At 39.6% G+C, this 288,358-nt stretch overlaps 1 protein-coding gene and 1 pseudogene across 28 annotated transcripts; both read left to right on the top strand.

Annotated features, from left to right (window-relative positions):
- The first annotated feature begins 90,310 nt into the window (after window positions 1-90,310).
- On the top strand, window positions 90,311-95,074 carry LOC138381403 (guanine nucleotide-binding protein G(I)/G(S)/G(O) subunit gamma-5 pseudogene; annotated as a pseudogene).
- Window positions 95,075-119,115: 24,041 nt separating this feature from the next.
- Window positions 119,116-283,665, top strand: SULF1 (sulfatase 1). Of its 28 annotated transcripts, XM_069466401.1 has the most exons (24): window positions 119,116-119,285; window positions 139,235-139,291; window positions 146,211-146,366; window positions 151,719-151,813; window positions 202,986-203,058; window positions 203,365-203,596; window positions 214,468-214,707; window positions 224,050-224,201; window positions 226,657-226,826; window positions 237,328-237,478; window positions 238,464-238,639; window positions 240,277-240,405; window positions 240,687-240,743; window positions 241,656-241,785; window positions 253,302-253,518; window positions 255,937-256,171; window positions 257,622-257,718; window positions 258,184-258,278; window positions 258,592-258,657; window positions 259,960-260,132; window positions 264,973-265,115; window positions 265,210-265,333; window positions 267,212-267,245; window positions 281,294-283,665. In XM_069466401.1, exons 6-24 carry the CDS (start codon window positions 203,425-203,427, stop codon window positions 281,322-281,324), a joined length of 2,592 nt encoding a protein of 863 aa, XP_069322502.1. In that variant the 5' UTR covers window positions 119,116-119,285; window positions 139,235-139,291; window positions 146,211-146,366; window positions 151,719-151,813; window positions 202,986-203,058; window positions 203,365-203,424; the 3' UTR covers window positions 281,325-283,665. The 28 variants fall into 28 exon arrangements, 24 of the variants coding, with proteins under 24 accessions (XP_069322502.1, XP_069322516.1, XP_069322504.1 ...); XM_069466415.1 differs by lacking the exon at window positions 139,235-139,291 and having other exon boundaries at window positions 226,731-226,826; XM_069466403.1 differs by lacking the exon at window positions 139,235-139,291.
- The last annotated feature ends 4,693 nt before the right edge of the window (window positions 283,666-288,358 follow it).

Here is a 288,358-nt window from a genome sequence, read left to right as displayed (position 1 = left end):
GACTATGAAAGGAAAGGGATGTTGTAGTCTAAAATGGCATGTTTTTGAAAGGTCATTCGTATATGACTTTGAAATGCATCCTTTCTTCCTGGGGTAGCACAGCTGGTTTTGCACTGTTTTACTTCAGCAAGAGTATCCCAGATACTATTCCACAAAAGTTCAGAATCCCAAACATATTAATAGCTGTTCTTTGAAAGCTTTTTCTTTATTAAGTTTGAGAAACCCCATGGTAAACAAGTTTTTTAAATAAATGCTTATAAAAGCATTTAACATTCTAATGTGCTTTATGAATCTTTAGGGGTGGAGAGGTAGGTGATACGAAATATTTACCAAACTGACTTGACCATGGAGCACAGCTTGGAAAACAGTGGCTGAGGCTTAGGTTTGGGCCAATATAAGATGGTTTTAATAGAGTTTTTCATATTACAGTAATTAACAAACATTATAATCAATTTTAAGTTCCCAATTGCACACTAGCTTACAGTGAGTGATAACAGATCATTAGGTTAGAGAATAGTGTATATTGAATTAAAGTAGAAAATTGGACCTATGAAATCCAACTAGGAAATCTTAGAAAATCTTATCACGAAGAGAGGTGATCTGTGGTCACTGCCTGAAGAATTAATTTTAGCATTCCATTCAAACAAATGTTCCACACAAATTATTCTGTTAATATTAAGTGCTATATGTAGGATGGCAACTGAATGAAAGGATTGAGAGGTAAATTCCTACTGCCTCACCTTCAAATTTGCAAATGAAGTCAGGTTCAGAACAAATATAATTTATTTGTACAAATATGCACACGTGTGTGCATGCGTGCACGTGTGGCAGCACCTTGTATGTGCCTCAATTCTGTATACTTACCACACTGCTGTAATTGTTTGGTGCTGTTGTTGTTTTTCTTGTTGTTTCCAACAAGTCTGAAATAAACTATGTGGTTTTTTTTTTCCTTTACGCATTCCCTAAAACATCTTCTACAAAAGCACATATATTATGTGGATATGCAAAGAATCTCACAAATATTTTTAGGAAAAATAAGATGGCTAATCCTTTTTGTTTATTATTTGTTGGTTTGCTTGTTTGTTAAAAATGGTACTCTTTGGTCATAGTTGAAGATAACATGAATTTTGAATATGTGTACAACTAAATTCTACTTCATGTTGAATCCGTTTTTATTTATTTGGTAATGAAAACTTGTCTTTCACATAATTTATTACATTGATATCTCACTTATTCAAGGGTCTTTGCTGTTATATACCTTATAGTGAGGTATTTTAGTGCTTCAATAACTGGACTTCCTTGGGGCCCAGGATTATTATCTTGTACTAAATTAAGCTTTACAGCTACAAGGCTAAGAGAACTTTGTTAAGATAGATGCCTCTTCAGTTCTACTTTTCCATTAAGTAATTCCATATATCTCACCCCAAGTGAATTAGAACTTTCATGTTTATATCTAATATATTTTTTCTATCCCATCCCTTTTTTGTGTAGTATATTATTTCTATTCCCATCAGTTATTAAGTTTAACTGACCAAACTGTAATCTTCCTATTACCACCTTGCATTATTTTTAGAATGAGGCTAGACATAAATAGATACGTATATAAACAGACCAGGTAAGTATTCTTAAATATTTTGCTTGTTAAAACCAATTGTGCAACTACCCTTGCAACTACCCTTCCAACTAATTGTGCAACTACCCTTGCTCTCTCTAATAGCATCTCTCTATGATAGCATCTTTTGAGACTTTTCTCTAGCAATCCACAAAAGTATAAAGATAAACATAACAAATTAAATGTGAAAGGTGTAACTCACTTATGGCATTCCAGGTATTTTATCAGAAAAAAATTATGTTCAGTTTAGCTTGAAGAGATTATTTTGAGCTTTGACTTTCTGGGGTTTATAATTTCCCTGTTTAATTTTCTGCTTACCTAAGATAACTATAGTCATGAGAGTAGCATTACAGTTGCAGTACTGTTCATACATGCTAATTGCATTACATGTATTCTCTTACTTAATTCTTAAAACAATTCCATGAGATAGATGCTATTACTATCTTTATTTTATAGATAATGAAGGAGACACTATAAGAATTTAAGTAACTTTCCCAAAGTAACCCAACTCAAAAGTTATCGGGCAGGTGTTTGAATCTCTGAGCCCAGAGCATATAACTATAACCCTAACAAGTAATATCTTTATATTGATTCAAGTACCAATAATCTTTTAAAGAAGGATTTATGAAATTTACTTTAATTTTTACTATCTCAAAGATAGGATTCTTGTCTCTTAAAATATTAATATCATTTAATATTTATAAATCGTGAGGGAAATTCTTTTTAATTAATGAGACCATTTTACCAAACAGAAGAACCAAAGTCAAATTTCTCTTCCCCAATAAAAAAGGGATTAAATTGAAAAATTATCCTTCCATAAAAGATTAAGAACAAAATGGCTCATAAGAACTTTATTAATATATTGCTAAACTCGTTGCTGACAAGATTTTTTTTTAATTCAGCTGAGAACTATTTAATTTTTCCATCAAATACTAATGCTCGCTGGGTTTGGATTTTTTTCCTTTGGTGAGGAAATTGGATTAATGTTTTAGAGCACTGGAGTTTGGCAGTAGGTAGACTCAATATTGTGTTTACGTATTAAGTCCTTGAATTTCATTTTGAAAAAGGGAAAAAACCCAAGGCACTATAATCTGGAAAGCTCCTACAAATAGACACAGCCCAGCAAAATAAAATACATTCATATTCGTATGAAAACAAAATCTTCTTTAACCAAAAGATAATATTTTAAATCCTCAGAGGTCTTATTGTATTGAAGTGCATCAAACCTATGGCCTTGTCCTACATCTCCAAGTGGACTGTAGCCCATATGTAGAAAACATCGTTTTCCTATTTATGTTTGCATTTGGAATATTATGTCTGCCAGTCTGTGACTTATGCATTTTTAGACATAGGAAGGAAATGACAAATAAAATCTGTCAGATTATAATATTTAACACTTCTTTCATCCAATTTTGGTGAAGCATGCAACATTATTTACTGTGCAGTTACTTTTACTGACATACTTACCAGTGTGTGTGTGTGTGTGTGTGTGTGTGTGTGTGTTACTAGAATCTGAAGTGGCATGGCAAAGGCAGGGGTGTGGGGAAAGATAGGTAGAGTGTCACTGTATTTGACAATTTTAACCAACATTTCATTCCTGAAACTCTCCCACGCTTTGTAACTAGGAGCATCAACTCTTCACACTCTAAAAGAACATAGAGCTCATCAGGCCCAACCCCTTATACTGATGAGAAAACTTAGCACTGGTAGTTCTCTTAAACTGCCCAAAGTTAAACAGTTAAAAAATAGCAGAATCAGGATTAGCTCCAAATCCAATCTTCTTTCCACTGTGCCGTCTTCCCTGATTACTCTGCCTTTTTCCAGTATTGCCTTCTTTTCATCTTCGTATTGCCTCTCTGGGGCTAGCCTGAAAACTCAGTCCCAAATGTTTTCTTGCAAGATGATTTGATAGTTTGGGTCTTCAACTTACCAAATGTTTGCATTCACTCCAAATCTATACTTCTGCCTTTTCCCCCTGACTCACACTTTCACTGAATAGTATACACATGTCTTAGTTCACCTTGTGCTGCTATGACAGAATACCACAGAGTGAGTAATTTACAAAGAGTAGAAATTTATTTCTCACAGTTCTGGAGGCTGGGAAGACCAAGTTCAAGAGATCAGCCTCTGGGCAAGAACTTTCCCACACAAAGTTTTACCCAGGCATATAGATGTCCAGCTCCCAAGCACATTTCTTAGCCTTCCTTGCTAGAAATGGATCTGTAACTAAATCGCAGCCAATGGGACAGAAGTGGAAATGACACCTGCAATGTCTCAGCCACATCCTTCATTAAGAAATTCTTTGCCCTCTCCTTCTCTCCCCATCCCCACTGAGCTGAAATATGACACAACCACAGTTGGTCGAATGAGGGCAACATTCATGATGATGGTAAAGCAACGAGAAAAAAGAAACCTGGTTCCCTGGAATGATCTTATGGAGCAGAACTGTCTACCTATGCTGAACTACCTCCCCACTCTAGCCTACTAAATGAGAAAGAAGTAAACATTATCGTGTTGGAGCCACTGTATTTTGGGTGGTTTCTTGGTGGTAGCACGTTAGTCCATGGCCTTGCTAATAAAGGTAGGCACTATTATTATCTTCATTTTACAAATAAGAAATCTGAGACCAAGACAAAAAACTTTGGGAAAGACAAACGAAAGTATATCTGGGTCTCAGAAGAGCCCTTCTGAATCTGTGAGCAGGTAGATTACTGAAGTTTGCCCACTGGGCAGTAGAATCGAGCCAGACTGCTCAGATACTTGAGAAGTTGTGGCATAAGGTCAGCACAAGGACAGCTTAATAGGGAAGGAGAACTGAGAACCATCTTTAGGTGCCAGGTTCCTCCAGTGACTTGCTCCTTGAATGGAGCAGCAAGCTTCTATTTAATATTTACCGTCCAGGTTAGTTGGCATATCTGCAGCTGCAATGATGAGATTCACGAGGAGAATTTAACATCACCCATATCTAGTAGCTAAATTCTGTCCTCATATATGCTCGCCTTTCCTAGCAAGCATGATTTGCTTATATCCAATGCCACCACCAGGAGATTTTGTTCTTTAGAGGAGACATCAGCAAAGATTATGATACACTCTTAGAAGATTATCATGCAAATGTGTCTAACAGAAAATGAACTTCATTACATCTAAGAGGTCTTCCAGACCAATCATCATCTGCACAGCAAATCTTTATTGACTAGTGATATCAAAGCATGATTAAGAGCAGGAACTCTGGAGTAACACTGCATCCTAAGGTATGTCATCTGGAGTGGTAATTTACCATTCTGTGACTCAGTTTCTTCACTGGTACAATGAAGAGTGTATACATACTCATAGGGTGCTAGTGAAGACTTAATTAATTAAATAAAAGCACTTAAAACAATGAATAGCACCTATGAAGCCCTCCATTAATGTTAGCTGCTGCTGTTGTCCATTTATTGAGCACCTGTGCTGTGCCAAATCCTAAAGAAATTTGGTCATATCCTTCTGGAAGCGTATAGTCTAGTCAGAGGACAGAAATGTCCACAAATGCATGCAATAGTGTGCTGTAGATGTGGGGATTCCACACACAGCCTGGGGCATTATGGATCATGGGGCCAACTTTCTCATGCAAAGGTTGTGAAAGGCTTGTGGAGGACAGCATTCCTTTCTTCCAAGTAGACATCACTGTACCTGGGTTTTTTTCCCAGGACTTGTTATGCAAGCATATTTATGGGGGCAGTGATGTAATAGAGCACTGAAGTCGAGTTCATAAACAGTGGTTTCTAGTCCCAACTGTGAAGCCTACTAACTGACTTGGAAAAGTAGGTTTTGAGCCTCTGTTTCTACCAGCAAAATAGAGATAGTGATAACCATCCTATGTATATCATAGTTTTGTGAAGTTCAGATAACAGAAATATGAAAACACTTTATAAACTATAAAGCACTACACAAATAAAAGATATGATTATTTTATAAAGTCCATAATGCTTTCTACTCAGAAGAGTGCTGGTTCCACTTGTTTGGCAGTGATTACCTATAATGCCGGATACATATATGAAGTTACATTTGTTCCCTACTGGGAAGAGAACTCTCATCAAAAAAGCAATGGCCCCAGCTAGTAAGGGCTGGAGACAGAGGACGTGTGTTAGCTTTTATTTATAGACTTTGCTTCATACCAGGACCAAGGCAGATAAATGCTTCTGCATGAACATAACCTAGAAAAGGAACATAGTTTTACTGCAGCATTAAGCAATTAAAGTTATATGGGTGTGAGAAATAACTGATTTTTAATGGTTTCAAATTGTCATTTACTAGAAGCCAGTAAAAATTTCCTAGACCCAAGTGAACTTTATTAGTTTTAAAGGCTCACGTTTTTCAAAATTCTTCATAATGGTGTCGGAAATAGTGACTCCCCTAGTGCTTTGGATTGAATTGTGTGCTCCCCAAATTCACAGGCTAAACCCTTAAGCCCCAACGTGACTGTACTTAGGATTTTTAGGGCGTAAGTAAGGTAAAATGAGGTCATAAGAGTGTGGCCCCAATCAGAGTGCTGTCCTTATAAGAAGAGACACCAGAGAGCTCACTTTCTGTCTCCATGCATGCTCAGAGCAAGGACCGTGTGAGTACAAAGCGGCCATCTGCAAGCCAGGAGGAGGGACCTCACCAGAAACTCAATCAGCTGGAGCCTTGACCTCAGACTTCCCAGCCTCCAAACTGTGAAAAATTTCATTTCTGTCTAAGTCGCCCAGTCTATGGTATTCTGTTATAGCAGCCCTGGCAGACAAATGCACCTAGTAATTTTCCTAATTACCAGGAAATATCCTCATTATCAGGAGAAGGTGAGACATTCTGTACTATGGTCCCCTTTAGCTGTGGCATTGTCATTCCAGCACATGGTGGCCTCCAGAGTGGGAATCAGTAACATAAGCACAGTCAAGGCTGTGGAAGCTAGGACGAATTTAGTTATCCAGGAGATAAAGGCAACAGACAAAGTTATGTCTAAAGGTTAGGGAGTGAGTAACCCCTACCAGGCCCAAGCAGTAAGAATGAGGCTTGATGCTGGGAATTAATGATACCTGAGTGGAGAACTCAAGGCCCAGCAGCAGTGACATGGACCTGGTCAAAGATGTGAGCGGTTCTGTCAGATACTCTTCTATGCTTGGTGCTTGGGTGGGACCTGATATAAGAGAAAAAGGTAACCCTAGATTCAGGGTTGAGAAAAAGTTACCACTTGTAAAGGTAAGAAAATACCTGCTGGTAGATCCAGATATATCTGGAAGAGAAGAGAGGAACCTGAGATTGTGGGGAGATAGGTTCCGATAGGTAATTTGCAGTTTTAGAACTAGAGGTAATGTGCCATTATAGACACAACATTTTCCTTTGTGAAAAATTGCAAGTGAATTTTTTCCCAATGACTGTGACTAATAGCATGCCTGTGCTGCTCTAATTAAGCACGACCTTTTATGTGATAGAAACTCCCTCGGGTGCAGATAGCAGTACCCAGGGGCAATTTGAAATATGTTTACTCACACACATTGGGGAAGGAAAGGCATATTAGTACAGAGTCCCCTCAGTCACCAAGAGGAGCTATGCAACCTTTTTCTATGGAGCTCTTCAAAGATCAGAGTTCCAGCTGCTCCCTGGGGCAGGAGTGGTCCCGTGGGATTGGCCTTTCCAGTTTTCCCTCTTGCTTCTAAAATTAATGCGCGAATATGTTCTCTGGAAACTATTTGCATAACATCTGTTCCTTTTTTCCCCCCTATCTTGGAGAAGTCTAATTAGAAAGATAATGAATTAAAACAGGGTAAATTCACACCTAACGGGTACCCTGCACATTATGTGGGGGATGGGCACACTTACAATTTTGACTCAAATGATACAAAAGCAATTTGTGTAACCAAAACATTTGTACCCCTGTAATATTCTGAAATAAAAAAAAAAACTAGAAAAAAATTTAACAAGCAAAAAAAGAAAACTAAAACAAATAGTGTTAAATGTGGACGATTCAAGCTCCCAAGAAGTAACTTTTTCTCAATTTTTAAGAGAATTCAGGTGAAAATTGAAACCTTTAGATAACTACCTCAATTAAACACTTCCACTTGCACATAGTATCAGAGTATAAGAAATCAAAAAGTGAAAAAAGAACCTTCCACAAAATCATGGTTTTTTGCAAGAAAATCACATCAGTCTTTGTAAAATGATTACGTATCTACAGAATGCAAATAAAAACTAAATAGTAGTTTACATCATGAAAAGTTAAGCAATGACTCTGGGAATGTTTCCCAGTGAAAACTGGTATTCTCCGATCTAGGTTCTATTGGTTTCCTATTGCTATAGTAACAAATTACTATAAGCTTAGTGGCTTGTGGAAATCAACATTATTTAACAGTCCTGTAGGTTAGAAGTCAGATGCAGCTTCCACTGGGCTAGAATCCAGGTGTCAGCAGGGCTGCCTTCATTTCTGAAGGCACTAGAGGCTGCCCACATTCCTTGGCTTGTGACTCCTTTCTCCGTATTCCAAGCCAGCAACTATGGATCAAGTTTTTCTCCCAGTGCATCACTATGACCTTCTGTAGTCACAAGTGTCTTGGACTTGTCTCATCTTCTGTCTCCTTCCTCCACTTTGAAAGATCCTTACCATTATTACCTTGGACCACCCAGACAATCCAGTATAATCTCCCTACTTTGTGGTCAGCTAAACAATGATCTTAATTCCCCTTTGCCACCTAACCTCACATACTCACAGGCTCCAGGATTAGGATATGGACATCTCTAGGACATGGGGGAAAGCTTTATTCTGCCTACCTCTCTTTCTGAAATAGCAACTAAAACCACCTTCTTTTCCTCTGAGTGTGTCCCTACACAGAGAACAGACTTACCAGTTCCGAGTGAAAGAAAAGCAAGATCAGTGCCACTTTCTAACCACGGATCTAGTAGTGGAAGGAAAACAGAATCTCTAGTCCAGGAGACAGTAAAGGGTTACAGGCACCATTAGTTTTGAAACGGGGTGGGTGAGAGAGGCAGCCTAAACCCTGAAAGACTTCTGAGTCCATTTGTTATTTAAAGAATTGATAGAATATTGCCTGTGAATACGAGCAGAGGTAATACAACCACAGGGGCAAGAGGGCCTGCCTCGTCATCTCACAGGCTGGACCTTTAGGGAGGTGCCTCAGAGCTGATGGACAGAGGCCAGAAAAGAAGGCTGGGTTTCCCGTTCACAGTAGATACTAAAGCTTTGAAATTACACACCAGAAAGTCAGTCCCACACTTGCATGTCAAAAACATATGTGTGTCTGAATTTAAACTTCCTATAACCCATCCTATAACCCATCCTGGTGGCTTCTAATACTTTAGGACATAGTTTGATCACAAGTAAAGAAAATTCTGTGATAAAAGAATATTTATTTGAAGGGCATAATCCCAAAGGGGAATTGTTCTTTGGACTTTTCCACAATATTTAGCAAGTGAAACCGTATAATCCGAATAAATGAAAATAATCAGACATGTCATTTAGCTTGACATGTATCTCTTGTAATTGAAATATAACTGGAAATTTTTAAATTCAGAATCAATTTTTATGGGGGTAATTTAACCCATTTTTTTGCTCATTGTGATAACTAATATGTTTAGTTACAGCTGTGTCAGTTTTTTATGCTTTTTGCTTCTTATTCTTATTTGTCCTTAGCTTTATTTCCTGTAGTTTGCTATGTTGACTATGTTTTCTTTTTTTTTTTAGTTTTTTTCCAATGAATTAGCAGATAGTTTTCCACTTTACGAACTACTAACATTTTGATTTTAGAATCCACCTATTAACTATACTTCTTTATTCAATACCACATTAAAGGTATAAGAGAGAGCAAAACAACATTCTACACAAAGAAACCTACTTTCTAGGAAGTGATATACATACACTAAACAAGTGAAAAGGTAAACAAAGTGCTTACTGTACTAAGTGCCATGGGAATTAACCAAAGCAATGAATTAGAGAATGAGGAAGTAGGGGAAGCAATGTTGTATGGCCCACTTAAGGAAGTCCTCTCTGAGAAGGTAACCTTGAACTGGGAACCAAAGAATGAAAAAAAAAACCAGAGGAAAGAGCATTTTAAGCATTTTATGCAGAAGAAAAAAAGATGCAGAAGAGAAAAGGCTCAGTGTGGTCAAAAAAAAAAAAAATTAAGCCAGAGTTGGTAAAGTGTAAGGTTAAAAGTAGTATATGATGAGGTTGGAGAAGAAGGCAGAAGACAGGCACTAGAATGGCCATGTAATTTATCATCTGAGAAGAGACACTTTTGACCCAAAGGGGGCACTATTGATAATTATGCTCAGAAAACAGGCAAAAACTGGGATTAAATTAGGCAACTGGGATGTATGGTTACCCTATTCCCAGGTCAAGGTAAGTAGTTTGGATCTTTCAGTGTGTAATGGGAAAGCACTGAGGCTTTAAGTAAGGATGTCATGATCTAATTTATGTTTTAAAAATTTATCCTTGCTGTTGTGGAATAGGGAGGGGCAAGAGTGGAAGAGAAGGGCAAGAACTGAGATTTGCAATCTATCAGGCAAGTGATAATAATGAATGTGATTAAAATGGTGACAGCAAAAATGAAAAGAGTAGGGAGGATTCTCAAAATGACAAATGATAAGGAAAAGACAGAAAGATGAAACCTGGGTTTATGGCCTGAGCAGTTGGATGAAGGATGGTGACATTCGTTATCCTGGAGTCCACTGGAAGAGGAAGAGAGGTTAGGAATGGAATGCAGAATCTGCATTAAACTTGTTATCCTAGATGTGCCCATAAGATATTCGAGTGGAGTGATCCATTACCAGTTAGGTTTCAGGTCGCAGCTCAGGGGAGAAGGATATGCTGCATTTATATGACTTGGGAATTATCAGCCTTTAGATGGCATTTAATGAAATCATCTAGGCAGCGAAAACAGAAAGAAGAAAAAGGGAGAAGGCAAGAGAGAAGGAGGAAAGGAGGGAAGATTAAAGGACTCCAGACCAGGTGTTGAGTTGCCTCAAACTTTAAAGGTTGATAGAGCTAGAAGAGCCATCAAAGGAAACTGATCAGGATGTTGGGGCAAGAGAGAGCTTACTTTCTTTGATTCTGTGGCAGCATTTTGGATGAAGGCAATAGAATGTACGTGCACATCAATATAAATGATGCAGCGGAGAGGGCAGTTTGTAATTTAGGAGAGAGGGATACAAAGAAGTAACATACTTAGAAAGGCAAGAAGGGATGGATCCAGAGAAAAAGTGATAAAAAATTATCTAGATGAATCAAGTCTGGAAAAGTATCTTTGATAGTTCCAACACAAAAGAGAAATGTTGGACCCTTTCCTTAGCCTAAACTTTCTGTTAACTTCCAAATTTTCATTAATATGATATGTGATTTTAAACCTTATGTTGTATCACTTAACATTATATATATTTACTTTTAAGGGAGTGTTTTCTATTTTCTGTCATTAGACCCAAGCCCAAATTAAAATAGTCTCAATTATCACCAATTTTGTATAGATACTGAAGGAAGTGCTTCACATTCATTACATTACTTAATACTTAACATCAACAAAGAAACAAATGCATGAGTATTTTGTTCTTACCAGAACAATGGAAATGCTGCACACAACAGACTCAGCTGTTTTTATTTTGCTTCTTGATCTACACACGTTCTACCAGCACCCTGTACCTTCAACTCACCAGTAAGTCAGGAAGGACTGAGAGGAAAGGAAACTATGGGTTGCCGTATCTTTCCCTCTCCTCTGTCATCATTTTCAGCATAAGCAACAGGCAAATATAAACAAACGCGTGCATTGGTTTGCTACGGCTGCCATAACACAGTACCACAGACTGGGTGGCTTAAACAACAGGAATTTAGTTTTCATAGTTCTAGAGGCTGGAAATCCAAGATTAAGTTGTCAGCAGGGTTGGTTTGTGCTGAGGCCTCTCTCCTTGCCTTGTGGATGGCCACTTTCCCCCTGTGTCTTCCATGGTCTTCCTTCTATGAGTGTGTGTGTCCAGATTTTCTCTTCATATAAGGATAGCAGCCGTTGGAGTAGAGACCACTTTAATAATCTCGTTTAACTTAATTACTTCTTTAAAGTTCCTATATCCAAATATAGTCATATTCTGAAGTTCTAGCGGGTAAATGTTTCAGTATATGAGTTTTGGGGAGACACAATTCAGTCCATTACATTAAGGAAGGAAATGATAGTGTTCCCTGGCTGTTCATGTTTCTTAGAATGGCATTGTGTTCTTTTTTCATTCAAAGCAAGTTCTGGTTCTAACTGAAAGCATAGCCTCTCGGGGCTGTCATCTTCTCCACTTGCTCAGCCGTAAACACAGCACACTCACTTGTGCTCTCTCTGGGGCTGGCTGAACTCTCACACATTGTGGGTCTGCTGGAGTTCTGTGCTCATAAAAATGGTGTGGCAGCAAACAGCAGACACATAAACACCTCCTCTGTTCACACATGTGCTCCATTGTTCATCAAACTTCACTTACAAAACCCAGGTTTAAAGATAAAATTATTAAGAATTTCAAGGTGGTGATGGCAGAGCATTAAACCAAGTGAGAGCCCTCCTAAGGGCAAAGCCCTAAGTACAAGGTAAGCACATCACGGAAGCCACTTAGCAGGAACTGCAAATGCTGTATTTGAATAAGGCATCAAGAGGCAATGGATACCCATATTGCATGTATCTCTTCTATTCACACATATGCCCCATTGTCCCATTAGACCTCACTTACAAAACACAAGTTCAAAGGTAAAATGATTGAAAATTTCAAGATGGCAACAGAAAAGCCTCAAACCAAGTGCTTCTAAGCCTGGGGCCCCATATAACTGCACAGGTTGTTTGTATGTCCATGAAGCCAGTCTTGAAAATAAATGTGGTCACTCACAGAAAGTATTTGCCATGTGGACAGGAAGCCTTCTCTGCTTAGCCTCACCTCTGAATTGTCCCATAGACATGGCATGGTTGAAAACCACTTCTTCTCTTTCCTAGGATTGCCATGTGGTTTCAACAAAAAATATCAGACATACCTGATAAGAATATATAGACCACAATACATTCACAAAATGTATAGATTGAAAATACACAATCATCAAGGTAGGATAATAGCAACTTCTATTACAGCTGCTATATAAAATACTATGTATTACATATTATAAATACATCTCATTGACATAAATACTTAAAATAAAATATGTTGCATGGCACTGGCTGTAGGTTGTGTTATAAAATAATAAAATGATCTTAATTTTTTTATTGGTAATTTTTATATCTCATCTTTATTTCACAAGCAGAAAGTTCGTATCGGCAGCCAGCTTCCACGCTGGACACCTGGGCGCCTGAACCTCTTCCTGTCTGGCTCTGCTGCTCTGTTTCAGCAATTTCAAAGTAAGTGTCAGCCACTAATGGTTTGCCAATCCAGCCCCATCTGTGTTGTAGTTACTGAAATTCTTCCCAGTGTCTGGCAATCCATTATTTGATATTCCTAGTTTCCAGTGTTGTTGGAACTCTGCATCAGTTTTTATGCTTCCAAGAGTTTTCAATGGGAGTGGCAGGAAGGGCAAGTCAGCCAGCTGCCATCAGAGCCAATAAGTCCACCTGCTATACTGTCATTTAACAACAAAGAAAGAGCCATGGATTTTCTGGGGTCAAATAAAGCACGTGCCATGTACTACCTCGTCCTATTGGAACAGATGCAGGCATGCACACACATTAAGTGTTATTCATGCGAGAGACACTGACTCAAGAATACAACCAGGATTATAATCAATTCACCGACTCCCTCCCCACTGTTTGTCAGATGCTGCTCTCTCTCATGAGACAAGATTACAATAAACATATAAATGTATAACATATCAGGAGATGGAAGTGTTATAAAAAATTAATCAGGTTTGGGGATTAGAGTATTCAATGAGAGGGGGCATGGGAAGTGGGGTGCTATTTTAGGTAAAGTCACAGTGGACATCCTTTCTGATGGGGTGGCATTTGAAAAGACACCTGCAGGAAGTGAGGAAGCATACAGATATCTGGGAGAAATGAGTTCAGGGGGAAAGAGAGCAAAGCCAGGAGCTTTATGTGTTCCAGGAAGGGGAGGAAGCCAGTCTCCCTAGAGGGTAATGGGAGGAGATGATATTTGAGATTTCTTTTAATTTTCAGATAAGAATCTGTTGATGTGTTCAAAGAAAGGAGTGGTGTGATCTGTCCATCCCAGCTGCTGTGTACTAGATCCAGAAGGCCAAGGGCTGAGACAGGGAGACCACTTAGGAGAAAGCTAAAGCAATGATCCAAGAGAAAGATAGTGGGGGTGCCACCAAGGCAGGAGTAGTGGGGATGGGACTGCATGGTTAGATTTGGGGTATGATCTGATGGATTTTCTAATGAGTTAGATCTGAGGTGTGGATGAAAGAGCACTATCAAGGGTGACTCCAAGTTTTTTAGCCCAAGCAACTGTAAGAATAGAATTGTCACCTATGATTCCACATTTTTTCTTCCTTTATCAAGAAAGTACATTGTAATGCAAGTAAGCATTTAATGTAATAATAGACAACCTGCAATTTATTCAAATTTATAAAATAAAGTAACTTTTGAAATGTTGGTTTTCTTAACTCTTAAATAATAAAATCATGTGACATACCTCACAATGAATAGTTGTGACTCCAGTGTATATAATGTCATATTTAGATTTTTCTGTATGTCCTCTTATTTGGAGACTTCAAGGATAAAGAAGCTTTCCATGCCCAACAAATGCAAGCTTACCTTTAGGCTGGTGCTTTTACTGGAAGCTGCTTTGGAGAACACTGAGTATAACCCCCCTATGGTAAAGATGCAGAATCAGACATGGGCTATGAATAGGGTGACCATATGGTCCATCATCCTCACTAAGATATTTTTCTGTGAAAAGAGGTGTTACGATTATTATGCTGTAGTAATGGGCATGCACAGCACCGTCCCAGCTATTCTAGCTGTGGAGCAAGTTGGGAATGGACACAGGAGCTAACCCGACACTAAGTCGGTTCCCAAGGCATGGTCAGCTGCAGAAGCCCGAGGGGCCTGACACATGAAGACCTGATCCCAGCTGGTAGCTGGTTTTGCAGCACAAGGTGGTCTAATTTAATGGTGAGTCTTGGCAACAAGCATTTCTAGGCAGAGGCCATGAAGGTCGTATGGTTTTAGGAGAGCCATCCGGGCTGGTGCAGCACAGTGTGTAGAGAACAGAAAGAGCCATATCAGGGTCTGGCAAGAAAGCTAAGATTTGGGACAAGGCTGTCATCCAGCAATAGTCACTGAGTGGTTGTGTAGTCCCATGAGGAACCTTCCTATTGCTTAAGACAGCTAACCTGTCCCAAACCGTGTCTCATTGCTGGGAATGGTAAGATTCTTAGTACTCATCTTCCTTATCTAAATGAGCCTTGAGAAGGCTGGAGCCTCAACAAAAAATAATGCTTGAAAGGGACTCGCAATCTACACCATTTTACACAAATAGAAATAACAAGACATGGGATAAGTCCTATAAAATATTCAAATATGTCAAAGGCAGTTATCATCATAGGGTAGTTAAAATTTGCATTATGAAATATTTCCAAACATACCAAGAAATGCAGAGGGAAAAAAAACACCTGTTTACTTGCCAATCAGCTTTGCCAAATCCCAATGTTTTGCAATATTTGATTCAAATCTTTTGCTTGTTTTTAAGAAGCAAAACATTACAGAATGCAGCTAAATTCCACTGTTTACCCTGTCCTCCCCACCCCATCTTATTTTTCTTCCCCCACTCCTCAGATGTAACCACTATCCTAAATTCAATGTTTCTCATTCCTGTGCACATCTTTTATGCTTTTGCTAAATATGGACATATACATTTAAATGCACTATTGTTATGAATGTTCTTAAACTCTGTTTAAATGGTGTCATAATATTTACAGTACTCTGCAACTTGTTTTTTCTTACCACATTATATTTAGTTTTTAGTTATATCCATTTTGATACATGTAACTATAATTTATTATTTCAATAGCTGAAATTTCATTATATGAATATACCACTATACACACACATACACACACACACACACACACACACAGATAAATAGATAAGATAGGTAGGTAGATAGATAGATAGATAGAAACTATTATTCTATCAGTGAATGTTGAGGTTGTTTCCAATTATTTGCTATTCTAAATCCCACCAGCAGTGGTTGAGAATTTTAATCATTCACATACTTGCCAACTCCTGAATTTTCACTTTTTAAAAATTACTTCCTATCTAATGAGTATGAATAAAATATGATCGCTGTTCTCGTTTCCATTTCCCTGATGCTAGCGAGATTTAGAATCAATTTCATATGTGTGTGGGCCTCTCGGGGTCTTCTGTGAATTTCTGGTGCACATCATTCACTCACTTTTCTCCAATTGTATTTATATATTCCAGACGTAACCATTTTTTCACTATATGCTTTGCTATTGTCCACCACTGCCTGGAATGTCTTTTCACTTTGATTCTGATGTCTTTTATTCTATAAAAGTTTTTCATTTTAATAAAAACAGATTCATCAAAATATTCCTTTTTGCTTATTTTGTGTGTGTGTGTCTTATTTCTTAAGTTTTTTCCTGTTTTGAGTTTAAATTTATACCAAAAGTACCAACATTTTACTTATTGCATGTATGTCTTTAGTTCACCTGGAGTTTATTTTTGTGATCAGGATGAGGTGGGAATCTAAATTTTTTTCCAGTGAACTACCTCATTCTGCTCATCATGTATTGAATCATCCATCCTTTCCCCATTTTAATGCCTCTTCTGACAAATATGCACAGATCTGTGCCTAGATCTTCTCTTTTGTTTGATTAGTTCATTGTTCTTGGCCAGAACTAATATCACTATCTTAATTAGTTCACCTTTATTACAAGTATCTATATTTGGTAAGACAAAGCCCCCAATATTTCTATTATCTATTCCCAAAACTGTCTAGGCTATTCTTAATCCTTTGTTTTCCATGTGAATTTTAAGGTCCACTGCTCAAGTTCCATGAAAAATCTACTGGAATTTTTACTGGAATTTCATGGAATTTATGGATAAGTTTGGAGTAAAGTGATTATCTTGACAATATGAAGGCTTTCCATCTATGCATTTCTATCTCTTTACTTTTAGTCAAGTCTTCATTTTTATTGTGGCAAGTTCTGCTACTTTCCTTCCCAACAAAATTCTTCCTTTTCTTCCTTAATAACAACATACAAGTATTTCTTAGAGATGGCAACGTGCCCAGCTTCAGGTGATGAATGCACAGTAGGCACTCAATAAATAGCAGCTACTTAACTGTCGTCAACCCCACTGTCTACCATTTGGAATCCAAAGCAAAATAAAGCTCTGTGCAGGGGTTGGCAAATTATGGCCCACAGGCCAGATCAGATCCAGTTCCTGTTTTTGTAAAAGAAGTTTTACTGGAACACAGCCCTGCCCATTTGTTTACAGGGTGTCTACATCTGCTTGCACACTGCACCAACAAAGTTGAGTAGTTGCAACAGAGACTGACTATATATGGCCACCAAAGCCCATCTGATCCTTACATGGAAGAAATCAGCCAACCCCTGGCTTACACAGTATTCTTTGCTAGATATTGTCTTCGATGGTTCTATTCCTCTTTGCCAAATGTTCACTGTTTCACTCTTTTTTACAACTAAAAGCATTCATGGGGCTCAAAGTCGGCTGAATGCTTCTGGAAAGACTTTTAAATTCCTGATAAGGGCAATGATTATGAAAGAAAAGCTTGCTGTCACCAACTCTTCCACCATTTTCCTACCCCAGACATAGACTTGACACCTGGAACTTTGAGAGCTATCTTGCAATTATGGGACAACTATTATGGCAGAAGGACTGGAGAGTAAGCAATAAGCTAAGAGTGGCGGGCAGAGCCAGCTACATCATTTTCAGAGTCCAGTAAAAACTGAAAATGCAGAGCCCTTGTTCAAAATGCAGGGAATAAAAGTGTTATTAAAGGTACTAAAATATAAAGCTTTTTCCTTTCTTCCATGGACTCTTTCTCAACTTGGCATGGTATTTTTTAGTTGCTATTCAATAGTGTTCCTCCAGAAAGAAAAATTAAAATCTCTATTAGCCTGAATTTTACCATTGCACCTTATATTGTGCAATTCCAGTTTTAAATGCAATATAAGAGCATTTGATTTATATGCAGAGTCACCAACAAAACTGCACTATTTATATTTTGTAGCTCGTACATGCATGCATATGTATTTCATTCTTACCAGAACAGTGGAAACACTGCACAAGATTAACTCGGATGCCTTTACGCAGTTGTGTTTATTTGACATTTTGCTTGGCACACATCCTACCTTTCAACTTACTGATGAGTAAGGAAGCACTGAAAGGAAAAGGTATAATGAGTTGTTCTATCTTTCCTTTTCCTTCTATGTCATCATTTTCAGTATTAATGAAATGGCTACTACAGGAAAGTGACATGAAAATGAAAGGATGTGATAAGGTTCCTCAGTTGTTCATGGTTCTTAGACTAGCGCTGCCTTCTTTCTGTGTTTGAAGAAAGTTTTGGCTTGAATGGAAAGTGTAGCCTCTCTGGACCATCATCTCCCCCACTCAATCATAGACAAAACACACTTCACCTGTGCCCATTTTCAGTCTTGCCAAACTCCCGGACGTCCTGGGTCCACTGGAATTCCGTGCTCATGTGACATTACAAAGACTATATGCAAAGGGAGTGGCAAGGAAGGACAGACACTCATATTGCACATTTCTCTCTGTTCACACGCATGCTCCACTGTCCCATCACACTCCATTTACTAAACACAAGTTCAAAGATAAAGTATCAAGACTTTCCAAACAGCAACAGCACAGCTTATAGTTTTTCTAATTTTTGTGGTTGTGGTATGTTAATATAATGGATTTTTTGTATACTGATATTTTATTCAGAATCTACTGAATTCTCTTAATAGTTCTAATAAGAGTCTTGGATTCTCTTAGATTCTCAGGTTTTGATCACAAATGTATAAATATTATATATAAATATTGACAGTGTTGTTGCCTTTTCAAAATCTTTATGCCTTTTTTTCTCATCTTACTACAACTAGCTTGTATATTCAGTACAGTGATGAGTGAGCTTCTTGCTCTTGCTCCCAACTTCAAAGGGAATTCTTCTGTTCATCATTAAGTATACTACTGGCCATAGAATTTTGATGAATTCTTTTTATCAAGTAAAAGAAATTCACTGCTATTTCTATTTTGCTGAGAGTTTTTATAATGAAAGAATGCAGATGCAGAGTTTTATCAGATGATTTTTCTGCATCTATTGAGATAAATGTTTTGTGTAATTTAATATTTAATATAGAGAATCACAATAGTCTTTCATTTTAAGCCGCTTGCTATTCCTGAGCTAAACCCAACTTGATCATGATACATTATTATATTATATACACATACTGACATGCACACCCATATACAAATATACAAACATATATAAATGTGAATCTAATATGAACATCTATTTCATAAATGTTATTAGATAATTTTTCTTTCTTGTGCTATTCTTGTCTGGTTTTATTACCAAGGTTATACTGGCCTCATAAAAGGAGGTAGAAAGCATTCCTTCTTTGCTTTTTCTCTTCATTCAGTAGTCATTCAATAATTCATATGTTTAACAAATATTTACTTAGAACATGCTGTAAAGTATATGGATTGTTCCTTAAATGTTTGGAAGCATGTGCCTAGGAATGATCTGGACCTTGTGTAGGTTTTTTCTTTATATGGTTTATTGTTATTGTTGTTATGTTTTTAACTGCTGCTACAGTATCTTTACTGGTTTATTTTTTCTTTTTTCAATATTATAATTACTATCATTATTAGAGATGGAATCTCGCTATGTTGCCCAAGGTAGACTGAAACTCCTGGGGTCAAGCCATCCTCCCACCTCAGCCTCCAGAGTAGCTGGGACTACAGGCAAGCACCACTCAATATTATATTAAGTTACATTTTTTCCTAGAAATTTTCCATTTCACCTAATATTTCAAGTTATTATATATTTCATACAATTTATTTTTTTAACTTCATTGCAGCAAAATAATTATTTATTTTTATTTTAATTGACAAAATTATATATATTTACGATGCATGACATGATGTTTTGATATATATACTTACATTTTTAAATGTGTGAATAAAGTTCTTCATAACAATGATCATATTTATTATAATTTATTAGTCTATATTCCCACCAGATCATAAACTCTTTAGGCTAGGCACTAGATCTATTTTGTATATACCTGGAATTTATACATGTTAGACACTCATGTCCAATTTGTTGATTGTGCAAATGTATGAATGAATGAATGTCTACTTAAAGAAAACTATATGAAGCCTTGTTTTAATCTCCAGCTCATAAACTATATTGGTATACTTTTCTACTTCTATTATTTACTACCTTTTATTACAATGCAGAAGTTAAAGCATCCAATTTTAGATGCAGATTTAGGAGGATTTTGCTGCATTTATAGAATAATTCAAATTCATTTTATTACTTTATGTAATCTTTTATATTTTTTAATAACTTAACTCAATACCCCAAAACCAAATTTTGCTGCAACAAGTTCAGAAAGTTTTCTTCCTTTCATGAAAATTGAACCTTTCTAACCAAGTAACAGTTGCTAAGGGATTTGGAATGGAGATTAGCATAGATTTGGGTAGCACAAATGATCCTTTGTGCATGGTAAACAGTGTACTTTTCATTTATAAAATTAATATCCGTGTCTGTGATGCTCACTAAGACTAGTTTGAAAATAAGCTAAATATAATCCTCTTCTCTTTAATTTCCATGAGGCCCGCACCACTTGATCTGATTATGTAATGTCAAAAACCTCAAGTTTTACTGGCTGGGTGCATGCAGTGCCTCTATGCTAGTGCTAACAGGAGTCTTCTGCAATTAATAAAACTTCTATCGCTTTAAGGAGGTTCTGAAAATACACTCTGGGCAGGCAGTCCAAGGAATCTTAACGTAGAAACATTTTAATTTTGTGGCCTCAGAATTTTGGAAATTACTCAAATTTTTTTTTTATTATTACAAAAAGGGTTATCACTTTGTTTCACAGGTTCATACACTTCCCACCCATCCCCTTCACTTTAGCTCCTTATCATCTTTTCCCAGGGAAGCGTTGCCACTACCCTCATTTTCACTGGCTGCAAGTCCATTGAACCAAGGCCCAGCCCCAGATCTTGCAGTAGGGAGTCCCGCCTGGCTGCCTCCTCTCAGGTCTCAAACAAAGAAGCCAGGCTGGGGAAAGGTCACCCAGGGTGCACAGTCAGGGGCCTCTCATCCTCCCTGGGAACCCCATTCCTAGGACTCACCACGTGTTCTGGGGATTTCCGGGCTCATCACAAATCTCCAAATAACTCTGTTTTGCCAACAAGCTTTTCTCTCTAAACATGCACCTCAAAGACTGCTTTATCCTAGCCACGAAAGATAATTATGTGATCCGTGGAGCTTTATGGTGTCAACCAAGAGATGACAGAGCTATTCCAAGATGCAGAGTGGGAACTAAGAACCCACAGGAAAAAAAAACTACTCAAAAATGAATTGTTAATCAGGCAGTAGCTAATATTTCACGTGAATGCCTATCTATGTGAGAGGAGTAATCTCAAATGTTAAACTACTAGATCTTTGCAAACTTTGTGATTAATTAATTTAGCAATATTTATGCAGCATCTGCTGTGCAGTTGGCATTCTACTAGTTCTTGGGAAGAGTACAAAAATCATATCTCTGTGGAGTTTACAGTGCTCTGAGAATGGTACAATATATCCTATAATTATATTTAAAAATATAGTCTGAATTACTTTGAATCCCATCACTTATCCTTGTGTCAGAAGAGCAATTGTGCATATATGCTTCTGTGTTCTTCACAGCTGCTAGATTTCTAGCTTTCTTCCGGGGAGGTGAAAAAAAGTTCTTCCTCTTAAAGTAAACCATAAGCAACTGAAGTACAATGAAACACAGTGACGTGGGACGGGGAGAGACCCTTACCCTACGTAAGGTAAGGAGTAGCCAGTGCTTCTCAGACTTGCCTGTACCTTGGCAGGGCTGGCTACATGATTTGCAGGGCCCGTGCAAAACAAAAGGGGGGGGCCCCTTATTCCAACACAGCAAAAAAGTATACTAAAGCATGAAGTGGGTTTTTTGTATTTGTTTTCTTCCGCATTCTCTCTCTTGACTAGTAATAGTGTTTTTTAGTTTCTATTGTCGGGACTTACTTAGAACATGATACCCCAAAGTATGGCACCTTGGCATACTGAGTACTTTGAACTGGAAGGAGATTGGAATGTCTCCGAACCAAAGTCTCTCTGACCTTCTCCTGCCCTCTTGTCCCCTGTCCCTCTTTTTCCCCTAAAGCAAGTCATAGAAACCAGAATTCCTCTTCTCCAAGTTGAGTCATAGAAACTAGAACCCCTCTCTCCCAAGGCATGCCACAAAACCTAGAAAGGCCATTCTCTCTCGCCCCCCTCTCCCTTGAGGTCCCTCATTTCAGAGAGGTCCTGCCTCAAACTCAGGAGCAGGGTGCAGGGGCAGAAAGAGGGTGACCCCTTCCTTCCCCATGGTAAAGGTCATGACTGAAACCCTTATAACAAAGACAGTTTAACAAGCGAAAAGCATGACAAATTTATTTGATCATAGTTTCATGTGACATGGAAGCCTTCAGAATGAAGACCAAAAAGTACAGGGAAAACTATCCATTTTTATGCTTAGGTTCAATGAAGACTGGACAGCTGCGTGGAAATATGATTGGACAAAAAGAGTATGATCTAATGTTAATAGGCTGAATGGGGAAACCCAGCAAGGCCTGTATGCTCATATTCTTCTTGGCCTTTCTGTGTGGCCCTCCTTCCTCCTGGGTATGGGAGAGGACTCTTCTGGAATGGCCAGCTATTACACACAAAGTTGGGGGAAGGTTAGAGTAATATTTTTAGGCTGTATGGCTGCCTTTGGAGAAAAGGGGTTCTATTATCTATGACCCACCTTGGGGAAGACGGATTCAAGTTTCCATGACTGGCCTCAGGGGAGAATGAGGGACAAGAGACAAGAGGGCAGAGGAAGGTCAGAGATACTTTGCCTCTGAGGCTGTTTTCAAGGCCTTCACTTTGAGGTATCATTTTCTGAGCCCCAACAGAGAAATGCTATAAAGGCAGGCCAGAAAGAATCAGAGCAGAGAGGACTTGCTGGGTTTCCCTGTCAGTCTGTTCCCATTAGATCATACCCTTTTGTCTAATCATATTTCTACACGGCTGTCCATTCTTCATCAAATTTAAACAGCTTTCCCTGGGTCTTTGGGTCTTCACATCTGAAGGCTCCCATGTCATGTAAAATTTGATTAGATAAGTTTGTTATGCTCTTCTCTTGTTAACCTGTCTTTTATTATAGAAGTATCGGTCATGACCCTTACTATGGGTGAGAAAAGGTATCACATCTCTCCACCCCTGTTACCCACTGTTTAAGAATATTTTAATGGCCGGGCGCAGTGGCTCATGCCTGTAATCCTAGCACTCTGGGAGGCCGAGGCGGGTGGATCGCTCAAGGTCAGGAGTTCGAGACCAGCCTGAGCAAGAGCAAGACCCCGTCTCTACTAAAAATAGAAAGAAATTATATGGACAACTAAAAATATATATAGAAAAATTAGCTGGGCATAGTGGCACATGCCTGTAGTCCCAGCTACTCGGGAGGCTGAGGCAGGAGGATCGCTTGAGCCCAGGAGTTTGAGGTTGCTGTGAGCTAGGCTGACGTCACGGCACTCACTCCAGCCTGGGCAACAAAGTGAGACTCTGTCTCAAAAAAAAAAAAAAAAGAAAGAAAAGAAAAGAATATTTTAAGTAAAGAAAAATTAAAATCTCAATTTATTAACATGAAATGTAACATGTTTTTATATTGTACAATGCCAGTTTTGAAAGCAAATATAAGAGCATTTAACTTATATGCAGAATCACCAAAATTACCCAATTTGCATTTCATAGTTGATGTGAACGTGTATTTTATTCTTACCAGAACAGTGGAAGTGATGCACAAAACTAAACTGAATTGTCTTTATTTCACTTTTAGATTCATACACATTCTACCAACACTCTCTGCCTTTGTACCTTCAGTTTACATATCATTAAGAGAGGTCTAAGAGAAAAAAGTACTATAGGTTGCTCTATCTTTTCTTTTCTTCTATGTAAGGGAAAGTCTCAGTGTAAATGAAATGGCTAAGGTAAAGAAGTGACATAATAAGAAAGGATTTGATGTGGCTCCTTGGTCATTTGTAGTTCTTAACACATCATTGCTTTCTTCTGTTTGAAGCAAGTTCTGGTTTGAATGGGAAGTGTAGCCTTTCTGCGCTGGCATCTCCCCAGTCACTCAATTGTAGATGCAGCATTCTTAACTGTGCTCACTTTGAGTCTCGCTGGACTCCCACACATCTGGGTCCACCAGAACTCAGTGCTCACAGGACCATAGCTGAAGCCTATTTGAGAATGGAGTAGCAAGGAACAGGACACACACATTGCATGCAAATCCTCTGCGCACAAGCACGCTCCTTTGTTCCATCAACCTTCACGTTAAAAAACACATTTTCAAAGACAAAATTATTATAAATTCCAAGATGGTGACAGCAGAACCTTAAAATAAGCATAGGTTCTCTTTAAGCACCGGTCCATGAAGCCAGCCATGCACATTGGACTCATCTGAGTAGCTTTAAAAAGTATTGAGACCTGAGACTTTAGCTCCAGAGGTTGTCATTTAATTGTAGCCTTGCCTTGATCATCAGAAATTCTACAAATTCTCAGAAGATTCAATGGGCAAGCAAGGTTGAGAACCACTGGAGTTAGAAGGCTCTAGCATTATTTTTCAAAGTGAATTTAAGAACTCAATAGTAATCAAAGAAGTATCTATTGGGACCACAAGCTACCACTTTTCATTATATCATTATATGGATGTTTTTTTCTTTTTTCATTAAAACCATCCAGTGTTCATCCGCATGTTGAGAAGGAGCCATCTCATAAGTTTTGCTGCAATAAAAACTGGTCCCTGTTTAGAGGACATATTGATAGTATTTATCAAACTTCTAATTACAGTTAATTACAGCAGTATTGTTTATGAAGAAGGAGGGGAGAGAGAGAGCAAGATAGAGAGAGAGAGAGAGAAGGAGAAGGGGGAGAAAAGGAAAGAAAAGAGAAAAGAAAAAAAGAAGACAACTTAAAATGTCACATATAGGAAAATGATTAAGTCAATTATTGTACATCCATGTAATGAATTATCATGTGGCCATTTTTTTAAAAGATGTAGACCTAGATGTGCTGACCTAGAAAAAAAGTCCATGATATTTGTCAAGAAAAAAAAGTAACTTTCAGAACTCTATAACTTATAGGAACTCATTCTTATGAAATATAAGTAAATAAATCATCCATATAACTGTGTGTGTGTGTGTGTGTGTGTGTACGCATAGACACACACATGTATATAAATATATGCACTAAGAAAAAAATCTGGAAAGATATCCACTAAAAAGATAACAGTTGTTAGCTCTGAGTAGTGGAATTTGTATAACTTTCACTTTTTGCTTTATATATTTCTATTTAATTCAACTGTGTTATAATTACGTATTAGCAAAGAATAAGAAGGAAAAACATGAATGGGAATACAGCAGGAAAAGTCACTAGATTTGGATTCCAAAAACATTAATTGTATTCACACATTCATTTTCCACAAATTATGAAAAACATATGCTTTAGTTTTTTCATCAAGAAACTAGGAATGATGGTTACAATTCTCTTACTTCTCAGATGTAAGGAAAAGTATTATGTGTTGTCCAGAGGCTACATATGAATTTTGGCTATTATCATTACAAATATTTAGTACACAAATTAATGTTAAGATAGTATAATCATATTTAAAATATTACAAAACATAAATCTAAAACTAATATGGGTTTCCTGATTTTGTTCTCTGACATAATCAAAGTGATACCTCATAGGGAAAGGCCACCATCAAAGAATTTATGATTTACATTGCAAAAAGCAGCAGGCTGGTATTTTAGGGTATTTAACATGGTACAGTCTCACTCAAGTCCTTGCTATTGTTCCCAAAGATGTCCTTATTCCTTCAGAGAAAGATAAATGGTTGCAATTGTCCCTATTAGGATGGAGAATAATCAAAAGGAAAGCACTTCCTCACTAATTCCCATCTCCATAGAAACCGCTCGGCTCCCCGAGCCTCTTGTCCACATCTATCAGTCAACAGAGTTTTCTGATATTAGGCAGTCTGAGCCAGAAGTCTGCATTCTCTCACATTGTGATACCTTGAAGGGTGAGCTGAAAGAACAAAAAGACTTGTGCCAAATTTTTAAAGACCTCACTGCATCAAATTTAAATCCTTCCTGTATTTTTTTTCCATGCTTCTAAGAAACTGTTCTTAACATAAGTTTAAAAGGCCCATGTGAAATGTGCCTGTTATCAGAGTTCCCTTAATCCTGAATATCCTCAATGTCCCTTTCTGTTATTTACACTCAAATGGTGCACTGATAAGGATTTCCCCTCTCCTCTAACTTTTTTTTAATATGTAGATCCTCAGAAGAGTGAGACCAGGCTGTGGGAATATTTACCTGCTGTGTGAATAAGTCACTTTAATGTGGAAGTGATGGATGAGCATTATTCACTCCCCATGCCCCTTTGTTCCTATTCAGATCACAGTTTGGGGGATGCTATGGTAAATAGCCTAAGTCTGATTGAAAAAAATTTAACTCAGTGGCTAATTGGATTTAATAATGACACCACCGCCCTAAATGCATAAGGTTGATTGACCTGAAAAAGAATTGTCAAACTAGAATTCAGGGGTTAGTTGGATTTATAGAATTTTAGAGCTAAAATTTTAAAGACCATTTAAATCAGTATTCTAATCCTAGTTTATTGCTGGAAGAAGCTGGAGAATTAAAAAAAAAAAAAATAGACTCGACATACATGGAACCTGAGAATTTGTATTTTTAATATGCTAAATTATTTTTATAATCAACTAAATTTGGAAACTACTTTTCTAGTATTGCCTGTCACCCTCGCCACTGTCCATTTTACAGAAAATAAAATGGATACATGAATGTCTAGCTCCGAGACTGCAAACTTAGTGCCTTACAAAGACTCTAAGAGGGTGAATGAATGAAATGGGCCAGGATAAGACAACAGAGAGTGACGAGGACAGTGGCCAAGACAGCACATGCTTCAGCTCCAGGGGATGGTGATACTCAGCTCTGATCAAACGTTGTGAAAAATGCGGGTTCAGTATCGATCGATTATCCCACTTTTTTCAAGAGAAACTGAAAATCCAGTTTTTAGATGAAATTTTCCAATCTTTCTAAATACTGTAGGAAAAACAAAACATATCTTTGGAGTGAATCTTGGCCTTTGACCGTCAGTTTACCCTCTTCTCATATAAAAAAGTGACTTATCTAAGCTCATGCTAATAGTGAAAGGTAACATTGAAGGAATAGTGTAGACTTTTGGATCCTAAGACAAAATTATTTCCTCTGCCCTGTGCTCCCGTTTCTTCATCTAATAGAAGACAGGAGAAGGAGGATCTTTGAATTTTCTCCCAAATCTGGATTCTATGATTTTATGCTGGTCAACATTGATAGTTCCTTTTTTATAGTGATTTTGCCTCCTTTTAAGAGACTCACTTGGCATTTACAATGGCATCATCTACTCTCTGGTTAAAGTAAAAGCTAATGGCCTAATGAAAGCATAGGACCATTTCCCTAAGTCTGTCCTCTGCTCCAGACCAGCAGTCAGAGGCCAGCTGCTCTGTTTTCATCACACCTGTCTAGGAAAATAGTAAAATTTTAAAGTATATATTAGCAACCTTGATATTGGGCTTCAGGGAATATTATTCGAGACTGCAGGCAAAATGCAAGTTAAAGCGTCACAGCCCCTGTATTACATATTAGCATTTCCCATCGCTTGCATATGACCATTAACCACCAGTTCTTGCCCTACCACCCCCAGCAGCGTTTTCTCCCAGCCTTTCCAACTTCCTGAGCCACAGGAAATGCGGTGGCAACAATCCACGGCTGAGAAGTGCCTGAGTAACAAAGCGCTGAGAAGCTTTCCAAGGCTAAAATCATTTTTCTCAAAAGACATGAAATTCCACACTTCACTTTCTCACATCTCTTGAAATTCAGTCCTTTAGAAATGCATTTGTGTTAACTTGCCGACCTCTGTTCAAATGCGAAACCCCTGGGAGGGCTGCACCCTAGGTGGATTTGCTTAGCAGTTCCCTGGAGTTGAGAACTGCTGAAAAGCTCCATCGATGTCCATTTCCAGAAGAAAATGCAGGGGAAAGGGGACTTGGGTCATTTCAGAGGGTCACAGACCAGTTGAGACCTGGGAGGAGTCGGGGGGCGGGGGGACACAACAGCAAAAATATTTTATGCTGTTAGGTATGAAGGACAAGATTAGAAAGGGAATCAGAAACAGACACAAATCAGACTTCTCTTACCCCAAAACATTACTTGGGGATGTCTTGTGAAAGAGTCAGAAAGTTAGGCCTGGACAGATTGCCTGCCATATTGGCGGTCTCTTCAAAGTCATAAAATTTTGTTCTTTTCTCATTATACCTCCCTATTCTCCTCCACACCACCACCAATTCATCTTGAGTTGGTAATTACTTTTTAGTCATTTAGGTTGAAATTTTATGACAGCTGACCAGGGTTTGTTTTCAAGTCATTATAAAGATCAGTTATGGTTTTTCCATTAAGACCTAAACCAAGAAAAATCCTTATATTGATTACACAGGCACATTTAATTCACTTTTTAATTAGTTAATGATTTTTCCTTAGAAACATCTCTGTATTATCGATATATACTAAAAGGAAGAAAAGGTTCACCACTTTGTTGTTTTAATACCAATAAACGTTGAAATTACAATTGTTAAAAGTAGCTGACTTGTGAGAGCTTCTTCTTGCCTGAAGTGCCAGCTCAGCCCAGACTGAATCTTTGGAGCAATGTGTTTCACGTGTCTGTGGCCTTTTCTTTCTTTAACTTCAAAACCCATGGGTTTGTCTGTTACAGTAAAAATGAATTCAACAGTAATAATAACTTTCGTGCTATCTTTCTTTCCTTCTTTCTTTTGTTTAAAAATAATTTATCAAATGCCAAAGACATGCCAGGCCCTTTTTTAGCATCTTGGGATACAAAGGTGAATATAATAACACTATTCCTATTCTTAAAGGAATATATATGTTGTTAAAAATCTCAAGGCCATTTGTTCTTTCTGGAATGCAGGCATCAACAAATTGTCATATCAGAGGAGAGGAGAGTAATAAACTCACTCCCACTGAAGCAGTAGGAAAGCCGGCAGAGAATACACAAGAGTCATGACAAATGATGAGAGAGGTTCTCTAAGTAAAAACAAGAAGGAGATTTCAGCAGCAGAAAAAGGCTATGCAAAGGCAAAAAAGTAAAATCAGGAAAATGTGTGTTGGTTTAATGCAACTGGAAATTAGTTGGAGACAATGGAAAGGTGAGTTGAAATAACAACCGTAGCCTAAGAGAGAGATTAGGGTGCACAGCTTAGAATGTCATGCCAATAGAATTGGACTTAATTCTGGAGAAAATTGGGAGCCATTGACAAATGTGAAGCAAGACCAGAATCGTATGTTACAACATTCTTTCTAGATACTGAAAGGAGGGAGTGAAAGAGATAGACTAAAGGCAATGTGTTCACATCCATCTATTTTAATCCACTAAAGAACTCTGAGGAAGGTAAGCTTTCTCTAATCTGTGCAGATATGGATCCAGACTGGAAAAGCTTAAGTTACTTGGCCAAGGCCAGTGGTGGACCAAGGACTCAAACCAGATCCTCTGATTCTCAATTCAGTGAAAATCGACTGGCCCCTATAGACTCTCCTTTTTCAATGCCATAGAGCAGCAACTACTTGAAAGGCACTTAGAGTTGGCCAGGCACTGTACTAGGCACATTGCCTTCATTATCTCTTTTAAATCTCAATCAAATCTGTGAGGTATAAATTATCACCCCCATTTTATAAATAAGACCACTGAGGCCTGGAGAAAGTAAGCAGGTGAGCAGGAACCTATACACTGCAAAGCTGAGACTCAGCACCAGCTCTGTCTGATTGCCAAGACCTGCTCTTGGCTACTATGCTATAGTTCTTTCCAACATTTAAGAAGAAAACCAACAACACACCATCAGTCTGCCACAAGAGAGTCATTCACAAATGCTGGATAAATGCTGAATGAATGTTTGAGTCACATAGCAAATTAGTGGCGGAGCTAGACCTAGAAAGAAACCAGGTGTCCCACCAGAGTTCTTCCCATGACCACACTTGGCAACAGCCCACTTTAAACCTAATTTAGACAGACGAAGTTGTCAAACTCACACGGAGAAAAGTTACAGAATGTCTGACCTTACATTGAAATCTCTGGCCTCTGAGTTAAATCTTTCAGAACCTCATCTCCTTGCCGGAATACTGCCTGCCTGGTGGGGTGGCTCAGGCAGGAGCTGACCCTTTAAATGGCCTCATAATCAGACCTTGAAAAGTCCAACAGTAGCCTCAGAAAGCTAGAGGAGATGAGAACAGGGACCTGTGACGTGAAAATAAAGAGCCGTAACCGAGGTTTAATTTTTCACACAAAATAAGCTCAGCTAAATAATACACAAAAACACTTGGCAAAGCGACCTCTCATTTCCTACTTTGAACATCATCTACACCACTATTTCTGGAAAAATGTGATTATACTGCAAAGAAAATGAAGGTATGTACCGAGGACACATTTGTCTTCCAGGACTTTAACTATGAAATAATTAAATTCAATGGAGTGTGTAATTATAGAAAAACGAAACCCAATCTCCCTAGAAATTTCCTCTCTGCTACCTCAGGGGAATGAGCCAGACCCTGCGCCTTTCCTTGTTTGCATTTTCTGTATCGGTCTCGTCAGGATTTGTAACAAAGGATCCAAGCAGTAACCTTCGGGTTGGTTCTCATCGTCTGAAATTCCCACATAGGGGAAGAGTCTGTTCTGCCACTGAGGGATGGAGCTTTCGGTACCTCCCGACCTCCCGGCAAGCAGAGGTGGCCCGAGGCGGGCACAGTGATCCTTTCACTGCCACCTGACACTAGTCCTCCCTGAGAACAAAGGCCTTTCTCACTACAGGTGCCGGACTGATGAGTTCACTTTTTTTTTAAACTACAAAATTCAGATAACTCTCTCTCAAGTGCTAATGGGCTAAATGCTTAAACTGACAGAATATGTTTTTTGAAAAGCATTTTTGTCTTATTAACATTTAGTAGCTTATTAAAACTCTAAGGAGATAAGGGACTGCATTTTTCAGATTCCAGTTAGATTTTTTTTTAATCCTTCTATAAACTATGGGATCCCCAAACATTTGTGTTTAAAAAAGCATAACTTGGTCTTCTTTTTCCTTCATATTGTCATCAGTACTTTGAGAGACTTACTCACTATATGATACCAATAATTTCCCTGACTCTAGTTGCTTTGAGGTAGTTTAATACTTAGGAATTGACAACATTTAGGTTCTTTTTTTCCCGGTTAAGTTTTCAGGCATCGTATGAGAAAGCGTTAGCATTTGATAAATAAGCATTTCACCGCAAGGCATTTTTGGTTACATGGTCGCAGCGGGTTTAATAAAAGGAGACAGATCTACGTTTGCTCTTCTACCTTCCAGATTCTTTCCCTGCCCAACTCTCCCCCTTTTAGTGGTTTCTGAGTGGAGGGAACCATGAATTACAATCATAGTGTGCAGTGAGTGGAAAAACTCGGCTACCATTGTGTCCTAGCTTGCATACACAGGTTATGTCTTTTGCCAGATGAAAAGATTGGGGAGATAGTAAAAGAAGCATCACAACAGTTTACTGTATCTGTTTTCCTGGTTTTCTTGATGAACAACTTTAGGGAATCTCAGGATTCTCCAGGCTGCTGCTCACAAATGCTGAGTCCCCCACAGGGGTGATTCCCACCCCCTGCAGAACTCTCCTCTGCTGTGGCTGCACCGGTTGCTGCTCAGGACTCTCCTTTGGCCACCACAGCCCTGAATGGGAGGTTATAAATTCAGAAAAGCATGAAAAACTTCCTCCTTTTCTCCCTCCCTAAGATAAACCACCATCATTCAGCAATGCTGTAGTCCCCAGGCTAACTGCTGCAGGGGCTTGTTGTTTCCTGAGAAACTGATTTTGTTTTAAGTCCTCCCTTTGATACATACTTTAAGGTAAGAAAGAATTAGGAGTTCTCTAGAGTGAAATTTGCACGTGGATTTTTAAAGCCAATAGAAACACTGCCCGACCTGTAACATCGGTGAATATGCTACTATAATTAACGCCCAAATCAAGTTCCTGCCTTTCTCCTGGAGTCCCGTGGGGTTTGCGGATTAATTCAGTTGCAGAATTAGGATCCTTACTGTGATCCTCTTTAGGGAAATAAAAAAGGCAGGGGCCAGTTTGGCTTAGACTGCCGGATAAGAACAATAGGTCTTAACGAAGTTCTTTTTTTTTTTTTTTTTCTTTTTGAATGATGACTTTTTACTTCAATGCAGGAAGGTTTCATGAAGGATGAGGAAAAAGATCCCTTGTTCTGTTTGTGTACAAGCGCGTATTTAATGACTGCGGGTCAAAATATACCACAAAAGCGTGGTCTTTGAGGAAAGGGCTGGATTTCAATCCAAAGAGGATGGTTAAGAGACTTAGAGAGAGGTGATCTAACCATATTGTTCTGCTCAGTTTTCGGTTTTTTAATCCACTCCCTCTTCTCAAGAGATTGCACCTACTGTCTTCCAAAGCTGACGGCATAAACTGCTCTCGGAGCATTAAGCATGGAAAAAGGGTGGTTTGTTTTCTTTCGTTCCTCTCTCTCTTTTTTTTTTTTTTTTTGATAAAAGCATGAAAATAATGAGTGAAGTTACAAGTACACAGTGGTTACTGAACAGATATCAACTGACTTTTTTCTGACTACAGGATGCCTGTGGGTTCCAAGCAATTTAAATTTCAGTTACTCACTGCATATTCCCTACTTTACAATGTCTGCATTTACCAGACTTAAACAGAGAATTCCTTATGCCAGTTTATGGTTTTCATACCTATAAATGTATCTATTAACTATTTTTCATTCATGAGCATCTCTAGCTAGAAACAAAATTTTCACATAGACTCTGAACAAGTTAGACATTAAATTTAAATAATTTAAAACTGTAATTGACTAATTTTAAACTATTTCATTCCTGGACACTCTTCTAAACATAGTGATTTTGTTCCTCAATGTTTTGAGTTCTAAGGACTTTAAGCTACTAGATTTTTTTTTCTTTTTTTCACTTATATTTACAAATGGTAAAACTTACAGTCAGAAAATGAGAGTCTGATTCTTTCAAATTTAAAAAAAAATCAGTTGTAGATTTTCAATAGAAAGTATTCACATAAAAACATAAAATTTGTATTTTTTTTTCTTTTTACTTGTTTGATTTAAAACATTAAGTTGGCTACACTGGAATTCCATAAACCTGATTTAAGCATCATATGTTTGGTACAACTTTCAAATTTTTGTTGACATTGAATAAACTGAAGGGGGAAAAAATGAAGATACTGATTTGAGAAACTAGCAATGTACCACATGGCAGTGACTTTCAGCTGCCACAGGATGAAGGTCCAGCCACCTTCCCAGTGTGAGTTCCTCACCCTCCTCTACAGAGCCCCTGGGATGTCTATCTGCTCCATTCCCTTTCCACTAAGACACATTCGGCCTTCTCCTCTCCAAGCTTTTGCTGCTATCAAAAGACAGAAACGTCATATTTGCCAAGACTTTGTGTATACCTTGTCTATACAAGTTACATTATACACATCATTCTATTGAACTTTCCGATCAGTGCCATGAGGTAGGCATCTCTGTTTTGCAAACAAAGAAACCGAGACTCAGAAAGATGTGTTTCCTTGCCGAAACTCACAGAGCAAATAAGTGATTTTTAAAAAGCAATAACGTGGTGTAGTTAGTATAAATATAGCATACGGTAGGAGAGGAAAGCGGGCAGTCCATTCTACACGGTGGGAGGCAGAAGGAGTGAGTTGTTAATAAAGATATCATAGAAGAGATGACAATAGCTAAACCCTGTAAAGTGAGGAGGAACCCAGTTTCCTAATTCCAAAACCATAGCCGTTTGCACTGTTCACTTTCATCATCTCCTCATCCTCTTTTTCTATCCAAATAGGCCTGTCCTTCACCACCAAGCTCAGATTCCACTTCCTTCATGAAAACTTACTGAACACCTCTGTCCTTTGAACTCCTCGAGCAATTATTTATTAGGCAATTTAATTGGTGAACAATATAACGTTGCTTTATGAGATCCCTTTGTCACTGAAAAATGTTGTAAATTCTTATGTGTTTGCCTGTGCTTGTGGTTTATCGCATCAAGTATACAGCAAGCTTTGTTTTTTACACTTTTTATTGTATTCCTTACAGAGCTTTGGAGAATGTTTCAAAAATATTAAGAGTTTAATAGATCTTTCATATTATTTTAACTCTTTATGGTTTCAATTAAAATTGACAATTACAAAAGTCCTAACGGCATATCCCCTATATTCTACTAATATTGTAAAAACATTAACAATTCAGAACAATGGAGAGAGAAGAGACAGTCAATCTAATTACAGAAACATCTAAATTATAAAATATTTTAAATAAATATTTTTAAGCAAATATAAAGAAACAGCTGTCCATCTGATAGCTTTCTTGACTCATACCTCATCATTACCCTTTTCCTCTTTACCAGAACTGCCCTCCATAGCTTTGATCTGTAACACTTTCCTGCATACGAGTATTTGTCTTCATGGCAGGCTTCTTCCATTAGACAGTACAGCACTGGGAGCAAGACAGTGACGTATTCGTTTTCATGTCTCCAGCACCGCACAGGACCTGACTGGTACAGTGTAGATGCTTCGCAGTGAGTGAATCGATGAAGGAATGGCGACATGCACTCAATTATAAAACCAGATGACAGCTGCTTTGGGAAAAGGCTTCACAGGAAGCCATGGGGGCTCAATACTTGAACTTAGTCATGAAAGATCAGTAAGAGTTTAATAAGGATACAAGGAGGGAAAACATTCTAAGCAGAACGTCCATGTGCAAAAGCGAAGACTGTGAGAAAGTCAGGTGCACTCAAGGAATGTCCGAGAGTCAGAATGGCCATGGAAGCTCTTCGAGAAAATTTCACCCCAGCCCCACTGGGACCTCAGCACCTGTGACGCCACCAGGAGCAAGTCCTCCTTCCCAAGGGAACTGATAGGATTTTGACAGATAGTGTCTTTTATCCTTAAGCAAATTATTTCGTGATCTCCATCTCCCTTCTCAGAGATAACCTGCTTATCTCCTAAAAAGAGGAAGCATATACTGTCTATAGTTGCCCTGCATAAAAGTCCTTCTTAATTTATAAATTATGTTCTTTTTTATGTTTTTTTAAAGTAGAAGTAACCAAAACAATTTTGACAAAGAACAAAATTGGAGAGCTTACAATACCTTATTTCAAGACTTATTCTAAAGCTACAATAATCAAAACAATGTGGTATTAGGAAAACAAACAAGGAAACGAAGATATATTGGTCTGTGAAGCAGAATGTAGTGCAGATATAGACCTACACAGAGAAAGTCAATTGATTTTTTGACAAAGATACCAAGGTGAAAAAAGGTAGTCATTTCAACACACAGTGCTAGACTAATTAGGTGAAAACATTTAAAAAAACTTACATAGCATCATATACAAAGTTAATTCAAAATGGATCATAGACCTCCTAACAGATAAACCTAAAACTATAAAATTTCTAGAAAAAAAAACAGAAGACAGTATTTTTGACCTGGGGTTAGGCAAAACTTCTTAGATGGGACACAAAAAGCATGATTCATGAAATCTTGAAAGAAAAAAATTGACAAATTGGACTTAATCAAAATTTAAAATTTCTGCTCGTCAAAATACACTGTTAAGAAACGACAGTCCTCAGACTGGGATAAGACATTTGCGATATGTATACATAACAAAGGACCTCTGTCCAGACTACACAAAGAATTCTCAAAATCTAAAAGAAGACAACCCAATTACAGAAATAAATAAATAGGGTTTGAATGTGTGGGAAATCTCTGTACCTCTGCTCAATTTTTCTGTGTACCTAAAACAGCTCTAAGAAATAAAGTCTATTGAATGTTTTTACATTGTATGTAATTAAATAGGAGGAAGCCACTGTAAAAGGGAAAATGGATATTTTCCTCCTTTTTTAAATACAAAATGAGAATTTGTACACTACTGCACCAAGCTTAAGACAATAATTCAAATTCAAGGTTCCAGTAAAAGATGTCTTAAAAAAATCTATGAGTAGTTTAGATCAGCCTTTATAAGCATTTTGTTAGCACTCTAATGGGTAAGCCCCGGCTTTTTACTTGGTAGTTACAATCCGAAGGCAAGTTCATAGGTTTAGTCCGTTCAAACCAGTGAGCTTCACATAAAGTAAAACAGTGTTCCACTATTTGGGCAGGATACCAGTCATGGATACCTCTCTTACAAGAGGGATTTTTAATCACAAAGTAGGCTGTGATGGCTTAGTATAAACTCACTCCCATTATGAAAAAACAACTGAAAATGGTCCTCCTACACTGAGCCTGTAATACCTTATTTATGTTAAACAATGGTACGTCACTGAAGATTTGTAAGTGGAAGATTTCAGAAGAGGGCATCCTAATTCTTCATTAAATAGGCTAATTAACCCTCTAATATTCTACCACTTGGATCTGACCCTGTAACTCTGCCTGGACAAATGCAGGTTTGTGTTTTTAAAACACCATAATTATCTCAGGAAAGCATCTCTTTCATCAGGGGATATAGGAGGCCAGTTGGTAGCCTTCCATTGTACCAATGATTTCCAATTTTATTTTGGAAAAAACAAATTGAACGGGCCTCACTTTGTGAACTGTGGTTTCTGCCCCTCTGGTCCCACTGAATAGTATATAGCTGCCGTCATTTTATTAGTAGTATTAATCAAACCCTGATTTGTGGTTTTGTCCTGCCGGCCCGATTGTCTTTACTTGAGGAAGGAATAGAATAGATACGTTCACCTCTACCACCTGTGTCCCAGGCCCTCTTTCCCAACTGTGGTCTTCTTGCCCCTAATCTACTCACCTCCCCCTTCTCCACCATCACAATCAGCTATAATTTAATTCTATCCAAAGGAATTTAAAACATCCCTACTTCTTCCTAAGACAAGGGACAGAGCATTCAGCTTGCATAGCTGGTTGAGCACAGACACAGGGACGAAAATCCTTCCCAGAGAGGAAAAGGCCAGCAGCACATTTTTTCCAGGACACACAGGAAAAAAGCAAAAATCTTTAGCAATATTACTGCTAAAAATTGCCCTGCAAGAATGAGCATAGAAGAGGCTTAGGGCTATCTGAAAATTGGCACTGTTGGCCTATAAGACAGGAAAAACCAAATGTTTTCCTACTCTCTCACCACTCAGTACAATGCTTTTGACACCGGATGTGTGCAGGTGGTTTTCCCCACACCCCAACCAAGTCATCAATTCTCCAGCAGACACCAGCTGGGTGTCCCCTAATTCAGTTCTATTCTGACACTGTCTACCTGGAGGTAGCATCAGACCCCACTGGTTGAGAGTTCACTCACAGAAGACTGCCCTCCTCAACTTCAGATGCCAGTCACAAGCACAGGCTGTGACCTGTGCTTCTAACTGACCAGCCATAAATGGGTCCCACTACTCCCCATTCCTGGCCTTGGGTTCGATTAATGTGCTGGGGCTGCTCATGGAACTCAGGGAAGTACTTTACTTGCATTTACCAGTTTATTATAAATAATATTAAAAATGATACAAATACATAATCAAAGAGGTGGATACGGGTGCAAAACTTCCACACCCTTCCCGGGTGCACCAACCTCCAAGAACCTCCACATGTTCAGCTATCCAGAAGCTTCCCAAACCCAATTCTTTTGTGTTTTTCTGAAGGCATCATTACATAGGCAGGCTTGCTTACATCACTGGCCATTGGTGATCAACTCAACCTTCATCTCCTCAACCCTCCCCAAAGTCAAAACTAATTATGCCTTGGTCTTTCTGGTGACCAGGCTCCATCCTGAAGCTATTTAGGGACCTCCAGCCACCAGTTACCTCGTTAGCATACAAAAGACATTCTTGTCACTCCAGAGATTCCAAGGGTTTTAGGAGCTCTATGTCAGGAAACGGGGATGAAGACCAAATATATATTTCACAATATTGCATGGCCCAAGACAGAATTCCATATCTGCACTTAATCCATCAAGAACAAGAACATTTGCAATATACAAAAGGAGATCAGCAGGCTTTGACTATATAGGGAAAGAAATCTAGACTAGACCAGAAAAGACATAATTCTCAAGGGGTCCCAAACCACTCTAGGGTCACTTGGCTATGATTTTCTCTTTACCGAGAGTAGGGAATGTGTCTTTCTCTTTTTTTGTTTCCCAAGCACCTAAGGCATAATAGGTGCCTAATCTATGTTTTGAGGAAGAGAATAATGACTAAATGAATCCATCTTCTCTCAGCTATTCAGGTTGTGAAGGGTTTTCGAGTCCTTAATTAAGAATGGATAGTTACATACACACACATAAGCAAGCTAAAAGTGTAAAACAATCATGCAATATGTATCATTTGGAGTAGGTGGTATATATTTATGTAATTAGGCTAACTAAATAGCAAAGCATATTTAGTTCTTATCTTATCATGGGGTTCAGTCATTTTCAGAAAATACTTATGTCAAATTCCTGAAGTCTTACATTCTAGACATTACCATATGTAAATACACAGAGGTCAAGATTCTGAATCCCAGAGTGGGTTAAACTAAGTAAGCAGCATATTTCACCTACTATTGTTTTACACGATCCAATTCTGTCTCAGTATGTGGCATTTTACCACAACATCTGGCCTCAGTGTAACTTTTCAATCTCAAATGCTAATCCTGTTTCATTCTATGGGGTAAAAATTCAAATCAGTCTCTTATCTAGACCTGAGTCAGATAGCTGGAGGAGGACATGTCCTCAGTGGGTGACCCACAGAGGGCCCCTCAGGCACCCACAGCCTTAGCCAACATAGGCTCTCAGGCTGTGTGGCCCCAAATGTCCCAGCAGTGCATATTCTCATCTTCCTATACCTGCCCTTCTGTTCCTTATCCTACTCTTTGTCTCTGCATCTTCCTTCCTTTTTCTTCGCTCTTCTTTGCTCTATTCACAGTCCTCACCCCTCCTGCTTCCACTGAAGGCCTATGTTGTAGCTAGGGCAGGTTCTCTTTTCGAAGATCATGGTAACAGGGCTGGCTGGGCTAATCCACTGGCAGGATGGCAGAGAAAGGTCATTTACCCATCACAGCTCTTAAAGGGATCAGCAAATACCTAACACTGCTGGTTTTTAACTTCATTTTAGGGACTTCGGGCAGATGCTTCCCCAACTTCCAGTGTTGTCCCACCATCGCTAGCATCCCCAGAATTTGTGGTAGAGGAAGATAGAATCAAAAGATTGGTCACCAACACAGTAGTTGACATAAATATTCATCATCACTGCAAGGACAGGCACATTTTCTGCTCCCAGAGTGGAAAGGACAGCAGTCAGTAAGTATTGAGGACAAAGCTTCAGGGACCTCTCTTTCAGCCCTGGTTTCACTCTCATTGACCTCAGCACATAGATCAGCTCCTTGAGAACTTAGAAAACGCTGATGCCTGGGCCCCACCCTCACAAAATCTGATGCAATTGGTCTGAGGTCTGGCCTGGCATTGGGATTTTCTGAAGATCCTCAGTGAACCCAATATGCAGTCAAGGCTGTAACTCACTGGCCTCATACAGCAAGACCTGAAGGATTGAAAGGAACCAGAGAGAGAACCTAGATCTTCCTGTTCTGACAAATAAGGGAGGCAGGGAAGCTACTGCTGTTTACTGAGCATCTGTGGAGCATCAGGCACTTTCTAGTGTTCACACACATGATCTCATTTCATCCTCACAATAATCCTACTCAGTAAGTTACTACTACTTCTCATTTACCAAGAAGAAAAAAACTCAGAGTTTCTGTCTCTCCCTCTCTTGGCTCCACTTTCCCCTACATTAACTTCATTCTCTGTAAATTCATATATTCCTTTTGCCTGCAAATATTTATTAGAAACATGTTCTATGCCAAGATTACTCTGGACACTGGATGTAGGGAGAAGAACATGAAATGACAAAAGCGATTATATGCAAAGCTATAATTTCTCAATTTATATTTTGCAGAACCCAAGAACTTCCCATCATGTACAATTACAAGGCTTCCTTGATAGGCATTTTGTCTATCGTCGTGGTTGTTGAGATCTTTAATGCACTCAAGACAGTCTGAAAGAGTTCCAAAGAGAGAGTTTGCTCTGTTCAATACCATTTATAAAAATATCTAAAACATGCTTATTTAGTTATATAAGAATCGTAGAAGCCATTATTTGTCCCTGCCCTGGCCACATGGTCTTCACCTCCCGAGGGATCTCTGGGGTTATTTCCCATTCTGTGCTGCATTCATCCTTCTCCTCTTCATAGACCAAGATTGTCCTTTCTCGTGATCCTTCTCCAAGTCCTACCCATCCTTCTAACACAAAGTGCAGCACAACCTTAAAAACACTTGCTTTCACAGACATCTCTCACCTCCCTAATGTTTTGTCATTCCTAAGGGCTTTATCATCATTTTAGCATTTAATTAAATTTTCTTGGATTGTTCTTTATTTGTTTCAGGACTGTGTTTGCCCCATGTTCATGAAACATAACTTATTGGTTTTTCTATTATGCCACTATGATTGAATTCTGATGTGTAGTATAATAAACTTGTTTCAGTATTTTTTAAGTATTATTTAAAACAAAATTATAAATCAAGTACAGTAGTTGAAATGTCTCCTCTTATATTAAAAAAAAAAACAGGCAAACCTTAGGTTATGACTAAATATTATAGTCAAATGAAATCTAAGGACCTGTGGAATAGAGGAGATCAAATAATGGCTGCAATAATTCTTATTTAGCTAAATCACCATTCTTTAGATATTTTTAAAAAGAACATTTTAGATTTGATTATGTTGAACCATCCCTGCATCTCTGGGATGAAGCCCACTTGGTCGTGATGGATCGTTTTTTTGATAAGCAACAGAATTCACTTTGCTAGAATTTTTTTGAGAATTTTTGCATCTATATTCATAAAGGATATTGGTCTATAGTTTTCTTTTTGTGTTGCACCCTTTCCTGGTTTGGGGATCAGCGTGATGTTGGTTTCATAGAATGTGTTGGGGAGGATTTCTTCCTTCTCGATGTTGTGGAATAATTTCTTCCAGATAGGCACCAGTTCTTTTCTGTAGGTCTGGTAAACTTAGGGTGTGAGACGCAGGGATGGTTCAACATACACAAATCTATAAATGTAATTCACCACATAAATAGAAGTAAAAATAAAGACTATATGATCCTCTCAATAGATGCAGAAAAAGCGTTTGATACAATTCAGCACCCTTTTATGATAAGAACACTTAACAAAATAGGCATAGATAGGACTTACCTAAAAATGATAAACCCACAGCCAACATCATACTGAATGGGGAAAAATTGAAAGCATTCTCTCTTATAACTGGAACCAGACAAGGTTGCCCTCCATCACCACTCTATTCAACATAGTGCTGGAAGTCTTAGCCAGAGCAGTCAGACAAGAGAAGGAAATCAATGGCATCCAAATGGGGATAGAAAAGATCAAACTATCACTCTTTAGTAGTAACTAAAATATCATGGTACTGGCACAAGAACAGAGACATAGACCAATGGAAGGGAACTGAAAATCCAGATATAAAACCATCCTCATATAGCCATCTAATCTTTGACAAAGCAAACAAAAACATACACTGGGGAAAAGAATCCTTATTCAATAAATGGTGCTGGTAAAATTGGATAGCCACATGTAGAAGACTGAAACAGGATTCACACCTCTCACAAAAATCAGCTCACAAGGAATAACAGACTTAAACCTAAGGCATGAAACTGTAAGAATTCTAGAATAAAATTTTGGAAAAACTCTTACAGACACTGGCCTAGGCAAAGAATTTATGAACAAGACCCCAAAGGCAATCACAGCAACAACAAAAATAAATAAATGGGACCTCATCAAATTAAAAAGCTTCTTTACAGCCAAGGAAACTATCATGAGAGCAAACATACAACCTAAAGAATGGGAGAAAATATTCACATACTTCACATCCAATAAAGGGCTGATAACTAGAATCTATAGAGAACTCAGGAAAATCAGCAAGAAAAAATGAAACAACCCCATTAAAAAGTGAGCAAAGGACATGAACAGAAACTTTTCAAAAGAAGACAGACTAATGGCCAACAATCATATGAAAAAATGCTTAATATCTCTAATCATCAGGGAAATGCAAATCAAAACCACAGTGAGATGTCACTTAACTCCAGTGAGAATGGCTTTTACCAAACATCCCAAAACAATAAATGTTGGTGTGGAGATTGAGAGAGAGGAACATTCATACACTGCTGGTGGGACTGCAAACTAGTACAACCTCTATGGAAAGTAATATGGAGATATCTTAAACAGATACAAGTAGACCTACCATTTGATCCAGCAATCCCATTACTAGGCATCTATCCAAAAGGAAAAAAAAAAGACATTCTATAAAAAAGACATCTGCACTCGAATGTTTATAGCAGCACAATTCACAATTGCAAAGATGTGGAAACAACCCAATTGCCCACCAATACATGACCAGATTAATAAAATGTAGCATATGTATACCATGGAATACTACTCAGCCACAAAAAACAATGGTTATCTATCACCTGTTATATTATCCTGGATAGAGCTGGAGCCCATTCTACTAAGTATCACAAGAATGGAAAAACAAGTGCCACGTGTACTCACCATCAAATTGGTATTAACTAATCTGCACATATGATAGTAATATTCATCCGGTATTGGGCAGGTGGGGGGGGAAGAGGGGAGAGGGAATGGGTATATTCACATCTAATGGGTGTGGTGCACACTGTCTGGGGGATGGACATGCTTGAAGCTCTGACTCATGCAGGGCAAAGGCAATATATGTAACCTAAACATTTATATCCCTGTAATATGCTGAAATAATAAATAAACAAATAAAAATACACAAAGAACTCATATAACTCAATAGCAAAAAAAAGAAATGAATAGATTTCAAAATGGAGAAAGGACTTAAATAGACATTTCTCTAAAAAGATATAATGCAAATGGCCAACAAGGATATGAAAAGATGCTCAACATCAATTATCATCAAGGAATGAAAATCAATGAGATATCACTTCACACCTGCTAGGATGGCCATTATAAAAAAATTTAAAGTTAAAAAAGCAAGGAATTGGAGAAATTGGAACTCTTGTGCTCTATTGACGAGAATGTAAAATGGAACAGCCACTACGGAAAACAGTATAGAGCTTCCTCAAAAATTAAAAATAGAATTATCATATGATCCAGCAATCCTACTTCTGGGTATTTATCCAAAGGTATTGAAATCAGTATCCCAAAGAGATATTTGCACACTCATGTTCAATGAAACATTATTCACAATAGCCAAGATGTGCAAGCACCCAAATGTCCAGCAACAGATGAATGAAGAAGATGTGGCATGAGCTTAGGATGGCAGAACAACATGGAGAAGGGACCTAGATCACTGTGTTCCCCCGCCCCACCACACCTCTGTCACCCAGCCAGCATACTTGCATTGAACAGGGACAAACTGGACGCACAGAAAATCCTTGGAAGTACAAGATCCTGCCTGTTACAGTTCATTTCTCTCTAATTCTTACACTTGAAATCCAGGTGTCTTGATTAACACCTTTGGGAAGGCCCTTCATTCCTGTGGCCCTGTGTGCCAACACTGACAAAACACAAGGAGAGAGGGACCTCAGAGGAGGCCAGTCACTGGGCCATGAGGTTTTGTCACCTCCCCCAAGGCACTACATAAGTAATATAACTTTCAATTGCAGAGCAAAGTGAAGGACAGAGTTTCCTGAGTCATGGGTGGCCTCCCCTCCCCCACCCCAACAGAAGTTCCATCCTGGTTGCCTGGCACTTGTTTGCGTTAGTGATAGACCAATCCCTAGGGCTTCCTGAGGTCAGTTGTGGCCCACACACCACTGGCAAGTGGAGGGAGAGCTGCAGAGCCCTTTGGAGCTACGAAGGGCCTGCTGCCCACACCCGAAATGTCTTTGCAGCTGGTCTTAGACCAGCTGTGAGCTGTTCTGATGGTGATGTTCAAAAGCCTAGAGCAAGTGCCAGGAGCACTGGGGTTTTCTGGTAATGTCCTGGTGTGTGCTGCTCTGGTAGCCTTTATAGTGAGGAGAGGCATCTCAGGAAGACAAGGGGAAGAGTCGGCCAAAATGGGTTCAGCCTGCAGTAAGGTGGACCCAAAAGCCCGAGCCAAGACTGGGCCAACGCCAAAGGCCCACGCTGGGGCCCCATCGCCCGTGGTGGAGGACAGTCCTCTTTGGCTCCAAACCCTCTGCTTGGCAGCTCTAAATGGAACGAGAGCATACTCCTTACAGAACATGGTTGACTTGCTTAAAGAAAGAGAGAAAAGCCAGCCTCCTGAACTTCCCCAAGTGCTGGACACACAACATGCCTCAGTCACTTCACAGCATGATGGAGATCTTCAGAGGAGGACCATGACCAGTTTGGATGACAACAGGGACCTTCAGCAAGTCCTTCCACAATGGAAGGAAAGACTGCAGGATGAGGAGAAGAAAGGAAGCCTGGAGAACGTGAAGGCAGTAATGAACCAGGCCGAGAGTGGTCAAGTGAGGCGACAGTCATTCATGGCCCACACCCTGCTCAGCCCCTTGCAGCTGCCCAGTGCTGTGAGTGGCCTTCTGGAGGATGGGGCCGTGGAGGTGGAGGGAAAGAGGGAAGGCCAGGCCAATCTCTCCGTATCCCTGCCTGAAGTCCCTCCGAAGAGTTTTGATGACCATGGTGACTTAACTGTATATTTGGGAAGTCCTGAAGAGGAGATTGGAGAACTAGCCAGACAACTGTGCAAAGAAACCCGAAGAAGGGAGGAGCTGGAAGAGCAAATTGAAACCCTGCAAGCCCAGGAGGCCTCTCTGCAGGAAGACAATGCGCGGCTGGACAAGGAGATCCAGGAGCTCGAGCTGAGGCAGCGAACACTACCTGCTTTGGAGCAACAACATGTGACGGAACCTGAGAGGAAATTGACGGAGAAAGAAGCCCACTGCTCAGAGATGGAGAAGAGACTCGCCACCGTGTCAGAAATGGTAAATCGCACCCGGCAGACAAGAGACATCTACAGGAAGATGGCTGAGGGCCTGGCCCAGGAATTGGAGACAGCCACTTCCTTTTATCAGAAGGACATCCTCTTCCATGAGCATAGAGTGCAGGACAGCAGGTTAGCCGCTGTGTCTGCTGAGTGTGACGTCAAGTTGCTCAGGAGAGAAAACAGCTACTACAGGCAGAAGCTGGCTGCCCTTGAGGCCACCTTCCAGCCTTTCCCTAGGCGCCCTTTTGTTGCCAGGGCTCCACGCGCAGCCCATAGGCCCGGAAGTGCCAGGGGACTGTGGGCCATCAGCTCCCCCAGGAGAGAGGGGAGGGTCGCTCCCATGAAGGCTCAGGGGCCCAGGGCGACCTGCTGATTCGATTGTGCTTCCCTTACAGCCTCGGCAGAACATCAGCCAGTGCTGCCCTCTCTGAGGGAATTTTTGACTGAATTCGTTTTAGTTAAGCTGTTGTTCTTTAATTCATATTGAAATTACTCTTAATAAAGTTTGATGGCATCATAATTGTAAGGTAGTATTTTTTCAATATAGATTGTTTAAAATAATTCCTATGCATACTGCATTTCCATATCTCTGGACCCTCTAGAAATACATAGTGTAAGTATTGTGTTTTGATTTAGATAAAGGGCCCAATTATGTAAACATCATTGAAGGTTGAAATGGATAAGGCCGTTTACAGCAAAGTCCATTTCTGTGTGCTCTAGGTGGTTATTAGAAAACAGCACAAGTACATTTGCCTGAATAAACTTTGATTTTTAATAACAATGCAAATATAGAGACATAAACCCCACCACCACACCACTCTAAGTTCATCATATTTTTAGTAGTTTGGTCCTAACCCTCATAGATTAATACAAGGAGGTTGATATTTTGCAACCATTGTTTCTTGTTTTGCAATTTTTTAAACATATTTAGTTATTTTGTTTAGTATAGTGCTTGTTCTTTATGTATGTTGAAATGATACATAGTCAAAAACTGTTTTGCCTTGATGTTGAACACACTAAAACTCCCTCTCACTTATACTCATGCATACACACATACACACATGCAAACACCATAATGCAGACACATACTTGTTCTGTCAGTACCTGGGGAAAATGTAAAAATAAAGATAGCTGCAAATATTGAAATAATGTTTTAAAATAAATAAAATGAGAATAAAAAGGTAAAAATTTTGTACCCCCATAATACTTTGAAATTAAAAGAAAAAATGTTCCAACAACTTAAACTTGGAAGATTAAAAAAAAACTTAAAGTATCACACTCCCTGTTTTCAGGACTTATTATAAAGTGATTATAATCAAAACAACATAGTACTGGCATAAAAAAGAGACATTGACCAATGGAACAGGCTGTAAAGGCGAGAAATTAACACATGCTTTTATAGTCAATTCATTTTTGATAAGTGCCAAAAACACACAATGGGAAAAGGACAGTCTCTTCAATAAATGATGTTGGAAAAATTGAATATTCACATGCAAAGAATAAAATTAGACCCTTGTATCAAATCATATAAAAAAGGGCAACTCAAAATTGATTAAAGACAAATATAAAACCTGAAATTGTAAAACTACTAGAAAAAACATAGGCAAAAATCTTCATAACATTAGTCTATGCAATGATTTTTTGAATATGACTCCAAAATCACAGACAACAAAAGCAAAAATAGACAAATGGGATGGCATCAAATTAAGTAGCTTCTGCACAGCAAAAGGAACAAAAAAGTGAAGACACAAACCACAGAATGGGAGAAAACATTTGTAAACCATACATATGATAAGGGGTTAATAACCAAAATATATAAGGAACTTAAACAACTCAACAGTAAGAAAACAAATAACCCAAATAAATATGGGCAAAGTACCTGAGCAGATATTTCTCAAAAGAAGACATACTTTTGAGAAGAGATATGACAAATATATGAAAAAATATTCAACATCTTTAATCATTAGGGATACGGAAATTAAAACCACAATGAGATATCACCTCATAACTGTTAGAATGGCTTTTATAAAAAAAAAAAGCGGGGGGCGGAGAGAGATGAAAGATTATAAGTGTTGGAAATGATGCAGAGAGTGAACATTGTTGGTAGGAATGTAAATTAGTATAGCCATTATGGAAAACGGTATGAAGTTTCCTCAAAAAGCTAAAAGTGAAACTACCATATGAGCCAGTAATCCTGCTACTGGGTATATATCCAAAGGAACTGAAATAAATATGGTGAAGGTGTATCTACCCTCCCACATTCATTGCCCTGTTATTCACAGTAGCTAAATATGGAGTCAGACTAAGTTTCCATCAACAGATAAATACATAAAGAAAATGTGGTGCACATATACACAAGGGAATACTATTCAGCCTTTAAAAGGAGGAAATTTTGTCATTTGTTACAGCATGGATAAATCTGGATGACATTATGTTAACTGAAATAAGCCAATCACAGAAAGACAAATACCGCATGATCTCACTTATATGTGGAATCTAAAAAAGTTGAACTGGAAGTGTTTGCTCTCAGCTTCTGCCCAATACTATGCTTCCCAGCCTGTCAGAATGGCCAGTCTTCAGGCTGTAATCTTTTGTGAGAAATAAAGCTCTTCTTTCCGAATTTATAAGCCTGGTCATTCTTTCTATAGCTGACATGATTGGTGACAATGATAGGATCCATGAAGACCTCCAGATTTCCCCAGTGTGGTTGGAAGTCAATGCCCTGATGTCTGCAGGAGCCCATTGACAGCTCAGCTGTCTCCCCAACCTTGCTGGGAGGAAGGTGGGTCCCCTGGATCTAAGATCTCCCTCTTTTAGGTTGAAGATCTTGGATACTTTATTTCTTTCCACCCCTTTATTTCTTCCCAGTTCCCTCCTAGTCCCTGTTTTGGTTCCCTCTACCTGGACCACAGAGGCAACGTCTTTGTCAGCCCCAGGTATGGGTGGCCTTCCCAGTTTCCTCCATCTATACCCCAGAAAAGACCTTCCTTGTCAGCCCCAGGTGTGGGGAGGTTTTCCCAGTCCTGTTGGACTCATCTGGTCCATAAAGTTTTGTGAGGATGCTCATGCTAAGAGCACTCAAAGGGACTCATTCATAAGTTGAGTGCAGTTACAGAGAAGGGGACATTGATCAGCTGCCATCAGGGACTCCAGTGGCTTACATATTTAAGAACTATGGAAAATTCTTGTAAATATTTGAAATCCTGGATAAATCTAACCGGGGATGATTCAAAGCTTCGCTGGCCACATTGAGGGTATTATGAAATCTATCTCTAGACTGATGTATCTGTGTGCACAACTGGAACAAAGAGGCTATGGAACCTCCTCAAAACTAGGTCAGGAATGGATCAGTCTTGGTAAGACTCATTTTACCTCATTTTTTTCCTTGGGTGTGACCCACAGCCTGTTGTGACTCTCAGCCCTGATAAACAAGGAGATTCAGTTCTTCTATTTGGAGGTTTTGACCTAGTTCTTTAGTTTCTGTCTCTACAGCATCAAAATCTGGCAAATTTATTAAGGAAACATCTACTGTGTGTTTGAGGAAGGCCCACTCCCTCTAGCTTGAGTTTGTTTCTCAAGCACCAGCAGATTATGAGAGATTTCACTCTACCTTCCAGAGGTTTTTACCTCCTCCCCAGCCTTCCAGGTGCATCCCATGCAGTTGGGAATCTTTAAGTTTCCAATCTGTCACATGGCCCCCTATGACTGAAAAAAATGGAAATTTCTCCTATTTCCCTTAGTAGCATTCTTTTGCATGGGCCAAGCCCAAAGTTCACTATGAATCCTGAATTAGCAAATTCCCCCCAGAAGGAAAATGCCTTGCCATTTCAATTAATTGCAGAAGGAATCTAACTCTCAGGAACACCATTTCATCTTATTACTTCTTCAGCTTTCTGCTGTCTTTAAAATTGTTTTTATATTTATTTGATTCCTCTGGTTATTGTAGAAGAAACATTGGAATGCACCAAACTACTATATACTGTTCAAAAACAGAAGTTTAGAGTGATCCTTTTGATATAAAAATCTGAATATATCATTCTACTTAAATCCTCTAATGACTCTCCATTGCCTTCAAGATATAATCCAGAATCTTTAAAAGAAAACTTTTATCATAAGACCCTTGTTTGAACGTGACATACTCTCTCATACCCCTGGACCTTTGTTGACACTGACTGCTGTTACTGAAATGTACTTCCTATCCTTACTGGCTCTTCAGGACCCAGATCAGTCCCTCTTCTTGTGGAAGGTCATTTAGGACACTCAAGGCTGATTTAGGGGCTCCTGCCTAGCTTCCCTTGTCAAACTGCGTTGTAGTTATCTGTTTACTGCTCTGTATTCCTTTCTAAACTCTGACCTCCTCTGATGACTGAGAACCTGCCATATTCATCATCAGAGGAACATCTCAGAGCAGAGTTTAGCAACGGGGCACTGAAGCCAACTGCCTGGGTTCCAATGTTAGCTCTGCCACTTCCTACTTTTCTCCTACTGGCCAAGGTTTTGAGTTCCAGGTTCTTCATTTTAAACGGAGATTGCAAAAGTTCTTACCTAGTAAGCTTGGACAAAAAAAAAGTAAACTCTAGAAAATAATCAGAATGCCCTACACAATAACAGAGTTTCATAGAAAAGGAAACATAACAAATAAATATAATGGGGGGGAAAGGGGGTTGAAAGAAAAGAGGAAGTTGTGAGTTGCTGACCCACACCCTCCTCCCACATTTAAGTCGACACAAGTCAGTGGAAAGCCCATGAGGTTGGGGGGGGGGGTCCTTATAATATTACCCCAGCGAGGGCTCATCCCCACCATCCCACAAAAATTACTCTCGCCACATCACCACTCACCTCTACATTGATAAATCCAATAGTCAATGCTCAGCATTCACCTTACTTGGTAGATCAGCAACATTTGATTCAGATGATCATGCTTTCTTCTTTCTCTGCTTGGCTTCAAGGACACTACAATTTCTTGGCTCTCTTCTGAGGTCGTTATTTTCACCTGCTTTGTCTCCTTTGCAGTTCTCCCCCCGCCTCCCGACTTGGTAATGCTGTAATACCCAGGACCCAGTCCTCGGTCCTCTCTGTTGTCTTTAGACTCATTCCCATAATGACCTCATTTGATTTCTTAGCTTTAGAAACTCTCAAAATTATTTCTCCAGCCCAGACATCTGTCCTGAACTCTAGGTTTGTATATCAAATTTCCTACTTACTATCTGTAACCTGGATCTCAAATATATATTTCTAACTCACCATGTCCAGAACTGAACACCTGATGTTCCCCCCAAACCTCCACCTACAGCCTTCCCCATTTCAGTTGATAAACATATCTATCCCTCCAGTAGCTCCAAACAAAATCCATGGAGTATTTCTCAGTTCTTTGCTTTCTCACACCCTACAGTAAATCTGTTAGCATATCCTATTGCTTCTACCTACTCTTCAGGTAGCTGTAAGAAAGTTATCTTTTTAAATTATTTCCCAGAGGACATGTAAAATAACTTCCACTTATATCTCATTGTGTGGGACTTAGTGACATGTCCATGCCCAGCTTCAAGGAAGGCTGAGAAATGTGCGCTACATTTTTATCTGAAAATAAGTCAGGTTTCTTTCACTTTGAAGTAGAACAGATCCTTGGAGTCACCCCCATCACAGATTCCATTTTTTTTTTTTTTTTTTTTTTTTTGAGACAGAGTCTTGCTCTGTTGCCCAGGCTGGAGTGCCGTAGCGTCAGCCTAGCTCACAGCAACCTCAAACTCCTGGGCTCAAGCGATCCTCCTGCCTCAGCCTCCTGACTAGCTGGGACTATAGGCACTTGCCATCACACCCGGCTAGGTTTTTGTTGTTGTTGTTGTTGTTTCTATTTTTAGTTGGCAGCTAATTTTTTCTATTTGTTTTAGGAGAGACAAGGTCTCAATCTTGCTCAGGCTGGTCTTGAACTCCTGACTTCAAGTGATCCTCCCTCTTCGGCCTCCCAGAGTGCTAGTATTGCAAGCATGAGCCACCTCGCCTGGCCACCATCACAGATTCTAAAGGACCACAAACCTCTGTAGATGAGTGTGTAGGCTGATATTTCCTAGAAAACTAGAATTAAAATTGGTTTTCTGAATACCAGGTGTAATCCTGTCTTAATATTATGGCATAGCCAAGACAATATGGGATGTTTATTTTCCTACCTTGGCCAGCGCAACTTCCTACCTGTTTCAGACGTGGATCTGTTTCAGAGAACAGAATCTTCTCCAGCTAGTTTATTACAGATTCACTGAAAGATTGATTAATAATTATCAATATGGCTTATAGAATTGTGGAAAAGTCCGAAGAAACATAGTTCTAGTTAGACAGACATTGCTCAGAATTATGCTACAAGGGGAGAAGCTGTCTTCTATGATCAAGAAGCCACCCGCAAGACTGGGAAACTCTAGAACCACACCACTATTGCCACAGTCAGCAAGATGCCAGTCAGTGCCTCGACAGTGTTACATAAGAAAAAAGAGCAGAAACCGTGGAAATAGAGGGTTTGCCTCGCTTCCAACTTGAAAAGAAGTTGAAAAGAGCGTCTGAGCATCTGATTGACGAAATGAAATGATATCCAGAGTCCCAACTGAAGAGAGCCTGGAAGGAGTTTAGAGTGTCTAAATGAGAAATCCTATGTAAAAGCCATGATTTGCAAACATATATCTATTACAAAAGCATCTTGTTTGTTTGTGTGGAGAGCTGGAACAAGGTGGCACGGATAACTGAAGTCTTTAGGTCATTGGGGGGAAATAATTTTCACCAGTATTTACAATCTTGTCCATTCTCTGACCATCTTAGTGGAACTGGTTATAAGTAGCAGAGTGTTTTGAGTTTCGTTTTGGCTTCTGCACGCCTCTTCCCACAGTACACTCATAAGTAGTAAAAGAGCTGAAAGGAAGACATCTGTCAGGAAGAAAAAAAAAAAGCTTAGATCACTCATTCATTGGATAATGAGCCAAGGAAAAACTGAGCATTGGCTGAACATGTCCACACTGCCATGTTTATACCAATGATAACGTATTTAAGAATAAAGGCAAAAAGATGTGCAAAAATTTAAAAAAAAAAATGTTGATGCTTTTGAGTAAAATAGTTGAAAATAAATTTTTAAAGACCCATTTTAAAGCATAGAGAAAAAATGAGGGCCAACGGGCCTTGAGAGGATATTTTAATCTGAATCATGGGATTTGATTTCAAATGTTTGCAATGGAACTAATTTTAGTTCTGGCCAGTGGGATCTAGCCTATCTTTGCCTTTCTGTGAGCCTTGGCTGGCCTTTTTTTTTTTTCTTTTTTCTTTCTTTCTTTCTTTTTTTTTTTTTTTTTTTTTTTTTTTTTTTTGGAGGTGTCTCACCACTCTGCTGCTGTGGCACCAGGCTAGAGTGCAGTGGCATCGTCATAGCTCACTGCAACCTCAAACTCCTAGGCTCCAGTGATCCTCCTGCCTCAGCCTCCCGAGTAGCTGGAACTAGAGGTGCACATCACCACGCCCGGCTAATGGCTAGTAATTTTGACCGGACTGTAAATAAGGTAGGTGTTAAGCCTTCTGCTAGTTGAACCCCCAGGGTTCTTTCCTTCTAAGAGGCTGGAGCTCTCTTCCTCCGCTCCTTGACCTCCCAGGACTCACTTGCTGTCCTTCACCTTGCAGCTGAGCCACCAGCTGCATTTTTTCTTGAGATTCTTCCCTCCCCCTGACTGGTACATAGTAGGTACTCAAATATTTGCTGAATTAATTAATGAAGGAAAAATTGAAGAGAACAATCTCCCCAGCCTCATATTTCTTTGCTGTCTCCAAAATTAAACACACTACTTTTTATGAGATTAGTGCCTCTTATTATTGTAATAAATAAGATATAATGGCAAGGTTCTAGATTCTTAATAAGTTGGCTTCGTCATTGCCCCCATTCTCTAATTTCTGAAATTTCATTAGTTAGCTGAGACCCAGGATCCCCTTTCACCTAGAAACTCCTGACAGTTTATCCTGGATTCTAGACTAAGCTGCTTAGATTCATCTCCAGCCCAAGCATGGCAGACTCGCATCAGTGTTAAGACCAGCAGTGAGAACTTAGAGAAAGAAGGTACTTTTTCCCCCTCACTCCAGAGATTCTTGCCCTGTGCTTCAGACATTTTCAAACCAACTTAGGGACTTCTGTCTCGCCTCTCCCTCCCCGTCCCCAGCACCTGGAACTACTTGCTATCTTTGTGGCAGATTGTTATTCTCTAACAATGGCTGCAACAATACTTCCTGTCCTGAGCTCTTCTTACAAAGTGATTCTGGTACTTCACCCTGGTGTGGTCTACGTTCTCTCCTCTTGAATTTGCTATGCTTGTGAACGCGATGCCACGTGACCTTAGGAGCTAGGTCATAAAAGGCGACTGAGTACCTACAGCTAGGTTATAAAAGGTGACCTCAGGAGCTGGGTCGCTTGCTCTCTGAAACCATGCTGTGAGGCAGTCCCAGGTAGCTCCCTCGGAGAGACCACACGAAGAAGCCAGGTGGAGTGCTGCGGTGGACAGCCCCTGGTGAGGTGCCAGAAAACAGCCTTGTCCAGGCATGTAAGTGAAGCCAAGTCCAGACGATTCCAGACTCTTCCCTTTGGGTCACCCAGGCTTTGACAAGCCAGCCCCACTGTGGCCTGTCCAACTTCTCAATCCTCACAATCCATGGACATAATAAAATGACTATGTTGTGGCTCTAAATTTCAAGGGGGGTTATAATGTAGCGACAGTTACTAGAACAACTATTCGCCCTTAAAAAAAAAAAAAAAAAAACAACTTACTGAATTCCAAATATTTGCCCGACGTGCATTTTCAGTTCTTACCCAGGATTACTAGTCCTTTCCTATGGAAATCTGAAATATTCTCTTCCTGGTCTTCAGAGGACTAGCAGCTGTTCCTTCCACTTTTCCTATAACTCTACTTGGCCTCCGTTCTCCCAGAAAGCCTTTCCCTTGGCCCAGTTATCTCTGTGCTGTGTTGTTTGTCTACAGCACAATAGCTGTGCGGTTGCTAAGGCTGGGTCCACCCTTCCATGGTGCAGGGATTCTTCACCTATTATTCTGAGTTAATGTCTAGGCTTCCCAGTTGCTGTTTGGTCCAGATGGTGAGAGTTTCCTCCCGGGAGTTTATTTGTCCAGCATGTAGCCTCCTCTGCAGTTCTTTCTCACTGCCTTTCTTTGGCTACATTTGAGGGAGAGTCACAACTACACTCTAGGGCTATTTTAAAGGGTGAATAGAACACAAGTCACCTATAACACTGCCCAGCACCCTGCAGGTACTCAGTCCATAATCATTTTCCTTAACCCATCCACTCCATCAAAGAGTCTTAAGTCCCCACAGGATATTTCAGTAGATTATTGTTTCTAGTCTGAGAAATAGCCTAAATTCACATCCATTTTCAGAGCAAAATGATTGTCATGCTCTGTGACTAGTATTCAATCTGGGTGTTTTTTTAACCTGGAGGGTCTTCAGACATATTTTCAGGAGCCTGTAAGTTTACCCAATATTTTTAAATATTGCATTTTCAGCATTATGATGATCTTATAAATAACATTGGCAGTGTTAATGCAAAATTCTGAGAAATTTTTATGAAATTGAGTTTAATTTTTTCAGATGATATTTCTTCTATAAGGGTGAAGAATTTCACAGGCACATTTCAAGGGCCTGACAGAAGTATTGTTTACTGTTGTTATTGTTGTTTTGAAGTGGACCGTTCATTATTTAGTTTTAAAACAATATTTTGAACTCTATGGGTCATTAACCCTTGAGGGGCCAAGTCAGGAGTGTGATTGAATCAATAGGTTCGTCAGGTTTTTTAGACTGAATAAAAAATATATTGCAAACTGCTTTTCTGTTACTCCTCAAATACACATAGATACTATTAAAATTATCAATTTATTTAAAAGTATTACTGAATTTGTTCAGAGTCATTTTAGCAAGATTTATTTTCACAATTATTATTGAAAGTATAATCATTATGATATTTTTGTTAAAAAGGTCCTTCTGCTCAAAAAGTTTCACGTGTCATTTCTACCCATCCCTTTCCTTCTGGTTTGAAGATGATAGATTTAAATATCCCCCTAGGGAACTAAGGGAGACTTCAGAATCACATCTTCTAACGTGAAGATTACTTAACCATATATAATATTCTTAATTTTCACCAAGGGAAAACAAGAGTTATTTCAGAACATAGGCCACATTATAATGCAGAAATCCAACTGGTGTATGTGTGTGTGCGTGTGTGTGTGTGTATGTGTGTGTTGCATAGAGCGGGAAGGCTGTGTTTCCATCCAGATCTCAGATGTAATAACATATGACATGATGATGAAATGACTGGGTGCCTTATTCAGTCTGTGATCACCACCCCAACCCTGAGTAAATCAAGATATTCTTCATAATGATGACACCACTGTACTCTATCCAGGGTGACAGAGTGAGACCCTGTCTCAAAAAAAAAGAGAAAAAAAAAAAAAGATATTCTTCATAGAAAGTACTATTTAAAAAAAAAAATCCCAAAAATATAACTATCCAAACAAACTTTAGTTTCAGATAGTTTCTATTTTCCCACACTTACATGAAAAATGATCATATAGCTAATCTTTTTCTATGGTATTTCTGGCTTATTTCTTAAACAGAAGGATTCCTGTTTCAAGAAAATCTATAAATGTCCACTTTTTTCCCCAAAAAAACCTGAGTGACCTCTAATATGATTTCAATTTTATAGGGGGCAGAGGGAGAAGTGGGCGATGGGAACCACATAAAAGTTATTGGTTCACTGCCTTTATAATGGAAAACATGTGCACGGGGAAATTTACAGCCATAAATCTCTCTGTGGACATAACTTCTAATTAAAACCTCATAACAATCTTTTCCAAATAATGAACACAACTTTGAGATCTAGTTTAATTTCATTCTTTCAGAAATGGACACGAGGAACATGTGTCTGGTGATGCATTGCCACCGTACTGTCACTGGATAACAGACGAGAACATCATAGCTACAGTGTCTCAAAAAAATGCAGGAGGAGGGAGTTGTTGACTTTTAAAAATAGTATTTACTGTACAGAATTTCCAGTAGGTCTCAGATAGCCTATTCAGTTAGGAAGTCTCTCTAGGAAGTGAGCATGTATACCCTAGACAGAATCCATATTGTGTTGAATAAAAAAACTATCTGAGCTATGTCTAGAAAACAGCACACAGTATTTGCTGTTTTGTCAGTCCAGGGGATGGAATGTGTGTGTTGATGAAACTATGATCCCATTCTTTGGACCCTAACGTCTTACATAGCCCAGTTTGCCTCTTGGGCCAATCCAAATAGTGCTAACAAATTCCGGGAAGGAGGACAAGTGTTTTCCCAGAGGAAGACAGATTGCAAAGAAGGGCAGACAAAAAAGGGTCAATGATTCCAGCTTAAGCCAAAATTTCGAAAACATTCTTTGAAAGATGAAGAAAACATTTCCTTTTGGTTAGAATCATAACGAGAGAACAATAATTTGGCCCTTATAATAGTGTGTTAACTGCCTTTTTTGTTAAGGATTATTTCTTCTCTCAGTTGGACAATATTGATAATGGTAATAAACATGTTTAATCTATTAGTTTAAATGGAGCACTTATGCTGCCCTAAGGAGCTCTCTTTGAACTCCCCTCCCTTCTGAGAGTCAGGGCTAATCAAAAAGCATAAATCACCATTAAAATACAGTAAACCTAATGAATGTATTACTTGCCTCTTAACATCAAGTGAATTCATCAACCGTGAATATACCCTAATGATAGTTGGTAGAAATTATAAATTGTACTTTTATTGAAGCAAAATAACATTTAACCATAGGTAATACAAGTGATAAACTTCCAGTACCAGCCCAACTAGAAAACACATGCAACTGCTTCTGTGCCAACTCAAATAGAGTTTTATTGAATACACCTGATTTTAAACCCCCTTTAAGTATTCCCTTTTAATAGTTTAATAAAAACCAGTTGTACCCTAGCTAGCTTACGCGTATGCGTTTAAAAGTCAAAAAACTACATCAGACAAACTTATCAGTTTATAGAAACTCACAAGGAGCAACATGATATGAATGCAACCTAAAACAACAACAATAACAACAACAAAACTAATTTTTAAATTAACCTGGCCCTTTGTTGTAAATTATTTTCACAATCTGCTTAGAACATCTAAGGCCGGGCCTATCAAAGCTTTCTCAAGACCCTTAATTCAGGCCTGGCCTTTATGTGCAAGAGCTCAAGCTGCTGGCTGCGACAAGGACTCTGGGATTACCACTGAAGGAGGGTACCCAGGAGCGATCATTCTTCACAAACATCTGCAGCCATTGAGATGGCGACCTGCTTGGAGGGCCGGGAAGCAGGCCATTATGGCCTGGCCTTCCCCGTCCCCTCTCAGCTGCAAGTTCACTGAAGTGCCAGGTGCAGAAGCCTCGCTCAAGAGGAGACTAGAGAGGAGGGTAATGGTCACAGCGATTACGAACTGATAATTATTCACTCCCTATTTCCTCCTTTCAACCAACTGGTTGCTCCACTGATTATTTTCTCTTTATTGCTGAAAATGGTATCCTATGGCTAAGGGCTGATTGCATCTTTCTTTCTAGCAAAACCTTTATTTCAAAATTAGGTAGCATATACAGTAGTTTGTGAGCTCGTACCTATTCACTACACATCTGAAGAAATCATGCTATTGAATATTTCACGGTGGAAAGGTGGAGAGTTAATGCAAAATATTATACTTTCAATACTCCTTTTTTTCTTAACTATAACTACATATGTGGTCCACTTGATTTTTTTTTAGTCTGTTTATATTGGTTGGGTCAGTTCTCAATTTATCTTTGTAGAGCTTTCCACATGTTCACTGACATAGACTTACGAAGTTGTATTTTATTTCTGTGCACCTACTAAAAGCAGACCACTGTGCTTGCATTCACAAATGTGGCACAGATTTTATATGATACAATAAAATAAGTATTTTTATAGTAGTGCTCTATAGGGCCAAATGCTAATTAAAGGCAGGATGGAGCTTTTATTTTCCCCATCAGAGATATGAAAGCCAAAGTGTTTCAGCACAACAATGGTTTTCATTGCTCTGCAAGAGTTATTAAGGGCTGTCTGCACACGAGAGTCTCAAATGAATATTGTGCAAGTAATAGGGGATTCTCAGTGATGCTCGCCTAAGTAACGCTCTGCCAAAAATGCGTGATATAGAAGAAACTTGAAATTAGATGTTTAAAAATGAAATAATTAAAACAATTATAAAATGGGCACAACACTCTTGAGTATAATCCTTTCACACAGAATCTCAAAACTTACTGACTTGCCAAGTTTTCATTAGTATAGGAAAATTCCAAGTCTTATAGATGATTGCAACCAAAATCAGTAACATCTTAGAAAGAGATTTAACATATTTGGAAATTTTGAACCCATGGGGGAAAAATTGTTTTCCATCTTTTTGTTCTTTTTCTCAAAGGATACAAAAGGAAGAAACCTAGTGGGAATATTAAAATTATGCTAATAGTCAAGCATGTTTTCTAAATCTAACATAACGTCACTACCTTCTGAATATTAACTATATTATCTAGAAATTAGTTTGCTCATAAAATTATTGTACTTATATTAAATTTTAAAATAAACCTTATCAGGCTGTGTAAATGTTACTAGTTGAATTTTTTTTTTTTTAATAAATGGGAGCTCATGCTGTTAAACTTTATGGAATCTAACACTTCTTTCTTAACTTTTTCCAAACTATGAGAAGCTGACCAAGACTCCAAAGGAGAAGAATCAATATTTTCACATATATCCTACAGTGTCATTTAGATTCAGAAAGCACTTTTGTTCATTTCAGAAGTGAGTTTGAGAGGGAAAAATGTGAAACACAAAATTCATTGACTATCACTTTTGCTATGGAAAATATTATTTAGTACTTTCCTTTGGAATTGTATATTCCATATGACATTATTTTGAAATCTCTTTCTTTTTTCTTTTGCAGTGTGGAAATGTTCCGCCATATTAGCAGTTGGTCTCATCATTTCACTGAGGGAAATAAATCAAAAAACAGAATTTTGTGGCCAACTTGAACAAAAACACTGAGTAACAAATATCGAGTACATATCGAGCGCTGGTGGTCCCTGAGAGTGACCTGTCCCCAGCTCTTCCATTCCCTGGCTGTCTTGGCTAAGACTGGCTTTGTGAATTTTCCATATAACACCAAACTGTTAGAGATTCCACTAGGATTTACATATAAGTTGTGAAAATACCTATTATTGAATCAAATGCCCATATTGTGAGTGTCTAATTCACATTTGTATCAATTAGATATCAACTATATCATCTATGATTTCAGATATTGAGGTGTTTTCACACACCTGTAAAATCTAAGGCTGAGAGTGTCTAAAAACTGGCCCAAGGCACTTTTTCTTTTTAACTTAAAAATGTAGTAAGTTTTGCAAATACCGTGTTAAGTTACCAGGCCAAAAAGTGGCAAGTTCCAATTTCTTTTAATATTTACTGTTATTTTTCTGCAAGCAAGACAACATATTTTTTACATTCTAATTTCTGCAGGAATATATGCTTGCCATATTTCTGGCTCTAGATGCAAGATCAACAAGAAATCTGTAAGTACACTGAATTCTTGCAGCTTCCTTTTACAGAGCAGCATCAACTGTCACCTGTAGACAGAGATGCATCGCCTTCACAGCCACCGAGACCTCTGCCCAATTGCTGCCATTTCTTGCATAAACTAGTTGACAATCTGAAGCCACAGATTATGTCGTGAAAGCAGCTCCCTGATGCATGCCTTTTAGACATCTTTCTTCTTTTCTCTTACTCTTACCCCCTTATTCTCTCAATGTGAGCCGAACTGGAGATAATAACATTGAATCTATTCACTTTGTTCAGAGTCATTTAAAACAGCACAGTCACCCTAGTACACCCAAGTTCCTGGAATACAATTCTGTAACCAGACAGACTGCAACCCTCCGTGCCAACTGAATCTTACTCATTAAACATCTTCTACTTACCCTGAACAGATGTGGGTCCTTTTGCTACCCACAACTCCACTCCCTCATAATTGGACAATCGCCCTTAATTTCTTTTTGAAAGTAGTGTATGCTATCTGTGACATTATGAAGCGTGATTTTTTTTTTTTTTCCTGCTTCTTTTCCTCTGGGGGATGAGGGAGGTGAGGGAATGCTAAACTTTTTAAAGTATGGGAAACTTCAGATGGAAAGTCTATTTTTACTTGTTTGTCGTGAATGTGTTCATGGCTTAAGAATGCCTATAATATGGAAAGAATTCCCAGAGATTTTGATAAAATTCCAGGCAAATAGGAGTTAAAGATAATTCAGTTGTAGGAGTCAAGTATAGTTCAAAAATAAATACTGTGTCTGTGAACTTGAGTTAGCTGGTCTCTAAAGGGACACGATTAAGTGGTAACTCCTCTGTTTAATCTCTGTTAGCTAACCTCTTCACTACATGTGACTTGCAATTTTCTTAGTCATAATACATCACAGTGTATTTTCACTCTGAATGTTCAAACCCAGAAGCATAATTAGTCTATACAACCTTCTCGCTCCACCCTAGAAGCATTCATACAATATCTCACTTATGAAACACTGATTATTTTGCTTAGGTTTTATGTTAACTTGATGTCTGTGGTTTTTACATTTCCTCTGGAAATTCAGCTAGTTCTTCAGATTCCCAAAAGGTACACGTTAATAATATATTTATTTTGTAAAAATTTGAATTCTATCCTGTATTTCTTGGTGATCCAAATTAGAATAAACTTAAAACTCTGATATTGCAGCCATCAACACCACTGCCTGGCCAGCACTCCGTATCAGAAACTGCTCCTTCCCCAGCTCCAACCATGTGGGTCTGAGAAAGGGTGGCCATGATGTTGTACATCCACCCAGCCCCCTCAAACGCAAGGTCACAGTTGATTGGACCAAAAGTAGGCACCTGGCACAAAAATGAGTCCAATCAGAGTCCTTCGTCAGGCCTTTTGCACTGAATCCAAAGTAGAGAGTTGGTCTGTCTCTAGGGGTAGAAGCTGCACAGTAAGAAACTCCCTAGTTTTTAATGAGCATGTTCCCTGCCCCTATAAGGAACATGATCAGCCACTAGGATAAAACTAGTAAAGAAATAACAAGATGATAGTTATGAAAGTCACCATCAGCATTCATGTCCCTAGTTCCAGTAGCTCGTAAGACACAGTCATATCTTTACCCTTCTTGTGGTTTAGTTCTTCAACTCTTCCTTCCAATAAATTCCCCTTCCTATGTAAGCTGCCTCAAGATGGTTTTCTGTCACTTTCAACTAAAACAAACATAATTAATACACTTATGCAAATTCCTAAATAATATAGATTTTGAAAATCTGAAAACTAGGATTAAACTGAAACTCCTTGACATTGGTGTTTATTTTCATGTACTCCTGGGCAAAAATAATAAACAAAAAGGCTCTGATCAGATCCCAGAGTTTTCAAGGATTCCAGCCCATTTACCCTTGCCTCCAAAATACTGATCTAAAAGGGATATAAAAGGAGAATAAAATATGTCCCATTTGATTATATGTTTGCTTCGCATTACTTGTTTAGTATGAAACTGATGTAGTAATTTGGATGGTTACTTGAGTGGTAACTTTAAATTTAAATCAAGATTTAAATACAGGATTTATTATTTCAAAGTCTAGTTTTTGCTTGTTTTAAAAACTGCATTGTCCCTTTCTACCAAGAATACTTCTATTTCTTTCCCCTCCACCCCAATATTTTATTTTGACAAATTTTTGACCTAAAGAAAAGTTGAAAGAATAGAGCAATGAAAATTGCATATACCCTTTATCTAGATTCACCAATTGTTAACATTGTGGTACATTTGTTTGCTTTTATGTTCAATAGATGATAGGTAGATGCTAAGCCACTTGAAAGGAAGTTGCAGATATCATGACACTTAACCCCTAAATACTCTGAGGAATCTCTGTGTCTCTCAAGAATCTAAGCAGATTCTTCCAATTTGATTTGCCTTTCTTGACAATAACAGTTGCTTTTTGAAGGGTCCAGAATAGCTTTCTTGTAAAGAGTTCCACAATTTGGGCTTGTCTGATCATTTCCTCGTGATTAGATTCAGATTAATCAGTGTGGGCAGGAATACTGCATTGGTGATATTACATGTTTCCCCTCCATCACAGAAGGAGGCATATAAATTAATTTGTTCCACAGTGGGACTGCTAAATTTGATCACTTGGTTAATGTAGCTTCTGTCATCTCTGCCATTTAAAGGTATATTTATTTCTCTGTAATTAATAAGTAGTTTTAGCATCAATTGCTAATCTTTGCTTGTGTCAATTAATACACTGGTGATGGTAAAACGATTTTCTAATTCTAGTTCACATTTTACTAGCTAGAATTTTTTCTGCAGAGTTTTTTTTATCCCTGACACCCCCATCTTTTTTTATTTAAGTATCATAATAGATTAATTTCAATCAGATGAGTTATGATCCTTTACCTCTATTAGTGATTTTGATGCTTGAATTACTCCAGATTTGGTCAAAACAAGCACTCATTAAACTAATGTACTACACCTTCACCATCTGTACTTCTATGAACTCATTTTCGGAGGCACAGATTGCCAAGAGTCAGCAAGGAGTCAGCCCCAGATAGACCCTGACTCAGCCATGCTGAGACCTGGGAATCCCCCTACCACTTGCCCATAGTGGGTGCCCCCTGTTTCTTAAATAATAAATGAATGACCAAACTATCAGATCACTCCTTTTTATATTCTTTGAATAAAGCTTATAAACCTATCCATTTCTTCTTTTTTTATTTTATTTAGTTACAGTAAGAAGACTTAACATGAAATTTACCTTCTTAACAAATTTTTAAGTGTACACTACATTATTGCTGACTTTAAGTATCAAGTGACTTTTGATACACCTCTTATGGGACTTACATCTCAAGATCCATAATTGTGTCTGTATTTCCTATCTCCCCTCATACTTTATAATTTCCTTAAGGCCGAGGACCAGGTTCTAACCTAATACTGTATCTCTGATACCATCTCAGGTTGGCACTTTGAACAGAAATACTGAAGCAATGTTTCTGAATGAGTAAATATATGAACAGATACATATTGTATCAAATAGCCAACACTCTTGTCTGAATCAACTTCTACTAAACATTCCAAGCTTGATACCACAGTTACTACTTTTGGTTTTAATCTGATTATCTTATTGTAAAAGTTCAGGAAAAAAGGCCACTATTTCCAAGTGACAATATTATTCCTCTAAAATCTCGCTTGGTCCCATATTTCCATTAAGATGCTGCCCTATCTCACACTGCTCTTTTACTATTGACTTCTGGAAAAGAGTGGTCTGTGCTTGGATGAGGTGGTGACATTTACTGTGATAGCAAAGAAAAAAAGAGAGAGAGAGGCAGGAAGAAAAATAAACAAATAGGTTTGGGAATAGAAGGTAAGGACCAGATCATCCACTCATTTGGGATTTGTAAATTTGAAATGCCTTTGAGACATCCAAGTGCAAATGCTGAGTGGGCAGTTACATGGTCAACTTATTCTCTGTTTCTCTTGTCCTGGAATCCTACATCCACAAATGTTGGCCTATCCCTATTTCCACCCCAATTTCCACATAATAGACATCAAATAAACATTTGCTGAGTCCGATAAATCTAACATTTATCTTACTCTCCCCTCTTGGTATATCTCACTGTTTTCTGTTTGTTATTTTCTCCTTCTTTCCGTCTTTCTTTTTTTTCTTTCTTCTTCCTTCAACATACATTTATTTAAGTGCCTATGATATGCTAGAGATAACAGTGAGCCTCAAGAATATAGTGTTTAACATAAACAGGTATTTTCCCTTTCCTCTTGGAATTTACGATATAGGGTAGAGAGTGACATTAATTAAATAATCCCATTAATATAATGAATATGAGCAATGCAGATAAGTGCTGTGGAGAAAAAGCACATGGTATGTCACATGGAGGGTGGCTAATGTAGTCTGGCCTGGGTGGGGGATAAAAAAAAAGTTTCTCTGATAACATGGGCTGAGAGCTGAAGGATGTGTCAGTGTGAACTTGAAGTCAACAGCAAGAGCAAGGAGGAACCTGGGCAGAGAGGACCAGTGGTTGGAGGGAGAAGCAGGTGGTGTTCAAGCCTCTGAAAGGTACCTGTGAATGGAGAACAAAGGATGAGCAGAGAAAGTTTTGCAAAATGAGGTTTGCTCACTGTCCTTTATCTAATTTTTTTTAGCTTTTTCTTTTCCCTTGTCACATTTCGTGTTCCTGTGTGTGTGTGTGTGTGTGTGTGTTCTTTTGTCTCTGTTATTTTATTTTCTTTTTGTTTTTAAATAGTTCAAATATTGGATAACCAATGCAACATCCGAACATTTAATGATCTTCCCAAGACTTACGTGTACACTCTAAATGATGGCTTGGGAAACACTGGAATTTGGAAGAGTTCAGGGAGATTTATATTCTTAAAGGTAAAAATGACATTTAAAAATTTAAATAATTTATGTCTTTAAGAAGAACAATTTAAGAGTATCCAGAACATATTGAGTGAGAATATATAGTGAATCAGTGAGGGGGAATTAGAAAACTGTTTATGCTTCTGTCTCTCTTTCAATTTGCCATCCATCATTACGTCACTGGCTACAACTAAGATTTTTAAATCATTATGAAGGTATTAATTGATTTGATTAATGGCACCTATTTTTCAATTTATACCTACAATGGACCACTGAATAAATAAAATAAGTGTAAGGAATGCATGGTCAAATGTAGCACATTAACAAAGACCATGAACAAGCTTTATAACTGCAGTCATCTGGAATACCCTGACGGACAACCTAAGTTTTGTTGAGATAAATCAAAAACCAGGATAAGTCACATGCAGTCACCCAAAGAACAAAGATCTTGAGAAATTTTATCCTTCACAAGTGCAGATGTACAAAAAGAACATCTCTTCATTTACTGAGGAAGTTTCAACATATTTATGTACCTGCACAATCTTACCTGCAAGGTTAACATTGTGATAATGCACTTTCATAGAGGCAAATTTGCAAAAAGATGCATGAAATGAATTAGAACTCTCAAAGTCTTCACTTAATTTATGCTTCCAATATTGAAAATAAAGTGAAAGTGAAATACATAGCACAGTGAATTGGCACTATGTGTAAATAGGCAAAAGTCATACACAATTGAATAATTTGGCAAGAGAGATTTATTTTTCACCTGTGTTTTCACTTCATTGATCTTTAAAACACTCACTGCACCTGTACTTGGAGAGTGTTTGTCATCTACAAATTTCATAAGTATATGCTGTCCATTTGAAAGTGTGTGTATTGCTCAGCTGTTGCAATTAAGCTTCATGGCAATACTAATTAGCTTTTAAACTTTATCTTTCCCCGTTAAGTAGCCTCATACACTTGACTTATCACAGCCGTTTTGTGAGGGAACGATTTCACAGATCTCCTACATTGTGTTAAAAGGAATACAGTAAGAATGAATGATATTCATCTTCTCCAATACCAAATCTGTATTAATCAAGGTTTTCCAGAGATATAGAACCATATGATAAGTATATAGATATATGAGAAGGGATTTATTAGGAGAATTGGTTCACACAATTACAGTGGCTGAGAAGTCCCACAGCAGGCCATCTGCAAGCTAGAGACTCCGAGATGCCAGTAGCCTGGACCAGTCCAAGTCCAAAGGCATCAGAACCAGGGAAGCCAATGGTATAACTCTCAGTCCAAGGCTGAAAGCATCAAGACCCAGGAGGCCATTGGTATAAGTCCTGGAGTCCAAAGGCTGACAAGTTCAAGTCCAAGGCTAGAGTTCTGATGTTCAACACAGTGGAAGGAAAGTCTGTTCCAGCTCTGAGAGAGAGAGAACAATTCACCTTCTGTATATGTTCTCTCCAGCCGCCCAGAAGAGTGGATGGGGTCCACCAACAGTGAGGGCAGATGTTCCCCACCTGGTCCACTCAGACTCACACACTGATCTCTTCTGGAAACACCCTCTCAGACACACCAAAAATAATACTGTGCCAGATTTCTAGGTATTCCTTAATCCAGACAAACTGACACCTAAAAGTAAGTCCACAAGTCCACCTCATGTCAGCTTGGTACCCATGTGCATCTCCTTAAATCATACTTAATTTCCCAGTAGCCAATAACAAGGTCAGAGTTCTGCCTAACATGATACGACTAACATGATGCAACCATCCCACGTACAACTGAAAACACATTAATCCCTTCCCCAGAATTTGGGTTTCAGGATTTCAACATTTGGCATTTTATTAATAATATTTCAGGATTATTATTTATAGAATTTTAGACATTAAAGATTTTAGACTTCAGCAATTTTCATCTTTGGGGATTTTAACATCTGGGATTATGTCATTTAGGAAAGTGTCTTTTGGTATTATGATTGGCACCAAGAAAATACAAACTGTGGATAAGTGCTTGCAAATCCCACACTCACATATTAATCCTTTTAAAACTTTTGTAAATATTTTAAATTTATTAAAAATTATAAAGTTTTAAATTTCTTACCAATTTTTATAATTTACAAATTTTAAACATATAAAAATAAATTAATTGATTTTTTTAAATGTACAAGAATTTCAAATGTAGCATAAGAACAGCATTTGTCTTTTTTGATGCTTGGATATGTCAATTATATTTCAGTCTACTTTTTAATATATGTTAAGTCACTGAGTTTCATATTTCATTTGTTAAAAAAAAATCATTCATTTTCTTCCATATTTAAATTAAATTAAATAGCAAGGGGCACTTGATAAGTGGGGAAATTTTTAAATTTACCACATTTTGTGAATATTACTAAATATGTTAAATAAACTTTATAAATATAATTTTAATAATATACTGATTTTATTTTTACCAAAAATAATTTATTTATAAATCACTTCACAAAAATGGTGAAATAATTATAAAAATTCAAAAAGGAAGACTGTGAGATTATATATCACTGTGAAAGTAATTCACTAATCAATAAAGTTGGGAAACGAATCTACTATAACTCTTTCCCAAAGAGTTCCAGTACACACAGTGGATATAACATTGAAGGAAAATCCTGCTGCATACCTAACATTAACTTCTTATTTTCTCACCACAATTTGTTTTTATCTTCTACAATAATATATAGTGAAAGTATGAATACACCTGTACATACACCCACACTCAATCAGTGACAATGAAATTTACAGGTCTCCCCATTAAAATGTATCTACATCCAAGTAAATGAAAATAACCTTCTTAATTTTTTTAAGTAAAGAAGCATCCAGGAAATCTTTCAAAACTTAAAACAATAACCACAGAAATGATTTATATTGCAAGTATTTAAGCTTACAAGGTCAAGGTCAGCTTGGATTGGCAGTTAGATTTTTACATATGTCAGAATGTGCATAATTTCAATAAAGTCCTAAATCACTTTAAATGAAAGTATGTAAAGAAAATTATTTTCCTACTGAAGAATAACAGGGACTTAACTTGGCTCTCTGAGGTCTGTACAAATCAGTTAATCTCTTTTCCTCAGTTTCTGGCTGGGAATTACATCCCTACCATATAGAGATGGGATGACCAAATACTCTAGCATCTATAACAAGCTTTGAAGTTCAGTAATACGGATGTACGGGTTGGGTAGCAGCTCGGTTGTTCTCATTGTGTTTGATTACTTTCCTGATCCAGGGTTTCCAGTGATGAAAGCCCACAACAAAGCATTCATGATGGGTGGCTGTGTTTCAAACTGCCACATTAGTGACTGGCTGTGTGTACACACAAAATATCCACGTATTCATTGATAAACTAGTATGAAGCATTATTATGTGATATTTTTCAACTTTTCCATTCTTTTAGCTGTTCTTCAGAGTCACCAGAATCAATTTCATTAATACAGGTCAGAAGTGCTCTTAAAGCACACACCCTACGTTGGATTACAACATTTGTTTCAGAGATATAATTTTGACCTCAAAAATGGAGTTTTATAGCCCAGCAAATGAATAAGTCATCAAGAAGGGCTGACATTTAAAATATGTATACATGATAAGGTCAAAGATTGCCAAATCAATGTGACTTCCTTAAATACTAGTAAAAAAGAGAGCAAGAAGACTTTTATTGACATCTATTAGAAGGACCTTAGAAAAATAAGGCATTTTTCTCTTCTCTTTTCTTTGTCAATTTCTATTTCAGAGTGTTGTGAAGGCTTATGTTTCCTACTGGAGCCAAGAAACACCTCTATTACTATTGAAGTTTTGAGAATTTTGGACCCACACAGAGTCCTCATTTGTGAAAAATAAGATATAAATTTCATAAAATGCATTTATCACACAAATAAGGATTCCTTTTAAAATATTAATCTATTTTAAATGAGGCGAATTTTCCTTACTACATTACATTTATTTTGAACATTTTAAACTAACAGTAATTAAAAATTGTTTTTAGTTAGAAAATGACATCCATTAATGAAAAGTGACAATAAAATAATATGACTGAATGCATTCTACTTATCCACATGAATCCAAACTCATCAATGTAATCTTGTTAAGAAACTATACATGAAAAAAGACTAACTAGGTTCTGGGCACTGTAAAAAAATAAATAAATAAATATTTTGCTGGGGAACAAAAAGAAAGAAACTATACATGGTTTGAAGCTCTGACTGAGGGGGGACAAAGGCAATATATATAAACTAAACATTTGTACTCCCATAATATGCTGAAATAAAAAAATTAAAAATTAAAAAAATTAAAAACTATACATGTATTCAGATGGTATATTTTGAAATAATTTTATAGTTATTGGTTTGTGCATATTATTTGCTAAATGTTGAAATACAAATTAAGTGATTAAAGAACAAATGAATCAATGGCTTGCCTTCAGAGACCAGAGACCACGTAAGATTTTTAATATCAAAAATTCTTCAAGAGCAGTATTAGGAAAGACAAGACCATTGGAAGCACACTTTGGTGAATAATAAAGCTAATCAGGATTGGGTGAATGGTAGGCAGAGACAGGATGGTTGTTGAGCACCTACTATCTGCCTGCCATATAGTAAAAATGCTGATTTCCAACCCTCTTATTCTGCCTAAATCCCCCAGTTTTGTTTTTCCCCCTTTTTTCTGCTGGCTAAAACAAAGCTAAGTTAACCCCATTCCTAGATCCCAGGGTAGATCCTTAATAATCTAAAACAATCAGTCAGTGCACGTGGAATTACCCTGGAAACTATTACTGGGTGAGGAGTTGACATATCATTGTAACCCAATTAGACTAACAGTGATTTCCATTTCCTGATCAGGACAGTTTTTCTCTTTCTTCCTCTGAACATGAAGAAAAAGAAGGCCTATTTTTGCAGCAAGCCAGGCTTTGACAAACTGGTTTCCCTTGAAGCAAAAAGCATCCTAACTGAGAGAATAATAACAAAATTACATTCAGCATTTATTAAGCAATTACCTTTTGCCAGATACTGTAGCAAAAATTCAATTTCCTAATTCTCAACATAGTTCTGCTCTAATTTCCAATTAATTGATAAGGAAAGGGAGTTTAAAGAAATTAAGTTTTATACCCCATAAATATGTATGTATAATTATTATGTGTTAATTTTAAAAATAATTTAAAAATATATTAATAATATTTTTAAAAATGAAGTATCTTATTCACAATCTCTTGTTATCAGTGGGTGAATTGGCATTAGAATCTGGGATCCTCTAGCTACAAAAGTCATGCTAAGTACTTTATGCATCATTCCATTTGTTCTTCACCGCAACCCTACAGTGTACTACAATTATCAGCACCTAAGAGATGGAGTGTCTATTCCAATTAGCAATTAATTTGGCTAAAAATTAGTTAGAAAACCAACTAGAGTGGCTTAAAGATACAAATGTTTATTCTTGCATGTAAAAGAAATTTTGTGCTACGCAATTCTGTGCGAGTGAGGTGCCTTCACAAGTTATCATGGACCAAGATTCTTCTATCTTACTATTTTATCATCCTTATCCAAGGGCTACTACACTCAAGGTCTCCTCATGGTTCATAATGGCTCCTGAAGTTCTGGCCATCAAGATCATACTCTACTCAGGAAGGACAGAAGGTTCCTCTTTTAGATAAAATTTACTTTCTTATTTACTTCTTTATTCACATTGCCTCTTCACCTAGCTACGAGGGAAGCTGGAAAATGTGTTACTTTGGATGTCTTGCTGTCTCAGATAAAATGATGATTCTGTAAGAATGAAAAATAAAAATGGATATTGGTAAGATATAAATCGCAACCTCAGTATAAGAAGCTTAGAGAAGTAATAAGACTTACATAAAGTTATACAACTAGTAAGGGAAGTGAGTCAAGATGTGAACCACAATTGTAGAATTCCAAAACTCACATTCCTAATTATTACACTACATTTCCTCTCCAAGCAGATGCATGAGCTACAGAATATAAACAAATGGCACAAAAAGAAAATCAAATTAAAAATAATGTTAGATATTAATCTGCATGTTAAAAGTCAGACTGATTACAGTTATACTTTTAGTATGTATTGAATTTACTGACATCAAAAAATAAAATGTATAGCAAAGTTAATCTAATACAATTTAATGACAGCATTATCACTGATATGTTGGCTTCTGTAGGTAAATAGACATGCCCTGTAAGCACTACATTTACAAGCTTATCATAATTTTTTAAATTCTCAATTTAGCACTCTGTAGAATTATCTCATTCACCCTATATTCCCAACTAATAGAGCAGGGTGAATTAGATTCTTTAGTCAAATAATATATAAACATTATTAAAATGTGTTTCTGTTGTGATGAAGTAGGAAAAGACTGGGAATCAGGAGAATGCAGATGAGGCTGGATTAAAAGAGCAGAACACCTAGATTTTAGCCCCAGCTTCATCACTGACTCACTCTGTGATCTCAATGAAGACATTTCACCTCTTGGGCTTCCATTTTTCCATTTTTTTAAGAGGTCTGATAAGTTTCTTTCATTATAAAATTCCAAAATCTTCATGTTCAATGAAAATAAGATCTACTTCTTAGGTTGTAGATAGGAAGAAGCAGGCCAAGACGACCTAAAGAAAAAAAACAGAGAGTAAAAAAATAAAATCCTAGGGCTTACCCTGCCTTAATTATGTTTTAACAGAACCTGTGGAGAGAGACCACTTGGGTCTTCTGTGTGTTCTTGTATAAATCCTTAACCCAGATTTCTCTGTGTGCAGAAGAAAAAAAGGATCCCTTTGCAAAATTATGTTTCAGAGTTTTGAATTTGATAATGTTATTAATTTTAAGTAGAATTTATACAACAAGCTCTCTTATTTTCTCATCTATGCTTAGAACTGAAGGAACCAATTCTAACTTACAATCAAATAACGGGCAGTCATGAAAATAAGGTAGTTCTACATCACAGTTCACATGGAAAGAGGTCCAAAACATATTGCTAAGTAAAATAAAATTAGGGGGAAAAACAGTGTTTATAGTCTAGACCTGTTGCTGTAAAAAAAAATTTTTAAATATTTACATATGTTTGTCATACAATTTTTGGGGGAAAGCTCAAAGCAATTATCTTTTCAAAAATTGTTTCTGACCCTTCTAGAGTCAGACATAGTCAACATATTCCAATGTCTCTTCTGCTCTTTTCTGTATTTTTCATTCTTTATTTTTTATAATGTAAATATTTGGATATTTTCTTCTGCTCCATCTTCCAGTTCACCTATTCTCCATTCAGCTTTGTTTAATCTGTTGTTAAATGTATATATTTCATTCTTGAGATTTTACTTATTGTGTTTTTTACTTCTAAAATTTCTACTTGTCTCTTTTTTATAGTTCCCAAGTATATGGGAACTATCATTTAGTTTCTTGAACATAAACATAGATGTTTTAAATTTAGTTGCTGATATCTACATTATCTAGATACCCTCTAAATTTGTTTCTATTATCTGTTCTTTTCCCTTGGTTTCTAGTCACATGATCATATCTGCTTGTATGTCTTTCTTTTTTGAATGCTGAAGATTATATATGAAAAATTATAGTGATAGAATGAGGCTCAGGAAAATGTAATCTTTCTCCTGAAATAATTATTTGCTTCAAGCAGATAGGTATGCTAGAGTCTAGTAATTGAAGATCACCTTAATTCAGTGAAGAATTAGGATAATTCAAAGCTGTGTCATCTTCCTGTGAGGGCTGATCTATTTCTAATTTGTGGTTACTCCTAGAACATAGTCATTTTGGATCCCAATCCAAAGCTTGAGGGAGTTATCAAGTTTTCTTTTCCTTGATGGACCTGAACTCCAATTTTTGTCCCTCTAGTCCAAGTATCTATTGAAGGATACTTTCAGAATTGTGGCACCTTTAGGGATTAAAGTGGCCCCAAATGCCGAGTTCAACGCACTGAAATCCCTCTTCTCTAGGGTCCTGCGTGATCCCTTGCCATCTTGATAGCTCTTCACTGCCTTCAAACAGAATTTTCAAAATTGGTCCAACTTCTGTGGTTGTTTGGAGAGGGAGGATTTGTCTAAGCTACCTAATTTGCTATTGCCAGAAGCAGAAATCTTGTATATATATTTTTAATACATACAAATCCTTGGGAGGATATACAAAAAAGTATAGGATAAGTGTGTTTACCTCTTGGTAGAGAGAGAGAGGAATTCAGGTAAGGAAACTTTTCCCTTTGAGCATACATCCTTTCATATACAGTTGGAATTTCTTTTTCTTATAAGTATGCATTAATTCTATTTTAAAAATCTAGTTCATAAAATTAGTAAATAAAAGTTTAAAAAGAAAAATAATAATCAATGATAACTTTGTGATGGTTATTTAATATTCACTTAGAGTGTCATCTAAAAAGCCTATTTTAATCATAGGTTAAAAATTGTCTGTTAATTTGACGCACAATTCAGATTACATAGCTAAAAAGTACACTTCTGCAAAGGGAAAGAACACATGAAAAAAATAAGTTGAAGAGGGCAAAAAAGAATCATCAATATTAGCCATTGTATTTAAGATGTTAAAGTTCATTGCCATTTATGTGTCCTATTATCCACAATTAACAAATATAATTATCAATTGTTAGATAATATATGCAATGTGATTTCTATTCACTAAATTAACATTTATAAAGACTAGAATAACTGTCTTCCAGGCAAAATATAAAGCACAGAGGCTTTCCAAAAGTGGCATGTGACTTGGAAAAAAAAGGCAAAGTACACCCTTACAGATATTGTACTGTTTATGCCTCAAATATTTATTCAGCACTATTTGGCAATCCTGACAGACCTAAGCATTCAGTTATTTGGCAAAACCAATAAAAACCATGGCTTTAATGTGAGTGATTGCGAGGACCATTGTTCTTCAATTCCTCAGTTAAGAGATCAGGCCCTTATGCAATAAATATCTCAGAAAAAATATATAAATGAAAGAAAAAAACCCAGCGACATAAATATTAAATTCAAGCTAAAGGTACTTTCATTGTGAACTATAGTTTGTATTCTAATTCAATGAAAGTATAACTTTTAAATACTTATTGTCTATCAACAAGCTTGGACTTGAAATTGATTTCAAAATGGAAAAACAGGAGCATATAGAAAATGTCTAGTTTACACAGTTGTACATAAAACATATCTACAAAATATATATTAACTATTCACATTTTTCTTCCATGGACTGAATTATTTAATTTATCCTTTTCAGCTCTAGGAGGGAACAACTTGTTCTTTAAGGAAAAAAAAAAACCTAAAACTGAACATGAAAAAAAATCTTTCAAATCTGTACTCATATCCAGTTTATTCTGATTATACTATCCGAACTCAACACCCTATAAGCCATAATTACAAAGTAAACCACCTCACATCCACTTCATATAAAATAGAAAGGAAATGGAAAAAGAGAAATACACGCACGTATGTGTATATGTATCTATGGATACCAAACCAAAGAGAAAATATGATAATACATTTTCATTTCTGCAAATAGTCATGGAGAACATAACTGATACTTTGTGATTTTATAAATCCCCTCCTCCACCTATTTCATGTTCCTTTGCTGTAAAATATATTCCCTCTTCAGACTCAGTGTTAATTGAGATTACAGAGACACTGAATAATGTCAGAAGTTTGGCAAGCATGGAAGGCAAGTGCATATCTGCAACAAGAGTTTACTCCAGTGAATATCATTCCTCCAAACAGAAGGTATCTAATATAATCCACTTCTGCCAGGATATGATGCCCTACTGGGGGCCCAGGCTTGATATTTGATAGATTGTGCATTGAACAATAGCAGTAGCTTGACTGGCCTTGGTGAGGAGGAATTCAAGTTTTAAGCCCCCATCCCTGCCACCATGGCCACCTTGCTCAAGAGCCCACTGAACAAGCCTCCATGTAGCCATTATAATAGGCTGACTAATACCCACAGACCAGGTCATTTTGTGCACAAGATTGTCAAGAACCTCTTCTACAAGGAGGTTTTATGTTGAATGTTAATTGGGAACACAAATATTTGTCCATTTTAAGAGATCTACCACACTTCTCTACTCCACACTTTCTTTTCTTCAGTTCCAATTGTGGTCTCTCCCAAGTCCCTCACCATTTGACCAAGTCATTAATCACTACCCAAGAATCGGTGGAGTTTCAAAATAAACAAAAAATCTCTTTCCAGACGAATGGATAAGCAGATGCAATATTCTGTGCTCATTACTTGAAGGATTTTGCTTCCTCAATATCCTTCAGCCCCAGGAAGAAGACCATAATGCTACAGTAGACTATTTCCAGCATGTCATGCATGACTAGTCAGCTGGCCTTAGGGAACATCCCTTGGGGAATGGGTATAGATTGAAAGATGGCAATGAAGGAGGAGGTGCCTTGGCATTGTGAGCCACCAGCTGGTAGGATGACTTTGTGCTTTCAGGACCTGTTCTAGCCACATGATGATGAAATGCTGCCATCAGACCCAGGTAATGGTCAGTTCTCAAAGTCTTTTCACCTAAATCAAAAGATCTTTGAATTGATGGAATCATGCACTTTCCCATATCTTTCAATCACGCTGTCCATACAAATAACTAAAAATTATATCTGGTTGAATTTTGCAATAGCTCATATAGCTTTATTATACAGTCATAATTTAGTATTCCACTAAAAATCATAGTTCTTCACCCAATAAGGTACTCTATAACTTTGTACTAGTCTTAATTGCCTTTATTCAGCTATAATGTTAGCCATCAAATACATTATTAGCTTTTAGAAATGGTTCTCACATGCAGACTGCTTTTATTTCCTCATTGTTTATCTACATAGTGTATTTCATACAGGTCATGTACTGTACCATTTAAATTTATTTATTTATTTTCCAGCCATTGCATTCTCTTCTTTATCATTTTTGTGTTCTGATAAGATATTTCTCAGCATCTTCCAGGAGTTGGTTTGGCATCAAATATCCTCATCGATATTGTTCTATTTTAGCAATTCAAATACATAAATAGCACTTCCAAATTATGTGAAGCAGCATTTCATCTTTTGAAAACTAATTTGCATGTGTGATCTCAGTTCAAACTCACAATAAATCTGAGAGATGAGATGAGCAAAGAAGGTATCCTTTATTTATTTCACTTATTTTCTTTATTTTTAATTTTTTTATATTAATAAACTATTGTTAAGAAACAAAAATCAAGCAGATAGTATAGAGTTCCCACTTTGTCCTATATAGTATTCCCTATTATTAACATCTTGCATTAGTGTAGTATGTTTTTTACAAATGAACCAATATTGACATATTATTCTTACTTAAAGCCCATAGTTTACATTAACTTTCATTCTTTGTGCTATTTAAGTTCTACGGGTTTTAACAAATGCATAATGACATGTATCCACCATTACAGCATCACACAGAATACTCTTGCCAACCTATGCATCCCTTCTTAACTACAACCTAACTCTAGCAGTCACTGATCTTTTTGCTGGCTCCATAATTTTTCCTTTTCTAGAATGTTATATAGTTAGAATCACACAGTCAGTATGCAGCCTTTCCAGATTGGCTTCTTTCATTTGCAATATGCATGTCTTTTCATGGCTTGGTAGCTCATTTATTTTTATTGCTAAATGATATTCCACTGTATGAATGTAGAGATGAATGTACCAGTACATTCATCTACTGAAAGACATCCTGGTTGCTTCCAGTTTGGGGCAATCATGAATAAAACTGTTATAAACATCTGTGTGCAGGCTTTTATGTGGACATATGTTTTCAACACATTTGGATAAATATCTAAGAATGTGATTGCTGGATTGTGTGGTATGACAAAGTTAAGCTTTGTAAGAAACTCCCAAACTGTCTTCCAGATGATTGAACCAGCAATGAATGAGGGTTCCTGTTGCTTTACATCCTCACCAGCATTTGGCGTTGTCAGTGCTTTGAATTTTACCCATTGTGATAGATGTGTGCTCTGGTATCTCATTGTTTTATTTTTTTATTTTTTTATTTTTTTTTTTTGTTGTTGAGACAGAGTCTCACTTTGTTGCCCAGGCTAGAGTGAGTGCCGTGGCGTCAGCTTAGCTCACAGCAACCTCAAACTCCTGGGCTCAAGCGATCCTACTGCCTCAGCCTCCCGAGTAGCTGGGACTACAGGCATGCGCCACTATGCCCGGCTAATTTTTTCTATATAGGTTTTTAGGTGTCCATATAATGTGTTTCTATTTTTAGTAGAGACGGGGTCTCGCTCAGGCTGGTCTCGAACTCCTGACCTTGAGCAATCCACCCGCCTCGGCCTCCCAGAGTGCTAGGATTACAGGCGTGAGCCACCGCGCCCGGCCTTCTCATTGTTTTAATTTGCATTTCCTGATGACATATGATGTTGAGCATCTTTTTATATGCTTATTTGTCATCTGTATATCTTCTTTGGTGATGTGTCTGTTCAAATCTTATGCCCATTTTTTCATCAGGTTGTTTTCTTATTGTTGAGGGTTTTTTTGTTTTGTTTTTGAGACAGAGTCTTACTCTGTTGCCTGGGCTAGAGTGCCATGGCATCAGCCTAGCTCACAGCAACCTCAAACTCCTGGGCTCAAGCAATCCTCCTGCCTCAGCCTCTGGAGTAGCTGGGACTACAGGCATGTGCCACCATGCCTGGCTAATTTTTTCTATAGAATTTTCAGTTGTTCAGCTAATTTCTTTCTATTTTTAGTAGAGACAGGATCTCGCTCTTGCTCAGCCTGGTCTTGAACTCCTGACCTTGAGCAATCCTGCCTCCTCGGCCTCCCAGAGTGCTAGGATTACAGGTGTGAGCCATCATTCCCAGCCTTATTGTTGAGTTTTAATAGTTCTTTGTATATTTTGGATACAAGTTCTTTATCAGATATATGGCTTGCAAATATTTTCTTTCAATCTGTGATTTTTCTTTTCATTCTCTTAATGTGCTTGATTTTTCAAGAGACCATTATTTACCAAGCTCTATGTTGGACACTAGTGCTACAGTAATAGAGAAGACACAACATCTGCTCTCAATGTATCCCTAATCAAGTTGGGAAACAGACATTAATAACTATTAGCCACATTGCAATGACTCAGTGCTCTAAAAATGTGTATACAAAGGATTTTTGGAGTGGAAAACAAGTGACCAGTGGGGCATTGATAATGCTTCACAGAGAAAGTATTATGAAATATACAATAAAGTTTAAAGAGCAAGTCAGCATCTCTTAAGTAGAAAAAGGAAAAGAGCATTTCTGCAAGGAAAAAGATGTGTTAAGATGTCAGAACATGAAAGAGAATGAGGTGTTGTGCAGACCTAGAAATTTATGACAAGCCCTAACATGAAAGGTCTTGAGAACATTAAGAAGGATCTGAGACTTATTTTGTAGGTGACTTAGAGTCACTAAAACATGTTAATAAAGGAGGAGGAACATGGTTAGATTTGTGATAGTATGGAAGATAGGAAGGTCAAAATTGAAGTAACAGAGGGGCCATTTAAGCATTGGGCATAATGAGGGGAGTAATTTTTAAGATGATTAACAGATAAAATTGGCAATATTTGTTAACCAATTGTATGTGAAGGTAAAGGAGAATGAACATTTGAGATTATAAGCTCAATTTTCCAAACACTGAATTTGATATTCCTTTGGCATCCAGGTATATCCCAAAATGCAGTTAGAAATGTGTCTAGAACTGTATCACTCAGAGTCCCAACACAAAATATATGGTGTACTCAAAAAAAGCTGTTTGAATAGACTTTAAGAAACTAATTGCAAAATTGTGAGCAGCATTAGAGGAAACCAACAAGAGATGGAAACCAAGGAAACCAACCAAGTCTAGCAATCAGAAGTAAGTCTCTACCATTCTCAGGCTTGAAGGGATAAGGTACGAGAGCAATTACCAACCCAGTGGGAACTTTAGCTATAGCTATGGGCAGGAGCTATGGTCAACAGTACAAGAACACGACCACTAGCAACTCACTAGCCTGGAGGAAGGAAGCCAAGCTATGAATATGCTCACCTCTCATTCTCTTCCCCTGTAATCCCTTGCCATTGATTTTCATTGACGAAAGGCAAATGGAACCAGAGGGCAAGGGAGCCTGCTGATGAGTCCATGAATGTAGGTCTCCTAGGGCCCTATGGCAGGGTAGAGAAGAGGGAAGGTAGATCTGGAGATCCAAAGAGCCAGAGAATGTCCTCCAAAAAAGATATTATAGAATATTCTAGAATATCTTGGGTTAGCGGAAGATCTGATCTAGAGAGTTAGTTTGGGATTTACCAACATGTAGATTGTAATTGAAACAATGAAACAGAGATGAGGTCCATTTCATGTATTAGAAAACTCAGGTTTAAAAATTATTTACCTAAAGACTATCAGCTAATAAACAAAGACTCAGGTCTTCTGGATCCTAGTACACTCTTCTTTGTTTTTTGAACTAGTAATCTTGACCAATAATAATATACATTGACCATCAAACTCACTAATGCAATGTCTCCTTTGCCCTCAGTGTTTATGGCTCAGATGAAACCACGCCTACATCCTAGCTTCAGGAATAAGTACATTTATACATGTCTCAGATTTAGCCAAGTAGAATATTCCATTCTTCTGGACATGGAGATTGATTTACGGATGGTCATATGTCCCAAACTATGCAATTAGAATGAATTGCTGGAAATGTGGGCAAAGAGGCTTTCTCTTGAGATTGCTAAAGTTGTAAGACATGAGCCCAGAGTTACCGATACCACTTTTCTGCCCCCACTGGGGAAAGTCCATTTAAGTTTAAATCAAACACACACACAGCAAAATGGTAGAAAAACAATGGAGGAAAGAAGCAGTCTCTACAATCAGCAATATGTGCAGTCAGTTGAACCTCTAAACATCCTAGTTATAAGAAGCAAAAAAATGTTCTTTTTATACTAATGTCAGTTTATTTTTGTGTTTGTCACTTGCAAACAAAAGAATTCTCACTAGTAGATTTATGTTGACTTTCATTAATAGATAACATTGATTTCAAAATTGTGTTTGAACTTGACCATTGAAGATCATTTGTCAATCCAAGGATATATAGGTTGCCATTTTGAAGAGATTGCCATTAATTAGTGAGTCCTATAGTTATGGCCCACAAGGTGAAATTCACAAAAAGTCTGAGCCTAAGTGAGCTATCCCTAACATTTTGGGCCCTTTCATTCAGGCAAATTTAGTAACAAAAAACAAAATGGAGAAAAAAAGTAATGTCATAGGAAATACACACTTCAAAATATTTGGCAAAATGTCTCCATTTTATTTTCACAGCTTTGTTTTGTTTTGTTCTGGGAAGTTATGGCTAAGAACCTCAAAGTCTAAAAAATATAAAGCCAAAAATGGGGTTGTGAAAATTCTGGGATGGGTAAATTCACACCTAATGGATACACTGCACCCTATCTGGGGATGGGCACACTTATAACTTTGACTCAAATGGTACAAAAGCAATTTAGGTAACCAAAACTTTTGTACACCTGTAAAATTCTGAAATTTAAAAATATAATAAAAAATAAAAAAATAAAATTCTATATCATTAAATATTACTTATAGAATATTTAAAAACTCACACAAATTAATGACTCTCAGGTTTTCATTTGCCTTTATGTTTATCAAAATGCAAAGGTACTAAGTTGTTGATATATTATGTTGTATAATTTATTAATTTATATATAGAAGTAATTTGTGATAGACATAATTGAAATATTAGGCTAACATAGCAGTGCTTATGACAGCAAAATCACTGTAGGTTACAGAAATGTCTTTTCAATTTACAGTGCAAAGTTATTCCAACATTATAAAAATAGAATTAAACTGAGTTTGGGTAGAATTATTTCTAGCATATGTAGGAGATGAATTCAAGATTGAGGTAGGAGGAGTATGAAACAAATATTTCTTCAAAGATGTTTTGCTTCCAGTCTTAATATGACAACATTAAATCTGGCCTTTGCAAATTGTGCCATCTGGTCCTCACCAGAAGAGGCCTCGTTCTATGTGGCTTCCATTGGTCCAAGACAGGGCTGGCCTTCCCCCTTCACGCTGATTTTCTGGTTTGAGCACACGTGCTCTGAGGCGTATAAACCGCTTTACTTCCCCTATTAAGACATTGACATAAGTATTCCTGCAGCAGTAAAGAAAGGCTTCAAAATTGAAATGAACCACCCTTGGGGGTTAATGTTCTTGTCATGTAGGGTTTCTTCCTTTCTTTCTTTTCTTTCTTCTGTGTTTTTTTTTTTCTTTCTTTTTTTAAATAAAGACCACAAACAGCAGGGGATATACAGACCTTGAAATCACTAGAAAATGAAATGTTTCCACAGCACTGAGATGCATTTAGTGCTAAGACAGAAATTTAGGTCCTACTATTCTTTTGTAAGGAGAAGTTTAAAAAAAAATAAAATAGAAATAATTTCAGGGTGATGGGACAGCCCCATTCTTCAGTACACATTGCTCTATTATAATTTTCAGGCTGTTTGGTGATAAAAGAAAAGGAAGAAAAGGGAAAATTTCCTAATCAGAGTTCTATCAACTGAGTGGATAAACAGGAGAAAATAGTCTCTTTTGTACTCATTAAAGTGACTTTTCAAAGGGGAGAGATTTCAGAATCAGTGACACTGAGCACATATTGATTGTTGACTGTTATTTAGAACTTCTTGTTTTATTTTTCTCTTTTCTTCTTCTGCAGTGTAGCTTCATATATAAGGTTGTGTCTTTCTTTTTAATTCTCTCTGAAAAATGCTGATGTTTCATTGTTTTGGAAAATAACATTCCAAAGAAATTAAGGGTTTTTTTTACTTCAACAAAAGCAATGAATAGCTCAATAAACACATACATTTTTAATTAAAAAAAAAAGAGTTATATGCATTATACATGTATACTTTTATTATTAAAAATTTCTTTGATATTTTTCATTATGTATTGAAAATACATAATGAAATATATAAAATATGTAAGAATATAAAATATGTAAAATATATAAAATATGAAAATATGTACATTTCATTATGTATATTTCATCATGTATCAGTATTATATGATTGTTGTAAACAATTAAAATAGTATAGTATAAAGAGGTAGAAATGCACAAACAATCACCTTCAGTACACTCCCTACCACATACCACCTTCTCACCCTATTGAGTTGACCTGTGGCTACTCCCTTGGATATACACTTTCATGCTGCCATGTCCATATATTCTCTATGGGAACATATAGAGAGAGATTTGTAGATGATGTTTTTAGTGAAAAATAATAATATTATATGGGGGTTTTTTTGCAAGTTTTTCTTTTCATTTTGAAAATATGTCATAGAAATTCATATAAGATTTTTCTTGTGACGTTTTCAACTTTTTATTACAGAAAATTTCAAACATGTACAAAAGTAGAGAGACTTGTATAATGAACCCCTGTGTACCCATCAACCACCCTAACAATAAGCAACTAAAAGACAATATTATTGCCTGTCACCCTCCCTACTCAATTATTTTGAACTATATTTAGACATCATGCCATTTTATTCATATTTAAGATGTACTGATAAATGATGAATTTTTTAGTACAACCATAATATTCTTAAACAATCTAAAAATTGATATCCAACCAGTATTCAAATTTTCAGTTTCCTCCTAAATGCAGTCTTTTTCTCTTTTTTAAAAGTTTTTATATGAATTGGGATCCAAATAAGACTCAAACATTTCAGTAGAACATGTCCCTTAAGAATCCTTTAATCTACATGATTCCCTCCTCTTTCCTTCCCTCTCCCTCCATGTCTGTCTCTGCAATTTATTTTTTGATAAAAACAAATTGTTGGTCCTACAAAGTTTCTCACAATATGGGTTTTTTGAGTCAGGAATACCATACAGGTACATTTGTATATTTCCCCAGAAGGCACACATCTGCTGCTCTCTCTTTTTATGACTGTAACAGTCATTATTGCCTAGTTCCATTAATTTATTAGTGGTGGCAAATTGTTATAATTTAATGATATAATTTCTTCTTGATTCATTATCTGAAATACTTCTATTAAAAAAAAAGGTATCTCTTCAACAACTTGCTTACTCTGAGGAGCAGTTTGTATAAGAGAGGACAAATGTTTTAATATTTCTTTTTGCTTACCTCTTTCCAAAATTATGAGTGAGATTCCTCATATCCTCCAAAGATAACTAATAATTTCAAAATATCAATATGAATTTATGGATTTAAACATATTTAGTATGTCTTAATCCACTGTGCTTATTGCCCTTTATAATGTTTAAACTGTCACATCTTTTGCCACAGACTTGTTGGGCCCATTCCTCATAGTCTCTAATTGCTATTTTACCCTTAGAATAAGATATACCATTTTTGGCATTTGACAAAATTCAACATCCTTTCATGCAAAAAAAAAAAAACTCTCAATAAATTGTGTGCAGAAAGAATCTCCCTTAACATAATAAAGGCCACATAAAACAAGCCCATAGCAAATATCACTCTCAACGGTGAAAAGCTGAAAACTTTTTCTGTAAGATCAAGAACAAGACAAGGATCTCCACACTCACTGTTTCTATTGAATATAGCACTAGAAGTCTTACCAGAGCAATTAGGCAAGAAAAGAAAGAAAAGACTTAAAAATCAGGAAGAAAGAAGTAAAATTGTCCCTGTTTGCAGATGTCATGATCTTATATTTAGAAAACCCTAAAGACTCCACCAAAAAACTATCCAAACTAATAAACAAATTTAATAAAGTCGTAGGATACAAAGTCAACATACAAAATCAGCTATGTTTGTATATACTAACAACAAACTGCCCAAAAAAGAAATTAAGAAAACAATCGCTTTTATAAGGCATTTTAAAAAGGATAAAATACTTAGGAATAAATTGAATCAGGGAGGTGAAGGATCTGTATGCTGAAAACTACAAAACATTAAGAAAAGAAATTGAAGAAGATATGAATAAATGGAAAGATACCCTATGTTCATGCATGGAAAGAATCAATATTGTTTAAATCTCCATACTACCTATAGAGATCTGTAGATTCAATGCAATCCATATCAAATATCCAATGTCACTTTTTTGCAGAAGTAGGAAAAAAAAAATCTCAAAATTTATATGGAATAACAAAAGACCCCAAGGAGCCAAAGCAATCTTGAGCAAAAAGAAAAAAGCTGGAGACATTACACTTTCATATTTTCAACTATTACAAAGCTGTAGTAATCAAAACAGCATGGTATTAGCATAAAAACAGACATATAAACCAATGGAACAGAACTGAGAGCCAGTCCAGAAATAAACCCACACATATACAATAAACTAATCTTTGACCAGGGTACCAAAAAAACAAAACACGAAAAAGATAGCCTCTTCAATAAATGGTATTGGGAAAACTGGATATCCATATGCAAAAAATGAAATTGGACTCATGTTACACCATACACAAAAAGTCCATTCAAAATGTATTAAAGACTTAAATGTAAGACCTGAAAAAATAAAACTCCTAGAAGAAAAAAATAGGGTAAAACTTCTTGACATTCATCTTGGCAATGAATTTTTGGATATAACATCAAAAGCACAGGCAACAAAAGCAAAAATAAGCAAGTGAGTTTATATCAAACTAAAAGAGCTTCTGTAGAACTAAAGAAACAATAAACAAAATGAAAAGAAAATCTGTAGAAAAGGAGAAAATATTTGCAAACCACACATATGATGAGGTTAATATCCAAAATATATAAGGAACTCAAAGAACTCAATAGTAAGAAAACAAAAGTAATAGTAAGAAAACAATAGTAAGAAAACAAAAAATGGGCAAAGAACATGAATAGATATTTCTCAAAAAAAGACATACAAATGGCCAACAGGCATATGAATAGGTTCATTGCATCACTAATCACCAGGGAAACACAAATCAAACCACAAGAGATATCACCTCATACCTATTAGGTTGACTATTATTTAAAAAGAAAGATAAGTTTTGATGAAGATGTGGAGAAAAGAACACTGACACACTGCTGGTGAGAATATAAATTTGTACAGCCACTATGAAAAACAGTATAGAGGTTTCTCAAAAATATCAAAAATAGAACTACCCATGATCCAGCAATCCCACTTCTTGAACTTAAATCAGGATTTTGAAGAGATACCTGCTTTCCCATGTTTACTGAAGCATAACCAAGATATGAAAACAAACTAAATTTGCATTGATGAACAAATGGATAAGGAAAATGTGGTACATACATACAAGGGAATATTATCCAGCCTTAAAAAAGAAGAAAATCCTGCCATTTGTGACTACATGGATGGACCTGGAGGATATTATGCTAAGGGAACTAAGACACAGAAAGGCAAATGCTATATGTATAACCTCATGTATATATGGGATCTAAAAATGTATAGACACAGAGAGTAGAATAGTGGTTACCAGGGACAGGCAGAAGGGGTAAATGGTGACATGACGGTCAATGGGCACAAACTTTCATCTATGCAAGATAAATTCTGGAATCTGCTATACAGTATAGTGCCTATAGCTGACAGTACTGAATTGTGTTCTTAAAATTTGCTAAGAGATTATACCTTATGTTAAAGGTTCTCATTACAAAAATACAACAATGATAATAATAAAGGTGACAGGAGGAAACTTTGAGAGGTGATCAATTTATTTATGGCCTTGCTGGGGAGGATGGTTTCATGGGTGTATGTTTATCCCCAGACTCATCAAGTTGTATACATTAAATACGTACAGCTTTTTATACATCCATCATACCTCAATAAAGTGGCTTTAAAAAAAAAAAAGATATACCAGCTTTGAGTTATACATTACCTACAAGATATATGGAATCATTCATTTTTCCAAGAATCCCCGGGTTATCTTCCTGGAAAATGAGACTTAGAATAACTTACATATTCCCATGGAAGATTACCAGCTGTGGGATTACTAGGTCAAATGCCATGTGAGTTTTTAATTTTTTATAGAAATTCAGAACATTGCAAAGGATAACAGTTGCTCATTGCTACTGGGTTTGTCATTGTCCCTAAGTTTTCTCAGTGTATAAAGCTAGGAAATATTTTTAAGATAAAATGCTTCATATGTTTGTACTAAGTCCAGCTCAAATTCAGGGCTAAAAGAGTTTTCACCTCATTGATCTTATGTTTTACCCCATTTATTCCACACTGAAAGCCCCTGTTCTCAGAAATACCAACATAATTTCTCATTTGCTTTACTCCACAATACACACTCAGTGGTCTCGAGATAACAGAGAACACTATCATCATTGATCTGACGACGAAAAATAATGTAAAACGTTGTGGCTGTTCTCCTTTGTCCTTTGGGTGGATCTCACTATCAAAATGTCAAGATTCTGTGTTTTAAAAAAGGTACTTGCCATAGTTCCTTTCTGTAAGATTTGTCTACCAGCTCAATAGTTAGATTTATTTGTTTTATTTTGTTTTTGATATTCAGGAATTTTTAATGTTTAATTTGGTTTCATAATTGTGTAAAATATTGACATGGCTCTGAAATATAACCAGGTATAGTCAGAGAATTCTCATCTCAGGTTTTCCTGAAATTGTTTCATTATAATTTTAGTTATAAGCTATTAATAGAATGGTCCTAACAGTAGGCCTCATTCTTTGAAGAATCTTATTTATTTATTTCTGAGACAAGTTCTTACTCTGGCACCCAGACTCAAGTGCAATGGTGCAATCATAGCTCCCTGCAGCCTTCAACTCCCTGGCTCAAGCAATCCTCTCACCTCAGCCTCCCAAGGACTACAAGCACATACCACCACTTTCAGCTAATTTTCTTTTTTAGTTTTTTGTAGAGATAAGGTCTTGCTATGTTGCCCAAGCTGGTCTTGAACTCCTGGCTTCCAGGGATCCTCCTGCCTCAGCCTCCCAAAGTGCTAGGATTATAGGAATGAGCCACTGCACCCAGCAAGAATCTTTATTTATTGCTGTGACCAACCATATGGTTTGTCTGCTCAACAGTCAATATCCCCTTTCTCCTTGCCAACCTAACCCCGGTTTTGTTCGGATGTCCCCTCTACCTCATGTGGCTTGCAAGCAAATCCTGATTGGTCCAAGCCAGTCATTGGAGTCACATTCCCCTTGACTATGACTGGCTTAGGGAGAAGTATAAAATCCAACTCTGGCCAGTGAAACATGAAAGATGACATAAAACCTGGATCCAAAGTCTTGGGTGCATTGCTTCCTAGGAAGAGGAATTGAGGAAGTTTACTCCTCTAAGTTTTAGTTTCCTTATCTATAAAATGGAAGTACAGTGGAATTTATTCTGTGTGTGGTCATAAGAATTAAAAGAAATAATGAATTAAACCCTCAGCATAAATGTTGGCATTATGTACTGTGTGAATGTGAGTACTTATCCATATCCTCGCTTTTCTTTTCTTGGACATATTTCTAACCTCAGCTCTGCCACTTAACATCTTTGTACGAACTTACGAAAATTACTAACCTATGCCTCAGTTTCCTCATCTACAAAATGGGAATAATAGTAGCATTTACTTCATAGAGCTTTTTGAGGATAATATAAGTTAATAAGTGTAGAATGTGTTAAAGAATATATGGTACATAATAAACACTAATTAAACACTAACTACTATTGTTAATTTAAATGTACTCTGCAGACATTCCTACTACTGTGCTTTTCTTCCAACATCAGAATTCTTTATTTTGCCAGTTTATATTTTATCACACCCACCTCAATCCTTTCTCAGTCAACTTTAAATCCACATACATATATATTTGAGCAAGGATTTTTGGCATAGAATTGTATTAGGTACTTCATGGAATATGCAATAATTACATTCTGAAAAAGATGGTGATGTGAACACCTGTGTCTACTTTGATCCCTTCAGAAACTTCAATAGAATAAAGGGATTTTCCATAATGCACAAATCAGCAAAACTGTAGAAAACAGGAAGGAAGACAAGAATAACCAAATTTTAGAAGCTGGAAAGAAAGATGAGTGAGTAGCAAAAGATTTATCAGACTCCAAGCAGTTGAATCCCGAGCCAGTAGAGGGGAAAGCAGAAGAGAAACCTGATTTACACCACAAAATCCCCCAAAGGCTTGGGAATTGGTGGCACTGGGGATTTCTGGAAGTGGGATGGAGGGAGAGACCTGACATGGGAAGGACAGTTGAAAGTCTGGAGAGAAGTTCGGCACCAGTCCATTTCCCCACATCAGACAGCCAATACCTCCACCTCATCCCACCCTGGCGGCAGACTAGAGCTATGGTCTCTGCGGAGGACCCAGAGACTGGAGGGCTGCAGATGGGTGGAGCTGAGACCTTCCATCCTCTGATCCCCTCAGGCCCCAAAACATAGCAGAAGACTGAAGTCATCTTTTAGATTCCAACTAACACAAGAATGAAGCCTTGGAAATATTCATATTGAGACTACCCACCCAAGAAATGGCCAGGCCAGATCAACCAAGAGTAAGCACGACATTTGACAAACTTCCCCCATGTACCAGTGCTTCTGCCACCCCACTCTTGCACACAAAAAAGCGATGGCGATTGTCAGACGTCTGAGGAAAGCCTCTAACGTGACAGATAAATGTAAGACCAAACCAACAAAGAACTTGGTGGAAGCAGATACTAAGCAGGGGAAGAAAAGTTTAAAAAAATACAACTATAATTGATACTCTCAAAGAAATCAGAGAAAATACTGTAATCGTAAGGAGAGCAGGATGCTCTTCAAAAAGAGATTCTGAAAACAAAAAACAAAGCTCTTAACCTGTTAGAAATTAAAAATCTGTTTACAGAAATTATACATATATATATGTTCCATGAAGAGAAAAAAGATAAATCTCACATAAAGCAAAAGTAAAGCAAAGCATGAAAGAGATGGAAAATAGGAGTAAAAGTATAAGGGAATGAACGAGGACTAGTACGAGAGGTCCAGAAAGTGAAAGCCAAGAAACAGGTGATGGTGTCGCTAACAAAAGTGTTCGAGGCAATTTCAGAGAACTGAAGCACATGAGTTTCCCAAGATAAAGAATCCACTGAACACCTCACACAGTGGATGACAGACCCTGTGAAATTTTAGATCACTGAGAAAAAAGCAAAAGCAAATCCTCAAGTGTCTGCTCATCACTGAGGGGGGAAAAGGCTTTTGAGAGGAAAATAGATCACATATAATGAATCAAGAATCAGAATGACTTTAGACTTCTTAACTGCTCCACTAGAAGCAAGATTACAATGGAGCAATTTCATCAAACTTCTGAAGGAAAAGTATTTCCTACCTAGACTTCCACCCCGGCCAAAACTACAGACCCAGTCAGAAGGCCCAGAAAGACATTTTCAGACACACAAGGTCTCAAAAAGTTTACCTTGAGTGCATGCACCCTTCCTCTGAAAACTGGAGGATATTCACCCCCAAATAAGGAAGTAACACAGGAAAAAAGAAGCAATGGGATGCAAGAGACAGATGTCACACCGAAGAGAGGTGAAAGGAATGGCAGGAGGGTGAAGAGAGGAGGCCAGGGAGGCAGCTCTGCCCTGGCAAGCCGTCGAGCAGGCCAGCTGGGCTCAGCGCCAAGGGCTCTGATGGAGATTTCTTCCAGGCACAAAGGAGAGAAGAGCTGGTCTGTCTGAGGTCTCCAGTGTGGGCTTCATCCCCTCGGGCTGTCCCCTGTACCACCGACTCTTCTAGATGTTCAGGTTATTAATTTCCTCATACCGTGAAATTCAGACAAATGGCTGGCCTTGGAGTTGAATTATGGAAAAGGACAAAGAAAATGAAGCAAATAAAAACAAGACAATTATTTTCTTCAGAGACAACAAAACGTACAAATGGGAAAATTGAGAATTACTCAATACATGGCTAAGCTGTGAAGATAGCATTTACACTTATGGCGTTATAATAATGTGAACACTGAATATTGATGTAATCAAAATTGGAACACAATGTTGGGAGGATGAAACAATGTAAAGAGTACATGTGGGGTGAAAGGAGGAGGAAAGAGCTCCGTCTTCTTCTGTAGAGGGAAATACAGTACCTACACCAAAAGTCAGAAATAGCAAGAAAATCCTGAGGCCGGGCACAGCACTCACGTCTGTAATCCTAGCACTCTGGGAGGCCGAGGCAGGTGGATCGTTTCAGCTCAGGAGTTGGAGACCAGCCTGAGCAAGAGCAAGACCCCGTCTCTACTAAAAATAGAAAGAAATTGTATGGACAGATAAAAATATATATAGAAAAATTAGCCGGGCATGGTGGCGCATGCCTGTAGTCCCAGCTACTCAGGAGGCTGAGGCAGGAGGATCACTTGAGCCCAGGAGTTTGAGGTTGCTGTGAGCTAGGCTGATGCCACGGCACTCTAGCCTAGGCAACAGAGTGAGACTCTGTCTCAAAAAAAAAAAAAAAAAAAAAAAAGGTAAAGGGAAATTAAAATCACTTCTATGAAAATAAGGTTACTGAACTACATTTTAAAATTTTGATTTTCCAAATGAAACAAAGGGCATTTCTTCAAAGCTTATTTCCATAATTCTTTTCATTATAAATTCCTTTTATCTTTGATGGAGCCTGTCCCATCTTCATTAAAGCAAAATTAGCATTAGTACAATTCAGTCATTTATTTATTCAATCAATAAATAGATATTGAGGCATCTCTGCCTTAAAGGACCTCACAATACCACCGGGCAACATTAAACCGAAACACTCTGGCTGCCTTAGAAGAAGATGTAAAGTGCTATAGAGAGGCCAGTACAGGGATGGAATTTCTGGGAGTATCTCAGAAAGCTCCACAAAGATATTGAGTATTTTTTCTAGGCCTGAAAAGGGTGATTATTTAAGGTTTTATTTCATTTTGTAGATTCTCTAAGTAATCCAGTGAAATGAATGTTATGGAGGACTATAGGAAATATGAAGACGAATGAGGATAAAGTCTTTATTCCCAGGTTGCACAAAAATGTGAAGAGGAGTAAGGTAAGAACTGAGATAAGAGTTTGGAGAGCTTCAGGAGTGTGAACGAAGACAGTCGTTCCAGAGGAGGATCTGGAGTTTGGGGAAAGTACAGCTGGAGAGATGGAACTGGCTTCTGTGTCTACCTGTTCAGTGACTTCCAGCCGCAGAACACGGGCTTTATCTGCTCTCTCATTGGTCTTCCATCCATCCAACTGACATTTATTGAGTAACTACTGTATACCAGACACTGGGCGGGATACTAGGTATACAAGGTGTATGCCTTGAACCAAGGCAAGGGGAAATATGACAAAGCAAGTTCAAAGAAAGGAGAGCCAGTCCGGTTGGTACACAGAAGATGAGGAGAGCGGGGACAAAAAGAGAGGAGAGGCGAGGTGGCAAGGAAAGATGAGTCATAAAAATTTAAAAAGGAAAAAAAAAATTAAAAAAGGAAGGAATGACTACACTCATGATTTATTTTTCCCTATACCCACTAATCCCTAAATTACTGCCTGCTTTTAGGAATTTTTAAAGCACTTTGACAAAACAATTCAAGTTCTTAAAATAAAGTTATGCAGAAGCAAAGTTGCTTCTCTGGGTTTTATAGCTGGAGTATCTGACACCCTGAATGGTGCTAAATAGATTACCCAGGAGTAGAACAAAAGAATAATATTTTCAGTGTTCGTCCATGTTGTAGTATATGTCACTACTTCATTCTTTTATTTCCTTTTTAAACTACTTTATTGGGGTATAATGCATGTACCATGAAGTTCAACCATTTAAAGTGAATGGGTTTTTAGTATATTCACAAACTGTTGCACAACTGTCACCACAATCAATTTTAGAACATTTCCATCACTCCAAAAAGAAGCCTCATGCCCATTAGCAGCAGCACTTCATTCTTTTTGTGGCCGAGTAATATCCTATTGATGGATATACTATATTTGGTCTATCAGTTCATTTGCTGATGAATATTTGGGGTGGTTCTACCTTTCAGCTATTGTGAGTAGTGCTGCTATCAGCATTCACACACAAGTTTCCCTGGAGACAGAAAGCAGTTCTGGGGCCTGCGGGAAAGGAGTGGTGGGGAGTGGCCACTTACTGAGTTCAGGGTTTCTTTTAGAGGTGATGAACATTTTCTGAAACTAGATATTGGGATAGCACAACATTGTGAATGTACTTAATGCCACTGAATTGCACACTTGAAAATGGTTAAAATGGCAAATGTCATGTTTTGTGTATTTTGCCATAATAAAAATAAGAGAGTAGCTCACTTCTTGCTTTTTCATCTCTCTGTCAGAAGTCCCATAGCCTTCCTTCCCACTGTCTCTCACTTGCCGGGGCCACTTCCTCTTCTCCGCCTGTAGCAAAATGCTTGCTCTGGGCAGCTCCAGGGCTTTGTTGGAAACTGTAGGAAGAAAGTGCCCAAAACAGCTTATACTACAATAGAGCTTACCTGGGCTGGACTCTACAGAAAATCCCCGTGAAAGACCTACCCATTCCCATTTCCATGTCTGTTCTCGTTGATCTTCTCTCTTCCCTTTAACTGCTGAAATCTTTCACAATTTCTATTAAAATTGCTCCTCCAGTATAAATAGCTATAATCTCATTCCAATTCTGTTTCAGGCTCCTTTACACACACACACACACACACACACACACACACACGCACATTCTGTACTTGGAGCCCCTTCTGCTCTCCTGTCTCTTGCTTTAGGAAGAAGAAACTATGCGCAGGGCCCTGGATGCTACAAGGCCCACACATCTTCAGGATGAGCAGACAGGAGAGACTGGTCAGTGGCAACATTCCTAAGGATGGGAGATTTCTCACATCACCAGCTGAAGTGGACAGATGTGATCGAGGTTTCCCTCAGTCATCAGGAGCCGACAGCGCATCACAGCTGGCACCGTGCGTGGGGTCCTCCCCAACCCACTTCCGTCTCTAGCTGTCTTGAGAAAAGGAACAGTAAAAGTAATCTGTGAGCTCCGTATTTCTCAATGTTTGTCTTGATCTTTTGTTTCTGAGGAGGTTTTGTGGTCGTTCCTAGCCACTGCAGCTAAGGTTTCCCTTCACTGTGCATAGTATGAAATAGTTAGAACAAAGCTAGTGGTAAGGATAGTAGAAACTTAATATTAACGAATAGATAGATGATTCCTAACTACCTGCTATATCTACATAGGTAACATTGGGTTAATATGAATCTGTAAGGTAGGTTTGCAAAACAAAACGAAACTCTAAAACAGAAGTCCAAGGTCCAGCTTTTGGTGTTTGTGTGTCTGGAGAGGAAAGGTGATTAACCCCTGCCTTATAAATTTGAAGATTGCTTGGGTTGGTCTTACTGGTAGAGAAGTTTGTCTTTAGAAACTTTCAATAAAGTATTTTGAAAATTTAAATTTAGTGAGGAGCAAATGTAAATGGTCAGAATCCTCAAAGCAGATTTATTTTCATTTATCTCTAGGGAAAAACTAACAATACGTTATACCAATGCGTTCGGCTAGTCACCTCAATTTTTAGAGCGAAAATTTCGATTTGCCACCTATCCTATTACAAAATTCAGTTGCTGATACTCTCTGTGTTTTGTTTTTGTCTAAGAAATTATTTCTTTTGTCCTTAATAGAAGATTCCCTGACTCAATGCTGACTTCCAGACCCTTGTAGACAAACTTGTTTTGTATCACAGGAAGTTCTTTAGAGACTCACCCAGAAGCCAAATGAGTCACTATCTTGTCTTCTTTATCTCTCAAATAGAATTTTTTTTAAATTACAGCTTTATTGAGATATAGTCCACATACCATACAATTCATCCATTTAAAATGTGCAACTTATTTTGTGTATTCACAGAGTTGTGCAACCATCACCCCAATCAATTTTAGAACATTTTCATCACCCTCAAAAGAAACTTCACACCCATTGGCAGTAACTCCCCACTTCCCCCTCCCCGAGCACCTGACAACCACTAATCTACTTTCTGTCTCTATGGACTTGTTTATTCTGGATATTTTGTACAAATGGAATCATACAATATTTGTCCTTTTGTGTTTGGCTTCTTTCACTTAGCATGATGTTTTCAAGGTTTGTCTATGTTGTAGCACATATCGTTACTTTGTTCTTTTTTATGGCCAATTAATATTGCATTGTATGGATATACCACATTTTATTTATCCACTCATCAGTTGATAGACATTTGGGTAGTTTCCATCTTTTGCCTATTATGTGTAATGCTCCTATGAACGTATGTGTACAAGTCTTTTTGTGGACCTATGTTTTCATGTCTCTGGGTTCACATGTAAATTTTAACTTAATGCAGACTAGACTTGAATCGGCCTGACTTGGGTAGATACTCTGAGTGTGGGCATGGCTGGGAGGACTCATGCCTGGAAAGGGAGAGGAAGGGAAGCAAAGGAGGGCACCATGGGTTAAAGAGATGGGGACTTAGTTCACTTATTTCCCAATTTCCAAATCCCTCTAAAATAATTCCATCTAATATCATAACATCTTAGAATCACAACTTTACGTGTGAGCAACTTAGAATCCAGAAAAGTTAAATAAGTTGCCCAATAATTTGTTCAAAACCAAGCAGGCCAAGGGCCAATGGTTTCTACTTCTTAATGTACTTTCTTTTGTACCACCTGCATTGCATTAGCACACTCTGATATCCAGGTGGTGTCTAATTAGGAAAATTAAAGTTGCCAAGGGTCTTATTTTTTAAAAAAGTTTAGAATTGGCTAGGATTTTCTTTATTTCACCAGGAACAGAAATAACCCTCTCTGTTAAATCAAAGTTAACACTTACGGAGGATTTAGTATGCACTATGTACTAAGTGGAGTGTTTTGCCTAAGCTATCACATTTAATGTTGAAAACAACTCCATTTTACAAATGAAGGAAATAGGCTTTAAAAAGGGAAGCTACACAGCTTAATACATGATGAAGAAGCAAGTTGAAGCCAGAAGATTCACAGTCTACAAGATTTGGTTCTTAAGTGTTTTGCTGTGCTGGTAGAAATAGGTAAACATACTCTATCTATGTGCCTTGACTACCCACTCCCAACTGCTGTTTTCATAGGTTATGAGTTTTAAACAACATACAAATGGGATATTTGTAAACTGGGAATGTCTTGTCTATAAATTTATAATTGTGCTAAGGAAATATGAAACCATTCCATTTCTAAATAAAATCATATATATCCTCCAAAATTATCAACAAGAGTGAAATGTTCTTTTTCTAAAGCCAGGATAGCAAACGCTTTGTGAACTCAAGTGCAAACTCCGATGAGTTGTTAGTAGCTTCTGGAGTATTATGTTGAGAAGGATCCTGAAGCCTTAACCAGGCTAACAAGAAGGCTGCAGAGATCTGTTTGTGAACTTCCATTGGTTTAGGAGTGGGGGCATGTGAGGCATGTCTCTTTGAGCATTAAAAATTCTCACACCAAGGCCTCGCACTGCCCTGCGATTTGGCACCATGGACTCATGACCCACCAATCCAGAAGTCAGCCTGGCTCTCTCGTGGACCATATCTGGTTCCTCCAGCATCACCACTATAAAGAAAGTGGTTCAAGAGCTCTGGCTGCAGGCCTGGAGGCTGGGCTCAACTGCAAGGAGGTTTCCTAGGCAGCTGTAAACTTGAAACAATTCTGTCCTCAGAATGCTCAACGTGATCTCCTGCTGACTGGACAAACTTCAAGTACAAATCCCTTCAGACCCCAGAAAGTCTATTCCTTTTTGTAGTAAAATGAATCTTTTAAAGATTTCCCAAACCACTTCTCATGAACCAATGAATATTCAAAAGAGAGCTAAATTTGAAGCCTGTACAGAAGCTTATCCCTATAACACAAGTGCTGTAGTATACAAACTTCTACTTTTTCAGTCCTTAACATCTATCTCTCTGAATTTTCATGAATTTTTATTTCACAGGGGTAATTATTTTATATACACTGGCAACAGCATATAATAAAATACTTAGTATAAAAAATTCTCATGTCAAATCGTGGGCAGCAGAATTTGGTTATGCGTGTGTTCCTTCTTAATGTTATTTTATTCCATAATAACCACTATTTTTTGCTCTTTAAAAAATAAGATTCTGGGCCCTGTGTGTTGGTGCATGCCTGGAGTCCCAGCTACTCGGGAGGCTGAGGCAAGAGGATTACTTGAGCCCAGGAGTTGGAGTCTCTAAAAAAACAAATATTTTTAATAATAAGATTCTATTGATGTCTCATTTGGGAGATTTTTTTTTTTTGAGTTTGTTTTTGGTTTTGTTTTTGAGACAGAGTCTCACTTTGTTGACCAGGCTAGAGTGTCAGCCTAGCTCACAGCAACCTCAAACTCCTGGGCTTAAGCAATACTCCTGCTTCAGCCTTCCTAGTAGCTGGGACTGCCCAGCTAATTTTTATTAGAGATGGGATCTCACTCTTGCTCAGACTGGTCTTGAACTCCTAAGCTCAAGCAATCCTCCTGCCTCGGCCTCCCAGCGTGCTAAGATTACAGGTGTGAGCCACTACACCCGGCCTCATTTGGGAGATATAGCTAAATAAGGAGAGGCAACAGAAAATCAAATACTTAAAAATTTTAAGTATCATGTAAGATTGACTTCAACTGAATAGATGAGTAACTTCATTGGTGATGAGAGTAACTAATGCAGAGGAAAATCTCTTTGGGCACAGCTTGGTGACCAAAGGAAGTTCAAGAACCTCTATATTTTCATGACCATCTTTTCCAAACTGAAATTGGAACATACAATCTCATAATGATTTTTTAAATTAATCACTAAATTTGTCGGTAGAAGGATATTTTGCAAAGATAGTAAAATTAAATAGTACATGAGGCTGTCTTAAATATATCACCCTTATTGATAAATTTGTATTTCAGAATAATCATGGAAAACTCAAAGCTGTTGATTTAAATAACAGAAAAAGAATCTGGGAGTTGCTGCTCTCAGGTTTCTCCAAAGAAAATCCTCACACCTTGCCAGACCATTACCCTCCCTGAAATTCACTCACCTCATTTACCTTCTGGCTAAAATCCACAGATAGGAGATGAACAGTTCTAGCCAGCTAGAAACATAAATTTCTCTCCAGATTGGGCTAATATTCTTCAGAGCAAACTGTCATGTTCTGAGAGCTCAATTTCTAGAAGTATATGGAAGCCATGTCTTATATTAGCTGTAATTTCAAGGTCATTCACACAGAGATTCTGGGTTCTTGACCTTTCACTTGCTTGAAATGTGCCCTTCTAATCATTTGCTTACTTTCCAGGGGCCACTTGGTTTTAGTTTTCGTGTTCTCTGGTGAGCAGGCAATCTGTTATTTTCATGAGTGGTCTAGGAATTCTTCAGTAGAGTATGAATTCCTCCAAAAGCAAGGCCTATTGTCCCTGCTTATGACCTTTAGCCTCAGTTTAAGACTTTTCCTATAGTTTCTGCATTTAGCGTCAGGACACCCTGCCAACCCAATGCTACGAAGTCTTTTTAACTTGGACATCACTAGTCAGCCCTCTCCCTAGATGACTATTTTTCCCCTTTTGCCCACAATACAGAAAACAGTGCCAGTATATTAACTAAGTTAAACCTCAAGGTAAACCAGCTACCCTGACTTTAATGCCCATCAGTAACGCTTTCATTTTGTCATCTTTTCTTGCCTTGTCTTACCCTGTTAGGTATCTATGCTTAAAGGTTAAATCAAACTTCTCCACTCCTCAACTTTTTCCCTTGTATTCTTTGATCCTGCATTGAAATCATAACGCTGGATTTGTGACGTCACTCTCAATTGTTTCCAGATGGCTTCTCAGACTGATCAAAAAGGAGGTGAAGCCACTATATGTTAGTGAAAAAGTAGGTCTTCAAACAAGGAGATGGTTCAGTAAAAAGAAAAAGAGAGTGTAATAATAATGTTAAGAACACAAAACAACTATAGGTAAAGTAAATTGCCTCTCTTCTCTGTCTTAAAATAAAGTCTTTGATCAATTGTGCCAATGTATGAAAATTTGAAATCTAAAGAGGCCAGGCAGCTTTCTAAACCCAAACATCAAAAGCTTTGCTTCCATTAGAAATATTTAAACCGATGATATTTTGAATGGATTTGAAATTCTCTAAAATGAGCTCTAATAATAACCTTCACAAACAGAAAGGAAAAGAACAGTAGGTTATGTGGCTTCGTGCTACCATTTTCTCTGGTACATTAGTTTTCCAAAGATGGCATTTTGGCTTGTACCAAATAAAAGGGCAAAGGTTACCAAATGCAAGCCTGGGGAAGCCAGGAGAGAGAACAGCTATTACAATGGAGGGGGAAATCCAAGCTGTCAGCTCTGAATGGATAGAAATTGCATGTGTGAAATTGACAAGGAGCAACAGCATGGCACCGTGAGAGGGGCCAGGAAATGAGCTTTACCAGCGCTTCTATTCACTGTATTAGAGCTGTGGTTTTGTAGAGATGTATTTAAGATTCACAGATAGAAATCTCGAGGTCTTTGATAACTTTGGTAATGTTCAATTGTTGTTTGGAAAGTAATCTAAACAAATAAAATATCAAGAATGAGAATGATAGAAAAATGATACAGAGAAAAACATAAATAAAGAAAAAAATCACCCATCATCCAACCTCCCAGGAGTCACTGTTAACAAATTGGTGTGTTTGCCTCTTCTTACACACGTTGTTTAATAAAGTTGAAACCACTTTGTGTATATAATGTTGATTTCTGGTTTTTTCTTTAGTATTATGTTATAAATATTTTTCCAGGGCATGAAAATGTTTTCATAACCATTGTGTTTACAGAACATTCCATCATATGAATATACAGATCTTAATTTACTTAGCCATAATTAATTCAACTACTAACTCTTTCCCCCATTTTTTGTCCTGTTCCTATATATTTTCCACTGAGCAGCTTGAGTGATCTTTTAAAAACTTAAAGCTGATCTTGTCACTCTCCTTTTTAAAACCAGTCCATAACTTTTCTTAGCTCTTAGCAAACATTACCATCCTTAGCAGGCTCTTTGGGGCTTCATGTCTTTGCTACTACATTGGTATCACCTGGGAACTTACTAGAAATGCAGAATCTCAATCCCTTCCCTGACGTACTGAATCAGAGTCTGCATTTTTACAAGATCTCCCGCTATCCAAGACCAAGATTGAGAAGGACTGGTTTTCATGCTCTGGCTCTTGTGTTCCCTCAACACACACACACACCAGCCTCACCAAGACCAGCCTCGTCATTGCTCCCTGGGATCCAGTGGCAGAGATCTAGCTTCAGTGCCTCAGTCACCGTGCCCCTGTTCCTCAAAGAGCCTTTGCAAGTGTTATAGACTAAATGTTTATGTCCCCCTCACCTTGCCTCCAAATTCCTGTGTTGAAACCTTAGCTCACAATATGATGGTATTTGGAGATGAGGCTTTGGGACCTAATTAGGTTTAGATAAGTTCATAAGGGTGGGGTCCTCATGAAAGGACTAATGCTCATATAAAAGACACCATAGAGCTCTCTCTTTCTCTCCTTCCATGGGAGGACACAGTGATAAGACAGCTGTCTACAAGTCAGAAAGAAAGTACTCACCAGAACCCAATTATGCTGGCCACCTAATCTTGGACTTCCAGTCTCCAGAAATGTTAGAAAATAAATTTTTGTTGTTTAAACCACCCACTCTATGGTATTTTGCTATGGCAGCCAGAGCTGACTAATACAGAAGGTATGCACTCTGCTCTCTGCCTAGAAAGGTCCTCCCAGGATTCTTCACCAAGACCAAGTTAACTTCCACTTATCCTTCAGAGCTCAGTTCAAAAGGGGGCGAGGGGTCTAGTATCTAGCATATATAAAGAACTCTAACAACTCAACAAACAACTCAATTTAAAAATGGGCAAGGATATGAATAGACATTTCTCCAAAGATATACAAATGGCCAACAAGCACATAAAAAGACGCTCAACGTCATTAGCTGTTAAGGAAATGCAAATCAAAACCACAACGACATATCCCGAGATGCCTAGATCAAAAAGTAATAATAATAAGCATTGGTGAGGTTTTGAGAAACAAACCTTCATACATTACTGATGGGAATGTAAAATGGTACAGTCACTGTGGAAAACAGTTTGGTGGTTCTTCAATGAGTTAAAGATAGAATTGTCATATGACCTAGCAATTCCATTCCTAGGTAAATACCCAAGAGTAATGAACATATTTGTTATGTCCACTCAAAATCTTGTACACAAATGTTTATAGCAGCATTATTCATTATAGTCAAAACAAAAGGCGGGAAAAAAACAAATGTCCATCAACAGACAGATGGACAAACAAAAGGTGGTATATCCATACAAGGGAATATTATTCAGTCATAAACAGGAATGAAGCACTAATACATGCTACAACACATATGAACTTTGAAACATCATGCTAAGTCATACATAAATGATGACATACTGTATAATTGCATTTGTATGAAATAGCCAGAATACGTAAATCCATAAAGACAGAAAGCAGATTAGTGGGTGCCAGGAGCTGTGGGGAAGGAAGACTGGGAAGTGAAATGGCTTTATGGGTGTGCCGTTACCTTTTGGGGTGAAGAAAATGTTCTGGAACTCGACAGTGATGATGGTTATGCAACATGATGAACGTTCCAAATGCCACTGAATCGTACAATTTAAAATGATAAATTTTGTTATGTGTATTATACCAAAATAAAAAAAAAGAAGAAGAGGAGGGGAAGAAGCAGAAGGATAAATAAAGAAAGACAAACAAACAAACAGACAAAGATGAAGAGACCAAGATAGGAGGAGGACTCTACAGAATTACTTATTTACTGTGAAGACCAACCATCCAGATTTTTTTTTTTTTTTTTTTTGGACAGTTCTTAATATTTCATTCCATTGGCAATCAGGTCTCTAAAACTTTTCTGGATTCTCTCATGCCAAAAAGAACTGCTTCTTCCAAACTTAGTCCTTGGGCACAGACCCACTGTTTATATCCTTCCTCCCTCAGAAGCTTCAAATTTCCACATGCCTTCACCCAATGTGTAATTTTAGTCTGCACCTCACTACTGAGCTTGGAGATGGATATTTCTAACTCTCCCTGGATAATTCTACTGGAATGTCTCACCATCATCTCTTACTTAACATATTCATAATTCCTCCCCTAAAACAGCCCCCGTCCACTGCTTTTCTCCTGTACCTTTTTGGCCAATCATCTTAATGTATAGAATCTAAAAACCCAGAGGCTGTGAGTGAGTTCCTAAAGCCACATAGCCATGCAGTCCCGACTCTGAAAGGTTGCAGTCATCTTTCACTCCCTCCCTTCCTTCATCCACAATCTCCCGTTAGTCATTAAATTGTGTTGATCTTTCCTTCAAATGGTCTTTGTATCCATCTGCACCCTTCCATCCCCACTGCCAACCCCCCAATTCAGGTTTTCAACACCTCATGCCTCAGTGCCTGTGGCAGCCTCCTGGCAGGTCTCTCTAAATCCATCCTGCACACTGTGGCTTCGGTAGCTGGCCTGAAACCACAGCATGTTTGTGCAGAAAGGATTTGGGAGATCATCAAATCTATTGCACTAAACAGAGAGAATGGGAGAGCCAACACAAACCTCTGCATGCTGCCTAGGTCCATGCCAATTCCCCAACCATTAAGATATGAAGAAAGAAGTTATGAAGGATGAATTTCAAGATAACCATGATCCCCTCACCCCCAGACTATCAGTAGGACTAGCCTAGTGCTTAAAAGGACCAACAAGGAGTATAGGTCCATAGAATCATGCAACAGGGAGCTCAAAGATAACACGGAGTTGGGTTTTAAGAGCACCACAATCTCTTAGATCTCTCAGACAGGAGGTGCCATCTGTACTCCTCCCATCATACTGGGTCTGCAACATCAGAACAAGGGAAATATGGGATTTGCCTGAAAGTGAAGGCCCCTAGGATTATTTCTGGGGAATTTGGAAGCCACACTTTGATAGTATGTGGCTGCCTAGTGGAGAGTCCTTGAGGATCACATAGGTAGAAAAAAACTTTGAAGTGGATCTCAAGGTGTTCTAACATCCTCATTTTACAGATCAGAAAACCAAGCCCCAGACTTGCAAAGTCATTCATCCAGGATCCCTCAAACAGCTGGAAGCAGAGCTGAGATGAAACTAAGATTACCTGCTTCCCAACATAGTGAGCTTTTACCTTTCCATTATGCCTCACATCAATCTCTTGTAAATAGAGTAGTACTCCTAACAGAGTAACACTTGAAAAATATCAAAGCAGCAATATTACCCACCATGTTCTGCCTTCTGCCAACTCCACTCCTGCCAATCCCAGGGCTGAGACAACCGTCATGGTTCTGCCACTCTTTTAATGTCACGATCCTCAGAGAACCCCCTGCAGGTGGGTGTTCATTGCCATACACACCGAGGAGCCCCCAAAGAGCTCACTACCTTAGTAGAGGAGATAACAGTGCATACAGATCATTGTAATTCTGTCTCATTGTGTGCAATAACAGAGGTATGAGTAAAGGGAGTAAGTAGGAAAAAGAAAGGCACAGTTTTCTCTATCTAAGAGGTACAAAGTGTTCTCAGAGGTGACACCTGAGCAGGAGTTTCCAAGATAAATAGAAGTTGTACAGATAGATAACAGGAAAGTGTGTATGTTCTGGAAACATGCCAGCATTTTAACACTGGCCCTCACTGCCAGCTCCAGGAATCGGCGAGATGGAGAATAGCGCTCGCTACTCTCATTACGAGCTCCTGCTCAAGAATGCTGCTTCATTCAATCTGCACAAAAATTTCCAGTTCTCTTAGCTCCTTAGTCTACCATTTCCAGGAAAGTGCTTAAAACCAGGGCAGAGGGAAAGCCACCAGCTTGACAGCCAGCATATGCACACACCTCTTCCGGATCCTGCAATGGTTTTCTGTTCTCCTGGTCTAAAGTTATTTTTTCTCTCCAACCATCATGAGCCCCAAATCCAATCCAAGCCTGCTACTAAGACTCTATTACCTCTCACTTGGCTGAGATCTCTAGATCATCACAATGCCTGGCCTCTTGCCAATCCACTTGAAGTCTGCACCTTCTCCAATTAGTGGAAAATATTTCTTTCTTTCTTTCTCTCTCTTTCTTCTTTTTCCCTGACTATGTCTGCCACTTTGCAAGTCTACCTCCCCATCCTGACACTTCCCATATCTCCTTTTCCTCAGCTGCATATGGCCTTGTTCTGCAATGGGCCAAGGTCTTACAATCACTAAGATACCCAAATTCAGACTTTTGATAGTATCTCCAAATATATTTACTGACCAAAAAGTACACTGAAAGATTCAAAAAAAGATATTTGTGCTCAGCTTAAACATGTGTCATATTTCTAGCCCATGCACCCTGCTGTGCACTAGGAATTATTATTTTTAACAAATCTTATCATTACAATATGAGTGGTACAATTATATTGCATTATATATTTGTGGGTTACAAGCATAAATGTTCAAATGTAAACACTTAATATATACCACAAAGATGTATTAAGTTACATTTTTTTTTAATATGCCAGAAACTTTTCTCCAACTTTGTCTTCCTCCCCCACAATAGTACTGCCAGCAGGGGTTTGCTGAATTTGGTCCCTAACCGCCACTGCAGAGGTGAGAGTTAAAGAAGGAAGCTAAGAGAAATGAGAGAGTACATTAATTTTCAAGAGGAGGACATTGAGGACTGCCTGAATTTTTACAAATTAAGTGTACTGCTAACATTAGCTTTGGGTTAACATACATTTTAAAATCTTGCATAAATAATATAGAAAATGAACAGTGTCCAACTCCCTATGAATTCTTGGTGTCTGGAAACTAAGAAAACATTTTTTCAGTCATAATGCTGTGAATGTGGTTATCTTTGCAACAAGTGTCAGAAGCCCAATTGATCTGCAGTGTAACTAAATTATGCAGTACTAAATATGTTAGGAGAAGTCTACCCTTGCTTAGTGATAAGGTCAGAATTGCCTTATCACTAAGCAAGGGAACTAGTTTGGGGACAGGTAAATATTTTATGTGATGTCTGCCCATTCGCCTTCCTGCCTGAGGATATTAAAACATTAAACCATCTAACTCTCTATCACAGGAATTCCAGATAACATGAAAGAAGTCAACAGGGCTGAGAGAACTCTGTTAGGATCAGCCCCCTAAATTTCCACTTTGTAACTCTCAGATTATAAATAATTCCAAGGTTTTCACTATGATTCTCAGGGCTATCCAAATTAGGAGACTTACAGTGTGGAAGGGGCTAAAACCCCAGCATAATTGCAGACACCAAATGTTCTTCAGTTAAAGATTATCTAAGCAGTCTTTTTTCCCCTGCCCTAGAAGACTAGGCTTCTATTTAGACTTCGATGTTATATTGAATTCATTTTAATGAGGTTCAAGAAGCAGAAACAGAACCTGTTGAGTGTTTCTGTTTAATTCTATATGCCTTTTTCCTGATTGATTGCCTGTCTTGCAGTCGTGGCTATCCATGAGGAAAGAACCTCTACTTTTGGGGCTTAGGGTCCAATACTTATGATTACAAAATGCAATAAATATCAACTAACAATAATATTTAAGATAATAATAAAATACTTTAAGTTGTCCCTTTTAAAGCCCTTGTTTTCCAAGGTAACAAAATACAAATGATTGATGCTTCTGTTCTAAAAGATGATCAGAAAATAGGGATTTGGAACCCTACCCTTCCCTTTTTAGCTCTCCATGCGTGACATTTGGAACTTCCTACCAGCAGATGCCCTGTAGGGGCTTTTCTCTAAAAATAAATTTCCCTTAAATTCAGGTCTTTTGACTTATTTGCCTCCTCTAAAAAATACCCTAAATTTATTCAAATGACTCTTTCCAGAAAATATTTCGTCGATAACTTCACAGTCAAATGCTAAAATATACCTCCCTAATCCATAGAGATACTCTGAAAATCATGTCTCCTATATTTTCTCTTGGGAAAGCAAAATTTTTTTCATCTATTTGATAAAAGAGCCTGTGAAAAATGAAATATTTTCCTTGGGAGATCTTTATAACCAGTAAGAATGATCAATGCATTTCTTAGGTGACTTAGATAGCAAGGTAATAAGAGTGGTAGATACAATACCATATCAAAGTTTCTTTTTTAACTTATTTTGGTAAACCATTTTCAAAATAGTTCTGAGAAAAAAATAAAAGTTATAGACAGTCTTTATTAATTTTTTCATTTGTGCAAATGTTTTCATTTGTATGGGGTACATGTGCAATTTTGTGACAGGCATAGATTGTGTAGTGGTCAAGTCAGGTCTTTCAGGGTTTCCATCACCCAAATAATATACGTTGTGACCATTAACTAATTTCTCATATCTATCCTCCTCCCACCCCCTTACATTTCCAAGTCTCCATTGTCTATCATTTCACTTTCTTCATCCATGTGTACACATTTTCTAGCACCCACTTCTGAGTGAGAACATGTGATATTTGACTTTCTGAGCCTGGCTTGTTTCACTTAATATAATGACTTCCATCCCTGTTGCTCCAAAAGACATGACTTCATTGCTTTTTATGGCCAAATAGTATTCCATTGTGTAAATATATCACATTTTATTTATCCATTCCTTCATTGATGGACACTTAGGTTGATTCCCTATCTTTGCTACCATGAATAGTGTTGGGATAAACATATGAGCATGGATATCTTTCTGACATATTGATTTCTTCTCCTTTAAGTAGATAGGCAGTTGTGGGATTGCTGGATCATATTGTAGTAATTCCATTTTCAGTCCTTTGAGAAATTTCCATTCTGTTTTCCATAGAGGTTGCGCTAATTTACATTCCCACCACCAGTGTATAAGAGTTCCATTTTGTCCGCATCCTTGCCAACATCTGTTATTTTTTGTCTTTTTAATAATAGTCATTCTGATTGGTGTAAGATGGAATCTCATTGTGGTTTTAATTTGCATTTCTCTGATGCTTAGTGATGTTGAACATTTTTTCATACATTTGTTGGCCATTTGTATGTCTTCTTTTGAAAAATGTCTGTTCATGTCCTTTGCCCACTTTTTAATGGGATTATTTGGTTTTTGTTGTTGTTGAGTTGAGTTGCTTGTATATCCTGGATGTCAGTCCCCTGTCAGATGAATAGTTTGCAAATATTTTCTCCCATTTTGTAGGCTGTCTGTTCAATCTGTTGACTATTTCTTTTGTTGTACAGAAGCTTTTTAGTTTAATTAAGTCTCATTTGTCTATTTTTGTTTTTGTTGCCCATGCTTTTGAAGTCTTAATCATAAATTCTTTGCCTAGACCACTGTCCTAAAGAGTTTTCCCTAGGTTTTCTTAGGGTCTTATGTTTATGTATTTAATCCATCTTGAGTTGATTTTTGCATCTGGTGAGAGAGAGGGGTCCAGTTTTATTCTTCCGCATATGGCAATCCAATTTTCCCAGCACCATTTGTTGAAAAGGGTGTCCTTTCTCCAATGTGTATTTTTGTCAGCTTTGTCAAATATCAGTTGGCTGTAAATATATGGTTTTATTTCTGGGTTCTCTATTCTGTTCCATTGATCTATATGTCTATATTTATACCAGTACCATGCTGTTTTGGTTATGATAGCCTGGAAAACAATTTGAAGTCTGGCAATGTGATGCCTCCAGCTTTGTAATTTTTGCTTAGGATTGCTTTAGCTATTCAGGCTTTTTTGGGTTTCATATGAACTTTAGGATTGTTTTTTCTAACTGTGAAAAATGACATTGGTATTTTGATAGGGATTGCATTGAAGCTCTAGGTTGCTTTGGGAAGTATGGTTATTTGAATGATATTAATTCTTCTAATCTATGAGCATGGGATGTTTTTCCATTTGTTTGTGTCATCTATAATTTCTTTCATGAGTGTTTTTAGCTTTCCTTATAGAGATCGTTCACCTTCTTAGTTAAATTTATTCCTTGGTAATTTTTTGTAGCTATTGTAAATGGGATTCCTTTCTTTATCTCTTTCTCAGGTAGATTGTTATTGGTATATAGAAACACTACTGAATTTTATATGTCAATTTTTTATCCTGCAACTTTACTGAATTCATTTGTCAAATCTAAGAGTTGTTTGGTGGAGTTTTTAGACTAGATATAAGATAAAAGATTATATCATCAGCAAACAGGAATAATTTCACTTTCTCTTTTACAATTCGAATGACTTTTACTTCTTTCTCTTGCCTAATTGCCCTGGCTAGGACTTCCAGTACTACGTTGAATAAGAGTTGGAAAAGTAGGCATCCTTGTCTTGCTCCAGTTCTTAGAGGAAATGCTTTCAACTTTCCCCATTTAGCATGATGTTAGCTGTGGGTTACCACATATGGCCTATATTATTTTGAGGTATGTTCCTTCTATGCCCAGTTTGTTGAGGGTTTTTACCATGAAGTGACGCTGAATTTTATCAAATACTTTTTCTGCATCTCTTGAGATGATCGTGTGGTTTTTCTCCTTGATTATGCTTATGTGATATGTCATGCCTATTGATTTGCCTAAGTGGAACCACCTTTGCATCCCTGACATGAAACATACTTCATGATGCATCATCTTTTTGATGTGCTGTTGGATTTGGTTTGTTAAAACTTTTTCAGGACTTTTGTGTCTGTGTTCATCAGGGATATTGGTCTATAGTTTTCTTTTTTTGTTGTTGTGTCTTTGTCTCGTTTTGGTACCAGGGTGATACTGGCCTCATAGAATGAATTATGAAGAATTTTCTTCTCAGTTTTTTGGAACCATTAGAGAAGGATTTATATTAGTTCTTCTTTGTATGTTTGGTAAAATTTGGCAGTAAATCCACATGGTCTTGGTCTTTTTTGGGGGGTGGGGGAGACTTTTTAGAATATTACTAATTCAATCTTGCTGCTTACTATTGGTCTGTTCAGGTTTTCTATTTCTTCATGATTGAATCTTGAGAGGTTATTTCCAGAAATGTATCCATTTCCTCTAGGTTTTCTAGTTTGTGAGCATATAGTTGTTCATAATAGTCTCTGATGATCTTTTGTATTTCTTTGATCAGTTGTAACGTTTCCTTTTTCATTTCTGATTTTGTTTATTTGGGTCTTCTCTCTTCTTTTCTTGGTTAGTCCAGCTAGCAGTTTATCAATTTTGTTTATCTTTTCAAAGAACCAACTTTTCATTTCATTAATCCTTTGTATTGTTTTTATAGTCTGTTTCATTAGTTCCTCTCTGATCTTTGTTATTTCTTTTCCTTTGCTAATTGTGGGTTCAGTTTGTTCTTGTTTTTCTAGTTCCTTGAGGTACATCCTTAGATTGTTAATTTGTGATCTTTCTACTTTTTGATGTAGGCATTTAAAGCTATAAACTTCCTCCTTAGCACTGCTTTTGTTGTATCCCACAGGTTTTGATATGTTGTGTTTCTATTTTCATTTGTTTCAAAAAATTTTTTCATTGTCATCTTAATTTCTTCATTGACCCAATGGTCACTCAGACACATGTTGTTTAATTTCCAAAGTTCCTCTTGGTTTGGATTTCTAATTTTATTCCACTCTGGTCTGAGAAGGTACTTGATATGATTTTTATTTTTTTTTTAATTTGTTGAAACTTGTTTTGTGGCCTAACATTTGGTCTACCTTAGAGAATGTTCCATACGCTGATGAAAAGAATATATAGTCTGCAGTTGTTAGGTAGAATGTTCTGTAAATGTCTGTCAGGTCCATTTGGTCTGAAGTCCAATTTAAGTCTAGTGTTTATTTGTTGACTTTCTATCTAGATGATCTGCCTAACAGTGTGATTGGGTTGTTAAGGTCCCCAGCTATTATTGTATATCTATCTCCCTATCTATCTTTAGGTCTAGTAATATTTGTTTTATGAATCTGGGTGTTGGGTGTATATATATTTAGAATTATTATATCCTCTTGTTGAATTGATCCTTTTATTAGTATATAATGAAATTTTTTGTCTTTTTTTTTTTACTATTTTTGACTTAAAGTGTGTTTTATGTGATGTAAGTATAGCTATGCCTGTTTGCTTCTAGTTTCCATTTATGTGTAATGTCTTTTTCTACTCCTTTACTTTCATTCTATATGTCTTTACAAATGAGGTGAGTTTCTTGTAAGCAGCATATAGTTGGATCTTTCTTTTTAATCCATTGAGCCAATACATATCTTGTAAGTGAAGCATTTACATCTCACTCAAAAATCCATTTATATTCAAGGTTAATATTGATATGTGAGGTTTTGCTCCTGTTATATTATTGTTTTCTAGTTGTTTTATAAATTCTTTTGTTTCTTTCTTTTTCTCTGACTGTCATTGTGGTTCGGTGAAATTCTATGGTGGTGCCATTTGATTCCTTTCTCTTTCTCCTTTGTGTGATTGCTTTACCAGTGAGTTTACATGTGTTTTATGACGGTAAATGTCATCCTCTCACTGCCAAGTTTAGGACTCCCTTAGCATTTCTTGTAGGACAAGTTTAGTGGTGATGAATTCCCTCAGTACTTTCTTGTCTGAAAAAGACTTCATTTCTCCTTCATTTATGAAGGTTAATATTGCTATATATAAAATTCTTGGCAGCTATTTTATTTCTCTCAGCACTTTAAATATGTCATTCCATTCTCTTCTGGCATGTAAGGTTTCTGCTGAGAAGTCTGCTGTTAACCTGATAAAGTTTCCTTTATTAGTGACTAGATGCTTTTCTCTTGCTGATTTTAGAGTTCACTCTTTCGCTGTCACTTCAGACAGTCTGATTATAATGTGCTGTGGTGAAGTCTATTTTGCATTGTTTTTGCCTGGAGATCACTGAGCTTCTTGTATTTGGATGTCTAAATCTCTTGTTAGACTTAGGAAGTTTTCATTTATTATTTTGTAAATAGGTTTTCTAAACCCTTTGATCTCTCTTCACCCTAGGGAATACCAATAATTTATAAATTTGGCCACTTTATGTAGTCCCAAATGACTCAAAGGCTTTGTTCATTCTTTTTTATTTATTTTTATCTGACTGGATCATTTTAAAAGTCCTGCCTTAGAGTTCTAAAATTCTTTCTTCTGCTTGATCTAGTCTATTCTTGTAGCTTTAGAATGTATTATGTATTTCTTTCAATAAATTTCCAGTCCTGGAATTTCTGTTTGGTTTTATTTATTTATTTATTTATCTATTTTAGATATCAATCTCCTTGGTAAATTTCTCATTTATATCATGAATTGATTTTCTGGGTTGTTTGTATTGGTCTCCAGATTTCTCTTACATCTCATTGAGCTTCTTTAAAATCAATATTTTGAATTCTTTATCTGGTATTTCAAGGATTTCTTTTTGGTTAAGATCTATTGCTAGAGAATTATTGTGTTCCTTTGGCAGTGTCATAGTACCTTGCTTTTTCATGTTTCCTGTGTCTTTATGTCGATTTCTGCACACCTGGTGTAACAATTGCTTCTTCTTTTTGAATTTACTTTCATTGGGGGGAAGAGGGTTCCTGAAGATGTGACTATCATGTTGATTTGATGGGGCTCTTTGGCTTTATTTCTGGGTGTGTGCACTAGGAAAGTTTCTGTATGATTTCTTTGTCTATAAGCAGTGTCAATAGTACTTGTGGTTTCCTCAGTGTCTTGGTGGCAGTTATTGGTGGAGGCTGTGGTAAAGTTGTGCTGGGCACTGGCATGCCATATAGGCCCATCTTCAGCTTTCAGTGGTAATGATTGTGGACTAAGAATATTTATTCTTGTGCCGTGGGTAGTTTATGCTGGCACCTGTTTGTAGTTCCAGGGAAGATAATTCTTGAGCCTTGAGTGGCTTTCTTGGGTGCTGGTTATAGTAGCCATGCACTGAGTGGGTGAGCAGGCTCTCCATCTTCTGGGAAGCTGGCATGGCATGGGCAAATGTGATAGCAATGATGGTGAAATGCTCTTCTGGGTCCCAAGTGCTGTGTGCTTGTGTTAGCACTGGTGGCAATGAACTTTGCAGAAGAGCCTCTAGGCCAGTAGGTGATGCTTGCAGGTAGGATCCAGCTGAGGTGGTGGTGGAAGGGTGTTTATGCACAACCTTCAGGAGGAGTACTTGGATGTCCCAGGTGGTAGATTGGGTTGTGGAACCCTTAAGACCCTGGATGTTATACCCTTGTCTTGGGAAGTTGAGGGCAAAGCCAGGCAGAACCAGACCAGGCAAGCTTGAACTCAGGCCCCCCAGTGGAGAGTGCCTTCATCTGTCGTGATGGGTGGGGGCGGGGCAATCTTTCACATCCTGGTGGCTTGGGTGAGGGGAGATCACTGCTGCACTCAGATCCTACTACAGGGAGGTCCCAGTGGCCATAGCCTTGGCTGGTGGGTGGGGGACTTGCAACATTTTGGTGCCCCAATCCTCTTAGTGCTCACTCCCTGTCCTGGGACGTCTTTTTTAAAAAAGAAAAAAATCAAAACCCTCTACATTTATCCTTTGGCTACTTTTAAATCTAATTCTAATCCCATAATTAAGTTCACAGTGGTTTAAACTGTTATCAAACATCTTTTGGGTATCATAACTCACTTCTGGTTCAAGTGAAGCATCAGCAAGTCTTGCATGGTGTTGTCCTGAGAAAGTAATGCATGCCAGTTTAAATTTCCCTGGGATTAATTAAAGGAGTTGGAAATGATTGATTAAGTATGGTATTTAATGGCTGCCATGGGGATATTTACCTTATTTTTAAAAATCAAATGCATGTGGCTGTAGGCCTGTAAAAGAGGTAGAGGCTTAGAGAAATGAAAGGCAAGCAGGGTTCCAATGTAGGAAACTCAGGTGTAAATAGATGGACTTCCCTATCTCAATGCTGTTTAATACTACCTAAGCACCTGTTGGGGCCAAGTGGTCCAGTTTCCTTGAGTTTGTGTGTCAAGGGAACAAGATCCCTTCCATCAGATGCAAGATACAGACCATTATAGGCAAATTCTTCTTTAGAGTTCATTCGTGTCTCTCATTTCAGTATAAAAATGGGGAATTATTTCTACAATGTGTGGAAACCTCTCCTTGTCAAAAATATCCTTATACTTTATAATCACACATATAAACATGAGGGCAGCTAGGCTGTAGTCTGTTCCTTGTTGAAGGTTTGACCTTGAGTAAAGTGCTTTAAATTTCTGGACCTCTAGTTCTCTTGTCTGTAAAATATAGATCACATTAGGATCTTCCCCACTGGAATATTGTTAATAAAATTAACTTGGGTAAATTCATTAAAAAGCCTTACTCATAGTGAGAATTCCAAAATTATTAGCTACTATTGTTTTTATTATAGTAAGAATTTGGAAGAAGAAACCATCCTTTTGACAGGATGTCTGGGGAAAAAAATGGTCAGGACTAAAGGACAGTATCATTACAGCTCATTAAAAGAAGTGTCAGTGTTTGCAAGATTTCCTTTAGCAGGAGAAAATTAAATACATTTTTCAAATAAAATCCTTTCAGAAAATAAATTTTTAAAATTAATTCAGTTTGTTTTCAAAATAAATAAAATCGTGGTAATGAACCTCAAAAGTGTATTGTCATAGCTTCTATCTTAATATCATAATTGATGACATTGAAGGCAATTAAACCATTAATTAGAAATCTACTTTGATGCAAAGCAGAGAGAAAATAAACTACATCAACCTTAGCTTCTGACATATTTACACTTGAGATCAAAGCTTTTGTTAAGTTAAACCAGAAAGAGCTATTTAGCATAAGAAAGAGTTAACACTCACTTATAGGTATCCCCTTTTTTTTTGTTAAATAAAAAGAGGTTTGTTGGAAAATAATTTGACAAATGTGTCTTTAAAAGCAACAGCAAAAATATTGTGACTGCCCTTTTGACAATCTTACTAGGAAACTTAGCCAGTGCAAAAAAAAAAAAAAAATCAGGGTTTTCAAAATAATAAGCAAACTACATTTTACAACTATCAAGAGACAAAGAACAAGTTTTCTAATTTGCAGAGTTGGGTTCTTTTTCTTATCCTAGTGCGTGATGACTAAGAACAACTGCCATACAGATAGATTAATAATGTCAATTTGTTGGATACCTTTCTAAAAGAATCTAATAAAATCTATGCTTTCATTTAGCTTGCAGAAATTACTTCGGACTACTGAGTAAGCAACCAAACATTGCTGCTTGTTTAAAGAACATCTATGTATTTATGGAAATGAACTTTTTTTTAAACATCTGTAAGCTATGGTTTCTTGGTAAAGACTGTAAGAGTAATAAGTTTGAGTGTGCAGCTGTTTTCCATCTGTTACTCTGGAACTTTTACACAGGTACTTACTTCCCAGCAGTGTTAAGTGAGTGCTAGATCCATATTACCTTCCCGAAAATGAAAAAAGATAGTATGTCAAGAGACTATATTCTGCGTTTGAAGAGCTAGGTACTCAGAAAGTAGTTTACTCAGAAATAAGGGCCTACAGCAAATTGATTTCAAAAACTACTTAATCTTCTCAGACAAGCTGAGCTGTGTTGTTCCAGAAGTAGCACATGTAAATTCTACCAAGACAAGCAACCCACTAACATTGGGAACTTTTATTGAAGACCTAGCATGTAAACCCATTGTGCTAAGTTCTGGGGAAAGGGATGCAAAGATGGACGAGACACAGTTTCTGTTTCCAAAGAGTTTATGATTTTGAAATGAATTGGCTTTGGGGCCTAAAAGAAGGAAACTTTTTCCTCCCTCCCCCACTTTTTCTTCATTAATAGGATTTTTTAATGGTATTACTTTTGCCGTATGTATCCATTTTTCTATTATCTTCTGTTGTATTGGTTTGCTGATAATTATTTTGCCACTAAAATTTTATTTCTTCAACTCATATGAAGCTCAGCTTTACATTTTAAAAGTTTCAGATAAATGCTAGAAATGCAGTGAACTCTACTTTTTAAAACTTGATCCTGGCTGAGGGGTAATATACTTTTGTTAATTTCCCTGACATTAGGCAAATAATTGGGACATACTCCTGCCCTATATGCCAATTGTCTTATGACCCTAGCAAAAAAAAAAAAATTCAGTTCAGGGTCTGATGGCCATTTCTTCTAAAATCTATATAGCATTAATCTCATTGAGGTATCCCAAAATTTCTAATTTTATGTATTGAAAAAAATACATAAAAGTAAGAAAAGGAAGTGATGGCCGGGTGCAGTGGCTCACGCCTGTAATCCTAGCACTCTGGGAGGCCGAGGCGGGTGGATCGCTCAAGGTCAGGAGTTCAAGACCAGCCTGAGCAAGAGTGAGACCCCCGTCTCTACTAAAAATAGAAAGAAATTATATGGCCAACTAAAATATATATAGAAAAAAAAAAATTAGCCGGGCATGGTGGCACATGCCTGTAGTCCCAGCTACTGGGAAGGCTGAGGCAGTAGGATCGCTTAAGCCCAGGAGTTTGAGGTTGCTGTGAGCTAGGCTGACGCCATGGCACTCACTCTAGCCCGGGCAACAAAGCAAGACTCTGTCTCAAAAAAAAAAAAGAAAAAGAAAAGAAAAGGAAGTGATGTATCCCCTGGGATCTACCCCACTTTTTTACAATGAAGCATGACCATGACAAAAATCACTTTACACAATAATTACTAAGTAAAGCTCTGTTGCATTTATGATTACATCTCCCTAAGAATTCTCATGCCTTTTAAGCACTCTGGTGGCTTAAAGGAGAAATACTATATAAAGACATAAAATAAAAAAGAAATACTGCATAGCTGAATGTATCTTGTGCATCTAAATTCACACTGACTTCGTAAATTATGTAATGTGGCACCAATAAAACATAATCACTCCAGTTGAAGAAGATTTTTTGCAGTTCTGAACTTTGTTTCTAATAAAAGTGTGTGTTGTTATTGAGAGAAAAATAAATGACCTAATAGATTTAATCTTGGGGTGTATTCCCAGTTCACCAATGACTCAGATATTATCTTTATACCATCCTATGCCTCACTAAGGGAATTAGATTTTGTCTATTATTCTTTCCAAAACCAAAATTCTACTGTATTCTCTGGACATAAGTGATGCCCATAGCTGCATCCAATCATATACTTTCGTTCATACTACTTACCTTAATTTCAGAATGTACATATTACAGGAAAGATAATTATTTGACTCATCAGGTTTAGCATATACTCCATCTCAAATACTACCAACCCTACCTCCAGATATAGCCAACAAAACTTCAAGTTCCTATTGCTGAAACTCACATTTACTCTTACTTGATATCCATACACTCTATTATTATGTCTCACAAATTTAGTTATCCACTCAAATGAGAACTAAGGCCCAATTCCTCAAACACTGATTTACACAAATATGAATTTAGAATAGATTTCTAAAAATTTTACTATCCTATTTGGCATAATTCTATTGAATACGGTGTCTCTCAGTAAATTAATCCATGTATGGGCCACTGTTCTGTCCTAAGTGACTTACCACCCTACCTTGTCCTCCCAAAATTATTTACAGTGTAGCTATGCAACTCTTCTCAGCATGCTTTAAGCTTGTGCTTCCTGGAGGGAACTTCACTTCAGTGATAAAACCATTTCTCGGGTATGAATGCCACCAGTGCCACCTGCCATATAACGCCACAGTCATTGCAAACATGACCAGTCCTAATGTTTGCTGCATAGCATGTGAATTCATTTAAGAAGCAATAATTTCCCTTCTCTTTCTGAGAATGGTTTGGTTCAATGTGAATAAAGGCAGTAAAGTTTAGTTGAAGGAGAATAAAAGAATGTCTGAAGCTATGTAGCCTTTAGTAATTGAGACCTGCAGGATGTTCCAAATTACGAGATTTACTGTGTATCTACAGACACTTTACGATATGAATAGCAATGGGCTAATTGTTATACATGTTTCTAGCATCATGGAACTTTAGATGGCATTTGGCATTTGCTTAAAGAAAAAAATCTAAGGAATGTTACTTGACATCAGAAAAAAGAATTCATCAGTATAAGCAGCTTCACAGATTCCCATATCCTATCTGATATAACATTCGTGATCAGAACTTTTTCTTTTCTATTTCTAATACTTGGATTACAGATGACCTCAGAAGCCAACCTTGGAAACTATTTTAAGAATAACACATTTCATCAGGACCGGGGGAATCTTATTCTCAATCATTATTCGCATGTCAAAACTGGTGTTGGAAAAATGGTGGTGGCAGAGGTAATACAAAAGGGAGAAATCTAATGCTACCATTGTGACTTACTTTTCACATATGGCTATCACAAAAGATTGGCTTCTAAACTCTTGGCATCTTCTCCGTTCTTATAAATAAGGGATGGCTTACCTCAAAATAACACTGAATTAAAATTGAACTGTGTCCAAAGAAGTCAAGTCAGCACAAATTATGAAAGCCCGGGGCTTGCTGAGTTCTCACAATTCCAAGCATTTGCCAAAGGCCCTCCCCCATTCCATGTCTGATTCTTTTGCAGCCACACCACCTATTTCTGGGGACTCCAGTAGCACCGTGGGCCGCAGTGGCACCCTGGCACAGTGCAGCCTGAGACTACTGAGATGCTGCGGGTCCCCGTTACCTCCCTCCCCACCAAGTGTGCGTAGGGACCAGCTCTCTCAGCCCCACTGATAATTTGTTTACTGTGCTCTAGTTGGGATTCTTGGCCAACTGGCAGCTCCCGGGGGAAAGAACCAGGGTGTCTTAAGTGCATTAAATCTTCATATTAGCCCCCTGGCTTGGTAAACCTTTATGTTGGCTTTGTTCTCTTTTTTTTCAAGCATGACAAACAAGTGGTTTTTCTTTTTCACTTTAATGATTCTTTAAACAAAAAGGGGTAGTTTAGGGCTTTCTCCAAGGATGATAGGTGTTTCTGTTTAATGAGGTTTTTATTATACTGTATTGGCTTCCCTGAAAAGAAATTACGAGCAGCAAACAGCTGATAATAGAACAAGACTGGAAGAAACAATAACCAAGAGGGGGAAAAATTAGTGTGGCAGCAGATGCACGCGTTGTAGCTGGGGATTAAATGCCACTTCCATTCTCCCTCGGCCACCATTGTGCTAGTAATAAAGTGAATGTGGGCACTTACGTGCCAGTTATGTGTGTGCGAAAGATATGGATATAGATATAGACTCAGCTAAACTGCCATCTGTGGAGGGAGAAGGCTGGTGCGCTCAGTCTAGACAAAGATGAGTGAAGCTTGGAGTGCGGGGTTTACAAGGGCTGGTCGGTTACCATGGAAACTAATTGGAGCTAATAAGTAAAGGGACATTTTAACTGTGGGAACAGAATAGGAGGGGCTATTTTTCAATATCACCGTTACCTACAATTAATCTTTCATTTTAGGAGTGTCCTGACTTAATTCCTATGATGAAGCTATTCACTCTGCTCAATGTGACTTTAAAATGCTGGATATCATCTTTTAGAATGTGCTGTATTTTACGTTTAGGTCTTTCAAGACAGAATCAATTTCACTTTTTTTTTTTTTTTTCCTTAAAAAATAAACTGTTTGCAGATGGCAAGGAGAAAGGAAGGGAGGTAATGGAAAATTCTTAACTTCTAAACTGACACTCGGCTGAGCACTGAAGCTGGCTGCGGGGAGAAGGGGAGCTGGGACCTTGTCCTGCAGCACCAGCTTCAGGTTTTTGTTTGAGTTGATTTTCCCTAACAAAAGCATTCAGAACAACAAGGAAATATGTGTCTTTGTGGTCTCATTTTACAATACTTTTGCAAGGTAGCATTTACTGCCACTGCACAGAGCAAGTATTAAGATCATAGCAAATGGTCAGTATCTATTGCATACTGAGATTTTTTTTTTATTTTAAAGCAAGTATTAAGTAGTGTAAATGGCTAAAGTTATCAATAAAAGAGAAGTAGTGACTGAGATTTAATGTAAAGATCTACAATTAAGAACAGAATAAAATGTTCATATTAAAAAGCACTTTAAACAGTAATTGTAGAACAGAGTCAGGCTCATTTGGGAAATGCTTTATAGATGGTGAGTTACAAGCACAGAGTTGATAAACGTATTGATTCTGCATCTTTATGGTTTCTTAGGTTTTACTTTTGTAACTCAATTTACAGTTTAAGAGAATGCAAACTACCTTAATAGTGTCTCTGGGGTCTTCAAAATCTATGCAGTTGAGGTAATCCAGATTTCCAGACATGGGTCTGGTTGGATTAACCAACCCCCCCCCCCAAGAAAAGGAAAAAAATGCCTTACAATAATTGGCACTATTAAAAATTTTATCGTGCCCAAGGGAAGTCTGAGCCCTGTCGTGCCACTTGCCATTGTGGAAAATGTTTGTGTTGATTATGTATCTGGATTTAGCTGATTAAGGGCAGTGGTTTAGTGATACACTATATATTGTGAAACAGGCACCTCATAATCACTTCTGAGAAGAAATTGAGCAAATGAATCAGAACTCCAACCTCTAATTCCCTTTTTTCTCTTTCTTCCTCATAGTCCAGTTATAGGCAAAATTCACTGCAGGAAAATTATATTTCTCTAATCCTGTGCTTCAGAATATTGCACCAGGAATAGTTTTTAAGTATCTTAACATAATATCCCATAAAAATCTGAAAAACACAAGCTAGTCAAGTCAATGTTGCTATATTTTGAAATAATTATCTTTGTGATACTGGCACTCCAAGCATTAGATCTCTATTTATAATCTAAGTTTTAATGCTTCAAGCAAGTTTAAGAGTGTGTGTGTGTGTGTGTGTGTGTGTGTGTGTTTAAGCAATCCCCCTCCCAGTTCAAAAAAATTCAAAAGGTGCAATACTTAAAATGCAGGCTTTCCACAGACACTGTCCCGGAAGTTGGTAATATTTAAAATTCCTATTTTTCTCTTTCAGATTATCAAAATTCCTTACTCATCTGATGGAATTTATTGAAATGGTGAGATTTTTAGCCGTTAATTGATTTTCAGATATCTTCTTAGAGTACTGTAACAAGTATAGGCATTTTCTGGTTTCAGACTGCTATCAAGGTAATTAGTTTTATAAAAGAGTTTGGAGCTAGGGACAAAAAAGCACGTAAGAATGAGGTATTGAAATGACCAAAAATTGAAAACATTTCAAAGCAAAATTGTTAATGAGCTGTTTGAGCTATATGGACATTATAAGTGCAATTAACTAGAAGCCAATAAAAATAATCAATGACAGAGTGCAGCCTTCTGGTACCAAGTGCTTTTACAAAGAGATGCCTGTGAAAGCAGCAAGTGATTAAAAAAGCCACCTTTCTCTATGGGAGTGTGTGCTATTTTACATGAGTAGAAACGAAAATGATTTTCATTGACTATTTCTCAACTTCAGCCTGTAGCAAACAGTGAAGAGCTGTATGTGGGAATAGAGAAGTTTCTGCTCTTAGCTGGGTTTCCCCCCCCCCACACACACACACCGCCTTTCCCTCCCAGGAATGTTGGAGGCAGCCACGATCTAATCAAAGGAAGGTAGGAGTTTAGATTTCAAAATGTAGATGTCACATTTCAGTGCAAACGACTCCTACATTAACACTTTAGCAGCATGTGAAGATGAATCTTTTATCTCCTATGGGGGGGAGGAGGGAAGTGTCTTGCTGAGAAGATTGCCCCCATAGATTGGCAGTAAAAGATTTTTAGTGTTTCTATGCATCCTACTGAGGGTCCCAGTCGTCCCGGGGGGAGCACAAGGCGTTGTGAAGAGTAACGCACAACTGGCCACCAGAATAATTCATTCTCTCCACCTTCCCCGTAGCACCTCCCACTTCTCTTTTTATAGCAGTCCTTTCTCTCCGAAAATCTCAGGTTACTTGACTGGGAGTTCTCAGACCTCCAGTTTCATTCCTGCCCTCAGCCTCCAATCCGTAAGAGACACCCAGCCCCAGCAATTGGATTGGGCAGCTTGTCTTGACACACCACTGTGCTGAGTGCTTGAGGACGTGTTTCAACAGATGGTTGGGGTTAGTGTGTGTCATCACATTCGAGTGGGGATTAAGAGGAGGAAGGCTGCCTTGCTGGAGCTGTGTGGTCTTCTCCAAGTGAGAGGTGCAGGCAATAGAACTACTTTGCTTTTGGAGGAAGAGGAGGAATTCATTTCCAGCAGCCACAAGAAAAGCAGGTTTTTTTTCAGGTAAAGTAAAAGACATTGAATGCTTCTCTCTCTCTCTGTCTGTCTCTCTCTCTCTCTCTCAGCATAGTTTTGAATGGAATGCTAGCACAGCACACTTGTCAAAGCCAGTTGATGCTGTCCTATCAATGCTGCTATTGTACGGCTGACAGATGACAGTGAACATAACTTGATGCTTGGCTGTCTTTGTAGAACTAACACTCCTCATGCTTTGCTTTTGAAGGTGTAGCTAAGAAAATGTCTTTCAGAGCCGTGTTTGTACCCTTTACTATCCCTGTTATATGCTCAAAACAGGAGGTATAAATTGTTCATAAAGGGTAAATAAGGCCAAGAAAGCATTGATTTTAGCTTTCAAAATTGGAATTCACTTTCAAACTGTTGCATTTTACTGAGTTGCTGGCAGAGATGAAAATGCTTTCTTAATAGATTTGTGCAAGGTAAATTTTTGTCCGACTTATGAGGGAGCAAAGTGTTTTTTTAAAAAATTCTCAGAGATTTTTGACTCTAAAGTTTGGAAACTCCTGTGAGAAGGGGCTACCCTCTGAGCAGCCGATAGGTCGGGTTTAAAACAAAAATGCTTAGAGCTGGAAGAAAAGCAGAGAAGGAGGAAGGAGGAAAAAACACTCTTTAACATAGCCCTCTTGCAGCTGCAGGGGGAGCAGATGGAGGTAATTCATTTGCAGATCTGTTTGTGAAAGTTTTACAAGTCATGGAAAACTAAAGTAGCATCTCTGTAATGGATCATTAAGAGTCACGACATTTATAGGTTTTAAACAGGCTATCTGAAGTGTTAATTAAATGTAAATAGATTTTCAGGTTTGGTTATAAACAAACAAACAAAAAAGGTTTTAATTATAAACTAGTCATTGGAAACTAATGGTCATCTGGTGCCTGAGTAACAAAATGAGTTGTCATCATATATGTGAGTAGCTGTTAACCACTCTGCCAAAAGCACCCACCAAAATTAAACTGAACTGAATATAACAGGAGGGTTGATATACTATGTTTAACTTGCAGTATAAAAAAAGGCCTTTCAAACTGATGCCCTATTCTCACAGGGATCAAAGCATAAAATTTTCATTTTTCAAATTGTTTAGCAAGATAGGTGAGTCAATACCGCCTTAACAGACTTGCCCTCCTCTACCAACGTTCATATACCTGTGGTGTGCAAGAATTCTTACTTCATTCAGTAGAGAAACCCAACACTGTCCTCACCCTTTGCAGGTGAGAGACTCTATGAATAACACTGTATACAAGCTGTTTTGAAATAGGAGCTGTTTAGTAGGTTGAATAACAGGATTTATGGCTAGTGCTTTTGTGATTTTGGTATTCAACTGCATAAAGATGCCTGTAAAATTCTGTTTCATGTTGCATTATATAGATTTTTGCAAGCTTACAACCGATGTTTTAAAAATCCTCTTTTTCAGAAAGTTAAGATTAAAACAATATTTTAGCATAGTGTTTAGTTGCTATTCGGAATGTTCTCTGGTTATAGTCTCAAAAATCTCCTTCAGGAAGAAAATATCCTCGTAAATAATCAGGCAGTTATTTCCGAGTGGGTATTATCTGATTCCCAATATTACATAACCAAAATAGGACTAAGTTCATAAGCTGAAGTCTTTTGGAATTCCAGTCATTCCATTTTGGCTTTACAATGGAACTGGGGCTTAAAAATATAGAGACAGAAAGGCAAACTAATATCTCGTGTTGTATCAGGATTAGAATGGTGCTAACTACCAATGCTGTTTTTCACTATCACAGAAATATTTCAGGAGAGAGTAAAGTGCCTCCCCACAGATTGGATTTTCCTCCTGAGATGGGCGGGATGGCATTCTAACAAAGGCGAGGTGCTTCTTTAGCGACAGGGACAGGAGCCCTATCAGCCTATGCCCCTGATGCTGCAGACCGATCACAGGGCTGCCTGCACAAGATTTTGACAATATGGGAGAATTTCTCCCCCCGCCCCCAAAATCAATTCCACAGGATGGAAACAAGAAAAGAAGGGTTGAGAAATAATAAATTCACACCTTGGAAAGGCAAAGTTGTGTTTTCGTCCCCGTAACAGGGTAACATGAAGTTACTCGCTTAAAAGACAGTGCCCACAGGGCAATCCCAGTTTCTTGTCAAAATCTAAATCTTACTGTTCCAGATGGTAAACATTCAGAGACATGTTTATGGTGACTTCTACATACCTCAGTTTGACATTTGGTTTCTTCCTGACAGCACTTGTGCTGGTCACACACATGAAGTTCCCATCAGTATTCGCACAGCTGTGAAACTGAGCACTCTGGACCTCCCCTCCCAGGGAAGCAAAAAGTGACTGGGGCTGGGGGATCTCCATTTGCACTGCTTTCTTTTCTAGAATATTATGAGCATACAAACGTTTTGGTTACATGCATTACTTTTGTACAGTTTGAGTCAAAGTTATAAGTGTGTCCGTCACCCACATAGTGTGGATTTGCACTGTTGATACATTCTCCTAGCTAGGTCTGAATTAAGGGGACAAATATTAGAGGTGAAATGTGATCTAAAAGCTGGATTCATGAAAGTTACAAAATTCATTTTTATGGTAGTGTGGAATCCTCAAATACATTAGTCCAGGTAATAACTAAACTTGTGGTCAGTTATGAGTGGGGACCTCATCAACGAGCTAAAAGGGCTCTATTTTCTCTGCTTCCTTCTAAGAAAATTTATGTGACTTTAGGTAGATTGTTGTGGCCATTTCCATTGTAATAGTAGAGACAAGTGGCACAACTGGGACACTTTCCAGTTTCTTTTCTAGTTATGTATCCATATAGCAATGGATAGGAGTTCAGTTCTTTCGCAATTCACCTTTAAAATGGGTTTATTCTTTTAAAATTTGTGAAGCAGGATTTCTGATACTGAGCTATATATAGTACTGACATTTCCCTGACCATTGCCACATGGACGAGGTCAACCGATGTGCCAGGTCAGGACATCTGGTTCTTTTTTCCCTGTGTAGCATTTTTGTGTGGAGAGCATGAAGTAAATTTAAGGGGATTAAAATTTTTAAAAGCTGATTCTAAATAGATTATTATTTTTATCATCATTATTGACTTTTGAGAAAAAGAGGGGCTCATGTATGAAATTAACCTCACACTTATATGGTAAATTCACCTTTCATTTAGGTTAGATCCAAGAAAAAAATTTTGAAAGAAGATGTTTTATGGAAGAAAATTTGTCCTGAAATATGTTTCCCATTTAAAATATTTCTGACTCTATCTTAATATGCTGGGGAGGAAGAGAACTAGTCCGTTGGCTTTTTTTTTCTCTCTAATATTCCTCTCTCCACTTCAGCGAATCTATCATCAAATTCTTTGAGTCCTCCCTTTAAAATGCCTCCCACATCTGGCCCACAGCTACTGTCCCAGCACAATGATCATCTCGCACATGGCCCTTTGCAACTGCCTCCTAAATGGTCCACTTGCCTCTGTTTCCCTCTTCTGTCCCCCACTTGCAGATTGAGCTGCCTAAAACATCACTTTCATCAAAGCACTTCACGTCTGAGAATTGCCACGTGGACCTTCATCACCCACAAAATGAAGTTCAGACTTCTCAGTCTGATGTGCTGGCCCCTGTTATTTGGTGCCAACTTTCCCACCATATCTCCCCACCAGATATCTACCCTTCCCTCCAGCTACCAAGGCCAGCTCCATGTCCCCACCTCCTAGTCTCTTCTCAGTCCTACCCATTCTCGTTTCTCTCTTGTCTACAAAATGAGAGTTGTCATCATGTGCACAGTTCCCACAGTTCCCCCTGGTTCAACCTCCGTAAGCCTGTGCGTAGAATGCCCCACCCACATAGTCTGCCCCCATCACCTCCGTATTCCTGTTCTTCACAGTCGCAGTGCAAGTTCTGCCTCCTCTGGGAAGCCTCCCCTGACTACCACCTCTTCCAGCAATATTTTTCTTCCCTTGATGATGATGATTAGTTATCTAGGCATTGCATCTTAGCACAATTCCCTTATTTTTTTAATCTTGCTTTATAATTTGCTTTTTTATACCTTGACTCCTCGAGTCCCTGCCCTCAGGGAGGGTGGCAGGGACTGGCCTAGTCCACTTTTGTGCCCCGAGGAAGACACTAATAAAGTGTGTTTGCTAACTCACCAGGACATTCAGAGATCCAAGGCACTTTCCAATCTCTAGATTCTCCATTTTAGGTTCATTAACTGGCTCACTGGCTCTAGTAGTTTTTTCCCCACTCATGACAGGAAATGAAAAAAAATGATGAAATTCAGTTGGTTTTGTTTTGGAGAACTTTAGGGAGAATGCCACTAAGATAGAATGTAAAATAATTGCCTTAAATTAAGCTTAAATATTATATGAAAAATCCCTGTGGAGTTCAGCATTTTCTATAACTGTGGTAGAAATTATGTCTATTGGCTGCCCTTCTATCATATAAAATCCCAAACTGGCTTCGGAGTAGGAGAGTGCAGGCTCTGGATTCAAAGAGACCTGTGTTCTAATGCAGGGACCACCTCTCACTGGCAGAGGAGCCTTGGAGAGGCAATTGACCCACCATTCTGAGTTTCAGCTCTTTTCTCCCTAAGGTGGAGATAGGCATACTTATCTGGGGGATGTTGTAAAGAAAATACATAAATCGCCTAGCTCGGGACATGTCCAGTATTGGATGTTCAGTAAATGGGAGGGAGAGAAGGGGGATAGGAGTGTGCATAGATACAGATCTAGGACGCAGGGCTGTGTTCCCTTTAGTCATGTCAATCATCAATCCTATCTATTTATGGTATGTCTTCCTTTAGCATTTTCTTTGACCAGCAAAGGCAGAAGGATGGGGTGGGGAGAGAGAGATGCTTTTGGCAGCTAGGGATTTGGAGCTACTGAGCTAATGGATCTACAGGGACAACAGGGACAGATGAATGCAGGTCGTGGGGAGTAACAGAGCCCCGGGTCCCTCACTAAGGCTGATAAAGAACAGGTACTGGCTCTCGGTGCTGTGGAGGAACAAAGGACCCAATCGATGGACCCCATTAGGGAGTTGGATTTGCCAAGGCTCACGTGCTCCTCTTACTTCCTCCGGGCACATTCTTTAGAAGGAAATAATAACTTGGCAAAATGCTGTGGAGAGTCAGGTCAAACTTCCAGAAGTAATTGATAAAGCAAGATCCCATTTATACAGAACAAGAGGCTTGGACCTTTGCCATCCTTCACCTCCAAACCAAATTTAACAAAAAAGCTGAAAGCAATCAGCTTGAGCCTCTTGCCCCTTCCCAAACTTTGTACCTAGCATCGAACACTGAACCTTCTGTTTGCCTTTTCCCCAGAAGGGCAGCTGATTAAGAAACTCTCTTACAAGGCACTGAATGCCACTTAGTAAATATGTCCTTGGACATCGGTCATTCAGTTCCAGTTTTCAGGATCTTGGGATAGATCAAAGGATATTCTTTCCAACCCTGTTCATCTGGTCTGCACCTGCAGACCAGGAAGAGGAAAGAAATTGCAACCCCTTAGGCCAAGGAGCAAGGCAGTATTTCTGGAGATCCCTTCCTAACAGACTGTCTATAGAATTTTCAAAGGGAAGCATTAACAGTCATGTTGCTTGATCTCGTCTTTAGCTGTAGCAGCTAAGCTAGTCCTCATTGCCCTCTCAATATATGGCCCACGTACACCTGTCTAATTGTGTACTAAACCTTTTTTAATTAAAAAGATGTAGCTCTCCACTTCACTCTCAAAGGTAAAATCTTTTCTTACACTGTTTTTGTTTTTTGTTTGTTTTTGTTTTACTACACAGGTACAAACCTGTAGGAAACTATTTCTACATTTTCTAAAATGTGAATCTAAGGGACTCGGACCTGCCACTGTTTAACTGTAGTGGGAAGGTTGATGTTAAACCACTGTGCTGAATAAATGAACAGATACTGCATTTCTGGATGGGAAGTCTTAATTGTAAAAGGTAGAGTCTCTCAAGATTAATCTACTAATTTCATGTCATACTAATCAAATTCTAACACAAAGCTAGAAGCTTGGTGGTGGCCGTGGAGTTTGGGAACTGGCAAGCGCCCAGATGGCTCTTGTGGAATGTAAAATAAAAAATATTCTACAGCTCATCTGGACAATAACTCATGAGCAAGCCTAGACACTTTTGTAAGAGAAGAGTATCATTGTAAAATTGGAACTTGTCTTATCACATATCCAAGCACGATATAAAGTGATAGCAATTGAATTGTCTGTTCCTAAGAAATTGACTCTGCTTTTCATCTCCTGTCATGTAGTTTTGCTTTATTTCTCTTAGTTTTAATCTATTCATTTGTTGGCATTGCCCAAGTCTTCAGCTGAGCTACAAACTGCTGTTGCTAGGTACTAGTTCTGTTGCTACAATTAACTGAAATCCTGAACTGGTCTTTTTTTTTGTCCTATGGTTTTCCCATCTGCAAATGGGGCTACGAATACATGCAACTTTTTCCATTTCGTAGACTGCAAAGAAGATCTAAGGCAAGTTTGTTTCAAGGACTCAGAAAAATCCTCCTATATCCCCTTGATGAAAGATGCCCAAATATTATCCAATCTAAGTGTCTTCCCATTTTTCTGAGTAATACTAGCACGTTGTTAATAACCAAAATGGAAATCTGAATTACAGAGAGTTCTGTTTATGGTCCAATTTTGTGGTATGGCATTTAAAACTCATAGGTAACACCTGCTATGTTAATATACATTGAAACTGAAGATTAGACTATTACAAGACATTAGCTATACCAGAGTCATGGTGAAAAAAGATTAATTGCATTCAGAGTGTACATTTATTGATACAACTTTAGAAGTGTGCACCTGTAGCTATTATCTTCAAACTCATATCACTAATACGGCTTGGCATGCTAATCACCTTTCTATACTATAACATGTCCTCTGAGTAGACTTCCTGCCAGTTGAAAGCTCCCCCCCCTTAACCTTCACCTGCCAATAATCAATCTTCTCTTGAATAGAATGTCCTAGCAAACAGATGTGCTTTAGAGTGCATCCAGAAATTCTTGAAACTTCAGCTTTTAACTTTCATCTTATAAAAAGTGCATCCCATAAAATAAAGGCCCCTACAAAACATGTTCTCCTTTTTTTCTTCTTGAGGGCTTCATGCTGGGAAAAGAAGGGAAGATGTTCTGAATGTAGTGTATGAATAGAAGCATAGGCTAAGTAATATTTTTTTATTTGGGACAACTAGAGGCTTCACGTGGGTTATTGTATTCTTTTTCATATATGATTATCTATATTTAGTAAAGGAAATGTAGGGAATGTACTCAGTATCAGACAGCTTAAATCTCTTTATTTTCTAGCTGTTCAGTTGACATTCTAAGAACAGCCATCTAAATAAAATCAGAGCCAAAAGGAACAGACGTAAGAAAGCTCCTACGTACTTGAGAGCTTCCTGTGTAGGTGTTTCTATCCTAGGTGCAGAGTGGAATACAAAATAATATAGGACACCATCCTTGCTCTGAAGGAATATCTAGGTTAGCTGTGAGGGGAAGACATGCACACACAAAGTTTTTCAGTAGTAATACAAAGTTGTGGTTCAGTGTCAATCATTAGTACTAGTTAAATAAGAGGGAGGTCCACGGAGCCCCCTGTGGGAGGAACTGAACCTGAGCTGGGCGGGACTTTGGGCGTCCACAGCAGGTGAATCAGAGCCGGGATTCATCTCCATCATTTACCAATTGTGTGGGCTCGAACAATTTTTTGTCCTTTTGCTCAGTTTCCTTCCTTGTAAAATGGGGATATGGCTATCACCAAGGGTTGTTATAAAGATTAAATGAGGTAATAAAATAAGATGCCTAACACCGAGCATAGGACACAGCGAGCACACAGAAGGAAGCCGCATTTTTTCCCCAGGTGGCAAAAGGAACCGCTCGAGCTGAGGCTTGGCGATAAACAGAGTATGTCATTTTCAAATACAAAAGAAAACCCCCAAAATGATATTTTTTAATCTGAGGATTTGCATAGACACAATTTGGAAATACAGTGAAGAGAGGCACTTAGGCAAAGAGGAGAAGGAGAACAGAGGAAAAGGGAAGACGAGGAGTGATAGAGGAACAGAAGAGACACCAGGAAGGAGGCGGAGGAGCGAGGTCATGGTCCTCCCGGCTCTTGCTCTGTGCAGGTGGCTGTAGGCAGCGCACCCTGTGGGCTAATCTGGCCGGACTCTGGAGTGTCTCGACATAACAGGTGCCTTAGGAAGTTTAAACAGTAGGTGTTTTAGGAATGGGGAGAGATCAAGAAAGGCATACAGTGAGAGAGCGAGAGAGCGAGAGAGAACAAAACATTTGGGAAGGTTCCCCAAGTCCAAATAAGTAAAAAAAAAAAAAAAAAAAAAAAAAGTGCTGTCTATTCCCATTGACGCAGTGAGAATGAGGGAAAAACGGTGGAAGAAACACTATGAAGAAATGAATACGCTTGGGACTATACTTGGGATGACTTTATAACACAAACACGGGTAAATAGATGTGTATACAAATGTTTAATAATATAATTTAAACTGATAAAATCTAATTCTCTGATTATTGATGGACATTAGACAGAATATACAGCTGTGATATTTTTAAAGACATATTCCTTAGATAAAAAGGATCTTTTCTCAGATTAAGAAAACGATTGGCCACGTAACGATCTAGTGTTTTTAACTTTGGGGAAGTAATGGATTTTCAAGTCAGAACGACAAACTACTTCTGCAAGACACCTATAATTCTCTTATTTCAACTAAGAGAATATTGGTGGAGAAGGACATAAAACTTCAAGAGAGTCTAGAGGCAAGAGGAGACGAAATATTTAAATTGCTGCTGCTCATAAACCTTCAGATTCTACCTTGGCGGAGGTTGATTGACATCCTTTCACAGAAAGTATGAATGACTTATTTTACAAATGATATACACACTCCCTTCTTCACTACAAAGACAAGTAATTCTTAATTTTAAGGTTTGGGAAAGGTTTCCCCAGCCACCTGCTTTTCTTTCTGTGCCTTCTTGCTTTGCCATTTTATTTTATTTTATTTTATTTGTTTCAACCATGTCAATTCCTCTTCAAGACAGAAGAGCCATTCTTTGTCAAGTCCTTGTACTAAATCAATGAACAGTTTTCAGGATTAAGGATAGTTTTATTAGAAGACTGTGTTTGCTATTTCAAACTCGTTCATTATATATTGGAGGCAGCAGGATTGAAAGAATAAAGACAAACACAGAGCTTGAGTTAGCAAGATTTGGAATTGAAATGTTGTCTTGTTACTAAAAATTTGTGGGAATAGCATTGACCGTGGAGACTTGACAGCATTTTGGTTCCTCAAAAGAGACTTGGGTTTCATTCAAGTTTTTAATGAAGACTTTGGCCTGTTCTATTTTCCCCAACCGAGTGTTCTGAACCATGTTCCCTGGTTCCTATGGGAGAGATGCCAGGGAAAGTATCAGCACCTGTAATCTATTTCTCACTCAGGGTTGCCAGGCATTAGGGACTAATTGACATGAGCCAGTTTATATTTGGAAGCCATTAATGGCTAGCAACTGAATTGTTGAGGCATACAGTGAAATGAACCAAAGATATAATATACAAGCACCACAGTTAGATCAATAAACATCATCTGCAGCAAGCACAAAAGTTGGGCTTAGCTGCCAAGCTTAACACTAGATCTCTTCATCTGGTACCCACTTAGGTCAATGGGCTACTGTCCTTGTATAGAGATTGGAGAATGGAACACGAGCTGATATTTCTAAACTTCTTAATTTCAGATTGTCTAAATTCAGTTTTTAATTCAGGATTCTGCTCAACATGTTAAGCTTCTAGACCTGTCTTGAATATACAAAGATCTCTTGAATTGGAGAAGTGTGGTCCTTGTACGAAATGAAAAATGAGTAAGTAGAGAAGTGCAAAAAAAGAATATCAATTCAGTCAAAGCATGTTCTGTTAAAGGCACTTTTTTGACACAAAAATAAGGACAGAAGACAAATAATAAATAAGCCACATGAAAAACTTCAAGGATAGCTATTATTATTCTCATTAGCCGTTTTGCTACAAAAATAACTATCTATTGATCTATCATTCTGGTTAACCACTACAGCAGTGTCAGAAGTGGAATTAGAGATATTCCTACAGTTCCTACAATTGCTTCTGTCATTGTAGGGACAATTTTGCCTAACTCCTTTGAAAGCTTAGAATACCCCATTGGACTGCATGGTTAGCTTTAGGTAAATTGTATTTCATGTTGGGCAAATAATAAATGAAAACATATATTTAATTTATCATATCCTTGATAACTTTTCAAGGCTTAGAAAACACTTAAGCATACTACTAGCAAAATAAATTTGCTGAATAATGGCAGTACTGTTATAGCTAGGAAAAAGAGGCAGGGTGGTGCAGTGGAAAAGACATTGGAAACTTGGCTTCCCGGATGTGGCTACTATTAATAGTGTGATTTTGAGCAAATTAGTTAACCTTCCAGAAGCATGCTATCATGGTTTTGCCTTTATTTTGCCATTCCCTCTATCTAGATTACATTATTTTCCTCCTTTACTGGCAAACTCTGCTCTTCCCTTAAGACAAGCCTAAATAAGTAAAGCATTCTCCTTGAAAGGAAAAAAGATGGTGAGAGGAAGGGGGATGGTGGGTGGGATTTAATACAGTTTTGCATCCACCTCATACTTCTAAATTGAGTTCTACACTCTCCCTTCATCTTACACACCACTGTTAAACTAATATTTTAGCACAGTTTCATCAGATCATTGCACTGCTCTAAAACAGCTATCTCCCAATTTTCCACAGTCTAAATGTATCCAGTCTAAATAAAGTACCAGGTTTTAAGGACCTCCATAATCCTGTCCACTATAACCATCCCATTTCCCCTAAACACTTTCTGCTCTTACTAAGGTGGTCCAACATGTCCTGAATTTATGTCTCTTGCTTCTGCTACAAAGCACTTGCTCATTCTCTGGCCTGGGGATACCTCCCTTCCTGAGTCTGCATGTCCAAATCCCACCCATCCTTGAACACACTCAAGCCCCATTACCTCCATGGAACTTTCTTTTTCCAGCTCTTCCAACCATCAATAATTTCTCTCTCATGTGTGTGCTCTTTTCATTTAAAGTCTTGTCATATAATTTTAGCTCTTCATTATGTACAATTTGGCATTTATTGCTATTCTTCATAGATTTCTTTAAATTGCTTTCTCTCTCGTACATTATTAGAAACACTAAGACAGAAGTTGAGTTTTAAGCCTCTGCATCTAACAAGCCTACCTTCAAGGTGATATGTCCAGTACATGCCACAGGCCTTCATAGTTAGAATCGTCAAGGACAGCCGAGATAGAAAGTGCCATTTTAGTCATTGAGAAATTTTAGGAAACTTAGCAGCAAATCCACAACTACACTAGGCATTCTTCGGACAAGGCACTATCTCAGGCACTCATTCTCTGGTTCAAAATTTTTTTTTTCCATCTTCTGTCCACATCACTCTCCAGGGCTGCATTTGAGCCAGCTGGACTCCATCCAGAAACAGATTCAAATAGACAATAGGCCAACTAGGATTCCCATTTTCCCTGATTAGATGTAAAATTGTATAGCTGAGTGTCACTCACATGCCAGCCACTCAGGATTCTATGTTGTCAATTAATTTCTCTTGAGAGCTGAACTGAGAAGATTGTGACAATTCTGTTTTTAAGGACCTGTAAAATTACAGCTAGACCAGAATTTCAGGGATAGTGCTAAATAGATAGACCTGCCCACTATCTGTTGCATAGCATAAAATAAAACACCATGATAACCCATAGTAAATTATATTGGGTTTTTTTTTTTTTTTCACAGTGGGATTTGATGATTTCCTAGACAAAATTCTTTGTCTAGGAATGGCATTCTCATTTATAGGAAAATTAGCAAGTGAGGTGAAAGGCTTTAAATCACTTAGAAGAAAGAGGAAATTACCACACATTCTGGCAAAGCTACTAAATCTTATTTGTTGTTTCTTAAATAATTTAGAATTTGGCATGGATTTCCAGAAAAGGCATGTAAAATATCACAGAAACACAGAATGTTAGGGGTAGACCTAGAGATCATCTAAGCAGAATCCCTTGTTTTAAATTGGAGGAAACCTAGGACTGGCTTTGCTGGGATACCTGCCTAAACTCACAAAACTCATTCTTACCAGACAGAGTTCTACAGGTTTATCTTTTTAAAGAGTGCAAGTCAGTGAAATTCTACCAGCACTAAAGTGAGTTCATGTGTCCATTTGACATCAGGATCTGACAACGTGAAGGGCTGAGCCCAGCTCTCCTTTTGATCATGGACTGTCTTGCTGAGTGCTATGGTGAACAATCAGGCACCGTGAGGAAGATTGGGGCTAGAACAAATACAAGAAACAGTATTTATTTTTCAGATGTATTCCTTGTGGAAAAATCTATTCTAACGGAAATAACCAAGCACCATTGCTATGGATGATCTGTGAAAGTATGCAGCTTTATTACAGAGAAACTTCTTTGCAAAGGCATTTTTTAACCTATGCCACAGGAATACTACCCAATGTTGACAATGTCATTATTAACCAGAAGTCCTTCAAAGCATTGTCACTTGAGCTCAATCATTGGAACTTGCAATATTTGGGTAGGCAAAGCAGGTGTGCCATTTCTATACACCAGAAAACTGAATCTGAGAGACAGTATGCCATTTACCTGAGTCTAAAAATCTAGTGAATGAAGTAATTCGTGTTAGAGCACCTGTCTTCTGACTCCTACTTCACTACTCAATACTTCAAGCAATTTCAACTAGATCACCTTTTGTCAATATTAGGGAAACCTAGTGCATTAGAATAGTTGAACTGTCTGTCGGCAACATCCCCTCACTGGGAAATAAACATTTAAAATACTTCCTCAGGTACTGGAATTTTCCCACGAGAAGTATAAGAGCAATATTCTTCGTAGTCTAATAAATCACACGAGTGTATCTACAATTATGCATCTATATAATTTATGTTTAAAACTGATTTATTTGTAAGAGTAGTAAAATTAATCACTATTGGATTATAAAAGCATTTCGTAGTCATTAACTTACATCTTTCATTTTGCACTATAAGGAATAGCAGTTTAATAGTACAAAATAAAAAGATTAATTTAGAATATCTTAAGTGTGGCTTCGACTTTTTGAAAAATAGTTTTGTTTTTAAAACATGTTCTAGATTTCCTTTCTGTTGTTGTAAGTATCTAAAAGGAAGCCATTATGATTTTCAGAGCAATGAAAGAAATATGTCACAGGAAAAAGAGCATTTTCATTCATATTTTTAGGTTACTGGTCATATTTCAATCCACTGGAAAATGTAATTGCAAATCTGGTTAGAATTATAAAAATATCAGGCTTACCAGTATTACAACTTCTGATGAAAGCATGAATTCTGTTAAGAATGTGAAGATTATGTAGCAGAATAATTATCTATTTTTTGTATAGCTAAACCTTATAATAGTGAATGCCGAGAAAGGATTCTATAAAGAGTTATTTCTTTGGTTCGTAAGAGTAGTCTGTTCATACGACTTTCAGCTAAGCCTTTACGTTGAACGCGTCTGTAAAACAATGCTTCCCTATTTCCTATCTGTATCTCAGTGTGGTTCATATGAAAATGAAGCGTGTTATTTTTCAGTACTCAAAGGGAAGACACAAAAATAAAGCTGAGCTCTTACTAAACTCTTTCCAGCTCTCTTGTTCTGCACTGAGCAGCAACTGCTCTCCAGTTTCTAGGACCTTTTTTCCAACATACTCATAAACTCCACTAAAAAGACCACAGAAAATGGCATGCTGTTAAAATGAAAAAGAGCACCAAAAAAGATGCCAGGTTTTGCAGGAAGACTACACCTCAAAAAGTGTGGCACATAGGGCGAGGGCAGCTTTTACTTCTCTCTCACCACAGGGGCAAATTTGGCACAAATCTTCAGCTTGTTATTCAAACAGACAATGGGCTTTCTTAGTTTGTGCTCTACGACAATTTGTAAGTCCTCTGAAGTTTTATGTAATTTGATTTTTCCTGTAGTTTATAAAATATGCAACTTTTAATTTTATATAACAATGTATACTTTTTCAAAGTGCTTTTAAACATTTCATCTGATTCTGACAGCCTTATGGATCATGTCACATAACTAAGTACTTATGCCCACTTGAAAGAATTAGAAACAGAGCCACATTCTTGGGTAACACGTACTGAAATATTAATATTTAGCAGAATAAGATCATGATATGTATAGTTTATTCTCAATAGTTCAAGGGGGTGAATGTATATATTCTCTGTGTGTGAAATTGATAAAGCAAACAATTGGGGGCAACTTGTTAACGATAAATGAATCTGGGCAACTGGTATGCAAGTGCTCTTTCTACTATTCTTACAACTTTTCCATAAGTTTGAAATCATTTTCAAATACAATTTTTAAAAAAACAGACACAGACACAGACACAGGGACGTTAAATAATTTGCACGCACAGATTACAGGCAAAGTGAAGAACTAGAATCTGGGTCTTCTATTTCTTCAAACTTCCTCTAAACCTGTCATCTATTTCTGTAAATCAAAAGTAATTTTCCATTTAAATTACAGTCAGCCCTTTGTATCTGCAGTTCCACATCTATGGATTCAACTAAGCTCAGATTGAAAATATTTGGGGAAAAAAAAACAAAACATAACAATATAAGAATAAAAATAATACAAATTTTAAAAGTACAGTATAATAACTATTTACATAATACTTAAACGTTGTATTAAGTATTTGTAACCTGGATATAATTTAAAGTATACAGGAGGATGTGCATAGGTTATATACAAATACTATGCCATTTTATATAAGGGACTTGAGCATCTGCTGATTTTGGTATCCAGGGAAGGAGGGGAGAGGTGTCCTGGAAACCAAGACAGACCATGTTTATAAATCACAATCACACCTTTTGTCAATCAGTCATCAATAACCAGTACCATAGCTCAGGGAAAACTCATGGTTTAAAAATAACCTTTATTAATACATCATATTACCCATTACAAATCATTTTTGCCAAGCTTATTTTATTTGACCTTCATAATATGTCAGATGAAATAGATAGGACAGGCATTATTGGACACCTGATTAAGAACCAGGCTGTGCAGGTTACTTGTACGATCAATGTTACCTACTAAATGGTAGAGTCTAGACAGATACCCACATCCTAACTTCTAGAATGAGTGCTCTTTCCAATATGTCCTCTTGGCATTCTAATGCCTTTTCACACTCTTAATGACTATATCTAAAACTTCTAAGGCTCGTGTATTTGTTCATAGAAAAATAACATTTTATAAGTACAAAACAAAATAAGAAAGATGGTTGTTTTACTTACTAATATTATATACAATAATAACAGTTAAGATTCATTAAATACCTACTTACCATGTGCAAGTGCTATACACACATTATCAAATTTAATTTTTTCAACATCTCTATGACATAGAATTCTCCTGGTCCCAATCTTACAAACAAGGAAACAGGCTCTGAGAGTTTGACTAATTTAATCGATGTTACAGACCTGTAGGGGCCAAGGTGGACAGGACCCAGGCAGTCTGACTCCAGACCCCCTACCATTAACTACATAGTCTTTATTCCACATTTTCCCTTTCTTCCTTTAAGCTCAGTTGATATTTTAACCAATTTCTTTTCCTTATATTCAATACCCTTTAAATTCTGCAATTAAGAGAATTCTTTCTTTCAAGGAGAAGAGTTTATATATGGAAAAGCATAAGTATGAAAAAGTAGGTATCCCATCTTATTTGCATCCTCTTGAAAGCAGGTACTGCGTCATCTCTGCATCAACAGCAGCCCCGGCACACATTAAACATTCAATAAATGTTTGTTACATGAATGAATGATATTTGGAGTTCTCTATTAAAAAGCTTTTAAGACATCATGATCTAAATACTTAAACACCAGACCTAAAAATTAAGTTGGCTCAATTCACCAAACCTCAACTTTATAGCAAAGCATACAGTTTCAGAGCCAGAAAAATAAATAAATAAAAGCAGAAAACAAATTTCACTTTTAAATGATATTTTAAAATGCTGCCCTTGGAAAGTTGAACTGCTCTATAGATAATTTGAGATGCAGCCTTTGACTGTCTGTATCCTGTAACCTCTTCTAGATTATAATGTCTTGTCTGTATGACACAGTGTGGTGCCCAGGCTCACCACTGGTTGGATTTCATGATTTTTTCCTTTGTTATAACCAGTTAGGATAAAAAGAAGTCGAACACTCTGGCAAAGACCATGGTCCCAGGACAGGAGTAGAACCACTTGCAGGATACAGGATACACAGGCAGCTTTCTTTTTTCTCTTCTTTTTCTTTTTCCTTTCTTTTTCTTTGAGACAGGGGAGTGGGGGTAGAATGCAGGTATCTCTTTATGTTGCCCGGGCTGGTCTTGAACTTCTGGAGTCAAGTGATCCCCCTCCCTCAGCTTCTGGGGTAGCTGGGACTACACGTGCAAGCCACAGTACCGGGTTACAGCCAGCTTTCTAAGGCATCCGTCACAGCTGCTCACTCAGCAATGACTCAGGAAGGGACCAGTTAGAAGGAAGATGGGAGCACAAGACAAGTGGCGAGATACACCTTTCCACCTCCTGCTCCCCACGCATGCTTCCAACCCTCCCTTTTGTGGTTCCTTCCCACTCCAAAGTATCCCGTTATATTTCTTTGTATACATTTCCCCCCAAATAAGAATGATTAGGCAAGCTAAGAGGACCACATTCACCTACCTCCCTTCTTTCTTTATTAATACCACCTTTGTTCTACTGTGTGCATTCCAGCACAGCACACAGACACCATAAGTGCACAGCTTAACTTTCCTGCAGTGTCAGGGAATTTCAGGGTAAAAACTGCCTTCACTGAAGTCAATCACACATGGGGCTCAGGTTACCCAGCTTGGCATGGTTTTAAAGCCTTAAAGCAATACCGTGCAAGTGCTGCCCGTTATCACTCCCTTGATTGTCCATCAGGCTCCAGCCTTAGCCTCAGCTTCTTCTTACTAATGCACCTGTCAGGCCCAGACATGGGTCCCTTGCAGATTCAGGCTTTTTTCCCCTCCAGGTCTCAGCACATCCTTATCAGCATCTCTCACAGACTGCAGCCTCTGCAGTCGGCGTGCATCCAGGGTCCTGTCCTGTCCCCAGCACCTGCCCCCTTCATCCTCCCTGCCCAGTCTCTGCTCCTGCACTTTCCCGGCTCCAGCTCTCTGGCACTTATGGTTTTGCACTTGCAAGTTACGCCTCTGCCTGCTTACACAAAGACCTGGTGACAAACTGGATTTGGCACATACCGAATTTCTTAAACAATGATTTTTTTTCTATATTTCTCTAATTCACTGTTTTCTAGGAAAAACTTTCTTAAAATTTCTAACACCAACCCCAACCCTTTGAGTTTACCCGATCCCCTAAATGACTTTCTGTCCCCTGACTGAAATCACAACAGTAACTTTCAGATTATGATTAATGATCACCAATCACCATCTTTTTGATGAGCTCCCTAGTGTTTTGCCTTTATATGCCTTTAACATTTGTATTTAAACACAGAAACCTAGGCAACTGTCAGAGCCATCCCTCAGCTAATGTTCTCTGAAAAAAGGAATATGTTTTTTGCTCACTCAAGGCAAATAATACTGAGCTATTTCTTAAGGACATGCATACCCGAAAAGAGACTCTCAGAAAAGGAAGGAAAATTAGCTGGATGTGGGCTGAGTCAGGAGGATTGCTTGAGCTCAAGAACTCAAGGTTACAGTGAGCTACGATCAGGCCACTGCATTTCACTGGGTGACAGAGTAAGACCCTGTCTCTAAAAAAGAAGGAAGAAGAAACTGAATGTTACTCAGTCCCTACACATGCTGGACACTGCTATTCACCTTCAACTTTATAACTCATATACTAGTCATTCTAAGTAAAGGAATTAGGCAAAAAAAAAAAAAAAAAAGACACACCTGTAGAGCTAGGATTTGGACCCAAATCAGTTTGTCTCCAAAATTCCATGCATTCTCTCAAAAGAAAGTTCTATATAAATGCTAAACAGTAAAACCTAGTAATTAATTACATGGAAGCAGTTTACATTTTCCTGCAATTTACACCTTTTTTTTTCCAGACTAATTAAATTTCCTACACCGGTACAGTGCTTCTTCCCACAATTTACTAGGGTTTTTGGTGAAGAGCTAAAAGCAGGTTTGCTGTGAAGCTGGCGAGGAAGAGAAGACTGAGATTCCAATAAAAACTTGTTAACTGGCCTGCAACACCGTGCCTATTAAGAGTAGAACAGCTCTCCTATGGGACACACAGACGAGTCTATACATTGCTTGTTAAGTACTGGCCCAAGTGCTCGCATCTCCCAGACTTGTCCCCTGGGCTCAAGCCCAAACCAGCCCTGAGAGGGTTGGAACAACCCCCCCCCCATGGAAAACACTATCGGTTATTTAGAATCTGGGACGTCACCGTGAACACGCTGCTCAGCATTTTCCTAAAGTATTACAGCTATTCTGCATAAGCAAGACATGTAGGCGCTTACTTAGTGTGTCTTCCTGTGATTTACACGTCCTTTCTTCTTAAGTCATTCCCAGAAATTCTTAGGAAATACGAAAGGAATTTATCAAATAAATGTGTTATCTTTTCCTCCAACAGAATGTCAGAGCACTTCTTGAAAGAGCCTTTCCAGATCCTTCTTCAGTTCAGACTGATTTTAACAAACTCGAATCTACATGCCATAATTAGGAAGCTACAGAGGCCAATTTATTCAGTTAATTTGCATCAGTCGAAATAATTTTTCCTGACAGATTACTTCCGTTCTAAGTACCAAGTACTTTTTAATCCTAGTCAGGTTATTGCTAAGGATAAATGATTTCACATTTCTCATCAAGATGCCTGTCATTAAGAATATTAACACAAATTCCTTTCCCTTGAATAGAATGAGCTGTCATTTTAGCAATGTTGCTGTGTCAGCCTTTCTATTGTCAAACACAACAAATGACGAGAAAATCAATTTACTCTTTAGACTTACTCAAGTGAGGAATCCTTTGAAGTGGGGGTGCAGGGTTTTGCCTGGATTCTATAATCACGTAAAAGTGAGTACTGTATGTATGTTGGTAAAATGTTGTGAAATTTAATGAAGACTATTTGTTGCCATAAGACCTTCCAGACAGAATCTATCTCTGAAAAAGAATTCCCTACTCTAAAATAGGGTTTGATGAGCAACAGATGTGGTTTAAACGAACCCTTGTTCAACTGAACCCAGAATCTATTTTGATCTGCGTGAGGCACAATCCAGAAGAGAGGGGAAGTGACTAGAGCACATCCTCAGTGTTGAGGTTGGTTGGGGGGTTTGAACAGATTTATTTACTTCATAAAGTTTCTCTCATAAAGCAGAATGCAAATGAGCTTTTAATTAATACTTTCTAATGGTTAGAGGATGTTATACATGCTGATTATAAAACAATTTACATTTTTACTTTGTAGTCTAAGGACGTGTGCAGAAAAGCATTTCAATGAGTAGCCATAAGCCTTTCAGTGATCTATGTCCTGGCAATGATTTGCAAGTTCCACAACTCAGTTTCTCCACCCATGAAGGGAAGATTAGATCGTTGTTCAAGAATGACAACTATTTAATATTTGGGAATGACTACATAATGAAGTGCCTGGATTCTATAGAAATGCCGAGGAGAAAAGAAGATTAATTTCAAACCAGAGTCTAGTACAAACATGACCTTCCTATTGTAAATCTCATGAATAGGAAAAGAAATTACATCTAAAGCTTTGTTTCTAAGGCTGAGGCTCTGGAAATATATTAATTTTAGAATGTTTCAGATGGGGGAAAAAAGATCTGTTTATTATAATCTCTTGCCTGTGGAGATGAGAAAAATTTCTTTCTGCTACATTTTACTGAAAGAATGCAGTCAGTAAAGATTTAAATGACAGGAATATCCCTTCGCCTTTAGGCAGGGCTGTAGTTAAGCCATCTCAGGAAAAAGAACAGTGCTCCCAAAAATCTCCAGGTGAGAATGATAAAAATTAAAAAAAGCAGATGGAAAAACTAGGGGGCCTTGAAATTCATACAGTTCAGTTCTAGCTGTCATAATTTCACTTAAAATTCATTCCTATTTGCAAGTAGCCTGACAGCAAAACTCCAAAGGATAGGATATTTGCCACTAGTTCTCCATGGAAATTCCACTTTGTATTCGTACTAAGGTCTGGTCATTGTTTTGTTCTCCTTCGCTTCACCGCATTGGTGATGGAGGGAGTTCTGCCCTAGGGTTCTGGGGATAGCCATACATATGGCCCCCGGCACTGGACACATGAGATCCACAGCAGTTTATGACTCATACACACAGGCCAGGGAAGGACGACACCAACGTGCCATGCAGGGCCACACAGGGTGGCCCTGGGGAGCAGAGTGAACCAGCAGGGGCAGTGAGAGACAGTAGTAACAAGAGGATGAGGTGCCCTCAGGCTCCCAAGGGGAGGATGGAATTGGCTTGTTGGAGCAATTGTACGGGCTGGCAAGGAAGGGAAACCCATTAGGTTGAGAACCTGGAGAAGTGCAGAGGCTGACGGAGGAGGGAGCCAGGTGGGGGACACACCAAGGAAAAGCAGGGGAACTCACAGTTAGGCCTTTGCAGGCCCTCTGAGGCACAAAGACACCAAGGTACCACATGACATTGTAGGCCTTATAAGCCAGTCCATACAAACTATGCCGACTTCAGAGACACATGTTCCCTTGGCCACACCCCATCTCTGTAATGTCTTTCCCACACCTATTTTGTCTCATGTGAAAGGAGCCACTTTTAGCTAGATTGACTAAATTTGTAAACAGGGCAGTTTAAGCAGTTTTTCTAGCAAGAGTACTCTCAAGCCAAGACTATATAATTAGCCAAATGACTCATGCAGAAGTATCCTTCACTACTGCTTTGATTTGAATGAAAAGAGGAGAGCCCTAAATCATCCAAATTACATATTTAACCCTTTACTTAATTTTAATTTGTCACAAGGTAAATGTTGACAGACTTTAGTCTTATAGCCAAAGGGCTGAAAACAGTCTAGCTTGCCAACGTGACAGTATTCCCATCTTCCATTTTTCAAGAATACTGTCGGGACACACAATCAGGTCACAGAGCTCAGCCTTACAGTGTCTCTCTCTCCCTCTCTCTCTCTCCCCTCCCTGTGATTTAACAAGTGAGGAGACAAAGGGTAGGGGAAGCCAGGAGTTTTAGGCAGAGCCTGTATTTCTGAAGTTTGTGCTGGGCCTGTCACTCTTAGTTATAATATCTTGGGCAAGACATTATAATCTCTCCGGACCCCAAGTTTCCATACCTTTTCAATGAGGAGGTTAAACCAGATCAAGAGTTTTAAAATATTTTTTAGTAGAAAAACCCTTGTCTCAAACAAAATCTTAAGTCACTCTATAGAACAGACGAAAATGACGTTTCTTCATTTAAATCCAAGGAGTGGAGCCCAAATCCAACTGACCTGGCCCATTTCTACACACTGCCAAGGTTCCTCAAGTACCTCCTTAAATACCTACAGCTCCTAGGAACCCAGTCTGAAAACCAGCATATGAGATAATATTTAAGGTTCCTTAAAGCTTTCAGCAGAATGGAAAAATCATAGACTTTTAAGTCAGTGATAGTGATTGACCAGACTCAGTTGTCCCATCTGTAAAGTGAAGATAAAAATACTTGTATTTTGGGAGATTGCGAGGTTAAGAATGCATGGGAAAGCATCTAGCTTTGTGCCTGAAACGTAATAGGTTTCATAAGTAGTAGCTATAATAAAGACTGCGGACCGATCTAAGCAGAACAAAATGAGGGAAACTCCTACACTTAAATTACTAAATTGCAATGAGATCTTTGTCATTCCTGAAGCCAAATCCTCAAGAACTCCAAGCTAAAATTCTTTAGAACCTGAATTGGTTTTAATTGTTCCAAATTAGTGGAGGCGGGAAAATTCTTCTAATTCACTGAACATTCTGTACGCATTGAGAGCATGTTCTGTGTGGACACACCCCACGTCTCTTAAATGACACCACAGTTGATCCAGCTACCACAGATGGAATTTAAAGCACGTTGCTTTTACCAAAGCATAACAGGAGAAATGTCATTAAGAACACTTTAATACAAAGCCACAAGAAATTCAGTACCTGACAGCTTGTGTTCTGTATTTCACCCCAAATCATAAAACAACTCACCAGAGAGCTGTTGTTCATTTGTGGAGCTGCTGTTGTGATAGCCTGCATTCTTTCAATAGAAAAGTTCCTTCATAAAATGCATCCCAGAAGTCTGTGATTTCGGAAAAAAATCTCACCTTTGGGGAATTTTCCTGGCATTCTGTAAAAAGAAGCTCCACTTTATGGGTCCTCTAATGTGTACTAGCAGAAGCTCAACAGATGCCAACAGTCCTGTTTCCCTCACAAACTTACGTCCTAAAGCAAGCTGACTGGAGTGAAATTGCCATGTTCCCTTCCACGTTTTCTAAAAGCTTTCTTTTCCTTTAACTCTTTAACTTATGAAAATTTCCAAACATTCACAGTAGGGGGTACCACAAGCTCTCATGAACCTATTGCCCACTTCCAACAACCACTCCTCTAAGCCCGGGTAGGTAGGTGATGGCGAGGCAGGTGAGATGGGACCAGCTGTCCGTTCTGTTCCATAAACACTCACTAAGTACCTGCTTTATGCAAAGCCCTGTCCTAGGCCACCAGGGAGAACAACACAGGTCCCAAATCTGTGAAAACAGACAACCCATCAGTAACCACAGCAGAGAAGCAGAGTCCACAGGGAGGAAAGAGGGGAAAACTTCTGTGGGGGACATGGGATTTGAAGTGAGCCTTGAGGGAAATGAGAGTGAGGACATTCCCCGCTGAGGAACGGGGATGAGAGTGAGGATAGGAAATGGAAAACCGAAAGGCCATCTTTAGAGGGTGATTCATATTCTAATGTGCTGGGGAGTAGGTGAGGCGGGAGGGCCGGATGGGAAGTGGGAAATTAGTGTGGAGACAAAAATTGTGGGCTTTGAATGCCAGGATGAGGGATTTCTTTACGTGTTGGAAAGCAGTGCCAGGGGCAGGGCAGGAAAATAATAATTTAAAGAAAATATGAGTAGCAAGTTGGGGGGAGGTAGGGAAAGCTCGGTGCTCAGAATAAATCAGAACTTTCTCGGCTGACCCAGCCACTGTTGTATAAAAGGAGCCCTCTGGCTTCAGTTTATTTCTCCCCCAGAGAAAAGAGTAGAGACCCACGGGGGATTAAAACAGAGCGCTGGGCAGGGGACAGGGGACTCCTTGCAAACCGTCACTAGCAAAACAAGGAGTAAGGACAGGCAGCGTAGCAGCACCTGGTCCGAGCCCGAGAAACATCAGTGTTTACTGAGCCCTTGGTCTCTGGAACGCCCGGCTGTCCACATACCACGTCTTCCCCATCCACTCCGTCCCGCCACAGGCGGCTACCGTGCCGGGCCGGGGCCGGAACCGCGCCCCGGGAAGCCCCGACTCCCCCCGCGCCCCTCCCTGCCCGGCGGCCAGCTGCAGCGCGCTGTTTGTTTGCCGAGGTTTGCATGCACATACTGAGTTGCTTGCTTGCTTTTTTTTTTTTTTTTTTTCCCAGTCTGTGCAGCAGTGTCCCGAAATTCACCCCCAGCGTAACTTCTGCCTCTGCTCTTCCTCTTCTTGGAACTGCCTTTTGTTTGTCTGGCAGCGCTGGTTCTATGGGGGGGTGTGATGATAATAATACGCGGGCTTATATAACCGTCTTCGTCTTGCGAGCACTTCGCAGACAGTCCCTGATGAACCCTGGGGCCGGTGTCGGACGGGGCGGCTTGATCGGCACTTAGCAAGCCCGGGGCCGAGGCCGGGAGGGCGGGCAGCGGGGAGCAGAGGCCGGGCCTGCCCGGCCCCCGGCGCGCCGCGGAGGTCAGGCAGATAAGGAACATGACTCTGCCCCTCGGGAGGAGGAAGGAAGTCCCGCGGCCACCTTATCTCTGCTCCTCTGCCTCCTCCCCGTTCCCACAGCTTTTTCTCTAGAGAAGATTTTGAAGGCGGCTTTTGTAAGTACGATGCCCCGCTTTTGCTTTAAACGAGAAGACGAACTTTCCTTCCTGCCCTTGTGGATTTCTTCCTGCTGATGCATTAGGGTCCTTTTCCTCACTCGGATTCTTAGGTGATGGAAAGTGTGTTTCTGGCCAAAGTCCTCCACCCAATTTGATCCCTCCTAACCGTAACAGGAGGGGAAAGAGGTTTCTGTTGATAATTATTCACTTAGCAAAATAGCACCCAGGCGAGGCGCTGAAACTGGCCACTTGTGCGGCATCCTGGTCACTGCTTGTTGTACACACACGCGCACACACACACACACACACACACACGCCAACAAACACCCCTCCTCCACCTAGAGAGGAGCCCCGGTATTCACCTGGCTTGTTAGGCAGGGAGAAACGATGCAACTCCAGTCTTCAGTCTCTGCCTTGGGTACTCGCAATTTCAGTCAGATGTAATTGGTGAAAGTTTCTTTTCACACTAGGAAATAAATCCCATCTTTCAGTGTCGGCTGGAAACTTGCACTGGCTTGTATAAACGGTACAAAACACTGTAACTACAGTGGACGTGTGAATTTTTATTAAATTTTTCGCTGCATAGCTGAAGGGTCTACTGTTAAAGGAATATGGAGACTAACTTTTTAAGCACAAGCAAAGCCCAAAAAGCCCTGTTATTAAGCTATGTTTCTGTAAAGAATGCGGAATTAGCAGAGTATTATTCTCAGAAATGATGCTCATTGCTTTGAGAAATTGCCTTTCAACAAAAGGTGAATTTCAAACTCTAGAATAGCACCAAGAAAAATACAACTTCTGAACACTCAGAAACTGTGATTTACTAATTAAGCAAGCCAAGAAAATAAAATTCTATTTTGGATAATTATACAATTTGCATTTATAAAACCACAATTATAACTTTGTATACTATGAAATAGAAAGTTATTGTCTCAATAATGTTTCAGATAAGAAAATTAAGAAACATAAATTGCTAATAATATAGACAAGCAAGGCCTCTACTTTTAATGCCATAGTGCTGTGATTAACCCATTGAGCTTATCTTTATCTTTAGATGAACAGATGTGAAAACCATATATAATATGTATGTATATGTTAGTGTGTATATTTATTTAATTATCTTGAACTCTTAGATTTGTTATCTATTTAATGCTCAGTATTTTATGTGGTATTATAATATCCACAATGGATCAAGTAGAGAAATTTCATATTAAATTTCAGATTGCAATAGAGCTGTTTATTCTTTATATATTCAATAGATATGGGAAACATAAAATTATGCCTATTTTTAAGATTCTCTTTAAATGACATTTTCACTTAGAATTTTCTGTGGCTCTCAAGAAATTCTAAGGCATAAGGGGAGTAAGGTTGAACATGAGACTGGATTCCAGTTGCTTTTACTCCTAAATTTAACAGTGACTTTTCAACACTAAATGCTATACTCTAGCTAATTTGATTATAAAGATCAGCCACGTAATTTCAACATTAAGTTTCAAAGCCTACTCAATCATGGTAGAAAGAACACAGACTTTGAGACTTGGATTTGAGGCTTGGTTTGGCTAATTACCTGGTTATAGGACCAGCCATAAGATCATTAAGATTTTCAGCCTCAGGTTTCACATCTGTGAAATAACACCAATGCTACTTACCCCAAGGAGATGATTGCTGAAAGAACTAAACAGAAATAATATGTGTAAAATATCTAGCACACAGAGTGTGAAAATAGTGACGTTTCAGTTCATTTTGGGGCTTTTCCGTTTACTCTATTTTTTAATCTTTTGTTCAAGTCATTCATTTATTGAGCATCTGCTATGTATCGCATGCTGTGTTAAGCACTAGTGATACAAAAGTGAATAAGATTACTATCCTGCCCTGGAAGACTTCCTAGTCTGAGAAGACCAAAACAACAGATCATTTTCATAACAGTATAATACCTGCAAAAACAGGAGAATACCTGTTCAAGATTAAGAGGCAGTGCTGAAGCCGGAGTGGTTATCTCTGCCTAGTGAAAGTCAAAGGAACTTTTCACAACAGTGGTATTGGTTGTCTGAGTTTTAAAGGATAAGCAGAAGGTGTGGAAGAACATTGTAGAAGAGCAGAAAACTGGAGAGCAGGAGATATAAAAAAGAGGAACTAGATCAAATTGTGCTGGAATGTTGAATCTGGGGGCTGGAGGTCCAGTCAGGGGCTCAACCATCAGCATCATGGTGCTCCATGCTGAGATATTTGCACCTAGTAACTCTAGTGAAACAAGCTCATCCATGGACCAGCCTCTGATCCTCAGTTTGTTGTACTGGTTCACATTCAGATAAGGAGTTTGGTCCCAAATGCAGATCCACTCCATTGGTAAGACATTGTTAGGTTCAGTGGTCTATTTTGGTTATTTGTTTGTTTGTAGCAAACGCATCACAAGGATGGATGTGGTGGAGCCCAAGCTCCTTAACTCATCCAGGCTCAGCACTTTCAGTATTACTCCAGTCAACATGGATACTCAGGAGGTCTTTGTGTGAGGTGAACAAGGCAGGGGGTAAGTGTGTGATTTAAGTTTTAGAAAGATTTTATATATAGAGAGACACAGATTCCAGAGATATCAGTATTTAGAAGGTGGAACATTCTTGACTTGTATCGGCATGAAGGGAATGGGGGAAAAAGAGACTGTCTAGGAGTCTATGATATTAGTCTTGGGCACCTCCTGCTGTGCGGGGGAGGGGGTGGGGGGGATGGGGTGGGCGGTGGGGAGGATTGGCTTTCCTGAGTTGGGGGGTGGGCAGAGCTCTGTGGCCCAGTAGGGGCCCCAGGGCTAGTAGAATACTTATTCATAAAAAACATATTCATAAAGAATACTTACTCATCAAAAACAAGCCCTTTCCTTAGTAGGGATTTTTTTACTTCCCTTGAACTAGGGACCCACTCAGAGACTAAAGCAAAAGAAGTAATTTCTTGCCTGGCCAGTATTTAGTCTATAACCATTTTGTCTTTCTTCACTGTGACTGGTAAGTTCTTCCCACACTCTTGAATAACTGGAAAGGAAGGGTGAGTAACATTTGTGAATTTTTAAAAGATGACAACTGGAAGAATTTTACCATTTTGAATGAATAGAAACCAATCTGATTAGCAGACAGGAAGCTGTGACTTTTTAAATCTCGAGGTCTGATTACTTGATAACCTTAGTTTTCTTCTACTCTCTCACCCTTTCTACACTCAGCACTTAATCTTCAGTGGCAAAGCTCTATCAGATTCTCTGGATTTCAGAGCTCTTCTCCTACCTGCACACTTCAGAGCAAATGCCATTTATGACAAAAGGGGCTCGGCCCCAGACTCCCCGGCTAGTCTTGCAAAGTCATATAATGTTTCTTCCTGGTAGACGAGCCGTATCAACACTTTTAAAAATAGATTTAAGAAGCTATTTCCACCTCTAAATATAGAGCCTTATCACTTATCAGAAAGGTAGTATTTGGTTAAAATCTATATTTCCTCCAGCTTCTGATAGCTCACCTCAAAATTCACCAAACTTCAAAAATAATCTTTGACTTTTGAAACGATGAAAAACATTTCTATTTTTGCTTAAATGCTTTTGCCATAAAAAAACGAACAGTCTCAAAAAAGCACTGTTAACATGTCAGCTATGCAAAACAATCACCAAATATATACTTTAGAATAAAATGAGTTTGCATCATGGGAAAATTTATTATTTAAAGAAGGAGCAAGATATATTTGGGGGAATTCCCATTAGCACCATTAAAAGTATGAAGACTATACTCAGCTTCCATTTATGGTGCTGGCCATTCCACATTTAGGTTACCCAAGCCATTTAAACTTGGCTTCGTAAGCAAGTGCTACAGTCTTTTTAGGTTTGCTGACATAATGATTTACTCCAGACTGGGTGCTGCCTGAGCCACTGTGCTTGCCTATGCAGTGTTTGAAGAGTGGATGGGTCGCAGCTGTGCAGTCCGCTAGACACCTGAGTCCAGAGTACTGCTGGATTTTGCTTCATTTCTGTGCTCCACAGAAAGCTGGAAGCTCCCCAACTCTCTCTTGGGTTTGGCTTCCTGTTCACATGTTTTCTGGTCTCATGTCATTGTGCATGAAGTAATAGTCCCACATGCGTGCACCCTCCACAATGGCAAGATTTGTGTGGTTCAGCACAAGTTTTCTAATGAGCACATTTTGGACCTTCCAACAACTCTTTAGGGAAAGCAGTTTGGAACCAGTTATTACTTTCCAACGTGACGGTAGCAAAGGCAAAATGTACTTTAGCCACAAGACTAACGCCACTTTCAGGAGACAATTAAAGAAAGGGCAACTGCATAAGAAAAATAAACATTTACTTTACACATCTGCCTAAATGTGTGTATGCATATGGTATAGGAAAATGCCTCCAACTCATAGTTTAAAAATATCCATTACTGTATCAGCATTTCACTAACTATGAATGGTGCTAGTGTTTCCCACTAAGGACTGTTATTTTAATGAGATTTCTCTGCAGCAAAATCCGATGAGTTTACGAAGTAGAGCCAGGAAATGCAGCTCAGTTTCTGGACAACTGAAAAGCCAAGACAGTTAAGTTCAATCATCTAGTTGCTTTGTAGCAGGGACTCATAAGTGCTAAATGCAATGGCACACTAGCACACAGAGAGAAGCCAAACCAAACTCTTAAAGTACAGCTGTTAAACTATCAAGCTTAACTTCCCAACATATTATCAGCAGGTGAAATTCTGGCACACACCCCACACTTATTTGTGGATGGTAATGTCAAATTAATGGCCATGTGCACCAACACTTTATAGAATTTTAGAGCAAGAAGGGATTTTGGAGGCCTTCCAGCCTTACCTTATCCTTTCATTTTAGGAGCAGAAAAACCAAGACTCTCTCTCTCTCTCTCTCTCTCCCCCCCAACACACACACACATGCACACACACGCACATGTGCACGCACACACATATCTGAGTCTCATGCTGAGTCCTTGCTCACAGAAAATACCATAGCATAGATCTGACTTAAGAAAAAGAAAAGGGCAATATGACCCACCACTAGGCCACTGGTCCCCTAGTCCACTGGGCTTGTGTGGCCCAGCTCTAGGGCTGTAGTCTGATAATTTGTTCTTGCTTGAGGAAGCATTCAAGGTCTCAGATTAAATTTTTGTAACTGAAAATTGAATAAACTCTAGAACAGACCAAGGGATCAATAGGTGAGTCAGACCTAGTAATTACCGCGGTCTGGTGGCGCCGGGGGCCACACTGGGACTAGAGTAGAAGATGGAAACGAAGCCCAAGACATAACTCTAACTCTGAGCAACCTTAGAACCTGAGCAGAGAGACAAGACCTTCAGCCGTGTAGGCCGCTGTGATAATAACAAAAACTGTGTCACTGAGTGCTGCTTGTGCGGCACAGGTTTTAAGTGTTTTAGGTGTTCTGGTGAGAGGGATTAATGAAAACTGAAGGTGTCAGAAAATGAGATTTTGGCTGATCCTGGAGGGGCGCTTAGGAGACGAGAAAAGCAGACTCTTTCAGGCGAAGAGCAGCAGGAATGGAAGCGTGCAGAGGACATGTTGTGGGGGGGACCCGGAGCCGGGGTGACAGGTGCCCTCTGGCAGCGCTTCTCAGCCGGAGCAGTGGGCCGTGGGGCCCAGTCCTGACTTACCGTTATCTGCTCAAATGTTACTGAAATAAGTACCAAAACAACCTAGGTATAAGTTGCTTTAGGTTCATGTAGCTCAAAATATACATTAACGTAACTGTATTTATATCATTGAAAACCCAAACTAAGTCTCTAATATAAGCAAAACCATAAACCAATGAAATTCTATAATTAGTATTAATTCTGTTTACCAGGTGATGCTGTTTTGCTGAAACTAAAGAATAAAGTTGTGTAAAATAGCAACTCGAAGTACTATTAAAAAAAAGAATAAAGTTGTTTTAACCAAGTGTCCATTAATGACATTGGAAATAAAAAGAAATATTTTAGCACGAATTGCTAAATTTGCACATTTAGTACTTGTGCCTATTTATAATGAACTGTTACAATTTGGCACATAAAAAGAAGGGATTCAGGCAATGCATCTGCTGGGACCAAGATTATAGAACTGAGAACTGTGATGACTCAGTCATCCTATCACCTTTAAAATGTTATAAAAGTCTCCATTTATAAAATTTAAGAAAACTCTGGTCTCATGCCATGAAAATGTGTTTTACTTTCAAATATGCAACGAAAGTTGTATCTTGATTACTAATTAAAAATAAGTTCACCTACCTAATGAGTGCGATGAGCACCGTCTGGGGAATGGACACGCTTGAAGCTCTGACGTGGGGGGTTGGGGGGGCATGGGCAATATACATAACCTAAACTTTTGTACCCCCATAATATGCTGAAATAAAAAAAAAAATAAGTTCAGCCCAAGTAATAATGATTGCCAGTATTTCTTGAACATGTATTTTGTGCCAGGCACTCGTCTGAGATTTTACATGAATGTTGTAATGTAACCCTCACATCACTCCCATGGAGTAGTTACCTTTTTTTTTTTTTTTTTGAGACAGAGTTTCACTCTGTTGCCCAGGCTAGAGTGAGTGCCGTGGCGTCAGCCTAGCTCACAGCAACCTCAAACTCCTGAGCTCAAGGGATCCTCCTGCCTCAGCCTCCCGAGTAGCTGGGACTACAGGCATGCGCCACCATGCCCGGCTAATTTTTTTCTATATATATTTTTAGCTGTCCATATAATTTCTTTCTATTTTTAGTAGAGATGGGGTCTCACTCTTGCTCAGGCTGGTCTCGAACTCCTGAGCTCAAACGATCCGCCCACCTCGGCCTCCCAGAGAGTAGTTACCATTTTTAATCCCCATTTATCAGAGAGGATACTGAGGCGTAGAGAAATTAAGAAGCGTGCTCAAGGCCACATAGCCAGTGAATGCTGCTGCCTGAAATTCAGGCATCTGATTCCAGAGTCTGCTTCCCAGTAGTGTATTCAGAACAGTCTCAAAAAAGGTGCTGTGATTTTGACACTAGGCTATGCCAGCTTGACCACAGCCAGACGCTTTTGACATCACATCCAAATGTAAATTTTCACGAGCTGTGCACATAATTATAAGCATAAACATTTATATATCTTCTCAGAACATATTTAAAAAATGGGCATCAGCCTGATGCTTATAATAATTTATGATATGATGAGAGACATGGGAACAGCATCTAGAAGTTCTGCTAGAACTCACCAGCTGCCTGGGTTCGAAGCATAGGGGAGTGGTCTTAAGGCCTCATGGGTAGGGGTGCCACTTTACAGGGGTAGCAAAAAACTGGCAGCGGAGGGAGGAGTTTTGCTGTAGTCCTGGTGGAAAGAGATATGGTAAGGGTGGCGTGGGCAGCAAATGAACACTGCAGCCTGGGGACAGCCCCAGGAAGTCCGTGCTGCAGCAGTCGCCCAAGTAGGAGTGATGCTTCCAGAACGGAGCAAAAGACCTGGGACCGCCCACATTTAACCTGACTCGCCAAGGCCAGTACAGAACAAGAAGAGATTCCGGGTCTATTGAGGGAAATAATCTGCACCCATTATCTCCGAGATTCCCCTCTGTGTATACCAAAGTACAAATATAGTCACCAGTGGAAAGGTAAGAAAGCTCCACATGGAATGCTTTATTCAACATTAGTATTTATATGGGGAAGAGAAACAATTTTTAAAACATAAAGGAAATTTTGAGTTGTTACATAGGATGTGTCGTTTCCCTATCCTATCTTACATTATTTCCTCTTCTATCTTCTGTATCATATATACATTTACACATAATGGGTATATGTTAAAATGAGTTATTCATGGCAACAAGATTGCTTCATCCAATACTGAGTGCATTCAAGTGGGTGTTTCCTCCGATTCAATGTATCTAAAATTGTTTTAGTCACTTATAGTTTTCAACTGTCATAAATGCAGAATATAAACAAATTTAAGCACTTGTAAATGCTTACTTTGCTACTCATGAAATAATAGCTTGCAGCAACTTTCTAAGATGTTATGATTCAGCACATTTGCCTTTGAAATAGGTCTCCTAACCTGAAATTAGACATCACTCAACCTTTAAACTTGGAACACTTTGTAAACTTTTAAAAAGAAACTCTTCTTTATTGGCTCTATGAAACCTAGTCAAAGAATAATATGAAATGAATCGATGGAAGGTCTTTCCCTCAATGAAGAGGGGGGTCAAAATGGAAACTTCTACAAAAGGACTGAATCACCCAAATGCTTCAAAGATTCTTGTGAGTGATTGTAAGAAACCCTGTCTGGATGACATTTGGAGAATGTTATTCCTAATGATATCCTCCTTTGAGGCTGTGAAGGGGTAACACCTGAAAGATGAGAGAAACTGCTGAGAAAATACAACTTTTGCTCTCTTCTGTTGTAGGTGCTGACGGCCACCCACTGTCATCTACGGAAGGTCAATCTGGCTAATGATATGCAGGTTTTTCAAGGCAGAATAATTGCAGAAAATCTTCAAAGGTACTCATATCAAATTTTGTATTAATTAAACCACAGGCACTGTTGTCACTGGAAGAGGGGAAAGTTTCACGGATGGGGAATTGTAAGAACTAGCAGAAACTGAAGAGCCAGGGGTCCTACACCTTCCTGTTGCATTCTCGTTCTTCTTGGCTGAGAGAACCAAAAGGGGCCTTACCTGTGGCAGAGCCATGTCGTGAAATCAGTCCTCAGGAATGTCAGAAAAACCATCTGAAAAATGGGAATCTAAAGAATCCTATGACTTTATTAACATATTATATGAGCTGTTTAGGAAGGAAGCTCAGGGGAATGAGGGGACAGGGTGGCAGGCCAGCCACACTCAGTCGTCCAGAGTGTCCTCCACAGTGTCACAGGTGAAAACTGTCAGATGTTACCTGTCTTATTCACAGCTTGTGTTCACAGTTTCCTTCTTGCCTTGGCCAGATAAACATTAGTGCCAAGAGTGTTTGTACCCACCTCAGAGATGTAACTTTGGTGGTTCAAAAACCATTCTTAGGGGCTGGGTTCATAGGAGGGAAAAGACTCTCTAAGAGTCTTTTCTCCAATTTCAACTTTGAAAGTTGGCTTCCCTCCATGCCTAACCAACTAATGCAATGGAAACTGTTGAATTCTTCTAGGTTTCAGATTGCTACTCTTCAAGACCATTGTTCTTTGCTTGATTTTTATCTTTAGCTTTCTGTTTGTCCAAGTTGACTTGGAATAAGTCCTCTAACCACCAAAAAGTTCATGAACCTCATGCAAAATAGCAAACTCTTCAAGTCTGGCTTTAATTTCAGGTTTGTCTTTTGATAGTTCTTTTATCCAGCTTTTCTTTCTAATACTAATGGAATTGCACATTTTTTATTAATATCTGAATTCTACAAACAGTAAGTAAAGAAGAGGAATGAGCGATTGGAAGTGTATGGGAGACAGGAGTTCCTTGACTTAAAATCATGAGCAATTTTTCTGTCATTCTCAGGGCTTTGTCTGCAGATGGTCTGGGGTATTACCACTAATGGCTGATTACTGCACTGTTATCACATGCTTATTATAAACAAGATGAATCAACAGTAAGAGAAGATAAGTTGAAAGTCTCCTTACTTCAAAACTCCAAACAGGAGAAGAAAATATTCCAAAACAAAAACTAAAAGAGATATATGTTTAGGAGTCAGTTCAGTGAACAGAACTTGGACTTCATAAGAGTTTTTTATCTTCTTGAGTCAGTTTTCCAAACATCTTCTTGGTAAACCTCTAGCCTGATGCATCCATTTTTCTGTGGGAAAGAAAGAAGTTGGCCTTTGGAATTATATCATTCAAAATTAACTGTAGAAGAGGCTGGAGAACCTTTAATACTGGAGGTCACCCTATATCTTCCAAAGGGGTCACTGAAAACTGATTTCTCAAGACATGTCTTAGTTTCTTTTGTGCCATGAAAAGGCCATTTTTCTGGATGCCATGCTGTTTATTTTCTAGCCTGTAATCTTTCATTTCATACTTTTCTCCCTTTAATGAGTAATTTCCCTACGTTAAGCATTACAGCCTTTTTATTTCTCAATATATCCTTATTATGAGAAAATACAAATAAATGTTTATTCTAATATTGGATCAACTAGAGTCACTTGCTCAAATTTGACACACAGGACACTTATTCCTTAAAAATCTGCAGACTCTTTATGAGAGCTGGCTCTAATCTGCTTTTTCCATCTTTAGGCTGGAAAATTCAAATTTAATATTTGACTGGCTGCTAGCTTCAGAGATCTTTGCCCCTACTCATCCAAATCCAACATTTGAGCTGGATTAGATAAGCCGCTGAGTCACTTCCCAGCACTATGTCTGTATTCATATATCCACAATCCTCCCATCTAGTAAATTTTATAGAAAGAAATGGGTCCTTTTTATATATGCTCAGATGGTCAGGTTTATAAAATAAGGACTCCTTTATTGGACTTTATGGTTTTTGAGATGCTGCCCTGTGCATTTTTGGTTGGCTCTCTGCTCATGTCATCTGGATATAAAGTTCTTTCATTTAATATTTTTCCAGCTTTAAGAACTGCTTATCTGTAGTTCACTGAACTTGGCATCACCTCCAAAATACATAACCAAAGAAACAGAACCTGGAGAGCTTATAAGCAAATCTTGGAAGCTATCTAAGCATCTCCTGTCTGTCAGATTGCCAGATTATCTCTTATTCCAAGGAGAGAGAGGTTATATTTACATATAAGACACCAAAAGGACAATTAAATTTCACAGCTTGGGGGAGATTTTGAGGGTTCTCATCAAAAATGTTCACACCTGTGAAACAGGTTGCCTTTTTTTTGTAGAGCCTGGTTTTCAGCCCAAAATGCACCTGCCAAAATATGAAGGGCAGTTATTGTACCTTCCAGACAAGGTTTGGTGCACACAGATGGGATAACTTAGAACAGCTACCATGTTGTTCGTAAGGAAATTCAGACCTTTCCTAGCCCTGATCATGCATATTTGGGATGAAAACCTTTATCGTAAGTATGCTTTGGCTGTGCCTCCCTGATACTTTATTTTTTTTTTTTGTATTATTTTAATTATTTAAGTAAAATTCAATAGATTAATTTAAATTTAGGTGATTTTTAAAAATTGTCCATAGACCATAATAGTAAACTACATCTTTTCAAGGAATCAATAGCAGATGTGGACCCTAAAAACTGCTAAAATTGTCCTTGTCTTGGTATCCGACAGGCACTGAAAGCTCGCTACAGAATAGAAAGAGCTGGATGTCAGAGTGCTAAAAAGCACTCTTTTCCTTGGTGATCACCCCAATGTTTACTTATTTTTAAACATTTCTCATTAAAGAGGACTATTTATTGCACAGAATACCAACTCACTTAAAATTAGCTGTTTGTTGTAAAACCATATAATTGCCTAATATGAATTTTCTAAAGAGTTAAAAATAAATCACATACTTAACCCTGGCCAATTAGTCTTTTCTGTATGACTGTATACTAAGTGAAATCATAGACAATTGCCTCTATTTAACTATTTTGTCCTAAAAAAGTAGCAATTTCATAGGGTACTACCTAATATTTTACATAATTGGGAACATGGGCGATGCACAATTTTATTGGGTTTTTTTTCACTTACCTTTATATCAAAACACTTTATATCTGCAGTTTCTTCAGAGTTCTTTTAGATTTGTGTATCACGTTCCATTACATGAATGTGGGATATATAAATTGTTTTGTTTTTTTCCCTATAAGGGAGAGAATACTCCAAAAAAAAAAACAAAACCATAAATACCTTCCTTCGTATAGCCATTCTATCTTTTAAAATTTATTATTTTTAATTATTATGGGTATGTAATAGTTGTATATATTTATGGAGTGCATGTGATGTTTTGATTTAGACATAACAATGCGTAATGGTTAAATCAGGGTAATTGGGATATCCATCACCTCGAGCATTTATAATTTCTTTGTATTAGGAACATTCTAATTCTACTCTTTTGGTTATTTAAAAATATATAATAAATTAGTGTTAACTACAGTTGCCCTATTGGGCTACTGAACACTAGATCTTATTCCTTCTACTTAACTGTGTTTTTGTGCCCACTAACATCTCCACTTTATCCTCACCTCCCTGCTATCCTTCCCAGCCTCAGGTGACCATCATTCTGCTCTCTACCTCCAAGAGTTCAAACTTTTTACTTTTTAGCTCCCACGTAGGAGTGAAAGCATGTGAAATTTGCCTTTCTGTGCCTGACGAACATTCTATTTGGTTGCATTCCAATCTCAGTTTTTAGACTGGTGTCTTTTCCTTTTATCCCTTCGAGACTGAATATTTTCATGTGTGAGTCGTGTGAGTCTTCAGTACAAATCTAAGCCGTAAGAAAATGTTGGTACGTACAAGCACACAAATTTGCACACGTGTATGTGCGTAGCAAAATGGATCTGTTTAGACCACACATCCTCAAAGCCAATGAGTTTGTGTTTAAATAAAGAAACAAAGTCCAATCAGATGAGAAACACTGTGCCTAGCAGGCTGTGCCACCTTTCGCTGGCTCCTCTGTCTTCGCATCTGACTGAGACTTGTCCCAGCAGATGGCCCTCTCAGTATGCTTTGGCTGCGACAAAATAGTGCTTTGTCTGATACAGTGAGGAAGCAAACTCCAGGGATGTTGACCCACCCGAGGAAAACCCTTTGCTCTTGCCATAATAACACATTCAGGCTGGAAGTTAAGAGGAACATAGCTTTTCCCCTGGCAGGGGGAAGCAGTTTAATTATGATGAGGCTGGGGGCTGGGGGACATTCACAAGTGGAGATTAAGGAAAAAGAATGGGATGATGTCATTCTTTACTGAGACAATCACTGAAATGAAATCAGGTCACACAACAATGGTCTTGTTCTTTGTCCAGAACCACAGATTGATATGAGAGATTACTTTGCCATGGTGCCTGTCAGGAAGGGTCTAAGGACCCGTGCTCACATGAAGCTATTCCCCCAAACACCTTTAAGACAGGTAAGAAGTGTGGGATCATTCCATCCAGTGCTAAAATGGCTCATGCTGGGCTAACAATATTTGTTTAAGATCATTATGCCACAACTTAGGATAGAAAAAGTGTCTGGACTCTTGCAACGCAGTGAATTCAAAGAAGCAGAATGCAGTTGTACAACTTGGTATTAGGCCAGATGTATTAAATGGGTGCCTTTTTTTCTAGATTCATCTTGAATGGCACACTGAAGTTAAGATGGAATATATTCTTCAGTAGAAAGTTTCAGGAAGTCACTTCCTGAAAAGAAATACTGCCTTGTACCATGTTAGGGCATTTATCGGGCTGATTAATTCTGCTTAGAGAGGAAGCATTTATTTGATCTGTGTTGATCTTGAGTTCCTAGTTCCGGTGGCAAATATATTCGATTTTAGGTTCCTTCTCTCAATGGTGTCCTAAGTTGACCACATTTTCCTGCTTAGATTTCACAAGAGGGCATCGTAATTATAAATGAAGGTTAGACTTTCTAAGAAGGCATCCCTGGAGTAACTGGGTGGTAGGGTCAAATCCTGTAATTAAGATTCTGTCATCATTGCATTAATAAGGTTTCAAACAAATAAGCCATTAACTGAGGCTTTTTTTAGGATACTTTTGCTGCACGAATATTTATAATAGCAGAATTGAAATACTGTAGGCTTTTTATATTGTCATCTGCAGTTTAGTGAATTTGCAAAAAATGTTCATTTTTGGTAAATCACCGGTCTTCACGTGTATGTATACATTAAGAGGCCAAGTCCTTCCCCCTGGTAGACTACATGAAAATGTTAAAAACATTGGATTACAGTGGGAATTCATATTTGGTTTATGATTTTGCTCTCAAATTACTAGGAACCTCATGTCACAATTTAAGGTATTGGGGAATTTGTGATATATATGGGACAAACATATTGGAAAACTGCTTTGGATTGTAACTATCAAAGTGAAAAGAGGCACATTTTGAAGGAGTCCTTTTCTGGTAGATTCTAAATTGAACTTTGGTGATTTCTGCCACCCTTATTTTCAAATGGAAGATAATTCAGCTAAAGGGTCTTTGAGAGAGGATTATCATTTAAAAGTAAAAAGTAACTAAAATATTTCTAAATAAATGCTCAGCACCATCAGAAGTTCCCAAGTTTTCAAGACAATCTTTAGTTTCCTTTTCTGTTTATTTTTTAGTAGCCTTTAAAGAAATCTAAGTCCATTATCTATAGTCAGTCGATATAAGCATTTAAAATGCAGGTGTTATTTTAAACAAATCCATTATTTACAAAGCAAATACATGAGTCCTGGCTTCTTACAATGGGATTCACCATAAAATTCAGTTTAAAATTACTGGCTTTTACATTTTTACCAAAAAATGAATTGATGCAGTTTCTGTATTAAAAGGTATACTTATTTTTTTATTACATGAAGTTTGAATACCCCAGGAGATTAAATCTGTTCCGCTGCCGTCACAGAAGTCTGGTCTGGCCTGAGGTACAGGCATGGTGATGCTCGGTGGCCCACAGTGGCTGTGGGAGAAGAGTCAGTGGCCGCCCAGAGCAGTCAGTGCTGTGCTGTGAGGGTTATGGATATTTTGAGTCTATCTCTTGATGATAAGTCTGCCATAATCTAACCAGTCACAGGATTCTTCTCCCCAAAGAGCACTGTAATGAGAGTCAAGATACCGGCTGTGGTTTTAGACATTTTATTTACTCTGTAACTTTCTAGGAAATTAGAATGTGCTTGTCCCATTTCCCTCACTGGAATGTGGTCAATGTAAGATAAAGAACATAAAAGCACTTTAGGAGGAGTGCACGTATGAAGTCACTCGGATACACCCTATTATTGTTATCGCTGTAGTATGTAAGGGCTAAGGTCTTGCGTGGTAATCGTTACTTCCCATCATACTGTTCTATTCCGATCACCTGATTTCTCCCTCGTCATCCTTCTAGTTTTACGTCTCTGTCTCCCAGTGAACTAATTCCGATGTGTATTTTTTGATGCTTGGCAAAAATTCAAAAATGTTTTTGCAAAGAAGGAAGGCAACAGAATTGCTAGGATTATTACTGTATTCTGTGCATTAAAAACAAAAAAAAATAAAAATAATAATAAAATAGAATGAAAAATCTTTACTGGCTTAAGCACTGAAAATAGAAGTGGAAAAAATTAGCATGTACTACATTCTACACTTGTAGTTGTTGGAATTCAGCTAAGGACTGACTCGAAATCATCTTTATGACTAGAAAAAAAGATGCATAAGATTAACTCCCTTGGGACAGGTGCTGCTGCTTTTAATATTTGTTGATTGGCTCCTGTCGTGCACTAAAATAGTTGAGAAATTGCCACGATCTGGGTCCCCCAGAGGGAGGCCAGAGACAACAAATGACATCCCACTGCTTGCTGTCAGTGCCTGTCACAAGACTGCCTTTCTCTCAGGAAAATGTTCCATTTTCTTGTTGCCTTTTCCACCCCCAAGCATTTGATTTATAGAGGAATTTCTTTCAGATGTCACATACAGTATCAGCTTAGTAGTTTGTAAGTGCTGAAATGTCCCTTCTGGGTGAAAGGAGAGGAATGTAGTTTACATTTCTCATTTGGAAGTCCATTTAGTTTTAAAAACTTTCTGCTTGTGGAAATATTAAGACAGAGTTTGTATGGCATGACTTGTGTATACAAGTTGGAACAACTGTTCTAGTGACAAGCAGCCCCTAAATGTGACAGACAATAATTCTGACTATCAAAACATTGTTGTTGTTTTTTTTTTTCTCCCTGACACATGTAGGCTGTAAGACCATGTGTGTACCTGTTTATGACTAGGCTGAGCCATTGGCATTTGTGGATGCCTGAAAACCTACACTGTGGTATGTGTTAGGGCGATGTAAGGAAGAGCCTTCCCTGCCTTAGGGAGCCTTTGGGAGAGGTTCAAGAGTTATCTCCTGCAAAGGCAATCTTGTCCGCTTAAAATGGAAATCTGGCCAGGCAAAGTGGCTCACTCACGCCCATAATCATAGCACTCTGGGAGACTGAGGCAGGAGGATCTCTTGAGGCCAGGAGTTCAAGACCAGCCTGAGCAAGACCAAGACCCTGTCTTTACAAAAAATAGAAAAATTAGTGGGGTGTGGTGGCACAAGTCTGTAGTGCCAGCTACTCGGGAGACTGAGGCAGGAGGATCACTTTAGCCCTGGAGTTTGAGGTTACAGTGAGCTATGATGACACCACTGCATTCTAGCCCGAGTGACAGAGTGAGACTCTCCATCTCAAAAAAAAAAAAAAAAAAAAGAAATCTCTTTTTTTCCCCTAATTTATGGTAACCCATGAGAGAAGCAAGGTAGGAATAACAGTTAGGAGTACAGATTTGGGAGCCAAACTGTCAAGTGTCAAATTTCTGCTGTACCATTTGCTGACTGTAACTTAATTTTTTTGTGTGCTTCAGTGTCCTTATCAGAAACATAGGAGCCAGTAATAATATCAACTTCATTTAGCTATTTTAAGGATTAAATGATTTCATATATATATATTAAGGGCTCAGACAATATCTGGCACTTAATAAAGTGCCAGATATTGCTTTATGCATGGTAATTATTTTTATTCCTTATGGAAATTTAAAAATCCAGTAATACACAAAGTAGATAATAATGTCACTAATGTTAGTCTGTCCCATAGTTCCATACACACGCACACACACACACACACAAGGCAATGTAACTGGCACTCTAGAGAAAGTCTCGGGGCACAGCACCTACCCTGTGGACGCTGGTGCCAGAAAGGGAGAAGGACATATGCTTGTGCCTTAGAAATAATACCAGTAACAATACCTTACATGTACGCACTTAGAACGTACATTCACACACTTGCAACAGCTGTTGAAAGAATTAAAGGACATGGTGAGTGGGAAGGTACTTTGGGAGTTCGTCATCAGTGTACGTACATATGAAAACCCTTTTTTAACCAGTTTTTTTATTTTCTAATTTCTTATTTCCCTGCAGATTTGTTTTGGACTTTGGTTCAGATCTTTCCCCCACCCAACCATGATTTGGCAAGTATTAACAAATAAAAACTAATAATCGCTAAAATCCAATAAAAAGATTTTCCTTGTGAAGGCTCTTAGGATTCAATGGGCCCGGATTCTGATCCCCAGATAGGCGGGATGTCTATGCTCTAGTGTCACCTGTCCTGGAGTGCAGCCTCACAGAGCTGGGCGCTGTTGTCAGCAAGAGAATGAAATGGGTCTGCTTCATCAGAACATTTTTTAAGACTTTATTTTTTTTTAGAGCAGTTTTTGGTCCACGGCAAAATGGAGATTGAGAGGAAGGTACAGAGATTTTTCCCTGTGCCTCCCACCCCCACACGTCCACAGCCTCCGCATGGTGGAGGTCCCCCGCCAGAGTGGCACGTTTGTTACAATCGACGAACCTACATCAGCACACGTCACCCAGAGTCCATAGTTTACATTAGGGTTCACTCTTGGTGGTGTACATTGTATGGGTTTGGACAAATGTATAATAACATGATCGTCAAAACATTTGTAATCCTTTGTTTGAAAATTATATACATTTGATGAAGTTTGTTTTGCAGCTACGACACTAATTGCCGTGCTGTTTAAGGGATGACACAGTGTGAAAGCTGCAGGTTGACACTGTACAGCATCCTGCTCTCCTGTTTGTGCCATCGTGAAGAGTCCCTTGTTGAAAGGAGAAAAAAAAAATCTTAGAGAATGATGAAAAGAGTCTCACACAGAGAGCTTTCCGAAATATTTTGGAGATTTTTCACACAGTGTAGAGCACGAATTCTGCTTGTATTTTACACTTATGAAAAAGACATTTTATATGTAAAATTCAAAATTCTGATCACGTATCAAACGTTGTCATGGAACCTTAAAATAACAAACTCAGTGTTTGGCTTTTCCACTTCTCTTTTCTTTGCCGCTAAGTCCGTAGGTGTGCCAAGAGCTGGCAAGTTCCTGCTACACTGAAGGAAGTAGGAAAAGTGCTTCATGAACAAGTGTTAATACCCCACTGCCCCCTCCCCAGCATCTACCAAGTGAAAACCAAAGGTGATCATTAGCGTGGCATTAAATGAATGTTAAATGAGCAACTGCTGCTCCCTATGTAAACAATCCAGTCCGAAACTTTGCAAAGCCATCTAAGGATCATGGGTATGAGGGAGGCAATATGCTATTGTGAAAAGACAACAGAGCTTCTCCACCATTTACTAGCTTGTGGATCTAGGCAAGCTGCGTATAGTCTTTTGGCCCTCGGATCGCCTTTCAGTAAAATGTGTAACAGCATCTACCTTCTAATATTGTTGTGAGGGACTCAAAGAGAAGGTGTGTACAGAGCACCAAGCCCAGGGCCGGGCAGAGAGCGTGTGTCTGAGAGGCATTCCTTTCTCTCCTCACCTTGCCTTAGCACACAGCACCCATTCCTTCTCTCCACTTCTCACTCGTGACTTGGCCCTAACTTGTCTCATCTCTGCTGGGATCCCTGGGCTCCCTACGGGACACTCCAGACTGCTGGTGCTTCCTCAGACACAGCCCTCGTGGGCCGAACTCTGCAATTGACATAGGCCAGAATGCTCTTTTACCGCTCTGTCAAAAGCTATACTGGCATAACCTTTGTAAACTATCCCTTGATTTCCTCGCAGACAGAATTAATTTCTTCTTTTGCATTCTCGTAGACTCCATACCTTAATTATGGTTCATATTTGGTAACTTATTGTCATTTCCATATCTGTGCTTCACATTACATTGTGTGTGTTTTGAGACTGGCTTATTATCCATCCATTTGTTTCTGCATTTAGCACAGTACTTTGCAAGTAGCTAACTGCACAATAAATGTGCATTGTTCATTTGAAAAATAAAGTTGCAACTTCTGGTTGGAAAATATTGAGCTTTTGTAAATTGCCAAAAAGAGGCATCCATGCTTTGGCTTGAGCCAGTCCCCTAGTGGTAAATTTTAAAAACCTCTTATACAGTTTTGCTTCTATTTGCTTAAGTATTTGAAGGTCTAAAAGACTCCTACAGAAATAGACCCAGACTATATTGAGGAATTGGACTGGCATCTGTCTTGTAGAGTTTAGTAAGAGATATGGCTACACATAAAGCCATTATAAAGGCAAGAACGCCATGGAATCATGAATGAATAATCCTCAGACCTCTTTGCCACACATCATTGTCTCTTAAAAGTAGCTTGTTAGAAGATATCACTCTGAAAGACCGTAAGCCTTTGGTCACAAGAGCACTACAGAGACATCTTCAAGCTTAATAGTACACCATTCATGGCTGAGAAATAGCAAGGAGGCAGCAGAAAAGCCACATTAGTGGTCAGGCGCCTCCCGAAATGAGGTGATTTCATTTGTACAAAGCCCTTGTGATTCCCATGAGGCGAAAAGGCCACGGCCACCATGTGACGTTTTATCAGCAGCTGTGGCTGGACTAGAGGACAGCCTACTTGGTGTGGCCAGGGTTTCCTATCAGTTTCCATCATTTCAGCCATATTTATATAAAAAGAAAGAAAGGATTCCAGCAAATGCTGACAGTTGTGAGACAAATAGTGACACACGCTCTTAATAAGTTTCCTATGAAGCGACTCTAAAATGTATTTCTGTTTGTTGTATCAAAAGATAATGAGAGAGTGACAGTCTAAGGGAAAGTTTCAGGAGGCTTGGGCTTTGTCCTAGCTGCATATCCAACGGTCTGTGTGACCCTGATCAAGTCACTTAACTTTTCTGAGCCTCTATTTTTCTCTTCTGTCACGTGGAGGTGCTCACTTCCAGCTCTAAGATACACGACCAAATTCTGGAAGATTATGCCCTTTCTGTATTCTGCCACAGGTTACATCACTTCTTGGATGAGAATTGTACCTTTTATCTGAGTTTTATCCAAAAAATGAAGCAATGAGGACAAAGAGTGAAAATACAAGTAATTTTTACTTTATTTTCCCTTACTCAATCTGACCCTAGATTTATTTTCTCAACAACCGAGATAGACTGTTTGCTGATGTGGATGTTTCTAGAGAGAAGCAGATCCCTAGTTACAAATAGGCAATATTAAAGATGATCATTTATTAACCAGTCTACCAGAGGTTCTATCTATATTATAATATTTTCTAATAATATTATTAATACTATATTTTTTAAAGATACATTACAGCACAAATACCTTAGCAAGCCTCCCTAGAAATCTAAGTGTAAAGTTTAAAGTTTTGGGAAGAAAAGCAGTTTTATGTGATAGTCTTCAATACCATAAGCTTGTCTTCTTATCTATGCTTGTCTGTCCCTTACCCTGCTGTCTTACTTTGTTTCCTGCTGCTATAATAGAATATCATATAGACTGAGTAATTTATAAAGAATAGAGATATATTTGGCTCACAGTTCTGGAGGGTGGAAAGTCCAAGAGCACAGCATTGGCATGAAAGACCTTAGTGCATGGGACATCATCCCATGGCCAAAGGGCAGAAAGGCAAACAAATGCACAAGACAGAGAGGATGGAGGCCAAAATTCATCCATTTATAAGGAGCCAACTCCCACAGTAATTAGCCCACTCCAGTGATAATGGCTTTAATCCATTCATGAGGGCAGAGCCCTCATGACTTAACCACCTCTTATAGGTTACCTCTTCATATCGTCAGAGTGGTAATTAAACTTCAACATGAGTTTTGGAGGGCACATTCAAGCCATACCACCTGCTTCCCTAGCTCTTGTAAGAGGAGCAAGGGTTCCTCCTTCCCTCATAAGCCAATGCCAATGACATACTCAGGTTTGAAATTCTAATGAGATGTAAATTTAGGAACCAGGAAGTAAGGGTTTTAGGGGAGATAAAAAGACTTGAGGGAGGGAAAAGAGATGGGATTTTACCAGGAAGCACTTAAAAAGGCAGGTAGATGGATGGGGCAAAATGAGCATTGGGAGCATTGATGGAAGAGACCCATTGAGACTTGAGGATATGAGGGCCTGGGGCCTTTAAACAATAACTATGGCATAAGTCAATTATAAGACATGAGTAGAATATAAGAGAAAGAATGCCTAGTGAATAATAAGTCAATGGACAAAAGAGGGAATAGAAAAGAGTTTATCTATATTTTCAATCTATGCTTTCATTGTCTACTTCTGTCTCCTCCCTTCTCATCACCACAGACCCCAATCATCCTAACACTGGTAAAAGAGGAAATATTGATGAATATTCCAAGTGATATGCAGAAGGAAGGAGTACAATAAATGCACAAACTAATCAAGGAAAGTTATATATTTTCAATTTGTCATAGGTATATGGTTTGTATACTGTTACAGCATTTGTCACATTGCATTTATCATGTTTTTGGTTAGTTGAGCTTCTTGGATCTGTGGATTTATATTTTTAACTTGTCTGCAAATGTTTTAGTCATTATTTATTCAAATATTTTTACAATGCCATCCCACGTCCTCAGATTCCAATTACATATATATCAGACAAATTGATACTAAAATTGTTCCACCAGTCACTGAGAAAATTCACTTTTTTGAAAAGCCTTTCATTTCAGACATTGTACTTTTCAGCTCTAGAAAGTCTATTTGGTTCTGTTGAATAGTTTCTACTTATCTCTTCATTATGTTTACATTTTCCTTAAAATCCTTGAGCATGTTATAATAGTTTAAAGTCCTCATCTGCCAATCCCATCATCTCTGTCATTTTTTAGTCTCTTTTTATTGACTAATTTTTCTCTTGGTTAGGGGTCATATTTAAGGGCTTTTTCACATGTCTAGTAACACTTGATTGGCTGCTGGATATTGTAAATATTTCACTGTTGGACGTCCAGATTTTGTTGTCTTCTTTTAAAGAAAATTGGATTTTTGTTCTGGCAAGCAGTTAATTCACTTGAGGATCAATGGAACCTTTCAAAACGTGTTTTTAAGTTGTGTTAGGTCAGATCTAGAATGATCTACCCTTCCAGGGCTCATGGAGTCTTACTGTTAAGGTTTTGCCTTTCAAAGGTCTCTACTCATGTGTGTTCAGTGAGTTCTTCCCACTATGGCTAGTCAGAACTTGAATGTCTCCTAGCCATGTGCATTGGAAGTTGTTCAACTTACCGCACCTCTGGTAATTGTTCTTTGCCTGGTAATTGTCCTTTGTCCAACTTGGTAGAGTCTCACTCTACACATGTGTAGCTTAGTATTCAGCCAAGGACTTAAGGGGACCCTATACAGATTTCTGGAACTCTCTCTCTTTATGGCTCTCTTCCTTCATACTCTACCCCACAAATTCCACCTCACTTCCCCAAATGGCACTCTGTCCTCAGCCACGCTTAGATTCTACACTTTGTGCCATAGTCCAGAAAGTGTCTTTAGTGGGACATGCCTTCCCTCAGGGATCACAACCTGTTCAGTGTGTGAGATAGTTGCTGTATATAATTTATCCAGTTTTCTAGCTATTTGTGGCAGAAAGACCAGTCTGATGTCAGTTACACCATTGTGACTTGAAATATAAGTCCCCCTCCATGTGTATCCAAACTTTGTTTCTATTTCTTTTCTCCCAGCTAGGCAGTGAGACCCTTCAAGGCAGTGACAGGGCCTCATTCATCTCTACAATGCCCAACATGAAGTTTAGCACATAGAAAGCATGATAGATATTGTTAAATAAAAGAATAACTGACTACTGTTAAAGCAATCCACAATACTTAGGGTATCTCTGTTTAGTTGAGTCATTGATATAAATGTCTAAGTGCTTCTATAACATGTGGTTTTTTAAGCAACAGAGAAAAAAATCTATTAAACAACCGAATACATGTAAGCTAGGATCAATGCTAGAGTCAGGCTAGTTCTATGCTAAGTTTACTTAACATTCCTTACAGCTGTAAAATGCCAGTGTCCAGAAGCAAAGATCACATATTTTCAGGTATCTATATGACAGTAATGACAATTTGTTCTAGAATTAAAAGTAATAGGGGCTGTTTTTAGCATTCAGTCTATGAAGGTGGTAAATGCAGTATCTACCTTTGGAGAGTTCTGCCCTTAAGCACATAGCAGGGTTATAAAGTTTCTGACTATAGTTTCATTTACCTTAGTCTGCTAAAGGACTATGGTGGCTTTTCATTTAAATAACAAGATACATTGACTTGGTGTTTTAAAAGCCTGTCTAGCTATCTTCCTACAATCAAAAAATAGACTTATAAGGTGAGAATTACAGTCAGACTGTTACAAACTACAGAACTATGGAAGGAAAGTCCTTCATTTTCACATTAAAGGTTTCTCTCTGAAATCTTAATACAACACCTGTATAAGAAGTTTCGTATAAGAAATATCAGTATCTGGAAGAATGTAGGATTTGTGAAAGTCTTAAAATTCTTTGATGCTCAAAATCTCTGGATATGGGTATATCTTCTATAGTTGAAGTATCCTTACTTCTTTGTTTAAAGTGTCCCTAAAATTTAGAAGTATTTCAGTCATGCGCACATACACACTCACATACACACACACACACACTAGCTACTTCATAGGTCAATGCTAAGTTCACACAATACTGTTATTATCAACTACACAATCTTTTAATACTTAATCTCATTTAATCTGTAAGATTCTTAAAATTTCCATTTGTTCCTATTTCTGGTTTTTTCCAGTGAAAAGTAGCAGTTTTTTAGGTTAAGGAACTGAGCTGTGAATGAGATGTCAACCCCCTCGTTTCATTCTTCTAGTTACCTTCGGCAAGTCACCTTTTCATCTTTGTTCTTTGATTGCACAACCTACCAGGTGGAAATAATAATTTGATCTCCACACGAGAGTTAAGGACCCTGAAATTCAAAAATCTGATGCATTATTGAGGAACATTTTTCAAAGTAATGATTGTACTTGTTTAAAGTCTAAGTGAAATAACGTTTAAAGAACAGTGATTTAAGTTCGTGGTCCAAACTGTTCAAAGCTAAAGGTTGTATTTCACTTTGTTTTTTCCCAACGTTTCCCCCCTTGGTTTACATTCCCCAGTTAAGAATTTAAAGTGAACCTTTGCCAAAGCCTCAGGTTCCACCTGGTTTGGGGTTGAAACCACATGAAGCCACTGAATTTTGCATAGTTTCCATTTGAAATGATGTATCAGCCTGAGTTCTCTTTCAGTGTGAGCCAGGTTTACATGAAACTTGGCCAAGCTTTAGATGAACCTGCTCTGAGTTTTGATTTTATATCAGACCCTAAAATGAGGCCACTCACCTAGCTCCATCTTTCAAAGAGCTCTTATTATAATGTCCCCAGAGTGTGTATAGGAGTTACTAGAGGCAGTGGTGCAGCAGTACTTTGTTTTAGTATAATGTGAAGGAGAATTTCTCACATGAATTAGAACAGGTTCTACTTGGAACCTGTTCTAATTGGGAAACCAGACAGAGTATAGAGGCCTCAATAATAGAGGCTCTACTGTCAGGCATAACACTTTGAGGAAAGAATTTCTTTGGAAATATCAACAAAAGGGTTTTTAAGTAAATAGCTCAGAGAGACCAGGTTAATTCATTTTTTCCTTTGTTCTTTCCTTCATGTGCATGCATTCATTAATCCAACAAATATTCATTGACCACCTACAACATGACACACCAAGCCTTGTTCTAGGTATTTGGGGTATATCAGTGAACAAAACATTTAGACATCCAGAACTTTGTGGTCTTATGTTCTAGTAGCAGGAAACAGACAATAAAATTAACCATAATATATAGGTCAAATATACATAGTATATGAGAAAGTAGTAAATACTATGAAATAAAAGTAGAGCAAAATTAGAGATCAGGGTAGGCTGCAGTGTTAAAGAGGATTCACAAGGAAAGAGTCAATGAGATGGTAAGATTTGAACAAAGATATGAAGGAAGTGAGGAAGTAGCAACCAGATATCTTGAGAAAGAACATTCCAGACAAAGAGAACAGCTAGAGCAAAGCTCCAAGATGAATATATGCCTACATATTAAGTATGTAGAGGAGCATGACGGCAGAAACAGAGTGAGGAGACAGGAGAGTGGTAGAAATGAGTTCAGACAAGTCACAGCAGGGCAGCATATGACCTGGAGGTCACAGGAAGGACTTCGGCAGTTTCTCTGGATGGAAAGGAAGCCATTGCAGGATTCTGTACAAAGGAATTGTACATTCTGACTTACATTTCCAAAGGCTCTATCTTCATGTTGCAAGTAGATGATAGATGGGCCAAGGTAAAGAAAAGAGACTAATTCTGAGGTTATTGAGAAAGATGAGTACTTTAGATTTAGTGATAGCAACACTGTAGAGGTAGCAAAAAGTAGTCGGGTGCCAGCTGTTTTTGAAGACAGAGTCAACAGTATTGTTGACTGACTGGATGTGTTGTGTGAGAAAAAAAAAAAGAGAAAAAAAAAAAGAAAGAAAGAAAGGAAATGAGAAAGAGAGAGAACCAAGGATAAATCCAAGCAAGCCCAGGCAACTGAAAGGGTAGAGTTGCCATCAAATGAGGTTGGAAAGGCTGTCGATGGAAGAGGTTTGGGGTCATAGATCAGGAATTCAGGTTTAGAAGTCAAGTTTGAGATGTCTCTTAGACCTCCAAATGGAGATATCATTAATTAAGCAGTTAGCTCTATGAGTCTGTTTGGGAACAGAGGTTTGCATTTGGAAGTCATTAGCATGATATCAACAAGGAAGTGAGTATAGACAGAGAAAAGAATGAAGTCTTGCCGTGGAGTACTCCAGAATCCAGAGGTCAAAGAGAAAAGGGGAGATTAGCAGAAGACACTGAGAAGAGCTCCAGGGAAACAGGAGGAAGACAAAGGGCTGGAGGAGTTTCTGGTGCCCTGGATGCTGAATGAAGACCATGTTTGGAGGAGGAGAGGGTGGTCAGGTGTGTGTGGCAGGTCCAGGATGATGAGGAGTGAGAACTGGCCACACGATTTATCTCCTTGGAGGTCACTGGTGACATAAGAGCAACATTGGTGAAGTAGAGGGAGAGAAAGCCTGATTATAGAAAGCATAAGATAAAATGGAAGAAGAGAAACTAAGAAATATGGGAACTCTTTCAAGGAGTTTGCCGTAAGTAGAGCAAAGAAATAGGGCAGGAGCTGATGAGAGGAGTGGAGTGCAAATGTGTTTAAACAATGGAAGAAATAACAGCATGTTGATATGGTGATAGGAGTAATATAATTTTGAGGAGAAATACAATGATCTTGGCAGAAGAGGGGAGTACTGCTAGAGCTATGATTTTTGAATAGATGAGAAGAGGCGGAACCTAGTACCCAGGTGGAAGAATCAGCTTCAGACAACATGATATGGATAATCCTTCTACTTCAATAGATGAGAAAATCATACCCATAATGGAGAAGGTGTGGGAGTGAACAGACTGAGCAGTTGGGGGGACCTGTGGAAGTTCCCCTCCAGTTGCTTCTGTTTCCCGAGTGAGGGATGAATCAAGGTTATGAGTGAAGGCAGGAAGGGTGTGAGGACAGAGGGGGTGGTATGAAATGTGCATCTGAGAGGATGGGAGAGTAATCGGACGAGGGAAAGAAAGTATGATTGCCAGGCAGCATCAGGGGCCTGCTTGAGGCTCATGGCAACGAATATCACATGAGACCATCCAGGGTGCTTCTGTGTTGTTCTCCAAGCACGTGGAGTTGCACAGGTCCAGATATGGTATAGACAGGGAGTTGGACTGAATTGAGGTTTGGGGTACCAAGTAAGGATGACGAAGTGACAGAGGAGGAAGGGGGTTGAGAGTGTTTGCAAAGGGCTGATCATAATGACTGACTATGGAATTTAACCTGATAAGGAGAGGAGTGAAGACATCGAGGGCCAGGGAAGGCGTGGTTGAATCAAAGGACTGAAGAGCCCTGCCATGTCAAAGGATTGTTGGGGTGGCACACTGAGAGTAACGGGCAGAGAGCAGGATGCATGGGATGGAGATGATGAAAGGGGGTCAGTTACCAGTACTGATAAGGGCACGATCGACTAGATTGGCCTAGCGAGTAGCTAGAGGAGAGAAGAGGTAGGTGGTCCAAAAAGGAAGAGGCAGTGGTGCTCGTGAGCTCAAATCCATGAACATTGAAGTCTCCAAAAATTCAGACAGGTGTACCCCGGAGAGAGTGAAAGTGAAGCAGGAGCTAATATCACTTAGAAATGAGGGGCAGTGTCTCGGGGCCAGTTGATAACTAGGGAAGTAGGCTATGAAACCTGATCACATGAGTTAATTTTTTTATAAGATGAGAAACAAGAAAGTTAACAGACTTAAGGAGGAAAGGAGAGTGAGAGGGTTGAAGGAAGGGAAGAAGGGAGGAAGGAAGGCAGGCTGTCAGGCTTGAAGAAAGATTTTAGTATGACACTGACTCAATGGATGCACCCAAACCTGCATGGAATTTTCTAGAGTTATATAGCAGTTTGCCGAAATGAGATTTTTTTTCCTCCATCAGAAACTCTGAAGGTGCCCGATAACTTGCTGTGTCTTTTTTTTTTACAGTGAAATAAACAAACAAAAATCCTTAGGAAGGTGCCAAGCAATAGTACAGAAGGAATCCAATTTAAGCATACGCTGGTCCAGGCTTGCTTTATGGCAATAATAAAGCTAGTATCTTCCCTAGGAAAAAGAGCCGAAATCTCTGAAGGATGGTGAATAGTACTTTATATGTATGATGGTGGCTTTATTACCCTTTTATGGCTTTACCTCTTCTCCTTACTTTGACAACAATTCAGAAGTGAACTTATTTTGATAATACCTATATAGGCTTTCTACCCACAAAAATATTTCATAGTGTTTATCCTGGTGACAAGTCAGAGGAGATGATCAAATTTTTATACTTTCATAGTTAAGCCATATTCCGTTCTTGATGCCAGAGAAATATATTTTTTTAATTTCCTGGAAGTCGGGAATGGCACTTTGGGCAGGCTGTATACCAGATAGAGCCCACAGATGCTCAGAAAGTGGTCAATGGGACCAAGTCTTATAAATAATTTCAATTTTGTAGTGGAAATGAATCCTGTTTTCTTTTGGAGTGAAATAGAGAAACGTGGTGAGGTAGAATTTCCCTGGAGTAATTTTCCTTTTCACGTTTATGAGTTATGTCATTGCCTGTGGTGAGCAGGGCAAGGATGATATAGCAGGTGACACATTTGAAAAATCAGTAACCCAGAGGAAACCTTCTTCCTTGGAATTTTCTAGGAAATCAAGGTGGAGGGAGAAAGAACTATTCAAATGGGAAAAGAACATTAAATAGAGGGTTTTAAGGAATCAAGTTCTTGCTTATATGAGTACTTTACGATAAATAACAATATTATAAAAATCGCAATAAGCCTCCCAGGCAGCTGACATTATGCAAAGTGGATTTTGTGGACTTCACCTGACATGACAAATTTCAATCAGTCATTCATTCGACAAATGTCAACACGCACCTTCCACACACAGGGTATTGCTCTATGCACTAAGGCTGTAATGAGGGACGTGCCCCGCGGTCTCTGCTCTCAGGGAGCTTGCATTCTAAGATGACAACGACACCGCCACAATATCAACTAAAATCATCAGTGACAGGCACTGAAGCTCTCGGTGTGATTACGAGACGCTGTGTATCTTTAGGAGTTGAGGGGCAAGAGAAGAATAGTCTTTAGTACTTGGTACAAATTTCTTGAAGCTCTTCAGTATAGGAGAACCCTAACTCCACTTTTTCTTAGATATAATGTACTTCAGAAAAATGGTTAAAAATTAATAATGAAAACTGACAAGATCCTCCAAAGGATCTTGTTTCCAAAGATCAACCTATCCTTAATTTTGTTTTATTAGTGAATCTGGTAAAATGATGGATTTTTTAATTGTATTAGTCAATTTTTAAAAAATGCTTTTTCCAGATATTTGTGTTCTGAAGCTTATAGGGAGAGGCTACTTCAGAAAGATAGCAAAAAACAACAACAACAACAAAAAAAAAAAACCTTAACAGTCTCTTGTAAGTGTCTGAAAGAGAGAACTAATCCAAAATACTCTAAATACTCCAGAAATACAAATGCTAAAATGTCAGGGTGAACCGTTCTTGTTTGGCTTCTACTAGTGACTTGATGTTCTTGAGAACTCCCTTCCGGTTTGCTGACAACTCGCTTTGCTGAAATCTGCTTTGCTGAGGACGACATCCCAGGCAGGCAGAATATATCAGCATGCTTCAAACAGACACTGCCAGTGCAAAAGTAGCTTGTTTTCAGAGCTTCACTTTTAACAGTTTACAACCATATTATCAATCTGTAAAATGTCTATAAACAGAAAAGATGGAAAGAGAAAATAACAGGGGAAAAAAAAGCCCTCTACCTAGCAGATTGTTCCCTACAAAGCCTTGCAGTAGAAACCAAAATAACACAAAACCCTTACAATAGCCGTGTCATTGGGGGCAAGCGAAAAGACAAGGCAAGTGACCAGCAGAGCCAGAGGAAAGAACTGGGGGTCAGAAGGCACAAAGAGCTCTGCAGAGAGGACGAAAGACTTCATTCCAGATGCTCAAAGACAGGATAGCTCGTGTCAGCGGGGATTCCTGGGCAGCTTAGGGACTAAGCAGGCACAGGGCTTTGGTTTACTTAAAATACCAGTTCTGCAAAACTCAAGAGTTGCAGGTGTCTCCACAGGATGTATTTCTCCACAGGTTCCTAAGTAAATAGACAGAAGGATACATAGATGGAGTAAATGAAAAATAAACTACCATTATCCGTACAGACTTAAAGCTTTAAAAAGAATGAGATTTTCATTGTGTGGTTTCTACTCATTTGGTGTGGGCACATGTGTGTTTGTGTGTTTGTGTGTTTGTGTATGTGTGTGCCTTTAGAATCGCAGGGAAAACTGATGATGAAAAATGATGCTTGAATAACAAAATTCTTATGCATTTTGCTGGGTGAGGGTTGGGAGATGAGGATGGAGGAAGTGAGAGAGAGGGAATTTATAAAGAGTTTGATTGAAAACTTCCTTCTTCACTCCCCCAATATAATGCATCGAACAAAAATAAGGTTAATTTTGAGAGGATAAAGTTTTTTAAGTTAGAAATCGTATCTATCCACCCAGTTTCTTGCTTTCCCAGGAACTCTTTTATGTCGAACTGCACAGTCTCTATCTTCCTCTAATCCTTTTCAGTCTGCTTGCCCTTTGCCCCCACATGACCTTTGGCACATTGCCTCTTGACCTTAAAAATGAGGAGTTCAGAGCTTTCAGGGAGATTTTGATGAAACCACCTGCTGTTCTTCTCTACCATTTTCCCCACCACTGAATCCAAATAGATCAGCGGAGGGTATAAATATGCTAATGTTCTGAACCACGCCAAATCCCCGACTCAGCAATTCCTGTGAGATGGGACGGTCAGTGTGGGTTTGAGTTTATAATTCTGTCACCACTGCCCAGACAGGAACGGGAATGGGAGATCTTGTAGGCAGACATGGATTCTGATTTCCTCTCTCATTCGGAGAAAGTGATAAAGGCCCAATTCTCAAAAGATCAGTTGATTTAGTATTGTGCTTTAAGGTTGAGACAACTCTTGATTCTATTCTCCTACAAAGTTTGGTTTTCTTTTATTGTCTACTGGTAACCTCCAACCAGGAAACTGGAAAATTGGGTTTTCTAAAATTTTGCTGTTATAAATCCAATTTTGGGACATACGCCTCTTAGAAGTAAGGGTCATACCAATGTGTCCTGAGATGGGGTGTCATTTAGTTTTGGGGCATGAAGTAAGACAACCACAGCATGACTTCTGAGCTATCAGTTAGGGATGGGACATGTTCACAGCCGGTCAGAGCAGGGAGGAAAGCAGGCGGGACAGCTGAGGAACCACAGCGTTTCTCTCTACTAATAGGGCAGTGGTTCCTTGTCTGTTTCAGGTGTCAAATTTAATTTGGAAAATGTTTCTGTTGACTGAATGAAAGGCACGTGAATTCATGGATCACAGAAAAAAAGAAACTATTAGCAGAATTAAAATGTTTAGGTTGTAAAAATAAATTAGTAATAAAAACAATAATGCTTGTTGGGAACTGCCTATGTACCAGAGATTCCCCTAAGCATTTCACATATATGATGAGGTCATTTAAACCTCACAGCATTCATGAGGCTGGTACTACTACATCAACTTTACTGACAAGGAAACTGAGATCCAGATTAACCTGTGCAAGATCTCACTGCCAGCAAATGGCAAAGCCCACGTCAGACCCCACAGCCCATGTTTATGATAAAGCACTACGCTAGATGCTCAAAGAGTACTTGGATATATGAAAGGAAAAAGAGGTGAGGCTCTTCTGAAAAAGCCACTAGAAATTTCCTTTGACCTGTCACTGATGTAGCTGTTAAATTTTAGGACACCTCTACTCTCTATTCTCACGAATTATCAATAAGTAGCACTGTCACACTGTAACTGAATGGCAACATCAGTCACTCATGAAATCCATCTTTTCTAGAAGCTTATTGTATTAGTTATCTATTGTTGCATTAAAAATGACCCTAAAATGTAAGTGTCTTAAAACAGCAATACATGTTGATTATCTCACACAGTGTCTGAGTCAGGAATGTGGGAGCAGCTGGGTGGGTGGTTCTGTCTCAGTGTCTTTCATGAGGTTGCAATCCCTGCAGCCATCTGAGTGATTGCGTGGGCTGGGAGGATCCCCTTCCGAGATGGCCCACTCATGCGCTGGCAGCCTGGTGCTGGCTGTTAATAGGAGGCCTCAGTCCCTTGCCTTGTGGATCTCACAACATGGCCATTGGCTTCCCCCAGAGCCGATAATTCAAAAGAACAAGGCAGAAGCTGCAAAGTTTGTTATGATCTGGCCTCGGAGGTCACATTCTGTCATTTCTGCCTTGTTTCTGGGGTCAGCCGTATTTGGTGTGGGAGGGAGCTGCACAAAGGCGTGAATACCAGGAGGTGAGAATCACTGCGGACTCTTTTCGAGGCTGGCCACCACATTTACTGTCAACTTGCTGTTGGTACTGTTGGGTGATTGGGCCTCATTTTCTGCTTCAGGGCAAGACCAACAGACAGATGAAATAAACTCAGTATATACATTCAGTTATAATTGCAGCAGTCTGTCTTTGCATCGGTCCCAGGAGAGTCTTGCTGGACTCTCAACTCCAGTCATTGTCTTGTCCCACTGCTAACATCAAGTATAGGATTTGTCACCAAATGTCAGGCTCGTCAGGACACTCAACATCAGGCACTCTGACCGAACAGAAAAAGTAGACATGTCTAAGACTATTCTCCATATTCATTCATTTATTTGACAGATACTTTTTAGATGCCTATTAATGGGCAGCCACTATCCATGCAGAGTCTTCGACATGGCGGCCACTGCAAGGCTCAGTCTGCTATTCACAGAGATTCATTTGGACATAATTAGATATAACCACATCCCCTTACTACAAATGAAAAAATTGAAGTCCCCAGAAAACTAAAACTTGCTTATTATGACATGGTTATGCCAGTTCCACCTTAACTTCTCATTGCTGAAATCACAATCAAAACAACTGCAACTGCCTAAAACTATTTTCAGAGGTTCTCCAAGGATTTCATTGCTTTTCCTGTACTCAAGTAAACAGATGCACTATTCCAATGACTTGTACCTCTTCCCAGAGTTCAGTCAGAGTCTCAGTCAAGTTGTTGATGGACACATAAACTGGTCCTTCTGTCTTAGAAAAAGGAGAATATAACTAAAGCTCAATACTGGCATTGACCCATAGCTAAGTAACCATTTTCTATCCATTTAACCAACATATCATTAGACAACTGGACTTTCCAAAGAGGTTGAAGCTGTTGGTGTCCTGCACAAGCAGGCACTGAGAAGGGGTAGAGTGGCACAAGAAAAGAAGGTACTTCTTGGGGCCTATTTGTGCCTGGCAGAAGGCTAGCACTGTCACATTCGTGCCAGCTCCTTAATCCCCAGAAGAGTGACAGGAGGTAATAGGCATGATGATTATCCCATTTTACAGAAGGGAAAACTGAGAAGATAAGTAATTTGCCCAAGGACACCCAAGGGCAGGAGGCATATTTGAGACTTAAACCCAGGTCTGCCTGAACCTGTGTTCTTACCCACCAAGCTGCCCGAACACCACTCAAAATGGACTTCTTAAAAAAAAAAAAAAAAAAAAAAAGGAAAGAAAGAAAAAGAAAAGAAACTCAGAAATGTCAGTAGTTATTCTGGACCTGGAATGAATAAATAGTCCAAACTAATAAAAAAAAAAGGGGGGGTTGACTTCTCAACGAACACGCCTAGCTCACTGCTGTGCTCCGTCTCCTCTAATTGCCCCGTGTTGCTTTGTGAGTGTTGAGCTTTAAAAGCTCTCGTATCTTTATGTTTGCACATATGTATAAATGGACAATTTCCAAATATGTTGCTGTCTCCCTAATAACAGTGTTCCTTTTTGATTTCCCTTTGCCCCACCCCCAGGGTGGAGTACCCGCTCTGCCCACAGTGAGCTCTGAGGATAGTCTTTGTTCTCATGGCAAGTTTTCCACCCAAGCCCCCGCCCACCTCTTCCCCACCTCCATCCCAACCCACCGACTGTTCCCTTCTCCTGGTGGAGAAAAAAATGATTTCTCATTTTTTAAGGTCATGTTATTTCCTTCCAAAACTCGTGCATGTCGGGCTCCCCAAAAAAGTCCTTCTTAGTCAATACATTTGTCTGCTTTAGTGGTGTGATTACAGATTAATTAATCTGGAAGCTAAAAAGTCAGTTTGACTGTGATTGAGAGAATCTGGGGGACCCTACATCATCACTTAATTTTATCTTAGAGGTATTTTTTATGCTGGAATCGTTTTTAAAATGTAGGCACATTATAATCAATACTTTTTCTTTCTCTTTCTCTTTGTAATTACCGAGAAGACCTTTTCCTCTTCACTTCTGTTTGTGTAGTGGCTGCACAGCTCGATATCACTCCAGACAGAGAGGCGGTTCTAGGCTGATTAAAGACACTGCCACCCCTCCAAGGGGGGAAAGGCATTGCTTGCCAGGCTTGGGAATTCACACCCTTAACAGCAGTGACAGCTCTTCAGAGGAAGTCCTGAGGCTTACTTGCCAGCTGATGGCCTTCGATGGCATCATTTCTAGCTTTGCTGAAACTCCTCGAGGAACAAGTGAGGAGTTAGGAAGCAAAAGTGTTGATGAAGTCACCACTTCTCTACTCAAAAACATTGAGAAGCAAACCCTTATATGGCTATTCTTCATTCAGTAAAGTGTAATAGCATTTAAATTACAAAATTGTCCTTCAGGTCGCTCATAGAACCTCAAACTTTTTAAACTTTTCATTAAAAAGTCTTTTCTTTTTTTTTTTTTGTCTGAGGGTCTTATAGGGAAATGAGTCATTGCATGTCTTAAAATAATTGTTTCGAAACAAGCAGACACATGAGAAAGTTTTAAGTTTCAGTGATCTTAAAAGAATTTTCAATATTTAGGAAAAAACCCTTAATTCTTTAAAAAAGAAAAACTGGTCAGCAATAGGAATGCAATAGAATCCTTAGCACTGTGAAAAACAGACCACTAACCCCCTTTTTCTCCAAAATGACAACAAATATTAAATACTTTGCTAGTTTTAATAACTGTTAGAAAAACCTGCTCATAAACAGCGAGAAATTCGTGCTTTCTCTACCCTCTACGTGAAGAGAACACATTGCATGATCTTTAAATGCATCCTACAGTAAGAAAATGGAAAAAGAATGCTACAGGAGAGGGGAAAGCTACCTGTTTGACCTGCAGAAATTATAGATTTATTACTAACTAGGATAATTTTCAGTACAAATAAGATTTAGATGTGCAAATTGATTAATCTGGATGTACTAATATCCGGAAAATTACAGATTCGAACCAAGCTTGGCTAGGTGACTAAGAACACTCATTTGGCTCGATATAGTCTTCGATATGCTTGGTTTTGTGCAAAAGCTGTCGAGAATACTGATAACTATAATCCCAGCAAGGCCGGGGTTATATTGAGCTGTGAAGGATGGTAAAACCCTGCTCTGAAGGCCCTTGGACCATTTGTTCCAAAACCAAACAAGTTGGAAAGGATGTGGTTATTTTTCATCCCCAGTCTGTCTCTGTTGTGATACTAAAATCAAAGGCTTGTTGTGATTAGCCTAAAACCCCATAAACAAAGTTAAGAGGCATTTGTGCCCTTGGGAGAGGGCAAAGCCATCAAGCCAGGCCTTTACAAGCCTTCTGTTTCTCTCTGCAGGTGGGAGGAGGTTAGCTAGGGAAGGGATCTCGCGGCATCCCTGGCTGCATCTGGCACTCTGGTACGCAGTAGGGCTGCTTACAGGTTTGCTGAACGAATGCCGGTTCCCTGGTGGGAAACAGCTTCTTATCCCCAAGGCATCAATCACTTAATAGTTTCATACATTTCTTCTCAATAACCTCAACTCAATGTTCTACGAAATAGATTTCTATTGCCAGAAACTATCATTAAATATGCATAATTCTGTTAAAAGATTTTTCCTGATACAGCTTCTGGTCTCCAAGAGTATATCATATTAAATGGATATAAAAATTCTTAGCTCTACTCTCAGCGTGGGTGTGGGTATCCTAGGGGCACTCCGAGAATGTAAATCATTCAAGAAGATTCTCCCTCGTGACTACACTATTGTCTGCTATTAAAGTTCGTGTGCTGCCCATTTTTACCACAAAGGGCGAAGCCGCCAACAGAAATGCTTCGTATCCTGCCAACATGTCAGGGAACATGCAGGCTAACACCTGCATCTTTGGAATGAGAGTGTGCGACATGTAGTGCTTTGCACAGTATAAGACAATGGCAACTTTGACGTTCAACTTCTCACCTTCTTCACTGATTTCCAAATTCCTCAGAGGCCGTGTCTTTTCAGGGCCCTTTTAACTGCATCTGGAACTGGAATGTTTATCCAACCTGAGAAAATGACTTTTTTTTTCCCCAGGAAAAGGGTACTCAGCCTGCTTTTTGTTTTATTTGTTTGCTTATTGGTTTTGAGGTTTGTTTTGCTGGGGTTTTCTTTGTTTGTTTGTTTTGTTGTTTTGTTTTTTGTTTGTTTGTTTGTTTGTTTTGAGGTAGTGAGGTTTTGGGCCAGGCACATACTTGTCACCCTGTCCTCCTGTCCAGTGCTACAGAAGCCAAACCCTTCAGCAGCCACGTCCGTTTACCTACCGTCAACGACCACCAGGTTGGTTTGCGATTTCTAGGTTAAGAGGAATCAGATGCTAAGGCCAGAACGTCATCATTCAGGAGCCTGCCCTACGTAGTCAGGCAGTTGACTGAGTCTGCAAGCACCCGTCTGGAAGGTGAGAGAGGCGTACTTAGTGGTGGTTTCCAAGAAGAGGAGCTTAGAGACAAAGTGCTGAGCAAAAATGAGACCTTGAGAGACATCAGAAAGTCCTGTCATGTCGAAACCCTCCAACACTGTAGTCTTCTTTCTTTTTGCAAGCTTTAATTTATTTCCAAAACACAGTGAGATAAGCCAGGCCTGAGCCCTGCAGCTGGGTCCCTTCTAGTGTCCAGGATTGTCTTTGAGAAGATGACAGAGATACATCTGTCAGTGGAGTCTTCCCACTACCCACACACTCACTTCTCTGCCATCTGACTTGTTGGACGGCTGAGGGGGACGCTTCCAAGTCAAAATACCTTCGCCATTGTTCTCAGAAAAGACAACTTAAAAGCTAAGAAATGGCTTTCAGACTGACTGGGAATAAAGTCAGATTTCTACAACTTTTCATTTTTTTTAAGGTCTACTGAATGAGAATGATCTTTCAGAGAAATTGAGACTCAGTGGAAAAGAAAAGGCTTTTAAAGATGAAAGATTGTATGTCATTTGGAACAGGCATTTAAATGTCCTAATATTTCTCAGATTATACTATGATATGCAAATATGAAAAGATCTTCTCCTGGGCAATTGCTAACTAGATGTTTAGATGTGGCTGCAAATACCAAAGGGTCAGGTAGCCAATTCATTCTTTTTAATATTTAAAAAATTTTTTAAAAATATTATTCAAATTTGGGTTGAAGAAATGCCCGTAAAAGAGTACATTACCATCTAGACATTGACTAAGCCCTATGGTGTGCCAGAGTCCAAGCGGGCTTTAGAGGGAAAATGATTGTTCGAAGATAGGGATATGCTCTGGGTATTCATACAGTCCAGGGAAGGGACATGAGATTTCTGGGGAAGGGAAATGGGTGTGTGAGTGGCAGCAGGAGATCAAGGAAGGCTTCACTGTTGGCTGAACTTTCTTAGGGCATAAAAAGGGATCAGCTGTTTTGGTGGGAGTGGAGTTGGTTGGGCAGAGATCAGCAGATTCTTGAATTTAGGAGCTGTTTTAATACTAGGGCTGTGTTTGGGAAGGCATTGAATTGTGAACAGGGAGGAGACATAGTTAGGCTAGCATCTAAGAAGATGGTTCTGGTGCCTGGGTGAGTTTAAGGTGAATTTAAGGGGAAACAGACAAGAGGCAGAAAGACCATTAGAGGCTATTACAATGATCTGGAAAAGAGATGACAAAGGCATGAAAGGAATGGAGAAAAGGGACCAAAATCAAGAAATAATTTGAAGTTAAAATCAGCAGGGTAGGTGATCAACTGATCAGATTTGACCATTGGGGAAGGTGCTGGAATAAGTGAAAGAGGGGGGTACATATGGCCTCCAGATGCATCTCCCTGTTCACAGAATGACAGTGGTGCCACCAAATGAGATAGGGACACTAAGAAAACCCAAGGTCACTTTTCCTCCTGAGGTAAGAGCATGGATTATTTTCTATAAATAAGGACCAAAATACTAAAGTGCCTAATATTTATAAGGCATTTTTAAGTTGATCAAGCACTCCACTCATTGTAAGTCATGTGATAATAATAGCAAAACTGGAAGACAGGCAGGGCAATTATATTTTAGAGATGAGAAACTACCATTCACAGAGGACATCATCTTCTCCAAAAACCACACAACTAGTTAATAAAGAGAGCAGAAATTCAGATCCAGAACTTCCTTCCAAATCCATCCTCCTTCCCGATAGCAGCCCTAGTTCTTTTGGTGAGGTGCTGTCTCCCCACCGGGACAGAATCAGGGGCTGTTTCATGTTCTGGTGATGGTTTCCTGCCTTGTTGCATAGGTGTCTGTAACTGGTCTGTGCATTGCTGCCTGTGGTTCTTACTATAGGATGTCACTGTCTTTACTCGAGATAGATATGTATCACGCCTTCTTTTTCCTTTTGTCAAATAAAGTCCACAAACGAAAGACCAATGATTAAGTTCCTGGGGCAAATGTACACTTTGTGACTTTCACAGGACCTGTCACAGTGATGGCAAGCATTTTGTAAATGAAATCAGTAGGGGCTTACTAATGCCTCTGTTAGAATCACTCTGAACTAACCCAAATTAACCTGGACCAACAAAATCTGTGGTTTCAGTAAGAATCTCTAACCTGAAAAGCTCATAGCTTTTCCTACGTGGCACAGCCACTGGATTCCTGAAAAGAGGAATTCAGGAAAAGGGAAAGAAGCAGGAAGTAAGTGCGAGAATGATGGCGCAAGAATGGAGAGGAAGGTGGCAGGATTTACAGGAAGGAAAGGTCTCTAGATCTATTTATTAATATACCGATAATTCAATCAAAGGACAGTAGATAGCATCCCCATTACACAGAAATATGGTGGTAAAGCAAATTGATTTGAAATGGCCGCCACTTGTGAGACCAGGGCTTCCACCCCCAACTGGTCTTCACCTAGGGAACGGCGATCTGGCGTTTCCTCTGACAGGCATGATGCCAGCCAGGCCTGCCAGTGTCACCAAAGCAACATGAAAGAGCATCTAACTTTATCTGTTTTACTCAGAAAAACTGAGCCAGTGGAAATCATACCACTTGTTCACCCTAACATACTATTCGAGGACTCACTGTTTAGATAATTACTCTCATAAGGAAGGGGCAAAATAGAGTCGGCCCTAGTGTGGGAATGCAGGACATTTTTTCAATCAGATGTAGTGAATGAATGCATCCTATGTGAAAGAGAAGAAAGTGGAAGTAGAAAGGAAAGATACCCACTTCAAACAGTTACATTTTTACAGCAAGCACAGTGATCCCTGAACAAGTATTTGAAACCACAGATTTCTTGTTTAAACAGGGTGTCCCAGAACTCCAAAGTTCTCAGAGGGAGAAGAACTTATGAAGAATGTCTTTGTTCTAAATATTTGTTAGGGCGCACAAGCCATTAGATAAAACACGTGGGTAGTGTGAGTATATGCATGTATGAGTAAATAATGATGTTTGTTTTCCAGAGCAGAGGATACAAGACTTACTTTTAATTAAAAAAAAAAAATAGAGATAGAAATATTTTAAGCTCAGAACCATGGATCCACCAATTTGTAGATCACTGAAAATATCTGATTTTCCATTTTTTCTCAACACTTCTGGATCCAAGCCATTGACGGGGAGCAGCTGGGGAGGGAGTAGAAGAGGAGTATGAAGAAGGGGTGTCCTTCCTTAAACCTGAGGCTTACTGACCTAGAATTATACCCCTTATGTAGTCATGCATCTGAAGGGCCAGAGGATAGGAATGTTCCCTAACACCTTCTTCCCAGAGAACTGAAGACATGAGTTGTGTCCCTTTCTTCTTTCCATACCACCCTCATTGACATAACTTCTGGGAGTCACTGCTTTAAAACCTCGAGAGTTCTGCATACTCTGAAGAATGTTGGGAAGGGTTTCACAAAGTTTAGGTATGTGGGTGTGGTGGGGGCAGAAGACATTTTTTCACAGCAAATGCAACTTACTCATTTGAGCAAATTCTGTAACCCAAGACAGAAAATATTCACGGAATATTCAATGAAAATATTCACGGAACTAGAAGGAAACTATTTTGTATCAAATGCAATATACATCCCCAATGTGATCATGATGGAGCATTCTGTGATGTGGCAGAAAAGTACAAGATGTGGGGTTCCTTCTCCACTTTGAGAAACAGTGATTTGGGGTCAGTCCGTTAGCCTCTCTGAATCTGGTTCAACTCCTAAGAAATAGGGATACCAGCAATGCTGCCGAGGGTTACTGGAAGATTGAAATTAGGATAAGTGTGTGAAATCTTTGCACAGTATAAGTTTGATACAAATGGTATTATCAATTACTTGAGGCCTCACCATGATCAATTTTGCAACAAGTTCAATAAGATGATTTCTAAAGTCCATTCTTAATCCAAATGTCTATGAATCTGTAGTTCTGTGATGTAGAAGTTTAAGTGATCATCCAAGTATTTCTTCTTATTGACCAAATTAGACTATTTCTGTTTTTTTAAATTACTCTAAAAAACACCACTGTATATAATTCATACTTGCAAATATATAGATTAAGCCCCTGTTTTTTTAATATTCTGTTTCCAATACCTTTATATAATATTTTTTGGAGAAATAATCACATCATTTAGGAATTCTCATAGCCCAATTTGATTCTCTAGACCTGTGGTCCCCAACCCCCGGTCCCTGGCCTATTAGGAACTGGGCCGCACAGCAGGTGAGCAGTGGGGGTAGGGGGTGAGGGGGTGAAGCTTCATCTGCATTTACAGCTGCTCCCCATCACTGGCATCACCGCATAAGCTCCACCTCCTCCTGTCAGATCAGCCATGGCATTAGATTCTCGTAGGGGCTGTAAACTGTGCATGCGAGGGATCTAGGTTGTGTGCTTCTTATGAGAATCCAATGTCTAATGATCTGAGGTGGAGCTGAGGTAGTCATGTTAGTACTGAGGAGCAGCTGCAAATACAGATTATCATTAGCAGAGAGGTTTGACTGCACAATCAATGTAATGCGCTTGAATCATCCCAAAATCATACCTCATCCCCACCCCACTTCACCCCCAGTCCATGGAAAAATTGTCTTCCATGAAACTGGTCCCTGGTGCCGAAAAAGCTGGGGACTGCTGCTCTAGACCATAGGATCCTAGCAGTCACTCTGAGTTAGAAGTTAGCCACAGAATAAATTACAGATGTGTCAAGATATGGATTACAGGTGTGCCAAGGTATCTACCTGCACAGCCTCAGGATGGCTGAGTAGGACTAGGATGACCAGATTCCCTTGGGCCATGAGTAGCCACCATCTGCTTATCCCAAAGTGCTGTACATAATCAGTGTTAGTATTTTCTTTGTGTGCCATTTCATGAAACGGTTTGGAAATCATAATCTAGACTAATCAAATTTACCAAATTATTTCCATTTCATGGGAGTTAAATATAAATCAAATTGATTAAGGCATTTTGGTTTGTATATTCATATGTTTTTCTTTCTAAACTTTGCTATTGTTAATGATAACTTTGGATTTTAGTAATTGCTATGGAATCAGTTTCACAAGTCTAAGAATAGTGTGTTGGTAATGCATTCATTTGAGTTTATAAAATCCTAATTTGAAGTATAACTGAGACATATATGCAAAACAAATTTTTTTTCCTGAATTCCTTTAAAACAGAAACCTTGAGTTTTAAGAGTTTGATTTAAAAAAAAAAACAAACAAAAATAAAAACCTTTGCTATTCAAGTAAAGGCAGAATTCTTATTTTCAAGTGAAAACAAAAAGTCACATTTACAGAAATAAGCAGGGAAAGTGGGAAAATGTCTCCAGGTGAAAAGAGATAATCAAGTTTTTCTTGTGAACTGTACCAACATTCCTTCACAGGAGTTGTTTTTATTATCATCTTTGTATCCAACATTAAAATTTTGCAGTTAGGTAAGAAATAATAGAATGTCTTTACCAATATTTTCTGAAAATATTGAAATTCCTCTTTGGGATCCAAAATATGAAAATCCATCATTTGAGGGTTACCATTTAACCTCTTTCAAATGAAAATTCAGGTAGAGTACTGGTATATGACTTATATAAAGACTACAGGCTTTCTGTTGTGGTTATTGTTTAAAGGAGGCTAAAGAACAATTCATACCATAATAAAATCCACTTGAATGCTAAGAAATTTTAAAAAGATAAAGGAATCCATCTCTGTTTTTTATTTCTGTGATTAGTTGGAGATTTCTTTTTTATGTTTTCTTGAGTCAGAGTCTGGCTCTGTTGCCCCAGGTGAAGTACAGTGGCGTCATCATAGCTCACTGCAACCTCAAACTCCTGAGTTCAGGCGATCCTCCTGCCTCAGCCTCCCAAGTAGCTAGGGCTACAGGTGCGCACCACCAAGCCTGGCTAATTTTTCTATTTCTAGTAGAGATGGGGTCTTGCTCTTGCTCAGGCTGGCCTTAAATTCCTGAGCTCAAACAGTCTTCCTGCCTCTGCTCCCTAGAGTGCTAGGATTACAGGCGTGAGCCACCTCACAGGGCCAAATTAGAAATTTCTAACATTCTTTAATTGACCCAAAAACGTTAAACTTCCTTAGTTAAATATAGTTTGGAGTGTAATGTCTACTGAGAGAATTTCATTTTCCTACTTGCCCCTATAAATTTCATAACACTTACCATAAGTTGTAATTGCACATTTATTTGTGTAGTCTTTATTTCTTCCAATTTCTCATTAACCACAGGTTGTTATTGTTTGTCCTATTCCAAATATAAACCAAACTCTTCTGGTTTGATTTTAAAGGCCATGTTTACCTAACATTTTGAATTTAGAATGGTTGTGGAATGAGAAAAAAAACAATAGTGTTACTTAGGAGATGTAATTGAGAATTTGACTACACATAGCAGAAATTTAAAAAGTGCCTTATTGACAAAAGTTTTGTTTTCTCAAGGAAAGAAAATCACAGTCAGGCTGTCAGGGCTGGGACATCAGCCACTAGGGACCCAGGCTCCTTTTTTCTCTTTATTCCACCATGACGCATGCCATCTGTGAGAGTATCTCATGGTCCATGATGGCTGCTGAAGCTCCGGTTATGATATATGACAAATGGCCATCCACACTCTTTTTGGAACCATCCCAGAAGTCCCACACAATCCTTTCATTACATCTCATTGGAAAGAATTCAGTCACGTGGGCGCATAGAGCTTCTGGGGAGCCTGTAGCTGGCCACTGCAAACAAAATTGGGATCTTGTTATAAATAAACAAGATAAAGAATGAGGAAGTAGGTCATCAGCAGCCCATGCCATATCATTTAGGACTATTTACATCAGCCACTTTTTCCTTCCACAAATGGTTACAGAAATGAGATGAGCTCAAAATTTGGAGAAAAATAGGTTGTCGCCGTAGGACAAAATAAAGTTATGCCTTATCATTATTGTGTCAAATACTGTTTTGTCCTCCTCATTCACCTCTGTAGTCAGGCGAAGCAGTGAATCAAGGTGAAGTGAGGGTCCAGGCGTAACCAGCAAGTTCTGCTGCCCTCTCCCCCATCAGACCTACCTAGAAAATTTTAAGTTTTCCAGTTGCTGTCCACGGAAAAGGTGCTAACTTCCTACAAAGCAGTCCCTTCGTATTTAAAAATGTTAGTTTCATGTCATGTACAAATGCATTTTCAACAATGTAATCAATCTAAGTTTTTAAACTTTTTTTGTAAAAAAGACTGTTTACTATATCTTCAAGGCTTTCCTTAGATTATTAATCCTAAAGTTATTTAATCTGAATTATTCCGTAGACATTTTTGACAAAAAGTTGTTTTTCACATACTTTTTTTAAACTTAAGATTCTATGAAGGTTACTCTGAGCAACATCTTAATGTTGCTAAAATTATTGGGAAGCAGCGTTAACACTAACTCACTGTATTCTGGTTACTAGGGAAATTACTACTTTTTTGCATTTTCACTGGTTGATCGGTTTGTGCAGAAAGAGTAAGTACACCTCAAACCAATATTCTATTTGCTTGGGTTGTCATGAAATGTAGTAGTGAAAGGCTTGAAACTAATGCAGATACATTTTTTCTTTGCTTGCACTCTGATGGGGGAGGAATAACACCTGCTCTATCTTCCTATATAAATGATATGAAGAGCACATTTGACAATTTATGACAAAGTCTTTCCTAAGCAGCGATGCCTTCTGAACATAGAAAGAGTTATTTTATCTACAAAGAACAAACATATCTTCTACGGGGATCTGAGATATTAGAAACCACCTAAGCATATGAAAAATCTGATTCAAAGTTCAATTATTATCAATGTCAGGTCAGGCTTTCAGAAGATAACTAAACATATGTTAGAGGAAAGTGCTAGATAGGAAATAGTTGTCCACTAACCAAGTTGGAAACATTTGACTTTCATTTACCTTAACTGGTGAATATGGCTCTTTAGGGTTTGTTTTTTTTAAAAGAACACAAAGTGAATATTGTGCACATTGGAGGGAGTTTTGGGGCCTTTCAAAGTGTGCTGTCTGTCCCACCTTTGAAATGACAGTAGTGGCCAGCGCGTTCTGGAACCATATTGTACCTAGTACTGTATGTAACCAGCCATGCAAAGGCAGGGCTCTTTTCTCCTGTGTGCGTTATCTCCAACAGTGCCCAGGCGAGGGCCTTACACCGTTGCTCAACAGAGGGTTACTGAGTTAAAATGTTTATAGCAATTAGAATAAGTGGAATTGAATGAGAAATGGCACGTAGTGTTAATGCTCAGTCAAATATCTAGAAAAAATTTCTGTAAATGTGAAAAATGGCAAACCAGGAATGCTCCCTTGAACTTAATCCAAAACTCAGTCTTTCCTAACTTCATTTATCTAACATTCAACAGCAAAAACAGGCAAAAGCAAGCAAAAACAAGAAGGAATCCAACAAGCTTATGAAGCTCCCACACCCAAACGTTTGTCACAACGTCCATGCACTTTGTCACCAGGGTATCACGCTTGAGAGAGACCCTCATGTCTTCACTCTTATTTTAGACACGCATCAAACAAGCTCTACAAAGCATCTCTCTGGTATCTCCCTAATGTATTACGAGGGACAAGGTAGGAGAATTTGCTCCCTAGCATATTAGAAGACAAGAAGCAAACACAAATATGCTAACTAAAAGTGATCATTGATAGCCAGGGAGGAAAAACAATACCACGAAGAGCATCCATAAGGAATTTCAAATAGTATCAGTTTGGTGTCATCTATGTAGTGAGCAGTTTTTCACATGCCCGTACATCTTAGGGAAAGTATGAATTATAAGCCAAGGGCAGTAGTGATGTTAACAATGATGGTCCGGAACCACAAAACAAAACAAAGCAGTCACATCATCCACAATATCCTTTGAAGACCAGGAAATCTGTAATTAATTTTTGAAAGTGTGTGTGGTAGATTATGTCACAATCCCCAATTATTGTCACCCCTCCCCCACCAGAAAAGTGAACAGAGTTCAAGGTCCCCACCCAGGAGAGACTTTATCCCCACCCCACTCTGTCAACCCCATGGCTTGTTTGGCCAGTGGCAGGGAAGCGGGGGTGCTAGATGCTACATCCAAGCAGATGCTTTGAAACGCATTCCGCATTCCGCATTCCGAGTTGTCATCAGCAATCCTGCTCCTGTCGTGATAATGCGATAATCACGTGGGGGCTGCTGCTTCTGCCTGAGGCCTTGAGTGAGAAGCTGTGGGAGGAGAGCCACAGCCTGGAGCAGGGCAGAGCCGCTACCCCCTGCAGCCTCCGTGAAACAAAGCCAGAAATAACCCTGCATGTTATAAGCCACTGGGCTTTAGGAGGTTCCTTGTGCAAATTCAATGTGCTTTAAAATAATTTCTTTCTGTTTGTTTTTTTGAAATGTGAGGCTGTATTTATTTATTTATCTTTATTTATTTAATTTTTTGGACACAGAGTCTCACTCTGTCCCCCACGTAGAATGCAATGGTGTCATCATAGCTCACTGCAGCCTCGAACTCCTGGGCTCAAGTGGTCTTCGTGCCTCAGCCTCCTAAGTAGCTGGGACTACAGGCGCCAGGCACCACACCTGGCTAATTTCTTTCTATTTTTAATGGAGATGGGGTCTCACTCTTGCTCAGGCTGGTCTCGAGCTGTGGACCTCAAGCCATCCTCCTGCCTCGGCCTCCCAGAGTGCTAGGATTACAGGCGTGAGCCACCATGCTCGGCCTGAGTTCAAGCCTTTAAATAGTTAAAGTAAGATATCATGGAAATTCACATATTTAGAGACCTTCTTTGCTCCCACTGTGATAGATAATTGAGGTATTACTGTGAATAGCCTCAAAAACCACCACAAGCAGCCAAGTGCAATGTATTAACCAGATCGTGCATCCTCCACCAAGCCAGGAAGCCAGGCCCCCAGAAGGGCTCCCGGGGGTGTGTGTCTCCTTGGGGTGGGGGAACAAGTCCTACAGGGGGTGGTAGGGAGGGGGATCCCAGAGGATGGAATTTTCATGCACTGGCGATATCAAGGATGATGTCATTCATTAGGGTGTGGGTTAAGGACAGCTGGCGGCCACCTGCCCTGCTCTTAGAAAGTTTCAGGGATAGGAGGTGGATCTCTCAGATCACAGGCACAATAGGGAAAGTCAAGTCCAATCTTCTTCTGTCTCTGGAAAATGCAGCACTCCAGTACTAACTCGGAGCCTGAGAATGACCGACTGCGTGACTATGCACAAATTATTTCACCTTCTGCTTTGCCACCAAGGATTAATTAATCATTGCAAGTTGTCTCGCGACTCCACAATGCTAAATACAAATAGAGGAGACCCTCGAATTCATGGAGTTGTGACTCGTGGTCTTGAATATTCATGTTCCACCACACCAGTCCACTCTCTCCCCCAGCAACGCCTCTTTGTTTTACTGAGCTCGGAGGGGTCTCCTTCTGTTTGAGAGGTGACAGAGGGGCTGTACGTGGTGTGTGGCTGCAATACTGATGTCCTGTTTTGTTCCCCAGGGAGATTCTGTAAGGCACAGTGGCTGATGCCAGGAAACAGCAACACCTGAAGCCTATTTTTGCCCCTGAGATTTCTCCCCAATAATTTTGCCAGTTTGAAATTCTTTAGGCATACATGATCTTTTCAAGTGAAAATGTATTTCAAGAGAAAAATGCAAAAACAGAACAGTTGTGAACAAAGACTCTGGTGTGGGTCCTGCCAGTTCTGCCCCTTGCTGTGTAATCTTAGCCAGATCCCTCAACTTTCCTGAATCTCAGACTCCTCATAAAAGAAAAAACGAGCAATAATAGTACCAAGTTGATAGGTGTGTGGCTAGGATAAAGTGAACGAATGACTGTGAAAGTTTTAATATATGGTACATGCTCAATGGATATTAACGAAAATTATTACTTCTTGATAAAGGATCAAGTGTCACCCACATCTTGGAAAGTGTGGAAATTTGGAGAGCCAAGAGACTAAAAAGAAGAAAGAGGGTGGTGGGGGACTACAGGAAGTCCAGGGGCAGAATAGGTTATGATATCTGAGGAGTGAAGAGGAAGAAGCAGGCGATAAAATGAGAGGGTGAGGGGGATGAGGGAGCAAAAGGAGAGAAGTAAAGAAGACAAGATGTGCCACCTCAGCTGTGCCCAGGTCCCCAAGTAGTCCATGTGGTGCTGGAAGCTGTCCCTGAAGTCAGGCACTCGGAAAACCCAGGCTGCAAAATTCTTTCCTTTTCTCGACTGGGTATCAGACCATGTGGCCCAATTTGAGGTTCTGGGAAGAAGTTGCTGCTACAAGAATCAAGACAGACAAGGCAGTTTGGAAGTTTGCAAGCTTGCCCTGGGCTCTCTTTGAGCCCACTGCACCCAGTCCTGTTGGTCCCATCTGACTTTTCCAGCTTCCTTTGTGTGGCCTCATCCTTTTCCCGACCCTTCCACTGTGTGGGAAGGAGAATTCAGTGCGTGGTTCCCAGGAGCAACTAACGGTGTCTTGCACATCACAGTGAGTTGATATATGTTTTGGATCATATTGGTTAGTGGATTCAGAGCGTGTTTTCTACTGCAACTATATTCGTCTGCCACTGTCTCAAAGAGGAGGTGATAAGGTTGAAGGGCCCTGAGGGGAAGATTGGCAGATATAGCTGAACAGAATTGGGAGATTGAGGAAGGGCTTCACTAAAACGCAGACCAAGAAACTCGCTCTGCCTCCTTAATCTCTGGTAATAACTTACCTTAAGATATAAAATAAAACCTGGTCACGGTGAACCTATCTTTGTGCTTAACAGTTGTTTAATAAATGTAACAAACTTTAACATTGCTCAGGGCCACTGTCAGATCCCATTAGTTCATGTATGGCAAGAATTCAAGCAACCTTATTCCTTCAGACATTGAAAGAGAATATGTAGGAAGGGATGTTAGTGGTCATTGGAAAGCCTCTCCAAAGAACACTTCTGGATATTTGCTGAGGGAAGGTTAAGGCTCTCCCACGGAAAACTTCTTCAGTTGTCGGTGGCTAGTGAAGAACTAGCATGGTGGAATGTTTGCCTTCTCCCAACTCTGCAAAAGTTACAACTTAACAAAAGTTTGCAACTGTGCAAAACTCTGCAACTTACAAAATGGTCTTAGCTATGAAATAATTGGCAATATCAATAATCCCAATAGTCCTGTCTTGGGAGTGCTTAGCCGCCTCTGCCAATGCAAAGGTCTGAGAAGTCAACTTTATGGAAAAGACCTGAAGCAGCTGCCTGACTGGTCTTTCGCTTTTCCTTTTGCTAGTGGTAGTGGGTTGATTGCTCTCCTCTGGACCTGTAGTCAGCATCCCCTGGGAACTTGTTAGAAATGCAATTTTTGGGGCCCCACCCCAGAATCAGGACTACGGGAGTAATTCGTAAGACCTCCTGGTGGTTCTCATGAACCCCTGCTCTACCTCGTGAATTAAGTACTTGAGCTTGGGGCCCTTGTTGAATGGTGGAATGGCTGTTATTCTCTTACATAGCTCTTTTAAAGTATCCAGTATTCTGAAATTGGGAGCCAAGTATAGTAGAGATGTTTCATTTTGGAAGGAAAGCTTCCTCAAAATGTAATTGCTAGAAGGAAATCAATGACTAAGTTGTAGGGAATGAAAAAAACAAATCTAATACTTGGATTATGACTCTAGCCTGAAGCTTCATCTTTCTTGTCTGGCTTTACTCTCCAATAAAACTAATTAGCAATTTAATTATGCAAATTTTGGAAGATTTCTGAGTTGGATTTAATCCTAACACAAAAGTAGCAGTACATAAGGAGATTTTTCTTAGTAAATTTAGAAACCACTGATTTACACTAGTGTAGTAGTCAAAATCCCCTCGAGCCAGATGGGCATTAAATATGCTGGCTTCCTGTTTGTGTAACTAGAGCTTTGTAGGGTTTATTGATTCAATACTTAACCAACCAATGGCCAAATTCAAAATAATCCCTTCCAACTCTCTCCCATAATTTACTATTAAACCACCGCATAGGTATGTTTTGTAAGAGGAAAAGACTTAGGAGTTAGATGGAAACAATCTTGAAATAGTCAAAGTATTTGTTATACAGAAGAATACAGAATTTATTTCATTGGCTTAGAAGAACAGAGCATGACTAAACATCTAGAACAGAGAGGAAGGCAAATTTTTGTTCAGTAAAGGGGAGAATTTTCTGACCTTAAATGTCACCCAAAACTAAACAGATGGTTTAATAAGTTCTGTGTTACCTAGATGGGGATGCTGTTCCTTGATGCTACCTATAGAGAAGTTTTATTCATTAAAGTTTGATGTAGGCAACTTTGAGATACCCTTCAAACTCAGAGATTCTATAAGGTGTTTTCTAGCATGTCTCCTTCACTTCAGTCCTATGAAGTGAGGGTTGCTAACCTCTTTCCTCATATATGATCTGTACCATGAAGTGGTGTTGAAATGAGGAAAAGCAGATGGCCTGTGTGCCAGAGCGTTGCTTTTTGCTGAATTCTCAAAACAATTTATGATCATTTACATGTTTCCTTTGGTGTCTGTTTCAAGGTATAAGCTGTATGATGGAAATCCTGAAATGCAGGACAAGAAACATCAAATTCGATCCTTTGTATTTTTATCCATGATTGAAACTAAATACAATCAGGAAATAGAAAAAAAAAAAATCAGAGAAAACAAACAAAACATCCAGAGGTCTACCTGGACTGGAAGTCTTGGTAAACTTTGGGGGTCTTTGTAAACTTCTGAGGCGACCAGACTTAGTAGCTATAAGAATTCACTTCTAATGATGATAACTAATATTTTGATTGTCAAATGTTGTTATGTGACACATTTTCGTAAGGTTTCACCATTGTGAGCCAGGAATGATATACTTGGGTTTCACAACTTTATAAAAGAATTTCCTAAATAACCCAACTCCTCACTCTTCATAGCTATGAAATAGTTGCTGTGCTTTGCTAATCAGTCCATCAGCGAAAACTGTTTTAGTTCCCCCATTTATGTGCAAATTTTATATATAACCCCAATCCAGTTAACAAGGGAGCATTCTTTATTTTTGTTTTTCCTTAATTAATAAGTAAACATCATTTATCTTTCTGTGTATGATCTTTTAGTAAGCTTATAAATACCATTGAAGATTGCTTTCCTTTTTGAAGACTCAGATCTTCAAAATCAGCTCAATCCTGTTGCATTATAATCTCTAATATCACATCAGGTTTTAATAAGCCCCCTTTTTGCAGCACACGTGTGCTTAAGACTTCATGGAAACCAAATCAGTAGAGAGAAGGGATTACTTTAGATGACTTTAAAATATGCATTGTTTGAAATGTCCTCTGGTGACCAGCTTTCATGAATGGCTGATTTTACTTGTGGGGCGCATCATCTGGTTTAATTATATCAGCTCCTTTGTGTGACAAGTGCTGTTCTCAGTGTGTGTGCTGAGAAATAGAGGTTTAAAACAAAGTAGAGTAGTCAGTGAGAAAATAAATTCTGAAAGTGGAACACCGTCAAGTGTTTATAGTTTAGAAGTCTAGATGAATTCTAAGGACTGTTCCACCTATAAACATCTTTTTATAAAGATACTCCAGTGACAATAAATATAAATTTGCCTCAAACATCCATGGACATAGATCATAATCTGAGACTTTTCAGGAAGATTTATTTGTCACACAAGACAAGTGACAGCTTAGGGTGCTAACATGGCTCTAAAAATTTTCATTCTATAAATTGTTACACGTAAAACTTCATAAAGTTTATTCTTTGTAACAATAGAATAAAAAGTTTTTATTAGCTAATACACTTCCCAACTTCTATCCAGACAAAACTAAGACGGAAGTCATATTTTAAGTTTCAAGTCACTACAGATTCATTATCTGAATCTGTGAATGCTAGTGAATTTATGGTTTTAGAAATGTCGTGCTGTATGTCTTCAGTTGGGAATCCATCTAAAGACACTGATAAACATCTCCACGTCCAGATAGTGATCTGAGGGTAAATGTTGAATTTGATTGGACAGTAATGTCATAAACCATAATGGTGTCAATGAAAATAGACAGTTTGCATTCTTTGTATACATTATTGCTAAGATTAATACAGTAAATTAATTTTCCTAGAAAGGCCTGCTAATTATTCCATTTATCCTATTGTAATGATATTTTTCATGACTGCAGGACTGAATTTCACCAGAAATCTAAATAGAGTTGCTCTTTTTACTGATAAATGTAAAACTATGCTCATTAGTTGTTGGGAGATAAGTATACAGCTAAAAGAGATCCAATAACCTAAAGATAGCACAGGGATTTAGATATATGTTGAAGATGATTTTGTTATTAAAACACTTAGAATTATATGTTTAACCAGTGGTACAAAAGATCTCAAAATAGTATTTCCCAATACAAGTTGTAAAGGAGGATTTTTAAAATATTAATATCAATACATGAACCAATCTGTATTTTAAGGCTTCCTTGAAAATGTCTCTGAGCAAAGGCATTGGCTTTAATATGAATGTATGATTTTTTAAAAAAGGTTATCCTGTACGTAATGAATTTTGAAAAAAATACAGCTAATCTCCATAATTTGCCTTGAGTTAGGAACTAGAATTCTCTTTCACTGTCTTTTGAAATGCATGTTCATCCTTCACACTCTTATTTTCAGACCTCAGTTTCTTGGCCACAACTCTATGTGAGGCCAGCAGGGTCTTGGGAAGAAACTCATATCCACTCTGCTATGTTTAACTCCTAGAAGATGCTAAAGGGCATTGCATTGGCAGTGAGCTTGATGGCATAGACAGAAGGCCAGTGGAATTCTCTTGACTGGTTTCATGTATATGGTGAAGTCAGGTGTTCCTCTTTCTTACATAGTGTGACGAGAAGACGGTATTTGGAGAATTGCTTCCCAGGCCGGTGCGGTGGCTCACACCTGCAGTCCCAGCACTTTGGGAGGTGGAGGCGGTAGGATCACTTAAGGCCAGGAGTTCGAGAAATGCTTTCGAAATACAAATATAGCACCTACTTGTCTTTTTAAAAATATTTTCTTCAGCTCAAATGTATCACAACAATTGTGGACCTTTAAAATAAATGCATATTGTGCCAGATTGTATACACTGGTAAAACAGACTAAAATGAAGCATGTCTAAAAAAAAAAGAAATTCCCAAATCTATTAAAAGTACATTTTTAGTAACCGAGAATGATTGAAATTTAAGCTATGAGGATCATTATGTTTCTCTATTACTTGAGATATATGTCTGTGTGTATAAATATATTTATATACATATCATAAGAGTGTGTATGTGTGTGTGTGTGGAGAGAGGAGAGAGAGAGAGAAAACATAAGGTACTGATGAAACTTTATGCTGTGGCCTAGACGGCAGTGCTCAGCAAACACTTCATCTGCTTCACCAAATTTCCCAGCCTTTTTGCAATTGGCAGGGCCTTGTGACTAGTCACAGCCAATGAAATATTAGAAGTGAACCGGGTCACTTCCAGGTTGAAGGCATGAAAAGCTCCTGCAATATTCTCCAGTGTTTTCTTCCCCGGCCTCTTGATCTAGTTATTGCAGCAACATGACCACACTGCCCCTGTCAGTGTGCCTCCATGCTTGACTGGGCAGAGGGGAGCTCTCAACCACCCTGTGTGTGACTTTTGTAGTGTGAGCAACAAATACACTTTTACTGTATTAAGCTATTGATATTTGGGGTTTCTTTGTTATTGCAACAAACTACTTCTGCTGACTAATGCAATGAATACCTCTAGCTACTTCAATACAAATAGGCTATACAAATATAAAACCAAGGGCAAATTTAATGGAATTTAATGTAAACAACCATATACTTTAAGACCTGACTAAGATGCCCAAGGCCACATTCATAGTTCTTTTTGTCAACATTGCTGTCCTTTCACCAAATCCATTTTAATTGAAGTTTCCGAAGCCCCTTTTTCTGGAAATTGGATCATTTCTTTGTTCTCATTCTCTCGGATCTCACCGCCTCCATTGAAACCATTGACCACTGGTAACAGTTTGGACCATAAATGGTCACCAGTGACCATTATCAGTCCCTTTAGACACATTGTATCATCTGCTACAGGAACATCGGGTCCTTCTGGTTCTTTTCATAGTATATAAATACTTTGTTTTCCTTTGTTTTGCTCATTCCATCTGAAAGAAGCTGGACAGATCTCAATCTTGGACTTTTCATATTCTCTAGAACGTCCTTGGTAAGCTTGTTTTTATGTGGTTTTAGTTCCTGCTTTGGTGAGCGTAAGTCTCGGAAGTATGTTTCTTGCTCTAACCTGTAACTTTGTGCTTATTACTCTTCAACTCCTTCTGTGTCGTCTCTTCCTCCATGAGGAGACAGAGAGAAAACCTAGAAAACTCATATGTACTTATTTCTATATTTGTAATGCAACAGGTCATTGAAAAAAATCCAGTATATACATGAATGAAGTAAAAAATAAAATCTGCCCCTCTCTGTCACCACCCTAGGGATAACTGACACTAACCATTTTGGGCACAGATGACTTTTCAAGGTTCCTTGCAATTTTGGAATTCACAGTTTTGGGGTCAGGGGGCAGGAGAAACAGTTGAAAGGGAGAAAAGGAAGAAAAGCCACGTCACTGAGGGAGGATCTCATCATTTAGCCAAGTGTTTCCCCACCAGTGCTCTAGGTCCGAAGCATGCACTTTTCAGCTGTCATTGCCTGCTGGAAGAGGATTTATTATTGGAGGAATATAAAAATGTTACTGCACCAGAAGGGGACAGTTGTCTATCTTCTTTGCTTGCAGTGGTAATAAATTAGGTGGGGAAACTAATTTTCTGGGGCTTAACAATAGATGCACTTTGCCAGCTATGGGGTTGTTAAAAGAAGAAATTAGCTTCTTCATGGGAACTTCACATATATTGTAAAGAAGATAGCACATCCTGAAGGCTTCCTCTAAAAAAAAAAGAAGGGATCTATGAGAGACTTGAAAGCCCACATTAAGAGGAAAGGGCCATGGAAACCAACCCTAAGAAATGTGAGAATGTCGGCTGGCAGTGGGCGACAGGAGGGTGAGAGGTGGACACCAGCTTCTTGGCGACATAGTTCTATTTCACTGCACTCTGACAATAATCTAAATGTGTTCTGGCTAAATTCAGCTTCGAGTAGTTGCATAATCTCCCCTGCTATTTCGTTTGGTTACGATGTCCCTTTTTCCTCTGGCCTAACTCTGGAGTGGCCTTGCTTTGTACGAGAAACGATTCTTGTGCCCCGTCCCAGAGTTTATTTCTGTCGTGAGCAGGTGGTTCTGACTCTGTCCCTCACAGATGTGAGCTATGTGAGCATTCATTTGTAAAATTCTGTGTTTTCCTTGGGTGAAAAACAAACACACAGAGAATGTTATTACTCATCACCAACTCTTATGTGAGACCAGGCATTTAGAACTGAGGACAGTTTCAAGGCTTTAAGGGAAAAAAGTGAATGAGAAGTTTGTGAACAGGGCCAGGTCTACAGTCTTAGAGGTGAAGGTCTGGGCCAAACTATAGAACCAGGTACACTGTAGGCCAGCAATTCTCAAACCCTGTAGGCTCAGGATCCCTTTATATTATTAAAATGTGTTGAGGACACCCCCCAAGAGCTCTTATGTGGACAGCAGTCCCCAACCTTTTTGGCACCAGGGACCAGTTTCACGGAAGACAATTTTTTCATAGGGGCAGTGGTGGGGGGAGTGGTGGTGAGGCGGAGCTCAGGCAGTGATGCGGGTGATGGGGAGCAGCTATAAATATAAATGAAGCTCATGCTCACCTACCACTCACCTCCTACTGTGAGCCCTCCCTTCCCGTTTCCTAAGTTTCATGGAAGACAATTTCACAGACAGTCCCTAACACCCTGTGGACTGGTACCAAGGGTTGGGGACCTCAGGCTTATGGAATACTTAGAAATTAAAACCGAAAAATTTTAAATCTTTCTTGATTCTTTTGAACATAATAACAAATCTATTATATGTTAACTTAAATGATATATTTTATGAAAAATAACTATATCTTCCAAACAAAAAAAAGGTGAATAAAGTGGCATTAGTTTTACATTTTTTGCAAATCTATTTAATGTCTATCTGTAAAGAAGAACGTTGGATTCTTATATCTGCTTCTGCATTCAATCTGTTGAAATACATAGTTTTGGCTGAAGTACAGGAATAAAATCCAGCCTCACATGGATAAGTAGTTGGAAAAGTAGAAGTATTTTAATAGCTTTTTCAGATACTTGTAGATATTCTTTGATACTACAACAAAACTTGACAAGTGATAATTTCTTAAAGGTTAGTTGCGGTAAGAGATCTGAAACCACATCAATGAACTTTTCATACTCTACTACGTTAAAATCCAGTGGTCATCTTGTGTTTCGAATGACTTTTTTTACTCTTGCATGATTTTGTAGCATTGTGGTCATTTGGGAAATATTGTTTCAAGGAATTTTGTAAATATTCTGAATGGTGACACATTTCATTTTACAATATTAAAAAGCAACATTGGTTAATGTCACTACCGGCATCATCAGAAAAAAGTTTTACATATTGGGAAGCTGCCAAGGAAAGGATACAAGATTTCTAAAATTCTGATTTTAGCTTAAAGCTAGATTTCTACCATCAGTAACAAATACTGTCAGTTTCCCTTGAAATGATAGGCCCATTTCATTCATTATTTGAGAAAGTATCTGCCAAATATCTAAGTTCAGATGATTCTTTTAAGTAAAAATGAAAAAAGAAAAATGGCTAGTTCGGTTTGCAACGCAGCCACCCCCGTGCTTTTCCTCGGGACAACCGTCACGCTTGCAAAACGGCACGGGGCTTGGTGTGTACCTCCCGCCTCGTAAAGCAGAACATTAGAAAGAAAGGATGTGTACTCAAAGCCAAAGTTTAATAAGATTAATCATTTTAGTGCTTCATCCTAAGTGAAACTGGCTTTTTAAAAACCTATATGTGAAGCTTCCATCATTTGTACTAAGACACAAGCAGTTTTACCCACCATTGTTCTTATGCCACCAGTGCAAATGTCAACAAAGTGAAAAAAGGTAAATAATGTGTCAGTATTTTTATCAAAATATTTCTGACCTCGTGGACCCCCCCAGAAGAGTCACAGCGGCCCCCAAAGCCCCAGACTACACCGTGGAAACTTGCTGAGGACGAAAGCAGAGTGCCCCTGGCTTATGAGCCAACGTGCCCTTTAGAGATCTAGTGCCAGCTGCCTGGACAAGAGGGGCTTGGTGAAGGCAGAAGTCCTCTTAAACCTCCTGGGGTACTGAGGGCTTCAGTTTCATTTGGAGCGTTGCTAGACAAGCATATGTGAACTAAACTGTCTATCCAGTTGGCTTGAAGTCCTTTCCAGTCTTTTTTTGCTTTTGTATGTGACTTGAAATATTTAGTACCACATTTCTAGCTTGGCTTGACTGCCCTACACGAAGTCCTGCAAACATTCTACACCAGTTGACCGTAACTACAACTGGTGTTTTCATTTTATGGCTTGGAGAAAAGGCAACATGTATTCTGGTCTTAATTTGTGACTATGACACCGTTCCTCAAGCTCCCTTTCCATGTGTAAGAAAAAAACCCTCTTTTTTACATTTCTCCTATTTTCTACTATTTCTCCAGACAAATTGTTCGTCTCTAAGGACCCTCATCGTCCTGTGCACAGTATCCAGTTCAAACATTGCATCCTGTCTCCTCTGTCGAGTTCTGCATTTTGTCTATCAGAGGTTTTCCCCCCCCTTTCTTTGCTTCTTGTCCTTCTAGAGCTGGAAACCAGGTAGTTAGAGGATGCCAGGTTTTAAAAGGTCATTTTCAAATAAAGAATTGTCTATGTGCAGTTTTTCTAGAGTGGTGTGTTTTAGTGAGGGGAGGTGGGAAAAGATAGAGGACTCTTGCTGGGCAGACCTGTCTGAAAGGTCAACTTTCTTGAGCACTCAATTTATATGTTTTTACGTATGAATTCCCTGGATGGATAATAAACTGGGTGGGGGCATGTGGGAGAGGAAGTTGACCAAAGAGTTCAAAGTTCTGGTTAGACAAGAGGAATAAGCTTTCAAAATCTATTGCACAGCAAGGTGACCATAGTTAATAACGATGTGTTGTATGTCTTGAATTTTCTAAAAGAATAGAATTTAAATGTTCTCACTACAAAAAAACAAAACAAAACTGTGAAGTGACAGATGTGTTAATTAACCTGATATAATTATTCCACAATGTATACATATATCAAAACATCCCATTATACCTCATAAATACATACAACTATTATATGTTAATTAAAAATAAAAATTTTAATTAAAAAAATAAGACATACCGTGGCAGAAAAATGTAAGTCTTTTCTGCACTTTTCATTTCCCAGGAGGAAAGGTCACTTTGTAGATAAAAACCACATCAGAGCAGAGTAGCTTTCCCTTTTCTGTATTAGGAAATGATTTTTGATGTGTTTTATGCAAAGGTACCATTAAAGCTAATTTGCTTTTTCCTAAAGGAAGAAGTAAAGTAAATAAGATAAAGAAAAGAATAACTAGTAATGTTGGTTGGGTTCCAGGGCATGTTATCAGCATCTTAATTGTCAAGAACTTCCAGTTTTGTGTGTGGCTGATTATTTAAACTCTGCCACTGTTTGCTCAAGGCTGTGAGGCTGACTGTCCTTCCAGGTTGCTACTGCCAGCCGAGGTTGGTTTATGCTACGGCAAATGCAAGAAAGCCCTGTTCACTCTCTCTTCACACACCTGTGCAGGCTTTGAGAGGAGAGCAAAGTTTTGCTGCTTAAAGAACCAACCCTCTAAGAAATTTCTAGATTTAACTACTTAGCCTGACCCATGCTTTGTGGGAACAAGCCATTGTTTGGCATTTTATTTCTGTAGTTTTCCTGTCCTTTCATGCCCATATCAGGTTTCTCGTGATTTAAAACAAATGCACAGAAACCAAACAGTCGGTGCAGAATAATTGAAGGCTTTCAGTGTTCAGCATGCACAACAATCACTGGAACAACCCCTAGTTGTTTAAAAAACAAGAAAGCAGCGAGTCTTACATATTGACTTTTACAGAGCTACCCCATTAGTTGGAGCTGGCTCGCTTGCTGCTCTGCAGATAACACGGTCAGGACTGCCTGGCTGCAGACACTAGATTTTTGTTTAAAAACCTCCTTTTTGTTGTCTCTCTCCTCCCCCTACTCCCCCCCCACCCCCACCCCCACCCCCACAGTATAATTACAGGCTGCAGAGTGAAAAGCATTAGAACTGTTTACAAAATAGCTCATAAAGTTTAAAATAATAGGGATATGTGTGTATTTGTGCAAAACAAAATAATGTGCATGGCAGGGGTAAACAGTACACAGTCTTTCTTCTTTCGCTGCCCCATGTCACCTTCCAGAATTTAGGGCATGAAATTGAGTGATGGAGCCCCTTTCCTCCTCCTATGCGATGCTTACACTTTAATTAGTTATGCCTGTTTATCCAATGCCAGTTTATGTTGCAGTTCAAAATACAATCCTCAGGTGTATGGGGACGGGGCGGCTGATGAAGCAGACTGCTATCTAATTAATTTTAGGGCAGCCTAAATTCCCATTAAGAGGATCCCTCATGACATACAAGAGAAAAAAAATTTTTTTTAAATGAGCCGTTTGCTATCTTTCAGACATCCAAGAAAAAAGCTTTCAGCAGGTTAGTGTTCCAAAGTGAGAGGGGCATTTTTCCAACCCTTTCAAAAGCCTCCTTCTGTGCAGCTTTGCAAAGATTTTGGAGCACTCCCCTCTGGATTTTATTTATTTTTTAATGTGGAAGGGTAGCCTCTAACCTCCAGCCTCAGAGCCAATCAATCATTGTGCTTTGCAGGTTCAGATCTGCGGCAAAGCAAAACCCCTGTGCTATGCTAGCCACGCTGTACCCCGTCTTGCCAACAGCGAGGCTGGTGACTGACCGTGGAAAGGGGGCTCTGTCCACTCAAGCACTGGCACAAGCTGAGGACAAGGGCTGGACAGGGGACCAGCCTTGCCCACCAGAGGAAGCGCTGTTTCCCCTGGTGATTGATGGAGGATGGTTAGGAGCTTTTCAGAGGCTGAGGAAAGGTTGTCCCAGTCACTCACTGTGAAGTCTTTGTCAGCAGAAAGGACTCTCCTGGGTAGTGAGTGACATCATGCAGGTGACAAATGACAGCTTTTTGTTTCCTTCTGCTTGATAGGTACTCAGCATCATATGCAGGTGAGTCAGGGTTCCCCCAGCCCGCCCCGTGTGCCATCCACTCCCCACGTGCAGACACTCGTTCCAAGGGCACCGTGGTTTCACTGGCTGCTGGCTCTTCCAACTGATCATTAGTTCTGTCGGGGATGTTTAAAGTACTGTTAGAGCGTGAGCAGGGATGACACCCTTGCCACCCTTTTATGGAGTCGATTCTGGAATGAAGCTGTTATTTGAGTGATTTTTTAGCAGTTCTGAGTGTTGTTTCCCTACTGTTCCTCCGTTTTGGAGTACAGAAGAAAAAAATATATATTATGCACATATAACATACTGTTTCAAGAGACTACTTCAAATCAAAAATCTGTTTTAAAATCCTTTACTGATATTTCCTTTGTATTTTTTCTCCCCCCTCTAGGACTCCATCTGCAGCTGTTCTGAATACCTGTGAGCGTAGAAATTGATTATTCAACCAGGATACCTAATTCAAGGTATTAGCTCTTGTCAGAAAGCTTTTACATTTGAGCTTTGTGTTGGAAATTATATTTTGGCAGTGAATCGAAGTAGGAAAAGTTGGAATCAGAATAAAGAACAAAAGTGAATTTGCAAAATAATCAAGTGCTTAAAAAACTACCCGATGCTCGGGAGGGTTTTCTGCTTCTGACTCACGTGCAGCCCTCTCTGTCTGCCAGTTGATGTGCCAGTACTGACTCATTTGGAGACCTTTTCCTGCAACTGTGTTTGGGGTTTGGATTTCATTTTAGTCTCTCCCTCTCCTTTCTTCTCTGCTTGCCCAGAACTCCAGAAATCAGGAGACTGAGACGTCGTGTCCGTTCTGCGACATTGGACCAAAGACAATGAAGTATTCTTGCACTGCGCTGGTTTTGGCTGTCCTGGGCACAGAATTGCTGGGGAGCCTCTGTTCGACTGTCAGATCTGCGAGGTTCAGAGGACGGATACAGCAGGAACGGAAAAACATCCGACCCAACATCATTCTCATGCTCACCGATGACCAAGACGTGGAGCTGGGTGAGACACTGGATTGTTCCCTTGTTAGTCTCTTCTGTTCAGATGATTTACTGAGCCTCAGCCTTATTGGTAACACTCAGTGAACATGTTCGGCTTTTGCACTGAACTATAGCACCTTAACCAGCAACCTAGTTTATACCGTGAACTTGTATTGATACATAAGGCATTTGGCTTATGTTTTAGCATCACTTCTCTGGTATTCAGCTTTTGCAGCAGTCTGGGAAGGGGCCCGGGGCAGTAGGAGGATGGAGGAATAGAGTAAGCACAGAAGATGGCAAGAGTCAAGGATTTGATCATGTACCTTGGAAATTCTCAGCCAAGAAATTTTTAAAATATTTGGGCAAAGTCGTTTCGAAGAGTAAGAGAGTGTGACTGTAATTCTATGCAACGTATATGAATATAGATGGATACTAAAAGAACTTTCAACTGTTGTTATTATTAGAGTGAATTACTTGTTCATAGCTTGCTACAGTAATTGTTAGGTATTTGGAAAGTACAGCATTCTGCATATCTTTTGGTAGTCAATCCACTTACTACCACCTTAGATGTGATGCTTTTTGAATTAGCTGACCTGGGTTAACTGTAGAGCACTTGGGAAAACCTGCCAACATCTAGTAGTTCCACTTACTTTCTATATCGTCTGATTGGGTTTCTCATCCTCTCACCTTTAATGGTCCAGCCCTATGGTCTTGTCGATAAGCCCAGGGCCGAGTTCTAGCATATTCTAAGACAGGTAAAAAGCTTGCCCCTTCAAGTTGTCACCACCACCCCTCGTCCCCTTTCCTGGACCCAAATTCCTTGCTCTCAGGCATCATTCAGCTGTGCCTACCCATCACATTCAGCTTGACCGTGGGTGGAATCTTTTAGACTCGGGGCTAGCAGAGCATTCTGGGCTTCTTCACAGAGCTCCTGCTGCTCCGGTTTGTAAGGAAAAAAACCTCCATGCTCGAATTTGATCTACATGGAAGGGGACTTTGATTTCCAGTTTGAAACCAGACCATGGAACCCCAACAAAGTTAACTCCTAGGGTTCAGCTGGAAGCAAATGCACTAAAAGCCAGCAGGGTCATTATTGTTGAAGTCATCCGAGGTCTGCTCTCTTCATTATCTTTTTTTCATAAGAGTATTGATTTTCAGGTGACACGCCAAAATGAAAGGTCTTGCACATATGATGTTAGCATGTATGTAGCTGCTGGTTTAAATGTTTTCATTCACTTACAGAGCATGTAAAATGAGGTACACGTGTCTCATTCACCTTCCTTAACATCTCTCCCATCCATGCCTCTCACTGCAGCTGAGATCTTTACGTCCTCCTCCTCTCTCCCAGGTTTTCCCTAACCGGTGGGTCACCTGGCCCACCCATCCCCTGTAGTCTTGGGCTGCTTCTTCCCATCCTGCTCTCCGTTGCCAGAATCATCTTTCAAGTATCTATCTGATCAGATCACTTTGCTGCTGAAATCCCTTGTGTGGTTTCCCTTTGCCAAGAGGATTAAGCCCTCTCCACTGCAGGCAAGTGAGTTCTGAGCCATCTGGCCCCCACCTGTCTCTAAGGCTGTTTTCCGTTCCCCACTTTCACTCTGTGCTTCATAAAAACAACTTCCACTTCCTGAAGGTGTCTGGTGTCTCAGCCCCTTCACCTCTATTCCAAGCCTCTGCACAGCTCAACCCCCTGCCTTTGCCCCTTTCTCTACCTGGAGAAGCCCTCTCTGTTCTTCATGACCCAGTTCAGGTGCCTTGTCCTTGGGTTTAGTGTCCTTAAACCAAAACCATCCTACCCTCCAGCAGGCTCAATGCGACTTTCCTTTGCAGCCCATGGACATGCCTCCAGCACGGCCCTTATTCTACCAGGCCCCCCACGCCTGTCCCCGCCACTGGAGTGAGATGGACCAGAGGACAGGGGTGTGTTCTATTTATGTAGCAGTCCTCATGCTGAGACTGTGCTGGGAATATAGTGAGCACTAAATAAACTTGAAACGGCCCCACGGGGTCCTGAAAAAGCTAACATAATTCTCAGAAATGAATACAGGAATCCATCATGATCTACCTCTTCAATATATAGCACTATTTTAAAAATATATTAGGGCATTGTTTGATAAATCTATTTTTAACAGAATTCAAATGTTCAGCCTTGTCTGATCATTCATTCATTCAGCAAATATTTCCTGAGCAGTTACTAAGTGCTGGCTTCTGTGGGAGGCATATGGATATAAGGACGAAGGGTTGTGGACCAGGCTTTATCAACCCAGGTGTACCTGCCTCCTGGATTTTCTAGCCAGATAACACGATGAGCATTAGATTATCTAATCTTCACAGTAACTCTACGAACTAGTTACTATTACTCTCCTCAATTTACACATGAGAAAAATGGGACTTAGAGATGTCATATAGCTTGTGGTGAGCTAGTAAATTGTGAAACCCAGACCTGTATTAGGTGTAGGTCCCCTCAGCTATACATTTAACCACTGTCTCTCCCTTAATCTGTCCACCTACATGTTTATTGTGCCCTTCCTAAAAACAACCTGTAAATGCATAGTTATGTTCTAATTTCTGAGATAACAGAAGTATAACATGGGCCTTATTTTCTTATTGGCCAAACAAGATGATTATGAACCACAGTGAACCATGGGTAAAATGTTCAACAAAGACCTCTATTCTAAGCTGGAAAGTTATGCTCTTGGTAGTGGTTACTGTTTTATGGAGACATTTGCCCATTTCTTTGTAATGTGCTCATAATCCTTCTTAAACATTATTGCTCTAGGTTTTGGTTGTTTTTTGGCTTTTGTTTACTATCTCAACCATTTTTAAATGTACGGTTCAGTACTGTTAAATATATTCACATTGTTTTACAACCAATCTCCAGAACTCTTCATCTTACAAAATTTGAATTCTATATCTATTAAACCACAACTCCCCATTTCTCTCTCCCCCAACCCCTGGCAACCACCGTTCTACTTTCTGTCTCTATGAATTTGACTACTCTAGGTCCCTCATATAGGTGGAAGCATACAGTATTCACCTTTTTGTGACTTTCACTTAGCATAATGTCCTCAAGGTTCATCCATGTTATAACATGTGCCAGAATGTCCTTCCTTTTTAAGGCTAAATAATGTCCCATTGTATGTATGTACCATTCATCCATTCATCCACTGCTGGAAATTTGAGTTGCTTCCTCCTTTTGTTTATTGTGAATAATGCTGCTACGAACACAAGTGTTCAAGACCTTACTTTCAATGCTTTTGGATCTATACCGAGAAGTGGAATGCTGGATCATATGATAATTTTATTTTTAATTTTTGGAGGAAGAATCTTACTGTTTTTTCTCCATAGCAACTGAACCATTTTGATTCCCTCCAACTGTGCATAATTGTTACAATTTCTCCACATCCACCCAACACTTGTTATTTTCTGTTTTGTTTTGTTTTGTTTTTTAAATAGTGGCCATCCTAATGGGCGTAAGGTGGTATCTCATTGCGGTTTTGATGTGGTTGGGTTGTGTTTTGTTTTATTTTTTACTTAAAGGAAATTTTGTTTGCCAAGTGCTTTAATAATTCTGTGCCTAATGCAAATTTTTTTTTTGCACCTGCAATGCTGCAGGCAATTTTGGCTACCCTGCCTCCAGAAAGATAGAACAGACTTAGAAAAGACTTAGAAGAACAATTATGAAAATTTTAATAGAATACTTCTCCTACTGGTAAAGAATGAAACAATTCTACCTCTTTGTCTGGAGAGACAAAGGCAGAGAAGGGCTGCAATTAAAGTTTATGAAACCAAGCTGGAGAGGAAGACACTGTAGCATGAATAGGGGCCACTCCCTCAATTCTGTCTGAGGACAAGTAAGTTAGTCTATGAAGGGAGGAAGACACATAAGGAACTCAGTAATAAAAGTGATAGAACCTTGCATGTGGGTAACACTTTATCTTTTTCCAAAGAGCATTCATTCACGTTACTAGGAATGAGTATTGTCATCCACTCAAGTTGGGTGGCTGGGACAAAGTTCGCCATCCTTGGAGGAAACAATCGGTGGAAGGATTAACTGGCTTAACGCAGGGTCCCCTTATTTCTGAATTTGCTTTGTCTGCAGCTTAAGAGGTTATTCAGGTTGTGCCTATACCTGTAAATGGCTCAGGTCTTTGGAGTAAGATAATGGCTGGAAGATTTACAATTTTTTAAGCTAAGAGAACACACAGGGAAACGGTCAACATGAAGTTCAGGAGAATGGTTACCCTGAGGAAGGAGTGGAAACCAAGAGTGTCAGTAGCATCCACATTTGATTTTAAAACTGAAGGAACTACAATCATGTTAAGCTTTGGTAAGGGTACAAGATGTGTCATTTGTTCTGTTATTCCCTACACTTGAAATATTTTATAAATCAGAAGGAAGAAAATGCAGGATGCTTGAGGGAATCCCCTAACTTTCCGAGACTAGCATCAAAGAGATCAGGCCCTAAATCCTTCCTAAACGGTCCCTTGTGCTACTCTGAGAAACAAAACATTGAGCGGATTGGACCATTGATCTGACTCAATATGGTGTTTCTTACATTCCTACGAAATTGTCTCACGCTAACATCCCAACTGAATGTTTCTCTTAGATCATAAGTGAAATGAGGCCATTAATACACGGAGATACTTTGCTTCTTTAAAGCAGAGGTCAAAACACAGGGACTGAAGCTTGCCCACAGGTGGTATTGTTTGACCAGCACAATTTTAAAAATTAAGACAACATTTAAAAAATCAGGCGATTTCACATTTTTAAAAAATCCAGATTCTGCTTTTTTCTGGAGAATTCAGAAGAATGAGGGCAGCCATGAGATAAATGCTTGCATTCCCAGAAGGCAGCCATCAGAGAGGCCTGAACAGGACTCAGGACTAGAGGCAGCCCCCTGTGAGTGGGGTGTACCCTCCCCAGGACATTAGGATCCCCAGTACTTGCTATTGTTCCCTAATACTCACACCAAGGAGCAGCTGCCATTAATTATCATGCCCACACTGCTGTCTTTCTTACAGTTGGGAGAAAGTTCTCTAAACGCACGTCTCTAGCACATGTAAAACTACGAAAAGACACAAAAGCCCCACGATTTTTCTTATTCCTGGCTGCCTTCTTATACAGAACTACCTCACTGTGTAGCCCTATAGGCATGTGAACTTCCATTCCTGTAAGTAACTAGTCTCAGCTTTTTAATGGCCTTTTAGGGGGTGGGGTGGGGAGGAAATAATGAGTCTAAGTGACCTGGAAACATTCCAGACAGATTTATTATCTTTTCTTGTTCCCTTCTTCCTCCAACTTGTTTTTCCCCTTGGGTTGTAGCTGAAAACATATGCTTTTTTTCTTGCCAATTCCATAGTTTGGGTAGAAAAAGATAGACTGTTTTATTGTGTTATTTATTTTCTTGTGCTTTAAGAATTAAAATATTCAATAGATCAATAAAGCTATTTTTAATATGGGAAATATCAGTTTAGTGTTTCCCACTTTACAATGGAAATGACTGTTGGCATGAGAAAATGGCAATGATGTATTTAATACAGACCACTTAAATAGTTGAAGCATTAACCTTACATCATCGTAAAACAAGGACATTGACAAACAACCCTGCACAATTAATAAAAATCGTATTTGTGCGTTGTTGTCACTCATCAAACCATGAACCCTTGCAGTCCATGTGGAGATTTGTCTGTCTTGGAAGCCAGGTGTGTATAAATCCCACATGGCTGGGACTTTCATAAGTGATGATGATGATGATGTTTGTTATTGAGTTTCTGATTGTATGAGTTTTTCTGGACATGATCAACAGTCTTGATGAAAATTTTAATGTTTAATCGTGTAAAATATTGACCAATCCAATGCTAAGATATAGGAATCAGGAAAGGTAAAGCTTTGTTTTAAAGTTTAACATGTCACTGAAGTAATTCAGGCTCTCTGTGGGATTTTATAATAGTAAAGTCGTTCAGATTAGCAGGACATTTTCGACCTCCTGACCTTTCTCACACAGATGATGGGGGAATCAAGTAGTTGGAGTGTGTCGAATGGTTTCAGTTCCTCACCATGGTCCTCTCTGGCCCCAACCTATCTCATACTCCATCCAAGGAGCCTGGATTTTTAACGGTGCCAAGACTGCACACGTGGTGGCCCTTGCAGCATTCCTGAAGGGGCAACTTCTCCCACCCCCAGTCACTGCTGACCTCTTCAGCTTCTTGGTCCACAGCTAAATGCTGTCACAGCGTCCCTCAGCCTGCAGGAGCAATGGCAGATGTCCCCAGGCCCAACCTGGAACTCTGGCTCTAGGATCGCGTGTCTTGGCGGTCCTGGGACTCAGCCGTGGCCTGAACCTTCCCCCTCGTCCAGCCCCATCAGTGGGGTGCCCTCACTGGCCAAGCTGACTGACCTCGCTGCTTCAAAGCATCTGTGTCAGGCTCTCACCTCGCAGGACAATTTAAAACAATAATGAAGTTGGACTTTTAGCTTGGGGGAGGGGGCAGTGTGTGAGAAGAGGGGAAGAACTGATAAGCCAACCTCGACATTGTACAGAAAAAGTAGTCGATCTCTCTTCTCTTACTCCAGATTTTGGAATCTGGATGTAGATTCCAGACAAGAGAAGATGGACAAGGCAGGAGAAAACTTACTGTGGTGGGGTTGAGGGGAGCACAGAAGAAATCACAGCTGCATTGACAACACTCCTTGCAGGCAGTACTTTGGTGGCATCATGCCATTTGGTCCTCAACAACCCTGCGGACTAGTCAGGAGCTATTATGAGCTCCATTTTACACATGGGAAGCACACCAAAAGAGGTTAAATAACTAGTGCAAGCTCATCTGTGGCAAAATCTAGATGTTTCCCCATAAATTCGAGTCCAGGGCTCTGTCTCTTCTCATTCTTATCCTCCGGAGCCTCACCTTGTGAATCTAGTTAGGAGTGTTCAACCTTAAGCTTCATATCACTCCTATAAAATAATTGTTCTAGTACTAAAGAACCAGCACTATTTGCAGTTGAGGCACCACAGGCCTAAAGCGTAGAGAAGAAAAGAGCTTCAGCTTAAAATGAAAGTGAGTCCTTCCACCTACAGGATAGAACATTGTCCCGTCCACTGCTCTCAACAGCTGTGAATGCATAATTATGAGTTTTATTGCAGAATAGTTTTTGGTACAGTTTGCCAATGAGCAATCAATGGCGCAATCACAGTGGGAATAGATACAGTGCCCAGGCAGCGTTAATCATTGCATAGCTATAAAAAAGAAGGTGCTTGGTGCTTTCCTTACTGGTACACACTGACACAGCAGAGTGAAGAGGTTCCGATGCCTGCACTCCATCATCTGTCTCTACCCAGAGAATCCACAGAGATCAGAGGCGACAGTCAACACCAGCGTGGCAGTCAGCTGCTGGAGACAGAGCTCCTGAGAGCATTCCAGCCCTTAGGAGGGCACAAGGCAGGCATTAGTGTCGGTCAGTATCTCCCCTGAGGCCAGATGAATCAAAAGATGAGACTGCAGAAAGTGAGGCCTAGCTTGACTGCAAGCAGACATCATTTCTGTTTCTGTCTTGAAAATGTCAACGTCACAGTCAGGAGACAGCCTAGAAGGAACTCAAGACCACGGTCTCTGGGGCCTTGCATTTGCCTCTGTGCTCTGCCCCTGAGGGTCTGTGTGGCCCTAGGCACGTTGTTTAACCTTCTGCACCTCGGGCTCATCATCTGTAATATAGGAATAATAGCCAATAGCACCCACCGCAGAGGGTTATTGTCGGGATTAAATGAGTTGAAGCAGGAGAAGCACTTAGAAAAGAACCTGGCGGAGAGTAAATCAATGTTTCCTTTTCCTGTCTGTGATATATCTTACAGCCTTGGCAGCGGTCTAAGCCACTTAGATCACTCAAAAAAAGGCACCCAGTAAAGTCACTTCCAGCTCTAGGCTGCCCTGATTCCATGTCCCACCTAGAATACTTCTCCAGGCGTAGTTCACTGACAGGCAGCTTCAGCTTCACCTGGGGCTTGTTAGAAATGCAAATATCTCAGGGTGTGGCCAGGATTCTGTGGCTTAGCATGCTCTTTGGGTGATTTCTAAAGTTGGATAAGCATGGTCTCAGAATCTTCTTTACTGAGAAACTTCAAGCCAGATGCCCGCTTTCAAGAACCCCAGTGGTGGAGCTGTGTTGTGAATGGTGCCTGGGGGGATCACATGTCATCTTAGCTCCCTTTGACCTGTGGACTGGCTGGAAGCTGGGCATTTGGAGGGATTGTTCAGGACCTCTACACAATCGGCTCAGTTAATTAAGAAGAGGGTGATACTGAGAGTGAGAGGAGAGTCCTGGCTGGGGCAATTCCAGCAATGATGAATTGGGCTAAGTTTTAGCCCCAGTTTTTATGTTATTTTGACTTTAAATCAGAGTTGCACCTCCATCCCATATTTGCAGTCCAAATGAGTCTGTAAACTGGAGATTGCTGCGTTGTGATGCAGGACCTTGGAGGATCGCCTTCAGCTACAATTTTTTTTTTTTTTTTTTCATTTGAATTCAGCTAAGTCTCTTAAAGGAAACTCTGAGAGGTCTTTGAAATAGGCTCTTGGGCAGTGAAAAATCCATCAACAGTGTTTGCTGTTTTCCCAAAATTCAAGATACTACAGTAAGTAACCCCTACGGATATCTAAAGAGGAGAGTAAGTGAACAGACATGATCAGCATCACCTCTCGCTGCCTTTCCGCTCCCACGTCTGTTTATGTATTTATCTCCAGGATGTTTCCCCCCTATGATCAACCAACACAAATATAAAATGCATCATTTCTAAAATGAACTTCTTTGATCTTCTGTAAAGCATATTCCTTTTTAGTTACTTCTTCACCATCAGTGAAACAATGAGTTTCCAGTTTTCTTCTCATGATGAAAACTTTGGGGTGTTAGTTAACTCACAGCCTTCTGGTGCATTACGATGTCGCTTGGATCTGCTCCTTAGGGTCACTCCGTCAGAGGCACAGCGCAGTCCAGGCTCTTCTTCCTCAGGGCCAGAGGGCTTCCACGACCTCTCGGATGGACCAGCATGCGCCCTCTTCCATCCAGACACCACCACGGCAGCAGCAACACCTCTCAGAGACTTTTACATCAATCCTGTCATTCGTGCCTTTGACGAAGAACCTATTCTGCCTTTAGTTTGTCTACTCTACCAGATCTGAGCATCCCTGCCCAGCCTCCGAGCTATTTGCTGACTCTGCGCCCCACATTTCATTGAGCGAATTCTCCATATTCCTTTGCATGCCAGGAAATCAGTGCGCCGTTCTCATCCCTCCACTTGCTTCCTCCCACCTCCAGAGCATTGCTCATGCCTCCTCCCCATGCCTCCAACAGCACACTTCACCCGTCTGACATTTTCTTCCTCTTTTCCTTCCACTTGTCCTCATTTCTTGCTTCAGAACTCTTAAGCCTTCACTCCAGGTGCCTTCTGTCCTTCTATGTACTGCTACCACTGTATTCACGTTCTTACCATATATGTTGCTTTACAAATATTCCCAAGCGATATTTATACCAAGGTTCTCATCTGGAGAGTTTACTACTGAAGACCAGAGGCAGAGAGTTTTTCATTTCTTTCTTTAATGCTACATTTGGGGGATCAGCCCAGAGTGCTGAGGTTGACAGAATGTTCAGCATGAAGTGAGCGCTCACGACATGTTATTTACTGACTGCAAAAGGTTGCCTGATCCCCTGAAGACTACTAGAAGAGAAAGAGCAGTTAGAAGGGCTCCTAGGTGAAGCATATTTTAGGGAGTTCTAATGAGACCCAATTAGAAACCTTCCTCCAGTTCTCGTATGTGTCATGCGAACAGTTAAAGCCAGTGTAGGAAGAAATGGGGCTAACTGTGGCTTTTTGGATTGTCGCACACTTCTATTCTGCTCTGAATGCTTGCTTGGTTTGCATTGCGATTTCCTTCCTTACTGGAAAACATGGACTTTCTTCCTTTCTTTGGAAGAAGTGGGACCAGTTGGAAATCTGAGGCTCCGAGATTCAAATGCAGTGGGCTTGGCTGTAGTGCTCTGTGGTGCATTTCTTGACAAGTCCTGAAAAGACTATTGAATTGTGCCTGTGCTTTTCTGCAGTCTTTGGATGTGTTTCAGCTGCAGTGTTTGGCTGGATAGAGTAATCGAAATAGGTTTTTTCCCCTTCTCTCTCAGCAATGTTATGTTGCTATTTCATCCTTACAGTTAAAATGGAATATATTACAACCATGCAAATGCTTTTGAATGCAATAGAATCATAGCTCTTTCAATAGGTGAACAACCAGTCTTTAGTCATTACAGGTGAACAGGTCAAAATATAAACTGATAACGCTGTCCTAATAAAAAAAACTGGCAGACATTTGGTGAGGTCACTAGAGGATAGCAAATTACATTGAAGATCTTTATTATTAATATTAAAATAAGCATTTGGGTGGGACTTTTACTTAACAGGGAAAATTTTTTTCTCTTTTCTTTCATATGATTAAAATGCTCTATCTAGTAATCTCTGCAGTGTCACTAGCATTTGCATGTGGGGTGGGCTGGAGGTTTTGATTTTTTGTGTATCAGGCTTTTGTTCTCCAGGAATCTTCAAAGGGCTGCTGGCCTTTGAGCCTGCTCCATATCTAAAATTCTAGCTTTAATTATCAGATTAGCCTGCATTTTTTTTTCTTTGTGATTAAGGAGAGAAGTGTGTTTATTGTTCTGCAAAATGCTTGAGATGGTAGGATCCCAAATGTCTAATTTTGTTGTAGAAATGAGAGCTGATCAAATTATAGACTCTTTCAAGCCAAGGGGGAGGGAAATGAATAAATCAGGGAAACAGAGGCACTGCGTGGCGCCATATAAATGGGCATTCGTGTGCGGCACTTTGCTAAACAATGCTGGCATTGTGCCTTTCAGGGTCCCTGCAAGTCATGAACAAAACGAGAAAGATTATGGAACATGGGGGGGCCACCTTCACCAATGCCTTTGTGACTACCCCCATGTGCTGCCCGTCGCGGTCGTCCATGCTCACCGGGAAGTATGTGCACAATCACAACGTCTACACCAACAACGAGAACTGCTCTTCACCCTCGTGGCAGGCAATGCATGAGCCTCGAACTTTTGCTGTATATCTTAACAACACTGGCTACAGAACAGGTAAGGGATGACGTTTCTAGCCCCATAAACTCTGATCATACATCTTAGACACAGGAAAATGCTTTGTGTAATGAAACACATCAAGTTCCAATAAATCCCTAAGTGAAGTAGTCTAGCATTTCTCTTCTCTGTCAGTATCTTTTCCATCTCTTCCTTTTTGCTCTGAACGGTGTAACCATGAGAGATCCCATCGAGAAGAATGACAACAATTCCAATGGACACAGTATCAAAGTATTGTTCTCATCAGAGCACCTGGAGGTTGGAATCTTCCAGGATAACTTAAAATGGAAGAAGTTTTGTTCCATTTACCTGCTTACCTCAGTTTCCCAAATTGCCAGGGATCCTGGCACAACTTAGGCTTTTCTTAGATGTTGGTAAATTCCTGCTTGTTGTTTCAATGAAAAATGTTTCCAAACAGCTTTAGTACCCACTCCAGGGTGTGGGACATAGTAAATGATTAAAATTATTTATTAAATTAATGAATAACTGAATGAATAAACTGATGATATGCCTTATTGATTCATTTATAATTAATATGATTTTTATTTTTAATTATTATGGGTACATAATAGCTGTATATCTTTATAGGGTACATGTGATATCTTGATACTGGCATACAATGCAAATTAACCGAATCAGGGTAATTGAGGTATCCGTCAGGCATTTAACATTTTTTTGTGTTAGGAACATTCCAATTCCACTCTTTTAGTTGTTTTAAAGTATATTCTAATTTATTGTTATAGGCATATAGTGATTATAGTCACTTTTTGTGCTATCAAATATTGTTCATTCTATCTATTTATCTAACTATATTTTTACATCCGTTAACCATCCTCACTTTGTACCCCCCTCCTAGCTACGCTTCCCAGCATCTGGTAACTGTCATTTACTTTCTGTCTCCATAAGATCAATTATTTCTAATATTTAGCTCCCACGTAAGAGTGAGAACATGTGAGATTTATCTTTCTGTGCTTGGCTTCTTTTCACTTAACATAATGTTCTCCAGTTCCATCCATGTTGCTTCAAATGGCAGGATTTCATTCTTTTTTTGTGGCCATATAATATTTCATTGTATTTATGCACCACAATTTCTTTATCCATTCATCTATTGCTGGATGATTCCATATCTTGGCTGTTGTGAATAGTGCTGCAATAAACATGAGAGTGAAGGTATCTTTTCAATATACTGAATTGCCATCCTTTGGATTTATACCCAACAGTGGGATTGCCGGGTCATATGGTAGTTCTTTTTTCGGGTCTTTGAGGAAACTCCATACTATTTTCCATAGTGGTTGCACTATAATTAATAGGATTTTAAAAGTTTCTTTAGCTTACTTAAGTCATGGTCACTTTAATTCTCAGATGTTCACTTCTATCTTCCAGAAGAGCAAGGCATCCTAACTGCTACACCTACTATCATTGTTTAACCTACACAGGGCAAGAAGAGGTTTTGGTTAGCTGGTATTTTGAAAACCGGGGACCTCTTTCAAGAGGGGTTGGGAACTTCATGCCAGTCTTTCTGAGAAAAAAGCAAGGCTCCTTCCGGTAATGTTGCCCCCAAAGCCCTATCCTCCCAACATGTAGATGCTGTCCTTGGGTTTGCAGAGCATTTCTTTGCTGACAGAAGGGCTGCGGTGCAAAAATAGGTTTGTGTTTCTCAACACCACCTAGACTGGGTCATAAAAACCAAAGATATTATTAAAGCTTGTTGGAAGTGATTTTCAGGCCTTTAAATTCTCTATTTTGAAGATTTAAAAGTAAAGGATTTCACATAAATATTCTCTTAAATCTCTTTTAAAAATGAAATTAACCTTTCCCACTGGACTTAGGAAGCATGTAGCCATTGCTTTCTTTCAGAGCACCCTGCGGGCACTTACTACTTGTTATTTATGGATGGAAATATTGATCGTGCATATGATAGGACTATCACTCACAGGCATCTCAAGATCTCTACCCACAGAAGAAGCTCATCCCGTGAATCTCAAGGGTGTTTGCTTATGTTTAGGAAAAAAACTAGGTTACAGAGAGGTTAGAAAGTGCTTTATCTTGAGTGTGTTTTCTCACATTAGTGATTTAAATTTATAGCACCTTTCATCTCAGGACTCTAAAGCAATTTGCAAATCCATCAAACATCCCTGTAGGGTTCATAGTCGGCAAGTGCACTTGGCTCTGTTTCATAAAGGTAGGGATTTCAAATATCATTTGACCAGCTCAGAAACAGAATCAGAAACAGTTCCCTAGTGCCTGGTTCCTGATTTTGACCACCAAATAGTGTTTTGCTGATGGGAAGTGTGTGGACTCAGTGCCTTTCAGCTGTCAGGCTCCCTATAATTTAACCCCTAGCAACAGACATGGAGAGGAAGAGTTGGGGCACTCACATATCCAGAGTGATACGGATGGTGTCGTGTTAGGAAGTAGAGATCCAGGGTGAGACAAAGCCTACCCTGGAGTTAAAGCAGTCATCTAAGGTTTGCTAATGTGTTTCAGGACTAAATCTGGAAAGGCAAGAAAGAAGGGGATTAGATTTTGTTGTTTTCTCCCCTAATTCCTATATCAACCTTGAAGGAAAGAATTCACCCGTGTTACCACTGAGGAAGCCAAGACTTGGGAGGGCTATCAAAGGTCACAAGCTAGTCAGTGGTGGAACGAACTCAGCACATCTGACTCCAGTCTTTCCTCTTTCCATTAGCTATTTACTGACGTGATTCTATCCTGCCTCGGTCCAAGATGCCTTAGACAGACACCTACAACACAATGGGACACAGAACAGTAAGGACCCTGGCAAACAGAAGCAAAGCATAGAAGTAGTGAAAGTCAAGGCAAAGGTTGGCGTACAGCCTGCTTGCCATGGAGTTGCAGGGAAAGGTTGCTACTTTGGAAGTAAGCGTCTGGATGAGAAAAGCAAGAATGGAAACACCACCCATTGTAAAGTTCGCTGGGTCACCAGGATAAAACAAATCAGGTCCCTCTAAGAAGCACAGTGCATTCTGTTACTTGTCTCAATGATGCTATGCTATATGCACCCTAAGATGGATTAAAGGAGCTTGACTAAAACTCAGAGATAAGTTAGTTCAATTTCCTTATTTTTAGAGAAGTAAACTTACAGCCACAAGATTAAGGGACAGACCTGACATTCTAATGGGAAGAGCAGGCACCAGGACTGTGGTCCTCAGGGCTCTGTCCGGTGTTTTGCCCTTACCGGAAGAGTCAGGTCCAGGGTGAAACAAGACCTCACGCCATAAGGCTTACCTGAGGAAGACGGTCGGCGAGCCTGCTTCAGTCACGTGTCTTCTCCTGGAAACCAAGTCTGATTCTAAAGCCAACCTTCTTCCCAGGGGTTTAGACACTTAGGTAATAATGGAATTTATAGCAAGTCATCCTCCCAAATTAAAGGAATTCTTTGAGGGAAATAAGGATTTTCTCAAATGCTTAGGAATAGAAAAAGGATAATACACCCTCAAGAAAATAAATTTTGATTTGCCTATTAGTAAATCAGAAAGATTAAAAACTGGAAGATTAAAATAGTAGTGATAAAGAGCTACATAATTTTAAATTATCCTTGATGGGAAAACATTTCAGACAATTAGATGGAAAGATGTCTTTGTGACGATAGTTACTGATCCAACTGTGGACAATGACCCATCTGAAAATAGACAAATAAGCACATGAGTGACAGGCATGTTAGGAAATTAAGAGAATTGATGAGTAGGTATTAAGCCATTGTCATTATTTATAAGACACTAAGCTAGTGGGAAAAAAGCTAGTAGGGAAAAAGCTGATGTATAATATTTTATTGTTTTCCTAATAATGAATTTATTAGTTGGAACATTTAGCTGCAAACCTAAGAAAAATAATGAAGAAAACAGAAATATGTATTACACATAAATATCCATCTAGAAAAAAAGCACAAAGCAGCAATAAGTTTTAGGAAGAACAACTCAAAGAAGACAAATTACTAGGAGGCTTATTTTGGGAGGTGTCCAGCATCCATGGATTTAAATGAATTGAATTGATCCAATATTATATTTACCATTGTATGACATGATTTTTCTTTTACAGAACTGAGGCATATTTTTGGACTGGCTAAAACCTAAATTTTTCTAACTTTACTCATGGAAAATATGAGTCTACCAGGGTTTAAATGTTCAAGAAGGGGAAAATACAGAAACATGTCTACTGCACTTTATGTTCTGACCAGTGAAGTGGGAATGATATTGGGTTATCTATCATAAAAATGAATATCCTGCCTGAAATCTGCTCCAAAAAAAAAATTAGTTTGAATTTCTTATGAGGGTATAGACATTAATATAAAACCTGGCATAAGTTTTAAGGTAAAAATTATTATCCACAGTTGAGAGGTAGCATCAGGTGTTGGAAAAAAAACCTGAACTTGGACCGAGGAGAGCTGGAGTCACATCCTACTCTGCCCTTGATTTGTTTGTGAGCTGGGACAGGCCAGGTTTCCAACCTACATCATGCAGAGTGGCCTAGAATGCTGCCTACCTTTTCTTTCCTGTCCAAAATTACTGTGCTTTGTGACTTTATTATATTCACGCTAATTATTATATTGACTCATTTAAAAATTGCAGTGTTTAAGTTACAGTTATAACACAAGGTACATAAAATCACATATGGATTAAATTTTAGTCACCAATTCTACTTTGTATCACTGAGGTGGAAGGGGCAATATTTAATAGAGATCTACAATAAATCTTTTTGTGAAGAATTCTTTTGTAAGAAATCAATTTAGATAAATTAATCTATTTTTAATGCATGTCTTTTTACATTACAAAATTTATGTTACTTATAACAAGTATTTTTATTCTCTAATATGGGATGTTCTTAAATGTAGAGTTCACAAAGTAAAATAAATCAATCTTATTTTTATGGATTATGGTATTATACATTCTTGATAAGTACATAAACATGAGATACAGCATACATTTATTGAACCACAGTGTTCTTGGAACTACACGAGACACTGGGATGGAAGAAATATAAAGTAGAATTGCTGTCTTCGCTAGACTTACAGTCTAGTTTGGGAAAACAGACTCCTGTATACAAACTGACATAAATTATAATTTTAACTTGGTTCAAAATTATGTGTATTTCTAGTTACTACCATGAAATCCTGCCACCCCAAGTCTATCGAGTACATGGAGTAAAATCTCAATCAGTATATCATCAGATAATATTCAAAAAAATTTGACTTCATCTCAGCATCAGATCTTTTGTATAGCCACTCTTGCTGACTTAAAAATAAATGCCTTCGCTTCAGATAGTTCCAGGAAATTTTTCTAAGGATTATGTAACAGGTGGTCCTAGACAGAAGCAGCATGGCCTATAGCCAACAATAATTATAATCAGGGCTTTCTGATCTTTCTGTCACCCAACCCCCACCACCTTCTTAAACAGCTGCAAAGGGAAGTGTTTCGCGGTATCGAAAAGAAGGGAATGATACAGAAGATTGTGTAAGTGGCATGTGAGTGATGTATTCAGAGAGGAGTGGTTGAGTTGAATCGCCAATGCCAAAGGAAAGGAAAGCTTCAAACTATGCCTAACAGACATGATGGCAGTAGGGGCAAGAAAATGGAATTCACCATAGGGAAAGAGAGAGAGATTTAATACATCTGGAGGAAAATAATTAGAAGCCCAGATAATCAATTGCAGAGCGCTGCCAGGAAGCATCATGTTGAAAGAGGCCAGGGGTGATTACAAATGAGTCTCAATGTCACGAGGCAACAAAAAAGGCCAGAGTAACTTGAGCTGACAACGCTGGGTGCTGCATTATGACGCACGAGGTCCTGGCCTGTCTTGGAACAAGTGTCATGGGTGAGGACACATCTGGAAAACTGAGAACATTCTTTACACTCCATTAACACAAGGACACCGAAGACCTGGAGGGAGTTCTGAGGCAAAAAACAAGGACTATTAAGAGACTTGAAGAAATAGTTTACAAGGGAAGGATTAAGGCAAAGGGTAATAGCCATGGCAATGGGTAGAACACAGTGCGAAATAACCTAACAAGGAAAACAATTAGGGAAGGACAGGAATGACTTGACATGGAGAAGAAAAAAAAAAAACCAACCTAAAAGTAGCAGAAAAAAATTTAAAACTAATTAAGCAGGAAAATGTGAGCCAAATGGAGGAGAATTTGTTGCCACGAAATAACTCACTGGGAAGAAAGTATGCAACCTCTCAAGAGATGTGTTCATATGCACAAGTGCGGAACTCTATAGAGTAAGTTTTCCTTACACTGCAGAATGGTAAATTATTTAAAATCCAAACACAGAAGGATAATGCAAATGGTGATGCTAATAATGATACGAGTAGCAGCAGCACTAAATAAGCCCTTGTTATGCACCAGGTGCTGTTTCACGCACTTGACATGTGTATTAACTCCTCGCAACAGTCCTGCCACCATAGTCATCATCACCATCAGGGCTTTACAGAGGGGAACTGGAGGAGAGGGTAAGTAGCCTGCCTGTGAACAGACAGCTAGCAAGTGACCGAGCCAGGATTTGAACCCAGGCAGGCTGGCTCTAGGGTTTATAATCTAAACTGCTGTGCTCTTCTACCTCTTTGAAAACGAAAGGAGAGAAAGTGGGATAAACCCCTTGAAATGAAGAGAAGGCCAGAAGAAAGTGCTGGGCTCGAGGTTGTTAAGTGCAAACCTCCTGGAAACAGTCCCCTTCCGGGCAAACATTGGTGGGGTGTGGCCTTGGTCTGCTGCCCGTGGCTTGAAGTCATGTTGCATTTTGTCGGAAAAGGAAAATTATCTTGTGATTCTATGTGGAAAGGTCAGTTAGTCTCTAAAGACAAGAACCCCTCGCAGAAGAATTCCTACTGCATGTGGTCAGCCTGGAGGGAAATCCTGAGTCATTCGATGTGAGACCCTCTGACGCTTTGCCCTACACTGACCAACCTGCCCAGCGGCCCTGGCAGAATCCTCAAGCCTTGAGCTGACCGACGCTTTGATTGATTCACTCATTCACAGATTCAACAAATAAACATTTACCCAACAAACATACATTGCCACGTTTCTCAGACTTGAGTCTGGACTCCTTTCAAAGAAAAATCTAATAAGAAATTTCAGCTTCAGAAACTCTAAAGCTCTATGCTACGAAAATATTTAGAAGACCAAATTAGCTTTTAAAAATTATAATTCAAGTAAAAACACAAATTTTTAAAAGTCTAAAACTTGTAGAATTGCTGGAATACGTTGGGTCCCTGTGCCCCAGTTCAAGAAACAAAAATTGTGGACCCACGTACTGTGTGCAAGGATGGAGAGAGGGCTACGGAGGTGAGGCAGAGGCGACATTTGCCGTCACAAAGCTTATGGTCTAACGCAGGCGGAATCAGAGGACGCTTGGGGTTGCCACGCCTGGTTACCGGGGAAGGGGATTATGCCGCTCAGAGGACACATCCAAGGAGCAAAGTAAATTTGAAAGGAAAATGGTTAATTCCAATTTGAACAGTTGTGTTAAGGAGCAAATAAAACATTCAGATGCAGATACTCTACAGGTACAGATGCTCCTCAACTCACGATGGGGTCACATCCTGATAAACTCATCCGTAAGTCAAAAATGTCATTAAGTCAAAAATGCATTTAATACACCCAAACTCCCAAACATCATAACTTAGCCTAGCCTACCTTAAAACATCCTCAGAACACTTACATTAGCCCACAGATGGTCAAAATCACTGAACGCAAAGTATTTTACAATAATGTGATGAGTATTTCATATGATTTATTGAATACTGTACTGAATGCAGATTGCATTTGTGCCAGCAAATTGGAAGTTGAACCACTGTAAGTCAGGATCATCTGTAGTTATATATCAAAGATGAAAGCAAGCTAAATAGCTATGGCATAGGGACACCCAAATGGTGTACATTGACTAAATTTAAGATTCAAAATTGTGTGCTCTAAGACCAATGGCAATAAAGTGCCTCAATCCTAGAATCCGTTTCTGTTATCCCAAGCCACTCTTCCAGGACCTACTTTTTGCCATAGATGTAATTGCGGACACCTATAAAACCTGCTTATGAAGCTGGAAAGTGGCTTTGACGTGGAAGGCTTCTGCCTGGCCACAGAGCATGGTCTCTCCCCAAAACAAAAGGTTACAGCCTTATAATATCAGAAAGACTAAAATCTGCATACATGTGTGTATGTCCGTATAGGTGCATGTGTGTGCATGCTCATATACACAGACACACACATATACATATACCTGTATATACATACAGAAAATAAAGTTTTCTCTGGCCATTCATACTTGAGGGGTTACCACACATTTAAATTTACTCAGAATAGTGCTTTGTATACCTGCTTTCCTAGTGTAATTACAATAACTACAAATAGCACCCTCTTTCTCTCTCAAAAGTGTCCTAGCAATACATTCATAGCTCCCCTTCTGATAGCTGTAAGGTATTTGACATCAAGACCTAACCCTTTTGTTCCTGGAATCCCAGCCTCCCTTTGTCTCTCCTTACTCTTCTCCTGTTGTCATATTCAGCAGAGAACCAAATCTGCTCAGAAAAAAACAGTCAGCCCTGTTGCACAGGGGCCTCTCTTGGACGTGACATGCCAAAGTCACAAATGTGAAGTCCTCCCAGGAGCCTTTTTAATGAACAGTGGCATTTTTGTGACATATCTACTTTTATTCCACTATCATTGTATGAAAATTAGTCATCTATGGAGTAACTCTATGTTGACAGAATTATTATCAATAATAGACATACATGTTCATAAAATATACATAACATAAACACCCATGACATAAAATGCATGTGATATAAAAGCCCTGACCATGGTTCCCTGGATGGAAAATTTGTGCTCTCTGGATATGTGAAAACAAAGACAAGCTTTTCAATAGTGTTTTTTTAATTCACAGCTCTCAAATAATAACTTAGAAAACTTATTTTATCACAAAGACTGAACTTTCAGTTCTCCAATAGTTGCCCAGTGGTAGCATTCCAAATCTCACACTGGCTGCCTCTCTCATTATTACATCACCTTAACAAAAGGGCATATTCTGGTTTTATTCCAGTAGGACCATATGAAATAAATGCACCCAGAATGCCATGATCATCATGGTGATATTACTGAACCATAACCCATGTACTTGGGTGCTACTTGTATTTATTCAAAAGAAAAATGTGTGTATTTCACCCTACCAAAGGATCACAATCTTCCACTAATGTTATTTTGGCATTTACTATTACCTAGGTTAACTTTTGTTTTACCATCTCTGTCTCTCAAGTTGTAATTTCATATTTATGCATTTATTTATGACTAATTATTTCATATGAAAAAATAATTCTTTTTTCCCATTGCAGCCTTTTTTGGAAAATACCTCAATGAATATAATGGCAGCTACATCCCTCCTGGGTGGCGAGAATGGCTTGGATTAATCAAGAATTCTCGTTTCTATAATTACACTGTTTGTCGCAATGGCATCAAAGAAAAGCATGGATTTGATTATGCAAAGGTAATTTTCAGGCACTTTTACACTGCATCAATTTACTTTGTGCATAATGGGGAAAAGCCATTTTCAATGAGTTAAACTATCCACAAGATTGGCTTTCTATGTTCTCACAATGTTAGCACGAGAAATTTTAAGGTAATTTTAAACCCTAGCCAAGAAAAAGACTCTCAAGGAAACTGCCTTTGTGTAGTGATTTCTCCCCCTCATTAGGATGAAAGGCAATCAGCCTTCAATGAAAGTATCATCAAGAAAATAATGGATCCTCTGCTCTGTCTTGTGATAATTTTTGTCCCCCCCTCCCAGCTTGTCCATGTAATCAAATGTTCATCTTGTACTGTTTTACTTTTCTTCGAGGTGAAAGTATATTCTGTCTGTGGCTTCAGATTTAGGTAAGAATAAGAGCAAACAAGTACAATAATTAAAGGTTGGAAAACCACATTCCGTGTTTTTACTCTTGTCTGACCAAGCTTAGTATATGTGACCAGGACACCTGCCCCGAAGTAGCGAGAGTCCACGAAAGTCTCCAAGGCTATCAAGTCTCCAAGGCTATCAATCCTAGGATTTCCAAATCAGTTCATAGACACTGAAATGGACATGTCGCAAGGCTCTCTGACAAATAGATCCTAGATTTGACTTAAAAATTCACAAAGGTTTTGTGATGGCTAATTTAAATTTAAAATATTTTTCAGATCATAAGTGAAGGGAAAAGTATCTTTGAATGTAGCCAGCTAATTTGCCTAAAATATCCCCTTCCCTTCCAGCCATACCCATCTCTTCCTCATTTGTCTAAACGAAGCAGAGAATCTGCTCTATCTAGCAACCTCTCCTAACAGGCTAGAACACTTGGTAGAAACCGGAAAAAGGGAACCTGATTTAATTTTGGCACATTGCTGTCTTTATGCTTGGCCTAATTTGAGCGCAGGGGACTTCGTGGGAGATAAGGTGTAAGTCCTGCTCTTGCAAACCCTTCAGAAAACAATGAATGCAAATGAATTCACAAACATTGCTAATAGGCTTCCAGACTTATGAAAGTTGAGAGTTGCCAGGGACCTTGGAAGCAAATTTGAGCAACATCCTCATTTTCAAAGATGAGGGAAAATTGTCCTGCAGTGGCTCAGCCACTCACCCCGGGTCTCATTCCCAGTCGTGGACACAATGGGTGCGTGCAAATGATGCAGACCACGTCCTCTGATCGTCACTGTCATCGCTTTCTGTCTGTGGGGATGCTTTTCATGCTCCTTTTCAAGCTGTTAACCTTTCTTCCCCTGTTGTCCTAAGGAGAGCAAAGTAATCAAGATTCTCTCCAAATACTAAATCAGCGTAGCTTGCTCATTATCACAACTGATTAAGTGTCAAGGACAACTGTGTACGAAAAGAACATATATCTTTTTTTTAGTGAGGAAAGGAATGAAACAGGCACTTCCTTGGAAGAGGAAGGGGATAGCCATTGTCCTAACAAAGACATGTGACACAGCTTTCGTCCCTCTGACGCTGCCTTTGCAGCTGTTCTTGTCCGTGAATCCACAACATGCGATTTGCCATGCCTGGAAGTCTTCAACACTGTGAACATTGCCTGGGCACTTTCTGAATAAAGTTTATACTGGAACTCCAGGCCAGTGATACACACTTAGAGGAAGCAGGTGGTTTAATTTAAGTTTTCTTCTTTTCTTTCTTTTTCATTCTGTTTCCTCCCTTCCCCTTACAGACTTGCATCACCCGCCCTCCAACCCCGGCTGTGGGTTAAGTTATTTTATTAGCGTCGGGCTCTAATCCCAGCAGCTGTATTGCTTTAGTTGTGCAATTAACACAGTCTAATCTGCAGGAAATCAACCGCTCCCCGTATTCAAGCGTTTCAAGTAGATTTTTGATCACATGTTACCGCTTTTCCCTGTGCTCCCAGACTGGGGCCATGGCTTTGATTAGTGATTGTTGTGTAATTCCCACAGGTGAATTTTTAGCTTGAAGAAAAGATCTTTTCTTGAGTTTTGTACATTTGTCTGTGCCTGTGTGCGTGTGTTCTGCAACTGTAAATTTGAAGTGGGCGTGGGTGTTTCCTGCCCTCGAAGTAATTAAATTTTTTGCCAATGAATTACGCCAACGCAACCTGAGAATGAAATATGTATCCAGTGTTTCATGTGCTCTCGCACTCATATGGCCAGATTAATCATTATCTTGGGCAAACAGGACTTTTTTCTTTCCTAATTGCTACGTTGTGCATTACTTAAAATACATTTTTTGCATTTTACCCATCTAGCAACCCCAGAAAATAACTGGCAGCTGATTTTCTCTCTTACTGGGGCTGTGTTGCTGCCTTGGGAGGAACAGTCTTCCTGCCTGCTTTAGACCTTAGCTAGCTCATCATTCAATGAGTTTGCTTCTGAGCAAAGCAGTTGTTCAAATGTGATCTGATGAATGTCACTTTTTGTAATTTTTGTTTTGTGTCAAATGTATGTTTCAGGACTACTTCACAGACTTAATCACTAACGAGAGCATTAATTACTTCAAAATGTCTAAGAGAATGTATCCCCATAGGCCCATTATGATGGTGATCAGCCACGCGGCGCCGCACGGCCCCGAGGACTCAGCCCCACAGTTTTCAAAACTGTACCCCAATGCGTCCCAACACATGTGAGTAGTAACCTCGACTGTGCAACCTGCTGAGCGCGGCCTCTCCTCCTCCCCTGACCCCTCTCTTCCCCTCTACCCTGTGTCCTTCCACGCTGCGTGTCCAGGAACACCGGCTTCCACGTGGGAGGCGTGGAACAGGGAGAGCCACTGCACCTGACATAAAGGGCCTTGTCTGGGTGGTTCGATTAGGAATCACATTTGCAGCATTGACAAGAAGTTACGTGGGAAGGAAGAGAAGTGCTTAGGGTAAATGGGGGCGATTTTTACCAAGAGTTCCCTTCACTTGTTTTAAATAACATTCATGAGTCTGATCTAATAATAATAATGATCACATGGTATGCTTTTCATAGCAGCAGAGTGGAGACCCCCGGTCTGATTATAGAAACATGGGTTTATTTTCCAGGCAAACACTGTAGCAGCTTTGCTGCAGATGTGCACTTAGGATTGCTGCAGAAAGCAGCTCGAGTGGCTTGCCCAAGAGGCCTTCTCAGGTCACAGCTTTAAAATAACCTCGTGTTTCTTTTTGAGAGGCAGGAGTCTTCCAGAGGAGAGGGTGGGGAGGCAGCCGGGAGAGGGCTGGTGGCATGGTGGGGACGAGACACACAGCAGAGAGCCGACTAGCCAAGGGTGGACAAGTCTGGACGCTTTGGCTGCAAAGAACATGATTGTGTTGTTTCCTCTGTCGACACGGTTTCTTCCCAGACATCGCAGTCAGCGTGCAGTCTTGCCTTCCACACAGAGCAGCTGAGTCGGCTCTGCATCTCCCGAAAGCTTGGCCATCAGAGAGGCAGGGAACAGAAAATTGATGCCTGTTGCCTTTATCACTAAACCTCCAAAATTCGTTCTTAATCTATTTGTACTTAGATACCATCTCTTTTCATCCACACTGATTGTTAGCCAAGATTCCAGACAGGAAGAACCTTACTGAAGGCTGTCTAGTTGCCAGTCATTAAATATCCCTGAACAACTTTTTTTTTTTAATATTCTAATTTTGGTACCTTATTGTAACTAGTCGACTGATGACTCCTGGTCAGCGGCATATAGATCATCTCTATCATATCAAGTGATTTAGACTAGACAGAAGGAGGTCAGAGCTGACTTAGGGCAGGAACCAAGGATACATTTGAAGCCAAGGTGGGTAACCTACTGAGCGTGCCCAGTAATTTAAAGGATGGAAGTGTTTTAATGCTAAAATATTGCCAACAAATAAAAAGGTTGTCCTAGCACCTGAGGAGTATGGCCTTGATGAGCCATTGTGTTTTGGAGTCAGCCTCCTGGCAGGTCATTTAAGCTTCTGAAGACTCTGCAACTAAATTCATGAATGAAGCCCACACGTGGCAAGTGGCTCCCCATTACAGCTCACTTACAATTTTAGTAGACAGCTGATTCAATGAAAGGAAAAAGTCTTACGAGTTTCTTCAATACCCTGAAACCCACCTTTTCTCATTTCTGTTGAATCAGCTATCACTTTGTGTAGCTTCCTCTGTTTCATTAGCAGAATCCCAGCCTAAGGTGACTTTCCACAACTGTAAACCTTACAAGTGTTTCCCTGAGCTTGAGGAGGAGTTGACAAAATAGGGTGTTTTATGGCTCCTTGGAAGTCAGCCTGCCTTTGAAGCTTCCAGACAAGGTCCTAAGCTTAGGGGGAAAATTAGCCGTAGGTCAAGAGGTTCTGACAGCTCTGTTGCATGTATAGACAATAATTGCATGAGGAGAGGAGTCTGCGGAGTTCTCAACAATGGCTTTTAAAAAAGCATCCCTGATTCCAGCAATTGAAAATTCCATTTAGTTCCACAAATATATATGGCTTTAGTGCCCCTGTGACACTCTACAGCACAGCAGGGACCCGAGCATGAGGAAGGCACATTTGCTAACATTTAGGGACCAAGAAACTAGGACAGGAGTTGATACACTGGAGCCTGCAGTCCAAATTCAGTTTGCCACCAGTTTTGTTAATAAACTTTTGTTGAGACACAGCTCTGCCCATTCATTTATGTATTGCCTCTGACTGCTTTCATGATTGAACAGCCAAGATGAGTAGTTATGGCAGATACTGTATGATTTTCAAAGCATAAAATATTTACTATGATCCTCTAGAGAATATGTCTAGCCTGACCCCTGCTTTAGGGAGAGGACGGAGGTTGGGGGGGTGGTGTTTGAATAGCCGTATCACCAGTACTACCAGAGTAGCAAGTACAGAGCAAATCCACAGGGCTCTGAGTGTTGGGAGGGAGAAGCAATCCCAGCTTTGGGGGGAATCAGGAAAATTTATGGACCAAGAGTTTCTGCAGATGATTGTGTAGAGATTGGGTAGATGATTTCAGGAAGAGACTATGGCAGGGACAAGTGGTCACTGCATAGGCAGGTGATCTCAGACGGAACCTGGGTACTGGAGAATGGGCCACAAATAAGGCAAGAAGGGATAAAGCCTAAAAGAGAAACTTGTAGAATATTGAGGATATCAGCGGGTTTGTATGCAACTGCAAGCAGAGAATCACTGGAGGTCGTTAAATAAGGTGGTAACAAAATATGAGATGGCTCAGTCATTTCCACAAGCAGATAGATTCAGTTATTCCTTTTTAGTTCAAATGAACCATCTATGCCCTTGTATGGAGCAAAATCTACATGTGGCAGAATGAAAAGTATTCAGGCCTTAGAGGCAAACAAGCCTGGTTTCCTGTCTCCGAGGTTCTCACTAAGCCTATGGGCACTTTCTTTAACTTCTGGGAACCTCCATTGTGTCACTGGTAAAATGGGGACAATACTGGCACCTTGATGGGATGTCATGAATGAAATTAAGAAAGGCAGCACAACATTTCCAAACTCATTTTATGAGACTGGCATTACCCTCCTACTAAAGCCAGAGAAGGATACTACAAAGAAGAAAAGTATAGGCCAATATCCCTGATGAACACAGATGCCAACATTCTCAACAAAATACTAGCAAACCAATTGCAACAACACATTAAAGATCATTCACCAGGATCAAAGAGCTACAAGTAGAACTTGTACATGCCTTTTCCCCATTATTCTCGCCTTAGTTCAAATTTCCCCTCTCCAGACCACCCCTGGTTGCCTAACTGCAGACGCTTTCTTTCCCCCCAATTTCTATCCTATTACCCGTTCTTATTTCTTCATTGCACTTATCATGAAATGAAATTACCTTTTGACATTTAAAAAAAAAGAATGGCGGCACAATTATAGTCCCCATATAGAGCCTGGGATATAGAAGCTACTTCGTACGTATTAATTCTTACTGATTTTTTTCTATTAAGAGGAACCGTATGAAACTGCCAATATTCAAGCTTTCTTGACCTATAAAAAGTGCAGTTTCACATGGTTTGACTTAAGGTTCAGGGGAAGCAGCCAGAGGAATGACAAGTTGATGCTTGTCCATGGTGACATAACAAATCTCTCGACAAGCTAAAACTCACTTTTGTGATGAGCCTCTCACACCTGGCCATTCTGAAAGAACAGACAGGATAAGCGCCTATCTGGGCCACATTATCTTTTCCAGGTGCACATGTGTGCTGTGGGCAAGTGCCAGTTTGGAGAACATCCTTAGCCACAGAAAATGAAAATTTATGTGGTTGGTTGAGGGATTCAGTTTCCCTTTGCTGTTAAGCTTTGGGCTTTGTGTACCTAGAATGTGGAGATTGGCTGTGTCTCCTGCAGGCCTTAGAAGCCTTGAATTCCTGGCATCTTTGCTGTAAAGGTCTCCCAGGCTGCTGCTGGAGGAAGGGCCTGGAAGGAGGGAGTGTGCGCCCCGTGTCGGGGCGAGTGAGTGCACAGGTTCAGAGTTCAGTCCTCAGACAAAAGCAGTGAGACAAATTGAAGACAAGCTGCTGATTGGGGTGCATGGAGTTACTAACTGGCCAGCCTCCTTGGCAAAAACATTAGCAACACATTCAAGCAAAGGGATGCAAGAAGTTAAGTGCTTTGCAGAAATATTTGGCAGACCCTGTGAAAACAGAGCAAGAAGCCATAGACTCTGTGGTTGCGGTGCCACGAGTAATGTGAACACTCGCCTTTGGATCTCCTTCCTTGGTGGTCAGGCATCACCCGGAGGGATCCCTTTCATCTGGCCTGGGGTTATGGCTATCTGACCCTCTCGGACTGGGGCGAATGTATCATCTTGCCTCGGGTTTGTTATTCCCAGCGAAGAGAGGAAGCCAGTTCAATACTGGCATGCTGGCTTTACAAAACGAGGGTAGAAGAATGAGAGCGGATTATCGACCACTTGTTGACAGGGGGGACTGTTTAATCAGACTGTAGCTCAACCACTCAGGGCCTCTGAGAAATCTGAGGAAGTCTCCATCATAATAGTGCAGATAATAATCCCTATAAAGCCCTTCGCTTTGGCTAAGACCCTACTACGACTTTCAGTAAATTATCTCCCCACTATCCCCATCCAGCTGCTGTATCCTCACCCTCACTTTAACATTCCTGTCTCTCCTGGCCCCAGCAAGGTGATAATCTGCACCTATGGACAAAGCCACGCCAGGAGAAGATTCCCCGTGATTCTGTGGGAAGCTAAGAGACTCCCTTATCACCTGCCTATGAACTATGCCCTGTCAACTTAAAAAAACTTTGTTGTTGTTCTCGTTCATCAGTTGTTTCTTCCCAAGCCCAGAAATGTGCGTAATGTGCACTCACACACACACACACAGGTCCAAGTGACATATAAAATCCCAGTAGAACAATCTGTGTCCACTAATTTGCAAGAATTGTTGCGAAAGCAGAGCTTTTGTATAGATGTAGTGTGTTCAAGGAAGAACTACCTCTGTAAGCCACAGGACAGTTTTTGAAACACCTTTGTTATCTAGAGCTGAGAAAAAATGTCTTGCCTTAAAAAGAATTTGCACATTCGCACTTCTTTTCTTCCACAAATACATGAAAGGACGTGCTTTTGAAGCTGAGAAAAGTTTAAATTCTCCATAAAAATTTCTGATTCAGGCAGAACTAATTGTTCCCTGTTCTATATTCCTACCTTGTTCTTCTCTGTATGGGTCGTTTGCTACATATCCAATTGATCAGTGTTGGTTGTTTACCCAGATCCCTGAAGTCCAATTGCACAACTCCATGGGGCAGCATTCAAATAAAATATCATGCAAACGGTGCCCAGGAGGTATGCAAGGCAACTTTGTCCCCAAGGCAGGGACAAAAGTGTTTCATCTCTTAACCTCCCGGTGCCCGGTGAACCTAGCTCCTGACATCTTCCAAGCACAGTTCTTTTTTGTTTATCAAATGAATAAACATGTTAACCTCACCAACTAGCTTACATTAAAGCATTTTTAAATGGTATCAAAATATTTAAACAATAGGTTTTATGAATTAAAAGGACACCTAGAGATACTCTAACTCCACAATTTTTTAGATTAAAAAAATGAAGGTCCTATTTTTAAAAAAGACTATTTTTTTTAAACAAAGGCTCAAACGGCTTTGCCCAGGTCACATGAGTATTTAGGGACAAAACAGAAGCCAAAATTCAATTCTCTTGGTCCCAGATGATCTTTTCTCTACACTGGGCTTGCTCAACTCACGTCATGGTCACAATTAATATTAGATGTGGTTCCCATGTATTTGCACAATTCTAACTGGTGTTTATAGCATCATTAAAAGACTCTCTAAATTATTTTTATTACATCCCTATAATCAAGAGCGTTTGGTATTATCCTGCATGTGTTCAAATGTTACCTTTCTAAAGACATTTGAACTCTGGTGGGGAATATCTCCACAAAGTCAATTAAGTAAGTTCAATGTTAGTGAAAACTGAGACGGTGTGGCTTGGAAGATTAAGTATAGAATTTCCAATTTAATGGTTTGAGTGTGCACCTTAAATCTGTGTAACTGGCTTATTCTGGGAATTGAGGCCTATTTCGTTTCTCAGAGAATGATGGTTCTGCTACCAGTACCCTTAAGAGTTAGATCATTAGGGTTTTTGTTATTGTTTGAGACTAAATAACAAATGAAGAAAACGCATGTTCGGATACAAAGCAGCAGAAACATATTAATTTTCACTGGAGTGACAGCGAAGGCCATCAGTAAAAATGAACTGCTACGTTATTTGCAGTTTCCCAAGTATGGATTTAATGTACAACACATGCATTTCTTGAAACTAGTTCTTTGCTAGTAAGAATTATTCTCCTCAAATACTCACCCAACAAAAAGAAAGGTGACATTATTGATTTTCAGAATCCCTATTCCTACTATGTCATTAAGCAATAATAGAAAGAAAATAAGACTTAAAGGATTGTCCTGGTGGTGAGGGTTGAGCTTGCAGATGCAATGGACTCAAGTGTCTGTGACCCAGTGTGCTGAGCAATAAATCCAAACGAGCAATGACTGTAGAAAAGCAATAGGCAGGGAAACCTTGATGGGAAAAGTCAAAACTTCTAAATATGGGAATAGCCTATGGAGGATGACAGGTATGTTTTCTTGGGAGGATAAAGGTATGGAGTGCTAGTTCTGGGTAAAGCTCTTATCTAAGAGACAACAGAAAGTCTTACCAGGTCAGGCACATATACCTCCGACCCAGATTTTTTTTTTTAAGAAAGCAACATAAATTCAAAAACTACAGTTTGATTCTTTGCCCTCTCAATTTCAAAGCCATAGCCAGTGCTACATGCCTTGTCACTGAGGCATCCAGTGTGCCTTCGAGGGTCAGACTTTATTCTGCATTTGCAACACAAGTAGGCCCAGCAGCTGATAAGGAGGCCCCGGAATGGGAAGCAGGAGCAGCTAATATTGTAAATCAGGATGAAGGCTAAGGATTTTAGGACTGACTTGTGATAGGAAGAAATATATGTTTCAGTTCTCCTTTTTGGTGACTGGGATTTTGAGGAACTTTTTGGGGTCTGTGGTTGAGCACTCAGGTCGGTGGGACGTCGTAGAAGGAGCTCAGGCCAAGAGCGGCCCGGCGCATTCTTCTTGAGCTCCTCTGTGCACTCTCCTTTCTCATTTGTAACATGAGAATGAGGTGCCCTGCCAAGTCCTCAGAGTTGCCACAACAATCCAATGAGCTATTAAACCGTAAGCTCTTTTCCAGCTACCTGTAAGTGTGTGTATGATGTGGTCCCAGAATTTGCTCTCCAGAGTCACAGAAATCTTTGTTTAACCCTCACAAGAACGCTTTGAAGTTGTTATTCCCATTATATAGATGAGGAAACTGAGGCCTAGGCCCCAAAAAAGTTGTCCAGGATCACATACTACAGGGTAACAGAATTGGAATGAGAATTTGGGTCTGATTCCAAAACATTCTGGAATCGTTGAGTATGTGGTTTTCCACTTTTTCCTAAAAGAGTTACCTGTTTCTTTCAACGGCTTGTGTTCCAGCTCACCACTGCAGGCCCTGTTTGAATAATTGGAAGTCAGCCCTCAGTTAGGGAAGCAAGCCTTAATTATCACTGAGGAACAGAGGGCTGCATCTTCCAGGAATTTGGCAGCCCTCAGCAGGAGGCAACCAAAGGCCTTTGGCAAAAGATCACTTTTCAACAACATTGTCAATTCCAGCAACCCCCGACCTTCCACCTGCAGGTCCCTGAACAGCTGCTGTTCTGTGGGAAGCTGTGGCAGTCTGTCTTCCTTTAAAAGGCAAATGCACACCCCTCTCCCTGCCGCCTGCTGAGATCCCACCTGGGACTTCATCCCCAGAGCCGTGGGTCATCTCCCATATCAAGAAATTAAGAAAAATAAAGGGGGAGGGGGAGGACAGCTTTGACAAGAGGCCCTGAACTCTCCCTTTTCATATAAGCCAGATTTAACATATGTCGTTCCGTAATTCCGGGGGTGCAATTTGAGGCTTGTAATTTACTGCAACCTTGCCTGTTCCTCAAAGTGAGGTGTTACTATGCCAAGCACATCAGGGTAACTGGTGGGAGATTTAATTTGCCCACTGTGAGCCTGCATTTCAGTTTCCTATTGTAATTTTTATTTGTGTTGAGGTTTTGTGGTTTTAAAGAAAAGTCAACTAGATTTATTTTTAAATTAAGCCAACCTAACATCAAAGGCAATAAGAGGAGGACATTTAGATATTATAAAAACCCCTGTGTAATCTTTTATAGCTGTATTCTTTTTCAGGGCATGTATCAGTAAATGGTTAGGGGGCTTTTCACTACCAACTTGCTATATTTCTCTGACCTCAAACTACCCCCGTGGGTGAAAAGCCCTTTGCAAGGAAATTTAGAAGCCCCTCTCTCCTCCTTCTCAACCTCTTAATCTAATCTTGTTTGTAACGCAACATGCTGCATGAAGAATAAGAAACACGGGCTTAAGTTCTTCCCCACTTCCCTCTGACTGTGGCTTACTGTTAGATATGAGGAACGCTTTCAGGCCAAAAATGGGACCATTTGGTTCATGCATCATTTACTTGGTACGCAGGAGAAAGTTTATATTGACAGTTTCTCTTAAAAAGAATGGTAAGGCAGAGTTTGGTTTTTAAGACCATGGAATTTTTTTAATCCAGTTTCCTATTCGGAAGGTATTTGTTTATCGGCTCATGGAGGAAACTCATTTTTGAATGATATGTATGTATAGTCGTTGTTCCTCAATACAACTTTTTAAGACAGGTGCTATTAGCCCCATATACAGATGAGCAAATCGAGCCACACCCTCTTTTCTGCACTATAAATCTTATCTCTTTAAACAGGAGTTGACTTACACTTCTGAGCATAACTTGTCCACTTTTAAAGACAGTGTCTTCTGAACTAAATGGTATATTAGTGTTTGTGCTGCTGTGTTTTGATAGGTAACCAGCATCCAAACTGGTCGTCAGGCTAACTTTGTGTACCAGAAAGGTTAATGGTCCCAAACTAGCATTTTCTACTATCAAAAGAGAGGTTCTGCAAACCTACTGGCAGAAGACACTGTATAATAACAGATGGCATTTTTATGGCCCAGTGTGCATGGAAATGTTCCAGTCTGTAACCATGTATCTCAGAAACTCCAAGTTTTCCCCATGGGAAATTCACATCACCATAGAACCAGTGAAGTGCTCAGCGGAGACTCCTGAAATCACTGGGCTCGCAGTGACTGATTCCTTCTCTGGTTTTATTAATATAAGTAATGGCTCAGGGTCACCTTCAGTCATCATTATCCATGGTTTTCCATTGACGGATCCCCCCAGAACAGAGACTGGCAGTCAGATTTCTCAATCAACATGGACCGTTGCTTGTTCTGTGAGGCCGGCTATTTGTGAAGTGTGGTTCACATCCAAAGCCATCTCAGGTGTAGGAAGTGCCCCTCCCTTCACTTTTCCTTCATTTCGTTAAAGCAAATGGGCTTTGGAATCCAGTCCTGTTTCTACCACCTACTAACTTTGCTAATCTGGAGAATTTACTTAACTTTACTAAGCCTTGATTTGCTCAGCTATAAAGTAGAGCTAACAACCCTATTTCCCAGAACAGCTGAGATAATTAAATGAGTTCATGTATATAAAACACCTTGCACAATACCTGATACATTGTAAATACTAAGTTTTTAACATTAAACAACCTCTATGTGCTTAATAACATTTAAGGGGAAGATTCAGGTAGATTATAGTCTGTTGGAGAATTCAAATATGTTTTATAAAAAAATAATTCTTAGTGTGAGAATTGCTCTAGCATAGTTATGTAACACCTATCAATGCTAAAGTGTGAGGTGATGGCATCTAATGTTCAAAGGAATTGGGTAAGACTTCAAAGAGAAGTTGACATGTTTTTTGAGTCCCCAGGGGAATGCGTGGGGACATCACTTGGATCTCTGCAATAGATTAAATATAAACTTGAACTAACCTGTCCTAGAACAGTTAAGACCCAATTCCCTGTGGTTAACAAAAATTATGCCCTGTACCTATATTGATTTATTAAATGAATAGCTTTATTGATAAACATGTAAATTGCAGAAGTAGACTTGGTTATAATTTCAGCAAATCCAATTAAATTCATGGTATTTATATACAAGTTTAAGAACGAGAAAAACTCAAAGAGACTAAATATATATAAGTAATCAATACAATGCTCTAATAAATTCAAGAGAAAAAAGTGTGGAAATTATGATTCATCATCATTCCACATAACATATTTATAATTATATTTAATAGCCTAATTAGCAATAAAATTTTTATGAGTTAACATCACATGAGAACATTTCCTTCTACATTACCGAGTTTTATCTGTAGGTTTGTAACATAACTATAATCATCTTGATGTGTTTCTTACACATTTTATTCAATGAACCCAAATGAACTTGCACTAGTTATTAATATATGTTCAGCTGCCAGTCTTGGTTTTATAAGTCTGAATTTATATACCTTAGGAAGATATATGCTGTTTGGGGTGGTGAAGACTTCAGATCTTCCTATTACATAAACACAAAGAGAAGATACTTGTAAGAGAACCGTATTTTAGCAGTGTCTAAATTATCTTTCCTAAATGATTATTGCACAACCTTTAACTTGAGATATTTTCCTAAATGATTAAGTAAAAAATACATAGTAAGATTCCTTTCTGGATATTTTCAGAACTCCTAGTTATAACTATGCACCAAATATGGATAAACACTGGATTATGCAGTACACAGGACCAATGCTGCCCATCCACATGGAATTCACGAACATTCTGCAGCGCAAAAGGCTCCAGACTTTGATGTCAGTGGATGATTCTGTGGAAAGGGTAAGCACGTGAACCTCCCACGGTGGTAGTTTTTGGTCCAACTTCGTTTGTGTAGACTCGTTCTTGCCAATCTTGTTTTGGTTTTTTGTTTTGTCTTGTTTGTTTTTTCATTTTCCAGCATCATCTTGAGAGAGAGTATGTATGTTCAGTGACTTCATCACCCCTCCCTTGTCTTGGCCTCATTTTGTTTACCTCTCCAGACTGGTTCTTACAGAGCCAGTGACAAAGAGGAGAGAAAAATCAAATCCTCATAAATCAGGAGCCACACTTGCAAATACCTTCAGACATTAAGCCAATAATGGAAATGACTAAAGCAGGTCCAGTATAAGGCAGTAGGGAATGCTGCGGATTGTGATGAATGTGAAATTCAGGGCCCCGTCTAAGGCAAGCAGCAACTACTCAGCTCTGGCTAATTTCTGCCATGTAGAAATATGCATCAAGTATTATCAGGTCTTCTGACTTTTTAAAATAAGAGAGAAATACAAAAATTTTTATTTGTAATTTTCTGACTTTTAAAACGTAGTGTAAGCCAAGCAAGACAAGCCTAAGGCAGGATTTAGCTGGATCAGGGTCAGAGGCAGCCTATTTTTAAGCCTTGGTGATTAGACGTGAGTGAGGATATTAAAATGCGCTTTAACAATGGATTTTCAAAGTCAAACCTATGAAGTTTGGAGGTGGAGGTGGTTCTGTGGGGTTTTGTTTTTGTTTTTGTTTTTGTTTTACCAAACAAGCAAATAAAACCTGTAAGTAGAATGTGCCAGATTGACAAAAGTTACATTTCAACCGTACCACTGAATTTTTTTCCCTCTGGGATTGTAAGCAAATAGAAAACGTGAATAATGTTCACGTTTGTCAGCCTTGTTAAAGTAACTCGCGCTTTTTAAAAATACTGGAAAAAAGATTTGGAGGAAATCGTGGCAACACTATGGAATGTCATCTTACGCCATCAGGATTGATTGTGACTTGTCCCTGTGCTGCGTTTCAGTTGTATAATATGCTGGTGGAGACGGGGGAGCTGGAGAACACGTACATCATCTACACCGCCGACCACGGTTACCATATCGGGCAGTTTGGACTGGTCAAGGGGAAATCCATGCCATATGACTTTGATATTCGTGTGCCTTTCTTTATTCGTGGTCCAAGTGTAGAACCCGGATCAATGTACGTATTTCTCTGTTTGCAACATTCAACTGTCGTAGCTCATGTGCGTCTAAGATAATTGAATTACCAGTCTCAGCGTCTGGTTTCCTTTCATCCAAAACAAAAAAGGATGTAAATAGGCTGGTAATTTAGAAGATGAAAACCTTTTCCCTACTGCCACATCTTAAATTAACTAAAGTATACTATTTAAAGAGCAAGGAAAAATAACTCTATCAATGACCAATTCTCTCAAATTAACCAGACTCTGTGTCTTCTTGGCCTCTCTACACAGACAGAATATGATCTTTGGGAAATCATCTTTACCTTCTTTGAATCAGAGATATACTGTCATTTTTTAAAACAACCAATGTCATCCTTTTAGTTTTTAATTTCTTCTTAATTATCACTAAAGAAGTGTTTTAAAAGAGAATTAAATTTTTAAAAGCATGATTTTCTTTTAAAAGAAAGAGACCTGAAGGGCTAGAGTTTTATTTCTGTCACCTTAAGCAGGTCACTGCTTCTCTTTGCGTCTCTTTTCCTATCACACAATGAGTCTCCTGTGCTTTGCCAGGCATATCAGAATGTTTTGTGTAAAATGAAATTGTGAAGCCAGGAACAATGGCTCATGCCTGTAGTCCCAGCAACTCAGGAGGCTGAGGCAGGAAGATCACTTGAGGCTAGGAGTTCAAGACCAAACTGGGCAACACAGTGAGATCCCATCTTTAAAAAATGAAATAAAAATTAGCCAGCCATGGTGTCATGTGCCTGTTATCCCAGCTACTCAGGAGGCTGAGGTGGGAGGATCACTTGAGCCCAGTAGTTTAATGCTGCAGTAAGCTATGATCGCGCCACTGCACTCTAGCCCAGGTGACAGAGCAAGACCCCATCTCTTAAAAAAAGAGAGATTGTGTACAGGAAAGAATTGTGAAAAGAGTAAAAGAAAAGGGTGGAAGTAGAATTCAAAAGCTGAAATGGCCCTTAAAGAGCATCCAGCCTGGACCGTTGATGAAGAAGCTGAACAGACAGCGTCAGTGCCTGTCTCAGGGTCCCTGTTTCTGGAAGTGGCAGCACTGGGGCCCAGAACCCAGAGCTTCTGAATCTCATCCTTGGGCTTCATCTGCTCCTGCATCACACTAACCCTGGGGAGAGGGTGACGGGGTGGGAAGGGTTTCTTTGAAGAATAGTATTATCTCTCTCAAGATCGTGACAAATACCCTGGGAATTGTCAGATCTATAGTGAGAAGGTTTTATGTGTGAAGGACCAGGTAGCATTGGTTGAATTCAACACTAAAAACTATATGTCCTTTTTTTATAATATTGATTTTAAAGCCCTAGTTCAACAGAGGAGTTACGGACTATAGGTATACGTGCCACAAAAACCATATATCAGGCCACGACTTAACTGGCAGTGTGGTCAGGGCACAGGGGTACGAGGCATCTCTCCAGCCTGACCCCTGGGCGGGTCCATTAATCCTGCTCGCTGCCATTGCTGCTGACGACTCACCCATGCTGGCCAAGTGCAACCACCATCCCCAGGGGACCAGACGAGGGGATGAGAGGAGTTGAAGGCCAACGAGTCACTGCTGTGGAAAAAGCAGCCCTAAATGCCACTTTTCACAGGCGTTGGGTCTGGGTCGTAACCATCTGTCTCTTTGCAGAGTGCCACAGATCGTTCTCAACATCGACTTGGCCCCCACGATCCTGGATATCGCTGGGCTCGACACACCTCCTGATGTGGATGGCAAGTCTGTCCTCAAACTTCTGGACCTGGAAAAGCCAGGTAACAGGTGCGTCAGTATTCCTGCTCTCAGCCAGCCCTAAACACGCTGAGCTCTGGCTGGCGGCCAGGCCAGCCAGCAACTGAAAAACATAGAAGGCAAAATATGCTTTGCCCACGAGGATCGAGCCCAAGCTGAGCATTTCTCGGCTGTTCGTGAGTAGCATATTGATGGAGATGCAGGCATGGTCTGTGGGAAGTGAGAGGTGTTTCTTTAAATAAACTGCTAGCCCAGATCCATTTGGAAAAACTTCCAGATGCCAACAGTAAATATTATTATTTTGCTTTCAGGTTTCGAACAAACAAGAAGGCCAGAATTTGGCGTGATACATTCCTAGTGGAAAGAGGGTAATTATTGGTTCCTGGGGTGATTCTGGGAACCAGTCCTAGTGGGCAGCTCTCCCTGCTGGGCATTTTTTCCCCTCCTTATTTTTGTTTACTAAGCATGCAGATTTCGTAAGCCTAGTCACAAGATTGAATGGTTTGCTAATTATTCTCCACTGGCCAGCCGAGTAATTATGGCTATATCAGAATTGTAAAGGATAAATTTTCAAGCTGGTTAATGGGTACAAAAATACAGTTAGATAGAAGGAACAAGTTCTAGTATTTGATAGTACAGTAGGGAAATTATAGTTAATAATTTGTTGTGTATTTCAAAATAGCTAAAAGAGAAGAATTGTAATGTTGCCAACAAAAAGAAAAGGTAAATATTTGAAATAATGGGTCTCCCAATGATCTTGATTTGATCATTAACACTGTATACATGTATCGAAATATCACATGTACCCCCAAAAATATGTACAACTATGACATATCAATTAGAAAATATTCCCCCCCCCACAAAAAAGGAATAAATTATCATAAGATGGGACCAGAGCCTTGACACGGGTATGGATTTACTGTTGCATTTCTCAGTATTGGTCCTAATCAGTCCAGTCAATTAACTACCTCAACCATCTTTCCCAAGTTCTTCTCTAAGTAGCCTCCAAGGCTTGCCTGGCACCCCAGGGTTTTGAAATTAACGCTTTGGGGGAGGAATGAGTCTTCTTATCCTTACCTCTCATCTTCATAGAAGCCAGTTTGTACCTTTCACAAAGGACTCGTCAAACCTTAAACTCCTGCAGACAGAGCCTTAACATCTATTTCTTGTTGTTGAAAGAATGTGGAGTCGTGACAGGGAAGAAAAAGAGAACAGGCAGGACTCAGGGCTGGGGATTCAGATCACTTCTCGTGTAAGAAGCTTTTTCCTTTCTGTCAAAGCAAATTTCTACGCAAGAAGGAAGAATCCAGCAAGACTATCCAACAGTCCAATCACTTGCCCAAATATGAGAGGGTCAAAGAACTGTGCCAGCAGGCCAGGTACCAGACAGCCTGTGAGCAGCCTGGGCAGGTGAGTGACACAGGTCTTCTTTACCACCATTCGTGTGCTTTTCCGTTTCTAATTTAGAAGATTTTCAACATACAGAGTACATTTGTGTACAAATAAGCTTTTCCTAGTGCTCACAAGGGCAAGCTCACCGGGACACCTCTCCACCGACAGAATTGCCTGACTGGTCCACGCTGAGCTTCCTCATTGCTACTTGGGCTCCCTCCAGTTAAAAAAATATGGGGACCTCAGAGGGAGTTCTGTGCCAAAAGACACTGGTTTCCTCTGAGGAGAAGGTTCTTAGGGCTGCTGTTAACTGGTCACCAAAGAATAGTCAAGAGGCTATTTAGGGCCGGGTGCGGTGGCTCACGCCTGTAATCCTAGCACTCTGGGAGGCCGAGGCAGGTGGATTGTTTGAGCTCAGGAGTTTGAGACCAGCCTGAGCAAGAACAAGACTCTGACTCTACTTAAAATAGAAAGAAATTAGCTGGACAACTAAAAATATATACAAAAAATTAGCCAGGCATGGTGGCACATGCCTATAGTCCCAGCTACTTGGGAGGCTGAGGCAGAAGGATTGCTTGGGCCCAGGAGTTTGAGGTTGCTGTGAGCTAGGCTGATGCCACGGCACTCTAGCCCGGGCAACAGAGTGAGACTCTGTCTCAAAAAAAAAAAAAGAGGCTACTTACTCAGAACATGGGCAGATGCTCAGCCTCTAGGCAGTAAACCACCCCAAGAGACATGAGGAGGTCGTCCTACCCTAGGCTAAAGTCAGACGTCATCTACCCTAGAGTAGGAGGCAGACTTTGTGACCAAGGTTGGGGAATGAAAAGGGAAACCATATTCTGTTGTTTATTGTTTCTGCCTCTGCTCACAAAGGTTCTGACATCAAGTATTTCATTAGAATGAATCCTCTTCATTAACAGAAATCTTACTATAGAACCCAGGGCTGCCCAGAACTATTATCAATAAGAACAAAAGAAATATTGTAGGATGAGTTAATCCTGCTTTTAAGGAAAGTGAGAACATACATATGAACACCAACGACTTTAAGCACTTGATTGAAATCTATACTAGCTGAAAGAAAATGCTGTGTCATGACAAGAGAGGAAATGAATTTTTGCAGCTTAGAACAAGATCAGGGGAAAGTTAAAAAGAAACCCTAACATTTATTGAGCATTTATCTCGTGTAAGGCACGGTACACAGGATTTTATATATATTCGCTCAATTTAATCCTCACATCTGTCAAGTGAGGTAGACATTGGCAGCCCTATTTTACAAAGGGGCATTTGGCAAAGCTGGGTCCAAACAGGACCCCAAATGTCCAAACAGGAGTTGTCTGACTCCAACGCTCAGGCCACTTGCTGCTGGTTCCAAGGTAAGTTACAATAACTAGGTGAAGAGAAGTTCAGATCTTTTGTGAGTCTTTTAACTTATCTGACCTCTAGATAGCCACACAGTTAGCCAACACCAGTGCAAGACATCAGACTGATGAAATGAGTAGCCCAGTTATTATCAAAATGGCCACACTCATTATATCCTTATTATTTGGCATCTAGCTTATTGAATAGTCATTCATAATAAACCACTTGATCCTTACACTCTGCATTTCTTCATGATTTTTTTGTACTCAGGATCTCTTTGAAATGCAAGAGGGTGGGGAGGGAGAACTGTCGAAGGAAGGGATAAAACCAAGTCTTCATGGCAGCCTCGTAAGTTTTAATTTTCAAGAGTTTAGTGGAGAAGCTTAGACCTATTCATCACATTTTGATTTGAAGTTTTCAAATCTTTCTTACAGAAGCTCTAAGTATTATTATGAATAAAACCTCAGAATTGTTTTGTAGCTCTAAGATGATTTTTACGAGCCAGCCTCAATAGGCTAATTTACTTTTATTCAGGAGTTGGCAAAGTTCAGTGTTAAATATATCTCATGCAGATTGGTGATCTTGTTACTGTGTTAGCCCTTGAAGTGGGAGCATTGTAACCATTTGGGACTAAGGTGCACTGCCTGCCTTTCAGTATACAACCTTTCCATATGGCTTGCTCTGAATTTTAATGTACGTCCTAAAGGGCAAATGTAGCATAAACTAGATTATGGTACTTTGGCACAAGCTTTTCACTCATGTGCTGAACGCTAACGATGTTAAAGACTTAATTTTGCTTTTTTATATTTTTCTCAACTTGTTTTGCTGCCATGAGATGCTTTTATATCTGGCTCCCTGGAATGTTTCTCTGCTGCTTTATTTGTACGTGAATCAGTCTGAACTTCAATTCCATTGCATGGATATATGAGAACGTAAATAGCGATCTCTTTTAGAAATGCCTGCATCACCCCAGACCTACTGAATGAGAACCCCTAAGGGTGAAGCCCAGCAGGTGACTCAGGTGCTCCTGAAAGGGTGAGAAGCACTGTTCTAGCCCACTGCTGTGATGACTGCTGGTGCCCAGAACACAGAGCTTGAGAATCTGAGAGCTTCAAGAACACCTGATAGCTCTTTTGTGTTCTATAGAATCTTTATCTCTTGGCCTTTTGCTGTTTCTTTCTGGCAAGAAGACTATCTTTTTGGTGCCAGTATCACTGACTTAAAAAAGGGAAGACAAGAAAATCCAGAATAATGACACCACACTGTTCAGGATCAAGGTGACAGCTGAGGCTAGAACTGACCTGCTTGGAATGTGCTCTCTTGACATTAGCTTCACAGCTGGTCTGTCCCGTGCTCCTCTTCCTCTTACCTAGGCTAACTGCCTTCATTCTAAGGCAATGCAATCTTAGGTTTGACCCTCCATGGGGTGTAGAAGAAAATTAGCACTATTAGCCCACTCTCTCCACTCCTAATCCCCAAAGAAATAGTTTTTGTCCACCCGGCCCCCAACCCTCCTGCCACACCTTCATGCCTGGTCACCTAAGCATTGTTTGGTAGAGTTTGTTTGGCAAAGTGGATGCATGAAGTAGAGTATATAAAGGCAAGAGGAATTTGAGGTCAAAAGTTTTGGGTCAGAATATTGGCAGTCACCACTTTCTAGTTGTGTCCTCTTGAATAAGTCACTTAATTTCTCCTGAGTCTCAAGTTTTCTAACTTCAAAATGGAGAAAACTAATCTAACCCTTATGGAGATTAAATGATATTATATATGGAAAGGGCTAAGTGAGACTGAGATGATTTTTCTCCAGTGTGTGAATATTGGGTGGTGGTATTGTTTTCCAGGCCATCTTACCTGTTGTTTTCATTCCTATGAAGCCAACAGGCAATTAAATTGGGCTGGAATCCCAGAGACTTGGCATCACTTCTTGACTATGTGAACACAACCACCAGCAGGGACTGATCAGGACAACATGGACATATATGTTTGCATTAATTCCACATTCCTGAACTAATATGAGATGGGGTGTGAATGCGCACCACTCTCTGAGCTAGGCGTTATGGCCCTGAACATGTTTATGTATAGACACACTCCCTCCCACACACAATCACCCACATGCACATGTGCACACTCATGTGCAAATCTCAACTTCTGTCTTAAAATACTTTTGTTCAACAGAGAACATAGAACAGTGATGCTCAATTCTGGCTACACATTAGAATCACCTGGGGAGCATTTAAAACTACTGATGCACAGCCTCACCCCAGCCCAGCCAGGCTAAAATGTACAGAGGTGAGGCCAAAGAATCCGTGGTTTTTTTTTAACAGAGTTAAGAACCACAGACCTAAAAATCAGAGAATGTCAAAGTTGGAAGGAGTATTAGAAATCTTGTAGGTGAATGATATTATTTTCCTGATCAGGCAATTTCAGTCCAGGAAACTTAAGCTACAAACCCAAAGCCAAAACCTACATCTCTTCACTTCACAGTGAGCACTTTCTTCTCTGTGACATGCTACCACTGCAAAATTGCAAGACAGTAGATTTTTCCTTTGTAACTATGAATGGCAATTGCCACTCACAATTTTTCTAGACGCTAACAGCACATTAGAATCACATGGGTAGCTTTAGAAATGCTGATATTCAAGTCCCACTCCAGACAAATTAAATCAGAATCTCTGGGAATGAGACCCAGGTATCAGTGTGTTTTTCAAGCTCCTGGGTGACTCCTGTGAGCAGCCAAGATTGAGAACTACAAATGTCAAGTGAGCATTACTGTGTTGGTTTTTTTCTTCTTCTTCGTCTAGTTGTAGATACTGACTCCTTAAATGGAATTACATAAAAGAGAAATTCCCTGGACATCCAGTTTTGAAGTACACTTTATATATTCTCTGGCATTTAGGAGGGAAAAGCCAGATTGTTTTGTTTTTGTAAGACAAATACCATGTCTCTTTGATGAGTTGTTGAATTCCAGCATCTTTACAATTTAGTTTGCGTTTCTACTATCATATCAATGTAAAATCAAGGATTTGTTTAGAATTCTGTAAGGACCCCAGCATCCAGCAAGCTCATAGTATTAAAATATTACAAAGGAAATTAGAATGTAGCTTGTTGAGTGTAAACTGGTCTGGCTTCATGATCTATGTTCTTATCCAAAAACGTACCCTCCGACCATATATCCCTCTGACCGTTTGTGACCAGCTGCAGAGCATGGATAATAAGACATTTACCTGTAAGATGTGGCTAGAATTCTAGTTAAAAAAAAACAAAACAGCCTATTTCCAGAAACTCGCTGAACTCTTGTTAAAATCACAGCATGGCTCATAGACATCACCCCCCGGCTTTCCTGATGCCAGAGCTTCATCCAGAAGGACTGAGCCACCTATGCCATCCTCCCACTGAATTCTCATCTGTACCTGGGCCCGCTGAGGACCCCCGGCCTTTACGCTTTGCTCCCTTACCTCTTCAACCTACGCTGAAGGACGTGTCTGAACACTTCTGCATCCACTTAGATCTTTCACTTCCGTGCATTTGTTCCCAACAAGTTAGAAACAAACGTGAGGACACTTTACTCATAAAATGGATAATATGGCACCATTCTGTTTAATTTATTCTGTCTCTTTTTTTCCTACCACCTTTTAACAGCTCACCCTGGTCAGGTCACCTCTTCCGTCGCTTAAACATAACATGCTTATCCCACTTTCTCACCCGCACGGAAGTTATTCCCTCTGCCTTCCCTAATGCTGTCCCCTCAGCTGGGGCCTGCCCAAAGACTCACACCTGCCCTAAACCATTCTCCTTTTTGTCAATGTCCTGGTCAAGGTGCCTTGGGATTACATCCTGGGTCCACCGCTTTGTCGTTATTTGACTATGGGCAAAATACTTAACCTAACTCTGTCTCAGTTTCTTCATCTATAAAATGGGTGTTATGATATTAGCAGTATCTGGCTCACAAGTTTGCTATGAAGCTTATATGAGTTTAATGTGTCAAGCACCCGGGACAGTGCCTGGCACATAGCAAGCACTCAACAAATGCTGGCTATAGATTGTTTGCCAAGGTCAGTTCATCAGTTTCATTTTCCCTGAATTGCAAGAACCATACTTCTTCCAACATGCCAACATCGACTTTTACAAATGATTATCCAGATTAAAGTCTAAAGGATGAAACATTTCTCTCTCTCCTGCTTCTTCCTTTTTACTTCTGCTCCCCTTCTCCCGTCTCAAAGAAAACAGGAGATGAATCTCCTCGGCACAAGTAACTCCATTTCACATTTACGAGAGAGAAGTTTGCCAGTGGCTTGAGCTAAGTAGCAGTTTGGACAAGAATGTTTATAAGGTCTTTTTTATATTCCCCAGTGTTGAGATAGAAATTTTAAACATGTTTACATGCACGTAGCTGCTTTTTATGATTTTAGTGTTGGCACTGATATTCAGGTTATCAGAAAATTATAGTTGTTATATTTCAGAGCATGGGTTTGACCTACATTATGACCAAATCTATATAATGAGACGTGTGATAACAGTACTAACTAGTGTGCATGTATAAAATTAAGCTTTCATCATAGCATACCTTTGAAAAAGTTGTAGCCCAATTTTTTTGTTATTCACAAAAGTGGGCAAAAGTAGGCATAAAAAAAGAACAGAGAACAGTCTTAACCAATCTGAGAAATATACACAATGCAAAATGTAGGAAATTATAATGATTACCTAGTGGTTACTTCAGGAAGGAGAAGTAACCAGAGTTCTACCATCATCTACCCATGTGCTAGGCATTTTACAGGGAGAACTATTCTGTGAGATAGATCTTATGCTCATTTTAAATATGAAGAGACCGAATGGAGCTCAGATTGGAAAATAGCTTGACCAAAGTCACACAGCGAGTCTAAGTTCAAACCAAGAGACTCAAAGCCTCCGTTTCCCCCACTAAATCATAATTATTATAAACAGTTTCCCACCGGGAAACATTAACTTGCCCAGGGATTGGATAAACATTTTTAAAGGTCAATTCTAATAGAACTTCTCTGGATTCATATAGTACATTTCAGAACTCCAAAACACTCAAAATTTATTCTCATGACATATCCTTGAGGACAAGAGGAGCAGGTATGATTAATATTTTACCAGATGTGGAATCTGAAAAAACAAAGAGATTCTGCAATTTACTCAAGGCCATAGAATTAGCAGAAAAAGAAAATTAAAATTGAGGTCTGCAGATATCCACCCCAATACATATCTTCATTAAAATGGCTACTGTCATCAAGTTTACATTAGATCAAATCCTTTAAGTAATAAGCCATGTGTATGTGTATGTGTATAATAATAATAACAGCTGCCTTTGTTGAGCACCTACTATGCGCTGAGTTCTTCCTGTGTATTATCTCTAAAGCTCGTGACCCTTCAAAGGCTGAAATGACATAACCAACTTGCCCAAGGCCACATAGCGATGTGGTAAAGCTGATATTCAAATACAGGCTTTTCTAGCTTCAAAGTGTAGACCTTTTCCTTTAAGCCACACCAATATGGAATAAAATACCATCTCCAAGTCCAAGACAGAATACAGGTAATATTCACTCCTACAAAGTCCTACTCCAATAAATGGCTTGTGGCAGCGCTTTAGGTTGTTGTGAAGATTAAATTAATAAATTCTTAAAGAGAGCTCTAGACCATATCTGGTGTCAAGTAAGAGTTCAATAGCTGATGACAATGATGGTGGCAAAGATGAAGATGAATAGAATTGTTTGAAAGGCACTTGATATATTCCTCATGAGATTTAATTCCACCAAACTAGCTGCCCACACGTATCCTTGTACCAAAATAGCCAGCCTTCTCATAACTTTACATACAGGCAGATATAATCAATCAAAAACACCAGCAAATAATTACCTAACAGAATGATTCTGTGCTGAGCTAACTTCTGGGCACAGTAGGATATGAGACGTGGTCCTTGCCCTTAATTCCAGCATCCAGTGCTGTTGGAAAGGCTACAAGGAAACAGTAACAACTTAAGAAATTATTCTAATAGCTTTATCTAGCACCTCGCCCACAGTAGGTGTGCGGAAATATTTGTGGAATAAATGTGTGCTAAATTATTGGCACAGACTGTTAAATCAGAGAGGCAGGAGGAAAGCTGAGATGATGTAGTCCCAGAAAGCAGGAAAGGAATTTACAGAAGGAGCCAGTGGTCAGTGACGGTGGAGACAACTGGATCTGGCAATTCACTGATGCTGCATAGATAAAAGCCAGACGGTGTCACAGCTGCATTTCTGCAAGGGCACTTGTTGATCAAAGCTCATCTCTGAGGCTGACTCTGTGTCCTGTGAGCAGGGGCCTCACCTGAGCTCAGGCTTTCATCTGATTCCCAAAACTCTTCTGCAGTGCAAAATCGTCTCTTCTCATTATTTTGACCATTTAAACGGCTTGCTGCATGTTTCGGAGCCATTCTTTTAAAAAATTCTCTTTCTTTGCCTCCTTCTATAAACTCTCTAAGTGTAATAAGATCACTCTTTTAGTTGCAGCTATTTCAAGATTTTATTACACAGTCATAAAAATTGTCATGATATCGAGCTCTAAAATGACTGTGGCAATGTGCGGTAATTGCATTTCATTAAAATTCCGAGTATGCTTGCCACTAAGAAGATTTTCAATGCCTCTAGCTAATTACTTTATCTAATAGGGTCTATGCCTTTTAAAGGGTCCATGGTAGAGAAAATAATTGACATTTTTGCTAGCAGCTCTTGCTTTATCCAAGTATGTGCGTAGATATATGTGTATATGTGGTGTGTACGGATATATGTATGTATGTGTATTTGATTTTGTACGGTACATCATCAGTACCAAGGACAGTGCCAGTCATCCAGTGTGGTCAAATTCAATCTTCAGGAAGGAAACGCCCTTTCCCTTCACTATCCCATAGAAATCAACAAGGAATTTGGCTAACGGGAAAATTCAGCTAGGATTCCAAATAGGCTAAGTCACTAAAACTTCTACCTGCATCTTTGTGTTCTTCAGGAATCTACTTATACCCTCAGCTCTTCCAGGCCAAAAACAAACAAATAAAATGAGCAGAATTTTTGTAATGTGTTGTGAGTATAAAACTACAGAAGGTTTTCACTATCATCGCATGCTTTAAAAATTACTATTTGTACTAATGTTGATATAAACTGGAACCACAAAAAGACTCTAGGCCACTATTTTTCAAGAATAAAATGGGCCACATTTTTCTGTCTGATAGAAAATAGAGCACTTAAGCTTCCACTTGGCTGTGCCTTGGGATTCCACTGGCCGATTCTTTTCCTACTAGCGGCATTAAATAGTCAACTCTTAGTTTTTAAATGCTAGAGGTAAAGATTACCCAGGTAGATGGATAAGTCTTAAACCATTTGAATTTAAAGCAGATACAGATATAAGCAGACACTCAAGCACCACTAATTCCCAAACTTTTTGGAGCTATGAAAAGTTATGTATTTTGATGACACTTTTCACCAGCAAGAATTCTCTATGGCATATGAATTATATCTTAACGGAGTTGTCTATCAGTTTCTAAGAATATTTTTGAGAATTTCATGGCATCTCCTCAAGCTAATTGGATATATCTGTGAGTGCCACAAACCCAGGCCTGGAAATGACTGGTGTCCACGTTAAATGGCAGAGCCATGAAACAGGCCACATGCAGTTTTCACCTAAATCTAAGTTCTGTCACTAGTCAATTAACTGTGGAAAGAGAGCGGGAAAAACTGGTTACACTTAAATAGAGCACATAGTCCTGCAAGGTAGATGTGCTGGTAGTATCCATCTGTTCAACGGGAGTCATTTTCTGACCTGGTGCCTTCAGTACATTTTAGACACAGCTTCTTTTGCACACAGCAGTCTCACAGACACATACATTCATCTCAAAGACCCATGTGTCTGAGCTACTTAGACCTAAATATGTCCCTTCCGCCTTCCCCATGGGATCCATTGCAAAGAGGTCTAGTAATAAGCAGTTACTAATGTAACTTAACCCCAGCTGCACATTAGAATCATCTTGAGATCTAAAAATCCTACTGTCCAGCCCAGTTTGAGAACCACTCATCTGACCTAACGCCCTATGCCTAATTGAGTTGACTTCATATTTTTTTGGTTAAATCATCCCCAACTTAGTGTTTAGATTGTTCTTGGTCATGTTGCCTTTCTGTGGCTTTGTAAGTACAGTGGCCAGTGGTACTTACCTATCCACACCCATGGGTTCTACATTCATGGATTCAACCCACTGTGGACTGAAAATATTCAGAAAAAAAAAAGGATGGTTTCATCTGTACCGAACATGAACATTTTTTTCTTATCATTATTCCCTAAACAATACGGTATAATACTATTTACATAGCATTTACATTGCACTAGGTATTATAAGTAATCCAGAGATGATTTAAAGTATACAGGAGGATGTATGTAGGTTGTATGCAACTACTACATCATTTTATATCAAGGACTTGAGCATCTGTGGATTTTGGTATCTGTGAGGTGTCCTGGAACCAATTCCTCAGGGATGCTAAGGGATGACTGTAATTAGTTGTTTTGTCTCTTGAGCTTCTGCTTCTCTGGATAAAGATGTTAAACATTAAACACATTCTAGCCAGATCGCAAAAGAAGGTCATAACCTGATATGGCTTGAAATAACCAAATTCAATAGCACCAAGAATGTAGGGAGCTAAAGTAAAATAAAAGAATAAACCCTGTGTATCTGGGACTTGGGAAATGTACAGTAGAAGCCCCAAAGCAGCTGCTTTTCAACATACATTGAGAACATAAAACTTCCTTAAGAGAAAACAAACCATGACTCTGCTTCTGGTTTCATTATGAATGGTAGAATGCTGCTTTGATACATGAGTGTCATTTGTCTGCCAACAAAGCCATCTGGGACCCTTGGCCAAAGTTTACCTTGCGTTAGGACACTTTGCAATGAAGACATCACCGAAAGTATGATATTGGTACAACAGGGGGATGTAAGATCATTTTAAATGGTGCACAAAAGAACATCTTTTATTTAATGATTATTTATTTTAATATGTTTGAAAATATGTAAGTGTCACAGCAAACACATACTTTTACAGTGCAGACATTATTGTATTGACCATGGTTTAGAAATGCCACCATTTAAAGAAAAGTATCAATGAATAATAGTATGTAAGTGATACTCCTATAAGGAAGGAAAAAAAAAAACACAAAAGTTTGATAATGCTATATTTTAGCTTGTTGTAACAACCATGGTCAACTTCAAATGAAGGCCAATATTCTTCCTGCCTCCTAAATTAATTTCTTAGGGAGGAGAAGGAGGAAAATAAAATGTAAAAGAAGTTATTGGGTCTTTAGGTAAGACGTGGAAGAGTCCATGAAATGACCCCCAGGCTGAAGAGCTATTACTTCAGCCAGGTTGATACTCAGAAAGCATGAGGACACTTAGCCCTGAGGTAGTGTCGTATTTATTCAGAAGTGAGCCTGCAGCATCTGCAGGAGGCTCGGTAGAAGGCGCAAGCTGGAAAACCCGCTGCAAGCACCCTGTGTGTGTCTATTTGGAAGGTGAACTCCATCTCTCTTAGGAGCATGCCCATACTCTGCTGGGCGTGCAGTGTTTGCAGAAAGATAAGAAAAGGCACAAAGAAAACTCGACAAGTTTACTGATGCCTGGGGTGTATGAGGGTTGGCTCACCCTGTGATGGGCTCCGATTAAACTCATCTACATCTTTCTCACATGCCACTCCTTCCTGGCTCACATTAGAAATTCAGGAACAGAGAACAAAGCAGCACAGTTTGTTTTTCCAGAGCAAGAGGGGTCTGGTGAAAACAGCCCTGACAGCTGTGCTCCGTGTCTTGGTGAACTAAGGGCTTTTACATGTTTCCTTCAAGACTGTTTAGTCTGCATGCTAAGGATTCATGTATCAGTTCTTGGCTCTTGTGTCACTGAGGTAGCTTGATTTCCAAGGGTTTCGTTGTCATCTGTATTTGCCTCCAGTGAAAAAATAACTGAGAGAACTGAGAGTCGAGTTATACAAGAGTCACTGAAAACCTTGCCTGTCCTCATTCACTCTCCTTAACGGTATTGCTAGTGCTTCTTGGGGGGGAAAAAAAAAAACCTACGGCAGCAGTCCTTAATAAGTAACACCTGGATCAGAATTGGTAAACTGCTTTCACGTTGGCTCTTGCAGAAGTGGCAGTGCATTGAGGATACATCTGGCAAGCTTCGCATTCACAAGTGTAAGGGACCCAGTGACCTGCTCACGGTCCGACAGAGCACACGCAACGTCTACTCTCGCGGCTTCCATGACAAGGACAAAGAGTGCAATTGTAGGGAGTCCGGTTATCGCTCCAGCAGAAGCCAGAGGAAGAGTCAAAGGCAGTTCCTGAGAAACCAGGGGACTCCAAGTAAGCCACACTTTTGTGACCATCTCAATGGCAGGCCGAGGCCTCTGGAACTGAACTTGAGAGAGACGAAAGGGTTGTCCCTGCGTGTCAGACATTTCGAGCTAAAAGCAGTTTTCGAGCTAAAAGCAAATCGGTGTTCTGTTTAAAATAAGAAGGCTAAGATTAATTTGAAATTTTGCTTTGCAAACATTTTTCACTTAGACACACAATGAAAATATAGTTAGTAAAATCACCAGATGCAAAACATAATGCACACATAAAGAGCTTACAAAGTAGTTATTCCAGAGGGTAGAGGGTATGGTTTAGGTCAATTTTATTTTACCTTAATGCTGATATTCTGATTTGTCTGCCTTAAGTTGCTTTAAAAAAATAATAAATCCAGGGTTTCAGTATGTGCACCTTTGATTAAAGAGGAAAAGCATAAACACTTTTTAAAAGGCTTATATTTTAAGCTCTGTTTTAGGACAATCTATATAGTTTTTTAATTCTGTCAAATCGTTGGATCATGCTGACGGGCAGGGTCAAACTAGTTGAATTCAATATGAAAAGCACTGCCTTGCATTTTCTTCATAAAAACTCCATCAGGCAGCTGTGAGAAACTTATGATTATATAAATGTGAAAACCTGCAGGCCGACACCTTCTGTAAAAGAATGAGAGTCTAGTGCCATCTAGTGGGAGTATTTGAAAAGTGACTCAATTCTGTGGTGATTCTGTTCTGGTTTGGAAATAACCAGCATACATTAAGTTCAACTCTGCGTCCAAGATTTAGAAACCAGATCGTTCACTAGAACAATGGAAGCCCTTAGAACAGGCATTTTTATTGTGGACTCCACAATATGGACTTTCAGTTCATGAACCCCTGATATTTCATCCAAAATTGTAAGTATATTCTATGCGTAGATGCACATTTTTCTCAATGTGAATAATTTTCAACAAATTCTTAAAGGAGCCCAGGAGTCAAAAGGCTGAGAACCTTTGATTTGGGAGATTTTCTTTCTCCCCTGAGAGGAAATTCCGGGTTTAATTCACACAAGTATATCAAATTGAAAATAGACAAGGGACAAGGAGCCCCGACACACTCCTTTATCGGAGGCTTATTATGTTCAGCTTAGAAGTAGGAGCGCCTTCTGCTCTTCCAGAAAGTTAGACGTCGTTTCCCAAGCACTGACCATAAAGCACATTGATTTTTCAATGTTGGGCACAAACGGAAGTCTAGGGCAGCTTTTTCAAACTATGGGATCCTGTGAGAGTAGGTATTGGTTTTCCTTCTTTCCACGAGGATGGGAAGGATGGAATTCTGAGCACTCGCAGCGAACCTTCCCCACCTCCCCACGGAGGTCGCTCCCTCATCTGGAAGCCGCAGGAGGCTGCAGAGAGCTGTCCTAGAGGCATGAGAATTCTCAGTCCACAGCCAGTGCGCCCCTCTCTTCCTGCTTTAGCGCAGGCTGGAGAAGTGAGGCCAGCTGACTGCGCCTCTGCAGGGCCTGAGTGCATCTGATAAAAGGAGGCCACTGTTGCACCTTGAAGTTCTCACCTAGCACACACGACCCCTCGAGAAGGTTCCATAGTCACCAGACAGTATGCTGCCCCTGCCCCCGCCACCCTGCCCTCCATCTGCCAGGTACGAAAGTCAGTTGGCTGACGAAAGCTTGAGCAAAATTTAATTTTTCTTAGAGCAATCCTCGACTGTTTGTACAAATAGAAGATGTCTAGAGCATTTGCCTTTTTAAAAAAAGCAACCCAATGTAGTGGTAAGACTGTAATCTGACAGATTATAGTCCTAGCTCCATAACTTTACAAAATGTATGTGACATTCAAAACTTCACTTTCCTCATCCGTAGAATAAGGACGATAACACCAAATTCATGAGCCTGTTTCGACAATTTGATAAGTTTTTTTTTTAATGTAAGGGTTTTTATAATAATATCTGTCTTTCAAGACTGTGGATTAGAGATAAATCAAAGGTATATAATACACAGCAAAAGTCCAAGAAACGATAGTTGTTATTATTAATACCATAATTGGGAATACGGTTTTATCCAAACACACTGCCTTAGCAGTTCACATCGAACACTAAATGTAGAAATTCAGTCTGCGATAAGTTCCTAGAGATCACCCAGACCTACCCCTGCCACACACACACACACACACACACACACGCACACTTGAGGGATTAAGGGCCAGAGGCCCACAGAAGCCTGCCACCCACCACACTGCCATGCAGTGGCACAGCCGGGACAGGAGCCCACCTCTCCCGCCACGAATGCCAGTGGGCGTCCAGGGCACCACCGTGCCCCTCGGCAATGCAGATGCACCACCTGCCGCTCTCCAAGATCCTCACTGCACCAGGTGATCATTTTCTTCCCTCCTAAGCTGCATCAGGACATCCACAGTGACGTATCTTCTCTTGTTTCCAGAGTACAAGCCCCGATTTGTGCATACCCGGCAGACACGTTCCCTGTCCGTGGAATTTGAAGGCGAAATATATGACATAAATCTGGAAGAAGAAGAGTTGCAAGTGTTGCAACCAAGAAACATTGCCAAGCGTCATGATGAAGGCCGCAAGGGGCCAGGAGATGGCGACGGGGACGGGATGCTGGCAGACAGCAGCAACGCCGTGGGCCCACCTGCTACCGTCCGAGTGACACACAAGTAGGAAGGCTTTAGGTGTTCACAGGGTTGGGTTCAGAGTTACACTCTCCATATTATCACTATGTTGCATTTTGCAAAAAGTATCACTGGGCAATGCAGTGCCCACATGCTGGCCTACATAGCAACTGGGGGTTAAAGAAGCAATGAGGAGTCCAAACAATCTAGACTCAGACATGTGCTTTGGGGTTAATTTCACATTAAGACTGATCAGCTGGGAATCGAGCCAGAGTAATTCAGTCACATCTTGACTTAGCAGGCGTGGAGTTTGTGCCCCTAAGCAGTTACATTTGTAGGCATCTAGAAAACAGATGGAGACAATTTCAGGGTCTGGAAGAGGCTCTTCTGTGCTGCATGGTCCCTGTTGCTTAAAGCAGTTGTACAGTCACAGCCTCAGAAATGAAACAGCCCAAGGGAGGACAGTGAGTCCCAGAGAGGCTTCCAGAAAGATGGCATAGGTCAGGAATGAATGTAAAGTGTGGGAGCATCTAACCTATCCCAGACTGCAGAGAGCAGAGAAGGCCTTGGAAGTCATGGAGTGGGGAAAGGGGTTGACTCCTCACAGCTTAATGGACTCTGTTGGTTCTTCGGTTCCTTCCTAAATCTACTTACTTTCTTGATAGAGAAATATTCTTTCTGCATTTATTAGCAAGATCTTTGCTTCTCCCTAATTTCGTCACTTTGGGGAGATGGGACACCATGAGCTCTGCCAGGATTTTTATCTCTGGGACTGGTCTCCTGGTGCCTGTTGTCACAGTTACATGCTAAGAGATTTAGACCAGAATTTGTTTCTCGTACATTGTGGGTTGACCCCATATCCCACCTGCTCTCTATTGCTCAGGCTATCGCTTTGCTTCAAAACTTAATGGCAAGCTCTTTTTAACCAAACGTGGAGTGAATATTCCCCTTCTGACTGCGTTTCTCCAAACAAGCCATTTGCATTATAACCCTGAAAACTTCCTTTTTTTTCTATGTCTATTTGCTTGGGTTTTCATAACTTGAGTTTTTTTGATGGTATCTGTTCATGGGGGTGTGAATACTGAGTGCTGCCTTGAAAGTTGATCTTAGTGATGACCTTCGTCACAGAGATGTGACACCATCCTTTGCCCACACTGGTCTCCAGGACAGATTCCCACTTACCCTCATCTTGGAGCAGCTTCACACTTCCTGTTTGTGTCTACATTAAGAGTTTAGAGGATACAAAGTTCTTTTTGCAGGCCGGGCATAAGGACCCATACCTGTAATCCTAGCACTCTGGGAGGCCAAGGTGGGAGGATCATTTGAGGCCATGAGTTTGAGGCCACATTGAGCTATAACGACAACACTGCACTCCAGCCTGGGCAACAGAGCAAGACCCTGTCTCAAAAAAAAAAAAAAAAATGCTCTTTGCTATCTTTAATGTTTTCTAGTATTAAGAAAACCTAGTTGCTATGTTTTTTGTTTGCTTTTGCAGGTGCTTTATTCTTCCCAACGACACCATCCATTGTGAGAGAGAACTGTATCAGTCCGCCAAAGCCTGGAAGGACCACAAGGCGTACATCGACAAAGAGGTTAGTCGTGGCTATGTGACTGCCGCTGTCAGCTGTGTTTCAAATTCAAACTCAGCCACCAGCCCTGCTGCGACTGGTGGGACATACTGGGTGTAGACACCACCCTTTATATAATCACGTGAAAAACAGAAAACAACCAAGGTATGTATCTTTCTCCAGTGATTTAGTGATAGTCCTGCTAAAAAACAAAATAGAGTGAGAAGAGAGAGGGGACTGACTCAATGGTCTTTTGAAACCTCCGCAAGAAAACGATTCAATTATAGACAGGCAGCTGTTCGTGTGGATCTCTCGCGCGGGTTGGAATATAGAGGTAGACAGATTCCATGCCCGGTTTGTTTCCAAATTCATTATCATCTCAAATGAATAGCTCTGATTATGGAGCACAGACAACAAGCCGAAAAGAAAGGTACTTTGTAAAGAAATTTCTGATCTTAAAATGTCATTGTTCAAATGCGTGTTCTCCAGATTGAAGCTCTGCAAGATAAAATTAAGAACCTAAGAGAAGTGAGAGGACACCTGAAGAGGAGGAAGCCCGAGGAGTGTGGCTGCGGCAAACAGAGGTGAGCGTGTTTCTGTCCCACAGTCCGCTTTCCACACTCACTTTTACACGTGCCAGGGGGTTGGCACTAGGCTCGTTTCCCTCCTTACCAGCAGAAAGCTTAACATGAATGCAGTATCATATAGTATAATGACCTAAACTATTTCAGTCAAATTAAATAGGCTTTAAACTTAAGCTGAAAGTAAAAAGTCCCATTAAGCTAACAGTTACAACAAAGTAACTGCCTTTATTCTGTTTTGCTTTTGTTGTATAAAATGAACTGTTGGATGAAATGCAAGGTTATGAAGACTCACTTTTTTAAATCTTGCCTGCAGCTATTACAATAAAGAGAAAGGTGTAAAAAAGCAAGAGAAATTAAAGAGCCATCTTCATCCATTCAAGTAAGTAATTCTGTTTTCCATGCTTGCTGGGAGTCAGGGACTGCCCACTGGACCCTTCTGAGGGGCTGTGGGGTCCTGGGGTTCCAAGTGGTCTTGCTTTGGAACAAGCAGATCCGCCCAGGAGGGCACATAGCTCAAGCAGTTGAAAACAAAAGTCCACACCTCAAGGGACGATGCTCTTGGGATCCTTTGCGAGGAGCCGTGCTGAGTTCTACTCTAATTCTGTACGTGCTCCCCACCTCCCACATGGGACTTGTGACCGGATTTTACTCCATCCACTGCTTTCTGTGGCAGGAGATTGAGAGTTACAAACTCTTGTAGTTATGTTGGCGTGTTCTGCAGAGCGGCCGTTAACAGTGTCGAATTCTGAAAGTGGGAAGAAACATACATGTTTTTTAAATAATAGCAAAATTTGCATGTAAAAGAGATTTAGTATTTGAACTTCAACAAAATTTAAGCCTTTTATGAAAAAAAAAACCAAGATAATAAAACAATATAAAAAGATTGGCTTTCCAATTTTGTAGAATTTGGCACAGAATTTTTGAAACCTTCTAATCCAAGCCATCCAGTCCAACTAACCGTGGACTCAGTGGCAGATAGGTACCGAGCCACCAAACGTTTAAGCCATTCATCCTAAGAGGGTGGCTTGCAAGCTGCACGGATTCACGCTGACATTTATTTCCGTCAATGTGTACGCATACATGAGGAAGAAAGCATTGATCCTGTCAGGGTTCAACAAGGTTCCAAGACAGTTGTCACTAGATGAGTTAGCCTTCACTATTCCTGATTATATTTTTAAGGCCCTCTGTACAAAATAAAGATCATCTATCATTGTGTATCTGTTATCGTATATGTAAATATTTGTGAAAGATTCAGAGCTGCAAGCCTATTTTTATTTTTTATTTATTTTTGAGACAGAGTCTCACTCTGTTGCCTGGGCTAGAGTGAGTGCTGTGGCATCAGCCTAGCTCACAGCAACCTCAAACTCCTGGGCTCAAGCAATTCTACTGCCTCAGCCTCCCGAGTAGCTGGGACTACAGGCATGTGCCACCATGTCTGGCTAATTTTTTTCTATATATATTTTTGGCTGTCCAGATCATTTGTTTCTATTTTTTAGTAGAGACAGGGGTCTCGCTCTTGCTCAGGCTGGTCTAGAACTCCTGACCTCGAGCGATCCACCTGCCTCAGCCTCCCAGAGTGCTAGGATTACAGGCGTGAGCCACTGCGCCCGGCCTGCAAGCCTATTTTTAATTGAGAAAGCACCTCTTGATCATTCCCCCAAAATCCCTGCTGCTGGAACAGGGAGGCTGCTCAGGAGGTGGACAGCAAGCTGCAGCTCTTCAAGGAGACCCGCAGGCGGAAGAAGGAGCGGAAGGAGAAGAGGCGGCAGCGGAAGGGGGAGGAGTGCAGCCTGCCCGGCCTCACCTGCTTCACGCACGACAACAACCACTGGCAGACGGCCCCGTTCTGGAACTGTAAGTTGCTGGTTTTCACGCCACTTCCTGCCTCTGTGCAGAGAGACAGCGACTCATCACTTAGACTAGGAATTTAGCAGCTTTTACCAGGAACCTAGAAAGATTCAAGAGGAAAGCATCATATGATATTCCAGACCCGCAACTTGAATCGTTTTACCAAACATTCCTTTTTTTCTTTGGCAATTGTTTTGGCATCTTCTGTGAAAATGCCAAGCTTCTTCCTGGGCTTTTCCTCCTGCAGATGTTATTTCACACAGCCCTCAGCACCTGACAGAGTTTCTGTCTGTAACTAAATAGCTAAATGGATGAACGGCCGGTAAATGCTGGACAGTTTTGACCCACGTAGACTTTTTTCTGCTTTCTTTGAAGTGCATGTTGTAAACATAATAAAAGGAAGTAGGAGAATGGTAAAGTCCATTAAACTCGGGGCCCACGTCCTACTTACTGTCAGTCCGCTTCAGCACCAGCACTGGTGGAAAGTAGGGACTCTACAGAATTATTTGGTTTTACATTGAGTTGCTAAGCATATGGAGCAATAGCAATTGTGCACTTTTTAAATTGGTGCTTATATTTTCTTTAGTGGCCTGTACACAGTATTCACTGAGGCCGTAAAGAGATGATACCCTAAATTTTTGTGGTTCATCATCTGATGAAGGTGTACCAGCCCAGGGAGGAGATGAAACACAGAATCTTGTAATTGTGAGGATCACTGGAGACCACCCAGGCCAGTGTTTCTCAAACTGGGATTTGGAGACTCCAAGGAATCTGAAGACCCTTCTTGGGGGATCTAGGGCCTATCTGGGAGGATTTTTATTTTATCTTTCCATTCGGATGTTTCTTGACTTTAGCATTCATGTTTGCATTTGTGTTTACAATCACATCGAGGCCAAGTGAACTCTTAACATCATAGTATTTAACTTTTAATATAGTTGCTTAAACTGGGGCCTGGGGATCTCTGAGGGTTATTCAGTTACTAGGGGTCTGCTCTTGGGGGCAGCCTCTGGGCTGAGTAATGGGGACACAACATTCACCAACACACTTTGTTCTCTGCCCTTGTAACACTCACGTTCTAATGGGGAGAAGGTAAAAAAGAAAGGAAACAATATAAATAAAATAATTGCAAGTCGTAGTCATGCTATGAAGCAAACAATGATGTAAGTTTTTAAAGGGAACCCTTTTAGAGAGGGCGGGATGATGGTCTTTGTGAAGAGGTGAAATTTAAGCGGAAACCTAAAGGGTCAAGAGAAGCAATCCGTGTGAAAGGGAGAGAGTCCAGGCGGAGGGGACGGCATGAGCAGGTCATGAGGAAGTAAAGAATTTGGTGTCTAGGGCTGGAAGCCCCTTGAAAGATGAAGCATTGAGAAACACATGAAGTTATAGTTGCTCTTGCCAGAAGGAGTCCTTCATACCTCTGTCTGCTTCTCCCCATCTGAGCTGAGGCTGTCCTGCCCAAGCCACCACCGTGTCTTACCTCAACCACTGCCAAACCTCCTGTGTGGTCTCCCAGGCTCCTCTCTTGCTCTCATCAATGCATTCTGCTCAGAGGAGCTAGAGTGATCTTTTAATGACACCCTGCTTTTCTCAGGCTAAAGAGCCAAATCCTTAACACATCCAACAAAACCCTGCATGCTACAGTCCAGTCCTGCTTTGGGACCACTTCCTCCCATTCTTGCATATTAGGCCACTCAGCTTCTCCTTGTTCCTCAATCATCCCAAACTCCCTCCTACCACAGGGCCTTTGCACACGTTGCTCCATCTTCCCAGAAGGCTCTTGCTCCTGCACCCACCTACATCCCTGTCTGTGCCTGTCAAACACCACTCACTCTTCAGACCTCAGCTGCAGTGTCACTTGTCATGGACACATTCCCTGTGCGCAGACCAGGGTGAGCCCTGGCTCTATGGGCAAGCTCTACTTTGTCTCCGTGGGACTTACCACACTTGTCATTGTATGTTTCTTTACTTTTGTTGTGGCTTAACTTTTGTTTCCCCCACTAGACTATAAATTTCTTGAGATAAGAGGCCATGTTTCTGTGTCACTCTTATACCCTGGCACAAAGGAAATGCTGAATCAATATTAGGTGAATAAATTAAAAAAAAAAAAAAAAAGGCAAACCACCCTGTCCAAGATCAAATCAACTCATGTCAATTTAACCGACCTTTGCTTGCTGGCTGCAGTGTCTCACTGTGCTGGTGATGTGAGGAATGTGCCTGCTATTACTCAGCTCTTACAGGAGCAGAGCGGGGACTTGATCTCATTCAGTACCAGATTCAATGCTCTTTCTAGTATACAAAGTGTTCTTGGTGCTCACTGTACCGATATTTTAAGACAGCAGCTATTGGAATTTTTTTTCACAAGGCACATTACTGTTTTGTTTTACAAAACACTTATTATGTCAAGATCCCATATACATACGTGCACATATACAAATATGTACATGTATCTGTGTGCATATATGTAATATATATACTGAAATAAAAGTTTCAAAAAATAAAACTATGTGTAATATGCTTTGATATTTTTTACCTATTCTATTTCATATTTTAATGTCTATTCTTATATTCCTCATATTTGCAGTGTCAACTTAAACCCTTGGTAGTAGTCGATAATCAATAACATGAAAAAACAGAAAAGAAAAATCAAGTACACCCAAGGACAAAATCCTCTAATGCAATGGTCTCTAAACACTCTTGGTTATGTACCCGTCTCAGTTTTTAAAATGAGCACATAGTCTATATTTAATTATATACTTGCACTACTACACTAATATACCCTGTGTATTATGAAATTACACAAAATAGAAATTAAAAATTATTAGATAAAGGTGTAAAGAAAAACTTTTTTAAATAGTTTTTATTCTTTGGAGGTCCCAAAACGTTTTGCTGTCACTTGGTATGTATGCTTTAAAAAAAGGAAACCTCAGTGTCACACTTTACAACTCAGTGAGCCAAAGGTTCAGTTTATGCTTAATATGGGATCTTAAAACTGCCTTGACGTGAAAGTTGACTCAGAAGGATGGGGCTGATTCAATAGCTGTACGTCATTGGCACGCTGAGTAAATCAGATGTTCATTCTTTTAATACCACCATGAACTAGTTGTTTTTATTGAAATTACACTTTTGAATTTCTGTCCTCCCTGATATTTAACATTTATTCTTACGAAGCAATCAGAAGGTATTGTATTATATTTTTATATTTTATGAGACAAGTTCAAAATCCATATAAATTGTTAATTTGGAAGATTTTTATGCAGATTAGAAAATTCTGATTTCATGGTTTTTAACGTGTAGATGTGAGCTAAATGTTCACATGTAAGCAATATAAATTATAAATAACATGTTTAGAGCACTTTTAATGAATAATTATCTAATAATGAAGACATTTTCAATCATCCAGTTTTTAAATGTTCTCTTTTCTTTGGAAAGATCATTTCCGCGTGGAGAGAGGGCTGAACAGGCAGAACACAGAGGGCTTTCGGGGCAGTGAAATGACTCTGTGTGATACAACAGTGGTGGGCACACGTCACACATTTATTGTCCAAACCCATAGTATGTGCAACACCACGAGGGAACCCGAATGTAAACTGTGGATTTTGAGTCACAATGATGTGTCAATGTAGGTTCATCAATTGTAACAAATGTGCCACTCTGGTGGGGGTTTCAATTGTGGAAAAGGTTGTACATCTATGGGGACAGGAGTTACATGGGAACACTGTACTTTCCACTCCACTTTGCTGTGAACTAAAATTGCTCTAAAAAATAAAGCCTATTAAAATAATTTAAAAAAAAATTATTTCTCCCTCATTGTTCAAAACATCTTTTTTAGCTTAAGGGAACAGATCTAGTGTGTCTAATACTGCATAGGGCAGTAGAGTCTAGTGGTTAAGAATAAACCCTCTAGCCAGACCCCAGTGCTGAATTATCAGCTGTGCAACCTTGGACAAATTACTTAACTTCTCTGTGGCTTGGTTTTCCCATCTGTAAAATGAGGATGGTAATAATCTCTGTCTCAAGAGGTTGCTTTGAGGATTAAATGTGTTAATACAGTACATGCAAAATACATAGTGCACAAGGAATGCTCCTTAAGCATATCTATCATAACTGTTTAAAAAAATATTCTCTGGACACCATGTTTCTGAAATTCAATTATTACAGGAAAGATCAGTAAATTCGGAACCTTTGCCTTTCTGTAAATAGAAGAGTGGGTGATTTGTTTTTCAATTTTACATCTCTTTTACATACTGCCTACAAGTTAACCAGAGAACTCTGCATGATACAAAAGATGTTCATGGTCACAGCCCAGCTCATGTTAAAGTGTTGTAGAGATCACTCCAAATCCACCAAGCTGGGCTCAAGCCTTCTCCAAACCCCTCCATGTTGCAGAATTCCAACTTGCTATGTTCCGTTTGTGACATGTGGCTGGCTGGCTGTCACACAGAACAAGCCAGGGCACCAGTTCCAACCATCTCTTTATTAAGTAACCATTTTTTCCTTTTTTGAAAAAGGTATAAATAACCATAAATAGAAATGATGATGTTTTTCTTCTCATACTCCACTCACTCACCCCATGCTGGAAACCACTGCTAAGGGGAGGTTAAACTGATGTGCCTGAAACTTCACCTCCGCCTTCAGCTTAGACAAGATCACCGTCTTTTTTTCCGTTTTCACCTAGTTTCACAGGAAATTTGTGTATAGAGAAAAAAATATCATTATCCTTAACAACAAATGATAGTATTTATAAGAAAATGTGAACCTTAAAGTATAAAGATAAGGAAACATTGGAATGGCCGGCCTGCCTAAGGTTTTTCACCATTTTGTTTTGTTTTTCTCTTTCACCCAACAGTGGGATCTTTCTGTGCTTGTACGAGTTCTAACAATAACACCTACTGGTGTTTGCGTACAGTTAATGAGACGCATAATTTTCTTTTCTGTGAGTTTGCTACTGGCTTTTTGGAGTATTTTGATATGAATACAGATCCTTATCAGGTAAGACAATATGTGTTCCTTTTATGAAGGCTGTTGAAGATAGGAGAACCAGAACACAAGATTAAATATATTGTCCTTCTCTCTTCATTCACAGCTCACAAATACAGTGCACACGGTAGAACGGGGCATTTTGAATCAGCTACACGTACAACTGATGGAGCTCAGAAGTTGTCAAGGGTATAAGCAGTGCAACCCAAGACCTAAGAACCTTGAAGCCGGTAAGGACAGAAAGATTATTTTTCCATATTACCTAAAAAATTCTTTGTGTTACCAAGTTTTCTGCCTTGGAAACGTTTATATGCATAGAAACATACAGTTCGGGATACTTAGAGGGGAAACTTTCCAGGCAATTCCACACATAATTTGATCTCTAAGTTTAGCTCTACGTACACTAATGAAAAACTTAATCCACCAAAACATTTGGTGAGCATTTCCTTCCAATCTCTCACACAGATCTATTCTATTAGTAAACCTCGATTCCTGATAGAAGCATCTTTTGGAAGACGAGATGAAAGCTTTGGGGATTAATTTGTTATTGCTGTCAACAGTCATAAGATATACTCTAAGTAAACCAGGATATCCTCTTTTCTTTTTAAGAGAACTTAGATGGAAACACACAATGTTCTATTTCTGCTTGTCCCAAGTGGGAGCTCCCTGAGTTGGATCCCTGCCCATAACACAGTGAATTAGATTTCTTTTGCCAGTATTTCCCATCTGAAACTAGCGACATTTGAGCAGTTCATTAACTTGGGATCTAAAAGTATAAGAGGGTCTGTGTGGAATCAGCCAGATGTTCCTTCCCTGCTCTGCAATATTAAACTAACTTATTCCTCCTTTTGGTTCATGGGGACACAATTCTTTTCAATGTCAGCCCCAGCTCTTTCCTGGTTAATGAGAATTCTCATTTTCTCCTCATAACTTCTGTAGAAATTTACATACCAGCTGTCCCTACAAGGAAGGACATAGAACTAAAGCGGGCAAGGGCGTGGGCATTGGCATGCCGACCCCAAGGGTGGAGAGCTGTACTCACAGGCATTCAGGAGCAGTTTGCAGGAGCTCTTTGTTACATAGCTGAGTTTTCCCGGTGTCTGTAACAGCCTGTGTCTCCGTGGGTCGGGTGCAGAGCCTGCATCACCAGCAGAGAAAGTGGGCGACTCTCTGAGTCACTCGACCTGAAGGGAGAAAGGATCCCCTTCCCAAAGTGATCCACATCAATGCCTGTCATTTCCTCCATTGGAGGGTCAGAAAGGCTTTTGAGCTCTGGGAGTCCCATAAGAAAATATAAATCCCGTGAGAGAGGTCACATCTCAGCTCTCAGCCAACACTTAGTGGAATTAGCACTTAGTGGAATTAGTTGACAGTCGAGAGAGGATGGCACTTGCGAAATACGTCTTTTGGTCACTGACCCCACTCAACTCAAATCTTTTCAAATATCCTGCTCATCTGTTGACCTATTCCTCCAATCTTATAAAAAAATGAAAGGAAGAAAGAAAGAAAGAGCCCACAAAGACATGGAATCTAAACCAATCATTAGAGGCACTAGAAATATGACACCCAGATACTGCTGCCCTGAAGAACATAGCACTCTTATTGGTGAGGACATAACAACTCTACTTAGCGAAATCTGATAGAGTCTCTTAATGGTACCATGACACACCAGGTGGAACCAGTTATGCTGTTACACTTCAAGCAGTGCTCTCCACCTTCTAGACTGTTCCTAAGGGAGATGATTATTGGCCCATTTGTTCAAGTGTTTTGTCTAAAAATAACTGAAATTTAACTTTTACGGAGAATTACATGCACTATTGGAAGTATTTTTCTCAGTGTTTTTAAGTGGCTCTCCCACATGTCTCACCCTACCCTTTTTTTCATATGAGCTCTTACATATTTTTTATCTTAAACCTTTTCATTTATAGCTTGCAGTCTTCATGTTGAACCTGTCTAGTAGAAAATCTCTGTTGGGCTTCAGCACTGTCTGTATTTAACACGATGTGTTTCTTTCTAGGATTTAGATGTTGTGCATGGAAAACTATATAGTGAATGGTTTTGTGAGTTCTAAAGCTAACATAAATTACTCTTGTATTTTCCTATATCAGGAAATAAAGATGGAGGAAGCTATGACCTACACAGGTATTCACACTTTTTTATTCTCCTCGGCAGCTTCTTCTCCCAATAATTGCATGATCCAGTCATTTCGACTAATTTCTGTTTCTTACCATGTTGCACAGAGCACATCTTGGGGTGCATGCTTGTCCTAACAGCATTCTCCACCATATTTTGTCATCAGTCACAGATCTGTCATTTTGCTTTTAAATCAGCTCACTGTCCCATCGAGACATCTCAGGGCATTTACTCACTCCCATGCTTGTTTGCTTGTTGGATGATGCTTCTAAGCATGGAATGATGTGAAGGGGGAAAAAACCACGTGGCCTTTGGGAGCCCTGGGAGAGGGTGGGAGATTTATTTTCTTTTTGGCACTTACGCACTGATTTGGTGGAGAGGCTTCACAGAAACGGGGCAGAGATTTTTATGAAATAGAACATCCAAGATACAAAAGGACTAATGAGAATTTTAAGAGCATTCTGAAGCCAAAGTTGAAGGAAACAGAAAGAATGTCCTTGTGGATGGTCATTAATTAACTTTGCTGGTGAAAAGCAGCGGCCGGACATGAGATTCGGAAGGCTCTGCCGCGCGGTGGTGGATAAAGAGAAGGTGCTAGGGGCTGGGGACAGGCCATCGGGAGAGTCAGGACACTCAGAAAGGTCTCAGCATAGCACTGAGATAACAGTGCCTGGCACGTGAAAACAACCCCCATCCATCCCTCCTACCTCCCTGTGCTTTGGAGGAGGGACCCAGACACCTGGCGGCCACGTCACTTGCTCACCCGGCAACATCAGCCATTGCTAACTTTCCACTCCAAGCACAGACCTCGGGCAAGTCTGTGGGAAACATGCCATGTGAGGCGGGTGGGGACTGTCCTGACCACCTCTGCTGAGGGGAAACTCAGGCACTGATGTGCTAACTAGTAGCCTGGCTAATGAATTCGCCTGGGAGAAGAGCGTCCATCACAGAGACATGGACTCCATTGGTGCCATCCATGTTACTATCTTCTCAGAGAGACAAGAGAATATGGCTTTTCCAGGGCACCCTGTTCAGCCCACCGCCATTGCCTCCAGCCTCCAGAGCTGTGGTCTTAGAGTCCTCCTTCCAAATGACCGTAGGACAGGTAGGGGGAAGATGTAAACAAACAAAGGAAGCTGGACTTTTGAGGGTATTTTATAGCCATTTATATAGCTCTTCTTTTCTCTCCTTGTTCCTCTTTCCTTTCTTCGATCTGCCCCCACCAACCCCAGCACACATAAAACAGACCAGAACCCACTCTTAAGCGGGTATCCCCTGGGGCATGAGCTGACGAGGTAATACGCTGAGACTCTCTTGTCTGCTTCCCAGGCTCCGCATTAAGACATTTCCAGAGTGCAACGTTATAAATGGACCTAACACTAAATATTGACTGGTTGGTTTATGATGCTCTCCACTTACAGCTAAGGGATTGCCGGTCTAGTGTCCTTTTACTTTCGCCATGAAAGAGGAAAAAGGGTATTCACGGGTTATGACAAGCCTGGTCAGCGCTGAGTCAGAGCCATTCTCCAGGCGGTCATCCCTGGACAACTTTGAAATGACGAATGTTTAGCTCCACTTCGGGGGTAATTCAATGACAAGCATCTCTCCCCTTCCCCAGTCCCTGACACCACCACTCAACGGGCCACTCAATGACCTCATTTCTGAGGTCATTTTGATACAGACTTGGCAACTGTAGTTGTTGAAAGCACGTGTGACGTGGTGTTCCTGGCTGCTTTTTTCTTCTAAGTTCCTTACCAAAGGTCAGATCTGAGGATACTTTGTAACTCAAAATAACTGGCATCTCCAGACTTCACCATTTCATAATCCATAAGGCAAGCCGTGTTTCAGTGGATATCCACGTTGTCATAGACAGGAAATCTTGGCACAGGGTCACTGAGAGAACATCTGCCTAGTCACACCTGGGGACTCACTGGACACCCAGATGCAATTTGACGTGGCCTTACCTGCTCAGGGGATCTTGTAGGATTGAATGGGGACCATAGGGACAGAACTGCGGGGAAACTGCTGTGTCCCCAGCACAAAGCCCTCCGTTGATGGCACCACTTAAGGGGTTTCAGAGCCTTAATTCTTTCAGATTTTAATGGTTTTAGAAGACTAATTAAGATGTACTTTTAATCATGAAATTTTATTACAGAAAAGACATGAGAGAAATAACAATCAGATCTGAAGAATTCAAAATTTGAAAATTCAACAGAGCATTTTAAAAATTTTATCTTGTGCATGATGGACTGAATAAGTACTTTTAAACTGCCTTCTTTTTGGTGGATTTGCAAAAATTAATCTTCAGACTTACTTGGAAAGGAACTTCAAAAACCAAGTTTGTTCCTTATTCAATTTCTTTTCTTTCTTTCTTTTCTTTTCTTTTTTTTTTTAATGCTGTTCCCTGTGCACGAGGCGGGGGCAGCTGCAATGCTCTGCTTACTCACACTGGTCATTTTCCAGTTAAGACAAGCTCAGAGCAAGGGCGCAGCTCAGAAAGTGGCACCAATGACTCAGGAAATAGTTCTTGGCTGGCTTTGAAAGCAGTAGCTTCTAACTGTATTGCAAAAGAGAGAAGGATCAACAGGTTGATGGGGTGTTTATTTTTCCCACTGCATACGAAAGCTGATGCTGCTACCCTTTGATGTCCAAGAAGAGCTCCTGGCAGCTGTGGTGGCCGGGAGTCCAGTGGCCGCGTGGGGCAGACAGGCAGGTGCTGGCAGCCTTCCCCTGGCAGGGCTGCTTCCTGGTGCTGTGCTCCGAGCCTGCTGGCTGGCAGACCACGCCGAGCTCCACCCTCAGCAACCATGCTGCGTCCACATTACTTTCGCTTGTTTTGATTCATCTGCCCCATGGTGACAGTGTGTGCCCAAAACAGTCACGGGTGACACAGCAGTGTGTCAGTGGCTGTACAACACTGCGGTCATGGGTGTGGATGCCAGAGCCAGACTGCTCTGAGTTCAAATCCCAGCCTCGCAGGTGAGCATGTTTAGAACTGAGTGTGGGGGGTGGCAAACCCCAATAAGTGGTAGGTAGTGTTGGTAAAACATAAAATGCGATACAGAACATTCACATGGATGGAACAGCATGTGAAAGGGAATAGTAAGTGACAGGGATTCCAAAGAATGTTAGCATATTTTATAATAGACAAAAAGGTCTTCATCAGCACCACCATGTCTCCATCAGCAGTCACCAGCAACCCAGAGTTGGTCACTCAAGTCCATTTTCTGAACTGCCCGAACCTCTTGAGATGAGAAGAAAACACCAGACCCTCACTGCCCTGCCCTATGTTGCTCTCACGAAGCTTCCTGCTTCTCCTCTCTCTGTCACGTCTCGGGGACTCCATCTTATTTTCAAGCTGCCTTGCTGGCACTGTTGGGCTTTTTTGCTTTAGGTGCTCCAACAAGAGATGGGGCAAGGTCAGGTTTGGGGTTAAAGGGGCTGGAGGTGAGGCCGGCCTCCTAAGGCAATGAGGAGACTTGGGGTCAAGGTTGCTAGGGTGTAGGTCAGACCCAGGGCCGCTGGGTGAGGCTGTGGCTTTGCCCCCTGCACAGAGGTGTGTCGTGGAGGGGCAAGTAGGCACCGACATCCAGCCACAGCTCTGCTGGACACGCCATGAGAACTGGGTGGGCATGGGGTGACAACAGTGGTCACTCTGGTCAGGGGTAAAGTCCGACTTGGGTTGGTCTAAGCTCTCAGAGAACGTTCGTCAGTTTTTCTTACTCATCCAATAGTGATTCTACTCCAAGTTCCTTGTTTTGTGCGCTGTAGAAGAAGAAACTCAACATAGCCTTTGCAGAGCTCCTTAAGATCCTTCCCAAACTGAAGAATGAAATTTACTTTAGTCGGTTTCACTATTTAGGGGGGAAATGATAAGGAAAAATTCCTCCTTATTTAGCCATTCGATGAATAAATAAAGACAGAAGGGATCTAAATGACCACCTGTGTGCAAGGCACTGCCTTCGAGGAGAGTTCGGTCAAGTGTGAGAGTTCCAATGCACAGTGCAAAGTGCTGGGCCAGGGAATACCTAGCTCCGTAAGAGCAATGGGAGGGCCCCAGCCCAACCCTGAGGAATTAAAAGAAATTTCCCAAGGAGGTTGCATTTACGCCACATCCTGAAAGTGGCATTGGGGTGATCCAGACACAGGAGGGTAAAGGAAGTCAGTCCAGCTAGAAGAGAAAGCTTGTGCGAAGGCGAGGTTTGTGTGGGGTGATGAAGAGTTCAGTGAGTCCAAGGGGATGAACTGAAGAGGCAGCCAGAGCCTATCTTATGAAGTGTTATATGTAGGGGGACAATATAATTTATCTTCCAAACAGGGATGTTTTTGACCATGGGTAGGAGTGCTAAAAAATAATTAAAATTATATAAATTTTGATATGTGTATTACTGGCCAATGAATTCATCACTAGATCTATAAAAACGTTGAGTTTAAAACTATTTTTTTAAATTAAAATTTCAAAAATTCTGGACAAATGCTAAACTGAACAGGATGCCAGTGTAAGAGACAGACACTGGGATTGTCCCAGGCAAGCCAGAAAATTTGATCACCCTAGTCATAGGGTACATCAAAGAATCTTTAAATGCAATAGGAAGAAATTCAAGAGTGTGAAACTGGGAGAAATAAGATGAGAGGATTTGCGTTGATCAGATTAAGTGACATAAATAATAGTCATGAGAACAGTTTTGTGGGTCAGATTGGGTTCAAGTTCTAGCTCCATTGCTTCCCAATTCGGGGGCCATTTGCTAACAGTATTGCATAATTTACTGCGTTCCAGCACTCTTCCGAATGCTTACGTATATTAACTCATTTAACTCTCACTCTAACTTTGAGAGGTCGGTACTATTATTATCCCCATTTCACAGATGAGGAAATTAAATCACAGAGTGACTGAGTAACTTTCCCAAGATTATACCGCTGATAAGTGGTAGGATTCAGACCCAGGGAGTCTGGTTCTAGCATGTGCTGTTCATCTCTACCCTATACTGATTCTCTTGGAAAATTTATTTAACCTTTCTTATTCTGACTTAATTTTCTCATCTGTAAAAAGATGATAGTAATACATATACATAGTAATACGTAAGGATTATGTGAAATAATGCCTGGAAAGTAAGCCCTGAATTAATGTTATTCTATAATTGATGTTTGATTATAAATTTGAATCATGAGAGGTAAATTATATCAAAGGGCCCTGGAATTTTGAAGGACATTTACCTTGATGTTTGTTTTTTTTTCGTTACAATAACTGGCCTGACAGTACCTTGATGTTAATGGATGATAAAATGAGTAGTTTTTATTATCAGTTAAGTATTAAGAAAGTTATGTGCATTTACCAATATGTTAAATGGCATGTTATTTTAATCTGCCATTGACTATTATAGTTATTCATCTATAGATAAGTGATACATCTTATATTTATATTTCTGCACTGCCTTCATAGTTGAGCATTCATTGCTTTTTATTTATAAAATAAATAGCTGTTCCTGCAATTCAGCAATAAGATTATGTATGGAAATGTATAGTCTTCTATGCCTAACAAAGGCCTTTAAATAGGTATTTACGATTGCCTTTTGGAAACTATGCAGAACACCAAAATCAGAATCTCTGAAGTTTCAAAGCCTAAATCAAATTCCATTTCAAGCTAAAATGTGTTATGTTTCAAGCAGCTTGAAAATCACCCAAGATGCATAATGGTTTGGTCCCAGATATTGGAAACCCTGTGCCTTCAGAAAACTCCAAGAGAGCATGGAAGGGCTTAGGAGAAAGGAACGGTAGTGCAGATACTCCTTTCAGGCTCTCTCCATCTTGAAAATTACATTCGTACCATAAGGACTGACCCTTGGGGCAGAATAGCTATGTTAATTGAAATATATCCAGCCAGAGAGCAACAAGCAACACAACTGTGATGCCTTATGGTTCTCTGGTTGACCTAGTACTTGCTTCTTGAAACTGTAGACATCTAGCCAAGTGAAATGCAACGTTTGCTGCTGAGCACAGGTCCCCAGACTCAGGTGCGGGTGGACGCTGTGATGGAAGCACTCACGTGGTATGAGGAGACCCAGAGGAAGGACAGGAAAGGCCCGTGGTGGGGATGGTGCTTAAATTTAATCCTGAAGGCTGAGAGCTGACCGGGATGAAGAGAAGGGACACACCTTGTAGGAATAAATAACAAGCACTGGGCAAGGAGAGACCCTGGTACTTTTAGGAAATTGTACTTGTTCCATGGGCTGGTGCAGGGGCCAGAGAGGCTGCAGGAGTCGTCCTGAACCTGTAGAAACAATCCCTTCTGCTTCTTATGACACCATTAGCACGTGATCGCTATAACACTGCAACTGCTCCGGGAAGAGTTAAAATTCCAGGCACACATGATCTCAAAGTGACCTTCTGTAGAATATAGCATGATGTAATTACAATTACATAGTTACGTTTTTCAAAGTAAATAAGTGTCATTCGGAAAGAAAGGTGACAGCTTGAGACCCACGGGTGTTCTTGAATTTCTCTTAGTGGTTTCATAACTTTTCTGTTTCTGGAGTTGGGTGAGAAATAGCTGTAACTTGAAAGCATCTATGTTGATTCCAAAAACTCACTTTTCAGAATAAACCTGTCTATACCTTTCTTCTCTGAATAAAGAATTTCAGAATGACCCAAGAAAAAGGTTTCCTTTTGTGACCTGAAGACTGGAAGAAACCAGGACAGACACATGGAAGATTTCAGTTCCAGTGTCTAATAAGTTTCTGACCTTTCTATTTTGATATAACTTACAATTACAGAAAGGTTGCAAGAATAGTTCCAAGAAAGTTTACCCCATTTGCTTCATTCTTGTTTTTCTGGGGTTGTTTTCTCACTCTTTACACACACACACACCTTTTTTTCCCTGAACCATTTGTGAGTAATTTGCAAACATCATACCCCTTTTATATAAATGCTTTAGTATTTCCTAAGAACAAAAACATTCTCTTACATAACTGTTGTGCATTTATCAAAATCAGGCAATTAGACCTGGTTACAATGCTATTATCTAATCCACATTCCATATTCAAATGGTGCCAACTGTCCCAATAACTTCATATTCATAATTTTGTAGTTTTCTTATTTTTCTGATCCAGGATCCAACCCAGAATCATACATTGCAGTAAATTGGCACCTCTTTTAAGTATCCTTTCATCTGGCACCGTTCCTCAACTTTTTCATCAGTCATGATATTTTAAAGAGGACAGGCCAGTTATTTTGTAAAGTGTCCCTCAGCTGGGGTTTGTCTGATGTGTCGTCATGATTGGACTGAAGTTGTGCTTTGCTGGCAGGAATACCACAAAAATCATGTCGCGTTCTTGGGATATCTTATCGGGAGCTTCATGACATCTGTTTGGTGGTATTACTTTTGATTACTTGGCTAAGGTTGTGTTTGCTAGGTTAATCTACTATAAAATTACTGGGTTTTTTTTTCTTTTTTAATGAATAAGTAATTCATCTACTAGCTTTTGCAGGCATTCATGATTCTTGCCTGAGTCATTTGTTATTAACATTATGGCTGCAAAATGGTGATTTTTCTAACTCTGTTGTTCCTCCTCCATTTCTTAGGTGCTATTCCACCACAAAGAAGAGATTTCCCTTCTAGTTATGTATTTATACTGATGGGGACTCAGATCCTTGTTTTATTCCATGGGTTTTTTTGCTATCATTATATTGATGTTGATCAAATAACATCAAAATAAATAATTTTGTCTTAGATTTGGCCACTGGTGTCTCCTCAACTGTCTTCTATGTGCTTTTGAAGTGGCTCCATCATTTTTTGAGCACTTCATTGCTTTCTGGCCTAACACTATGTTCCAGGTTCATCTTGTGTTTAGGCCACCCACATCTAGCATCAGCCATCTCTCCAAAGGGCCCCAGTTCCTTTTAGAGGAGAACGGCATTTGGACACCAAGATCTGGGTTTGAGGGATATAAGATTGCTACTGAGGTGTCTTTGCACCTAGACACTTTTGGTGGATAGAGCTCAGATACACACACACACACACACACACACACACATTATCGATGTCTATTCCTGTACCTACACATACATAAAGATATGTCTAATTGAATGAACTAATACTTCCATATAATGTTACCTTGTTTCTGATCTTAGTGGAAATATTAAGTGACAGGCAGGCTTTAGGACTAAGTTATATACCCTTTTATTCTGTTAAGGAAATAGCCCTCAAGTCTTTTTCTTTTTCTTTTTTTCTTTCTTTCTTTCTTTCTCATTTGTTTTTGTGTTTTTATCATTAATGAGTGTTGAATTTGTCAAAAAGCTTTTTCAGCATCTATGCAAATGCTCAGATAATTTTTCTCCTTAGATCTATTAACTTAATATGGAACATTATAGTCATAGATTTACTAAGAATGAATCGACTTTTCAACCCTGGAATAAATTCCACTAAACCATTGTGTGTTATTTTCTTAATATGATATTGAATTCTGTTCACTATATTTAAGATGTTTGCATCAGATTTATAAACAATGTTAGTGTGTAATTTTCTTTTTATTTGTGCTAACATTATCTTTTGGATATTATGTTAGTTTCTTTATTGCTGCTGTAATAAATTACCACAGTGCCTTAAAACAACATAGATTTATTCTCTCAATATTTCTAGAGGTCAGAAATCCGAAATGGGTCTTACTGAGCTAAAATCTTCTAGGGGTTCAAGGGGAGAATCTGTTTTCTTGCTTTTTTTCCAGTTTCTAGTGGCTGCCTGCGTTCCTTGTTCATGGCCCTGCCCTTCCTCTGTCTTCAGAGCCAGCAGTGTAGCTAATCTGCAGATCAACCCCTCTGGCTCTCTCTCTCCTCTTCCTTTCCTTCTCCCTCCCTCTCGCCAGTGCTCTCTGGGGTCACATCTTCTTCTCTGGCCCTCTTCCCCCCCCCCTTTACAACGACCCTTGTGATTATATTGTCCTCACCTAGATACTCTAGAATAATCCCCCCATTTCAAGATCCATGAGTTAATGACATCTTCAAAGTCCCTCTTGCTCTGTTAAAGGAACAAATCCACAGTGTCAGATGTGGACGTCTGTGAGGGTGAGGGGGTCCTTTATTCTGCCCACCACAGCTGTCAACCTTACACTTGCTTCATAAAGAGTTTGGAAGTTTTCTTTGGTTTTCTGTATTCTGGAACATTTTATACAGCAGCAGGATTCTCTTTTTGTTGAAAGTTTGGTAAAATTCTCCTGTGAAACTCTATGGACCTGGTGCTTCTTTGTAGAGTAGTTCTTTAATAACCCCTCCTTTTCTTCTATGGAAATTGTTCTACTTAAGCTTTCTATCTCTATTGGGTCAATTTCAACAAACTCTATTCCTGAGCAATTATCTGCTTCATCTAAGGTTCTCAAATTTATTTGCATTGAGGTGTACAACGTTGTCTCTTGTGTTTTTGATTTTGTATATTTCAATGATTTTTTTTTTACATTTACTGGTTTATTATCAAGGATATTATAAAAGATACAAATGGACAGCCAGATGAAGAGGTACGTAGGGTGAGGTCCAGAAGAGTCCTGAGTGCAGAAGCTTCAGCCCCCATGGAGTTTGGAGTGCAGCACCCTCGTGGCATGTGGATGTGCCCCCCAACCGGGAAGCTCTCTGAACTCTGTGGCTTAAGGTTTTTATGGAGGTTCCATTACATGGTCATGATTGATTAAATCAGTGGCCAATGGTGATGGACTCCATCTCCAGCCCTTGTCCCCTCTCCAGAGGTAGGGGAGTGGGACTGAGATTCTAACACTCTAACGATCAGCCCCCAACCTAAAGCTGTCTAGGGCCCCCCACTCAATCTCCTTAGCATATAAAAGACATTCTCAGCACCCAGGCGATTACAGAGGTTTTAAAATCTCTGTGTGAACAGGGAATAGAGACCAATATATATTTCTTATTATGTCCCAGTCCAATCCTGGTCTCTAGCCAGGGACCCCTTACAGTAAAACAATCATAAAAGTCCAGAGATACTGACACGTTCCTAGAATCCCATTCAGCCATTAATAATTAGTCCAGTCCATCATCATGTCACGTGAAATGTCTACCAGGGTGAGGCCACACAGGTCTGCAAACTTCCATTGGATCTTGTCAGGTTTCAAAAGCAGGAGTGGTCTCAGCACATATGGCCTCACCCTTTCAGGCATCTGGTATAACCGAGCTAGAGACAATGTCATCTCTTGCTCTGAGCCTCTTTCGAGGTATTACTGTAATATGGGATTTTCCTCATTGCAGAGCGCATTTATTCATTCCTTTACACTCAGATGCTTTTCCTCCTTCTCTCCATTTATGGCCAAACTTTTCCACCTTTAAAAGGGACATTAATTTCAGCCCTTGCGCTGCTCTAGACTTCAGGCAGCAATACTAGTCTAATATTACTACTAGTCTAGCAGGTACCTCCCGCTCTGTTGCTCCCATTCAGACAGGGCAGGGTTACATAGGTGCAGAACTAGTGAGCTGTTTCTACCACCAGGCAATATACCCACATCCACTGTCAACTCCAGTTTTGCTAGATGGAGTGAAGGCACAACCCACCCCATTAGGCCCTCAGCAATTCTGACACAGTTTTAAAATACACAGTTTCTTGCTTAGTAATCATCCCTGCTTCCAGCACCTGCCGTTGTATCCCTGCACCAGGCAGGGCAAAAAAAGCTGGGGCGATGTGGAGAAGAATTGCATAGTCACACCAGCATCTTCCCCTGCGCCCTCTCCTCCGCATCTTCCTGAAAAGCAGAGAAATCTGTCCCGTGGGGCCCCTCCCTTATCCCTGTCATGTTGAGCATGAACGTGTGTAACCAGCCCTGCATGTCTTTCCCCCATTTTAGCCACCAAATGTTTTAACCGCCCATTCGAGTTCTCTGTCGGACCATTACTCTAAGGATGAGATGCAACATGGTATGTCCATTTGACGTGAAATCTTGTTGCCAACTATTGGACACCATGGGCTGTGAAGTGTGTCCTTTATCTGAAGAAACGTAACTTGGAGGTCCAACGCGGTACAGAATTTCCTGTTCCAATCTTTTCATGGTATTTTGAGCATTTGCATCTACCACTGGGTATGCAAAGCACCGTCTGGAGTGAAGTGTCTGCTCTTGTCAGGGCCCATGTATAGCCCTTGGGGCCACCGGCAGTGGTGTGGTGTAATCCACTGTGTGCGAGGCCTTCCCAGGGGAATCTGCCGCACAGCCTTCTGCAGGCTCTGGCTCTCTTGCCGGCATTGCGTGCCTGAGAGGGCACAAGAGGAATAGTCTAGACTTAGCCCGTCTCTGTGGCTGCAGCTCCGCTTGTCCACCCATGTCATGGACCTGACTGGCCAACTCAGGGAAGTGCACCAAAATGTCCCCTAGGTGGTTCTAATAATATTCCAGTAAATATTAACATTTATTTTTGATCTTTCTTAGACTGAATATCTCCTATTTTGTTTCTATGTATTTCTCATTGCATCTTCTATAGTTTCTTCTTTATAAAGGTGATTCTCTTTTCTTTTTCCTTTGGACCTTAGTAAGGATTGTGTTTTTGTCCTGTTGGTTACCTTTGTACTTACACATTTTTAATGCCCCAGTCTCTGTTTTCTTATTTAACCTTTTATTATCTCCTTGGTCAGTTTTTATGGCCTTTGCCTCCCAAGTATTGCCTGATTCATACTCAGTGAGTCTATTCTTTCATCTCTTCTACTCCTCCTCCCATTTTTAGTTGCATTATTTCTGCTTTGTCCTATAAAATGCATATATTATTGTTTTACCCTTCCTCTTGTTTTTCTCCTAGATCTGATAAATAGATTAATGCTCACCATCAATCCTTTTGCTGAAGCTTTCCCAGTGATTTCTTGATTGAACAAAGCTACCCTCTAGAACTGAGATCCCCATCCCCCGGGGCCTGTTAGGAACCCTGGGCTGCACAGCAGGAGGTGAGCAGCAGGTGAGCAAGATAATCTGTATTTACAGCCACTCCCCATCATTTGTATCACTGCATAAGCTCCGCCTCCTGTCAGATCAGCGTGGGCATTAGATTCTCCCAGGAGCACAAACCCTACTGTAAACTTTGCATGCGAGGGATCTCGGTTCAGTGCTCCTTGTGAGAATCTAATACCTGATGATCTGAGGTGGAGCTGAGCTGGTGATGCTAGCACTGGGGAGCGGCTGAAAATACACATTATCATTAGCAGAGAGGTTTGACTGCACAATAAATGTATTGCAGTTGAACCATCTACCCCCCATCCATGGAAAAATGGTCTTCCGTGAAACCAGTCCCTGGCACCAAAAAGGCTGGGGACTGCTGCTCGAGAAGATTGCTCAGGAAGAGCTGATGTGCTCAGCGTTGCCTGCATTCTTACATGTTTCAAACTATTTTTCTTTAGCCGTGCTACTTGAAGAAGGAGAGTGTGGCTGGATATAAGATTCTTGGTTCATACTTTAATTTCTGATTTAAGACAGTTTTTCCATCCTCAGATGCTTGATTGAGAACATTTAATTCACTTGCCACTGTTGTGGTTTTCTTCACTTTATGGTTTATCTGGGTGGGGGCATTTTCTTAAGATGATAAATTTTTTATTCTTTTGAATAAAGTAGTCTAGACCTACTCCCCCCACACCCTCTCCATAGTGCCAATGACAGAGCCAGAGACTGCAGAAGGCTATGGAGCAGATTATTTTAGAGTCATTTTGTTGCAGATTTAGGCTGTGTTTATTTCATGGATTGAGAGTATTTACAAGATTCCTAGTTTAAGAGGATTCTTTTCTGTCGGTGTAACCAAGTATACTTTCTCTTTACCTTTTTATTTTATTATTATTTGGGGGTGGGAATGGGAGAGGTTGTGTGTCCTCCAATATTTTGTTTCTCTTTTCTTCTTGCAGGACCTGAAATTTACCACCTTTTTGCTTCCTCCTCCTTTTACCGCCCACTTTCCAAAGGGTGTTTCCCCTTTCCTTGGTATCCTTTTCTGCCCAAAGCAATGCCTTTCAAAGACTTCTCAGTCCCATCCTCACTGCCAGTGCTTGACTGCCAGGACTCCTTAGGCTACTTTGTACTTAAGGTTGATGTTCTTTCCAGTAATGGCTTCAAATCCATCTGAGACTCCGTCGTCTCTCCCTTCTTCTCTTTTCCATCCTGTTTTCCCAGGGCTTGTGGCCAAAGCGTCACATCCAGGTCTCCTGGGATTTGGTATTAACTATTTCTTACTTACAGGCGATCTGAAGATTGTATAATTCTCTATATTCTAGTTATACTGAGTGTGTGGGTTCTGGGTAGTTTTACTTATTCTTCTTGCTGATCTGTAGTGTTTTGTGGGCAGTTCATTGCATTAATCTAGACCATGTCTTTCTAAACCGTAATTGGGCACAACTAGAAAATAAGTGTTGTTTTCTGCAGGACTCTGGTGATCCTAGAGATCTAAAAGGATCTGAGGGAGAGAAAGCTGGTGCATTCTTGGCATATGTGAAAACCAAAGACTAATTTATCAAGGGCGTAGATTTATCTAGGACATAAATAAACTTTTAGGTCAAAAAAAAAAACCAGATCCAAGCATTTAATTTGAAGAGTTTAATAGCATTCAAGTTTGTTTTTATTCTGAGTGTCAGGGGATATAAAATAAAAGTGTCCTATTAAGCATTGCCTATTATATTAAAATGCTTTAAAATTAGGCATTCGCCCAGAATCCTATAAGTAGTAACAATTTCATCACACTGTTCCTACACCTGACAGATGAAGGACCCAGACTCAGAGAGACTCACTCACATGCTCTCTAGGTTATAGAGTTGGTTTCAGTGGAACCAGGAGTGAAACTAAGTCCCCTGACTGAGGGGTCAGCGCCATCTCCAGCACCAGCCCTGTTTTGTCATACAACTTGTCACTCATTTGATCTTCATCCCAATTTTTTGTCATTCAATCACTTTCATAACCTAAGGCCACTCCTTAATACCAAATTGCTAGGGGGAAATGCTTTCCGGTGTTATATTTTTAACTGGTTTGCTCTGTCAAAACAATGTAAATTGCTCATCCAGAGAAGTAGGCAACAGTTTCTCCACTAATGATTCACCCTGGTCTCTCTTTTCACAGAGGACAGTTATGGGATGGATGGGAAGGTTAATCTGCCCAGTCTCACTGCAGACACCAACTGGCGAGGCCTGGAGGACCTGGACAGTGGGAATGAAAGCATCTATGAGTACAGACAAAACTATAGACTTAGTCTGGCTGACTGGACTAATTACTTGAAGGATGTAGATAGAGTATTTGCACTGCTGAACAGTCACGATGAGCAAAATAAAACGAGTAAGACTCAGCCTGCTCAAAGTGATGGGTTCGTGGTCATCTCTGCTGCGCTCCCGGTGCCAGCAGAGATGGCTTCTGCTGAGTCAGATGAAGACCCACGTCGTGTGGTTGGGGAAGCGCCTGCCTTGACCTTGCCGGCCGACCTTCGAACCCTGCATTTGAACCGACCAACATTAAGTCCAGAGAGTAAACTTGAATGGAATAATGACATTCCAGAAGTGAATCATTTGAATTCTGAACACTGGAGAAATCGTGAAACTGAAAAATGGATGGGGCATGAAGAGAGAAATCATCTTGACACCGACGTCAGTGGCAACGGCATGACAGAGCTGGTGCTCGAGCCCAGCCCCAGGCTGCAGGCCATTAGCAGGCGCCACAAAGAACTTCCCCTGGACGGTGGATTAGGAGATGTTTTTGAAGATCAGCTGTATCTTCCTGTGCACCCTGATAGAACCTCTGTTCATCAGACGTCCAATGTGTCCACGGTGGAACAGCCTGTCGATCCCAGCATGGCGGAGAGGGTGCTGACCCAAGTGGGGGGTCACAAGGAGAGCTTGGAGCATCCGGAAGGCAGTGCCTCCTCTCCGCTCTCCTCTGATTAGATCAAATGGTTCCCTTACCCTGAACACAGTATTTCTTTTTAACTTTTTTATTTGTACACTAATAAAGGCAATCATAGCCACCAACATTCCAATCTACCCTGGGTACATTTGTGCAGTAGAAGTTAGTGTGCAGGTCAGCAAGCAACGTGCACACAGACACTCATTGTTATAATACATTTGCCAAGAGTAGGAAGAAAGGCTGGGGCTTTGTTGGTTGCTTTTTGTTTTTACTAAAACAGTATTATCTTTTGAACATTGTAGGGACGAGTATAGAAATGTTATCCAATCAAGATGGATAGAATTGTGCCTTTCTAGGTTTCTAAAATGCAACACACTCCAGTGACTCTTTCAGCCCACTTCCACTGCCTGCATAAGGAAGTTTTGATTCATTTTTAACCACTGGAATTTTCCAATGCCATCGGTTTTAGTTCAATGATTTTGCACTTTGAGATTAGAATGCCAGTCTATTTGGTTAGTCTTAGTTTTTATTTTTACAGGCTTAACAGTCTCACTGTTGCTGTCAGTGTGACAAAGTAAAATAGACACCCCCCCCCCACGACCCAAGGATGACACACAGTATGGATCACATATTGTTTAACATACGCTTTTGCCAGAAAATACTGCATGTGTTTTACCTCGACTTGCTAAAATTGATTAGCAGAAAGACATGGCCAATAATGTTGGTGGTAAAAATAAATAAATAAGCAAAACAAAGATTGCCTGCTTCCTCTGTGCCTAGCCTCAAGGTGTTCATCAGATGTTTAGGATTGCTAAATTTTAGTTATTTTCTTGACAGGAGAAAAAGGACCGAAGACCTTTGAGTTCCATCTTTATTTTGTTTTCTTGGCCTGGGTCATAACCTTAAATGTTGACAAAATATATTTCGTTTTGAATTTACACAAGGAATTTTTTTTCAATACAATAAAATCATGAACGTCCCATAATTTAAATACACCATAAAGGAGATTAATTTCTTAACATTGTGTTATATGATTATTTTTAAGGCCTTCACCAAGTTCTGGTTTTTTTCTAAAGACATAGTTCAAAATTACTTTTGAAAATGTATTCTTGAAAATATCATTGTTTTGTATTAGATTTTTAAATACCAGCTAAAGGATTACCTCACTGAGAGTCATCAGTACCTATTCAGCTTCCCAACAAGGTTTCTTTGGTTTAGCTTAACAGTGGTTTTCTTTTTATTTTTAGATAATTCAGTTGCTTAGATAAATTGTTTTCTTCAAGTGTTTAAGGTAAACTCTTTTAAAGAAAATTTAATGTTATAGTTGAATCTTTGGTAACTTTAAGTCTTTATCATAGACTCTGTACATATGTTAAAATTAACTAGCTGCTTCTCAGATATGTGTGTCATCGGTTGGATGACAGAATAAACATATTTATGGTCATGAATGATGTGCTTTGTAAAAAGATTTCAAGTTATTAGGAAGCATACCGTGTTTTTTTAATCTTGTATAATATTCTGTGATACTTTTATAGAACAACTCTGGCTTCAGGAAAGTCTAGAAGCAATATTCTTGAAATAAAAGGTGTTTAAACTTTACCTGTTTCGGAGAAATGAACTTAACCTTGTGGTACAGCCATGCCTTGCAAGTAAAATCCTGGCCTCAACTTACATAATTGAATACTAGCCATTCATATAAAATTGACTCAGAGTCAGTGCGTTGTAGAACACGCTCAGATTCATACCTTCAACGTGGATTTACCATATTGCTGTGGGGAAGTGGAAAAGGTGGCACGAAGGTGGCTTCCCGGGCACGGAACTTGGGCAGTCGCAAAGGGCTTACCATGGTTTAAGGCTCTGTTGTCACCACCTTGAAATCCTTAATAATTTTTGAAAAAGGGGCCCTACGTTTCCATTTTCCACTGGGCCCTGCAAATTATGTAGCTGGTCCTGGGCAGTGCAAATGGAGTTTTTCAAAAGCAAGGGGACGGGAACACACCCACCAAACGCAGTTTGGGTTCTTTTGGGACCATGAACTTTGGTAGAAACCTAACCATCCTCTAAGACCTCAGGTTTTCTGATTGACAAACTCCATATCCTTCCTTCTGTTTGTTATAAATCTCCTGAAGAGATTTAGCCTTCAGGTAGAGGGGCTAAGAATCTCAAATGTCCAGAGATCAGAAGGCTAAAAATAAGAAAGGCAAAGGACCAGGGGACCTGCCAGTTCAATGCTTGGATAACTGAGGAAACCAAAGTTTCCTTAAGAGAACAGAGTCCAAGATAACAGTGTTGTCCAAAGTCATGTCTTGGTGCCCTGCTCCTTAGTCTTTCTGTAAATGTGCCAAATGTTGCCATCCTGGAGGAAATTCCATTTTAGTTCAATTCAGTAACCGACTAGTGAAGTACCAACTACATGGAGAGGGCATGAGAGAGACTGTATGCCTCCCAGGGGTGTATTTCACAGGCTGCATTTCAAATCTTGAAGGGCCCTTGGAGATTGGCTGGCCAACTGGCCTTGCTTGATCTCGGAGGAAGCTGATACCCAGAAGAGCTGAGCTGACCTCTGCATTGCCCATTCCCCATTCCCCATTCCCTACAGATTTAGAAGAGGAAGAGATTTAGCAGAGGCAAGGGCCCTCTGCACTTTCTCCATTTATACCACACACATGCACGCACCAGGTCAGGGAAGAGAGAGGCCATCGGGAGACTCCATCCAGTAAATAGCAGTGGAAAGAACAATGAACACGAAATGGAGGAAGACCCAAGTTGATTTCAAAGTCGAATTTTTACTATTTGTGTGAGCTTGGAAAAGTCACAAAAAGGTTTGGGTCAAGGATGGCAAATATATAGCACGTGCGTGTGTGTGTGTGTGTGTGTGTGTGTGTTCCCAAAATGTCCCCAGAGAAGACAGTGCTAAGCAGGACACTTATCCATTAACCTAGAGCATTTGTGGACTTAGAATCCTTCTCAACACAGCTGACCACTTACTCCAGCCAGCTACGCTGTTGAGTTGCTGTTGGTGTGCGCGACAAAAACCAACTTGCCATACCCAAACCGGATCATTTCTGAGACCCCTCCTGGTCTTTAAAAAAAGAAATCAAGCAAACAAACCTACAATCCCCAGCATCTGCAGGGTTTTTGGGTTCAGAGAGAAAGAATGAATACTGAACACCCCTACCCCTTGCCAAACATATCTAAGTATTTTGGCTTTTTTTTTTTTTTTTTTTTTTTAGAATTTTAAATGTTTAATTTTCAGGGCTTACCTACGATCCTCGATTTCCCAAATTAGTCCAATTCTGCTTGGTATTTCTGAAATTTATTTTAATAGAAAACAATGACCTTCAGTTGATAATGAAAACACATAGGGCATTTAATACGTCAACATGCTCCACCATCCAGGTCTTTTAGGCCTGAGGACGTCTCCCAGAAGCCGCTGTAAAAGCCACAATGGTCCCCTAAGCCCCTTTCCCCCTCCTGCCTCTCCCAACTCCCAACACGTCCCACACTCACTGCCAGGTGAGTCTTTGCTGGCCTTGCTCAGACCTCAGCCTCCAGCTCAGAAGTCTTCGGTGCTTTCCAGCACCCGCCATGTTGCAGACTCTGAGCCACAGAAGCTCTCGCCCTCCATCCCTCACCTGGCGTCCTCAGCTTCCCCGGGTCAGCACCACCTTCCCAGGCCCAAGTTTTCCTCTGACTTCCCATCTACCCTCCTGTTTATAATATCTGTCCCCGTACCTCCTCTCAACCTGGAGAAATCCCATCCACCCTTCAATTTCCATATCAGTTCAAATTTTACCTCTCTTTTGCCCTTGCAAACTTTCCTGGACTCCCCCATTCCTGGACGTAATAGCTCTCCCATTTGGAACTCTCTCCCAAGTAAGAAAACACTGGTGTTGGACTAAGTCTTCGGCCAATGGTGCGCCACGCTCACAATCTCACTCTTTTCCCATTTCTGGCCAAGAAACTTACCCAAATGTTACCATAGTTCAAGTTGGTCTAGTTAACTCACCTTTCTCTCATGTGCTGTTGACACCGAGGACTTCGCCGGCACAGTGCCTGACAGCAAGCCCACTGCTGTGCGAAGTGGAGAGAATGACTTCCAAATACGGGATTTCTCCTGTTGAAAGCAGGGCCCTGGGCTCTCGTGTCAAGGAAAGCACTACAGAGGGCAGGGAACCAAGGAAGCCGCACGTTTGGGTCTTTTGTACTGAGCACTGCCTCGCTTTTCAGCTGGCAAATGGACGCAGCAAGCAAAGGTATTGCCTTCTGTGAACTTTCTAGCCCCCACACTCACGGGCCTCCCAGGACCAGAACCTGTGTCCTCCCAGGATGCCTTGCTTCCCCCAAGTTCCTCCACCTCCCAGCCCCAACAGGGCAAGTGACTCAGAATTAGAGCAGAACTGACCCCACCTCCACTACGTTTCAGCGGAAGAGAGGTCACTGCCACCCTAATCTGTTTCCAGAGCCTCAGAGCCCCACCTGCTAAAGCTCAGGACCCAGAAGGTCCGAGATTGGCACAGCATGTGTTTCCCATAATGACCACTAGGTGTCGCTCTAGTGCAGCTAAAGACAGCCTTGCTTGGAGCCAGGACCTACCTGCCCCCGCGCCCCAGTCTGCAAAGCGTCCACACATCGATTTTTTAAGTAGCAGCGCTCCTCTCAGGGCTACCGTTTTTGACAAGAACACATCTAGAGCAACTTGATCCATGGCAGGCTTGCTGTTTCTCAGTGCCTAGGATCTTAACCATTCCAGCAGGCGAAAGCACAGCTTTTGCTTTCTACTGATAAATTGGAACTGCATCAAACTCTGATGTTTAAATTGAAAAGTGAGCACTGAATATCGATCTTCTTGCTTTCCAAAGTCTTTGTTCAATTAAAAACGTTTTTTGGCTCCCACACGCTGAAGCTACAGAGACTCTCTCTGCCCAGCTGGCAGTTTTTAAAAGAGAGAAACTGGATGCTTCTTTTTTAAATTTTTTTTTAATTTTTAATTATTATGGGTACATAGAAGGAATTCAGAAGATTGTCAGGGAACCAGATGCTTTTTAACAGCTCTTAAAACACTGAGGTTGTACCGAGTCCCGGGCTAAAGCAAGGAAGACAAGTGACCACGTTCATCACCTTCTTCCCTCCTCATTTCTTAAATATTTCCTACTGTGTCTATTTCAAAAAGCCCGATACCATAAATGTTTCTGCCTATACCCTGCAAATGTGAGAAATTTAGGAAATCTAAGCAAAAGGAGATATCCTTTTGCCTGAACTATACACACATAATTGAGAAGATGGTGGATTTGGGCAGGGGTTACTATTTGCTCTTTGCATACAGAGCTGCCTTAATGAATGCACAAAGCCTTGGGGGAAATAAAGGTTTGCCGAGAAGTCAGCACAGACACATACACCCCCAATAACTCAGGTATCTGAGGCCACCCCAACCCTGTTCTTTCAGTGTGCAGTGGGGTGAGGGGGGAGAAGCGGAAATCAATTGCCCTGCTTCCCACCTACTGAGTGCTCAAGACAGGATTCTAAATATAACCACGTTGTGCTTCAGGCCATGAGTCATGCTGTTATATTTCCATGACTCCTTTACTTCCTTCTGCCTCTCACCCCAAGTTTTAGATGCCAATGTGTTTAGAAAACTCTGCTGTTGGTCAAGAAATACCTCCAAATCCAGTGCTTTTCTCCCTAGGTGGAGTCTAAGTACAAGTATTCTTTTTCCTTTTCGGTCTTTTTTTTTTTCTTGAGACAGGATCTCCCTTTGACGCCCAGGCTAGCATGCAGTGGTGTCATCATAGCTCACTACAACCGCACTCCTGGGCTCAAGTGATCCTCCTGCCTCAGCTTCCCCAGTAGCTGGGACTACAGGTGTGCCACCATGCCCAGTTAATTTTTCTATATTTTGTAGAAATAGGATCTCGTTTCTTGCTCAGACTAGTCTCAAACTCCTGGCCTCAAGCAATCCTCCTGCCTTGGCCTCCCAAAGTGCTAGGACTACAGGCATGAGCCACAGTGCTGGCCTGAGCACAATTTCTTGCTCTTGTCTCAGAGCACTGGCTTCGGGGCCCCTTAGCAACACATGGCTAGTTTGCTATTCAGTAGAGATGGGAGGAAGGGGGCTTTTAACTGTTTTGCTGGCCAAGTTTTGATATTCACTCCTCTGGAAATCATTCTTGTTTTATCCTTGAAACATTCCCTTTATTTACCAGTTTTTAAAATAATGGTTTGGACTCCTTTGGAAATCATTCTTAACCTATCACAGTCAACTAGGGGGCAAAGAATAGTACCCACCAAATG

Source organism: Eulemur rufifrons, chromosome 3 (assembly GCF_041146395.1).
Source record: "Eulemur rufifrons isolate Redbay chromosome 3, OSU_ERuf_1, whole genome shotgun sequence".
Taxonomy (NCBI): Eukaryota; Metazoa; Chordata; class Mammalia; order Primates; family Lemuridae; genus Eulemur; species Eulemur rufifrons.
The sequence above is the reverse complement of the archived record's forward strand: the minus strand, read 5'-3'. Positions and strand labels throughout refer to the sequence as shown.

Excerpts from the sequence above, each read along its gene's own strand:
- SULF1 (XM_069466396.1), top strand. The coding sequence starts at position 203,425 with ATGAAGTATTCTTGCACTGCGCTGGTTTTGGCTGTCCTGGGCACAGAA. Across the intron at positions 203,597-214,467 it reads TGACCAAGACGTGGAGCTGG|GGTCCCTGCAAGTCATGAAC; the intron begins GTGAGACACTGG and ends TGTGCCTTTCAG. Across the intron at positions 214,708-224,049 it reads CAACACTGGCTACAGAACAG|CCTTTTTTGGAAAATACCTC; the intron begins GTAAGGGATGAC and ends TTCCCATTGCAG.